Genomic DNA, 288,358 nt, shown 5'->3' with positions numbered 1-288,358 from the left:
CTAGATACAACAAACTATGTTGTGTTATTTCAGCAGTGAGAAAATGTTTCAAAATCAATTACACAATGGTCAAAAGCTCTCTTTGGAAAATTTGGTTTCATTTTAGTCCAGTGTTGATTCTTACAGTATCTATTAGTGGGGAAAGTTGAAATTCTGCAAAGGTGAAACTATGCAGTTGAACAAAAACATCTCTGTGAAAGATAACACAGCACACTCACAGACTTACTGGAAGGTTCCTGCTTCATTTAATCCAGCACATTACAGCGCAGGACCTTTTGTGAACCTCACGATATTCTCACTTTCTTACTGTCAGACCAGTGTTGGGCATGTTACTTGAGCAATGTAGTTAGTAATAATAAACACATTCAATATTACTAATTTAATTGTCAATTTTCATATTGTTTTACTAGCCGGCCAACAGTAACAAGGTATTCACTGCTCATCAGCAGCTAGTGTAACATTAGCCCCAGTGACCAGGGGCCTGTTTCAGAAAGCAGGTTTAGTGAAAACTCTGAGTAAGTAGACTCAGAGTTGAAGAAAACTCTGGTTTTTCGGTTTCACAAAGCCAGTTCAGCTTAACTCTGAGTCAGTTACCCTGGCAATATACTCAGTAAAACTAACCTGCTCGCTGGCAGGGTTTCTTTAACTAACCCTGAGTTTCTCTTCCTTTGTAGTTGAAGCCTGCAGACTGAAGGAGGTGTCAGACATTTCTTAGAGAGTTAGTTAATATTGAAGCACAAATACGAAGCAGAAATCTCCGTCAGAGGGTGATCAGACCCCGCTGGGATGTTTTATCATTCTCTGATGATGTTCTGTTTGAGTGTTCCCGTTTTTTCTGTATAATCGATAATTTTATCTGAATAATATTCTCAGCTCTCGTATCGTCTGTACGACACATCGTGGACATTCTCTCAGAATGAACAAGTTCTTTGTGTTGCACTTTGTTTTTTACTTTGCCAATGGCAGTTTTATATGTAACATCTGTGATGCTGAGCATGTTACCAAGGCAACCGTCTGTCAGGCTGTCAAACATGCAATATTTGAAAGTTATTGATAGCCAAGTGGTTACTGCACATGCCTCATAATGACAGTGTCCCTGGTTCCAGCGAGGAATTTTTGCTGCAGGTCTCTCTCTCTCTCTCTCTCTCTCTCTCTCTCTCTCTCTCTCTCTCTCTCTCTCTCTCTCTCTCTCTCTCTCTCTCTCTCTCTCTCTCTCTCTCTCTCTCTCTCTCTCTCTCTCTCTCTCTCTCTCTCTCTCTCTCTCTCTCTCTCTCTCTCTCTCTCTCTCTCTCTCTCTCTCTCTCTCTCTCTCTCTCTCTCTCTCTCTCTCTCTCTCTCTCTCTCTCTCTCTCTCTCTCTCCGTTTCCTGTCAACCTCTATACCAGCTAATGTTAAATTAAGGTGAAAATGCGTTTACACTTTGGTAGTGTTGTATGTATAAAGGCATTTAGGTGTTGCTTTCAAATATACAATATTAAATACTGGCAGAGTTGGGATGGCTGAAAAATTGACTTTCTTTTTTGCTTAGAAGATTTCACTAACTACTGAAATATATCACATTGAAGTTGTAGCCACTGATTGCTGTTTAATGAGGGCAGGCTAAACAACATCACAATTGCTTGTAATGAAATTATACCTGACTTGTTAAAGCTAGATTTTTATATTTCATATTCAGTTGCTGCCAAGTAGGCCTACGTTTTGTACCTGTTGGGGCCTGCATGAATATTAAATGTGCCGCGCACATACATACACAGAATATAAATGTTGAATAAATTGACCACTCGAGACAAAACATTTCTTTTTTTTTCAGTAATTTTCTGACACGCCAACTCATGTTCTTTTGCTGCAGCTACTGTATTGCTTGTTTTCTTAAATATGTTCTCATTATCTGCATGCATTCCTTAATATTTCTAACTCCACTGGGGAGAAGTAGGAGGACTGAGCCCTTTGTTTCACCTGTTGCCATGGTGAATCATGCTATCTGTGCTCCATTAATGAGGGCTTGGTATCTCCTCATGCACGAGCTTTACTCAGAGTTACTTTGACTCAGAGTTGATTGAACTAATTGTTATCACCTGTTCTGAAACCGAAAACTCTGAGTTTGACAGCTCAGAGTCGGTCAACCTAAAGTTAAGGTTTTAACTCAGTTAGTTAAACCTGCTTCCAGAAACAGGCCCCAGGTGACTAAACCAGGTTATCCCTAACCAATTGTTAATGTTAACAAACCTGCTAGGAAAACAAAACATTAGAATAAGACAACTTTGCGGTTACCCGAAATCACATTTGTCACCATAGATTTTAAATAACAATGGATATAGGAAGGTGTGGCTTTGTTTTGCATTGGAGCCGATTTGAAGCCCAGAGTCGGGTCGAGATTTCGAAAGTCACTCCTTTTAGCATTTTCGTCACTCTACCCAACATGTCATGAGACAGAATAATGACCTTAGTGTTTCTGGTAGATAGACAATAAACAATGTTGTTTTATTTTATTTACACAACCTAAAAAAATTAAATCTTCTTTATTTAAAGTTTTTACACGTAGAAATCAGAAATGCCTTCTCAATAGTGACATCAAAATTATAAAGATGAAGGTAGCGAGGTGTGAAATTGGTTTGTACTGGAGCCAGTTTGAAGCACAGAGTTGTTGCTTATGGTTGGCACCATCTTTTTAAGAAGCTATTAGTATTACCTGTTTCACATCAATCACTTTTGGATGTCTGTTTTTGAAAGGCGCTTTATAAATTAAGTGTGCTTACTTACTTACATACTTACTAACCTCTTCATTGGCTTCATCCTCAAGTAGTTGCCACTTGGTCTACACACCTACAGCCCCCAGCCCCCATGTCAAGCCAGCATGCATTGAACCAGTTTGTCCACTGAATACACATAGCAAACTGATATCAACCCTCCATCAAACGGTAAGGCTACAAACAAGTCAACCCCCAAAGTATCTAATTGTCTATCTAATTTAATACATATTTTCTAGTTGTAATCCCTGTTTCTGAAAAATACTGTAACACACTAATAATAAACAATATGATATCTAGTGACACTAAAATTCCTCATTTTATGCAGAAAAGTCTCTTTTGTTTTGACTGTAAGAGTTCACATTCCATATCTTACTAACAAGACAAGGGAATTTGCTGGGAGGAGTTGTTCATCCATGAGTGGATAACAGATATATGGATACGCAGTGGGGAAAGAAATGTTTCATCTTACAACATCTTGTCTCGGTGCACGATCATAACATTCTCATTACTCCCTGAGCATGTTGTCCATAATAATTTGGAAGAATCAACATGTGAAATGCTTTCAGAAGTGTCTGAGGAGGCACATCATGTACAATGTCAGGTGTGACGTAGCTAGAGCTGCACAATGATACCTTGTGTAAATTTGTTTATTTTCTCTGGATAAGATTCCAAGGCTGAAAGAAACCTCTAGAGCATGAGTCACCATGAGCCGGATTAAATAGTTACCTATGTTTTAAGATTTTGTAATGTTCTTATGTGGGATTGGGTCAAGTGTTAATCTCTCTCTGCAAGATAAAATCCAGCATTTTTCTCTAATAACGTGTTGTGCAAAACAGAGAGGTGTTGTGACCATGAACTCCACACCCACTTACACACCTGTTCCTTCCCACATCAAGCCACACCTGTCTCTCATCAACCTCACCTGCTGATGAACCTTGGCCTAGACTGATTATTGTGCTAGCATGGTGTTCTTGGCCTTGTTTTGTTCTTTTTGCCTGTTTGTTCATGATGTCTGTCTGTCTTTTGGAGGGATTTGTCACTGTTTGCCCACCCCCCTTTTGGACTTTTGGCATCACTGACTGACTACATGTTACTTATCTATTTTCTGAAAAAAATTGTGAACCTTTTTGATCTCACCTCCTCTCCCTTTGAGTCCACATGAAGTTGATAAGAAACATCACGCCTGATTAAACGCCTGTGTTTGTTTATGTTTGATTGATTAAAAAAAACAACTATAAGTAGTTTCATTGAATCCAGCTAAAGGTTGAAACTACCTTTTGCTGCCTTAGAATTATAATGTTCTGACATTTATTTTTTAGTTTTCTGCATTATTGGCCCTAAAATTTGAGTCTGTCTCAAAAATCAGCCTCCAGCTTGAGTCCAACTGCAAAGCACCAATCAGCATTAGGAATGTACATGGGCGGACCGATCAGGTTCCTGCCGCTTCATCACATGACGTCATTATTCTGGCTGTGGTTAATCGAGCTCAAAAGATCATGAAATGTTGCTCAATCTTAAATTTTGAAACTTCAAAATTGATTATTTTATGGAAATCATTACGAAAGACACTGTTAGAAATGCCAACTCAGTTAAAAGTCAGACTTTTATCTTGTTTGAACATTTTCATGACTTGATGCCTTCTGGGTTTGTGTCTGTTTTAATGATATAACTTGTGTCCTGCAGCAGACACAGTGATGATATTCAGAGCTCAGACACCAACAGTGACCTGGATTTGTCAAGATAAAAAGAAGTACATTTAGGAGATGAGAAAAACAAGAATCATTATTTAATGTTCTTTCGAATTGTCTTGTAATTTGTTGTTGATAAAACTTTTATTTTCAGTTCAAATCTGCAAATGAAAACCAAATGTAGTCTAAATTGAAAACATGCAGCTGGATTGGAGTCTATGCCCAAATATCTTGAATCATAATTCCTTTCAGTGGTTCTTAGTTCAAAATTGTGTATTAAAACAAAATAAGACTCATGTGTCTACTTTTCAGTTTTACTAACTAGGATGTCAAAACTTCTATGTCTAAACCTGATAATTACAGGCTCACAATGTTGACGTAATGTGATGCAGTTTTTAAAAAATGCTAGTAAGTAGACCTGGAATTAAGATATTTTTTGACAAACTTCTGCTCAGCAGTTTAAGTTATGAGTTACAATAAACCTTATATGGTAGGTACTGATTAGCATTTGTTAAATTTGCTTTACTTCAAATGTTTTCTATTGTAATTCTTCTTATTATGCATGATGTAGGCTGTGAGATACAATGAAATCCTCACATTGTGTTTGAAAAGCCTTTAATATAAAGTCAGCAGAAAGCAGGTACAAATGTTAACCCAGGTCTGGTAGGTTAATGATACAAAATATGAAAGACATAATATGTAATTGTAAGGACTTGGCCTAATTTAATGCCATTTACATGTCATTTGGATGCAGGTTTTGTCATCACTTTACTTGTATGAGTAGATAAAATAAAGAAAATCCTGATTGACTAGTCTTTTATAGGAGATCAATAGTATATGGTCATAACTCATCAGTGTGAAGCACTTGTTAATTGTACACTGGGAGAAAGTGAGGCCCTTCTCTCTCTGCTCTGAGGAAAATTCATGTACCTAAATGTCAGCATGCCTGAGGCAGAGCTCAGCCTCTGAAGTGCCAGCACTGTCTCTCATTGTTAGCCTTTACAGTGCGCGCTCCATGACAATGTGGATCAAAGAGTACTGTGCTAAGGTCATTAACTCGCTCCCCCTTGTTCTCTTCACTGAGGCTTTTGTTCCCATGGGGTTCCGTAAGGCATCTAGTTACTGGACAAATGAAGAGCCGTGTCCAGTTTGCAGTGTTCTGTGTGAGGCAGTGTGAAGGCCAAGCCAGAATAGTTTGGTGAAACTTAGACCGGTATTTATGCTGGAAATATACACTGACATTTTTGTGTAAAGAAAATCCATAAAATACATTAGCTTACCTCAATTTTAATGTTTATGTGTGCCAGCTCCACAGGATTTGATACCGGTACTGACTGTGGAAAGAATGTCTTAAATCTTAGCTGTGAACGCTGCACGCACAGAACTGAAAAGCAAACAAAAGGAGCTGAATTAAAACATACCGAGCTCAGACTATCCCATTATTGTTGTTACAGCAGGTGTGTGTGTGTGTGTGCCTGTGAGTGTGATACCTTCTTTAAACAACAAAAAAAAGAACTAAAATATGGTATCAAAAACACCCATATCAGTTATTGATGTTCGTTGGATTTCTACATGTTGTGAAGTGCGTCAGTGCATCATTGTACACCAGTTGTCCTGTTCAAGGACGAACGAGACTGGAGCCAGTTTCAACCTGTAATAAGAGAGGTGATGTACTTGCTGTAAGGGTCACTAAACTTTAATGGGTTACACAAAAACAGACAAACATACAAACATAACCTCAAATTACAGTCTCCAGTTTAGAGAATCACAATTAGAAAATTCCCACAGACACAGGAGGAAAATATATACTCCCCAAAGAAAAGCCTCACCAGTTCTCCTTGCAATGAGGATGACTGGATTAACCTGCTATGGAGGCCTGGGGCGGATGTAAGCTACTGAGCCCCTAAGCTTTTGTTCTCCCAGCTTTCTGTGCAATCTCTACAATATTTGTATGCTTCTGGTCTCTGATTTGCAGGTATGGCAATTTGATTAAACATATTCTTAACTTCAAAATCATAAAATGCACAATCCACCAAGAAAATCAAGAACTTTATTGTCATTATGCAAGCCCAACTAAAATAACCTCAAATGGTGCAGTTCTATTTAAGACTTTACATATTTTTTTACAAAGAATAAATAAGACAGAAATATATAAAAAATATCAGTGATAAAGAGAGAGCACATCTTGATTTGTTGACATTGATATGTTGTCATTGATATGTCAGTTGATTATGCACATTAGTGCTGCATGTTCCCAAACTAATTTTCAGTTGAATAAGCACGAGATAGTTTATACACAGTGAGCTTATGGATGTTTTTAGGGCCTGCAGTTGCTCACTTTACCTGTTTGGTAACAACCTTGGCTGTAAGGTGACTAAGCCTCTAAGCATTAGGCCTCTTTGGTGCGCTTGATGCGTTTCCATGTGAATGACTGGCCAAAACAAAGAGCATGATGATACTCTTAAGAAAAATAAAGTGCAGCTTCAATAAAGTTTGGTATCAGGAAATGTGAGAATTATACCTCAGTCTCAGTCAATTTGCAGATGAATGGCATCTTTAGAGGTGCTTTGTTTGCATGTATATTCAATTATCTTATAGAAAGAAACTCCTTGATAGAAGAGACAGAAACACAAGCTTCTCCCTGTACAGCAGATTCAATAGGATCCAATATAATGCAACTGTGAGACATGTTAGAGTTTGAGTAAGGGGCACAGCCGTGGTCTTGGACACGTAATACACACAGCTGAACTGTCACCATGTCAGTCTATTTATATGCTGTTACATATAAACACTAGGTTCACCTTTTGATTTAAAGCAGTTCTTGTCAACGAAGGGTGTGAGAATTCACAGCGACTGAAGTAAAAGAAGATGAGACAGGTCGAAGGTAAGTGGAACATCACATTATATATTGATGGATGGCAGTGTTGTATTTTTTTCCTTTTAAAGGCTCAGTCAACTGGTTTTCATATTAGGATGTCATTCTTAGTTGTTATTTACATGTAGAAACAGAAAAGTTGACATATACATTCTTCCCCTCTGAGAAGAGATGTTTTCATACAACAAATAGCATTGCTCCCAGCTTTCAGGTGGCTGTTAGATAACATGTCCCTGCATGCATGTATGTGTTTTTTTTTACTCTGCTCTGCAAGGCAATAAGTCATGTCAGGTTCTGAATATTCCAAAGTTGTTTGAGGGCTGCAGATTGGAGGGAAGCTCTTACCTTCTGTTGACTCAATCATCGTTGGAAAATAGACATGACGCACTGAAACTTGACTCCTTGCTCTTAACTTGGAGAGCCTGGACTATATAAAGACGAAACTGTTTCTGTAAGGTACATTTGAACCCTCTCAACCTGTGAATTAACGCATGCACAAACCGCTGCACACGTGCACACCAACTTATCATTTATTTGCTTAGTCAGTTCCCCTATCAACTGACTTATCTGTCCAAACCTCTCCACTCTTTTTTTCTAAAGAATGCACTCTTGAGCATCCTCATCGGCCTGTTAGCATTCATCCGGTGCATCTGACAAGAATGGCCACTCTGTTTCTCTCCAATCAATCAGAGGGCCCCCTGAAAAACCGCATCGCCCTCCGAACGCCAACACCTCTGTCTTCACTGCTCTTCTGGCGTCTGCAGGACTACGGGTGTGATTCCGGGCACTGGGATACCTAGAAACTGGGCCTTGTGGTCAGTGCCAGTTTCCATGGTTCCCCCCTGTCAAAGGGACGTTCTTTCTGGGCCTGGTGTGTTTGTGAAGTCCCTGTGAAAAGATGGCTCTGTGTCCTGAGGTCCCGAATCCACCAGCAGCAGAATTCCTCTCTGACTCCGGCCGAGTTGGGGTTGTGCAGCACAGTGGATGGAAGGGAAAGTGGGGGGAGAAAAACAGGAGCAGCATGTTTGGGTTCTGGCTCAGTGCCACGCATCAGTTAGGCACTCCGGGGACTGGGTCACAGTAGGGGTTCACAGGAGGGAAGTAAACAGGCCACTGAATACACATTTACACATTTACACCAGCAAACACACAGTTCAACAGTGAAGACACAAGTAGACATCTGTGCATGTTGTGCGTCCTGCCATACAGAGTTTCCATTTCTATTCTGTAAAGGATTAAGCACCAATTTTCACCTTGAGGTAATTTCATGATGTACTTCCAAAAATCTTTCATATGAAGGTTCATTCACATTTTAGGACTCAATTATTCTACAGTATAGTTTACAGACTTACATATTTTCACAATGTAGTTTGTAAATGACTCATCTTTTAGCTATTGGCACACCCATAATTTATTGCTTGGTCACATGTGAGTGATTGTATACACACACAGTAGGAAGTTTCTGTTTGATGTGAAACAACCACATTTCCCTGAAATGTATGAAAGTATTGCTCAGGAAACTATGCAAGCTGTTTCCTCTGTGACGTTTTTCTAGGGAACCAGGACCAGGAACTGTACATCAGACATCAGTGTCCCTTCTACTTGTCTCAAGTTTTGAATAGCAGCTGACTTGATCTCCTTGTGTTACAATAGCACAATTGTCCCAAGCTGGTATGTGCAATAGAGTCTGATTTCAAAATGACAACCAGTACCACCAGCCCTTCCGGTTACAGTGAGCTGCTCACACCTTGCAGTTCTAAGCTCCACAATTAATCTCTTGATACTCTTGAGATATGTCTATTACTTTTCAAGTGTCAAGTAAAAATTATTAACTGAATGTGCAGTTAAAGCACACGTACCAACAGACTAAACAATACTTTGTTGTAGAAGCACTTGAGAATGTCACGAAACCTCAGGCACCTGATGGCCGCACTGATAATTGACATACTGTTTCCATGAAAGCATGTAGGAAATCTGTTGTGTTTATCGCATCATGATTTTGGCTTCCTGTCATGATTCTGTATCTCAATTATGTGCAATAAACATGTGTTAGTAATTACTAAGGAAGGCTGTGTTATGAGAGGCTGTTTCATCTTTTTCCTACTGAGGTTTCCTCTGGCCATTGTGATCATTTAAACTGGAATACTAATGCAAGGATTATTATCAGTTGGTTGGTTGATCGAGGAAAAAATGAATCCTCAAGTATTTTGATAATCATTGTATCATTTTGATAAAAATCTTTAGGAGTAAAAGTCAAAATTCTGTGGTTCCAGCCTCTTAAATGTCAATATTTTCTGGGGTCTTTAGTCCTCCCTGATAGAAAAAACTGGATATCTATGGGTTGTGGACTGTTAATGAGATAGGACATTTTAGCTGTACTTTGGGAAACAGTGGTCAACACTTTTCACCGCTTTCTGACATTTTGTAAACCAAACAACTAATCAATTAATCGAGTAAATAATGAGCAAATGAACTAAGAATGAAAATAATAGTTACTTGCAGTGACTTGTTACTTGTTAATTAGGCCAAAAAGGGTATATAACCAAACCACTAAAATCTCAATCACTCATTTAAAATTATACTGTTGATCTCTATTTATTTTTTTAAAAATCTCTGACTGACTGATGCTGTCATTGATAATAAATAATAATTATATCCTGTTGTATCTCAAAAATCTGAACACTGATGGACATGACAGTGAGTTTTCTGAATAATCTGAATAGCATCACTGGAGCTTCTACAGATTTGACATCTTGCTCCGGGACACGTAAGGAGGACAGTTGTTGGCTGTCACGGTGGCCTGAGGCTGCTGGGTCCTCCTGTTGAAGGACATGACGTGTGACTGTGCTTCCCTGCAGCATCCCAGGAGTCACTCCAGCTCTGATTTGATCTGAAAAGCTGATGAGCAAAAGAACATGACAGATGTGACATTCTGCCACTGATTTTCAGCATTTTACGCTCTCCTTTTTACCTGGGCCTGCAGGGAGTTGCTGACAGTCATTTCACAATCTACCTATTCTTTTTGAAATATTCTTAAAATAAAATGATGCTTTTTCCACCATCACATCTTCCAAGAGCTCCTCTGTGCCTACACAGAAAATAGGCTTGTGTACGTCAATTGTTATTATCTTAATACCACTATGCATACAATAACTCCCTTAAGGATAATATCAATCTTAAACAGGCAGGGGAAAATGCTGTGAATTTTCACCACAGCATTCAAAACGGGCTGACTCCGCTCATACTGTCAGCTGAATGCCTGACTTTGCACTCACTGAACGGCTCCATTTCCACTGTGGCTTCTGAAAAAGCACCTGGGACTCCCCACATCGTGGCAGATGGAGGCAACAACCACACACCCACTCAGGGTTGGAGGCTTCGCTCTTTGGGTCCAAACATAACAATAACCCTCAGATTGGTCAGCGCTCCTGTACCGCTCTGCTTTCAATGAATTTGCAATGTTAAATCCAACGTTTTCCATGGTCCAAGCCAATAAAACCTCTGTCCAGAACTACTTTACACCCTGTGACTTTTAAAGAAAATTATTTGTCAGTGCAACACGGCCATTCATTTAAATTGGATATCTTGTGGGGACACCTGTACTAAACAGTATCTGTATTGCCATATAGTATACATATGTTTGCATATTCAATAGACTTGAAACGTGGTTGTTAGGTGCAAACAAGTGTGAACATCAAAGTAAAGTAAATAAATAAATAAAATGAATTCACTATTTATCTTCTGTTCAGTCTCTTTTTAATAACATTGGTACCATTGAGTTGAGTTATTGCAAGCAAGACATTGAAGTGCAAGTGACAGAGTTCTTCTTCCCTCTGCTGGACACCTGCTGGTTGTACTACCTCCTTTAATGGCACGTTATTCCTGAGCAGTGACTCTTACTGATCGTGACTACCTCTCTTTAATTGCAATCAATAGTATTAAGTATCCCATTTTATTACTCTAATGCCCCTTTTGATTATTTACCTAAGGCTTACAAGTTTAAGGATCCAGTGGACAATTACTCTGCCGATCATAAGTTGATTTTTTTTTTTTTTTTTAATTAAAGACAAACAAAAACAACAAAAATACAACCACACACATACAAAGTAAGAAATCACAACTCAAACATAAAAGTCATATATTCATTTCCAAGAAAGGGAAATTACATTCCTCTACATCCTCATTGTCATATACAAAATAATAACATTATGTGGAATATAATGACAAATGTATTTATAACAAAAACACTTCTTACCGATTCCCAGCTACATTGAACTTTTCCCAACACTTAAGATAATTTGTAGTATCATTAATTATCATTAATAATCTATCCGTTTAGCTTTAGAAATAAATGTTTTTCCAAACAAAATAATTAAAGTAATAATATTCCTGTATGTTTATTTAATGTCACCCATTACAACTAAGAAAAGGCTTTGCTGGAAGTTCAGGTTGATTTTTGAACCTCTCTCCAAAAGGCAAGAAACAACATGACAGTACAAATGATCTGTTGATTCAGAATCCACAAAACAAAAACTGCATTCATCCATCTCTGTAATGCCCCAAATTGTTAGCATTTTTCCTCAGTCATCAGTTGCTTGTCACTCTCTACAGTCATCATTAAAATTAACAAAAACATGTTTGAGTAATATTTGTATCACATGGCTTCTGAATAAGATTATTAATCTGAAAGTAATCTCCATTTTCCAAAGTACATATCATTTGATCTCTTTGATATATGTACCTTTTCCTACAGACATTTTGACTGTGGACACACTGCTTATATGACCGAATCATGCCCACCTGCATGACTTGGTCATATAAGTAGTGGTAGTCATAGTCACATAAGTAGTAGAGGTAGTGGTAAGTAGTGGTGGTCAGTTATGTAAGTAGTAGTGGTAAGTAGTGGTAGTTATAGTCACGTAGTAGTCATACACTACCATGGTAAGTATAACCCCAGTAATGAATCATAGTTGTGTGAAACAAACATTAAACAAGTTTGTGTTCTATTTTTGTATTATCTGAATGAAACATTAACAAATTAACTTAAGCAATCGACTGATGTTAATGATTAAGCTAAAAAAAAAGCTGTAGATTTTGGGAAATTGGGCCTAGTGAAATAAGAGAACATAAGCTTAATTTATACAGCAATGCTGATCACACATAACTGTATATTGCATTGGACCCAAGTGATGAATAAACAATTTAAAGCCATTGAATAACTGGCTGCAGTAAAAAGGTGGATGCAGATCAACTTTCTTAAATTAAATGGTGACAAAACTGAATTATTAATTGGCTAACAAACAAAAAAATAAATTTGACAGTTTGGTCCCAGAGGTAAAATCAGAAGTCACAAGCTTTCTTATTATTCTGGACTCAGACTTAAATCTTTAATCTTACATAAAGGCAGTGACCAAAGCAGCTTTCTTTCATTTAAGAGATATTGCAAAGTACGGCCATTCCTATCCTGACAAGATGCCAAAAAACGTTATTTCAAGTAGATTAGACAAATCAGGGAGGAGGAGAATAAACACGAGCCAGAGATTTTTTCATAACCATTAATAATGCCATCATCAAAACGTATACACCCTTTATAAAGGATGCTTTATTATAACATGATCCCCATTACCATTTTACACTTTACACACACAGTTTCTTACACTCTTTAATATTTTCTTTTCTGTAGGTGAGGCACCCAGACTAGAGCTAATGTCTATTGTTTTTTTCATTTTTGAAGTTCAGGGTTAAAATGCCGCGTCTCTCTGCCTGTGGCTGTGGGTGCTGTATTGGTGGGTGTCCCATACTCCATCTCTCTAGTGGCTCAGTGGTTATACGACTGGCCCAACAAGCCTGGATATAAGAAGTATATAGAAGCTCTAAGACCAAGGTAACTTGTGAAATATGATATATTTGTTTTGGGGGTTTTTCCCCCATGAACTGGGTTCTCATTCACTGTTTCCCCTCTAACGCAGGCGGATTTACTGCTTAACTAGAGCTGTGCTGGAAACACTCAAATACCTGCAGTATGGGAGACTTTACTTTCAGTGGAAGTCATGGTACAAGAATGTTGAAAACCATAAGCATTATGAGAAGGTATGTAAAGCTTCTTAAAACTTATTTCTACTGAATTGCTTTTTTGTGATGTCGTCTGTTTATTGTATTTTTAATTGTATGTTATTTTTTTTTAATCAACCCCTTATTGTGTTGTATTGTCTTCTACTGTTGTCTTTTTAATGTCCACCTTTCTGTGTTGTGTGTCCTTGCTTTGTGTTGTACTGCCTTTGATCTGTCTGCCAAGGCGCTCTGTAAACTCTGTTTTTAAAGGGGCTACAGTATAAAAATAAAGTTATTATTATTATGCTGTTTTTATATGTCATAGCATGAGAAGCACATTAATAACACTAATAAATACTGCGTTCCACTTGCACCCTCTGCATAGTATTGGTACTTGTATCCTTAGTTTTGAGGTTGTAACTGTGGATGGACAGATATTATTGTGACTGTGAAATTATTTTTATATTAGGTCAGATGCTCCCCTTCTTGTAGCTTTTGGGGTTTCTTGTATGTCAAATTCCTGGACATCATTATCAGATACAACTAATTTAGTTTATTTGAAACTGAATGTTGTCTAATTGTAGTTTCAGAAGTTTCACTCTGGATTAAGTTAGTTCTGTCCTGCATGTCAGTGTTTTCCCTCCCATGACACCAATTTTATGCAATGCCACCCTGTACTGAACGCATGCTTCTGTCATTAAAATATATAATTCATATTGTAGCTGATCCACAATTACTTATATAAGATTCTCAGTCTTGCAGAGGAGTTGAGTCAGGGGCAACTAGATTTGTTTTAGATTTGTTCAAGACGTTTAACATGTCATCTTTTTATGTAGTTGTAAGCTGATAAGCTATGTTTATCAATGTATTTCTTAGAGTGGAAGTGGAAGCTGGCATATAAACAGCTAATGAATGACAATATAGTGAAACACAGTTGTAATCATATGAAATATATCTTAAAAAGGAGAATAAACAGTTAAAAATGTCACATCTGCTTATAGGCTAACTAAATTACAGTGCTAACAAATGCATAGACATATTTTATTATTGTCATTGTTTGTGGTTATACAACTAGTAGTGGGTTCTTCCCTCTTATACATGCATTTAATTTAAAGAACAAATCATATTTTTAAGTATAAAGTGACTATGCTTATGATTTCCAACCACTTAACCTATATCTAGAATCTGTATTCAATAAGCTTTTATCAAGAGATATGGACCATAAAATTCAATAAAATATTTGTGCTAATGAGAATTAATATAAATTATATTTTAAATCAGCACTAATAAACGTATATATATAAGAGTACAGCTGACAATCATTTTTACATATGCACGTCAAGTCTCATGATAACAGCCTGAATTCCTGCTGTTTACATGCATGGGGATCATGCTCTATCGTGTACTTCCGGAGTATCGCTGGAACAAAGATGTTTTTAACGACGAGAAAGAGATCATCATCCCACATCTATAATGCACACGGACACCTCTGCGTACAATTAATAGAGGAAAAAAACGTTTTTTTAGATATAATATAAGTTATTAGACTACTAACTAGATGAGATGTTAGTTCTGACTAGATTTATTTTAAATGAACGCCGAATAGTTGTCTTGACCAAAGCGGAAGTTCACGACGTTACAATCTCTCGCTCGCCGATCGATGTGTTCCTCCGTCAGGCCGACAAACCGACAGCTGACCGGCTGTTACGGTTTAACTGGTGACCGTGTTAATTGATGACTTTCTCACATTTTAGGATACATTACGAGAGGTGAATGAGTCTTCTGAACACAATTGAATTTACATAAATGGTTAATATACTTAGATATTAAAAACACAGTTGAAACGTGATCAAACTATAAAGTCATTTTTCGTAGAGTCACCATATAACACGGTCACCAGTTATTCCGTAACACCGGCTGTTAGAGGACAGTGAAACACTACGCTGAGGTTAGAGCATCGTCTTCCTTTTGAAACAATGCATTTTATATAACAATACACATTATTCCAGACAAACGCTGCGATGCTATATGCTATACCTGATTAAATTATGGTATGTTTACGTTGACTTCGAGTGTATTTATGACATGCTGTTTGCCGAAACAATGAAAAAACAGTGACGGAAACATTTACGGAAACGCTGCAAACTGCAACTGTTCATCGGATTGTTATCTGTAGTGAGTTCAAATTAAGACACGATTATGTTGCTAATATGCGTAAAAAAGTGAACGGAAGCTGACAACAGATCTAATGTAATTCATATTTGATGCAATATTGGCAGTAACGTTACTTTTAGTGTGTAGCTTGCTAACCTCATGTTATACTGCAGTGGTAACGTTACCGTAATTCCTATCATCGTTGTGTTATACCTCCGTTATTTATAAGCGGATGTTGAGCAGCATCGATTAAGCTTTTAACAAAAACAATAAAACACTGTGTACATGTGTAAATAGACACTAGATGGCGCCCTGGCACACATCTAAAGAAAACTGGCTACCACCCGTAAATTTGTTTTCATAGGATGACAAAGGCATGACACATCCTACTCTGATTCTGATTGGCTCGTACTCGTTGCCTTCGCCAGATGGGTTCAGGCATGAGGAGTCTGATTGGTTAGAATTAGGGCAAGAATATCAGGGTAAGCCAATCACAGGCAGAGTAGGGCGGGTCATGACTTCGCCATCCTAGGAAAGAAATTAGCCACATGTATTAATATTATTATAGCTAATAGTGTAATACCCAATTTACTTTAAGTTATAATCCACTAATTAGAGCAACTTTAGGGTTTCCAGATTGTGAAACATCATTCATAAAGTCCTTAATTCCAGTAATAATAAGCATCACAGGGTTCTCATTTATACACCAACTCTGAAAAAAAAATGTTTGTAATTATAAATGTGACTATTTTTTTTTATAACAATCCACCAATTACTTAACCTTAAATTAACATAAATAGATTTTCTTTCAAATGCTCTGTGGCATTTTTCCAAAAAGTCAGGGGTGTTGCGATCCATTGACCTAAAGGGCTAAAAAGACTAACACTACAATTAACAACTACTTTCATTATTGATCAATCCGTCAGTTATTTTCTTGTTTAATTAGTTAGTTGTTTGGTCCAAGGTGACGTCTTCAAATGTCTAGTTTTGTCCCAACCAGCAGTTCACAACCAAAGATATTCAGTTTATTATCATAGAAAAAGAAATTTTAAAAATGACTCAAAACTATTCATCTATTATCAAAATATTTGCCAATTGATTCAGTAGTTGGCCACTAATTGATTAATTGACTTATTGTTGCAGTTCTAAAGAAGACAAATCAAGAGTCTAGTTGGAGGAGAATAAACACGAGACAGAGATTTTTTCATAACCATTAATAATGCCGTCATCAAAACATATACACCCTTTATAAAGGATGCTTTATTATAACATGATCCCCAAAACTGCAAATACAGTATACACCGTGCTTCAGATGCATTACCATTTTACACTTTACACACACTGTTTCTTACACTCTTTAATCTTTAATCTTTTCTTTTCTTTTCTGTAGGTGAGGCACCCAGACTGAACTACATCATGTGAGAGCCTCTCATATACATACATATACATTTGAAAGAAGTTTGAGTAGCATTACTCAAAATGTGACATATGACTTATCAATCAATCAATCAATCTTTATTTGTATAGCGCCAAATCACAACAAAGTTATCTCAAGGCACTTTACACATAGAGCAGGTTCTAAACCGAACTCTTCAGGTTTTAGTTTTAAAGAGACCCAACATTCCCACATGAGTAAGCACTTAGCGACAATGGCAAGAAAAAAACTCCCTTTTAACAGGAAGAAACCTCAGGCAGAACCAGGCTCAAAGTGGGCGGCCATCTGCCTCGACCGGTTGGGGTAGGGGGGAGAGAGAGTAAGAATAGGAGAGAGAGAGAAGCACATAGTTCATAAACATTGAAGCTAGAAGGTCCAGGACTGGAATCTGTCATCCGGACGTCTACAGGCCCAGATTGCCTGTGAGAGGAGAAAGCACAGACAACTCCGGGGAAGAAGTGTAGGTTACTGAATGCATTAATAGTACATGAATGTTATTGGATATAGATGGATGGATAGAGAGAGAGAGAGGAGGAGAGAGGAGCTCAGTGCATCATGGAGGTAGGAGTCCCCCGGCAGTCTAAGCCTATAACAGCATAAACTAGGAGCTGGCTAACTATAAGCTTTATCAAAAAGGAAAGTTTTAAGCCTACTCTTAAAAGTATAGAGGGTGTCTGCCCTCCGGACCAAATCTGGGAGATGGTTCCACAGGAGAGGAGCCTGATAACTAAAGGCTCTGCCTCCCATTCTACTTTTAGAGATACTAGGTACCACAAGTAGGCCTGCGTTCTGGGAGCGCAGTGTTCTAGTAGGTACATAAGGTACTATAAGCTCTTTAAGATATGATGGAGCCTGACCATTAAGAGCTTTAAAAGTGAGGAGAAGGATTTTAAATTCTATTCTTGATTTTACGGGAAGCCAATGCAGTGAAGCTAAAATAGGAGTAATGTGATCTCTCTTTCTAGTTTTTGTCAGAACACGTGCAGCTGCATTCTGGACCAGTTGGAGAGTCTTTAGAGATTTATTAGGACAGCCAGATAATAATGAATTACAATAATCCAGCCTTGAAGTAACAAATGCATGGATTAGTTTTTCAGCATCATTTTGAGACAGAATATGTCTGATTTTTGAAATGTTACGCAGATGAAAATAGGCAGACCTTGAAATTTGTTTTATGTGGGAATTAAAGGACAGATCCTGGTCAAATATAACTCCTAGGTTCCTTACAGTAGTACTGGAGGCCAAAGTAATGCCATCCAGAGTAGTTATATCATTGGATAATGTGTTTCTGAGGTGTTTAGGGCCAAGCACAATAACTTTATGTCCTTAATACATGTTTGTAGTTTAGTTAACTGGTTGATTTCATTAGGCTTTATTGATAGATATAATTGAGTATCATCTGCATAACAATGAACATTTATTGAGTGTTTCCGAATAATGTTTCCTAAAGGAAGCATATATAAGGAGAATAGTATTGGTCCAAGCACTGAACCCTGAGGAACACTGTGTTTAACTTTTGTTTGCATGGAGGATTTATCATTAACATTTACAAACTGAAATCTATCTGACAGATAGGATTTAAACCAGTTTAATGCTGTTCCTTTAATACCAATTAAATGTTCAAGTCTCTTTAACAGGATTTGATGATCAATAGTGTCGAAGGCAGCACTAAGATCTAACAGGACGAGGACAGAGAGAAGTCCATTATCTGATGAAGTTAAGAGGTCATTTGTAACTTTTACCAGTGCAGTTTCTGTACTATGATGAGCTCTAAATCCAGACTGAAAATCCTCAAATAAGCTGTTATTATTTAGAAAGTTACACAGCTGATTAGCAACTGCTTTCTCGAGGATCTTAGAGAGAAAGGGGAGGTTAGATATGGGCCTATAGTTGGCTAAAACCTCTGAATCAAGAGTTGGCTTCTTAAGAAGTGGTTTAATGACAGCTACTTTAAAAGACTGTGGTACATATCCTGTCACTAAAGACAGATTGATCATATCTAATAAGGAAGTGCTAACAGAGGGAAAGACTTCCTTAAGCAGCCTAGTTGGAATCGGGTCTAAGAGACAGGTTGATGGTTTGGAGGAAGTGATCATTGAGGTTAGTTCTATAAGGTCGACTGGAGAGAAACAGTCTAGATAAATATCAGGTTTAACAGCAGTTTCTGAGTTTCCTATGTTAGAGGATGAATCAGTGTGTATTGAGGGCAGGAGGTGATTGATTGTGTCCCTAATAGTTGAGATTTTATCATTAAAGAAACTCATGAAGTCATCACTGCTGAGAGTTAAAGGAATACATGGATCAGTAGTGTTATGACTCTTTGTCAGTTTAGCCAAAATGCTGAAAAGAAACCTTGGACTATTTTTATTCTCCTCTATTAGTGATGAATAGTAGGCGGCTCTGGTGTTACGGAGGGCCTTCTTATATGTTTTATAGCTTTGTCTATTGTTTTTATTTTTGAAGGTCAGGGTTAAAATGCCGCGTCTCTCTGCCTGTGGCTGTGGGTGCTGTATTGGTGGGTGTCCCATACTCCATCTCTCTAGCGGCTCAGTGGTTATACGGCTGGCCCAACAAGCCTGGATATAAGAAGTATATAGAAGCTCTAAGACCAAGGTAACTTGTGAAATATGATATATTTGTTTTGGGGTTTTTTTCCCCCATGAACTGGGTTCTCATTCATTGTTTCCCCTCTAATGCAGGCGGATTTACTGCTTAACTAGAGCTGTGCTGGAAACACTCAAATACCTGCAGTATGGGAGACTTTACTTTCAGTGGAAGTCATGGTACAAGAATGACGAAAACCGTAAGCATTATGAAAAGGTGTGTAAAGGATAAGTTAGAAAATCCTGCTTGTTGTCGTGTGTGTCTTCATGTAGAGCATGTATGTTAAAGAGTGCATATTTCTGTGTTTTTTCTCGAAGATGTTGTCCATCTATAAAACACTCCATGTAACACATGTAACTGTCTGGGGGGGGGAAATCTGTTTTGTCTGTTTGGACACTTGAAAGGGCATCACATTTGGTCGCCGAAGCAACAAGCTGGACCTGTACCACCCCCCCACATTGGGTAAGTCTGAAGATGTGCCAACACCGCTGGTGGTTTTCATCTACGGAGGTGCATGGGGCTCAGGAGATAGATCCATTTACTGCTTGCTGGCCAGACAGATGGCTGAAGAACTAGGTGCAACTGTCGTATGTCCTGACTACTGCACATATCCAAAGGTAAGAGTTAACAACAACACACAGTAGTCGTATTAGCATTTGATAAGATTTCTAGCACTTACTTTATGACTTGAATATGAAATGTTCTTCTCATAACTCCGTGAACTGTAGGCAAGAATTATACTGAGGTTACCCACATGACAGATAAGAAATTTAATTAGAAATGTTAGTGTGGTATCTGGACTCACTGCTGCTTTCATCTGATCGCCAGGGGAATGTTTTAGGGATGGTACAAGATATTGCTGACTGCTTGGTTTGGGCCCAAGAGAGTGGACAGAAGTTCAACTTTAACAAAGTAAGAAACATCTTTTAACTGTGCTGTAGAAATTCAGGAAAGTGATGATAATAATGGCAAGATTGACTCTTCCTTCATGAATCCACATAAGAAAAAAAAATCTTTTAAACCTTCTAGGAAATGAGACCCGTCATGTCATCGCATATGTAAAGCCTGCAGGCACAGTGTCTTAGTATTTCACAATCCCTTCCAATATCACAAAATCTTTGCAGAAAATTGTCCAATTTTAGGAGAAAATTATGATCTTAAAGTATTTTCATGGTAAATTTTTAGGTTTGAGGTTTTACATAAGTAATTTCTAAAAACTCTTCAGTTTAATAACACTGACCCATATATTTTTAATGTACTAACCAATGAAAATATTTAGTTTTTGTTGGAGAATACTGTCATTTAAGTTGCTTATTTCGGAGACGTTTAGCCATCATTCTGCACATCCACATCCATCCAGTGTTCCTCTTGAAGGTGGCTAACATATTAGGACACATGCTGTCCCATTCTTCTGTCTTTTACAGGACAAGATAGTATTAATTGGCCATTCAGCTGGTGCACATTTGTGTGCACTGACCACACTGTTTCTCATTGACTCAAGAGAGGAGCTTTTCATAGAGGCAAGAAAGCTGCAGGACATTACATGTGCAATAAGAGGAGTTATTGGTAAGAATAATAAAGTTTTTGTTGCAAGCAGGTTTATGCTAAAAGAAATGTAAGTGTGGCTCAAAGATAACTTCTGAAGTATTGATGGTGGTTTTTATTTCCCTTTCCATGATCTGAGAGCTTTTGACAATATTTTTCAAAAGCCGCACATACACAAAGAAAAATTATCCAAATATTGTTTTACAAAAAGAAAAGAATATTATTTATTTCCATCAAATCCAATGTTCATGTGATTGAGTGAGTTCTTCCCTTTTGCATTTCCTGAACAGGTCTTAGTGGCGTCTACAACATCATGGACCATTATGAGCACGAGCAGAAGCGAGCAGTCGAATACGTTTCCACCATGCACAAAGCCATGAACGGAGTGGGGAACTTCCCGTACTACTCGCCCACACACTTACTGGAGAAGCTCAGCCAGGACAAACTGAGCAGGTGTGACGATGCAACAGCTATACTTTGTTTCCTTCTTCTTCAGCAGCAATAAAAGTGTTTTTTATTTTTATTTTTTACACTATCAATATGAATTTTTTTAGCTACAGTATTTCCTTGTTTCCATTTCTTGCAGAGTGCCTCCATTCGCTTTGCTCCATGGAACCACTGACATTATCGTACCTGTTGAATCTTCCACAAAGTTCTCTGAGCTCCTCACCTCGGTGTCTGTAAAGGTGTCGCTCTACCTGTTGCCCAAAGTCGACCACACTGAGATTGTCACTGACCTCATGGCGCCAGAAAGACGTTTCTACAATCCCATCTACACCTGCATCAAACAAGAGTACAGAAATCTTCTGGGAACCTGCTGACGTCCCATCATATCATCCATTCATCACTTATATTTACTGATTGTGCCATACACTTGATTTGTTTACTGTAACTGCTATAATACCTCAAAGTTAATTATATTTAGCCTTGATTTTAACATGATTCTCTTAAATTGTAATTCCATAATAATGATTTGACCATCTATGTGTGTGTAATTGAGTAAATTCATGAGTTGCATTTGTTCAATTTCCAATCATATATAATGTATGGTCTGCAAAAAATATAGTTTTTTTTTCTTAATGGACGGTAATGTGAACAACGCCATACTTTTATACATGAAAGGTATCATGAAGTAAAAACTTTGTAATGAATACGTACAGCATTAACATTGGAGTCCTACTATTAAAAGTCTCCTTTTGAAGTGACATTTTGATTCATGGACTTGCCTATTTCTTTAATATTAAACATTTCCTGAATGTAATATCTTATTCCTACTGTTTATTGATCCCTGAAAAAACAGACATTAAACCCACCGGAAGAAACTGGTAACACATTGGGTTTCTTGGGTCTTTTAACTACCTAGAGATCACAATTGTATGCCTAATATCAATATACAGTGTTTGAGTTTTATTGTAAGTTTTGTATCTGACCTGTATTACACATACTTACAGTATTAATCTTCTAGAGTGAACATTTGGTAGATTTAGGCAGTACAGAAAAACCCAGAAATAGACATTGGTGTAAAAAAGAAATGAGGCAATATGATGGAAGACACGATGCACAAACATGCATTCATGAGCGTGCAACTACATTTTACAGCATTAATTAAAGATTTTTTACTGGTAAGCTCCCAAGGCTGATCCAGCATTACAAATGACAGTATTCAGAATTTACCCTTCAAGACATATTGTTGTAGCAGTTTGAGTAATAGCATAACAAATGTAAAAACAATAGAAGCATAAATAGTAGCACTTATGCAATACATATGCAAATGTATGCAATAGGTTTTCAACTTAACTTCCTACTTTCTTTTAGTGGGCTGTACCATAATGTAGAAATATATTAACTTGCTATAATCCCTCTATTTGAACTGTCCCATAACCTCTTACTCTCATTGTATTACATTGGATATTGGATATCAGCATTCGTCCTGAACCCTCACCAACATCTTAAACATACAAGGACTACTGACTGAAGCATCATCATAAAATGTTAACTTATAATGTAATTTATGTCATTTGAAAAAAATGATTATTATTATTTTAGGAAAGTCATTTTTACATAATTACAAGCACAATCTTTCAACAAAGCCTTCACAATGACTGACACAGTCCCCCTACATCCCCATAGCTAACATTAACTCAATACATAGTTTCATCAATAAAAACTGCTTTTTCCCAGAACCCCAAAACATTGGTATTATTAAAAAGCACCAATTAAAACAGAAGCAGAAAACAATGTTATGAAGTCTTTTTGAATAAACTGATCAACAAATTCATGAAAAACTGTAATGATAGACTATAGCACTTGTGAGGTATGACATAAAATATACCTCTGGAGTCTGTGGGAACCCCAGTTGATAGGATTGAAGTTAAAGTCACACAGAGCAGCGCTTCTCAAACCTTTTCATGTCAAGGCCCCCTAAACTGACAAAAATTAGACCATAGACCACCATCTGATGAGATTTTATTAAAGAAAAAGTATGAAACCCAAAATAACCAAAATAGTCATAGGGCCTACAGTCAGTCATTGTGTAACTTGTGGAGTGTAAATAAATGATTCCCCTTTTTGCTGGGGGCCCCTGGAAACCCCTTTAGTGTTGATTTTACATGTTTTTTTTCCGTGGTCGATTTTTATTGATTATATTTTAGGAAGAGGTGATTAATTGAAAATAAGAGTGTGTTCATATATATATATATATATATATATATATATATATATATATATATATATATATATGAACACACTCTTATTTTCAAATGAGTGTTTACCTTTCTTTTTTTTTTTGCTGACATTTGGGAAAGTGAGATTAACGTGGTAGGCGGAGTTTAAGGATCTGCTTCGCTGATTCAGTTCAGTGCAGTGCAGTTTAGTTGAGTTGAGGGTCTGCACTGTGCAGTCGTGCTCACACACTCCGTCTTGGGGAGGGAGATATTATCTGAACTCTCTGTGTTGTTTTTAGAGACTCTACCGAAGCCTGAAGAAGTAAAAACCCAGTCTGTAAATATGTAACCGTGACTCTTACAGTCTGTTAACATTTAGTGTTTCCACCGGGAGAAGGAAGATGGACACCAAGGAGAAGAAGTTGTGGCTCGGCTGTTTGCTTTGCTGGTCGCTCCTGGTCGAGCTGGCGTCGGGAGGTAAAAAAAAAAAAGAGAAACAACTTTCTTTCAATTAAAACAAACAAGATTGAAACTAATCTAAATGTGCTTTCAATGCCAGTGTGTTGATAAAAGAGCAGTGCCACTCTGTTGGTGAATTTTGACGAGTTTTTCCTCAATGATTTGTAGTTTACTGAGGAAACCCTGAAGGCTACTTGAGATTACCAGCACCTCAAACAGTTACAACAAATGAAACATCCTAAATGATATAATTGATCCTTTTTTAAAAGCTGGTGTGTGTGTCTGTGTCTGTGTCTCTGTGTGTGTGTGTGTGTGTGTGTGTGTGTGTGTGTGTGTGTGTGTGTGTGTGTGTGTGTGTGTGTGTGTGTTTGTGATTTCGCTCATTCAGTATGGCTACAGCACTATTTCTGTAACATCATGAGCCAGTCTCTAAAAGCAGGCTAAAAAAAGCATGAATTGGCCTGTAGTACTATTAAGGAATGTTTAATGTTTTCTGTACGTGCTGTTGAGGTGCTTCAATGGTTCACAGGTTTAAAAATGAAGTGTAAGACCTCACAGCAGGATTTTTAAAAATGAGGTTGGCGTGTGACAAAAAGGAACAAATATTTGGCTTAAATGTCACTAGAACTGCAACAATTAGTCGATTAATCGAATAGTTGCCAATAATTTTGATACTCGATTAATCATCAAATTTTCTGGTTTCTTAAGTCCTCTATGATGGCAAACTGAATGTCTTAGGTTTGTGGACAAAACATAGACATTTGAGTACTCACCTCGGGCATTGGGACACTGATCAATGTTTTTCACCACTTTCTGACATTTTATAGACCAAACAACAAATCTATTAATAGAGAAAATAATCAACAGATGAATCGATAATGAAAATAATGAATATTTAATTGCAGCTCTAGAGGTCACAGTTCATTCCAGCAACAACTTGAATAGATGTTTAACTTGAGTGAAAAATAGAGCAGAACAGCATGATTACTATTGTTATTATTAATAAATGACTTGCATTAAACTACGAAAGGCATGATGCACACAGTGTGCTGTAAGATGCCAGCGTGCATCACCTTATCAGAGGTGGCAGCAGAAATGGGACCGTGATGCCCACTGCACTGGAAGAACTATCTGACTGTGACAACGGCACACACAAATGAATTCAAAGGAAATGGACAGTCGCTACGTTGAGAGACGCATGTTGACAGATGTACATTATTTGCATCCATGCGGGCATTCATTCATTAGCCTGTCTGGTTGATTTGATCCTGGGCATGTGCCATCTAAATTCAGCTTCATTCAGGCTGTGCCCCTTGGGGATCATCAGGAATTATTACACTGTGACTCACACTCCAGATAACTACAGTATAGACATCTGCATTATCTTGTTGCATTTCTGAATGTGTGCATCCTCTCGACTCAGCTTACCTAGTATTATGAAACAAGACTATGCTAAAACCAAGCCATATCCCCAGCTTTGACAGTGTATCCACGACAGAGCGGCACGACCGTCAACAAGCCAAAGAGGCACTTCAGTCAAGTTACATCTCCAAGTTGTTGTATAAACTGAGCACACAGGCAGTGACAAGCACTGGTCCTGCCTTTCAAATTAACTGGAAGTGGGTGTTCACTAAAAGTTCACTGCCTTTGTTGTTTTGTGAAATCTCACAAAAAAATGTCCCTAGCTGTCACACAGAAACGGCCCCTGCAGACATGTAGATTACAGAACAGTGTTCAAACACCTCCTGTTTATGCTTCTTGAGGCACACAAGTCAGGTGTACATGGGTATGTTTATTTGTGGGTATTGTTGTCTGGCAGTCTGCTGCACTCTTTCATTTACATACTCCGAAAAATGCACTGCACTTGAGTGTGCCTAAAAAAGCTAAAACAACCTAAATTTTCTTCCAAAAACATAATTACTATCTTTTACAGCTTCACAAGAATCCAGCTCCTCATAGGCGAGTGCATTGTGGGGAAGACCCGTGTTTGAAACCAAACATGACATTCAGTCATATGACTTAAACATCATTGTGATAACACCACAATATTATTGAGCGTGCATGTCCATCCTTGTGAATTTAAGAGAAAAATGTCATTGCGTTCCTCTTGGCCAGTTTTCATAAATCCTTCCTCCAAGTTATGCACTCAGAGCCAGTCAGATGAATGAACATGACGTATAAATGGGAAAGGACAATAAAATCAGTCCGTCTGAATCAGTGCCTGAATAAGGACAAATAATCCTGCATGCTGTGTGCCTGTGGACCAATCAATTATTTTCAGCTACATTTAACAGTTTGCTATGTGATGCTACAGGCACTTGAAAGATACACTGAAAGATTTGTTTAATATCATATATAAATTGTGTAAAAATCTACGCCTCTACAGTATATCAGCTGGTGGAGCTTTGGGAGGAATCATTAGTAAAAGGAAGAATGTTATCTAAACTTTTTCACGCTTGTTAGTGTCTTGTGTTCAAGTATTCGGCTGAAGTTTGGGGCTTTGGAAATACAGTTTTCAAGGTGTCAATTAGTGCAAAACAGTGCTGTTAGATATTTTTTGACTGTGCAAAAAGAATGCACCGAAGTTGGCTATATTGGTGATGAGGGATTGGAAAAATGTGAGGTTTGCTTGGAAAGATGTGTAGAATAAGACAGGTTGATATCGGTTTGGGATAAACAAATTAAACGTGCACTTTGTTTTCTAAATGTACACAGTTGTCATGTCATATCGACCAAACACAGAGCTGTGTTTGGTCAAATATAAAGATAAAAATGTAAAGATAAACGCTGGTATGTTAAGGGGATGTGTGTAGGCTCACAGATCGATATGACATGACAACTGTGTACATTTAGAATGCGAAATATGACCATGGTACAGAAAATTAGGGCTGCAACCAATAATTACTTTAATCTACAGATTATTTTTTCAATTAATAGTTTCATCTATGAAATATCAGAAAATTGTGAAAAACCTGTTTTTGTTCAGCAAAATCAGTGGTTATGTCTTGAAATGTCTTTTTTTGTGTGACCAACAGTCCATAACCCCAAAGACATTCAGTTTATGACAAAGAAAAGCTTTAAATCACAACTGAGAAGCTAAAACTAGTTAATGTTTTTGTAACATTTGCTTAAAAAATGACTAAAGTGATTATTCAACAATCAAAATAGTTGTATATTTGATCTAAGACATCTATTTGATCTGTATGTGCACAGTTGAGATTATACCACTCAGTGTTGAAACTCAGTGATAAAGAAACTGAGTGTCTTTTTTGTCTCCTATTGCCATTTATGCAAAACTTTGTTTGTACAATAAAAACAGAAATTGATTGTATAACATAACATAATTGTATAACATTTGAATTAACCAGTTACTTAAAATCCAGAGAAAGATGAGGGATAAAGTTAAAGATAAACTTCAGACTAATAACATTTATTTTCCATCCTTTGCTATTTGGTGTGCAAATTATTTGAAATTTTACTCATAAACATGTTAGAGCTACAATGACGAGTCAGTTAAATGATTATTTGATCATTAAAAAAATTACTGTATAGATTGGCAACTCTTTTCATAATAATGAAAACAATAATTTCAGAAAAATGGTTTAAGCAAAAATGCCAAACATCTGATGGTTCCCTCCTCTCAAATGTGAGGATTTGCTGTTAATTGAATATTACTAGTAATTTCATCACTGCGGCCTCTGAGAAAAGTGACACTTTTTCGCTAGAAAATACATGTCAGATTAATGGATAATTAAAATAGTCATTAGATACAGCCCACAAATGCTGTTTGAAAGCCAATAGAAGTACAGGTAATATAGCAGATGTATGTCTTTTGGTTTTGTATGTGTAACATTTTCCACTGTATATAGTTTTGTGTTTTTTACACTGAGGTTGAACTAAATTGTGTGCAGTCAGCTCCTGTTGATTTGTGAGTGGATATTCAGATGACTGAAGGGCTAATTTACATGGTTTAGTGCTTTAATTGTGTTGATTTACACTGCACAGTATATACAGATTGGATTTGGATGAGCAAACTACCCATTAGTGCATTAACCCTTTTAGTAGTAAAAACAATGCATTAACTCACATTAACTTTCGCTTTGTCAGTGAGTCACTCTGGCCCATTAGCAGTAGACCACCCTTGCCCCCGGGTCATGACTTACAAATAAATCAGACGCGGACTGGACACGTTTCCTCACAGAGGCGAACATTTTTATTAACCTTTGAATCTGCGTGGGACTCTCGAGCTCATTAAAAACTAAACTGGTGATGCCCGGGCATGAAGGCTAAGATGAGAAAGCTTCAGAGAGGGTTAGCCCAGATTACAGGGTGATGTGAAATGGCAGGGAGGTGAGTTAGAAGAAACAGCTGGGTCCATCTGCCACGCCGTTTCTGGAACATGGGGCAACAGACAATGCAGGGACGTCAGAGCCTTTCATGTTCAGGTTGAAGGTTCCTGTCAGGGCAGGGCAGGCCCAAACATGTCTGACTCCCTCCGAGCCACCTCTACATCTACTGCCTCAGTTTGTATACTGCTGTTGTGGCATTAAAGTCAAATACCTTTAAAATTCACATATGTCATTCCAACAGATTAGGACAGTCCACGAACAACTTCCTCACAAATCTTCAAAGTCATAAACCTGCAATTCTTCCACGATGCACAAGCTGGAGCTTTGTTTCATCCTAAAGGTAGTTATTATTCCATAGGTAAAGCTTTAAAACTAAAAAATAATTGTGCTCTTGTCGTACTTGGAAGCATGTAAAAACATTATGAGCACATAAAGAATGAAAACAACTGGACCACCAGGTATGTGAAACTAAGCAGATTCAAGGAAATTTTCAAGCATTCTTTTAAATCAGGAGAGGTATAATTTGTGCACTGTGTGTGTGTGTTATAAGGGCGTGTGTGTGTGTCCGTGTGTGTGTGTGTCCTTACCTCTTATACAGACTCTGCTCCACTTGCAAAGAACAACCAGGATGATAATTAGCCTGGCTTTTATATCTAAATGTCACATGTTGGCTATATTAAGACCACAATGCTTGACTTGACTCGCCCTGTGTTTGCTGTATTCACTGCTACTGTACTTTCTGTTCCAGCTCTCCATCACACTCTTCTCAGTTTGAGTGAGTGTTACAAATTGGTTCAACAGCCTGCAAAAGACATTTGAATATTCAGACTCTGTCTCTCTCTCTTTCTTTAAAAAAAAATCTATCTCTTACTAATATTTTGCACATCTTTCTCCAGCTTCCTTCTATGGTGATGGCTTTGTACAGCTCAAGGCATCAGAGTCGTCCGACCATAACACACTCCGCGTTCGCTTCCGAACCTCCAGCACCAGCGGACTGCTGTTTCTCGCCGCCGGCCAAACTGACTACTTCCTACTAGAACTCCATGCTGGTTGCCTGCAGGTGGGTACATCCATGTCCCCAGCACATGAGCCTATGTGTTCAAGCATGCATGCACGCACATATATATGTATATCCACATGCATATATATGTATACATCCACACATCTTTTGTGCTGGACGACACACTGACTACCATAAGCAATTTCTCCATCTCAGCTGCCGTGTCATTCTCTCAACACAGTAACACAAGCAGACAAGCCTGCACAGTGTAAACTGACTGTCAGCTCATACCAGTCACTTCTTGTCACAGGGTTATGAAATCCTTTTTATTGCTATTATTATTCATTTTGTTTGGATTGGGTGATTATTTGTGTTAGCCAGATAGCCAATCAAAATGTAATATTTTCTTTGAATTTTCTAAAAGTGTTTGTCCTCGTTTGCCTGCTGGTACTGTTTTTAATTAATGTGAGAAATGTCCAAAAAATAGTGCCAAATATCTCTGTTGTTTTTGTTGTCTTTTTCCAAAAGTCAAATAAAGATAAATTAAAATAAATTACAATATAAACAGAGCGAAGATGTAAACTGTGAATATTTGGCATTTTTGCTTTAAAAGTGATAGCAATTATTAATCTATCATCAAAATAATAGCTAATTAATTGATTAGTAAACAACTAATTGATTAAGCAACTAATTATTTCAGCAAAGTAACATGTAGAGTGATTTATATAGTGTTACTTTACTTTGTGTGGTCCTGTTATTTCACTATTTTTTATACAGTATAAAGAATTGCCAGATTTGTCTGTTGCAGATACTGTCCTGCAGTATATCCATAACTATGTCTGCTGGTCTGCTCAGCAATTGCTGTCCTTTTTGGTCAGTTCAACTACATGAACTACCCCTGGTGATCAGCCTTAAAAGCTGATTCAGTTGAAAAGTGAAAGCTCAATTTGACAGCAATTGTCCAGTTATTTTAAACATAACAAAATGTACCAGTTGATTTTGTGTCATCATGGATAATTGAGATGGCCAACAAAAGATCTCAATGAGAAGCTCATGTTAATTACATGGCACAATAAGCTTCAATTGCTAGTTCAGAGGATTTAATGTTTAATTCAAGTGAAAACAGTAAAAATATTAATACTGTGACTATATTTTACTGTCTTGAAATAGGCTGTAAAAAGACATTTTAAAAAAACCTCAGACATTCTCTTGTACATTTTGTCTAGATTTAATGCCAAAAATAAGGGTGGGTTGGTATCCCATCAGGATGCACTATTTTTAGCTCACAACACAAGCTTTGCTGAGAGGATTTAAGGGTGAAATACATTTGTCTCTTCAAGACTGCTTCTGGAGTGTCCTGTAAGCAGCTCTGCCAGGCTAAATCAGCATAGTGAATGGACAGATGTACTGCATGAAGACGTTTTAAAAGGGAGACATTCAGAAGAAAAACAGGAAGCCCTGCAGTATTGTAGCTTTTGTGATCAAACACCACAAATTCTTGTGACTAAGGGCGCAACATTCTATTTGTGTTAGACTTGTGCTGTCGGGGATGAATCACACTCACGACTGTTTCATTGTTGTACTTCAGTGAGCACGAGCAGTGAACTGCTTGTCCCTGTTCCTTAAACTGGCACAGGTCACCAAATATATATATTATTTTTTTTTCACAAGTTAACCTCAGGCTTGGGGTCTCATTCCATGTGAGTCAGACTAGAGCGTCTCTCCCTGGAAACCCATGCATGAATAGCAGGGATTCAGCAGCAAGCCTTGACAAGCATGTCATCTAAATGAAGCATTAGTTTGAGATGGTGACATGATGCTCCGAGGACATAGCAGAAGGTGAAGGGATGATAGTGCTCTTCCTGCTTTAAATCACAGGCAAAGCCTACTGTTATAACAACAGGTGACATCATGGAATATGTGCCTTTTGAAATGCTGTTTCTCTTTCACTGTGTCTAGCTAATCTAATTCATACAAGTCATAACATCATAGGTTATATAAACAGTTTAATATGATACAATAGAAATTATATTTTTTAAATGTGTTGTTTTTGTTTTCCTGCCATGCTTTAAAAAAAACTTTATCCTTAAAATATTTTTTTTAACCTCTTATTAATAGTTGTAATCCCTACCCTCACATTTAAAAACAAAAAACAAGACTAAGAGCATAAAGCCACACTAGCTGCTCTGTGTTGCTGTACTCAGGTCCAGCAGTGCACTGAGCTAAATGTTAACATCAGCATGCTAACACACTCATTAACCATGCTAATGTGCCCATAATTATCAGTTGTGATGTTAACCACGTTGACCATCTTAGTTTAGTGTGTTAGCATACTGACGTATGCTATTTAACACTAAAAACAAAGTACAGCTGACCACTAAAGCTATTACAATTCATTCATGAATGTATGTCCCAAACTTCTTGGCAGTCCATCCAACAGTTGTTGAAGTATTTCAGGCTGGACCAGAGGGATGGCCTTTGTTTTCTAAATCTCTTCTTAACTATAAACCTGAATTTAGATTGAATTGTTGTTTAGCTCTTTGTATGCTTCTACTTTTTATTCCTGTAATGTGACTGAATTTGTAATCCAGTTTTTTCTTTGTTCTCCCAGCTGAAAGTGGACTTTGGATCTGGGGAGCAAGTGTTACAGTCAGACCGGGGCACCCAGCTCAACGACCTGGCCTGGCACTCTGTGGAGGTCCACCATGTGAAGCGGAACATCACTTTAACTGTAGACAAGAACTCTAACACAAGTGTAAAGATGTCAGGCTCCCATCACGATCTTAACATCTTGGATGGTCTCTATGTCGGTGGCTCAGGCAGCCTGGACAGACCTTACCTTCCGAGAGACCCAGCCAGCTTTCGAGGCTGCATGGATGACATGGTCTTCAACAAACACGACTTGCTGTCATCACTAAGGCCGTATACTGGATTCAAGAATGTCCATGAGGTGTCTTTAGGTTGTAGTCCTCAATTCTTTGCCACTGAGGAGGACCCAATCAGCTTCTTCAGCTCCAGGGCCTACATTTCTCTTCCATCCTGGAACGTCCAGCAGGAAGCGATATTCGAGTGTGTTGTGCACACTTCAGCCAAAGAGGGAATAGTCCTGTACAATTCTGCCAGAGAGGGGGACTTTTTGGCTGTGGAGATTCAGGAAGGTTTGCCAGTGGCTATTGTTGGTAAAGGTGGAACCAAAACAGAGCTCCGTTCACTTACATTTATCAATGACAGGAAGTGGCACAATGTCAAGGTGCACTTCAGTTCTAAAAGCCTCGAGCTAACTGTTGATGGAGAGATGGTGAAAAGCAGCATTAGCTCTCGTTCAAAGGGGCTGCAGCTAAAAGGCTATCTTTTTGTTGGAGGTATTGATGACAGCACCAGATCAGAAGTCAGAAAGGTGGGGCTGCTGTCTGTGTCTGGAAAGCGTGTGCGTGGAGGCTCCTTTAAGGGATGTTTGAAGAACATTGAAGTCAACGGAGTGAAGACGGGTCTCTCCAATGCTGTAGTCACCAAGGATATCTCAGTTGGTTGTGAGCCAGAGAAAGAACCAGAACCATCAACCACCATGAGTCCAACGAGTGCTCCAGGATCCCTGTTTCTCTTAGTGACACCAACACCTTCACTACACATGTCAACCCTTGCGAGGGGCTTGGACAGAAGGTATGGCTTTAATTTTGTGCAGCTCAAAAACCTTGTGGTCCAAGAGGGCGGTCGAGCATCTCTTGAGGCCAAACATATCAAGGTACTCTTGGACTTCAAGAAGCTTGGCATTAGACAGTCTCAGATCATGTTCCGAATTCAGGAGCAACCAGTCCGTGGTCAGATAAGGCTTGATGTTGATCAGGACCAACAGGAAAATACCTTCAGCATGTTGGACCTTTGGCATGGACGAGTCATGTACATCCATGGAGGGTCTGAAGAACCAGATGACTTCTTTATGTTTTCAATTTATTCCAGCAGCAGGAAACAAGTTCCTGATTATCTGAAAGACAATAAATTGTACCGCTACAATATCACTGTAACACCCACAAACGACGCACCTGAATTGAGTCTCCCTGAAGGAAATCTATTTGTTCTGTTGGAAAATTCAAAGAAATGCCTCACCGCAGAGGGTCTAAAGGCTACAGACATTGACAGCAACTACACAGATCTTGTCTTCTCTGTGCTTGGGAACCTGAATGCAGATGCAGGATATTTGGAAATTGAGAACAATCCAGGCACTGCCGTCACCTCATTCCATTACCTCGACTTGGAGGAAATGAGGGTGTACTATGTTCACAAAGGGGTTAGAAACTCAAGGATAGTGCTTAGAGTTAGCGATGGGGAGAAGGTTAGCAACACTGTGGTTTTAAGGGTCATGGCTGTAGCGCTTGAGTATGAGATTGCCAACAACACAGGCCTGGAGATCATTCAAGGAGAGACCGCTATAATTGGAACAAAGCAACTGTCTGTGCAAACCAATGCTGTGAAACAAGTTGTAGACATCCGTTATGATATCATTGAACCTCCGCAGTACGGAGAACTTCAGAGACTTCATTCAAGTGGTGAATGGAGATCTACTGACTCATTTTCCCAAAGGCTTCTAGAAAAAGAGCGCCTGAGGTATGTTAGCACATTTCAAGAAATTCAGACATCTAACGCCACAGATTACTTTAAGTGCAAAGTCAATGTAGCTTCAAGGGCAACCACTGAAATACTCTTCCCAATCACTGTGAAGTGGGTTAAGTACCACCTGGAGAGGAATGTAATGATAGACATGGATAAAGTTAGAAAAGCGACACTAAACTCAGATAATCTTTTTGCTACAGCTGAAGGTGTGGTCCTCTCAGAGGATGACCTTTATTTTAGGGTTCTCACCACACCAAAGAAAGGAAAACTCCTGCTGGACACGTCAGTTTTGAAGAAGAACTCAACCTTTAGCCAAAGAAATCTCACAGATCTGAAAGTACATTATGAGCTAATCGACAGGTCTTACGAAGACACAAGTGACAGGTTCAAATTTCAGCTGGTTTCCAAACATGCTCAGTCACAAAACTATGATTTCCAGTTTTTGATTAAAGCTGATGTTAACAGTGTGTTCATGAGAAACGATGGACTTGCTCTTCAGGAGGGAGAAAGTAAATTAATCACAAAAGATGAGCTATTTGCAGAGACGTTGAGCACAAAGGAAATGTACTACACTGTCATAAGCAGCCCCAAACATGGAAAGCTAGCTCGCATTAGTCAGTCAAATTCTAATGCTAGCTACAACAACATCTTAACCTTCAGTAATCAAGATATAATAGAGGAACGGATAATGTACATTCATGATGACAGTGAGACTACTCGGGATGAGTTCACTTTCATAGCCTCCACCAGCCAAGGGTTCAAATCTTCCATCACTGAGGATGAAATAGGCTCCAAAGAAGGAACTTTCAACATATCCATTCAGCTTGTCAATGACCAGAAACCAGTACGTGTCATCGATAAAGTTTTCCAGGTAGTAAGGGATGGACAGAGGTTGCTCACCTCAGAGGATTTGCGTTATCATGATGCAGACTCTGATTTTGAAGATGGCCAGTTGATTTACACCCGCCGAGGAATCCCAATGGGAGACTTGGTGATGGTGAACGACACTACTCATCGACTGTTCCAGTTTCGCCAAAAGGATTTGGAAGAAAAGCGAGTGTTGTTCATTCACAAAGGTGTAAGCACGGGCAGGTTTGTGCTCTTTGTCTCTGACGGGAAACATTTTGTATCAAGTCTTTTAGACATCAGTGCACATGACCCTTTCTTGAAGGTAGGCAACAACACTGGCTTACTGGTTCAGAAGGGACAATCAGTGAACTTTTCTGCCAGTAATTTTAGTGTCATATCAAATCTGGACATCAGAGATGACCATGAAGTAATATTCAAGCTGACTGAGGCTCCTAAGTATGGAAGACTTAATCACAATGAAACAAAGTTGGAGGCATTCACGCTGTCTGACCTCAAGAACGGGCTCATATCTTATCAGCACAATGACAGCAAACATCTGGCAGACCATTTCAACTTCACAGTGAAAACTAAAGGCCTTCAACTTGCTTTGAGGATCAATGTGAAAGTTTACCTGGAAAGTCATCAGAGGCCACCCATTGTGCAGCATCACAACACCCTACTGGTGGAGGAGGGAAAACCAGTTAAGATTGATGAAACTAAATTAGAGGTGAGTGTGTGAGAGAGGAGTGATCGTTCAACTCAAGGTTAGTGTCAACACAGTTTTTTAGGTTTTTCTAAACATCTCTTTGAAACACCCAGCATGATTATAAGAATAAGAAATATAATCTGAATATGCATACTTCTGAAATGTGACCACCACTTTTAGACAGAATTGGGACTATAGCATTAATTTTTTTTTAAAACAGCAGCCTTTTGTAGTTATTCTACCAAAAGAGAACAATAATATTTTGTAGATATTATAAATCATAATAAAAGGATAATGTTACCATGAAAGAGCAGTAAAAACTGCTCTGGTATTAAAGGCTGTTGAAAGGTTAAAAAGTGAATGCTGACGTGTGTTTGTACATTTTCTTTGTACATATGATGTCATGTTACTTCAAGCGTAAAGTGAAATGTAAACCTTAGTGACACATGGAACATGTCAAATTTAACCACTGAATACGTTGTCTGATTGTTGCAGGTCACTCATGAGGACAACCTGCCATCTGAGATTGTATTCAAAGTCAAGGCAGCCCCCTCTCATGGCTTTCTCCGGCGTTTTGTGGAGGCAGAGGAGCGCTACATCGGAACCAAACAATCACCTGTCAAGACATTTACCCAAAAGGACATTAATAGCGGGAACATTCAGTACATGCAGGTGGAGCCCAACAAAGTCGACGACACCTTCATCCTTGATGCCACCAACGGGGTCACTGACGTCAGCGACATTAGGGTGTCTGTTGACATTATCCCACGTCTCATCCCTCTGCTGGTCTCCAATTTCACACTGAACGAGGGCGCCTCCAAGGCACTGACCCAGGAAGTGCTAAAAGTCAACAACCGACACTTTTCTGGAATGAACTTCCTGTATAGTGTTACCGAGCCCCCGCAGCATGGTCATATTGAGCACTCTCGACATCCCGGTGTTCCTATAACCTCTTTCACCAGGAGACAGGTGAGACTTTAGTAGAGACACTCTTGTAGTTAATATATAGTAATAAACTAGCAGTAGGAGTGTGGTATGGATACTTACATGTATTATTGCAGCCACTATTTTCACACCCATCCCAAACAATTAATGCAACTTTACCCAAAAGCTGATTTAGGAGGGAATGTTTTCTCAAATTTGCAGGGTTTTTTTTATTTTTATAATGTCTCTTACCTACAGTACTTCCTTAATTAAATTATCACATTAAAGGAACCAAATAAAAGTGTTACCCTGGCTTGACCCCCTTTTCACCTAATCATGTTTGACTCTCATGATCTAACTACCTCCTGACCAGGGTCCACTGCTAATTTATTTCTAAAATCTTACAAAGCAAAAATGTAAGAGTAAGAGTAATGAGTCATGCACTAAATGACAATTGTGATTTAAGAGTCACACATTATTATAATGTGTCTCAGTTTTAAATAACTCCTTAAAGGTCCAATCTCAGGTTCTCTAATCATTTTCATCTTTTATAACCAGGTGGAACATGAATTCATTTACTACGTACATGACAGCAGCGAAACCTTAGCTGACAACTTCACTTTGGTGGCCAATGACACGGGCTTGAGGAAGCAGAGTGCCACACAGACGGTGTACATCCAGGTTACAGCTGTCAATGATGAGCCTCCTGTTATTACAGCCAACAGGGTCCTCAGGGTGAGTCTGCACTGCTGCTCTATATTTATATTGTGGCCTTACTAGCAGGTCTGGCACCACAGCTTACTGTCAGACAATTTTTGTGTGGGCAGTGTTGCAAGTTGCCATGGCTGGCTGGCTGGATGAGTGAAACTATGTTTGCTATGTGGAGGGGGGTTCAGGGGGGTTCGCAGCACAGAACAGGCTTTGACATACATTTTGAGTTGCACAGGCCTTGAAGGAATAGCTGTTACGGTGCTAAGATGTAAAGCTCTAAACTAAATCCTCTTTTTATTAAAATATACAGTAATACTGCTTTTTGGTGGGCCAGTTTAAAGCAATGCTGCTACAGTAGATTGAAGAGGATCTGTTTTTTTATATAGTCTGTGATGACTTGAAATACTTTTACAGCTTCCTATGAATAGAGAACAGAATTTAAGTCAAGAAAAAAAACAACCTCCGGGCATTACTCAGACATAACGTCTCGGTGCTGCAAATATATCGCTTGACTTTAATCCATCCAGAAGCATCCTATTGTTGAGTGACATGATGGCGTGGCCTGGAAATGGCAGACACGGTGACTACAACGTTCAGTTCTATCTCCTCTACTTAATGTCTATCCACCCATCTAAAAAAAAAGAAGAAGAAAAAAACCCTGCTGCTTCTTTACGACCTGTCCATAAAAATGACTTCTACGTACATATATTTTAAATATGTTTCTTGTAAATCAGATCAAAGCTGTCTTGTGTGCCCATGTGCTGAGAAGTACTGACTTGTACTCTTTCAGCTTTGGTGACTGGAGTTGGGAGAGGTTAAGCTGTAAAGAGAGGCTGAAGTATAGGTCTCTGTTGTCCATGCAGCTTTGCCCCAAATGCCTTAAATTCCTCTGGGATTCTGCAGAGTCAGAGAAGAGCATTTTGTAAATTGCAGTACATTGAAGAACACCATAAAGCAGGCAGAATCTCATCAGTTTTGGCACTTTTTTAGTGACATTCACTGTCAAACTAGTATGCACACATCATCAGAATGTTTGGTTGAATGTTTGGTTATTGGTTGAATATAAGTCATTATTGGACATTATTGGACTGTTTTACTAGATGTTAGCAAAAACATTAACTGGGTTCTCAGTGTCCACAAGGTGGCTCTCTGCCCCTGCATTATTAGTTGGGTCTCAAACTTCTACTGTGAAACAAGTTCGGAGATTTCCTTCTTAAAACACATGATTGTATATTTCCCTACATGATTAATAAGAAAGTTATCTTTTATACAGCTTGATGTTTGGTAAATAAAGCTTGAAAAGGGGACTTGCTGATTTCAATAGATTTGATCTATCATGTCTGCCTCAGAGATTGTGTCTTTAGGTTTTATATTGGCTTGGTAAAGAGTAAATATTACAGCAGCAGGAGGAGTTTGTTTTAAATAAACTATGTTATGTACAATTATAATTTGCATTCACAAGAATAAATCCAACAAATAACTGAAGTTTACCTGATATCTTTCAGATCCTTACATCAAATATCTAATATTCTCTAATATGAACACAACAGGTGGAAGTCAACCTGGCCAGCATCATCCACATATCATCTTTTAGTTTTTATATTTATTTTTTAAAAAGGGACAACTTATTTTGTGCAAGTGAGATAAAAAACAATCCTTTTTAAAATCTCAACAAATAAATAATAAAACTGTTTAGCTTTGGCACCTAAGACTCTCAGAAATTAAGTAAAACAGGATAAAAGAAGTAGGTGAGGTAACGTTTTTGTTCATAGACTTCATTTGATCTCTGTCACTAAAGCCACAGCTTGACGAGCAGTAGACACCCATCCTGTCTGAGGGATTGCTTTCGAGTCCAAGAGGGAAGTTTGTGCAAATTGATCTCATGTGTTTTTCTTTGAATTTGGTGAGTCACACTGCTGCCGTTCATCAGACTGATCCTGCTGTGACTTCCTGTCAAGTAGGGGATTATTAGAGGTGCAGTCATTTCCCACCAGAAGAACACATACTAGCAATTGTGGCGGGTGATCTCGCATGTGGAGATGTTCTGCTGGGGAGACCGATGGGAAGTGTGTGATACCAGTGGTGGGTGCTTGTGGGTTTGGAGGTGCTAATTGGTAAAGTACCCCGCGCTTTTGTTCCAGTAAGAGCAGTTCGGTTAAAACGCTTAAAGCCAAATAACAGACCAGCTCACTTACAGTTACACCTCAGCCTGTAATTTTGGCATTTTAGGAGCAATTTTGGGCGATTTTGCCCTGATTATCACCCAAAATGTTGTCATTTTGCAAGGTAAAATTCAACATGCGACCTGAAACTGTCATAACACTACTTTTTTCTATACCCACTTTTCCCAGCCTGTGATCGCTGACATTTCACACTTTAAACCACTTTCAGGAGGCAGCGGAGGCAAGTTTGCAGTAAAAATACAGCTTGCAAGTCTGCTAATGTGTGAACAGTGAGAAATTACTGTGATCACACCCCCAACATAAAATGATGCCTGTCTTGTTGTTGCATTGCACTGTAGCCTATGTGAAAAGTGCTCTAACAGGAAATCTGCACTACATACAGACGTCTGTCTGTCACTTAAACTGTTTGGAAAGCATACACAGAAAACTATGACCAACACTTTTCATAACCATAATCATTTTCAGTTATTTTTACAAATAATCATTTATTTAAAATCATCCATAAAAGTTGTAAAACAGTGAAAATGCCACTCATGCTCATTTAACAGTGCGCAAGATGACGTCCACCATCAAAGTTTTGGCTTTTGGCAAAATAGGTGCCAGTTTTCTGTCAATCAACTAATCAATTATTCAAATAATCATTTTTGGCCCCTATTTTAACATCAACAAGTTATTTTATAGAATTTTAAAAATAATTTGACTAATAATTTACTAAAACAGAATCCTTGTTATCATATAAAAAGTACGACCATTACTTGGAGAAAAGATTATTCTATCATTATATTGCATGGCCATGAAGTGTTAACATTATACAAGCATCAATGCCGTTAAATCACAGTTAAATACAAGATATCTATATAAGTATCAATTTGACAAAAAATGCTCCAGTGTAACTCTCATGATTTTCATTTTAGCTGCAGAACTGTCAGTTATAATTGGAGAATTACTCACCTGTGTGAGGACTGTGGCACGTTATGCAATGGCTGTTCTCGCCTGGAATACAGGAGCTCATCCTGCGTCGTCGCGTCAGCACGGTTCAGTAGTTTGGTGTCTTGTGTGTCAATAAGTTCCTCTGCTCCTCTATGGAGAAGTTAGACTGCCCTGTTAGCTCTAGGCTTTTGAATTTATGTTGAAAGGCAGGACCCAACCTTTCCCCCACCAACACTCCAGTGTACTCAACTGTGTTTATGGTATGCATGGTTATATTTAGTCCTGAGTTATCCGTCATTTGAATAACATCGCTGAATGTAACTTGAGTGATGCTCAGAATGCCTTTTTTTTCTCTATAGGTTGTTATGGTCTTTTCATGCCATAGTTAGAGATGGTTTTTATGACAGTTCTGCTTCATTGGATGATGCACAGTGGAAAAAGGCTGAAGAGGAGAAAGAGAGAGGAAAAACATGCACAATTGCCTTGGAGCTGAACTCACACCCACAGCATCCTGGGTCCATTGCGTGCGATGATGAATGACAAGGACACATAAGCATTTTTTTTTTTATCTTTGACTCACTTCCTTTTCAACTGTTATATTTGAATAGAGAGTAGGTGTTACACAGCTGCTTTACAGTACAATCACATTTAATTAATAAAAAAGTAAATGAGAAACAATTCTGTTCTTCTCGTACAGACGTTTTTTCAGTATACCTACTTCATGTGGATATATTCAAGGCTGTCAACTACAAATCTATAAGAATAAGCTTTAATTTAGGAAGTCTTTTGCACCCTTGTATATAATTTCTAACCACGGAAACAGCATTTGCACAATTCAAATATTGTTTTTACACACATCACAAGCCCTGTCACACTAAACATCTCTGTTCACCTGTTCCTGGATGTCTATATTTTCATGTAGATTACTGATGGCACCTGTTGTGTCCTTGTCTGTCTTGTATCCAGGTTTGGGTGTCCTCAGTGACTGAGATCAGGCCGGAGGACCTGAGAGCGCAGGACATGGACTCGCCCCCAGAGGAGCTCCAATTCATGGTGACCCCACCCAGTAACGGACACCTGGCCCTGAAGAGCGCCCCCATGAAGGCAGTCCTTAACTTCACCCAGGCCCACATAGACCAGGGGCAGCTGCTGTTTGTTCATAAAGGTAAAGCCAGTCATTTCTATTGCTGAATATTAACACAGTCAGGTAGAAGTATGGGAGAAGACTGAAAAGGAAATGAAATCCCCTACAGATATTTTAAGAGAAGAAAAATACTAAGTTTGGAATAACAATTAGTTTTTGATGTTTTTTAACACAAAGAAAAATAAAGTCACCTTGTTAAAATCATTAAAGTGGCATCTTCTTCTCCTGCACTCAAAAATCCAGAATCTCTGAATATGCAAACATTTTGTTGAACACAAGATGTATCCTACTACACTGAAAAGTCCATTCTATGTGTATGTGCACCAGAGGCTTCATTCAAGTTTCAACATCACACTTCTATACTTTATATATCGGACCACAATTGGCTCCAAACTAGTTGCAATGTCATAAATTATGCTTATAGGCCTAACATTCAGATTTTCAGGGAGCACAGAGAAACTTTTTTCTACTGTCAAACTGCACATACATCATTTTGCATAGTGAAGCTCAAACATCCAAGTAAGGTAACAATAAGCAAATCACATTTTTGGGCTGAAGGGGATCCAAAATAAAAAAGGAATGTACCTACAGGCATACATTTCTATATATTCCTCTTTCTGTGTCAAACAAACTGAAGAAGACAGCAGTATCACCATAGAAACTACAACCAACTGATCTACATACAATCAACTTCAGTTTATTCTTTGTTAAACTGTTGATTTATGGCAGTCCTTTCTTACTGTGTTGTTTTGATTCAGGATAACTTGTTTTTGTCGTTCTTCTTACGTCCACTAGAAGATGCTGTTGACAAATTTCAAACAATCTGATTTACTCACTGCCAGTGTGCCTCAGCAGCAGAAACATTATGCAACATAGACTTCAAGACAGACTTCACTTCACTGAAAGGTTTCCCTTGAGACATCTTCAGTTTCATACTTCATAACTTTCATTTTTTGTATCATTTGATGTCAAGGTGCCATGTCTGGAGGATTCAACTTCCAAGTCAACGATGGTGTGAACTTTACTCCCAGGCAGATCTTCAGCATCACTGCCAGAGCCTTGGTTATCAGTTTAGAGAGAAACCGTCCACTCAAGGTGTTTCCAGGTAAACGGCCCCCTCTGAGTAAAAGCTTGTGAATTAAGGATAAAGCCGAATTTACACATTTCTATTTTTTTTTACTTATTGTCAACAAATCCCATGAAAAGATCACAACCGAAAGCACCTTACTCAGTCTCTGAATACTCACCCTATGTGGTACTCAGACCCAAGATGTAAAAGCTGCATATTTTTTTTTAGCTGTTCTTTTTCATAACATGAGATAACTAGTTTAATGCACAGCTGCGTCTCGATAAAAGAACTGAAACATGTTTTTTTTCTGTCTCTCAGTCTTACATTCATACTTGCTCTTACCAGTTGTACTATTAATAACCACAGGCAAAGTATTGATTTCCTCTTTATTCTGTTTCTTTTTTAGGGCTCAGTTGAAGTATGTGTGCTGTAAAGTGATACATTACCCTCTCATTTGCCATATTTTGAATGATTTAACCTGCTCATATGTTCACCCTGACCATCGTCTCCACCCAGAATTCCTTTGGTTATAGTTCAGTACCTTTCCTCAGGAGAACTCATTACTTAACTAAATAGCAGACTGGTGAATCAATGCTGCCATTGCTTCATGTTTTGATACGCAGTATGCTACTTTTAATACTGTGAAGCTAAAAATAGGCTGTGTGCTGTCTGTGTCTGCAAACACATTTCAAACCTTCCTGAGATTTCCAGTGGTCTGGTTTGTGAGTTAGGAGGAAAAGATATTGTGAGGGCAGCAAACAGCCAACTGGCACGCTCTGCTGAGCTTCCCAGCCACAGGGTGAGTGGGTACTTGAAAAGCTGTGCCACTGTCTGTCTGAGGCAGCCCTGTTCGTGCTTTGTGCCAGGCGGGGCAGAGAAGGGGGGCGAGATCTGAGCTTTAACAGACAATGAGGGGTTTTGATGGTGTGAGGGTTTACATGAAACACTTTCACACTGTGCAGGGGAGATGAATGTTTTCCTCTTCCTCACAAACTCCTCAAATGTCTGGATGCTTTGTGTAAAACTGCAGAGACTCCTCACTAAATGGTTGCATATGCCTTATAAGAAAATCAGCATTCACCTGAAAGCATTCTTCCTGTGTTGGATGCAAATATCACACAAAACGTGTGGGGAAATATATAGTCATGATTACTTTCAAGATTTTCATGAATACACAAAGCTACTTATTTGGTACAATAAAAATGCAACCAAGTTTTGTTGAATGTGTATAATGGGAATATGTTGCTGTATTCAACTATTTCATTAGAATCAGTTCTTACATTATTTATCATTAACCCACATGCCTAAATAAGCTGGTAAACATTTGTCATACAGTGATTATCTTACATTATTCTTAAATGTCTTATTGCTGCACAAATATATCACAGTTTAGTGATATATATGTACAGATGTACAAGATATTGTAGGTTTTATTGTTTAAAAAAACCAAAACAGAAAGCCCATATCTTCCTCTTCCTGTGAGAAGAAAATTTCCCATGAGAGAAAGACAAGGATAGTGGGAGTGCTCACAAAAAGTGATGAATGAATTTCACTGTGCTTTGACCCCTCTTTCCCTCTATCAGTGCCTTCCATCATTTATCAGTAGTCTTTTTTTAGTCTTTTCTCAATATTCTCAGTGGCAGCAGAGCTATGGAAATCTATGTAATTCATCTTGGGAAGAAAAGAAGCTCTCAGTAGTCAGTCCCCATCATCATGCACAGATGTTTTTCCTTCTCCAAGTGGAGGATTTCTTTGCCTTCAAGGAGCTGATCCACTTAATTTCTTATTTTGTTTTTATGTAACACCCCGCACTGCAGTTGGACAGTGCTGTAAAATAAGTCTGTGATGTCTGCAGTGCAGCTTTAATTTGACACATCAAAGGGCTCTCATCAGTTTATACCAGACCTTGTTTTGCATAATTTGGAGAGATGTGAAATGTTTCCAGAGGGAAAACTTTCTACTTTTGATGCAGCCACACAAGCATTTTAATAATGTGGTCACAGCTAAAGTGAATACCAGACAGAAGAAATGCTCTTTTTCTTGACAGATACCATCATCAACAAATGTTTCATGATTATTTATCTAAGCCACTTCATTATTCTGAAGTTAATTTCATGTCTTCATCCAGGCTCTTCAACACCAATCTCAAATGAGGATTTACAAGCAGTGACGAATGACATCAACGACACCTCCAACCGCACCATTACATTCAGTGTGATTCGGCATCCTAAACTGGGGCGTCTGGTGACAAGACAGCCCGATAATTCCACAAAGGACATCTCCACTTTTACACAAGATATGGTGAGTGAAGAGATGAAGATCTTAGCAACACTTTTGTCTAATTTTACAAAAGAATATTTTAAGATACCTTAAAAAGGATGCAGACTAGAGGAAGATTTAACATTGAAGCTCCACCATTCATGTGGAAAGTTGCCAGATTTCCGTGCTATGAATAATAGATGTTGTGCATCTTCATTCAGGAAATCAACTATGCACTTCTCTAGCTTAATGGAACATGCAAAGCTTTTATGTAATCAATCCTTTCTAGTAAATAACTGTCTGGCATGATTAAAGCTGTTATGTTCTGTGTACTGTATTTACTGCTGACAAAAACAATTTAAAAATGATTAAATCTTAAAAATGTGAGTCAAAATAGCCAATGAATATTAAAGCCACTTATCTGCTCTCACAGTTGATTGAAAAGCTGTATTTGGATGTTGTGCAAATTTGTTGAATTATTTTGGATCTGTGGTGTTTTTCAACAACAGGTGGACAGAAAAGAGGTTTTGTATATGCAAACCCCCATCGAGTCAGTGGGCTGGGAAGCCATGGACTCCATGACTTTCTCTGTGGCTTCACCGCCGGCTTCTCTAGACAGTCAGACCTTTAAAGTAGACATCTCCTATGAGAACACCAGACCTGAACACAACACAGTCTTGCTTGCAAATACAGGTAACAAAAAACACCTAATGGGGTCATGTTTATGACTTTACAGTATGTTGGAAACAAAGGTTCAATGAAGTTGTCCTTGATTCTGCTTTCTTGGTACTAGGTGCTGAGGTCACAGAAGGGGAGAGTGTTGTCATTGATGAGTCCAAGCTGGATGCCACTAACCTGATGTCCAGGCTGCCGACGCCTCAGCGAAGCTCCCATGAGGTCTGGTTCCAAGTGATGTCTCTGCCTAAGCATGGTGTCATTGTGGTGGGTGAGAGAAACCTCACCAAAGAGAAACCCAACTTCTCACAGTTCATCGTCAACAAATACGGTATCATCTACAAGCACGACAACTCAGAGACAACTCATGATTTCTTTGCCTTCAGTGCATGGATAAATCCAAAGGGCAAAACAGCAGAACGTCCTCTAGATGAAAGTGATGTCATTGAGGAGCTTTTCAACATCACAGTCAAACCTGTGAACGATCAGCCACCTTTGCTGAAGACCAAAGCGCCGAGTTTGACTGTTGTACAAGGAGATACAATTGTCCTTAGACCGGAGAACCTAAAAGTTGAAGACATAGACAATCCTCCTGATGAAATTAAGTTCTCTGTGATTAGTAAGCCAAACAATGGCTACCTCGCTCTTCAAGGGAGATTGAATGAGTCAATTGTGGCCTTCAACCAAGCACAAATCAATAATGGAAGTGTTTATTTTATCCACGATGGAAGCCCTTCCTCAGGGGTGTTTTACTTCAGTGTCACTGATGGCCATCATAAACCGATTTATAAACTCTTCAACCTGGAAGTGACAGAGATCACCATCTCACTGGCCAATTACACTGGACTGACACTAGAGCAAGGCAAGACTTCAGTATCACTGACTAGAGACAATCTTGCTGCCAAGACTAATGGGAAAAACATCACAATTCACTTCCACATTACCAAGCCTCCACATTTTGGCAAACTTCTAATGGACAACCAAGAGGTTACACAGTTTGAACAGGAAGATGTACAGACTGGAAGGCTGTCCTACCACATGACTTCCCTTTCCTCTGCAGAAGACAGCTTTGAATTTACTGCATTCACTTCAGAGGCAAACCTGACCAAAATGTTTAACATCACTGTCAGACCTTTGATCCAAGTTGGCAAAGGTCTGAAGATACCCAATGAGATTGCTGTCAAACTAAACACCGGTTTCCTTAATGCTACTAAATTGGCTAATATTAGCGGTAGTGATCCTGTATTTGAAATTATCTCCCATCCAAAGTACGGCAAGGTGATTCAGACAAAGCCTAAAATGTCCAAGAAAGCTGTGCCCGCTGAGTCCTTCACTTTTGAGGATGTGATTCAAGAGAAGGTAGCTCTGGAGCTGAATGCCAACATGACTGGAGTTCAAGAGCTAAATGACTCATTTGTCTTTGTACTGAAAGCTGATAACATGCAGCCTGCTAAAGGGGAGTTCCACTTTACCATTGTGCCATATGATTCGGCACTTTTTCCAACCACAAAGGCTCCTGTCCCAACCACATCATCTGCCCCTCAGACACCAATCCAGACGTCCAGAAATGGAACAGCTTCACCAGTCCTGTCCACAGCTTTGCTTTCCACCGAACAACCAAGCAAAAACCAAAAGAAGTTCAACAGACGTAACCGCTGGGGAAACTCCAACAGAACCAGCATCTTCAGTACGACTCTTGGCAAGCCAACACGTGGAGCAGAGGATTTTCATTTCAGGAACACACCAGTTCGTGTTGAGTCATACCCTCAAAAAAGCTCCAGCCCACTCCTGGTAATCTTACCACTCCTGGCCCTGCTGCTGCTTGTAATCATCTTTGTAGTCCTGGTTGTCTTTCTTAGACACCACAGGCAAAGGAAGCAGAGCACCACCACACCAAAGGACCCACCTCCTGGTTTTCCAAGCAATCAGTCCTTCCAAGGGGAAAGCCATATGAGTACAACAGGTCCTACAGTAACTGTCACTCCGTTAAACCCCAACTGCCCAGGTAGCCCTTTTCTTGATCGGTTATTGGCACCAAATCAGGGCTCGCCTTACAGCACCATTGATTCAAACATGCTTGTAAGTACCTGGAGTAATGGCTCTCCTGCTGCATCTTCGCAAATTATCAGAACCGCCACTCCCACTCTCCAGAAGAATCAGTATTGGGTTTGATTTTCCCCAAACCAACTCTTAGCTGTACATGTCAGAGAATATTGTTTCAGGTTTTGCGTAAAATTCTTGATGAGGCTGAGTAGGAACTTCTTGCACAACTTCATGTTGTAGGATCAAGAACAACTTTATTGTAAGTTAAACGTTGTTGTGTATACTACAGGTGTTGCTAGAGTTTTGACCTCTTCATACTTAAAGAGGCTGCAATTAATTATGACCTATTGAAAAATATTAGCTTAAAGCTGCATAAATATTTGTGTTTTAATATTGAATTGACAATAAATGACTGAATAAGTGTTATGTGAAAGCTATTTCTCGTAGTGACAAGTATAACACTCTGTGAACCAACTCTGCAGCTTTATGATGCATTTTAGCCTCTTTTAGCCCCTTGTTTTGGTTTTACGGTACATTTTCTGAATTTTTCAGTCTGGGAGGCACCAGCACCTAAATGGAACAGTTAGCTACAAGCTTGTGAAGAAAGTCAAACGTTAACCAGCGTAAGACCCTTTCTTTTTTTTCTTTCTTTTTTTTATTTACTTTTTTGCCAGGAGGCGGTGTAAACCAAATCAGAGCTAAAAGTCCAGTAAATACTGGACTTACATTTGTCATGTGGCCAGAATCACAACTAATGCTGTTCCCTGTATGAGGGTAATTGTATGCTACAATTGTATCCACTTTTTGGTTACAACACTGTATTTCAAGACTGTATATCCGTTAGCTTGTTTTATAGTTCTTCTGCCACCTAGTGGCCAAAAATTGATTTATGCAGCTTTAAAGATGGATACAACCACTAAGTCCTTTTGCGGTACATTAATCAACATTAGGACAGCTTTGACTTTTCTGAGAGTACGACTTCACAATCCAACACAAACCACTGCTGTAAATTGGGTTAGTGCAACAAACTTTGTTCACTTGAGGATTTGCAAAGCAATAATCATTGTGGTAAGTTATACCGTATGTTTGGTGCCTAATTTACGTTCAATCACTCACATTGTTATGTTGTCCTCATGCACGTTGAAGTCTCTCCCGTTATTGGTTATCATCATCTGAGTGGAAGCTGATCTTGAGAACAGCTTGAAACTGTGAATTACTAAGACTGACACTGGCACAGAGATGTATTGTCTAAACATTTCAATTGATTGTGCAGATTTTATATTGTTACTATGTATTATGCATTATATTATAGCTCACAATTTTTTGTAAACTCAGGTATTTTTTCATTTTCTTCATGTTACCTTCATGAGGGTTGCATGTATCGCCAATAGTTGAGATCTTTGTTTAATATTACAGGTTTGAATAATATAAAATGGAAACATACCGTATTTGCTTCTCAGTATGACTGTATATTGACATGGGACATTAAAATGGCTTCTTCTGTGCCACTAAACAGTTTTTATTTATATGCCTGATCAAATCAAACTGGTTAAAATGTTAGCACTGTTTGTTTTGTTTTTTTATTATTATTTTACTGTGCACAGCATTTTTATATTAACAAAAAGCATGTATGAAAAATCAAGGCACTGATCCTAAAAATTAAAGAAAATGCATGCTGTATTCTGCCCACCTTCACGTTAGTAATTAAAATTCAAATAGTGTAATTTTGTAGTTTATCCACAAGTTCCCCTATGGCTGAAACGATGGTGGGTCGACCTATTTTTGGGAGACAGAGCTCCTAAACTGAAAATATTCTCTTTAGTCTAGGAGTGACTTTCTGGGGTGAGTCATTTTGTATTTTTTATAGATTTTTGTAAAAAAAAAAAAAAGAAATAAAAAGAAATTGGATTATTATCAACAGGACAGGTTGTTAGCCTATTAGAGCAACAATTTCACAACAAACCAATAATTTCTTTGACTGAAATGAGTGCCGATATCTACAGTATATAGATTACTTATCATTGTTTTACTTGTGTCCTTAAAATTCTTGACATCATCTACTGTAGGCCTTTGGTGTTTGACACTTTAAGAAGTATCTTCTGTAAATGAAAGGTACTGTTCTGATGTGTTATATGGGAGGAAAGAAACTGCTGATAAAGAAAACCACTGTAAACTATACTGTATGTCATGAAATCATTTTTTTACTGGACAGAAGTGTTCATCCAGTGTATTCCAGTCCCATCTGAATGATGTTACCTACTATGTAAAAGTGTCATATTTATTTATACCATATATTTTTAGTAAACCATTTTAAAGTGTTTGTAAGCATTCATTCTTTCCTGCCCTATCGTACAACACTATAGCATAATCCTACAGTATGTGTTTATGTGTTCAAGTCTTTATGACTTAGCATCTGCATATCTCTCCTCTAACAAGATTTACTTGTGTCCAAATTGTCCCTTATTTCTTCCACTTAAATGAATTTTTGGGCATTTTCTCTATCACTATAATTTCAAGTGCACTTGCAGCCTGTTGTCCTTCACTAAGTGATACTTTATTGGTTGCAACAAAAGGCACATTGCACCAGAGGACCAATTAGAAAAAGATTAATTATCGTTATCTTTTCTTCCTGTTTCCTGCAATTACTTTAATTGTGGTTGTCTTGCAAATGCCCTCTATAAATGTCAGTGGATACCCAGAAGGTAAACATGTAATGTGATTTAGGATTGCACGAAGATCTTTTTTCTGAAGGTGAAGCTTCACCACTGTGAGTCATCCCACATGACTGATAGTATCATATGAAGAAAGCAATTACTTGTTTTCCTGACCCCAAACACACTAAATACCAGGGACATTAAGAACGTCTGTCACATGTGCACAAGTGTTAATTAAAGATAACAGTGAGCTCATGAAGAATGCAAATGGTTTCACGAAAAATGCACCCAGTTCAGGACTCATACACAACCAGTGCTGCTATGCCAAATAGTCCTGTTGACAGTAAATGAACTTATAGGAGCAGTGAGGAATGGCATAGCATGTGAGCTGCAAACTTAGCACAGTGATGTCAAGCGACAAAGTCCACCAACAAGAACTTTACTGGGGCACCATTAACCACAATGTTGATATTTATTTAAAGGAGATTCCAACATAATTCAGGATGAACAGCATCATTTGTTCAGTTTATCATTAGTGTGTTGAGTCAGAGCTTGGACACACTGAAAGTCACTGCAACTGATCTATTTCCACACTTCCATCCCCACAAGCCACAAATAAGATGAAGTGAAGTTCCACCATCCATGTACTGTAGCTCGCAGAGTATCAGGAGTAAAATCCATCAATTAAACAGACAATTTACTTTTTATAGACTTAGAAGTCAAGTAAAACTGCTACTTTCTAATCTTGGTTGTGTTTTACAGAAATAAGGCAGCATTAAAAAAAAAAAAAGAACATCAGGAAATATATAAGCAACACAAGAGATGCAGTGCTCACAAAGCACAAATATTTCAAACCAAAGTTTTAAGGTTGTGACTATAGCTTTTGGCAATATCAACTGACCTATTAAAGTGTGTGTGCAGGTTAATTAAAGAACATTTATTATGTTTAACAGCCTGTGATGAACACCAGCATCCATGTAAGCAAGAATAACATGAACAGTATCTTTCCTTTGCATGTGTGTGCCAATAGACAAAGTTCTATTACATGCATTATGTTGTCTTTTCAGAGTCATACACCATATTACTTGCCACTTAAAGGCAGTGCATGTGTTTACAATGTGGCATACTACTTTGAATTGCTGCGCACATCTTTTCATTTTTAAAGCAATTTAAATGGGTCTGTTGTTGATTAAAACTTTGTAGAAGCAAGAAAGATACATTTCAGTCTGATTATCAGCCTGGTGTCTCGCCACAATCTCAACAATTTGTCAGAACACTTGATGATAAAAAACTTATGGCTCAGCTCAAACTTAGACTACAGCATGTGAAGCATCTGTAGCTATTCACAGATGAGAGGAACTGATGTAGATCACCCGCTCGCTCGTTCAAACACACACACATAAACAAATACATACAGCTACATCTTTGTACTTCCCAAATTTGAATCTAAACTAAGCTCCAACCTCAATCCCAAACTGTAAAATCAACGTTGTTTTTTGTTGGGAAATGCAACTTTACTTGCAAGGACTTTTGTCAATACAGGGGTAGAAGTGAAATCATGCACTCATATCCACATACACAAACATACTTATAATACATTTTCAGTGAGACCACACACACGATGAGACTGTATGTTTTTAGGGATGTTGATGATCTGAAAAACTGAAGTAAGATCATCCCGAGACTTCAACAAACCAGTTCACACTCTGTTTGTTGCCTGAAATTATTTGCAGAAATGTACGTCATGTCAGATATAGTCTGGTGGAAAGTTGTAAAAATAGCGATGCAAGAACAAAGTGGATTTGATACAAATTTTCAACATTCAATAATCAATTTCACTGCAATGTTGCATGATGACTTCAGGCTTCAACAGCAATTTGGTCTTAATCAACATCACTTTTTCTTTTTTTAAATGACACCTTCTTCTGCTGCATTTTCAGGCTTGGAAAAGTTGAGCGCACATTGTTGCTCATCATCAGAAAGCGGTGTCAGAAAACAGTGTCACACATGTTAAAAAAGGTTTTGGGCATCATTCAAAAGATTGTTTAAAAATGACATTATGGAGCCTTTTGTGGTGGTGCAGTAACAAAAATTGTATTTCATGTAAACATGACTCAGTGTAACATGACAATGTTCTCGTTGTAATCTAGGAACTTTTGCGGCTCTGATGAGTGCAGTCTCCCCCTACACAAGTCTGCAGTGCAGGACAGTATCAGCTGTAACTTTAACATCATTTAAAGGTATCTTACATCTGTTAAAGGGCTAAAAAGGGAAACATTTCATTAAGTTTTCATTCCTTACAAATGGAGAAAATTTTAAGCTATGTTGTTACATTACATTTAGAAATGAGGAAGCATTAACCAAAACAATGTGTGGTGGGCACTTGCTCTTTTCATTGTGTGATACTGCCACCATCACTGGCATTAACAAAAGTCAAATTATAGCCCAGAAAAAGAGGAAACTATTGCAGAGAAAATGCTGACATCATGGCATGCAGTTACAAAATGTGGATGTCTGGCAGGAAACATGCTACATGTTTGACAGTCCGAGTGACCAGGGCTTGAATTATCATTATGCTCTCTGTGTGCAATGTCAAGAGGTCAGCCCTGGACTTTTAACGCAGTTGTCAGTCCAGCCTCTAAATTATGACACCAAATTACCATTGAGCTAATGCAGTTTCTAATGGAGCAAATACAAATTCCAAATGTATGTATGTGTGTGAAAGAAACTGAGAGAGAAAGTCTGAGAGAGAGAGAGAGAGAGAGAGAGAGAGAGAGAGAGAGAGAGAGAGAGAGAGAGAGAGAGAGAGAGAGAGAGAGAGAGAGAGAGAGAGAGAGAGAGAGAGAGAGAGAGAGAAATAATTAGTCAAGATGAGTTCTTGCCCTCAGATATTAGATCTCAAAGTGATCATTGTAATTTAAGGGTTGGTAATTGTGGGGCAGAGGGTTAAAGAACAATAGCACCTTGCCAGTCAAGGACAAGAGAGACAAAGCGGTCTCAGCTCATTTGGTTTAATACGTTTCCACAAAGACAAACCATCGAATCACTTAAACCTCCAGTTTAAGATGAAGGCCATGTTTAAGTTCTAAAAAAAAAAAAACCTTTTTCTTTTCTCTCTCATTATTTAAACTATTAGAAGGATTGCAACATTTGTGTGTTTGAAGTATAACTAACATGCCATTTTGCTTTTTCATAAAAGCTAATTAAAGCACGTAAAATACTGCAAAGGCTTTCAGAATCTTACATGCTAGTGTTGAAAGCCACCATGGTTGCCCTTTAGGAGAAAGCTGTTGCACAAAATGCAATTTCTGCTATTGAGGTATATTTTATTCCTTCTCAGACCCCTTTACCCAAGTTTTTTCAATTTTTCAAATACCGAGGTCAAAAAGAAAACTACAAAATTTACATTAGCTTAAAACAATCCATGATGTATTTAAAACGCTTTTTTGCTGTGCATTTCTCAGTCATGGTCACTCTTGTGTTCCAGTTCTTTCTTATCACTTCCAACTTTGCAAATTAAATCAACTCCTATTTCAGTATTCTACAACTTCCATGGTTGTATATTTAAAAATTGTATATTATTTTCTTTGTTTGTTCTTAAAATGTGAAATGGAGCACGGCCTGCTGGGAAAGGGAGAAAAGGGCTCATCCAATGAATGAACCGTTTGCAAAATCGGGTCATGTCCAATTCACAAATGTAGACAACATATTTCTGGCGATTTTCAAGTCGCAGTTCAACATCTACTGCAGCGAATATTTTTTCTGGAAGTGAGCACTATATAACTGCTACTTAAAAATCTCCAGTAATATGTTGTGTATATTTGTGAATTTGTGACGAATCTGCTGACGGAAGCACAACACAGCTGGAGCTGTTCGGTAAGGAAACCAGTTAAATTGGACACCAGTTGGGACACCGGGGCCGGTGAAAACATTACCGGATTTCAAGGCCTCACTCCACCGCTGGCTATAGCCGACTACTTTCGTTTTGACATGGCAGCGGTATCTGCAAGTACGTGTCACATGACGGTCCGTTGATGCAAGGATAATTGTCTCGTCGGCTATTTTCTCTTCACAACAAAACAAAACTTCAAGAAAAAAATAGCGAGGACATGACCTCGGTGTCCTCAATGGTAGCTACGGCCATGCCCAAGTGGCATCAGTATCAGGCGCTTTTTTATCTGCTTCTAAACTAGGTCCTTGTGCTTTTCGTCATCTGTTTGGGAGAGGATTAGCTGCTGGATTCATTGACAAGAATATTTTCTCTGCACATGACATATGAGATTTGGAATGACACCAAATAAACAAACAAGGAAAACGAGAGGCTGTACGCAAACAGAAATTTGCAAACTTCCAAGAATTTATTGCAGTGTTTCTGACCGGCAAGTTCTGTGTCAGGTAAACATTCATGTGATGAAGAAACAAACTTTATATACAGGCAAAAAGTGATAGCTCCAACTACAATTTAGGAGATCACATTATATAAAATATATTCACATGATTTGCCTGACAAACACATTGCAGGTTTCTTCTTCACGCTGTTTTTTGACCTGCACTTGAACCCAACTAGAGATGGATGTACACACTATCCACCTTTTTTTTTTAAAAATTGTTTTAATATTTTTTACTATGCATGCAAAGTAATACAAGACCAGGAAACAGTATTCTCTCATCATATTTAAGTGTCTCCTGGGATGGTTTTGCAGGTGTAGGGGGGGATTTTTAAATTGGTGGAATTGGAGGCATTGTAGTAATTGGCACTCAGCTATACATACTCATCACCGGTCAATTATCTCCTTCTGACTTGTCTCTGTAGGAGTGCATGTTTCGATAAATTGCTTAACAACCCTATTTTTGTTCTTTTATAAAAATGTTAGTATATCTCTCTTGCTCCGTTGTTGATTTGGCTGTTTTGCTGCGATACATTTTGCCTGTAATATGCTCCAAATTACATTTTATTGCTGCAAACTGAGAGCAACATTTTAACCATTAGGTTTCACTGGTTGCAGTTCTCTTACCTTATTTTGAAGCCTGGAACTTTTCCCAACAAATAACAAAAGGCACATGAGGGCACCTCAGGTTATAACCGAGTCAGTGTTCCTGCTTAATCTAATATAAACAACCTTTTTATTATATTATCATCTGATGAACACATTTACACAGACACAACACACACACAGGCACACAAACACACACACACACACACACATGCACAGACACGTGTAGTCAACTCCCATATGCCCTGCTGTTCATTGATTTGGTAACTGCAGGTCAAAGGGTGTGGATAGATTCATCCACAGTGGGATCATAAGCAGACATCATGCAGCAGATGTCTGACCTGATGTTGTGCTCCCCATGAAACACTGCAACAGAGTCCCACATGAAGCATATTCTCCTCACTCAATCACTGTTGTACAGTATGATGCGGGATGCAACTATTGACAAGTAACACAGATCACGAGCCAAAAAAATCAACCTCTTAGCATCTCTGTCACGTGCGACTGTAGTCTGCACACTGAGTTTCATCTTAATAATGTGTTAACCAGCGATATGTGTGAGTTTTTCAACAATGAGCCTGTACAGTGAGAGAGGTCTGTGCATGTGTGGTAACTTTGAGAGAGGTCAGACCACCAGCAGTCCCTGTCAGCTGCTGTATTTGATGACTGTGGTCTACTGTGGTCTGTGGGTGGCAGTGGACAAAGAGGGCGGTTAGCTGGTCAGCACAGTATGTGTGTGAGTGTGTATGTGTGCGTGCGTGTGTGTGTTTTAATATTAACGTTAATATTGATATTTTTATGTTTTGCCTGACCTTGATCAAGTCTTCCCAGAACAGAGGAGTCAACTAGTCAGACAGTTTTGATTTAATTTAGGCAATTGCAGCTTGGAAACAGAGATGTTTCCTGCAGGGCTCATCACATGTCAGCTGATTTCAGGCCCTGATAAGGAATGTGCTCTCTACCGGTAAACCACCACCTCATAGTTTAACTTAAGAACAAGAAAATACTCATGAAAACACTTAGTTTAGTGTGTGACTGACAGAATTATGAAGTGTTCTAGTCTTGAGTGAGAAAATCATTGTATGAGTGGGGTAAATGGCCTCTTCCCTAGTTGTTCCGCTTGTTTATTGTAATTAGAGCTATAAATGAAACGCACTGATAGGGGAGGGATTGGGGGAGGGGAGAATGCACATTGGCCCACAAAGACAAAAAAAAGTGTGTGTGTATGTGTGTGTGAGTGTGTGTATCTTGGAGAGCAGCCAGAGAGAGGTGGGGGTGGGAGGGCAGTCAGCGTTTTTCAGACAACATGAATGAGGCCCCACCGGAGAGAGCTTCCTGTGTGAGGGCTATAAAAACAAAACCGGGGCTAAAGAATGCAGAGTGCTCCCACATTCCTGAACATTCTGCCAGGTACAGGACACGCAGCATGTCCTCCACTCTTTCGTTGAACAAACTGAAAATTACAACAATTCCCATGATGCCCTGCCATTGTCTGAGAACAAGAAAACCAAAAAAATGCACGTCTCCAAAGCACAAAGGTGCACTGGGACAGATTTTTATCTAAATCAAAACAAAATGTTAAGAACCCTGCTGGTGGTCTGCAGAGGCCAGAAGCTGTAATCTTTTTCCTGAATTGCACTATAGAGAAAAAGTCATTGGGTCATCAGCAGGTTTATCCCAGGCCCTGTGGAACAGCGCTGGGCTGTGAGGCAATTTTGGCAACTTTTTCCTCTTATAAAAACCAAAAGGAATATCTGTAATACTGAATAAAATTTTCTGAGCATTACAAACTCCTTGAAATTCAGAAAGAAATTAAATTTGGGAGGACAAGAAGAGCTTTATCATTAAAAAGATTAAACCATGCATGTGTGCAGGGAGTGAACAGGAAGTCCATGGAAGACAGTGGCGACCTCATATCCACTTTGTTTTAATCCATCCATTATTTATGCTCAGGAGAGCAAGAATGTACTCAGTCAATTTTATGGAAATCTGTCCATGAGCTCATTCTATTTTGTGTGGAAGATTTTGGCTGGAGAGAAAAGTTCACATAGTAAATGTCACTGCCACTATTGCTTTAGGATATTTCTTTTGTACAAGTGAAAATTTTGCCTGATGGTGGCGATAAACAAGAGTTCAGGGAGGTCACTGATAACATCAGGTGTCATTGTATGACTGTGATGGCAATCTGTTTCGTATTGTTGAATCAAAATATTTGTAGCTGCTAAAACTCATTGCATAAGACAGTGATTCAGCAATGGAGAAGTTTTTAATTAACACTACTTTGTGTGGGGCAAAAAATATGAAATGAGTAGACATATTTACTGCAGTTTTAAGTAACACTCACAATAGGTCTGGCCAATGATAACATCTTTTACAGTGTTTCTCCTCCTAGTTCAACCCATAGCCACCATGAAAAACTCCCATGCAAGCGTTCTAAATCAGATAAAGCCCAGAACATTTTAGAAACAGCAAATGTGATGTTAAGCTAAAATAATGTTTTATAAGCAGGGTGTAGCACGTCTGAGCTTTTCCCAGTTCTTCTTATGGGCCTCTCTCCCGGGAGTGGGCAGGGTGCTTACTGCTGCACTGAGGTCAGTCAGGATGATCTCATGGGAGCTGCTGACCAGAAACCACATGTTTGTCTAATCACGCTCCCTGCAAAATCAAGACCTGATTGTGATGCCACAGCGTGAGAGTAAACCAATATTGAAACAGAGAAAATAATTCAGCATTGTTTCTATTTGCACGCTCAGGCAGTTGTACTTATAGATTTACAGGAACACAATCATTACAAAAATTAAAAACGAATAAAAAAGATTGTGGTAAAACATATATTCTGGGTGAAACTGTAGTTAAGTGGTGAGCAGTAAACCTCTAGCCTAGCAATCTGACCTCTTGGGAGTGATACGAATGTTCATTAGACTTAATTCAATTTGAGCATGATACAACAGACACAGACACTGGCACATACTGTTCCTTTCATACAGCTTTTATAACAATCAGATGCTTTCAGTTTCTGTCAGAAACATGTCAGAGTGTAAATATTTCAGGCATGTTGCGTGCTAAGGACACCAGAAGATGAAAAGAACATTAATGTATAACACACTGAACCTCACACCGCCTGTGACCATCAGCATATAACCACAGCAGACCAAACTTTCCAGTTATACATCAGTCACATGAACACGTCTCATATGACCGAAACAGGTGAAGTTGGTATTTTCCACACCAGTGGATCACAGTATGTGAATTGTCATTTTTACATTTTTACTGTAATGTTTATGTTTATTATCATATTTTTTCTTGTACTGTAATGGTCAGAGGATTAAAGGAGAGGTTCACAGTTTTAAAACAGTCTGTCTTAAAACAGCAATCAGGTGTGTACATGAACACTTGAAAGAGGTTTTCCTCGCTGTAATCATTCCTCCTGTTCATACTAGCTATTAAAAGAAAATCAAATCTTCAAATGCCCTTTTAGTGTAAATGATAACAAAATCCACACAGTCATTTTGTGCAAAAATGTATTCAAAAGTGGATCTGAAGCGTATAGGAGGCTTCATCAGTCTGAGTTAGTCATATCAAGTGGATATCTGACACGATTACAGCCTTTTAGCATCAAATCCCCTCTTTGTGTTTCCTCAGAAAGTGTTTATCTGTTGAGCAGCAGTGGAAGTATTGTAACAAAAATTCTAAGTGCATTGAGAAGGGGTGAACAGGAGCAATTATTACAGCAAGAAAAACCTGTTTCAATATTCAGAGGGGCCCCTGACTGTTGTTTTAAGACAGACTTGAAAAGTTGTGAACCCGTCCTTTTAAGACGAAGTGAAACTACTGAAAAGTCACGGGGGACTAACTTCTAACACGTCTCAGGAGGTGGCTACACAAACACAAACACACATACTGCTTTTCATGAAGGGATTGTACCATTGGGACTGTAATGTGAAGCCAGAGTCTGACGGAGTGGCTCTGTGATTTTTTTCTTCTCCAGAGACAGTGAATCAGTTTAGCCCAGAGCCTCAGAGATCAGTATCCCCTCTGCTGCTCCTGAGACAGTCAGCTGTGTCAGGACAACGTCTCCTCTCTTCCTCAGTCGGCCCATACTCGGATCAAAGGCCAGCAGAGACACAGCTGTAATTGAAAACATATCCAGCCAGAGCCCCCCTCCAGCAGAAATATGCTGAGTACAGGCAAACGCCTCACATTCCGTAAGCATGAACTCTGCAAAAAAAAAAAAGAGAGAGAGAGAGAGAGAGAGAGAGAGAGAGAGAGAGAGAGAGAGATAGGGAGAGAGAGAGAGAGAGAGAGAGAGAGAGAGAGAGAGAATCGAAACAACACTTGAGGTTTGCTTCTGCCTTACATGTACAGACAAAGTGGAGGAAGAGGACGGGGGTCTTTTGTATTAGAAAGTTGTGAACCTGCAGAGCATTATTTTAAATGCCTCAGCAACTGCACACAATCAGGAGTCGATGAAAAACTGAGACATCAGTAGATTCCTGAAATGTTTGGTTCACATGCAGGTAAGTTTAAATGCATTACATACCAAGAGCCTGAATTCAGCCTTAAGTAACATACAAAGTGTTGCCTCAGTCAGCTTTGAAATATACTGGTGCTTTTTAAGATGCAAACATCACATATTAAACACGTCAATCAACACTTCATCACTTGCACATCGTGACCTGGATTTTAACTTTAGTTTTTTTCCATTGGTCTTTTTTAATCAAATACTACTGTATATTTAAACGTGACATATCAATACATACATGTTATGTGATTTTCTGTTACTTTTATACTATTATGATGTTGAATGGCTATGTTAAATATGGGCACAGATCTGAAACCTGAGGTAAGCATATGTAAAGTGCTCCCTGTAAGTCAAAAGGACTTCAGCCTGGTCCGAATGCTTTGTTTGCAATGTTACCTCTACTTCCTCCTTGCAATGACTTCAGATTGTTCACACATGCCCACAATCAGCCATCCCTTCCCTAGTTTCCATCTTGAGTAAAAAGCAGCAAAACCGAAATCCTACTACTATTGTCTGCTCCCATCAGTTACATGATATAAATCTGCAAACTATTAAAGGATTAGTCCAACAGTTTGGAAAATACTCTTGGGAAATAAGATTGATAGCACTCATGACATGTGCATTAATTATGGAGCTAGAGCCACGAGAAACAGTTTACCATCCATCCAGCACCTCTGTGCAGTGTCCATGTCATCATGGTGATGACAAGACTCAAGGTCACTGCACCCAGCTGTTGTTAACCAAGAAATAATTACTGTTAAACATGAACCACAACTTTTGATTTTGACAGTTTGCTTCTTGTATGGATTAAACAAAGAAGATATGATAATCAGGGAGCTTAAACATGTTGGTAGAGGTGTTTTAGTGAACTTTGGAGAGAGTCAGGTACACTAATTGCCTCCTGGCTGCAGCTTCATAATTACTGGGCAAACATGAAAGTTCTATCAATACTCACACATTGCTCTATCGGCAAGAAAGCACTTATGTTTATGTCCCAAAATGTTCCCAACTATTTCCTTGATTCAGTTACATGTGAATCTGAAGATTTGAATTTGAATGATTGATGACTGTGCTGTGCAGATAATTGGAGCAATTTGACAGTTGAATTTGACGACTAAGCTATTAGGTAATCCTGGTTTGGCAGACTGAATGTCATGAAAATCAGGTCTAATCAACAGCTTGATTAAAAACCCCTGCAGTTTCACATAAATAAAGTTAAAGGGGATCTCAATCTGCATTTGACCTGCACAAATATTAACTATCTCTCACATATTTTCAATTTTTGCTGGTGCAACAGCTGTTTCAACACATTGTGTAAAAACAACACATTCTATTTTCTTTCACACCTTGACTTGAAATATGGTTTTACGACCTAAAACAAACCATTTTGTTGAAATATAGAAACATTAAAAGAATAAATATGAGAGATGAAATCTTTGTGGTTTCTCTCAGGGCATTTCCTGGTATTATAGTATAACATTTGGAAAGCCTCAATCAGCTAAAGCAATGAGAGGAAGTCAGAGTCAAACTATCACAGTGGCATTTAATGTAAAATTAGGGCTTGGGAATGTAAAAGAACACCAGATGCAAACAAGTGTTACAGTGATGCCTGAGAAGAGATGTGTGATTTGTGCACAAACTGAAATCGCTTTTTTCTCCTGTTTTCCATTTCAAAGAAATCAACCATGAAAGTTGCAGAGGATGGGTGCAACAGGAATTGAGTGTAATCTACACAAAGATCTGGAGACAATGATTCAGTCCTTTATGAAAGCAATGTGGACAAATGCTGCATCGGTGCCAGGTCATTAGTGGGGAAACCCTGCTCCCACAACTACTGTTCTGCTTTTCAATGCCAACTATGGAAACTGATGGAAACAGACCGATTTCTAGATAGAGGACGTGTAAACTAAGTTTTATAATAGGTGGAAAAATACAGGAGAATAAAAACCAAAGTGAAAAATGAAATTTTTGTGAGATAGAAGTGAAAATATACTGTTAAGGTCTCAATGTTTCTCTCGTGTGAGAGCAGCTGTGAGGAGGTCCAGCCAGAGTTTCTCATCTTTGGGTAATCACCACACTGACGACAAAGGTACAAAATGTTTCTGGGTCAGATTCAGTGGAATCCAGAGAGCCAATGCAAGACCAAAAAGACAAGAGCCAAGTCTCAAGACAACAATGACGACATCTAATTTTGGTGCCAATTCTCTGGATCTGCCAGAATAAATCCCACAGAAAATCCCACTCCATCCATGTTTTTCCACTCTTTAGCATTTACACTTGTACCATGCTGTGTTATCACACTCCCCCGTAGCATCTGGAGGGTATTTCCGGTATTGCTCTTGTGGCCGTCAGTTTCACACACTTGACGTTTGTGTCTGTGGAATGTTGTCTGCTGCTGACACTGCTCTGTCTCAAGACAAATCCAAGTCTGAGTCAAGAGCTGTTGTTTCCTGCTCACCAGACTGTGGTGCCAGTGATGACTATGACATGACTCAAAACATATGCATGCTGCGTGTGCAATAACAAAACCTTGAAGCATCCAAATAAATCCCTATGAGGTTATTGATCTCATCATCTGTGAATCTAATATTTCATTCATCATGTGTAACAGGAGTAGCTGGGCGTAAACTTTCCTAGCCAAATTCTTCTTCTTTTGGGCTTCATGTGTTAACATTTATTAGTTTAGAACAGCCGAGTCTTCGGGTCTGGAAGAGCAACAATACATAAAACAGGAGCACCCATTTCCTTGGGCGCTGGCAGGATTTTTGCAGTAGGCCTGAGGGATGACATCGCTGCAGGCTGAGTGCATCTTGTCGAGTTTATGTAGAAAATGAAAACCAGAGATTGCAAAAGAACACAAAGGACAGGAAAGGGAAACGAGATGGAGAGAGTTTGCACTTTCCAGTGCCCACGTGACAGGATATTACAGGAATTAAAAGGCATCCTCTTATCCTTTGGGAAATTGATTCATTAACTGCACACTAAGAAGCTCTAATGTTTCAGTCTTTAAATGCACATTTAATTAGTATCAGTTGTAAAGTGCTCTCAGTTAGATATCTCGGCGGGAGGATATACAGTGGTTAACCATTTCCATCTAGTATTTTTATGTTTCTCTATTCTGGCTTCAAGCAGTAGGAGATAGGACAGTGTCTCCTCTCTTCCCCATAATCTGCTGCTGGGAACATATTAACATACAAATATCCTCAGAGAGCCGGGTGGTTGCATCTTAAAACCCAGCAGTGATGAAAGCAGCCATTATTTGTCATCTTCTGTGGACCTGCTCACTGTCACATCTGTCAAGCTGGATTCTCATCTGACAAAAACAAACCTTGTCCCTTTGTCACACCAGGACAAGATTGCACAGTATATCCACCTCAAGACAGAGAACAAAGGGCCAGCATTGGTCACAGCTGTGTACAGGGAGGATTTCTTTCACCGCCCAAATCAGACAATCTGCGCACGAGGACGAGAAAATGTTATCTCCAATAAGCACTGTTTTGCATAACTTGGATATCTTAGGTGGTGCTGATGGCAGCTAATGAAAACCTCTCCCAGCTGTTTCTGACCTTTATCCTGTTCAGTACATGTTCACTGTCATCCATCCTGCCACTTTTTAACAGTGGCCAGATGTCCCAGATGGCGAGCTGGGCTCTGCACTGTCAGCAGATCTGTGAGCCAAGCGTGAGCTTAGCGTGAAACACTGACACGGCACACCAGTCCTCCAGGGACTCAGCAGCAAGCAGGCAAGGAAACCTGCAGAGCTGCTCAGTTCATTATCTTTGTCTCTCTGTCATTATAAAATGGTAAGACGTTACACAGGTCGTATACACTCTGCAGCACGTGTCTGAAGCACTTTGAAAGGCCATGTAAAGGGCAAGTGAACCTATCAGGACATATCATTTTTTGCCATGTCGTTCACTGTATTCTAAATGTGATCAGACATGTTCAGTCCAATCAGTTCAACACTCAACACTTGATACAGAAACACACAGGACCAACAAACAGCTTTCTGTGAAATTTATTTTGCTTTTCTGCTTCTACATCAATCTCTTCATGATGCAACCAACATCACGAAGGTTAAAAACAGTTGAACTGTCTACTAGAAAGACTGCATTAATAAAAACAGATGAGGAACCCTCTACCCTCTAACAGCCTTCTTCTCAACACTATTCGAAAACTAACCAACATTGTTTTTGACACAAATCCATGTATCAGGCATAGAAAGTGTTCATTTCACTCATCCCTACCATTCTGAAAGCTTAAAACCAGCGACAGTACTGGCTGTGCCATGTGTAAGGCATGGGTTCCTCTTGTCAAAGCAAGTAATCCTCTCTTGATCCTGACTTTGTCACACTGTGTGTGTGTGTGTGTGTGTGTGTCTGAAAATCAAATCCTGGGGTCCTCTGGGAAAACGGCACAATCGAACAATATTATCTCCCGACACTGTTCTCGTCCAAAGCACAGTGCTCTTTTTTTTCAAAGACTGCAAAATTTGTAGCTTTGTAAAAACAAATAGAATATATTTCTACATATACAGTATATAAAGCTTTTACTTAGTAACTAGTAACAAAATTGACCAGAGAGACATAATCTGAAGGCACAGCGAGACAGTGGTGACGGTGGCTGCTCAGCGAGGAGACTGTAAACATTTTTGTCCTGTTTGTCAAGGAGGAGCGAGATACCAGGAAGGGCTTGAGTGTTTCCAGAAGGCAGTACAGTGGCCACAAGAGCATGGCCGCTCCTGGAGTGGCAGTCACTTCAACAGTCAGTTAAAAACAGTGTTATAAGGCTAAAAAAAAACACTTGATAATATGAGATCGTGCAGCAGCGGATAAAAAGTCTCTGCAGGTCGTAACATTGATTAGATTGAATTCCCCAAGTGGTGCACCATCATTATCATTGATTCCTATCAAATCTGAAGGCATAAAAGTCTTAAGTTGGCCTGACTTCATTGTATTATGCATCCTTTTTTTAAAATAAGGACATCACAAACCCCCCCAAAAATGTGGCCAACACACACAGAACCCTGGATTTGGTTGAAATTTCAATATTATTGGAGTGTTATCTCCTTGAATGTCCCTCCCTGCTGGATGAACAGCATTTAGCGGTGTGTGATTCTGGCTGTTCTCTGCCAAAAACGCCACTGGCTGGCCAAGGGAGGTGCTTTGCTGTTGATCACCAAGGTCTACACTGACAGGCTGCAATGAGCGATCTGTTACGCGTTGTCATATTTCTGCAAGGCCTCCTCAAGCTTGCCGGTGATTTTCTGGAAGAAGGCGATCTGCTGCTGTAGGTAGTGCTGCATCTGTGCCTTGAAGTCGCGCACACGGATCTGATGGAAGTGCTGGATCTCGGCCAGCGTGGCGCAGGAGATGATGTTGCAGCGCTCGTTGATACCTTCCGCCTGTGCCCCGTCCATCTTGCCCTCCTCCACATGCTTATGGCTCTCTTTCACCTTCGTCAGGGCTCCTGTTTGGGATGAAAAACAGCAGAACCTGAGAGTTAGTTCATGATTTACTTTCTTTCCCACGGTTATTATTGTGTACTTCTTTTTTTACTCCTGTGTGAGAATGCATACTAGAGACCATATGACAACCACACCTTTTTATCTCTCACCATCTACACACGTTTGAACAAGTGTTCCTTGTTACACACATTTGATTCAATTTCCCTATGCTTAACCTTTAACTTATCGAATGGACATCTGACTTACAGACTGTTTAAAAGTTAAGTTAATTAATAACCTAAATATTTTTGCTATGCAGAATCAAGAGCACAACATGACCTAACCCCAACTTTAAGGAAGTGACTTAAAATAGCTTGAAGACTCTTAGAATGAACAGTTTGTTCCAAACTCCCTGAGAACCAGAGCAACATCTGTGTCTATAGTTGGGAAATGCGAGTGGGCTCCGACTCTAAAAATATCTCACATTATGTCACTATAAAGGCTTTTCAAAACAACCTTTTAAGGGAATTTAGATACCATCTACCAATGTTGTTGGCAATTTCAAGGACATAATATCAACACGGGCAACTGCCTACCAAATGTGAACAAGTCTGATGGCTATTCTCGGACATTTTCAGACTCTTTAAGGGATGGTGAGGATGTTTGGTTCTAAAAATGTCAACTTTGCTTGCAAGATATATCCCATTACAGGGATTTAATGATTAGAAATGTGTTTCAGTTTCATTTTGAGTTCAGCTTACATTACTTTGACCTCTGTTTTTGTATAGGGGAGGAGCATTACAGGAAAGGTTCGATGTAGTAAATATTTAGATCCTTTGCGTAAAAGTAGCCACATCACACTATAAAAACACTTCATTACATATAAAGCTCCTAGACTGAAAATAAGACTTCAGTAAATGAGCATTGTTATCAGAATGTACTTTGCTTAAATCTGAAGTATCACAAATTTAAGTATTCAACAGTAATCACCCCTGCGAGTGATAAACTATAATATATTATTATTGAATTATTATTACTAATGCATTAATATGTAAGTAGCATTTTAATGCTGTAGTTGTTTATGGTGGAAATTACATTAAAACTATATTACTAATTTCATCTATGACAATGCATCATATATATTTGCTGACTCAATTTTGTATGTAAACCTCCTTTACCTCCTACAGTACTGACAGTAAAGTCCATCATATCACACATTCATACTGAGAGTTTCGTCACTGTGTGCTTTAACACATCTGAGTTTCCACCCCCTCCCCCCCACCCCCCCCCACGAAGACATCACTGTGGTGGGCTCTTGTAGCATAAGCAGACTGAGAAACAACACTTAAACCTCTGATCTTCGCACAGTCAACTGTCACTGCTGCTGCACCCTCTTGAAAAAAAACCCACACACACACTATCGAAATTTGCTAACTGCAGAATTAGCCTTCAGCCATTTTGGTGCCAAAGCAAGAAATTAGCCTACAACTTTCCAGACAGATGGGTCAATGGGAGCGGAAGGCCGGGTCAACACACCAGGAGCTCATGACAGATGACTTATCAAACTGCTGACATTTTTTGACTGAGGAAAGGAAGAAATGTCATGAGCAATAAGTATGAAGCTGCAACGCAAGAGGAACTGACAGGACATGACCTCCTGTCTGAACTAACTACTTAGACATATTTATATGTCACAGCTGGATGTGACATGGACAGCCAAAGAAAGACACATTGCTACGGGATGTGACATGAATGCTAATATAATTTATGAATGAATGGCCTTCTTAGTGTTCTTTAAGTGCGTTCTTCTCAAAAGTAATACGATTTCCGACTTGATTTGCAGGCCAAAGCGCAGATGTTTGAAATGCATCTCTTTATTCAATTAACTTTAGCAGCCTTTGTGATATTTCAAACATGTGCAGATGGTGCAGCCACAGATCTTTTTGCTTATGTAACAGAAAAGCGAGTGCAATGACAAAACTGTTGATCAAATGGATGGAACTGAAACAATTAGCTGATTAACTGAATGACGGAAAAAAGGAATCGGCAGCAACTTTAAAATAACTGTTTCAGTCATTTTTTAAACAACAAACCTGAACATTACCTAGTTCAAGCTTCAAATTGTGTAGATTTATATCTTCTATCTAATTCATATCATTGTAAACTTAATTCTTATACTTAACTTAATAACATTTGGTTTTGGACTGATGGACAATCAAAAAAAAAGCAATTTAAAGACATCACATTGGCAGTTTCTCTCACTAAATAGCCCTGACATTTTTCAAACTACACCTGCTACTTCCCTTAATGTGGGAAAAGCATTGGTGAAAACATACATACGTAGTCTGAGTGCACGCACGTGTGACATTTCAACATTGCAGCATGTGCGAGTGTCAACACCGATGTGTTGTAATCTTTCAAAACGAAACAGACGACATGTGGTAAGATGAGCACACCTCCCTGCATGGCATGGCCAACTGACAGACAACATAATCCTTGCAGTAATTGCTTAAGGGTGGGTGTGAAGGTGCCCTTAAGATACGCAACAAAACTTCCTGTATTGGCTTGTCATGGGATTTTGTAGTCATTATGTGAGCTTAGTCATAGCTCTGTTTAAAATGTGATTCAGGCTGCTTGAGACCTGAAAGATGAGACCACAGAGGACACACTGATCTAACCCTGCACTTATTTTGGCTTCTGACAACCCTTAAATTCAGCATTACTAATTAACTGAAACATCATCTCAATGTCTGAGCAAAGTTCAGAAAAAAGCTTTATGGATGCCTTTTTCACGACTTGCAACACTCAACATGTAAGGCTTTATATTACAGCACACAGAGGGAAGAATATGCTGACAAAACCCTACAAAACAGACATTTCTTCGCCCTTCCCCCCAAAAAACTGTGCCCAGTCTGCCTTCTGGCTGTAGCTCCCTCAGCTGCAGTTTAACCCAGATCTTTGAAATTCTTCTAATGCACAACAGATTGAACATGACAGAAAAAAAAAGTAAATATAACAGGGCAGAGAGAGAGAGAGAGAGAGAGAGAGAGAGAGAGAGAGAGAGAGAGAGAGAGAGAGAGAGAGAGAGAGAGAGAGAGAGGAACAAACACAGCTGTCCCAAAGGTGTTTCACTGTACCTTAAAGGTCTCTGGCTTCCTGCATTTTAAAAGCCCACTAATGGACTAAGTAGGAATAATTGTTACCATGGAGACGTTGTGAGAAAGGCAAGAGTTCAGTCATAAGAGATTGTGCCAGCAAACTGTAACATGCATCGCTTTGTCATTTTCACAGTTGTTGCAAAAACACAACCACCAATTAAATGTTGATTCTGACTAGTAGATTATTTTAATATTGATTCATCGGCTGAATATTTTCTCAATTAAATGACTAATTAGTTTATGAAATGGCAGGTCATTATGAAAAATGAGCCACAATTGAAGTCTTCAATTTGCTTGTTTTGTCCAAAAAGTGAATATATATTTCAGTCCTACTAGACATCTTTGCTTTCCCAGGTCACAGCAAGTATTTATCCTTAAACAGTATCAATTTACACATTTTATATAAACCTGAGAAGATATATGATTGAGCTACTTATTGGTGATATTCTGCAGTGTCACAGCAGAAGATGAGCGCCTCAGAGGAAATCCTCCCTGGATGTGTGGAGGTGGCACAGAGCCCTCCTGGGCTCATAGAGGCAGCGGCTTCAGCTCTTACGTAATCCCTGGTTACACAACACCCTAGCTACTGCGAGCCTGTGACCCGAACAACCAGCGGCTATACCCATCTCATCACTCTCCACCACCTTGATTGTCCATTTGTGCATCGGAGGACATTTAAATGCCTGTAACAATATATCAGACAGACCTGCAGCGGCTGACTCAGCAGGAAAACCTGACATCCTTGTATATCAGTGCTTCCCCTTACTTGCCAGCCATTGTTTTATCATTTCATGTGGTGATAAAACTATGATGAGATCAGAAAAATACAGCTCTTGGTAATGTGCTGAATAGATAAAAATCAACAAGGAAGAGAATACTTTTACATACTGTCCTTTCCTTACTGGATTGTAATGGACAAGGTCTCCTGTCTATGCTTCCAGTAAACTAAATAAATTGCACACACATACAACTGTTAAGTGTTCGTCAGTGTGTAAATATGACCTTTTTTAAGTCACACACAACCATATCTAGATCATAAGAGCTATGAACATTTTATCAACTCAAATATTCTTAGTAAACCCACATATGGGTGGTGCTCTGTTATTTTAGCCAAAGTGATAATATGCCCCAGTCTAAAGTAAACAGAAAGTTTGTCCTTAAAGTAGCACTGAAGGCAAGATCAATATTATCACACTGAGTAAGTGTTTGAACAAGAACATACAGCAGCAAAACTGGTTGTTCTTTAATACACACATGAGAAAAAAAGATCTGTGCCTAAAATAAAGAGAGAGATATGTGTTTTCACTTCTGCATATGCAGACCATTTTTAATCCACACCCAGTGCGGTCAAAAATGTTCAATTACCTTCTCTCTTGAGCTTTAATGATGCCGAATAAGAGCAATAAAAGAAGTTCACACATCAAAAGACGAGTAATTTCTCTGGTAATCAGCCAGTTTATCGTTTAAAATTGTTTTGAATCACAAACAGTGAACATTTAACCTTCTCCCCCCTTCCTCATTGTCAAGAGCTTAAAATAAGCAGAAAGCAACACAAACCAAATGCACAGTATTAAAACCACAATATCAGATTAAGACAAAAATAAAGGATGAGAGGCTCAATATGTTTTTGAAAGTCTCATATCTGAGTGGGCATTGTCCCACCCAAACCCCACACTAATGGCTAATGGAGTCCCTGTAGACGAGGAGATCAATAGAGTGATGGTCAAAGTCTCTCTGTGGGAAAGCTCACATTTCACCAGTCATGAGGTATACGTATAAAAAAAAAACCTGTCTGGAGTCTGAGATCACAATGAGACAGATATAGAGAGCTAAAAATGGAAATCAGCTGTTGATAAGGCTGACAAGCGCTACTGTGCTGCGTTTCTCCTAAAGAGCTGAGATATGACTGTAAGACCACCACCAGAGACAAAGATAACCTCTGATAAATAAGGGGCTTTAAGCTTATTAGCCTCAACCTGTACTTTCAAAGCTGCCATGGTTACAATTTCACTTTCTCGTTTGCTTCAAATTTTTATTAACCAATTCGAAAGCCCAGCAGTATTTCAGTCCCAGCTGACCTACTTGGGCCAAACAGTTTCTGTGTGACCACTTCTGCAACGGAAATGTGCACTTTGGTTTTGTGACAACAGAGGATGTGGCCTAGCCTCTCTACAGGTGTCTAACAGGGAGAAGTACAGCAATAAACTTCACTTTATAATAGAAGAATAGCACTTGTGGATGTTTCCTCCAGATGTTTATCAGGGAAGTTGTATTAAAGCTGGACGACACATGGGGTAGACATAAACAGACATGGAAAAGGAAGTATCTTTTTGAAACTACAAGAGAGGAAGAAAAAGACACTGGTAGGGTAAGGGAGGTGATACTGTCTTCACACTAAGATATGCCAGTGAACTATAAGCTGTTACAGTCATTTAATTGCAGTATGAACAGTTAAGTGCTGGATGATTTGATGAGACCTTGAGGCAAGCAGACTATGACTTTAGAAGGTGAATGTCAATTACCTTTTGCAGCAGTTATTTGCATTAAACACCTGCAGGCTATTTGAGTAACAAGTAACCATTCAGCTGGAACGTTTAAGTTATTTAACCTTTACATACTGTCCATACAATTCATAATTAGTCTACAAATCTATCTTTCATTCATAAATACCTTATCGTAAGGCTGAGTAATAAATCGATATTGTGATATGAGACTAGATATTGTCTGATTTTGGGTATTGTAATATGTAAAATGGCATAAGTGTTGTCTCTTCCTGGTTTTAAAGGCTGCATAACAGTATGTGATGTAATTTTCTGAACTTACCAGACTCTTGTAGTTGTTCAATTATTTGCCTTTACCCACGTAGTCATTCTATCCACATTACTGATGATTATTTACCAATAGATTAAGCACCAATATTCATCCCTACAATATTGTTGCAATATCAAAATCAAGGTATCATGATCTGAGCATAAAGAACTGTTTATAACCTAAATTAACTTTCAGTCAGGAGCAAAAATCAGCCTTCAAACTTGCAAGAAATAATGATTTGACATTTATTGTGATAATTATCAATATTGTTGACTGATATGTTATCACATTTTTGGCCATACTGCACAGCTCTACCTTATCAGTGATTAATAAATAAGCAATCAGTCCTTAATAGAGCTTTCAGAGAGCAGAGAGAGAATATTATTTAGGTTTTATGTATTTTATATATTACTGTTTGTTTATGGAGAAAAAAAACTCTCATGTTACTCTTACCAAGAAAACATAACAGCCATCATAATTCAATGAATGTTAATGTGAAGAATGCAGCAATGAATACAAATAAATATGCTTCAATTTTAACCTGGAACAGCCTGTATGTACAATAATTTGTATCAGCTGCATGAAGAGAAAGTTGACATATTTTCATGTTTGTATATTTGGGTCACTTTAGGAAAAGTTATAACATTTTGGGCTAAAAGAAAGCTGTTACAGGTTTTTTTACCTCTCTGAAATGTATAAAAAAAGAGTATAATCCAAGCACATTAACTGTTTTACTATGTGCCATAAGAAATGTTTATGGCCTGGAAAAGACACTAGCACAGTACAGATCAGCAGAAGGCCAGACATATAGAGTCTTTGACAGAGAAGGATTACCTGGGATTAATGTGTTTCTGTCTTTGACTTTTTCTAAAAACATAAATTTCCTAGGGATGTGTTTTCGCTTGCATTATGATTTAGTGAAAAAGGAACGCAAGCATAGTTAAAAAACTGAATCCACCGGACTGTCCGTTAGAAGAAAGATGAGATCAAAGTAATTCTGCTTTTCAATATGCAACATGTGACTGTCCTTTCATCTGATGTATGCTCGGATTTTTCCATCAGCTTTGTCTCAAGTCTGCCAGAGTGGTGAAGCCCTTTTTAATTGTGCTCTGTCATCCTTTCTCAACATTTCTCGTGCAGCAAGGTCCTCTGTATGTGGTATCAAGAGTATCAGAGTTTCTTATCTGAGGAATTATTCTTGTCTTATCACAACAGATTGAGTAAATGGCTGTGTCACCTTATTTGGGCTATGTGCAGCCTTCGCGGCAAACTGGATTTAAGCTGACTGGGATGTTTGTGTCCCACTGCAGCCTAAACACAGTCTGTCCTGTTTCCCTACTGTTGTTTGTTGTGCACTGACTGGGCCCCAAATCATAGACTAAAATGTCTACTGGCAAGGTGGGCAATTAACGAAAGTTCACAGAAATACTGCAAACTTCAGCTGTGGCTCTACTAAAAGTCACATTGGCAAGTTTTATGGCTTTAAAGTCGACTTTTTGAATCTTTATACTTGGTCAAATGAAATGCTGGGCACCACAGGGGACTCACTCTAACTGCTGGATGAAAAGATTAATTTCCCATCCTGATCTGAGAGCCATGTGAATGTAGTAAGGTGGAGCGCTGGGACTAGACATAATGCATGGTAAGGATTAGTTCACATTATCCTCTCATCTCGCAATGCCATATAGGCCTATATGTTGTCCTACATGCCCCTGTTTCATTTAGGACTTCTAGTTGTCAGAAACTATAAAGGTTTTCATTCTATATGATTCAAAGAGAAACCTACTAAAGGAAAGCACTAATGCACCACGTAATGTTCAGAAAGCAGTCAGTCAGGTTTAACCAAGCCCCGAGGTGTCAGTCTGAGTTGTCTTTCTCTAGATAATCCTTTTCTTTTTCCCATCAAGAAGAAAGCACGTGCCACATTCTCATATACAGTAGTTAGAGCTTCTCTCTAAACAGCATATGCCACAATGCTGTGCCTCTTGCATAACAGTGTTGCCTCTCATGAGAGTGACATTTTGCCACACAATGAGAACAATCGCTGGGTTAGGGTCATGTAGGAGGATGGCCTGGGTAAGCCTAATATTGACTTTCTGGACAAAGACTGTAACACAACTGCTTACTATCGATTCAACTGGATAAAATTTACATTTTTTGACAGCAGTGAGATCGGCAAGTCAGATAGGCTATACTCCATCTTTCAAGCGTATAATAGTTCACCAGCAATGGAAAATCAAACACAGCAGTCGGTCAAGTAGGTGTCGCCCATTTGACTCAGCAGGTGGGACAAACTGGCAGCAGGGCGTAAACCAATCTCCCAATGCAAACACTGCCTATTTGTTTTGCAAAGTGACATAAGCTATTATTTGACTGCTGGGGTCTGACTGCGAAAACTTCCTGAAATGAATTACGCAGTTTATCTTGTTATGGACAGCAAACACACTTATTTCTTTACTTTAAAACATGTTGATTGTATCTCGGCCAAACTTGTGGTAGAGAGTAAGGTTTGGAAACTGCAGTTATGATCCCAGAGGTAGCGTGTTTTTCATTTTATACGTGCATATGTGGAGAATTGTAAATTGACTGGAACCCTTGGATTATGAGGAACATTACTGGCCAAGTTTTTCAAGAGATTTGTCTCCAAGTGTAGCTCTGTGCTTTATTTCAATGGCATTTCTTTTCAATGTTGCCTTTTTAGTTTTTTACTCAGTATTGCATTTATGCTAACTATGTATTTTTTCAGTTCAAACAGATGATTTGACTTATCTGTCAAATATTTTACTGATTAATTGATTGGGTTAAAAATGTCAATGACTTTTTTTCAAAGCTAAAAGGCATCATCCTCAAATGTTGTTTTGTGCCGACTAACAGTGTAAAACTCAAAGATATTCAGTTTTCTCTCATAGAAGACTAAAGAAACCAAAAATATTCATATTTAAGAATCTGGAACCAGATAATTTTGCATTTTTTTCTTCAAAAAATATAATAAAATAGTTGTTTGATTATAATAGCAATTAATTTTTTGTAAAAAGGTTTAATGTTGCATCTCTAAACAAATATAAATAAAGGAAAAGGTTGTCTACAAGCTGTCCTGATGTCATGTTTGAACAGACTTAAACAAGAGTTTGGCTCCTGTGAAAGCAACTTTAAGAAAAGTGAAAGGTGTGACAGTGTTGTTATTTTACCTTTCTGTACGTGGATGATGTCTGGGTAGTTTGCCAAGTGACCCTGGTAAAGAGCTAACAAATCTGTGATTGGGTCAAGATCCTTGATGGGCTGCTCAGCAAAATACTCCCCAATGCATTCATATGCATCCCCAGTGAAGGAGATCGCCTGGTTGAGTCCAGCAGAGTATGCCTGCTGGTCTATTTCAAAGGCCTGGCTGAGGACCTTGAATGACATCCCCACTTTCTGATACTCCTTCTTAAAGCCAGTGATCTGCTTGCGGGCGAACTCTCCCACGGTGGCATTGAGCTGCAAGGCGCTGTCGTCCATCCTTTTGGTGAATGTCTTGAATCCGTCTATTTTGCTCTCGACTTCCTGAAAGTCAAGTGGAGCCACGGGGGTGCTGATGGTGAGAAAGAAGTTTGCCCCGACCATCTCGTCCTTCTCCGCCTTCCTCTTACCCTGCTTCCAGGCCTTCTCGTCTGTGCTGCTGCAGGTGAGGAAGTGCTGGAAAACATCACACTTGGACAGGACTGGGTGGCTGGTCATGTGGTTCATCCACCATATGAGGCCTTTCCTCCTCTTGGTAATGAAGTCCTCCTCAAAGCGCCCGGTAGCCTGCTTCTCTGGGATATGGGGCACTGAGATAACAGGGAATTTCTCCACCAGTCGAGCATACAGCCAGTCAAAGTGCTTATACCTCCTGTTCACTTGGGTCTGTGTGTGGGTGGGTGTCAGCTTATAGGACATGTAGCTTTTCATGCCCTTGAACTTTGTCTGTTTGGTGGGGTCGTCAATTGAACAGGCGAAGGGGTACGGGTTCTCCTGCCACTCTGGACCATACTGTCCCAAAACCACGCAGATCTTATCCCCATCCTTCACAAAACCTGATGCCTCCCCGAGCACAAACGCCTCTCCACCTGACTTCACAAAAGTAGAGAACCTGTTCAGGTTTCTGCTGACTGTGGCAGAGCTCTTCGCTTGCTGTGCATTACCTCTTGCCATCGAGGACGTTGACACCCTGTAAGTGGAGGGCCCGTTGCCTTCAAAGTCATGATACCTTCCTCCCACAGTCCCCGGCTCATCTGCCACAGTGGAGCTGTCATCCCAGTCGTCATCCCAGTCATCATCACTGCCTTGGCTGGGCTGCTGGTAAGAGTGGTGCTGCTGTGGTGGATGCTGCTGCTGTGTGGGGGGTGAGAAGGAGGTGAAACCGGCAGGAGGAGAGGGTTTTGGAAAGTTCTCAACTTTATTCTGGGGTTTACAAGAGCCGTCAAACCCTTCTGGAGGGATGTTGGCGTAACGGGAGTCCGGGTAAGTGTCCCCAGATGTGTTGCAGCTGTTGTTGTTGAACGTGGATGCGGCGTCGCTCTTCAGCACCTCCACGTAGGAAGCGGGGAACAGTCCCCTCTCTCCTTTGCTGTTCACCCCCTCATACCAGCCCTCAATGTCCTTTTCGCTGTACAAAGTGAGGACTTCATTCTCCCGCACGGACACCTCCCCGGGGTTTTCGGAGTTGAAGTCGTACAGCGCCCTGGCTCTGAGCGCCATGATTCACCGCAGCTGGCAGGAGAGGAGCAGGACAGCGGGCTAACTTATGGCAGGCTGGCCGGGGGCAGAGGGAAGCACAGCGGGCAGCCCACCCGAAACTACTGCTGAAACTCCGCGAACAAACTTCTCGCACTTGTGAGCGAAAAAAAAAAAATCCCGTTTGTATCCCGTTCTGCGCGGTCCTTCCTCTCGGTCCACCCCGAGAGGAAACTGCAGTGTTGTTGTTTTTTTTATTCCAGAGAGGTTGCAGTGTGTGTATGTGTGTGTGAAACTGGAGCGACGGTATTTTTCCGCTACAATAACATTAATCTGAGCTCCTCCAGCCGTCCTCCGATCCGCCTCGGACGCTTCTGCCTGTGCTGGCTGCGCAGCCACAGCACGTCGACCAGGCTGAATAATCGAGGGCGGAGCTACAACATGCTGCAATCCACCCAGACAACACAAATCAACCGCCTGTGTGAGCTTACAGAAGCTTTTCCACACTTCATGGGGACTTCAATATCACAGACCTCCATCACCAGCCTTAGAGGACTTTATGTCCCTAAAAGCCACTATCAATCATTACAGGTTGCTAATGCTAACTTCAAACACATTCAGGGTTGAAACCAGGATTTTTAGAAATACTGTATGCATGTGACTTTAATGGGTTTTCCATGTTTTGGTTAATAATAATAATGGCAAACTAGGCTATGAGTTATGCAATATCATCATTAAAGGACAGGTTCCCAATTTTTTAAAGTCTATTTTAAAACAATATCCATGTGCCTAAATTAACATTGAAATAGATGTTCCTTGCCATAATCATTCCTCCTGTTCATCCCTTCATAATACACTTATAATGTAAGTGATGGGGGACAAAATCCACAAGCCTCCTCCTCCTGTGCAAAAATGCATTAAAAAGTTGATCTGAAGTTAATATGAAGCTTCAGTTGTCCAAATTAGTCAAATCATGTAGATATTGTTCCGTATTACTGGGTATCTTTTTTTTCTTTTTAGTGCCAAAGTTCCTCTTTTTGTTACTTTACTTCCACCACAGTTTAACTGGAAAACACTGTTTGAGGAAATAGAAAGAGGGAATTTGATGCTAAAAAGATTGTAAATGTGGCAAATATGCACTTGATGACTGCTGAATCCTAATTATAAGCTTCCGATACTTTGAATGCATTTTTGCACAAAATGACCAAGAATACCAAAAGCACATTTGAAGGGGACTTTTTAGTAGTCAGGAGGAATGATTACAGAAAGGAAAACCTCTTTCACTTTTCATAAGGGCACAGGATTGTTGTTTTAAAACAGACTTGAGTGACGCCTTTTTCCTGACTGCATTCTGGAGAATATATCTTGATGTTATCAGTGATTATTACCCTGTAAGACTATTTCCACACCTGATTACCACTTAAATTGTAAGCTGCCTATAGTGACAGGCTGCTATAACCCTCATCCTCCCTGAAATACTGAGGGCATAACCTCCAGGGGTCCTTCCCAAAATGAGGATAAGTTTATTCCAGTATGCTCAAGGCCATAACTACCTTTAGACTTGACCCAATCCTCATTTTGGGGATGATCCTTGACCTTTTAAGGATCCTATTGGGACTCAAACTTTGGAACCAGAGCCACATCCTGGATTTTAGAAATACTGAAGAATTATGAGTTCAAGACTCCAGAATGCATTGTATTTCCAAAAGTGAAGGTCTAAGCGCTGTTTCAAAGCCTTCGCTATGTGCATGGAACAAAATCCTGGTGGGGAAATACCGGAATCTGCCTGTAAAATACCCACAATGCCTGAGATTTTAATTGTTGCTAAAATCCCCTACTTCCCACTAAAATACACAAAACATGAGTTCAGTGTCCCCAGTTGTAGCTACAGTGTTCATTGATGCATGTTCACTTTCATGGTTAAAATACAGTACAGTAAAGTGCACCACGCTTTCAAACAGTGAAGCATGAAAAGTCACTCTTAGGCTTTGACTTTCTTCTAAAAATGCCTATCATACAGTATTAATCATAAAATGTACCACCCATCATGGTATTATATTGGATATCATGGTAACCTGGGAAATTGTATTTGTCATCTTCCATTATCTAAAAAGTACGTCATCTGTAAAATGCTGACATTATGCTGACTGCTCCACATACTGAAGTCTCTTTTTCCAGTTCAGTGTTACAGTATATCATCAACATTTTATAAATCACTGATTTAAAAATACAGGAGTTAGTACACAAGTAAACATTGTAAAAGGTTGATTTGACTATTTTGGATGGTCCTGATATTAGCTTCCAATAAACTTTTATGTACACAGAAGGAGGATTTTGGATTTTGTCTCCCATCACATACAATGGAAGTGCATTATAAAGGGATGTCTTACTGGCCAGTATGAACAGAAGGAATTATTACAGCAAGAACAGTATGTTTCAATGTTCATTTGGACACCTGACGATTGTTTTAGGACAGACTTGAAAAACTTGTGAACTTATTCTTAACTTAACAAGATGTGTTGAGGTAGCAGGTGTAACATTTTTTAATCAGATGTTCATCTGTTTCTTGTCATTAACAGGAAATAGTCACAACTTTAAACATGTGTGTTTCTATGCCTCACATTTAAGTATTAGTAACTATTGTCATCTATATCTTGAAATGAGATTGGAGTCTATCTGATCTTCTTATCTGTTATACTTTGTAAAATCCTGAGTTGGTTACTATGACATTACCCAGGATGCTTTTCAGGGTGATAAAAAACACATTTTTATATGACAGAGTGATAGAGCTAGAGTCATTATGCTGTTTCATTATTCAGATAACAGTTCAGACATTTCCTTTAATGGTCTAATGGTGCAGTGAGGAAAGAGCTTATTTCAACAGCTTCAGGGCTGACAGTCTGTCTATAAAACCTGCAATGAAACCTGCCTCATGGAGCTGCTGACTAAAACTCATAACCATTGCTTTAAATTAAGAGCTATCTATATGCTGTTTCATGGGCTTTTGCACCATATAACGAATGAAATTCTTCTTAAAGCACTGAATCCCTCTAACCTGTTGGGAGTTTTAGCATGAAAATGCAACCATTTACATATCAGCACTAATAGTTGTTTGCCTATGGTTTCAAACTGTGGTGGTGACAAATCCTGTCTGTTCCCATAAGAGACCATAAGAATAATACAAAATGCCACCTTGATTGTAATTTCCTTGGGTTTCCCCCCCAAAATTACCCGTTTGTGCATTGCTGACATCCTGTTCCATAAACAAAATATTTCCTTTGGGAAAGATGCACACTTGACAATACATGCCCTGTAATGATGATGTGCTCTGGTGGATACTGCCCCCTTGTGGCTATGGTTTGATTAATTAATTTCTTTCGGGATGGGGGCCCGGGAATATTTTACATTTGATATTAATAAAAGGAATGATGATAATTGAGTGTGAGAGACAGGGAGTTTGGATCAACTTACTATTGAGAATGCTACTGTTCCTGTAATTGATAAAAACATTCAAGAATGCATCTGGCTTCCTTATTGCCAAATTATCACCTAAGATACGATATAATGATATATATAATGATGTTATAATAATATAATATTCAGTATGAAATGTAACCTATAATATGCAAGTGTATGACCATGTATTTATATATCCTTTATTTAACCATGTAAAAGTCTCATTGAGATTAGAATAACTTTTTCAAGAGTAGCCTTGACTGAGCAGCATTAACATTGTTAATAAAAAAAGAATAATCAGACAAATACAACAATCACACACTACGACTACGAAGTGAACACAATATCCAGTTAATATGCATTGCAAGATTATGGACTCAATCCAGCTATGATGCTTAAACAGGTACAATTTCCAGAAAACATTTCAGTGAAACAAAAGCAAACACACTGACCAAGAGTACTATTATCTTGAGCCTTTAAAATTGACTTAAATTCCCCCATAGTAATCAGCTCTGACAATTTCAGGTCTTTCCGTAAATTGTAGTGATATAAATCATAGGGCGTGGCTTTGTCTCATTTGGGAGAGCAGGTTGTGTGTTAGGTGTAGGTTGGCTCCTCCTGTCCACATGTTGAGGTGTCTTTGAGTGGGACACTGATCCCCAAATTGCTCCCTGTGTGTGTGTTTATGGGAGAAATGTGAGTCACTTTGGATAAAAGTGCTTGACAAATGTACTGTAAACCACTAATATCTCAATTTACATAGCATTCTCCTAGAGGCCACCAGAGGTCTCTCCTCTCACATTTGGCTGGTTTCGACTTGTGAAGACCAACACTGCTATGTTCAATTTACACATACTTCAATATTCTGCATATCAAAGTAAATTCAATTAGTCTCCTTGTGCCTTTTGAACATCCGCCATACCTGTCAGACATGTGCAGAGAACATCCAGTTCATCTTCCATGTAAATGTGTTCAGGGAGATTTCCTTTATAGCAGAGCGCATGAAATATTGAAGAGCATTGTGGTCTCTAGGGAAGAGGAATTACTTCTGTATGCAGCTTGCATCACATTAGGAGACTTGTGATTTATACTGTTCCTCTAATCAGGATGGTATCATGTAATTGCTTCGTCAGGGCTCTGTGTTTGCTTCCTGCTTGATAATTTGTGCTATTTTTTATCCTGTTAATTTGGTCCTATCTGGTTTAATGGCTTTCCATGTCCAAAGAGGGTTTTCTATGACTGTTAGAGAGGCTAATGTGAGCAATGAAAGTCAGATTATCATTGTCCTGAAGGGTGCCATAGTGCTACACTGTCATTAACCTTTTCAGTTAGATTTCTCTTAAGTGGCTCCTGAAGACAAAAACAGCATGACACTTACTGGAAGCGTTACATTCCGAAACCTACTGTAGGATAACACAAACACTTCTCTGAGAGGTAACGCACATCAACACATATTAACACAACAAAGATCTGTATTTATCTGACACATGTATATCCTTTCCTTTATCCACCTTGTCTTTCTGTAAAATCTGTTATAAGGCCTACATGCAGCACACCAACCAGTCTTTGACTTTGAACTGTGTTTGTACTTACTGTGTCTTCCCCTTTCATTCATTATGTATTGTGTAATGTATTATGTCAGGGGTTGACGCATTTTGTGCTGCTCCAAGCTTTTGAAACTGCAGAAATGTGGCGCCAGGTCAGAATCTATACTTTGATACATGTTCGAAGACAGTAACTGCAATAAGTAATATGATGATTTACTGTATTAAAAATCCCATTTGATTTGAGGCAAATTTGCAATGGGTGATATTGCACTAATTAAATTAAATTGTCTTGACTTTCATATCCAAATTATTTTTCAAAATGTGTAGATATGGTAGTATGTATCGCATGTACTGTGCTTGAGTACATATTTGAGATTCTTGGTCTTTATTTGAGCATTTCAGAGGAATATATTGTACTTTTTACTTCACTACATTTATTTGACAGCTATAATCACTAGTTACTTTTCAGGCTAAGATAATACATTATCAATTCATTAATAATGTATTAATTAATTCATTTTAATTTGCTATAGTTCAAACTAATAAACATGAGTAGAGTAGTAGTTAAAATTAGCTCCATGTCAACTGGCTATGACATTAAAAATGATTCTTACACATGAATGCAACAGTAATAATAAGAATGCAATACTGCAATGTATAATAGTAAGAGGGGTCAATAAGTTATAATGCATACATCACTTAACTTATTTTTAGGATAGTATATATTTCTTAATGTAGGATTTTGAATGCAAGGCTTTGTAATTGTAACTGAGTACTTTCATAGTATAGTATCACCTTTTCTTTTCAATATTTGATAGAAGATAGATACTTTGTTGTTATTGCACATACAATTCAACATAATTTCCGCTACCATTCCCCATCCCAGCAGCGGACAAGAAAAAAAAGTATATAAAAATATATTTATGTATATATTACAGATAAATATTTGGATGTATAAATAGTGAAGTGCCGCAGTAGTAGTAGCATATATTTCTTTGAATACTTTCTTTCACCACTGAACCACTGATGAATGGGGAAACAATGATTGCAATTTCACATGATCTATCGGTCATGCTGTCAGTTTACCAGAAAGTTCACTGATTTCTCCCCTGCTGAGCCACTTTTCCGGAGTTTTAAGATTCCTCCCTCTGCACATTGGAATTACATCATAGATTAGTGGATGTGACAAAGTCCTTTCCGTTATGGGGCTACGTGAGAGACATTTATTATTACTTTAAGAATAATTATTACAGTAAGCATATACAAATCACACACATTTTTACCTAATATCTCAAAATAACAATTCAGTTAAAAGCTGTTAAGATATACGTGCTTATAACGTGATCCTAATAGAAGAAAAACAACATTTATCTGCGATTTGCCCTCAGAATGAAAATAGCTGCCATGTGTTTGGTCACGTGATGACGCTACGTGATCAAAACGACGTGCGTGACGTAGCGTTGTAGGCTTCGCTAGTTTCCTCAACCAAACACTAAACTGATATTTTTGTGTGTTGGAAAAAAAACTGGAAGTCAGCCGGTGGACGAGTGGCTATTTACACAGAAAAAAGCACAAGAAGCGAGCGGCCTTGGTCGTGAGTAACAAAGGTGGACGTTGCTGCTCCCGAAACTTGTGTAACTGGCGAAGAAGACGGCTAAAAAATTGCTGCTTGTAAACCCACAAAAAGGCTGGTTTTTGTTTCACTGTGGCTGTCGAAAGGCGGGGAATACGAAGCGACGTGAGAGTCAAATCTGATAAAACATTTTGGACTCGTTGACGCAAAAACGGGGATCACTACAAAGCCAGTTTGTGTTGCTGTGACTGGTCAGCGATAGTACATGGATTATCTGGTGAGTACATGAATCGAAATGCAGCTGTGGTGCAGCTTTCTCCAATCAAACACTGCTCTTCATGTCTGGTTTCTTGCTCTTTGTCAGATAGTGGTGTCACTCAGGTGTGTGTGAGGCAATTGGGTGAAGTACCGGTTGTTGTGTTATGCTCATGTGTCACCCGCAGCCTGTAGCTTTGTGTAACTGGTTCACCCAGACCCTCATCTGTTTACATGTGAAACAGGATAACTAGCCAACCAGCTACACCCCCTTGAAGTCAACTCTTGGCCACGTAAAAGGCTGTTATCTTGCACAAAACTCACTTTGGCTGCTGAGTATAAAGCTGCACTGTGTGTTGGAGTCAAGATGTCATTGGGAGGAAGAAAGTCTGTTCAAAGAGAGAAGAGGTTTGAGATATTAGTCACATGCCTTTTATTATTATTATTATTATTATTATTATTATTATTATTATTATTATTATTATTATTATTTAAAATACCAGTGACCAGAAGATTGATTCTAGTGAAGGCGACTGTACCAGCTTTGTCCTGAGAGATTATGGTTTTTGGGCCTTTGCCCACAATGTGGGGATGGGATGGGTGCTGCTCAAACAGTGCAACAATAGGGAGGAAGCTATAACTGAAGGCTTTCCCTGGGAATTTATTAAGCCAGAGGAAAAACTGTACACAGACATTGTGTTGTCCTCACCCATGGGAGGGGGACACCCAATGTTCAGTCAATCAGTTTTATTTAAAGTGCACAATCACCATGAGGCATGGTACAAATACATATTACAATTAAAGCGAATACATGGGACAAAATATACAGCAAGCAAATGAAATAAGCGAAACAACCAAATTAAAAACATCAGCAAATGGTAGTGAGTTCAAGGGTAGGCTGTGATGAAGTGAATGAAGGTGAACGTGCCTCTTAAACATGCAATGAGAGATAAGGAGCACAGAAGGCAAATGCTCTGAAGCCAGCTGACTTTTTTGCTAACTTAAGGAATGACCAGACTACACGCATCTGGAGAGCAAAGTGGGCGTGCCGGTGTATATGGTATAATTAACACAGATAGGTGAGGTGGTACGTGCAAGTAGTAGTACATAGAAGGCCTTTTAAGTTAAAAGACCTTAAAGTCAACTCTGGAGCTTGCTTGCAGTTTTATCAGCTTGTTTATAATAGGCCACCCAAGATGTGGGGTCTGAAAGGAACTTTGAGCCTCTGCTTCATTCAGTAATTTCTTGAGATAAGATGAAAAAGTCCTATTTCTGAAACTGGCACCAGAACAGTTGTGCTATAGGTAGTAGAAACTGATTAATGTGTGGCTTGTTTAATGGCATCTGGTCTTGGCATAACAAATCTTGTGGGGAACAAAAGGGGACCAATGTCAAGCATTGATACAGTTTAAAGAGGTCATATTATGGCCCTTTCCCAGTTTTATATATGTATATATATTTTTTGGGCTATTTAAAAACATTTGCATGATTTTATGTTCAGGAAGCACACAGTTCCAGTTGTATAAACCATGGATGCAGCTCCTCTATCTCACTCAGCCTGAAACAGTTTTGTGTCTGTTCAATGCCCCTCTCCTTTGATTGACTGACTGCTTTTTGAGTGACGCACACCCAGGCCAACCACAGATAACAGATTGTTTAACACAGAGAGCAGAGGAGAGGAGAGAAACTAGAGTGACCATAAATGACAGTAGAATGCCGTGGGACTCTCACACTGAAATTAAATGAAAGAAGTGCACATAAATTAGGTAAAGAACATAAATGAACACATTTTGTTTCTTTCAGGAGGGACCCGTTGGAGGCGCTGCCTGCCCCTCCAAGACAATGACAGGGTAAATGCTGAGGGTATAGCTGTGACATCACAACCTTATGGAAGTCCATAGGCTGTGTGCATTTCTCTGTGGATACTTTCACAGTGTTTGCTTTATAATCAAAAAAGAAATGGAAATCTACCTTTTACAGTATAGTGAGTTATTCTGTAGTCTTAGTTAGATGTTTAGTAGAGAGCTGTTGATACTAAAGGTAAACACAGGAAGCATTGTTGTCAACAGGAACCCTTGTGACATGAAATGAATGAAATTTCACCCTTGGTTCGCTTCTTTCTCTCTTTGAGGTGCTTCGACAAGATGACAACTTTAATGCACTTACATTCACTTAACTGTAGCTGCAGCCATCAATGCTACTGATACTGATGAAATATAATCGGACCTAAAGTACATTTAAGTTCTGTGTGCATATTGAGAGAGGGGGAAAAAAACATCTTCCAACTTACATGCCTGAATGATTCAAGATTTTCTGTGACTAACAGTTTTCTGTGGAAAACTACACAGCTGTAACTCTGCGGACTGTGGAGCCGAGTGCTTGGCTGTCCTCGGAGGTCAGGCGCTCAATAGGAGCAGGGCCTCCTTTCCTGCTGTGCAACACTGGAGTCCTGGCACTAAACCCAGGCTACAACTATGTCTCTCTTTCCTATAAATCAATATGAGCTTGTTACTAAACCTTTGATGAAGGATGCTAATTTTATGTCTTGTGCAGGATTTTAGTTGAAGTTATAGATCAGGTTGGGTTTCTAAAGGTAGTTTTGATGAACAGGAATGATTGTTGGACATAACTGTGGTTTTATCTATAACTAACTACAACTATAAGTGTAGTACAGTAATAGAGGCCTGTAGTGGTTTCTGTTTCAGCTGGGTGTTGAAGGGACTTTACTCCTGCATGGTCAGCACAGTGTTAAAAAAGACCACACAAAACAGCAGCACTGAGAGAGGAATTTGGCGCTAGCTGTTGCCATGACACAGCCTTACCAAATTACAAGTGTACCGTGTGGCCAACTCCTGGACCGTAACTTGTGTAACTTGTTGCAGAATCCACCGCACAGGACAAATTGCACGTATTGTGAGTGGTAGCAAAGATATGGGCACTTTTTATGTGAGGGAACCAGACTATATTATTAGGTTTTACTGAAGCAGATACAGTTTTTTATAAATAGAGGTCTAATATTGCGCTTTTATTCATGCACGGTTTTGTTTATTCTACAGCTCATACACTGCGTTTTTGGCCTGCAGGCAGTTTCTTCAATCTTGCACATTAGCTGTTTTTGAAGAAAAGACCAGCTATTTATTTTTCACTCCACATGAATGACTAAACCCTCAGGCACACTGACATTCAGTTCATTTTGTAGCTTTGCCCTGAAGGAAGCCTGATCAGTCCCCCCTTTTTTTTTGGTCTGATGTAGAACAACCAGTGGGGTTTTTGTGGAATTTAGGTTATGCCAAAGATTTAGTGAGGAACACTGGACACTGACGTCAAACCATTATAATGATGGGTGTGACGGACAACTAAACAGAGATTCATCCGTCAATAGTCTGGTCCACACCTCTTTTTATTGGGCTTTTAAGGAATTTAAGTGTTGTGTGACAAAAACGTTCTATCGAATTTAAATAATTGTGCTTTTGTTTCATCACAACAGTCACATTGAGAATTTAAATTTTATGGACTTGTATGCATTTTTGTTGCTAAATGACTTCCATATTTTGTTCTGAAGTGAATTTATATATTGGTCATGATATATTTGGATAACACACTCAGTATTACTTACATCCTCCGTTTGAAGCATGTAGACTCATACAGACGTTTTGATTTGTCAGAGCAGAAAAGGCTCAGATGAAATTAACAACATTATTGGTGGCTGTGTTTCATTTAAGTGTACAGGTCCAGTCTCTGGTTCTGTGAGCTCCTCCTCACTGACACAGCTGCTGTGTGAAGTATCTGTTGAAGTAAATGAATAACATTTTGGTTCAACTCTGACTTGTGACGGGGGAATGCAGGCTAATGGCTAAACCTTTTCTAGATTATATATAACTTGACGGCAGGACCACACGTAGCTACACCCTTTTGAAAATGCAGACTTTCTCTGCAACTTGGAAGCTTATTAATTACATTTTTTTGGCAGTGATGGTTGATGATGGTTACTCTTCTCATACTTCTGAAGAGTGATGACATTTTAGACAACAGGTATACCAAGTGAGAAGACTTTTTTCAGCTGGTTTTACTATAAATAGTTGGTTAGGCAAAAGGACTGGCCAAACACCTGTTTTCAGCCACATAGTTTTAAATTGTTACTCAAGCTGCCTGCCACCTGTTTACTTTGTCTCCACTTTTCCTTTTTGTGTAGTTGTTGTATGCAGAAAGTATCAGGGTTGGATTTTTATGATGTTAACCGTAATAGTTATTAATAAACGTGTTTTATACCTAACATGATCAAATGGAAAACAAGAATCACAGTATTTTAGTCATCATTTACCCAGAAATTCTCTGTGTATATTACTTTTTTAAAATCAAAAACTAAGCTGCAACTAATGAACATTTTCATTACTGATAAATCTGCAGATGATTATCTCAATTGATCACTTACTTGAAGCCGTTTCTAATTTCTTGAAGCAGGAGTCTGTAGTCTGATGTCTTTAAATGTCTAGTTTTGTCTGAACAAGTGGCTACCAGCAAACATTTGGTATTTCCTTTAAAAAAAAATGCAGATTCATGTTCTATCAATCATCTAATTAATATGTTGACTAATTGTTACAGCTCAACTGAGTAAGTTATCTCCTCTCTTTATGAGCTCTTTTTTTTGGGCAAAATTAACATCTTATATAATAGATAAGCATGTGAAGTTATCCTCGGGGCATCTGTAGCTCTCACACAATATCATTAATGTTGACAACTTTAAAACACTACAATTACAGTATACTGTTCCCAGTCGTTTTTACAAGTATGTGTGAATTGGTACTTAGCACCCAGCCGTCCTTTGATGATTGCCATCATTATGCTAAAAGCATTTTAGTTGTTGATGCCAGTAGCTGACTTTAGCTGTTACTTACTTGGAGTTTATAGTTCAGAGGATGTTTTAAGTTTTTCCACGTTACTGCATACAACATAGAGTGTACAGCATCTTGGAGTCATTGTGTTGTGTATCCAGTCAGGACCAGGAGCACATCTTTTTGTTGTTGGCTGACTAGCTGCACAGATCTCCTGTCCAAGGACACACAGCAGGCTATAGTAGATTGACATCTCACCTCCATAAAGAAAAGCGAGCTGATGGGAAGTTCTTGGCAGCATATGAATGCAGCATGTGAGCCTATGGGACATGAGGCTGTTTTTTTTTTTCTCTGTTTTGTCCCCTATCTGACCGCGTTTCACACCTCCCTGCAGGTGCTAGCGCAGATATGAGCCAGGGACTCTTTTAGAGGCAAACAAAAATGACCTATTGTATGCAGATAAGAGTCCGACAGTCTCACAGAATATTTCAACAGTATGTGTGCTTTTTATATGGATGGATTTTAGGCTAATCCATAGGTGAGAGCAGGTTTACTTAAGTTTCAGTTTGAATGCATATGAATTGATATTAATCCAAAGTTTGGTTAAGTGTTCCACAGTTACTTAAAACTGCCCTTTTTATTGAAAGTGCAAAGCCTCCAGCTGTGATGGGAAATACCTGTCAGAATACAACAGCATTCCTAAACTTCCATCCCAGATTTTAGCAGCATGTCAGCCACTTTTTTGTTTTGTTTTGTTTGTTAATTGTCTGCTCGCTGGTTCACTGCAGTGATTCCCTTGTGTCTGTGGAGAGTGCTAGTGAGTCAGCATCTTGGGCCGGGGAAACATGACTGTTGCTGTTGACGATAAGGGAGTGTTTATGGGGTTTGATGATGCTTAACATCACGATGAAGCACAGGCACTTTGAATTCCTTTTTATGTGGACTGATGGACCATTGCTCTACAGAAGCATTAGTGAACTGTTTTCATGTTTTATTGCATTTCCTTTACTTTAGTTTCTCTCAGGCCATTACCACTGTCGCTGTGTAGGACTCAATTCAGCTTTTCCTCACTAGAAAAACATATTTAGGACACGGATAGGTAAAAGCTCTTGTTTGGTTTAAAGAGTCGATCCATAAAAGCCTTTTAAGAAATGCACTTTGTTAATCAGGTCTTTATCAGTAACTCAAAGCATATCTTGCTTTCCTACAGCAAGAGTGAAAAAAATAGATCTAGGCTATTATGTTCTGCCTTGATATATGAGGCGTTGCATTAGAGAGGAGGATATCCACTGCACAAACTGTTCAGTACTGTTAAGAGCGAAAAATAGGTGGACAAAGTTCTGGACTGGATTTAGACACAGATGAAAAACAAGACCATAGTTCTTGTTTTGACAACTGGGCACACAGTAGTTTGTACTTTTAAGCTTCCTTTTCATAACTAACGATACAGTGTTTAAATCATAGGGCAACTGACTTAAACATAATCATGAGGCATTTTGTTGTGGGATGAAAGACTTCATGTTACCAACTGATGGAGAGCATAACTTTGGTGTGAATATTAGTGTATTAAACTACCGATTGTTTTTGGTTCATTGATCTGTGGTGTAATCATGTCATAAGAAGATTAGGTAATGTAATAGACTACATGTAGTTTTTTTTCACATTGGTTGAGTTTGGAGTTGTAAAAAGTAGAGCTGTGTTTGAGTGTACTGCAGTGACAGTGGTTGTCTAAAAATAATATTTCATTATCTTAAGCCAAACTTTAACCATTCTTGATTTTACCTGCAATGGCAGACTAGGTGGAAACCAAACATTAATCCAAACATGAATTGAATGAATGAATGCTTATCAGTACAGTTAAAATCTAATTCAATGTTGCGTAATGCTGTAAGGATATTTACAACCTTTTAAAAGATTTAATCAGTTTGACCTGTAGGTTAATTGTCACTGGAGTGATAAGATGTCTCGCAGCATTATTGCAATACAGTTGAATAACACATATTACAACAATGGTATGTCAGCAGGTGGTGGCAGCAACTATTACCGGCCAGCCGAGCAGATCAAAACAAGCTAATTCAACATGACTCACAGTTCTGCCCGAACAGACGGACGTCCTCCAAAGCGTCCCACAACAGTGATCGAAAATCCCCACAACCACAGCAAGCTCAAGTGGTCGATCCTCCTCCATGCACAGAAAAGCTATGGTTTTCATATTTTTGTGAAGCCTCACGTACAGTATGGGCATAATGTGTGGGTGTGTAATGGTGACTAATCCAATTTGCAGTCTTATTCTGGATCCCTAGTTGTCGCTGAGCCCTTAATCTCTGTGGAGAGAGAGAGATCCTCACAAACTAATCTCATGCTTGTGTCTGTGCGTTGATCCTTGTAGCAGTAGTTTATCTTTCTAAGAATGAATACGGCAAGTAAACAAAAGACAACCTTCAATACAGCTCATCTACACCCTTACAAACCCCCCTCTGTTGAGACCACATTGTGAACTGAAATGTCTTGTGAATCTGGGCGACTGACAGTGAGACAGTGAAGGGCTGGACTCATGTTGTTGACCTGACACCGCTGTGTTCAGCTACTCCTGATCCTCCTCCATCCATTCACTTACTCCCGAGGCTCGGCTTGTTTGTTGCCGGGGGTTACGCTTGTGGCTGAAGCACAATGTCGGAGCACATGCAGCTCTCCCTCGCCTTGTGCAGGATTGGGCTTTACACGGTAAGAAAAAATGCATACATGCTGCTGTGTTGTGTGATAGGGAACGGCTGGGATGTGTTGCGCTCAACGCTGGAATGAACACTATTAGTTTCACCACGGTTAATCTTCCCCATGTTGTGTTTTGAAACAGATACTGACCAAGAGCGGCTGCTGCTTCACTGTTGCTTGGTCACCGAAAGGAGCGTACGCTCCGTTTCATACGAGTGGGTGTTAACATAATATTAAAGTGGAACAGGTGGACATCAGTGCTGTGAGACTGTAAATTAGACCCACAGAGAACAAGGTGTATCAGAGTAAAGGCTGATTCTCTGAGAACAGACACAAAGATAGATTACATTTTTCTCCTCAGCTCCTAGCAACTGGCTCAGTCAATGGTTGTAGTTCAAATAGTCTGAAGTACAGGGCTTTTATGAATGGACCCATGAATATTGTGCTAGTGATTGTGGTAGAAATATTGCATAAGTTGCTTCTGTTTTGTTTTTGCGGTGACACTCTGTGGTGTATAAGTGGTTAAAATTAATTTGAAGTTAAACTGTGAGCTTTATCTGTGATTAAATAAAATAAAATGTATGTATATAACATTATTCCATGTGCACTTTAGGTGCTGTAAGGATTTTTCAGGAAGGAAAAAATAGAACTTAAGGCAACTTGTTGTCTCTGATTATATTGTGCAACATGTTTTAGTTGTATTTTAACCACAGCTGGTGACTCATGTCGCGTATTGTCAGGTCCTCTGTTATTCTCTGACCAGTTTGGTGAAGCTTTTTCAATGAACATCAGCAGAGAGGCTTAACTAGGAACAGGAGCGTTGAACAGTCAAGGATTTGCTCGATGCACATGATGCACATTTAATACTGTATCTCATATATGACTCACCTTTTCAGTCATACATCAATCAAATGAGTGGGAATAGAGCAGATGGGTATTGGGTTCATTGTCAGTGGAGGTAGCAGAAGCTGCTTTTTTTTTTTTTTACTGAAGTGTTGTGGGGTCTTATTGTGGATCATGTAGGCAGATGTATTCGACACTTTCTGTGAGTGTACGGACCGTCATGTGCAAGCTCTGTCTGTAGCAGAACTGTTCACAACTTATATGTAGAAAAGGCATCATAGAAACACAAGCTGCTTATTAGTGTTTGATGGATATTGGCTGTTCGACAACCTGTTGTGTTTTACTTTGATAACTGAATCCTGATAAATGGGACAGTTGTGCAAAATGTCCACCGGGAACGACTGCACTGCATTTTCTCTCATGTCTGAAGTCAGGTTTTCTTCTTGACACTGCAGTCTTCTTCATCCATCTTGTGTATCTGATATGGGGTTTATTCGTGAACGACATGAATGTGAAGGGATTGATTTGAGAAGTATTCATTGAACTATAGACAGAGCTTAACTGCTAAAAAAAAAAAAAAAAAAAAAAGTACAAAATTTAATCAAAATGATTTTCAATTTCAATCCAGCAGCAAAATGGTTAGTAAATGTTCAAATGTTACCATCCACTCAATAGATTATCATTGTTTTTTGGTTGCTGAGTGAAGCAAATCTACCATATTTTACCAGCATTTGGCAGGTGGCTGCGGCTAATTTTGTGCCTTGTAGCCCAGTTATTGAGCTTACTTATTACACTTTTGTGATCTCTGGTAACTTATATTGTAACTGGACTTTACAGATATTTCTGACCTGAAATGTTCATCTACTTTATGGTGTTGAGATTTATGTTTTGATGTAAATTAGGCTACAGCTTCCCCCCAAAATAACAGGTTCATATGAAATTTTGATTAAACGAAACATGCTACCTTTATTTAAAGTAATTTAAACCTTGAAATCAGTAGGGCTGGACAATATATTGACATTATATTGATATGGTGATGTGAGATGTTAGATTTTGGATATTGTAATATTGTGATATGACGCAAGTGTTGTCTTCTCCTGGTTTTAAAGACTGCATTACAGTAAAACGATGTTAACTTACCAGACTATTCTAGCCGTTCTATTATTTGCCTTTACCCACTTAGTCATTATATCCACATTACTGATGATTATTTAGCAGAAATCTCATTGTGTAAATATTTGTGAACACATCAATTATCACAGTATTGATATTGAGGTGTTTGATCAAAAATATTGTGATATTTGATTTTGTCCATATCACCCAGCCTTTAGATAAATGTTAGAAGGTCAGATCTCCTCTCTGACCTTTTAAGCATTCAGCCCCTCATGTAGGATTCAAGTTGAGTTACTGAGTGTTTATAATGGGGATCAATATAAGAATGAGGCTACCACGGAGGAGTTCAAAGAGAGTGATTGTTTTTATTAGCTTGCAGGCATTTAGATTCAAGCCCCTGCTGAGTCACCACAATATCCTAGACAGTTGTGTGTGCAAAACAAAAGAAACCCTCAACATGTGAGATGGTGTGGCAGAGGAACACTCTGATCCAGTCCTACTACGGTTGCATGTCTGTAAATATAAATATATACATTTCTTGCGAAAACACACAAACTTCTGAATCCTAAACATTCAACAATTTATTGACATTTGAGCTTGATGATTGCAGTGATGCTGAAGGAGCAACAACAAATAGGAAAATCAGGAACATGTGTTGTGATGTGGCTGGAATCTGCTCTTTATTTCTTTACATTGGTCGAATACTTTGTTTTGTTAGTAATTTCCCTCCATATTTATGCTTTATGACATTCAGGATTATGCTCTGAAGTGACTCAGTATGACCAACAAACTCTGCTTGTTGTGACTGGACTGAATTTCTCTGTTTTTGACACTTTGGGTTCTCCTATGTTCCCGCTGATTGTTCTCAGTGAAATCCCTCATTCACACTGTGCAGTCTAAAAATAGCAGAAGAGACAGCAGGTTAAACTTGTGCCAATATTTTACACCACTTCTCATCAATCTGTATAATGTCAATGTCAGTGTCTTTTAAAGTGTAGCGGAGGACTGGGCAGCACTGTTGGTGCCAGGAACCTATAGAAGTTGCTGTATAGTATATCCAGCGCTACAATAACCAGCCCATTGACCTAAAGGTTTCTGTACTTAAACACGTCTGTGACACATTCACAGCATCCACCTGTTCTTATAGCATTCTGAGATGTAAATAATGCTATTTGAAGGCTTTGCCGCTCTTTTGTATCAATTGGCATGCAGATTGCAACTTGTTTGCATCTTTTTTCTTCCTTTCTAACACCTATCTTCAAATACCATTATGTGCCTGCTCAACCTTTGTGCTGCTATTATCGTTATTGGCCCAGCAGGATTTCCTGCAGTGTTTTATAGCAGAGGCGATAATGGCTCCTAATTTTACAAAAATAAATAAATAAAACATTTTGGCTTGTTACGCTTCATGGGAGATGAGCAGCAGAGCTACATCATACAGCAAATTCCACATACACCTGTCATATAGTAACCCGTCTGATTCAGCTCAGCAGGTGATGGACTGATCGATCAGATCACATGTTTGATTCTCAGTGGTTAATCAGAGCAGCACGTCGTAATGCCGGTGGGGAAAAAAGTAAGCCTTCTGAATATTGTCAAGTTTGGGAAGAAAAAAACAGCGCAGTCAGTCCCCAGCCCTGCTCAGAGTAACAGCTTTATCACACCAACTTAAGTTTAAACACACATTTCTTAGAGGATCTCATTTATTTGCTTAATTTCTTGGTAACAGCAGGTGCCATGTGATATTAGTATGAGTGACCATGTGCTGCTGTGGGTACCATAGCTACTGCTCTTTGGACCCTGTCTTTGTAGGATGCCTTAACCATTAAGGGTTTAAGTGATCGTATTAGGCACTTCGTGGTCACCTCATTATGCTATTAGTGGACCGGAAAATGACTGCACCTCTGATTTGCTGCCTCCGACCCCTCCAGGCCCAGGCCACATCATTCACACCAAGAGTCTGGAGGCTGGTTCATGCTTAATTTGGAAAGAAACCCGATGGAGTGTGCATATCCAGAGTGACCTGATTGAAGCTAAAATGCACATTGGGGCCCTACATAAGGTTGCACATTACATTACATTAAATTACATTACAGTACACTATAGATATGACACCTCTGTGCAGGATTGGTTAAACAAAGAGAGATCTGTAATGACCTGTCAGCTGATAGTTTAAGGTTAGTTAAAAAAGTAAAAAAAACAGAAAAACAGAGAGTTTTGTGTGTTTTGTGCAGCTGTCACAGTGGTAACACCTGCATCCTGTTAACCACATGAAGCTAAAACGTGTCAGTTTGTGTGTATGTAAAGTTTTCTTGTCTCACTTTTATAGTTTATACGTGTAGTTCAGTTAAAATGTAATACTCAACAATAGCACCTGCAGTTAAACGAATAAAATATAATTGCATTAGCAAAGAAAAAAAAAAGAAATATGCTTTGCTGGCAAAAACATTGTATACACAGTACTGCCAACTGGAAAATGACTGTCTGCGGTGCACGTTTTTTCTTCTTTCAGAAATAGTATCAGAATATCAGTTTCTCCGTCTCATTTTTCTTAATCCATTTAATAGTCTCAGTAAAGACTTAATTTGACACACAGGCGCAGAGTCCTGAGGATATTTTGTTCCTTGTTTTGCATCCTTTGTCCCCCGGTGTGTCGTCGCACAGGGCTTTCTGTTTTCCTGTTACCACAAGCCTGGTAAATGTTTGTCTTGCTCATCAACTGTGAGCAGCGGCAGCCACCTCCCTGTTACTTTTTACCCATGTGACAGTGGTTTAGACTTGTGATTGTTATCATTTCCAGTCCCCTCCCTGCTTTTTTTCCTCCTCTTTTAAGCTGGCCTTTATGGTTAAGACTCATGTGGACGAGAGCAATCTTTTACTGTTCTCCTACACAATGAATCATTCATGGCTTTGATCAATTTTGTAATTTTTTACTGCAGCTGCAGCATTTGGTAACAGTCGTCCTTGCTTGTATCTTTTTGCTCAATGTTAAAATGAATGGTTGACTGATTCACTCAGAGGCATGACACCAAGGTTGTTGTTCGGCATTTCCATTAGATTAACAAGCTACTGTAACAGCTGATACTATGATCTGATCCTTAGCATCTTTGTTTTTAAATCACTATCATCACTAATCATTAATCCATGAAGCCTGGACCCTGACTGTGGATTTTTATCATTTTTTCTGAGTTAAAACAGAAATGTAGGAGCACAGCCTAGCTAACAACTTAATAACAGGATGTATCTTGAAGTGTTGTCATGCCAGCTTGGTTTTGAATAGATAACTGCTAGATGTTGCCAAATGGCTTCGAAGTTCAAAAAGACCCCATGTGAGTGTATGAAGTGGGAAAAACACAAATGATTGACCGCTGTGCTTCAAGAGCTGTGATGGTGTGAAAATGTTAATTTGTAATGCAATATGCATGATTTTAAAAACAAGGGCACAGCTCAAACTCTGTTTACATGATAAAGGAATATTTGCATAGCATGTTATTATTTATTTTCTGAGCCTGGTGATCCCATAGAAACCCCACGCCTGTCCGTCATGGGCAGAATGTATCCTAGAGGGCAAGATCTGACTGCAACATCAGCTGCTGTCTTCTTAAGTGTTGATCATAAGTGATTTGTGAACGCAAACTCAATTAAAATCTCAATGCCAAAAGCTGTGTAACGCTACTTTCTAAGTCAATCTGAGTGAGTACCATCAGAAGAGATTGTGAAGTGTCGTTCACATGAGCTTTGCCGAGTCTGTGGATCTAAGATCAGATTTGAAAGGAAATCCCAACACTTACCTTTGAGTCAGAGTGTACCGTTAGACAAAAAGTCATCCTGTTTTTAGAGGTATTTTTAGCACTGTTATCTTGAGATTCCTCAGGCACTGGGTGTAATCCACTCATCTTTATCTTTCTTTATCTCCCTGATCACAGCATAACATGAACTTTGAACATTAAATGTTCCATGTGAATTTTTTTCTGTTAAAATTGTCTCAATATGTAAAGTATACAGTACAACACCAGTTCTAATAAAACTACTTACACAGAGTAAAATGTATATTTACTTATTTGCAATTGTGTCTGAGAGAATCACAAAACCTATTTGAGCTCAGATAAACCTTAAATTAAATTAAATTAAATTAAATTAAATGCAATGGTAGTTTCAGGACTTTTTAAAAACCCCTGTGCCTCATAAATCTCTAAGAGTAATAGTTTTTGCCTATTATGTCATAGAAAAGTTTTTGCACAGTAAGTAAACCCTTCTCCTCCCGGCGTGTGAGCGGCGTAGCATTTCCAACCTACTTCCGTGCTTTTGAAAGGCAGGATGGGAGCAGCCATTGGTCCATCCTGGGCAATGAATATCCGACACTTCAAAATAACCACAGGACCTGGTGGGATAATGATTGAGAGATCATCAAGGGTCACCCACTCACTATCGAGTACTGTTTCCTTAAACTCTGCTGCCAGCTCTTACCGGTTTGTTTTGTTGTGTCAAGGACGTTTCGGGAAGGAATTTGGCCCTGGTTGTTTGGGAAACAACAAAGAATAACTTCCTGTTGGAGATGTATTGACTGACACAGTGAGGTGGAGCCATATTTGGCCTTTGTGTACCATGTATACCAGGAACCTCGAGTAGATTTATTTCAGGACCACATCCTTCACTTTTTGTACTTTTTATGAACCAATTCAGTAGGCATGTCTATCAAGTTATAAGATCTGTGATATATGTGAGTGATTATTTTCAGAGGTGTAGATTGGAAAGATAGATTGGATCCTCTATAGGAAAAACCAAGCAGAGAGGCTTTAAGTAGCAGAGAAGGTTCAGGTGTAAGAAAATACACAGAATATAGTTTCAGAGGTGGGACGATTTGGCAGCGAGGATAGCAGAGCCATCTGCTCACTGAAGCAGGAGAGAAACATGGAGGCTAATGAGGGTGTGTTAGAACATGTTTATAGAGGCAAAATAAAATTCAGGTGCTTCTTCATTCCTGTCTTGTAATGGCAGTTGTAAATGATGTCTTTTAAGCTTTGGTGTCTGTCAAATAACCTCTTGAGTGAAGAAAACTGAGCAGCAGTTTGTTGGGACTGAAACGTTTGTCACAGTATCGACCACTGGAAATGACACAAGCTTGTAGTTTTAGGATTAGGTTTACTGGGTTAGAGCGACAAAGTTATGGCAGAAATCAGATTTGAAATTGGATTAGTTTTGACACCCACAACCTTAATGCCTGCCAAAATCTAATGTTGCCAAAACTCATAAGTCCAGCTGACCTGTCCAGTTGAAAAACAAGAAGAATACATTAGCCTCCTATCACTGCTTCAGAAGTTGTAGCTTATAGCTTTGAATAATACGTTTTTTACATAGAAAAGTTAAATGACTTTGTCAAAAATTCTTAAAATTGCATCTTCCCATTTAAAAAAACAAACACTGAATCTATAAGGATACAAATATCGTTCTTATGAAAAGTTTAACTGCTGTACACAAAATGTCTCCTTCACTGTTCATTCTCAGTGTACATGCGCTAAAGTTTTCACGTTACTACATCACACTTGTGTAAGCTGCATATTTGAACCACAAGTGGCCTCAAAACTAGCTGCAATGTCACAAAATAAATGTGTTAAACTGAGCATGATAAAAACTTTTCCTCACATCATTCGGCACAGTGAAGCTCAAACATCAACATGAGCTCACAACAACAACAACAACAACAACAACAACACCACAAATACGTTTCTGCCTGTTGGTTACCTTTAAATTTTGTTACACCAAATAAGTTTAGTGATGTAGTTTCAATGCAACTTTTCATATTTTCTACATCTTGATCATAAATAATCATTTATGTTTTATACATCACATGAATAGGTGCTGTTGGCCTATATTTTGAGAGGCTTTCCTTTATGATGTCCTTGAATCTGAAACCTCTCCCTGTAGGCTTTTTTTTGTGAGACGCCTTAAAGCGTCTCTATTATACAATAGTCTTTGTCTCCATGACGTGACAAGGACCCATCTTCACACTGAGCTCAGGGCCTGAAGCATGTTGTAATATGCTTATCCAGTAGACATTGTAATACATGAGTGGGCTGCAAATTCTTTTAGTCATCCAAGCTGGACGGCCTCTTTCTTTTTATCATAAGACTTTTTGGCCACCAGTCATTGTTAGTCTTCGAACCAAGTGAATACATTTTATTTTTCTAAATGCAGACTGCGACTATATCTGTGATCTGTGTAAAAAGAAAAAGGAAAAAACAACTAATCTCATACCTCATACAGAATTTTCAGAAATCCTGTGTTTGATTGTATAAAAGACAACAGTTGATCTTTTCATCCAGTTCCTCAGATTCTTCTCACAATCATTATTTTGTTTGGTTTAACAATGAGTTTTAATCATAGGTTGTGATCTGTGTAGTGTCTGTGCTGATGTCAGTAATGTAATATATTGTCTTATTGTCCGCCACGTTGGATTATGTCACCACCATGCAGAGTCAGTTAATAATGAGATAAGATATGATTTATAGAGGTAATATAATAATTCTGTTATCATATGAGACAAAATGCAATATGATGAAGGACTTTTTAGATGCTATAAACTTAGATGTGTAATTTTCTTGTTTGTTGCATCAGAAATAAATGTGAATGCATGTCCACATTACTGATGATTTTCATTTCCAGAACTTACTTGTGTTTAAATATCCAGTTAAACACAAACGGTTATTCTTGTATTGCTTAGCTTGAAAGCTCAGGCAAGGAGAGAAAAGTTTGTGACACATTTTACTTGGTGAGTTTCCAAATACATTATAAAATACATTATAATACTTCATGTGACTAAGAGGGGGAGTCCATGTGATGACTCCAACCCTCACAACATCCAGTAGACAATCAGCACTTTATGTCTGACATCTCTAAATAGCCTTTTTCTCTTTTTCTAAAGGCAGTTTCCTTCAAGGTTCAACAGAAGTTTAAAATTAATGCTTTTTATATTAATCATGCAATATGTTTGTTGCTAAATCAGATTATTCCTCTTACATATGTGCAAACTAAGCTTTTGACAGTTTTGCATTTGCAACTAATCGCATTTCTAAATATTTTTTCTTATCCTTCTGAAAACAGCCCGACATGCCATTTGACATAATTATCTTTGTTTTAAAAAACACAGTGTATGATCAGACTTGAAAAAGTATTTCTTCCAGAAATAAACTGCTAAATATTCTTTACTGCATTGAAACTGTGCATCCAAGTTTTGTATTTACAGTATCAGTACAGTGTTTGAGGTAGCAGGTTTCAGAGGAATATGGTTCATTGTTGGAAGAAGTCTTTCACCAGTTTGTGGTTGTCTGTCATTGTATGTCATTTGTTCGATTGACTATTCTACAAGAACTGATACTAATTCAAAGTGAAACTGTTTCTTCACTGCTTGTGGTCAGTTTCCAGGGTCAATTCCTGTAGGATGAGTCCTGTTTGTAGCTGTAATTGTGCGTATTTTGTATCATCATTAGTTCTTGAAGGAAAATGTGTGAAATTCTGATTCAACAATCTTATTTGGCCTGCTTCCATTAATATTTGTGGGCTTGAATTTAAAAGCTTCTGTCAGACTTAAAAGAAATCAAAGCTAAATTGTCTCAGTCTTCATGAGATGCTGTTTTACAGGGTTTAAATTTAACTTTTCCACTGGCAAGTGAGTGTTCAAATTTGACCATCCACTCAATAGATATCCATTGGGTTTTTTTTTGGCTGATTGAAGCAAATCTACCAGCCACTTGCATATTTTTCCAGCATTTGTGGCTTGTGGCTGCTGCTAATTTTGTGCCCTGATCATTTATATTTTATATTTGTGTGGCATCTTTTTTCTGGAGTACATTTTTTTTATTTGAATACTTAAAATGATGGAGAGTTTTCCAGCTGTTATTGTCAATCCTTTATGCTCGGTGTCTCAGAACTGTACTGCATCCAGATAAAGAAGTCCCTCCTTTTTTATTCATTTGTATCATATGAATTCAAACAGATTCCAGTGGTTAAGATAAATCTTTGCATTACACATCGAATACTAAGAATCTGCTCAAGTACTGAAACCTTGAGGACCCACAATTACTCTACAGTCTTCTCATAAGGAATTATTTAAAATCTAACATATCTTTTGCCTATTCAGAAAATGTAGTTTAGAAATTGCAAAGAAGAGGAAAGGGACATTAATGTAAAGTAGATTTGTAAAGGTATTTTCACACTTGTGATTCAGGAAATATGCAGGCCAGTATTCAGTCCACAGAGTCTCCTGAAGCTCATAAACAACTTGATTCAAGTGTTCCTTTTACAAAGAAAAACCCATTATTTCTCATAAAGTCAAATGATAAAAATGTCATATATGGTAAATGTTATTTCTGACTACTTTATAGTTCTGGAATATCTATAAACTTCTGCACAAGCTCAGCCACTTGAGAAGACTCTATATGTCTTCTGTTATTTGGGGATTTAGGATTTATGGTCCATCTATGGCCAAGGCAAGAATAAAATGTACCTGCAAGGCAGCTGAATTCATGAGATCATCACATCAGGAGGTCACATGAGAATCCATCTTGTCAGGCTTCAAGTTATGTAACTGTGTCTGAATTACTGGTGGTTTGAACTTGTGTGGCAAATCCAGCTGCCTCACAAGGTGAGATGGTGATAGACGCCGATCGACAGATGATTCATATAATCACCTTTCAAGTGGTTTTTGAAAGTGCCTGCTCTTTTCCAAACTGTTTCCAAGGACGACGACTGTAACAAACCATCTGGCCCGTCAGCTTAGAACAAAATATGTGATATTAAATATTTGTTTTTTGACAAAGCTCTAAACCAGCAAATATATCAACAAAACACAGACACCTAAAAGGATTTGCGTTGAGTTTAACGAGGATTACTACCAATGAACAATAAATACAAGGTGTGTGAATGTGCTGCAGGTAGTTCAGGCAACTCCGTTTTTTGTAACATTGGAGTAAAGTTGCATTAAGATTGCCACATAAAGCTGGTTGGAAAAAAGCATATCTACAAATGCTAACTTAATTAGCTCATTAGCAGTCATTCTAATTAAGTCTTCAGGTTATCAGACACGGTCCTCCACCTGTTGTTTCACTGTGACTGTCAGCAGCACAGTCAATGCAATCTCTGAGGGACTCCTAATTATGACAATGGAGCTGGTGCAGATCATGCTCCACTTACTATTTCTGACAGCTCTATTTTGCAGCAGCATAAAATAGGCATCTCTTCTTGCTTAGTACAGGCAATCAAATCTGAACTGTGATACCACGAGAATAAAATCAGGTCACATGAACTTTTTAAACAGTTTATTTTACAGATCTATCATTGTCCAACAGGAGATTGTTAACTGTCTGTCCAGTAAGATGTAACATTTATCACCACAGTAATGTTGTGCCTACTGAGACCTGTCCCGCCTCCACATGTAATCCTCTTTGATATGAACGATGAGAGACCCATGCCTATACCAATAGGTTTCCTCTTTAAAAAAAAATAAAAAATCAATGATATTTTCGGCCTTATGTGGAGGAAGTGTGACAATAAAAGATGTGGACAGCTGTGTTGTTGATGTCTGCATTGGCATGCCCTGAAGCAAACACCCACATTTAATCTTGTGTACACTGTAAGCTTCCTTATTACTGTATATGCAGTTCAGGGTTAAAAATAAAGCCTGCGCTGATAGTTTCACACAGTGGTCTGCATGGATTTCCTGCAAGCTTTTTTAAAAGATTTTTATGGTTCCTGTGAAGAAGGCTGAGTATTCAACCTCTTCAAATGAGCAGCTCATGCAAACATACCAACCATGTCTAGGCAACCATCACTTCCGTAACACTGGTGTGAAGCATTTCCGAGGTATCAGAAAACCAGTGCTGATGTTGGATTGAACTGGTTTGTAAAGGTTTTCAATCTTTTTTCATACCAACCAAAATGTGTCTGTGGCACCAGTTACAAAAAACTGTCAACTACTGAACGTTGGCAAGTCAGATCTGTAGAGTTTACAATTTTTTAGCGAAATATTAACTAATTTAAAACATTATCTTGACAATTTTAGACTATGATTTATTGATGCAGTTCTTGGGCTGCTTGCATTTAGAATTGTAGCTTCTTTTTAGTTTTTAGTTTTTTAGTAGAAAAGCATGTTTACTTTCCTCAAAGCAAAGTATTAAAAAAGCATGTTTTTACTGGTACACAAGCTCAGATGTCATATCAGCACTGATATCACTGATAGAATCACTGATGTACACCCAGCTGTACTGGTGACAGGGAGATTAGATAAAACTTATCAGTTTTACAAATTATGATTTTAAAACATTTTTAATACATCTTTCAAACCATTTCCCCTTTCCCCAACCTCCCTCCATTAACTTTTTAACATAAAGAATATTAATTTGCAAGTTAAAGGGTGCTTCTTCAGAATAACTGAATGAAAGCTGTTTAGGAAGAAAGTGAGAATCTGCTGGACAAACACATTGCAAAACATAATTCAGCATGACTTATAAATCAAATCAAATATGTTTCCAGTTGGCTTTTGAGTGCTTAATTGTTCTAGCTATTTTTTGCAAAGCACATCAGAAACTTTGTGGAAGTCAAATGGCTTCGGTGTCACTGGTAGAGCCACATGAGCAACAAGATCATCAGTTTTATTCCAGCCTCCTCTCATTTGTGGGTTTGTAATTTACAGACTGGTTCAATCCAAGATCAGAACTTGTTTTCTAATACCTTGGAAATACTTCACACCGGTGTTATGGAAGTGAGAGCTGTGTCTGGACATAGTTGGGATGTTTGAATGAGCTGCTAATTTGAAGAAAGGGCAATGGCGCCCTCTGTTGTTACTGAACAGACATTTGTTGCAGTTTTCCCTCCTTTGTCAGTTATCTCTTACTCCATGCCAGTAAAGACTGACTAAATACTGGAGGCATACATGAAAAGACTCAACCTTTATAGTACTTAAATCAGTGTTGTAAAAGTAGGAAGTCTTAAATAGTAAATGGTGTGCACTAACCACTCAAAGCACTTTTACACTACAACTCACCTTAGTTAATTCTCAAACACACACACTCACACACTGATGGCGGCAAGGTACCAAGCAGGGTGCTGATGTAGCCATTGGGAGTAATTTGGGGTTCAGTATCTTAACCAAGGACACCTTGACATGTGGACTGGAGGAGGAGCTGGAAATCAAAGCACACAGAGATGTTAAGACATCTTATTGTCATCTCTGTGTGGGAGTTTTCACAAGGCCACAAGGCAAATAAGAGGGACAATGTTTGGTACCCAAATCACTGCTGCTTTTGACACTAATGAACCAAAGTTGTTTTTAAATTGCTAGATAATTTACAAAGTTTACTCAGTTTTTTTTAAAATTTTTTTATTTTTTACGGTTGTCGAGTTTTAATTGTTGTTGAAACAAGGCAAAAAACAGGAAACTAATGGCAACAACACAGCACTAAAACATCCGAAGCACTGTAAAAACAAGTCTATAAAAGTACACTTGACGTGATTAAAAGGGATGCTGAGCTGCTTTGTGCTGTTCCACAGAGGAAGAGCAGTTGCAGCTCACCTCACTGGAATTCAATACTTGTTATTGTTAACACTGAACAGGATGGTTGTCAAACACTGAATGCTGAGTATTACTTTCTTGGTAAGTTAGTGAAATGTTTGCTTTTTAAAAATTGATGGACTCCTCAGCTTATACACACAGACGCACAAGCTAGACATGGAGAACAAAACCTGCACCTTTAACAATTATGTGAAACATTACTGACCTTTTTACACAGAGATCATGTTTGGACAGAGCCAAAAATGCCTTCAATCCATTCAAATTATCAGACTCCATGATTGCTGTGCATAATTGTGTATAAGTCAAGTAATATGAGACTAATTTGAGGGCTCGGCACACTGGTGCAAATACTTGTTCTCTCATGATATTCCTGTTCTCCCCAATGATTCCCGCATATATCTCAGCAGACAAATTCAGTTAGTGTTTTTTTTTAAGAGAGTTTATCTCAAGTTTGACTCCCACATTACTCTCAAAATTACTGGATCTACTGTACGCACAGCTCCAATGGGATGTAGTTTAGCACAGAGTGTACATTTGGTTTCCAAATCCCCCTCATCTGTCAAACAGCTTTAAATTTCCCTTCGTGAGGAATTGCCTAATGTCCCACAAGACACAGTTTAGGACATGAATGACAGCATACCAATGCAGATTGAAGTGTGGACTTAATTTATTGGAAAAAGCCTCCTCTGTATTGTCTAGCAAGGGCTCTTTGCTCTTTTAAAGGATAAGGCTGGCGATTTTTTATTTTTTTAAAATCAAAAAATCTTCTGTGCAGAGCAAACCAACAATGCCCAATACTTATAAGTAAGTAAACTTTTAAGAAAATGCCAATTCTCTGCACTATGTGACATATTCCTTTGTTAAGAGTGAGATTCTTTGTACGGCAGACGCCACTGAGCATGTGCAGGGATTGTTAATTCCATTTACAGAGCTTCGCTGATTTGTTCTACATATCATAAGCTCTTAACTTTGTACCGAAGTTCTTTAATTTATAATGAAGCACATTATTTGGCTCTGCACATGAGCTTTATCCTTCAATATGTCAAATTACTGCTACTGTTACCAACAAGTCAATTGTTACCACCATGGTTGCAACTAACTGATTAATCTATCAGTTGATTAATTGTTAAATGAAAATATACACAAATACCCATCATAGGTTACCAGAGTAAAAGTGTCTGTTGGTCACTGTTTTTTTGGATTAACAGTTTAAAACCCCCCAAAGATATTCAGTTTAAAATTAACCAGAAAAGCAGAAAATTCTTGCATTTGAATAGCTTGGACCAGCAAATGACTACGGTTCAACCAGCCGACTGATTGTTTCAGCTCTATTTAACTTTAGGACTTACTTTGGAGATACTCCTAAAACTAAAACACTTAACACTAAATCAATCTTAATGGCAACAGATTTGACATTAGCATTCTTTCCTGATGAGCTCAAAGGCAATTTAACCACATTGCTTTTTTCCTGGATGTAGACAGTCTGAAGGTAAAAATAAGCTGGCCTAACAGTTGTTTTTCAAGTAAAGTTGTTTCATTACAGATACAGATTACATGTAATTGAATTGAATTTAAGTACATTAAATTCAGCTTTTATCCTCTGGCAAAAGTTATAGTTCACAAATTCACTCATGCGTCCTCTGGGTGGAGCCATGTAGCCACTGATCAGCTCATCAGCTCAGCTGCAAATGTGCTACAGAAGTTTGTTAAAATCATTAATCAACAAATATGGTGTTTGATAGATGACATTAACACACTGTTTTCTACCTAAGTGTAGTCTACACAGTGTAATTTAGCTTAGTGAGAATAGACTTTTCTATGTCTCATTGATATTAGACAAACATAGACCATTGGATACAAGAATCATGCAAAGTAAATCTTATGCTATTATGTTGAAAATTCCCTTTTGGCTTTTGATGAATATGTTACATCACAAGCGTAACTGCGGTTTGATTTAAGAGGCATTAGGCAGCATGGTCATAAGAGGATAACCTGTGGGCAGTAAAGGGCAAACTGAAAGTTGTAATTTTTTTTTGTGGTTTTGAGGCAACGTGTAATAGCATGCAAAAACCACATCAAAGAAGTGCATATTTAAAAGGATTTTCTCTGTTGAAAGACCACCATCCTCTGTTGCCTGTTTATAGTGTGCAATCGTTTTTCACTCTTTGAAAACTTCAGTGAAACACATGAACTGTTTCAAAACCCTTCATTGACGATCACGCACTAGAAGCATTTGCCCGGACCCTATTTCCAGTTCTTGATATATTTCATCAAATCAGTTTCCTTTGCCTCTACGTGGGGGTCCCTCAAAGCAGAGCACTTCCAAGAGACCATGTCACAGTAAACCACTTTTTTCAAGGCTTGACACCAGTTTGGGATCTGCACTGTGAAATCAATTCCAACATCTTGAATTTCCTCTATCTTTTCATGACAGGTCAACATCAGGTTCTCTGTAGTGTTTTCTGACATGCAGATATTTTCTCAGTCACTATCATACGTGTTCTGTATCCACGACTGATAGGCTGGATGCTCTTTCTCTTGGGAGGCATGCCTCAGAAAGGGCTTAGGGTACCTCTGAATCAGGTTGCACTGTGCAGTGTCATAGGTAGGCCTGTGATGGATCATGGCACAGTTGGCCTCTGTCTGTTCTTTCCTGTCTTTGACTAAGTAAACGTTTCCCTCTGTGCTCGGTCGTTTATGAAAGCTCCTTTGCGCAATACTGCCATACGCGCAACATCTGTCCATCAGCCTTGGCTCTTACTCTCTGTATGTGTGTGTGTGTGCATGTGCGTGCTCAAATTTGTCTTTCTCCTTCTTGTCTGGCGTCCATCTCTTCTTCCGGTAAAGTATGATTTTGTTCGTAATGTGGAGTCCTTGTCTCATGTTCTCTTTGGATCACAGCAGGCTGTTGCAAAGTCTCACATGGTGTTAATCTGCTTTCTCTTTAATTATTTTGACATTTAGCGATGGCAGTTCCCCAATCAGTGTTTGCATCATTATTTTATAATTGGCAACATTCATACAGTATTTATCTGACTTGAGCTGGCTGTAGATCTTATTATCATATTGTTTGTTTTCTTCTCTGTCTACTGTATATTGCTAGAATTAGAGTTAAGGTCAGTGTAGCCTGAGGTTGTTAGTGATACTCTGCAATGGGGTCTCAATATACAGCTCCAGTACGTATTTCAGTGAGACAGCAGGAACATTCAGCCATCCAGTAGGTGTCAGGATAATGCAGAGCAAACATGGATTGCAAATAGCCTCAGTGATGGCTTATAGTGGACCCTGAATGATATTGGTTGCTTTCAAAGCTTCAAGGTTTACACTTCCTGTATATTTCTATATATTTGTTGTAGAAAATCCAGACTAAAGGGCTGTTGTATGAGGCAATGAAGTGGTTAGCTGAGTTGTTTTGGTATAATTGTATCATATATTGACTTTTATGTCTGTCTCTGTAAAGGAGGAGGATGGGCTTATATGATGTGATATGTTTTTTGTCCCCTTTGAAGTAGGAAAGACATGTGGATTCCATTGGCTTTAGTCAAACGCTCCCTGTGTGGGATTTAGTCTTTTCTCTCTTAAAGTTTGTATAGTAGTAGCCTACACACACACACACACACACACACACACACACACACACACAGACACACACACACACACACACACACGCACACACACACACACACGTTTCCCTGGTTCAGCTCATTGCGTTTTGCGTTTTGTATCTGCACCATCTTTCACACACGTGTACTCTGCGAGGCGCAAAGTATTAGAACAGTGACACATGTTTTGTGGTGAACGTTCTCTACTCCAGCACATTGGATTAAAAATTAAATGACTGTCAGGTTAAAGAGCTGATTTACATCCTTAATTTGAGTGTTTATTGCACATGTGTGTAGGAGTTATGGTGTTTTTCGTACACACTCCCTTAAATTCAGGGGGCCGGAAATATTTATAACAGCATAACAAAAGCATAAAGTCATAATACTTAGCATTAGAGATCATTTGTAGACAGTATCTTTCTGGTGATGATCTGACAAACATGTTTTGTAGGCTCCTTCAGTTTGTGATTGTCAAAAGAGCTTTTATGTTCAGTTTATTTTGCAAAGAACACTTAGCATTTAATTAGAGATCATTTGTAGACACTCGGTATCTTTCTGGTGATGATCTGACAAACATGTTTTGCAGGCTCCTTCAGTTTGTGATTGTTGAAAGAGCTTTTATGTTCAGTTTCTTTTGCAAATAGAACCCATCATCAGTTGGACTGAGATCAGGCAACTGACTTGGCTACTGAGCAATGGTCCAGTTTGCAATCAGAAAAAACTACTTTTTGTTTCTTTTTAGTTTAGGATCACTGTCCTGGTGCATTGTCCTAATTCAGTGGACCATGTATAAAAAAGGTTATGAGTCCCCAGGTATTCAGCCAGCATAGATGTTAATACCTTCAAACACTCTTAAAACTGGAAATCAGCACAATAGCGTCATTGTTTCTGTTTTAGTTTAAATCCAGTGTGCTAGAGTACAGAGCCAAAACAATGAAAAAACATGTCCATCCATCCATCTATCCATCTATTTTCCGCCGCTTATTTGGGATCGAGTCACAGTGACATCAGACTGAGTAAGGAAACCCATACATCCTTTCCCTAAGCAACGCTCCTCGGTTACTCCTGGGGGATCCCAAGGAGGCCAGAAGAGATATGAAGTCCCTCCAGTGTGTTCTGGGTATGACGCAGGATCTCCTACCAGTGGGACGTACCTGGAACACCTCAAGAGGGAGACAAACTTGTCCCCATCCGAATACTTTCTCATTCCAGTGCATTCACACATGCAGGTCAGTTAGGTGTAGCTGAACTGCACTGACCCTCTCTGTCTCAAGGCCAATGCTCAGTCCTCACCTGCTAGTCACATGTGGGTATTCAACAAAAAAACACCTGTATATTAGACCAAGCACATGTTTAAAAGCAAACTATAAAGGACTGTCCTAAAAAAAACTCCAATGTATAAACTCTTACAAAAATAATAACCTTTGAATCATCACTTATGACCCATTAGAAATGTGTGGCCTGTTTTTTATTATGTTCTTCTTATTTTGCTGTGTTTGGGACACTTCTGGACGTAAACCTTTTGGGTAATGGGTGTGTAAGCCCCCAGCCAATAACCGTGTAGAGTAGGGATGTCCCGATCCGATATTTGGATCGGATCGGCCGCCGATATTAGCAAAAAATGCATATCAATATCGGATCGGCCTGCACGGGAAAATCCCGATCCGGACTCCCGATCCAGTGTTTTCCAGCACACCGATGTAGGTAATCCATTCCAGTTTTTTTCAGCTTTCCCCCCCAAATCCGGTCCGCGTTTTTCAGCACACCTAGCGACCTGTCCAGCATCCCACTATTTATTTTCTACTCAGCTTTTTTGTGTGTTTTGCTTTTTTAATACAGTTTACAATATTGTTTGCACTGATGGCTTTTTAAGCCTTGGTTTACACTCTTGTTGTTCAAGAGCAGAGCACTGATGCCAATTCAGTTTGTGTGGTTAATTGACTATTTATTATTTTGTCTATTTTGTGTTTATTTAACCCTGTTAAGAATAAACAGGTCAGCTTCTCATTACCAACCATTGTGGATTATTCAAACTAACCTAATTAAGTTGGCTAGTTGTTCTTAAGAGTAAAACCCTTTTCAACATGAGTATAACAACAAAATAAGTAAATATCTTTAATCTTTAATACATGCTTGGATCGGCCGGTATCGGTATCGGCCTATGCTAAAAGCTACAATATCGGTATCGGATCGGAAGTGCAAAAAGCTGGATCGGGACATCCCTAGTGTAGAGTGTGGATCACTGTGTAGCGTAGTGACCAGGTGAAATTACTGTCTTCGTCTCTTCGTGTCATTAATGTATATAGATAAAAGTGTCTGTTTGACTGAGGGCAGAGCAGAGAAACACAAACATGCACAGAGCAGAGAGGCCACAGTGGACAGGAAGAAGCGTGTATTTCACACAAATCCGCCAATGCTGCTCCCTCCTGGCGCTTACTACTTTGTTCCCGTTAGCACCGCTCGCTCTCTTTATTCACTCTCCAGCTCACTTGACCAATGCTCCCCCCTCTCTCTCTCTCTCTCTCTCTCTCTCTCGCTCTCTCTCTCTCTCTCTCTCTCTCTCTCTCTCTCTCTCTCTCTCTCTCTCTCTCTCTCTCTCTCTCTCCTTTCTCTCTCTCTCGCTGTCTTATTTTGGAATCAGCTTTGTAAGCGCATCACTGAATGATCTAAATGAAAACCAGCGTTCGCTACTCAATTTAGCATTAGAGTTTCTGCCATAACATGATTCAGGAATGGACTGCTACGGGGTTACGGGGTCACTGCAAGATGTTCTTGCTTGTATCAAAAGAACGCACAACACCTCTATTACATGGTGAATGAACAGAGCCCTGCTCCCATGGCCCAGTCTCACTTGGGTGGCTTTGGATCAGTGAAGGCCAGAGTCTGGTTTTGATTTACTATTACATAAGCACTTTGGGACTGTTGTTGTTGAGAAGTTTGCTTTGTGGGGAAAAAAAACTAAGGAAAATAAAATAACAAACAAGAGAGTGATTCCAAAAGCAATTGTGTGTAAACCGTTCTATCAAGCCACCCCTCATACCCCCAACAGCCCTATCTCTCCACAGTTAGTGGGAGGTGAACGGGTTTAGATGGAGGGTTGAGGGGGAGCTGGTTAAAACTGGAGGCCCCCTACAATGGAGAGGAGCCCCTCAAATGGTGGATAAACAATGTACCTGAACCAAACAGCAGGCAGTGATAGAGGCATATGCCAGGGAGATGGACACACACTAGCGACCATGGGATGAGAAGCAAGGATGCACATTTTAAGCAGTTTCTGTAATCGATAGTCGGCTGTGTTAAAAAATATTATTGGTTAATCATTAACAATTCATGAAATGCACTGGACCTTTTTCCATTATAAAACCATGTTAACCATAGACGTGACTCATGTGTGACACAAAATCAGAGTAGGCTACCCAAGTTATTAGTTCAAAGAACGGAAAAAGTAAACACCAAGTTACTTGAATGACAAATTACATAACACAAAATAATGACTTAATTTAAAATTACTGGGATCCCACTCTGGTCTGTCGCTGTCTATTCAACAACTGACCCAACAAAATCCCAAGTAGTAAACATAGCAAATGTTTGAGCAACTTCCAGCTTCATTAGAGGGCATAATTAGATCAGACTAGATGTGTCTAACATATACAACAATTAATTAACATTTAAATTAAAATGATTGTTTAAATTATATTTAATCGAAATTGTGGGTCACCCCAAGACAGACTTCAGTGTGATATAGAAAAAAATCAGCATAGCTGATCTACATGATGCATTGATGTGTGTGTTCACTGTAGCTAACATTAGTTCAGTGTTCATTAACACGACACAGTGAGCAGATCGAGGCACACTGCGACTTTTTTCTTCCTCAGACGGCAGGGAGGTGTATATGTTTTACAAGTAGTGCGGGCCTTACGGGCAGTCACCAAACACATCTGTAACCCTATCTCATTAAAGCACAACTGTGTGTTACATCAAATTTACACAACATTTTCTGACAGTGACACTGCACTTCCCTTGTCTTCTGCATTACCGGTTAACCTATTTTTAATTGGTCAAATTATGAATGGCAATTGATCGATATATCCTTGACATCCCTTGGAAGAAGAGATAGGTGAAAGTGTATTTGAGGTTTCTGAGGCTGGCCCTACAAAGAATCCCCCAGTCGCAACTGAGGGGCCCAAAGCGTGTGATTATTAATTACTGATGGCTTCCCAGCCTTTGAAAATCAGGGGGCCGCAGACATCAGATGTGTGGAAGAGGCAGAGGAGCGAAAGGCCTGTCATTACCATCACAGAAACAATGCTCGAATTTGGCTGTCATGCATTTTTGCCTAATTGACTGTTTTGATGCAGTTTTTTTTCCATTTTGTTTTTGAGGGGGCACTGATGCCCCCTGCTCTCCAGTCTTGATGAGGAGAACTTGGTGGGCTTTCAGCTTCACCCAGCAAGAACCTTCCGGAGGTTCTTTGATGGCAAGAAAAGCCACTGGAGACCTCAGGGGCCTCATTGGCCTCCATTTATGTATCAGCACCATAACACTCCATTTTTGATTCCTGACAAGAAGTGAGTGAGGAGGAAAAGTAATGTATGAAAGGCATACAGTGTTTGTAAGTGAATGTATGTGCCATATGGAGTGTGTGTCTGCAGGGTGGTACTTTTTGTGTATGTGAGGTTGCAATGAAAGGGGGAGGCCAGGGACCCACAAACCACATGAGGGGTCTCCTAATTTGCATAATTAACTGTTGACACTAACTGTGCTTAATGAAGGCCTATTGAAGTCATTGACCCTTTTACACAGCCAGCCCCTGGGAATGAGACAGAGGCTCCTCCGCCAAAGGTTAAAACAATGTGTCTGGTTAACTTCCGACAAACGCGCCGAAACGCCCCTAAGTCTCAGAGATTCATGCTCAATCTAAGGGGTTATGGCACAGAACGACCTTTGATTTCCCAGACCTGAAATACCACCAGATGTTTGGCTTCAGTGACTCATCCCTCATTATTATTCTTTGTTTGAAAGACTTTGCTCAGCCACATAATTTTTTCTCAAATAAATTGGCATATTTGATGGCTGAGTTGTGTAACATTATCAGAGATTGTTAATTTAGATCAGTTGTTTATTAGTTAATTAGTTTATTGGGCTCAATTTACAAAGAACATTATGCATACATTTCATTGCTTGTAAAGATCCATCATTCAGTCAGAAAAGTTAAAAACAAAAAAATCCTGTTGTCTGTTCCATAAAAAAAGATAACCATGCATACAGTAAAAAGGAAGGTTTCAGTTCAGATGTTTTTGACCTCAGTCTTAGTTAGCCTTAATTGTCCCCTTGTCTCCTTTGTGCTGGTTTTGTTTCACTTTTAAGATTAAAGGCATACATAAAATCAGACCAGTGTTGGTTGTATTTCCATCTACTGAATATCAGCCAAACATGTATTTATGGTGTGCATGTGGGTCAGATACCCTCCACCATTGTATAAATCTAGGTCTATAGCATCAAGTATGTAACAACAACAACAACAAAAAAACAGGGTCTCCGGGATTACCCTTGAATTTATTCGAGTTAATGTTGTTTGTGGGGAACAAGTTGTATAAGTCTATTATTAGAGAAGGGCCATTAAAACACCAGAAATCAAGTGAAAGCCAACAGTGTGTACACTGGAGGTGTGTGGTTAGAGGGAGCTCTGGCTGCTGCTACTGTTGTGGAAAACACTTGCACACTTCCATACTGACAGACCACTTAGCATATGGCTGTGATCCCTTTATACAGCCTTGTAAATAGGCTCTTTCACCGCTCAGTGTTTCTGTTGAAACAAGTAGAAAATGTGATCTGCATTTATACTATAGTAAGAAGAATTTAAAGGATGATTACTTTATTTTTTTAATGTTTTCTAGCTAAAATGAAACCATGTTTGATTCAAATTAAACTTTTAGGCATAAAAGAAGTTTTGTGAAAGTGGTAACTTTTGTGAGACATAGTTAAAACAGTAAATAATCATCACTGTAAAGACAGCAACATAATGTTTATATATTTTGCCCCTCTTATTAAGCCAAGGTGAGTTAAAAGTGATCTGTTTTTGGTTATATTTAACCAAAAATATTTAGCAGTTTTCTCACATTTGCAACTATTATTGATCAATCTGCTTATTATTTTATTTACTTAATGATTAATTGTTTTGGCAGTAAAAGGACTGAGAACAGGAAAAAACACTTCACAATCTCTTCCCGTAGCCAAAGGTGATTTATTTATTAGTCTGACCAACAGTCCAAAATAAAATGTATTCAGTTTACTGTCATATGAGACAAAGGAAAACAGAAAATCACCCTTTTGAGATGCTGGAAGCATAAAATGCTCGGCATTTTGCTGAAAATTAGTCATTGACTCAAACTACTAATTGATTACATCATTACTGACTTCTTTTTTTCTTGATTGACTAATTATTCTAATCATTTTAGCTGTAGCCATATCCCACATCTCACAAACCTGTCCACAAAGCGAACCATGGAGGTATCAGGATCACTCAAGACTTTCTGGTGTGGTGAGGGATGCCTGTAAGGACTACACCTCAACAGACCTCCCAAACACAGTCAGGCTGAAATGAATTAATGCTTTCCAAATTCCAAAGCTGACTCTGTCACTTCACCACAATCCAGCTGTCCCGAATCCAGTACCAAAAGCCTCTCCAATGTGTCACTGGTTGTATCTCCATGTACAATTGTGTGTTTGTGCTGTTTAGTAACGGTCATAGTTTCCCATAGATAAAAGGAAATCTGATCACAAGTGGTCACTCTGATGCATTTGAGACGCATTCTAATGCCAGGTGTGAACTGGAATCTGTCTCAACCGGATACAGACAAAGTCCATCTGGATACAAGACACTGAAAAGGTCTTCCTGACTTGGGATGATATACTGTAGCAGTTGTACGCAGTTAGAGTTTCACCTAACTGTACAACTGAAGGACTCTTAATCACCTGTGAAATATGACGGAAAATATACACACAGTAAAAAAGAGAGTTAAAGACGTATTTTCACAATTACTAAAGGAAAGATTTTAAGACACTAGTGGATACTAATGGGTTGTAATAGGGAGACAAAAGCCATCTGTTACACAAACTTGTCAAACGTCACAGCACTGTAATTGTCACTTCTCTAAAATCCAGCTGTCTTTGATGTGTTATGACTAATTTCTTCTTATACCGCTGAAACCACTCCGTACTCCCTTAATGTCTAACAATACTCAAGGGTCATTACGCTTCCTGAAAATGTCCCTCTGTTTTCTTCTTGGCGTCACTGTTAGCGGTCCACTCCTATTAATGGCTTTTCCATTTTGTTGGCGTTAAAAGCCTCGAGAGGCCTAACTACCATCCCTGTTCAAGGTTTGGAGAACAGAGGGATTCTCTCTCTCCATGTCTATAGTTTGTCATAGGCAGCCAAAAAGAGCTTTTCCCTTCTCCTCCCTCTTAATCCGCACACTTTGACGTGTTGAACGAGGTCATTGGGGAATGTTATGAATAATCAGTGTGGACTGGCCTGGCATTGTGGACTGGCTTGTTTACTCTATTAAAGAATCAATGATTTTCAATATCCTGTGAGAATCTATTTGCATTGAAAAAGCTCTTCCAGTTTGCAACCCCCCTGAACTCATCAACCTAATTCTCGGCTACTGCACAATGTATAAAACAGATTTATTGTTCGGTTGGTCCCCATCAGGTTTTTTTTTTTTTTTTTTCTCAAAGGGGCCTAGAAATAGTTGATGGGGAGGGGTCTTTCACGTTTAATGACAATGTCCTTAAGCATGAAACTTTCCCACACTTCAGAAAGAACGGGGGCCCTAAGATTTGTTTTTATCAAAAAATTGAGTTTGTCGTCGATAGATAGATGCTGTATGAAAATGTGCTATAACTGATGTAAGTGGGACAAGTACCCTCCCCATCCACCCTTTTTATGTGTATGAGATGGGGCGCCCCCCACCCCCCTTGGTTCTTGCACACTGGTTTCAGGGCCTTCAAAAGGGGGCCCCTCAAGCTTTGATCCTCTATATGGGTGCAGAAAAACATCTTTTTGCCCTACACTGTGCCCAGGAAAGTTTTTGCTGCTGCCGTATGCTAATGTGGCCAAGCTAATCACCCTTCCCAATTACAAGATTTATATACCGTAATGGCGCCCAGTGGTACCCCTTCAACCCCTCAATTCTGTGGCCCCCTTATCTACCCTCCGGATGTCCCATGGAGCAAAGGTGTCTTCTGTCTGTGGATGCAGCTGCCATGCCACCACCTCAGCCTCTTGCTTTTCTTTTACAAAAAGAGGGTAACATGAAAACAGTCCTGTGGGTGGGCCCCTTAATGCTGTCCCTCTCATTCTCTACCTAATGTACTTTTCCAGTAAATGTCGGGAAACACACAGTAGCTCCGAGGTAGGCTCCAGATAGATGTGTTAGGGAGGAAAAAAACTGTGGCCCTGCAGCATGTCTGGTGGATGTGATGCCCAGATTATATTTTCCTTTCAACATATTACTAACCAAACCCAGTCCATAAGTGAGCTCCCTTAGTGTGACTGTTTTCATACTTTCAAAACACATCCTCATCATTCATTTCTTTCCCTTTCAGGCTGCTAAAATTTAAATTTTAATGTCATGTTAAGGTCATGGAGGTTATGAACTTTGTAGATAAGGGAACATGTGTACTTTTGTAAGAAACAGTGTAAGTAGTAAGCCTTAGGAAAAACAATGTGCAACATTAATCTGCACTGTGACCCACTCCTGGCCCCACTGAATGGGACAAATGTGTAGTCCTTGCAATGCTGGATGAACCCGCCAGAGTGCTTGGATCTGTCCCAGGTTCTCCTCAGGTGAACTCTAATCCTGCTTGTTGAAAGGGAGGGGGGTCATGTTCTTTCCAAAATAAAAAAGGCGTATTTCCAAAAGAAAATCTCATATCATATCATATCTAAATATGAGGTTTATTGGTTATCTGTTTTTCAAACTTTGAGATAATGAACTTGAGGAATTACACTGTGAAAAACAACGTGTTTGCACACTGAAATCATGGCAACAGCTTTTTGGGATTTCAGCAAAAGTTATTTTTAATACAAGCTTCAGAGAGAGAGAGAGAGAGAGTTGATGCTTCAAAGCCTTCAAAAGGTTTGGTTCCACTTTCCTTACTAGATTCAGTCTTTTTATGAAAAGCTGGCCTCTTAAGCATTAGTCTGTTAGTCTGTAAACGTACTGTAGTTTGTACAGTGTAGTTGGCATAAGTTTGCTTTGACTTGACTTACAAAATGGGCAGATATGATGCCCACAGTAAGTTAAAGCTCATTTAACTGACAAGAAAAACCTGAAGTTGACTCAAAAGCCTTTAGTCCTCTGTTTGAGACAAGGGGTTTTAGTATTTTGTGCTTTTAGAAATGTTTTGTGGTTGTAACTCTCAGGATTCCAGATTAACTCTTTGCATTGGTGGCTCTGGTTCAAGTAACAATTTTAGTCACTGGGGCCAGTCACAGAATTAGGACATAAAGGTGAAAGTTGTAATGTGGGCCTAAAACCAGTACATTTCCCCGGGGGGAAAGTTTAATTTCTATGTAACCTAATGTAGTGCATGTGTTTGTCGAGCCCATGCCTATTGAGTTGATACAGGATGTAGAACAGAATCACAGCATAGATATGAATAAAATCAGGCTTGCTAAGGTGCAGTTGCATTGGTAAAAACAGTTTTTAATGGTCCTAGGAGGCCGTTAAGTATTTACCATTTAGTATCTTTAGTCTTTGGTCTGATGATTTCAGTAACAGTTTTTTTTACTATTACATGCTACTGTATACTGTGCTATTCTGATACAATCTGTGTAGTTTTTAATACTAAACTGGAACAAAGTTTTGCTTTGTACAGGAATGTTGGTCATAAGATATTATTAGTAACCTGTTGTTTTAAGATTTCCCTGGAGTGATGCAGGGTATTTACTGACATTGCATAACCAACATAAAGGCATGGCAATATAAGGGTCAAAGCCTTTGCGATGGCTTTGAAATGGTGCACTTTGTATACTTGGTGTCTGTGTGTCTGTGTATGTATGTGTGTGTATGTGAACCATAGCAGCGGACACTTACTGCCACATCCAGATGGTGCTGGAAACAAACAGGGCTACGCTGTAGGACCCCTCAATAGGACCGTCTAGACTGGTCCCTGACCAGACAGATACAGCCTCCCATCAAATTAGCGTTTGTCAGATTTATGGTAATGGTCCGCAACAGTCTTCCTGTCAGTGACATCAAGATTTACAGCACTGACACCCACCCTCTACCCCCCTGCCACACACATATACACCAACCTCATCCCGAGCTCTCCCTTTATCCCATCCACTCCTACAAATGCACCCTCCCGTTCTCTCTCCATCCTTCTTTTCTTGTCCTCTGCTCATTGCTACTGAACAACTCTTGCCCGCCACCAGGCCTTGTCTGTGCAGTTGGGAGGAGAAGTTGTGTGTGTGTGTGTGTGTGTGTGTGTGTGTGTGTGTGTGTGTGTGTGTGTGTGTGTGTGTGTGTGTGTGTGTGTGTGTGTGTGTGTGTGTGTGTGTGTGTGTGTGTGTGTGTGTGTGTGTGTGTGTGTGTGTGTGTGTGTGTGTGTGTGTGTGTGTGTGTGTGTGTGTGTACTTGGGAGGTTAGTGTGAAGGCTGAAGAGATGAAGTCCCCCAGCCTCCACTGAAAGCGTCACAAACCCAGTGGAGAAAAAAAGACCCACTCGGGGTGGCAAAACCACCCAAGCCCCCTCTGCCTCCTTAACAATGGGTTGTGTCAGGGTTTCCTGTTAATCCTCTGTGATGAAGCTTGAGTGTTTTTTGGGGTGAAGGGGTTGGTTAGGAGGGTGAGGTGGTGGTGCAGCGAAGCTTGGGGGTTTAGGGGCGTGTTATTATCGTGCAGTTTAGGGGTGACACAGAAAGATACTGAGTGGTAGAGAGTTCAGAGGGTGAAGAGCAGAGAGGAAGAAGGGATACATTATTGGTGGAGTGCGAGTGGAGGACAGAGAGAGAGAGAGCCCCATGTATGCGGATTAGCGTCGCCCCCTCTTTCATGTTGGCGTTTTTGGGTGGTAACCCGATCTCTGGGCCCTAGCACTAGCGAGCCCAGTGGGAAAGGCTTCCTGACAGATATCCCGTCCATTCTCAGCCCAAATGTTTTTCCAAGGCTGCTCCTCTGCCTTTGATCTGGCCTCCTCCTCAACCACACAGGGTCACAAGCTACCATGTCAGGCCATAGAGGAGAAGGCCAACACTGGAGCTGCTTACTGAAAAGGGGAAGAGAAGGAGAGAGTGGGAAACTGTGTGGAGGGGCGGGGGGGTCGCTCCAGTTTGTTGTTTGAAAATCTTGCCCCAAAGTGTAGACTTTTCTTTGGTTGTCCTTAAAAGTGAACTTTATGCCCCAGATGGTCAGTTGGTCACATCACCCCATTCAGTCAGATGATACTCCATCTTGCACCCTTGTTCCTTAACAGCAGGTGGTGCAGAGCTGTTTTTTCTGATCGTTTTTCCAACACCATGTACACTGCGATGAAACACACTCTTGTTTAGTAGATTCCTGTATTTCAGGCAGGTTAAATGTCCCTCTTCTTCTTCTTGTTTTTCATATAATAATGACCTCTCACAAAAGACATACAAGTTATGGGTCTGCCTGGTAATCTCAGGTTTAAGGCGCCAACCATGAACTGCAACATCCCAGTCCACATGTGGGTGGGTACCTTTGTTACCTCCCCATCTCTTTCTCCCCATGTTTTCTGTCATCTCTCTACTGTCAATTATCTAGTAAAGGCAAAACATGCATCCAAAAATATAGTATATATGATATTTAAAAATGATTAGAGATGATGTTCTGGAAATGAAATGTGATACTGTTTTAGAGTCAATTTGGTTTATTTTATTCATTATGTCTTTCCTTTTCTGGCTTTTCAAAATTCTTATAAGATGCATATTCAGTTTACTGAGTTACCGCAATGCATTGCTCCTAACTGTGCAGTGTGTTCCAGCAGAAAGCTGGGGGGCGCTCTAACTTCACTCTCTGGCTTTCTGTGTGTGTGTGTGTGTGTGTGTGTGTATATGTGTGTGTGTGTGTGTATCCTTGTCCAGACACCTTAGCGTCAGGGCAATAGTGTTCAAGCTCTGAAATGAGGGCCAGACAGACAGAAGTGGGATGAATGAATTGGGTAGCGGGGGTGATAGCAGAGAGAGAGGGGGAGAGAGAGAGAGAGAGAGAAAGAGAAAGAGAGAGGATGTTGCTTCAGAATAAGGGGATGATGTGCCTGCAAAACAGTGACAAGAAAATCAGCTTTAAAACAGGGCCTCCCTGTACACACACAGACACGCAGGCATAATGGATTTGTGGGTTGTTTTGTCGACTTAAGTAAGACACGGTCTACTTCACCAGACAGGGTCATCTTATTATCGCTGTATGTCTGTCATTTCAGTCCAGTAGGTCTCTGTGATATTGTGTATTAAGCTATTGAAGTCAACAGTAGACATATTCAACACTCGCTGCATCAAAAACATTCCACACAACTGGATGTGCATTGTCGAGGCATGGAATGGGAGTGACGTGTATCCCCCAAAGGTGCCAGTGTACTCTTTCAGTGTGTGTGTGTGTGTGTGTGTGTGTATGTAGGTGTCTGTGTTTGTACAGGGATCTATTTCTGATGCGGGGGTAATGACTGGCACCTGTTTAGTGTCCTTAGTTGGCCATCATTTTTGAAGTGCAGTAAATCTTGTATTTCATCACCCGCGGCTACAGTTTGAATGCATGTCACAGCACTCGCTGCCAAATCCACATTTTGTTTGTTTTATCTTGCAATTAAGGTTTTAAGAAACCGGTCACTCATGCCTGTACTAGTGACAAGCAGCATGCCTCGGGTATTATATCCCCCCACTCCCCCCACCCCCCACCCCAGGAAGGAAATGTGCTGCCACGAGAAGGGAGTTGTGGTTAGAAGGCTGGTGGAGGAGGAGTTATCAAAACATCAAGAGGACTTAAGCAATCAAACCTCCTGGTCTGAAATATGTGTTATGATATGAAGCAGGGAAAAAAAGGGTAGTGGGTGGTTTGGTGAGGTGTGGTGGGGACCCAGGCTCGAAGCCGTCTGTGGTTGGCGCGGTAACAACTAAGCATGGGAAGAGTCCAGTGAGCAGTCTTGTGTGTCTAGCATGTCTCTCTCACCCCTTAACGAGAATGGCATGCAGTGCGCTCCACACACCCCCTTCCCTCACTGTACTGAACCACACTGTGTCCCACCGTGCACCCCCCATCCAGCTTCAAAGCGGCAAATAACAACAACAACTGAAGGGGGGAGAAGATGAATGAGGATGAATGAATGTGCCCCTTCCATCCCCCCTTTGCCTGCGCACCCCCTACCCCCAATTCCCCTCTACCCTTCCTTCCATCCCTGACTGACTGCCTTCCTACATGCCCTTCTTCGCTCCCACCCTCTGCTTCCCTAGTTTTGCAGGCCTGTGTTATGACTGTGGCCGGTGTGTATTACACACATATCTGTTAGCGCCACTCCTCCGTCGGGACGCCCATATAAAGGACTGTCATTTTCAAAGGTCAGGAGTGAGCCCTGCACACAAGTGTTGTCCCGACACTTCGTCTGGAAAAATAAAAACGGCCTGCTTGCCCGTCCATGTCCTGTGTCTGTCTGTGGTGGCTATGACTCCCAGAGGCCAGTGTCTCGGATGTCCTTTCCCTTTTTTCCTCCTCCTCCTTTTCTTTCCTTTGCTAGCTCCACTGGGGTTGGGAAATCAAGATACCCACTAAGTGAAAATTGGCAGCCAAGCAGGAAGTCATGGTTTGCTTTTTGGTGTGCCTGGCTATTGGGAAAGGCCTTGAGGTAAATGTGATACCATAGTTTTTTAAGAGGCATTATGGCACTCATTAGCACCATTGCTGGGCCGAGTGCAAACAGTTCAAGCATATCGGGTGTGTAACCTACCTTTCAAGAGGGATTGTGCCGTGCCACAGGCGTGTTGAGCAAGGACACGACCAACTGTTTTTACTGCCAGTGAACAGGGCTTGTGCGTCTGTGTGCTTGTGCTATTGTGAGAAATGAGCTTCATGGTAAGGAAGGTGTACTATACCAAATTTCCTTGAACTGTACGTTTCCAGATGAATACCCCTTTTTGCCAAAGTGGTGATTCATCAGTCATAAGGCACTTATTCTCTGTAAACAGGAGCACTATTATTATTATTATTTTCACACAGACTCAAAGGAATTTTTGGAGAACTCCAAGTGTCTCAAAAAGATGATCTGATGAATGATTTCAATGCACTGTACATCTCCAATTAATGTGCATGCCTTGGCTGTTTTCAGCCAGCAATGAAAGATTGCAATGAGATGTCAATCCGTGATGATCACTGATTATCCATATGCTTGAAATGGATTAAATTTTCCCTTTTTTAAATGCCTTTAGTAGTTAAGTTTTTTAACTTTTTGGCAGTACCACAGATCTTCAATTCAAATGGAAAATACATTTGTCTGTCTCATCATTATATTGTATTAATACCTTTTTCCATTATCTAGTCAACATATTTGGTGTCTTTTAAAAAAAGCTTTGCGGTTTTTGAGCAACACAGATTTGCCATAACTCACCTGCCAAAATTACTATTAAACTAAACTGAAAATCAGAATGCACCTACATGCAGCACATCACTTAGATTAGGCCGTGAATATCAAAATACCCGGAAGGAGCATTCAAAAGCAATATATAACACATGTTCTATAATGACCCCGATGATCAGTAGTTATTTCACAACTGAAGCGGGGAGAAAAACTGTCCATAGAAACTGGAATCTTAATGGGGTTCCTCAATTTGGAATATGCTGTCATGCCCCTTTCCATTTTCATGTCCTGTGGTGTCTCAATGGTGGCCACAGAGAGAGTACGAGAGTGAAACATGAACTAGTCTGCTGCGGTGGTAGCGGCTTCCCTCTAACCCACATTTATTACATCTAAAAATACAAAGTGGTTTTCTAAAAAGAGCCTGGCTCCTGTTCTGTCCAACCACCTCAGGTGAATTTGCAACACGACGGGTTGTGCCTCATTGACAGAACAGTTTTCCTGAAAATGTTTAAACTCTTAACTGATCCCCTCGGTTGATAATGGCTGAAGCCTGTGCCTTGACCCTTTTCCATTTATGCACTGTCCAAATATCGGTGCACATGTCAGGTTCTAAAAGTATGCAAATCAACAGATGGTCACTCGAGGTCAGACTCCATTGTGGTGTTGGTTTGGCTGAAAAAGGAGCTACAGTAATTATTTTCCATTCATACCACTGATTGTCCTTTCTACCTCTGAGTTTGGGCTCCCCTGTTATTTACATGAAGCTAACTGTTATTAAGTTCAGTGTCTTCAGAGTGAGGGGGCTGCTCTGACCTGGCCACACACAGCCTATTGTAGACCAGCAGTAGTGTCTTCAGCTTCTGTTCTTGTGTGCTTCAGCTCTGGTCCGCTGCCAGGAGGCCCAGTTATGTCACCCATTAAACGCCTTGACATCTTTTTCAAATTGGAGGCTGGGGGGCTGTTTTTTCTTTCCTTCTTTCTGCCATGCATCTTTTAAGGAGACATTTAATCTGAAAAAATACAGCCTGGCTATGTCTTTGTTGATATTTATATCCGGCTGTGTTTCTCATTTACATAAAGCCTAGCTAATCAGCTTTCACAACAACAATGAGGTAATGTCTCGGCAGGTCTTTCAGGGAGGCACAATTAAAACATGTCCAATCCTATAAGAGGCAGCCAATCAATAAAGTCCAGGAATGGTAGACCTTTTTATGGAGAGTGTTTTGGCAAAGAGTTGCAAGATTTTATTTGTTTTTCTTAAAGATTGCCCTCTTTTTAATGCACAGGTGGCCTCATGGTAGTTTAGTAGTAACCTTTATAAACAAGGAAGTAAAGCTGATAAGCCTCCACATGTTTTTTCTATGTGATAGCCCATGTGAGGATATTTGCATAACTGTTTTTTGGACATACTGTAAATAACTCAAACCGCATTCAGACAACTGTTGAATGACTATGTTGAATTCAATTTCCAGTTTTATTCTCAGCTGTTTTTCTGAATGCCCTGGAGATTTATCAAAGTAGTCATCACAGAACCGCCTCATTTGAGCTCTGAGTCTCAGTGACACAGCACACTGACTCTAAGATCATCGAGAGTGTGGTCAACAGGGGAGGGGCTTGTCTTGAAGTAAGCAAAGGCCTTTGGACATATTTATTTTTCTCCTGTGAGCCTTTTGACCAAGCTACCCTCGTCAATCTTGTGGTGTCAAAGAGGGCCAGAGGTGGGAGCTACCATCTCTGTCTCTCTCTCACTGGGGCCACTGTGTGCCTGGGGACCCCAGGGTCAGGCCCTGGAGTCTTCTTTTGAAATCGGCACTGTACGTTGAGAGAGAGATGGTGGGAATTGTTCTGTCTGTCAGCTCCCGCATGCCAATTAGCCAAGCAACCATATTTGTTAACACCTTTTGTCGTAAACCTGATCCAATCATTTTAATATAAGAGAAAGAATAAATAATAATCACCCAACTCATAGCAGCTTCATATCAACTGCTCCACTGTTTCCATCTTTCCTCACCTCTATACCGCTTTCTCTCCATCCAAGTTCAGTTGTCAACTCGGAGGATTGACACCTGAAGGGCAGATTCACCCTCTACAGAAATCTTTACATGCAGCCTTAGGGATGGTGGGTGGGGGATAGAGGCAGCGAGGGGTGCAGAGAGCAAGAAAGAGAATAGAATGACCTCATCAAACCAAGTTTTTACATGTGTTCCTCCATCTGACACGCGTGTGTTTCTGATCTTACCATTTTTCTGGAAGAGGAGAATGTTTCCTGTTTGAGCAGACCGGCGGGTTCACCAAGGAGTCGGGGGGGTCGGATTGCTCAGCCGACGTCTGGTTCTGTTGAAGCAGATTCCCCACATCTCCATCAAACAGCAGCTCTGTTTTGGCACGGCTCTGAAAACTGACCCTGGTGGTCACTGAGGTCTGGGGGTCTGCGGAAGACTTGAGGCTGCAACACTCTGCTGTTCCCCTGTTCCTGTTTGATTTGAAAGAGGCAATGGTCATATCTCATAGAAAGTGCTGCTAGTCTGAAGAAATCGGTGTCAGCTAGCAAAGAGGTGTTGCTTCATGCATCTCATGACTAGAAAGGAGCTGCAGTTAAAATGTAATTTTCAGAAGGAATTCTTGTCTTGTACTGAACTTAAATTTTGAACATTTGCCAAAGATACTTGAAAGTTGATACAGCATATTTGTTTATCTTCCCATTTGTTTATATCTGCTTCTCCCTACTGAGGTATACGTTTTAATGGCATGCCAAAGCACACCTGGAGAATGTGCGCACAGATGTGCTGCAGTTCGTGTACACTTGTGCTTGTGTTTTCCTTCCTGTCAGAGTCTTTGATTGAACAGAGTAGCAGTGTGTTGAACAGGGTCGTCCCCTGACAAGAGCAGTAAGCAATCTTGTGTTGATGTTCCTCCACCTGAAATGTGATATAGTGGATGGGAGAGTGTGTGTGTGTGTGTGTGTGTGTGTGTGTGTGTGTGTGTGTGTGTGTGTGTGTGTGTGTGTGTGTGTGTGTGTGTGTGTGTGTGTGTGTGTGTGTGTGTGTGTGTGTGTGTGTGTGTGTGTGTGTGTGTGTGTGTGTGTGTGTGTGTGTGTGTGTGTGTGTGTGCCCTGCCTTGTCCAGACTGGTTCCTGTCTTGCTAATAAAAGAGATCTCTTTTTAGTTTTGGATACTGATCTCTCCACACAAGTTTAAAGATCTCATTCACGGTTCATACTGCATTTGCTCCTTAATGTCTCACAGCAGGCCCTCAGTCCCAGGCCGTGATTCATTGAGTGTCAGGTCTGCCTCTGGCTACAATAAGGGCCCAATCAGACAGGGTCCACACACAGACAAAAACATGTTTTGTTGTTTTGCTTAGATGCGTGAATTTAACACTCCTTTTCTCCCTTACATCTTTTAACTTACCTTTTAAAAAATAAAAATAAAAATAAAAATAGACTTTTCAAAATGTTGCATGATTACGTTGTACAAATAAAAACATCTTGTGGTTTTACATTCCTTTTTTTCAAAAATACTTTCCTGGTTATACAGTTTGCTCCTCTTATATCAACTGATGATCTGGAAGTGTTTCATAGACCAGACCCATTTTAGAGATATAGTGGGGTTTCCTGCTCCATCATATGAAGACAGTAGGGAGGCCCATGAGACTCTTTCTGCAGAGTTGGAGAGATGCAAGTTTCTGCCAAGAATATCCACTTTTAGGGTAGCAGAACTTGTGATTCCAAATGTATAATGTTAATCACTACCTCGTCCCACCAGGTGCATAATTTGATCTTTTTCCAGTGCATTAATTGTTTTGTTTGTCTTGTTTTCAGTGTTTCCGTGCACTGTGCTGTAAAGGACCCCCGCCGCCGAGACCAGAGTATGATGTGGTGTGCATTGGACTGACAGGTGCTGGAAAGACCAGCCTGCTCTCACGCCTCTGTAGTGAGGGCAGCGACGGAATTGTTCCTACCACAGGTATGTGCACATAACATATGGATCAATGGGAAAGAAGGAATTTCAGAGTAAAATTATCTACACCTAAATAGAACCATGCAGATAGAGATGTACTCCTTTTCGTCATATGTTTTCTAAGCTTCTGAAATGCTGTCATGCTTCAAGAACATGTTGTCCTCTGATGTAGAATCACATAATGCTATCCAGGTATTATAGCTCTCCAATAGGGGGAGGCATGTTTTCAGTATGTCTACGTACAGTGGTCATGCCAGAAACACTCTGCTGTTTCTCACCAGCCAATACTCAGCTTCTTTTTTCTAATCAAGTGGGAGGCTGGTGTTAAGTATGTCCAGAAGAGGAGGCTTTAGGGTCAGTACATCATTCTCCTGGTAGTCAACGCACTGCTTTCCATATACGCAACGCAATCCCTCAAGGACACTGACATTACTCTTCCCCTCCCCTGGCTTTGTCAGCAGTCAGTGTTGAGCTGTTGCAGAAGTCCCCTTTTAGATTTAGTCATTGTTCACTTTAAAGGTGCAGTGTGTAGAATTTAGTGGCATGTAGTGAAACGGACTTGGCATAAATGGAATATAATATTCATAAGTACGTGTTCGTTAGTGTATAATCCCATTAAAGTAAGAATTGTTGTGTTTTTGATACCCTAGAATGAGCCCTTTATACCTCTATATCTCTTATATCTACATAGAGTGGGTCCGCCATGTTGCATCACCATGTTTCTACAGTATTCCAGGAATGGCAAATCAAACACTGGCTCTAGAGAGGGCCTTTTGCGTTTTTCAGGAGTTTTGTGCCCACTATGTATTCTCTTCTCTGCAATGTCAGCCAGCCACTTAATCCTGCACACTGGTCTTTTAAGCAGTAGAAGCTAAATATAAAGTAATTCCCAAATGTGCTGCCTGTTACCGTTGTGCATGTCTCTGTGGCAGGCGGTAGTTCAAGGGAGTGAACACCTGTTTGTGCCTGCCGCCGAGTAGACCTTAATGGATATAGTATGTCGAATCCATTACCTCAGCAGGAAAATGTTTTTATTAACTTCTCTTTTTTTTTGTTTGTTAAACTTTTTTATTGTTTTCCATGGGTAACATACAGTATACAAAAACAGATACACAACAATTAACCTAACAATTAAACCACAACAATTAAATATCTATAACTGATATGTTAAAAGGTGAAGACAACTGTATGGTATAATTTGCATAATAATAATTGTATAGGGTCTATGACTAAATGTGTGTGCACAGAAGATGTCACTTTGTCGGTAAAGGAAGCCCAGGCACTGATTGTTGATTATTTGGCATTATGCATTCTTGCTACTGACATCTTCATATATGCTATATGCAGTAAATATTGTTGCCAATAATTCCGGGAAAGAGAATGAAGAGGGTGCTAGCATTTTTTTGCCACTGTCGGACAAACTAACAGGTGCAAGTGTCTGATGAAATGTGAGATCTAAGATCATTTAATAAGGGCATCTTTGGACAATATGGCACTTAAATGTTAATATGGTCAATTTCAGATTCCAGAAATACATTACCCTTGGACAACTCTAATACACGTGCAGAAAAAACAGTTTCCTCATTAGGGCAGAGCGCATAGTCAGGAGAGGATATGAGCTTCATCAGATGGAGCTTCCTGGGAGTGAGATATATCCAATGCAGTAATTTAAAATGTATCAGTTTGCGGTTGGAATTTTTGGAAGTACCATCTAAACTGTCCCAGATTGTTGACCAGCAAATGTCATCCACAGAACAGCCAAGATCCCTACTCCAGATTTGACCATGACTATGAGTGTACCATTTGAAAGAGGTCTGAGTGTGATTTTTCTACAAACCGCCATGTTGACAGTTAAAAGGATATAATTGGACCAAGCTGACACTTAACAAGTTTAAGAGGAAAAGCAGAATAAACAAGGTCTTGTAACCAGTGAGGGTGGGCAATATTCTATTCTACTGGTTATGTTGACACAGGGTGTAACGCATAGGACCATGTCATTTAAAATTTGGGACAGCCAAGCCACCATCATTTTTACTTATCACTTTACTTTTACCACAACATTTACCACCCCACACAAAGTAACACAAAATGAAATTACTTTGTTTAATTTGTCCCAATAGCCATTTGGATAAGAAGTTTACTCTGGTGAGAATATCCATTTTGGTTATGGACACTTTCGCTGACAGAGTTAATTTTGTCCATCTATTCAAGTTCCTACTCATTTTAGGATGTTTTGGAAGTACTTTGTGGAAGTAGATTATAAAGAGGGGTGGATACCACCGCTTAGATACATGAATGATTTAACCACTGGAATATGAGGTGGAAGTGTAGACAGGTTTAAGGATTGATTAAGAGGCATGAGTTGGGACTTGGGGCAATTGATCTTATAGTCACAGAAAGAGCTAATTTGGGCTAAGACATCCAAAATGTGTGGAGGGGCAATATTGGCATACAGCAGCATATCATCTGCAAATCAGGACAGAGAATGGTGTGTATATTGGTTCACTAAGGGGATTTTGTCTGATACTCTTGGCTAGAGGTTCTAGAGAAAGAGAAAATAAAAGTGGAGAGATAGGACAGCCCTGGTGGGACCCTCTAGAGATACAGGTTGGGGTAGATAAGATGTTGGCTGTCACCATGGCTAAGGGATTTGTATAAAGTACCTTAACCAGCTTAATGAAGCCCTGGCCAAGGCCAGACTTCTCAAGCACCTCCCATAGGTATTGCCACTCACTCAGCTGATCAAAGGCTTTGTCTGCATTGAGTGACCATACAGCACAGGGTGTTTAATATCACTTACAAAGTTTTATACATCCTTTTTTAAATCCCATCCTGCCCGATGGGAGTTTATAAAACCGATTTGGTCATGATGCACAAGTTTGTCATACGTGTCTAAATCCTGGAGGTCAAGACTTTGGCATACGCCTTTACTTCAGCACATAATGGGTGGAGTAATGTCCTTCTCTGAAGACTTTCCTCGTTTCATATCAAGAATGGCCTATTTGAGTTAATTTAATATAATAGGAGTTCCCAAATGGTCTGCTTCCTCTTGAGATAAAAATGGGAGGTTTAGGATTCCATTAAGTCCTAACTTTTTACAATGTCCCGAGTTATTTCTGAGGACTAGAGGTTAGGGACTGTTTGTTATTTATCAAAGGGAGGGTGGTGGCTGGGGTGTGACTTGTTTCTTTTTAAAAATGTTTTATCTTGACTCTCCCTGGAGGTACAAATATTTTTCCTGAGTGACTAGGGGAAAATGCATGACCCTCACTCCATCATAAATAGCGTTATTTTATTTATATATTTATTTGTATATATGTATATTCACACCAAAGATAGGTAGTATTGGAGAAAATAAAAAGCAAAGGCTGACCTTTTTCCAACCATTGCGTTTAATAGCAAACTGTGACTATTAAACCTTGGCCCTCTGACTCCCCCTTCCCCCGTCAAGCAACTACTAGCCCAACTTTACTACGTTCTCCTACAGTACTGCAAAAGTTACCTATGATAATTACAGCTCTATAAGACACTAACTTAGACAACCAATGTAATAAACAAACAGCACAGAGGGAGTGAGAGTTATCACCAAAACAAACAGTTAATTTTTCAAGTGAAATGAAAATCCTCCTTAGAGATAATTCCATCATCACACAAGTTATGTGTCCACTTCAGCAGAATCACATCATAGCGTGCATACAGCCAACATTAGCTACATATATTAATGACAGTTTTTCCAAATAAATCGTAACATATAAAACAGTTGCAGCAGCGGCCATAATATCAGTCGCTTCGGCAGGTGTTATTAGATTTTAAAAACGTACCTTTTGGTGATTGCAATAACGTAAGTTACTTGAATACGAAATCCTGTTGAGTTTATCCTGTTGAGCCTTGGTTTTCTAAACAAAATTAGCTCTGGAGTAGGTCTTCCTTTTCCAATTAACTCTAGCTTCTCATTAAAAGTTAATATTGAAATGGATAATCTTCACTAACCATAGTTACTCCTGGCTTATTTATGTTTTTTCCAGCTAGCTTGTGATTGTGTCCATTCCATTTCAGTGCACCACTTAGCATGTAACGGTGAAGGAGTTACACACTAAATAGAGTGTAATCTTGCAGTCAGCGGCAAAAGCCAAGTAATTGTCAGTGTCGCTACCCGATGTGAGTCGCTACCCCATGTGAGTCACACATGTGCAGTAGCGTCCGCCATCGTCGGCCATCTTGGACAGCTACTTACGGCAACACCACTTGGACAAACTACTGTTATATGTTGGATAGATGTATTTCATACACGTTTCAGCAGTTGGATGCTAGTCCGCACAAAGTATAGAAACAATAGAAGTTCAACACAGGTTTGTACATCTGTATGTAACCGGGGAAGTATAAATACACGAGCCATTTTTCATTAGTTTTTTTAAAATATAAACTTTATTGATATATCCTGATCTGAGTTAGCGGCTGATGTGACTGGGACTTTTTTCTTTTTACTTAGACTCTATATATTTTTTATAAAGCCCTTAAAGGAAGTATTTATGAGTATTAATGTGAAAAATACACAGACACACAAACTTTCCCCGGGTGACGTGTGTAATGACTGACAGCTCTACACTCCCTCTGCTGGAGCCCTGCAGTTACTACGACAACACTACTGCTGCTGTTAAGCTGCGTTCAGACCAAAAGCGTCTGACGCGAATTGAGCAGCAAGTCTACATAGACAATGAATGTAAATGGCGCGATCACACGCGATTTGATATCAGGCGGCGCGAATGAAGCGTCTGAAGCGAATGAATGAATGAATGAATGAATCAAGCGTCTGAAGCGGCGCGAATAAAGTTGGAAAATTTTAACTTTTCAGGCGGCATTGCGCCGCGACATCCAATCAGCGGCGAGTTTCTCCCGACGTCACAAGCGCGAATGAAGCGATGATCCAAAAATGTATATTTATGATCAAGCGGCGCGATAGAAGCGAATCAAGCGATTTTTTCGCGTCAGACGCTTTAGGTCTGAACGCAGCTTTAGATTAACATTATTCACATAAAACATAGGAAACACAGAAATAACTCTTCTCACAGTGCTGCAGCTGACAAAACAATATTTAAAATACAAGATAAACTATAACCTTAGAGATGTAACAAGCACTCAAAAGTTCATATTTCTCACGAATCGCGATTGAGTCGGGTGAATAATGTGTTTTTTCCAAGCGGAGTTGCCGTACATAACTGTCAAAGATGGCGGACGATGGTGGACGCTACTGCGCATGTGTGACTCACATCGGGTAGCGACTCACATCGGGTAGCGACTCACATTGGGTAGCGGCTCACATTGGGTAGCAACAGTCAGTATTCTGGATGAAGAGGAAGAGGTGTCACGCTAGGGTCCAATACAGTGAGCTCTCATGATTTCAATATTCAGGTCACCCAAAGAAGGAAACCATTGGGAAGGGATGCAGTTATGTACTGGTGCCCTCCGTGCCCTTGGGCATCCTTCGGATTTGGAAGTTATTGCAATGACTCCAGTCCTCTGTTATCTTACACCTGTTATCAGTACTGGTCTTCTCTGTGGTGTCCATACACCACAGAATTGATATGGTGATCAAAGTTTAGGCACATCCTTTGTGCAGCTGGAGATGTTGTGGTGCATTTTGTCAAGTGTATTATTCAGATCTGTGAATTGAATTGATGCTTATCAGCCATCACTAGCTTGATTGTGTTAACTAGTTTAACCGCCATACTGCTGCCAGATTCGCTCAATGTTTCATATGAATTGGTGGCAGTTTGCTTGGATGTCCATAGTTGTTTTCTCTGTGACTGCATTGTTGAATGTTCATGTTTAAAACACAGAAAAACGTTTAACAAATATGTTTAATTTGATAATTTGGGAAAGATGTCTCTGTCTGGTAACATCTACAGAGAAGATCATGAAGAACAACAAGAGTGGTTTCCCCTGCGTCATGAGTTTGGACTGTTGTAATGTGTTTAAAAGCCACATTAAGCAGTAATTCAAATGTTTAGAAAATCCTAATCGATTGTCTCACACACATCACTCCTTCTGTGTGTGAATGATACCAAGAAAGGAATTCCCACCACGACAATTTAGCATAATTTGAACAACATTAAATGTCTTCCGTCAGTGGGTTTCTTTACTATTTCCCACCGTATGCTACCACAGAAACAAACCACATAATACGTGGTAGCACTTTAGACATTAACTCTATTCTCCACCAATTCCAACTTGGAGCAAAACACTGTTTAGCTTCTTTTGTTTTTCTGTTTTGCTAACCAGGACCACACAAAGTGTTCTTTTCTTTCCTTTTTACAACACAAATATGTTGTCAGTGCTCTTTGTGTTCATCAGCTGGTGGTTTGGAAAAGGTTCACTAAATATCCCAGGGAAACAAAATGGTAAAGTGGATTTCAAGTCAGTTTTTTCACTATTGAAAGGCAATCCAGCCACATTCCTAAAAGTTGACTCTCATCACTTCTAACACGTGCTGTCCACACACACACACACACACACACACACACACACACACACACACACACACACACACACACACACACACACACACACACACACACACACACACACACACACACACACACACACACACACACGTAAAAAAAAATGTCTTTGTCATTACACTGGTTGACTCTCATTATTCTTCTTTCAGGTTTCAGCATCAAAGCAGTGCCATTTCCAAATGCCATCTTGAATGTAAAAGAACTTGGAGGTAAGAAATACATGAACAGCCTTGGTGTAAAAATAGCCTCTTTTGTCACGTGAAACCCACAATGAAAACTGGTGGGTGAATCTGTGTCAGGGGAAATAGAGTGGTCTACCAATGATGTTTTCTTGTGGGTCAACCCAGTTATTTGCAGGTTCATTGGCTGCAGCCTCAAAATAAATTAATTGGGTTTCTGAATGTGGTTTTACATTTGAAATTTGCATCAAAGACACTACACTTGAGGAAAAAAGCAACAACCACCGTTTGAGTATACAGTGAAGTTTTTATTTGAACAGTCATATCATATCAAACTTATCACATATTGATTTTACTGGTTTATTTTGACTGGATAAAAAGAAAACACACAATTGATTAATGTATGTTAACTTTTTTTTATCACTTTTAGTATTTTTACCTTGTGGCTCAAAAAAGGTAACTCAACTCCAGATTTTAGGACTCAAAACTTGATCACTGATATGGCGAGTTTCCTGGCAAAATTGACTTATTCTCCTTATTGAATAACACAAGATATGCTACAAGCTTTAAAAACATTATTTGAGATTTTACTTCTGTTTCAGTGTTCAATACAAGTTACTAAGAGTCAAAACTGATATTATTACATTTTGATATGTTATTTCATGGGTTGATGGGTTTATTACCATAAAGCTCACAGTATCCTCTTCCTTTAAGTATGTCCATAGGATGTTTTGGTAACATTACTAATCTGAATGGGTAGATTTGCCTTTTAAAAAACAAACAAACAAAAAACATTTCTGTCTGATAACACGTTTTTTATATCTCATTTAATCTCATCAACATTAACTGCTTACACAAAACAGCGTAAGCGAATGATGCAAAAGCATTTTTGCTTTTACCTCCAGTCACATCACACGTTTCAGTCACAAACTGACATTTGTGTACAGACGTCAGACCTGTTAGGGTTTTTTGGAGTGGCTGTACAGTCTACGCACTGTTATTCCTGGAAATGTACAGCACTCGAGGAAACCGTTTAATAAGCACAGATGAGGGATCTTGAGTTGGATATACGTAAACAGAACAAATGCAATGGGAAGACTCCAGTCCTTAAAGGGAGCCTTAAGAGAGGGATAAATCAGTGCTATCCCTTCTCCTGCAAACAACTTAGTGGCACCAGAAAACTTATTGTTTTGTTGGGAGTTAAAATAATTTATGTTGTTTTCTTCACACTAGGCACTTGACAGGTGCACTGTATATTTTGAAGGCTCACCCAACGTAGCCTCCTGAAAAGATGAAAAACATACACACACTAACTAATGCGCAGACACACACAAAGAGGCACCGGGGGACCACCAACGAGAGTGCTACCAAATTTGGACAGAGCGCATTAGGGGGTTTTCAAAAGAGGTTTTTCTGGATTGGGTCAAAGCCAGTCTGGTGGGACATTATTGTGGTTGGAAAAACACTGGTCCCACGGATGACACGTTTGATTTAGAGAAGTTAGTATAGGCTGCCACCACAGCAAAGGATGATGAAATCTGTTCTCTTTTTCTCTTTGCCCCCCTGCCTGGACCCTTACTCCCCGGCTAAATAGACACAGAGCAAAAGAATTTGAGCGATTTATGGTGCCATCCGTTATGGATGGGTTAGAGAGGGTAAAAACAAGCACATGATGTTTTGACGACTCTGCTGACTACTTTTTGTTTGGATTGCAGTAGCAGATTTAGTTTGAGGTGAAATGTTGACATGCAGCTCTTCTTGTTTGGCTGAGTGAAGGTGTACTGTCCTAGTTCCAAATGTATATGACGTAAATATGGAGTCTTGAGAGTTGATGCTCTTGCATAATGTTCCACTGGTCAGTCTTTCAGATCCTTTTCTTATTAAAGCAGCCCCTTTCTGCTCTGTTTGCAACTTAGTCAACACTTCCCATTTCTGTCAGTATCTCCCCCCCCCCCTCCCCCCTTTTCCCTATGGCTTTAAAACAAGCAAACATGCCTGGTTTAGTTTTATGTTATTTTGCACTGCATCAATGATGCAGAAAAATGATACAAGATGTGACGCACAAACATCAGTATTCCTGACCCCAAAAAACGTGTTTTACACAATACCTTTGTGGCTTGTTCTCTTCACTCAGCCTTGACTAAGGCAAGGGGCGAAGCGCTTGTTGAGGAGCGTGAAGAAGTAAAGCACTTCCCATTTATTTCCTTCCCCTCCCATTAAAAAGCCCAGTGAATGTCAATTAAGTATTCTTACACTAAAAAAAGTAAGACAGATGGTGTAGGCAGATGACCTTAAAATGCAGCAGGTCAAAAAGAACATTTAAGACACAAATACTGATGCTGAAATGAACTATTTGTCTGTATTTGCAGTGAAAACCACATGAAGTATCTCCTCACTAAAGCCCTAGCCTTCACTCTTGTCTTATGCTGTTATTCTATCCTTGCTGTTTGCTTGGCAGGGTTAGCCGGATTATTGCTCAACTCATTTCATCTGGGAGACAGAAGTGGTTTAAGTTTGACAGGAAGAGGGCACATGGGAGACAAGCGAGTGTTAAGGTCAACACCTTTGGCACGCAGAGAGATCTTACATACAGCAGGGAGTGATCGTAACATGGCATGAGTTAGCTTAGGAGCCAGGTCTCCTGTGTCATCTAAAAATTGCAAGCTATTAATCCATGTAAATAAAGATGTACCAAATCCAACTCAAGGATCAATATTGAGGCCTATTGTAAAGGATATATATATATATATATATATATATATATATATATATATATATATATATATATATATATATATAATCAATTGTAGATCCTTTCATTATCGTACTCTAATAAGGGCTGCATGATATATTTTTTCTGAATCGTCATCACAATGTACACATGTGCAAAAGTTACATAGCAGGACGTGCGACTTCAAGTAAGGGACGTTAACTCAAAACACTTCAAGCTCCAACTTTTTTGCGGCTTGATACAAAGGAAAACTAGCAAGGTTCTCATTTTCCATGACTAATCTACAAGATCTGTTATTGCATAATTTAGCCTCATTTAAGGATTTTTTGTTTGGTTTGATCATTTCCCAATGGCTTTGATAAAGTGGTGCACTTTATCAATTTATCAAACAACCAAAGCAGGTCCCACTGTTTGCCTACCACAGCTTTAAAATGACTGTTGCCTGTTTTGGTTGGTTGAGAAACTGATCAAGTGCACCTCTTCACCAGAGAACATAGCATGCAGCTATGCATGCAGCATCTGCGAATCACCTGCCTGTAAACATGCACGTGACACAACTACAGTTACAGATAAATTTTTAAAAAAGGATAGATTTTTAAAGTAGCCAAATGAGGAAAATTATTATTGTTAATGGTATATCTGTACATGAATAACACACTGCATGTATCTGGTGAAATTTCCTTTTTTTCCCCAATATTGTCCAGCCCTACACTATACTGTGTTTTAGCCACCTAGTTTCACAGGCAGACAGATTATATAAGTCGTGGCTAATTAACATAAATTCTGTGAGTAGCTTGATGACAAGCCAAAATTAAATTGAGCTGTTCTCAGGTTTGTATGCTCCCTTGAAACCAGTGTCTGTACTCGGCCAAAGAGCTTTTGTGAGGGCAGGACCCTCACTTGGTCACACCGCTGTTAAATTGATTGTGGTTACAATAACACCAATGGAGTGATACGTCCTCTTTCTAGCGGTTTTCATCACGTCAAATTCAGGGGTTCAGTTAAACTCTCATTCATATCATGTAATCTCGTCAAATATTTAAGATAACCAATTTTATAGTTTTTAAAATTTTTGTTTTAGGCTTTTTTCCCTTTATTCATAAAGTAACTGGCAGAGAGGCCGACAGGAAACATAGAGAGGGGGGGGGGGGGGGGAATGACCTGCAGCATAGGTCCCTGGCCGGATTTGAACCAGGGACACTGCGATTACGTGGCATGCGCTCTAACCACTCAACCACCAGGGCGCTCCTACCACTTTTATAGTTTTGAACGAGGATGTTCAGTATTTGAATTAAGAAGCCCGTGAAAAATGTGTGCCAAAGTCAACGTGTCTCTGCTGCTATTAGGGCTGGGCAATATGGACAAAATCAAATATCACAATATTTCTGACCAAACACTTAGATATTGCAACAATATTATAGGAATGACTTTTGATGCTTTCACAAAATATGTTCACGTTGAGATTTTTGATGAATAATAATCAGTAATGTGGGTAAAGGCAAATAATCACTTTACTGTAAAGCAGCCTTTAAAACCAGGAGAAGAAAATACATATGCAATATCACAATATCCAAAATCTAAGGTCATCTAGTCTAATAACATGAAAACCATACAATATCAATATGTTGCACAACCCTATCTGCAATGTAAAGCTAAGGACTTAGAGTTTGATCAGGGCCAGAAAAACTAGATCGGGACATCCCCACATGTAGGTGATTTAGAACTGTAACTTGAATAGTTGCTAAGCCTGGTAATGCATTTTTTAGTCTCTCTGCCTTGAGTGCACTGGACCAGATTGTCATAAGCTGTCTATTAAACCAGAGGCACAAAACAGCTTTAGAGCAGGAAACCCTGTTGTTTGATGCCTGTAATGATTCAGACCAAGCTTTACGTGTGTCTCACTCATGCATCTGTCATTAAGGTTCCTGCCGTCTTGTTTTCATTTTCTTCTCTTTCTCATCTTCAGCTCTGTTTTCTTGCCTCTGTTTTCTTCCTTTCCTTTATGTCTCCCATCTCTTCTTCTGTTTACCATTGCCTCCAGATTGTGCTTGTATTTTTCCTATCATTTGTCCTATCTTTGTGTCTCTTTTCAATTGTCACTCCTTCTGTTAAGCTCACCTTGCTTATTGATTCGAACACATTGTCTGTCCTTGATAAAGCACATAACCTCATACTGTTACCAGACAGGACTCGTCTCTGTCTTGTCGTATGACGTGTTTAAGTAACCTAGTTATTGGCAAATTTCTGCAGAGCCCTGATTTCTTAAATATCATGAAAATGAGAAACCTGTTTCCTGTCATTGTAGTAAAGTAAATGTTTTTTTACAGAAATGTTTTTTTCCTGGAAAAACCTGATATATTGGGAATGTATTTGGAATAACAGGTTTTCTAAGTGGGTTTCTACATGTGTGCTTGTGCATGACAAAAATTTCAAACAGGGAAAGTATGGTTGTGACAGCATTGTGGCAGGATGAAAGGACAAAGTAATTAAAGCCAAAGTCTGACTGAAGCGGTAACTGAAATAAATACATCTAAATATGTTGTTTTCCACAGCTGAACAGCAGATTATTTGTAAAATTCAGACACATGTGCACGCTAAAAGGCAAACTGTGTGGTCTCTTGCTGAAGTGTCTGTCCTCTGTCAGAGCTGTCGGTCAATTGCTCAGAAAAGGCTGCAGCGCCACATTTTACTGATGCACTTGAAATATAAAAATATGGTTGGGGGGGGGGGGGGGGGGGGGATTTGGAGAGAAATATGATGGCTGTTAAACACTTTTACAATAAGCCTTTACTGCAGTATATATTGTAATGTAAAATGTTTCTCTATTTGTCTGCTTAAACATGATCTCCCCCAATAATTTGGCTTCTTATATGCATGTAAATCTAGTAATATGAGCCCATTGAGTTTAGTATTAAAGAAGGGACTGAAATGATCCTGTCCTCTATCTCTTTAAGTGTGACACTGACACAGTGGGGTGATGTCACCTCCGTGACACATTGTATTACTTACTCAGTTAGAAGCAATTAGAAAATGTAATCAGGAATTAAACAAATACCCAGAGAGAATTGTGGGTTTTTGCTCCAGCATGAAAAGAGGGAGACATTATTCACTATATCACAGGGTCACTACAGCAAAACTGTGTGGAAACATTGTAACATGAAACCTATTTGCACTCATTTGAATACATTGTAATCAAGTATTTGTATTTGGTTGACATTGGGAATTTTGTATCTGGCAATCTTTAGTCTGGGAAGCATTTGCTACTCGGCTGATGCCAGGTATGAGGATTAGGTGGGAAGGGCACCTCTGGGAACACAGGGAGGAATCTATTAAGTGAGCGTATGAGCGCGCGTGTGTGAATGTGTGTGTGTATATGTCTGGACAGTGACATGACGTCAAGTCTAGACGGGCCATTTCACAGTGTGCATTCATGCCACGCAATGACAGCTGATGAAGAAGTGGTCCTAATAATTACCACTCATTGCTGTTGTTCTTTAGTATTGTGGCTTTAGATTGGAAGTAGAAAGGTACATATTTGCACATGCAGTATTCCTGTTTAAACATTGTATTTGTCACCAGGCTTTCCAATTCTTTGCTCCGTTCACAATATAGTGGAAATGAGAACATTTATCTGAAGATTTTTGCTAAAATGTGCCAATTTACAGATGGATGTGCTTTTGTTTGTAGATGAGAATGGTATGTGTGTGTGCATACAGGTATGAAAAAAGTCGATAACGGTACGCATATGATGCATTTACACCTGAGGTTAATGTAGTTTAATTTTTATCATTGTGTAAATTTGGACTCACTTTGGGTTAAATTACTGTATGCCATATCAGGGAATATGCAAGAACATCACAGAATACTCACAGAAATAGTTGTCTATGGCCACCAACAGCCATAGGAGGTATGTGAGCACATCTTAGACCAAAACCACAACGTCGTAGTCATCACAGACCCAATGTGGTTCCTATTACTATCAAGTGGGACCACAGTGTGTGTGTGTGACTGAAGCAGGCAGGGAAGCTTTTCTTTTGCATTGGAAAAGACCCGACCAAAACTGAAATAATTTGTAAATTGTCATTTGGGTTTAAATATGGTTCTGGCAGTCGCATACTGTTCTGATTTTTCTGAGGACAGCTGTGTAACCGATCTCTATTTGAGGCTTTGTTCAAGGATATTTCGCTGTTTGATGTTGGGGATTTTTGATGCTGGCTGAATGGTCCATCACAGATACTATAAGGGGCAACCCGTTAATACCTTTATAGTGCATTAGCCAAACCAACTTCTTGAGTTAAGATTAAAAAAAAAAGAAAAAAGTTTGAGGACATTTTAATTGCAGGACAAGTGTCCAAGGACAATAAGGACATATCCATATGGACTTGATATTTTTGCTCATATTGGTATAGTGGGCTATATGTGCAAGAGGGCTGGGTAAAGTGGAATATTAATAACTTGAGTGAGGCGATGAATCACATGCTCCCAACCTGTCACAATACTTGTCTTTTAACTATAAACAGCTCTGCCATTCACAGCAGCACATGATGAATATGGACCAACCAAAATACGATTCCTATAACTCAAAAAGGTACCACATTTCTGGAAACTAGCTTTGTCAATTATATGCATAAATGAAAGGAATTAATTTGTTTCAAGCTAGACCTCACACAGGAACTGTTTACTTCAAAACAGAGACTGCTGGGACTGCAGGTTGATAGGAGTATCAACAGCTGAAGTGTTTTCAACCTCACTCCACCCCCAGCTCATTCCTCAGTGAAGTAAGCAAACTTTACTAGAGGCCTCCCTCACTGTCCCAGCACTCCCTCCCATCACTGTATTGTAGCTGTTTTGTTCAGAGAAAAAAAAAACACTGTCTGTTTTTTGTTAGGGAGACATCAAAAAGGGTTGCTTTCAGTGTTTCTACTTTCAAGACTGAAAAAAAAAAGACTTGATTAGCAACATGTTGGCATTTTGTTCAAGGTAAATGCTGGCTAAAGCTGGTGAAGGATAGGAGGCAGAGGTGTATGAGAAACTGTTGTTTGAAGCTGCCTGTGAATCTGAAAACATACCTGCATTCACACCCAAACGCAAACAGAATAGTTGTCAACAGTAGCCTAATGTAGAGTAAATGAAAATATAGGGTAGTAGGTTGAAACTTAGACCATCCCATGCTGTTTGAATGTGTGCATTAATTTAGACACACCAACCAGTACACACTAAAACAGAAAGAGACTCTGAATTCAAGGAAAAGACTGTCTGCATTTAATTTTTACTGCATAATTGCTTGCTTATGTTTTACTGGCATTTGCCTCTGAGTTTGGTTTATTAACTCATTGCCACACTTTGGTAAATAAAACGAAGTAACCTGATCACTGAAATATTGTTGCCACTTGTGTTTGTGTAACCAGTAGATGTCTGTTTTTCTCTCCCAGCACTACTGACATCATGACTCCCACATTATCTTAGGTCTCACTGTTTTTCATATTTTCACAGTTTGTTTTGACCTTCACTTTAATAAACTTGCACTTTTGAACAACACAGTTACAATAAGACATAGTTACTGTAATTGTATTAAGTGATTTACAATAAAATAGATAGAAGTAAGTTAGAACATTAAGAATTTAATCAATCAAAAACTATTTTGTAAAGGTGAGTTTTTAAAAGTGATACATTTGCTGCACATATGTCCTCAAAGTCCATGAGCCCTGACAGCAAAGGCTTGATCAGCTTTGTGCTTGAGTCCAGATCTTGGAACAATGAGAGAGGAAGCATCTGAGGATCTCAGGGAGAAAAGGGGTAACATGAGGCATTAAGAGGTCAGACATATAACTTGGGGCTAGGCCCCATCCGGGCTTTAAAAGTAATCCGTAAGATTTTGTAATCAGTTTGATAAGCAACACGCACCCAGTGCAGGAATGCCTGGATCAGTAAAATATGGTCTTGATTCTTAGTTCCTGTTAAAATGACTGTAATACTAAACAGTTTTTGTCTCAAAATGTCAGCGAATGTCCCCGAAACCTAACTCCTCAGCCCCTTTAAAACAAGTGAACTTTGTTCAATAAGAACAAATCACATACACCACAACAAATACACAGAGTTGCGTATAAACATCTGATGTACCACCCCACCATGCCATCCCAGCTTCTGGTGTGCAAGCCTCATGTCTTTTCATGCATTGTAGCATTTAGTGTCACTTAGTGTTTTTGTGAAAGAAAAAAGAAACTGCAGGGGTTAAATAAATAAAGCTGCCAAGTCTATTGTAGAGTTTGGACATGTCATCATTTTAACAACACGTTAACAACTACAGCTATAGTCCAATGGTGCCATAACCTGAATTCAAAAGCACTACACTATGTGGAAAATACTTTTGGTAATTTTCTGTGCTGATGCCAAAATAGAAAGAATCGTAACAAATTAATACATCTACATACAATACCTTCATTAAGATTCATGTCTCCCAGAACTCAAACCATGCATAAAGGTTATACATTTATATATAGTTTGCAGTACATTGTATAAGTAATTAAACTCCTTGTTTCTGTTTGTTGCCATCTGCTGCAGAGGGTTGAAAAAGTCTTGCTTGGCTGAAAGGGAGAGGGAGGGCTGGGTTGGCTGTGTTGGCCGGGGATGTGTTTTTTTTTCTCAGATCAGATTTCTCTCCATTTGATTCCAGAGAGAGTTACTCTGACATCACAGACTGACATCAAATGTTTTTTCTGTAGTGTGATACTGTCATAATTGTTGAAATTATAGCATGGATGAATGTTTTCTTACATTGCCGGCATAAAACACATGCAGTATATTTACACACACATTTAAAACTAACAATTTAAAACACTTAACACTTTTATAATGGTATACATTTTTATTTAGGTTCAGTGCACTGCTTGCATATGAATGGATACATTGTTAAATGTAGATAATAGGTCATGTCAAGCTAGTTCCAGGACAGGTGGAGTGGAGTTTAATATAATAACAAATAAACAATCTTGCACACACACTGGTGTTATACAGTAAGTCAGTCCTCAGTCTCTCAATACAGTTGTAAAAAAAATAACCCATAACCGATGCACCATTTTGTAAATGTTTAACAGTGCACTCAGGGATTAAATTCATCTTGGAAAACAAGAGATACCAATTTCCTTTGCCAGTTGTAGCCTCAGTAGATAATTATGTAATGGAACCACAAGATCATGTTTTACAATATTCTGTGCTAACTGGAATTCTTTTTGCTCTCTTGCCATTACTAACATGATGGCTTGTGTTGCTGTTCTCTGCACCTACACATTAAATCAACATCTAAATGTATCAGGTCTAAAACTGTCAAATTAAGCAAAACACATTTCACAAAAGTCCCCCCATACTAAAAAATGTGTTTTCTTTTTGTCGCGTTTTCTGTTTTAGCTTTACTGAGGAGAATAATGTAGGTATGTGCAGTATTTGACATTTGAAGCCTGATTTTGCATTCATTTGATGAAGGAGGAAAGTTTCTTCTTGCATTAAGTCTGAATTTAACATATACAGGATGATTTTGTGACATCACAACTAATTTGGAAGCCAATTTTGGTCCAATGTGACACATGTACAGCAGTTTCACTTTTGAAAAGAACAATATTTGCATATTCATAGATTCTGGATTTTGCAAAAAAGGAGTAGTGGCTGTACTTTTAAGAATTTATAATTTACATTTGTTTCATGTAAAACCTTATCAAACACTAAAAATGCTTCAAAGCAGTAGCTCATAATTCAGTTAGATTGTTGATTTGACTAGTAATTTATTTTTCCATTCTTACAGTCAAAACCCAGACAGTGAATAAATGAGGCATTAAGTCATCCAACTCAGGAGGCAGTACTTGACGGGGTCTTTTAGAGACTTGACTTTCCCTCACATGTTGTTTTACCTTTTTGCAGTGCTACTGGCTATTGGGATCTAAAAGTGAGAAAATAAAACATATTTCTTACAAAATGTATGAAGTAAAAAGTGTTTAATGGCAAAAAAGTAGAAAGGAAGAGAGAAAAAAAAAACAAAGGAATGAAGTCTGGTGCACTTTTTTGATTAATGATGTTGTAGGACTGCCAGAATTCCTAACAATTATGATGTCATGTTTGGAAATCCTCCTGTCAGACCAATAGGTGGCAGAAGTTGCCAATGAGATCCAATGAGACGTGACGGACATTCCACCATTTCCAGGCAAAGATTAGAGAAACTTCCTAGTCAATCGCTCAAGTGCCACTTTGTCTGATAGCTTTCCACTCCAGTGAGAGGTGTGAGTAGAAGGAGTGGGGGAGGAAAGAAAGAAAAGGAGGGAGAGCACAAGGGAAGGGAGGTAAATGTCACTGAGAGAACTTTGTAATGTTTAAACATTTGCCAGCCTCATATTTCATCACTTCTTGGCAATTACCTCACAATGAGCAACAATAACAAAACAACAGTTCAAAAGATTGCAGAGGAAGTAATCTCACCAGGCTGATGATAATTTTTACCAGAGGAAGAAGATTTTGTAAAAAGAAAATACATAAACTTGCGTATGCAGTGTGATTGGATCTTTTGTAGTTGTTTGTATGCAGTGCAAACAAATTGGATTAGCATGTACAATTAACATTTAGTATGAAAGCATGTGAAAAGGAAAAGGACAATATTCATCTAATGAAATTTAAAAAGTAAGAAAGGGCATGTCAGTGGCATGGCTGCAGCGACAGTAATGCCTGTTGGTTGGTTGGTCCAAAACTTTGGTCAAGACTGTGATATCTTGACAACTATTGACTGGATTGCCAGGCAATTTTGAACAGGCATTCATGGTACCTAGGGGATACTTGGCGATCCCCAGACCTTCACTCAAGCACCATCAGCAGGTCAAACTTTTCACTTCTTCATTGAAATACCTTAACGTCTACTCAATAGATGGCACCAAATTCTTTACAGAAATGTGTGTTTCTCAGACAATGTATTGTAAATACTTTGGTGATCCACTTTTCCTCTAGTGTCGCCATGAGATTGATATTTTTGTTTCAGTGTTTTGACAACTACTGAATGGATTGCCTTGTAATTCAGTACAGAAATTCATGTCCTCCAGATTAATCCCTCTCGCTTTGGTGTTCATGAGGTTTACATTTTTGTTTTTTATTGAAATATCTTGTGAATTATTTGATGGATTGTCATGAAAATTGGTACATTGGTGAATTGGTCATGACTTATAAAACCTTTATCCCATGACCTTTCATCCAGGGTTGTTTGTCCAATACTTTATTTTATGATCAAATACCTGCACAACTAATTCCCTTTAGCCTCAGCTGTGCTTTGTGTTTAGTGCTAATTAGCAAACGCTAAACATGGTCATTTAAGATGGTGAACATTATATCTGCTAAAAATAAATGGACTAGCATTATCATTTTGAGTATGTTAGTATGCTAATGTAACTATTAAGCTCATAGCACTGCACTGCAGTGCCTACGTACAGCCTCACAGACATCCTGTACAGTTGCATGGCTGTAGACTCTTATTGTTGCATGTAATGTGGTGTTTATGAATCATGTGGTGTTACTACCTCTGTATAGAGATTGACTCGCCATCTTAAACATTACATTTTTAGACATTCAATTTACAGTGAATTCCAATACAAGAACAACAGGACTAAAATGAAAGGAACAAGATGTCCCGATGCCGAAAGAGCATGAGTAGCATGGAGGATATGACTAGTATATCATGGTTTGTGGTCTTGAGTGAGTTTGTCAGCATCAATGAAAAGAGGGTGACAACAGCAGCTGTCATTCCTGACTTAAAGAAGAACCAAGTCTTTTTTTTTTTTGGCGGAGGGGGGGGGGGGGGGGGGGGGTTTGACTGCTTGGAAAAGGAAGAAACATTATAGATATGATTGTTAAGGGATGAGCATTTCCAGATCCAGAGTACCGTTGGTATGCAGTCTGCAGACAGGACATTAAGCCAGAATTTGTTCTGCAGCCCCAGTACAAAAAAAGATTGATTCTTTTATTGAGTTTTGGATTGTAAAATGGCATTCAATGAGTTCAATGTGAGGTGATTATTATGTGACAGTGGCATGATTGCAGAAGAAATTATCGTTAGAAAAAAGTCCTGGGTCGTGAACTGGCCCCATTAAGCTCTACTAATCACAGGCTAATGTTTTGCTTCTGGTGAAAAATGGTTATGGTTATGGCCAAGTCAGTGGTTGGGGTTGGGTTTACCAATCTTTCAAAGCTGGTGGGATTTGAACACACCCTGAATGCCCTTACAATGAAGACAGTACATCAGAATTTGTGAGGATAATAGGAATGGACATTTTTTACATAAACATTTATTTCCTCTTCAGAGGCATTGCCTGCACTGTCAGTATGAAAAAGGATGGGCCAACAGTGGTGGCAAAACAGACATGACTGACTCATTTTGTGAGCATGTTGGTCTTCCTCAAATTACTTACACTAACAAATAAAGTTGCCTTGAACTAAACCATTGTGAGTGGACATTGTTACTCCAAGTTAGCACACAAAAAAGAAACCATATGTTATTCACAATGAACTCAGTGTTGTCATTGTCTTGAAATAGCCCAGACTCCATTGAATAATCCACTCAATATGTGTATTTACTTAAACAACTTTGGAGATAACTTCCATGTTATAATAAGTAGTAGTTGAAAGGAGTTGTAGAGTAGTTAGAACTTAATTACAACAATACTCAGTGATTTTGCTTTCACACAAAACCATGGTAAATACCATGGAGGTTTGCTTTTTTAAATTGTATGTATTATGATTATTTTCTCTCAGTTTAATTGACATAATTCTAAACATTACAGAAGTAATTGCTTGAAAAAGTACATTTTTACATCTGTTTACCTGGAAAGCATCTTTCTTTTATGGTTACAGACAATCCACGGTTAGATTCAAGATGCTGTGATGCATAGATTACATACATACCTGTGATGCATACATACATTTGACCAAGGACCAATAGAAGTGAAGAAAAATGCCTCTACCAAAAGGACTGGCCTGTATTTATATCTGTCCAGAGTGGATCTTTCACTATAGTTTATAATCTATAATAGTATATTCTAAACTCAAATTGATTATTTACAATATGAATTATTAATTTAGTAAAAACAAATAAAATGGGTTGCATTGAAATACTTCTACATGCAAACTAGATAATCACCACCAGGAGGTACATGAGAGCAGTAACATCAGTTATGGCAATGAGTCATCCCAAAAGTTGACACATTTAATGGCATCATGTCTTTCTGCAGGAGCCGACAATATCAAGAAATATTGGAGTCGTTACTACCAGGGGTCACAGGGTGTAGTCTTCGTATTGGACAGTGCCTCATCAGATGAGGACCTCGAGGCAGCGCGTAACGAGCTCCATTCAGCCCTCCAGCATCCACAGCTCTGCACGCTGCCTTTCCTCATCCTTGCCAATCACCAGGACAAGCCTGCAGCAAGGACGCCAAACCAGGTAACCTAGCCTATTTACAGTGTTACTGTTAACTTGTTCCATCCCATGCATCTCTAACTTCAGTTTGTCTTACTTTGAAGCAACTTCCACTGAGTCATTAAAAACATTAAATGTCAGTCTTGATCAGAAAAGGTAACCATACTCACCAACAATAAGTATATGCATACACATGAAGCTCTTCTCTTTTGCACACTCAAATAACTAGTAGTACGCAATGGGTCCATTGTGATAAAGTGGGTGATTCCAGAGCTGATCTCTCATTGGAATGTATCACATAATGACTGTGAGATTGTCAGTCTCATCATTTTAAGATATTTTAATTTGACTTGTAAAATCCCCATTTTCTTGTGTTGGTGGCATGAGGTTATTTGCATGCCCTTGTGAACTGGGAAGCTGTCTTGTTGAAGACAACACCCCAGGTCATGTCTCCCAAGGCAAGTTGGTCTCTGGCCCAAACAAGAATGATCAAAAGACCCCCATGAATTGGTGTTTTGGGGAAAGGGAAACTTCATCTGGAATATGGAATCCAGGGCCTCTCGCTGCAGCCAGGCCTAGAACAGGACTTTGCAGTCCCTTGTCTCATTGCTGGCTGGCCAGGTGAGACTCAGTCCCAACAAATGACACAGGGCTAATGCCATGTAGGCCAACCCCCTCAAAGGTCAGGTGTAGGAGTCTAGTATATTGCCAAGTGGGTGGTAGGCCAAGGAGGGGGCCATTGTGTGCAGACTCATGGATATGAAAATTGGCTCATAAGAACATTTTTCTGTTGAGGAAGGAATCGAAGTTAGCACAGGGTATTAAGTGATACCAACTAGATGCCGCATAGATAGTATCAGATTCATCACTATGCACTGCAGTGGCTTGGGAACTTCAGCCCAGGACTGGGCTCTCTTTTGACAGATTTCGTTTGGTCTCATTACTGAATAGGAGACTCCCATCATGCAATTAATGAGTTTACGTTCATTAATCCACACGGAGCGGTAATCATGGTTAACAGGAGGTTTGTAGTTTAATGACTTTGCTAGATGTATGCTAGAGAAGACTACTTCCTTAATATTGTCTTTTAAAATCAACAATTCATGAACAGAAATTTGTAGAAGCAAACACAATGTGGCCAAACTAACCAACCACAGTTCTTTCAATCCTCATTTGGTCTTTCTGTGCTGGTGGACACCAATATTAAGAGGATATTGTCAAGCTTATGAAGGAGACTTTTCAGGCTTGGTTAACCCAAGGGTCTTATGAATCAGCAGTGAAGAAATCTGGAGTCCAGAGGTAATGCAGCTTCTGTTGTCCCAGAATCAAAAACTTAAGTGTGAAAGGAGTTTTGGGAGTTCATGAAAAAAAACAACTTGGACTGTTTGGCCTCAAAAAGGTTCTGGCAAACTGTCCAATAACTCAGGAAGGAGTAGGGGCTTCTCAGCAGGGGCTCACTTCAACTGGGGATACTATGAGCGGAAACTTCTGGATAGACATGCCCTCTGTGGAGGAGGCAAAGTTGTAAGAATCTCTGCATATCGTGTGGTGGTGCTCCCCAGGGCAACATGCCAGGGATGGAAGAGAGTCATTCTGAGATTTAAAAGCCTGTTGGATGACACGCCTCTTCAGTGTTACTTGGAGGCCTGGGACAGTGCCTGTGGCTTGTGGTGCTGGTGTTGGTGTATCACAATGCTGATCCTCCTGGGGAAAGCTGGCTGAAAAGGAGGCTTAAATCGATGATTGAACTGTAGATACAGGGGGATTAATGCAAATTCCTTTTTATCTCGCAAGGATACTGGGGGTAGAGACTGAAAGAATGAGATGATGGATACAAGCGGCAGAAGGGTGTTTCTTGGCACACCTTCAGGGACAGGGTAAGGAGTTTGAACATCTGGAAGGAGACGGAAGAACCACTGCTCCCCTTGAATTGAAACAAGCCAGTTAAGTTGGTTTGGGGATCTTAATTGGATGCCTGGACAGCTCATTGTGGAGGTATTCTGGTACATCTAGCTGAAAGAAGACACCATTTCATATTCTACCTGTCCTGGGATTGCCACAAGATCTTAAGGGGGAACCAGATCACATTCAGGAAAGAAGGATGTAGTATTCTAATTCTTGCATACAAATGTGCATTACTCCAAATGACTAACTGTGTGCAAGAAGAAGGGGGAAGGACATTCTTATGTGTCAAAGACAGCAGAGTTAAATGCAATTTAAATACAATTTAAAAAAACTTTCAATAAGAACACCTGAAATTCCACAAAAAGTCTATAGGAAAACATAATAGAAAAACGTTTTCACCTAGACACTAAACTTAGAGATAAGCATTAAAAAGACACAAAACAAGGCATTAATTATGTGCTAGACAATTGCTACTCAATGCCTTCATGCATTTGTTCATTGTGTGCTACCTGCTATAATGCTGTATTCTAATTTTAAATGTCAAGAAGCGGTTAAGGCAGAAATGCAATAAATGTATAATTTTGAGGCCACAGCAGATTTATATTCAAGCTGAAGCGTGATTCTCTTCTTCACTAGAACCACGAGGCCCTAGACCAGCAGCATGAACATAAATATTTAACATAAATATCTGACATAACAATTGACCATCATCACCAATGGGGATTCAGAATTTATCTGTTGTAGCTGTTTTTTTCGCATCTCGGCTCTCTTTTTGTTATACATTCATCTGTTTCACAGGTTTAGTGAACCCACAGGACATGTGCTTCCAAGATGCTCACTTTATATCCTTGCCAGTAAATGGCCCATGAAACAGCTTTTGGTCTCTGGTACACAGATTCCCCCAATTGTTTATTTGCCTATATGTCTTTTTTTTTTTTTTTTTTTACCTTTACTGAAAGCGTAGATTTATGCTTTAGGTTATTTTACATTTGGCAGGTCAATGTTATGCATTTCATTTTTAAAACAGAAAGTGATTTATAAGTAGCATAGTTCTTATTTCAGTAAGTCACTTCACTAATTTAGCAATTAGCCTGTGCCACTCAAGATTATTTTAGAGAACATCTGAATATTTCAATTTATTATGATTTTGATTCCACATTTTAATCATTATTTGAGTGCCATGTAATTTTGGTTGGGGTAGTTTTAGAGGATACAGAGTTTAATTCTCAACCCAGTGTCAAGGATATTTTTTGTGTGAGTTGTCAGAGTCTAGTTTGTGCTGGACAGGCTTTGTTGTTTTTAATTCTCTCTGTAATTTGGCCGAGTAGGAGCAACATACTTCTGACCAATCAGTACAAATATTTTGTTGTAGTCATTCTCTTTTGTCTTGCTTAACAGTTTGCTGCTCCACCAACAGACAGGCTCCAATAGTTAAACGATAGTACAAATGTCATGGAGTAGTCATGGAGTAGTGGGTCATGTCATCACCTCCCCTCAGGACAGAATTAATCACTGCTTGTGGAGGCAGCGATGAAAAAACAAGCAGAGTAGTCTGACTGTTCCACCCTCTCTCTCTCTCTCTCTCTCTCTCTCTCTCTCTCTCTCTCTCTCTCTCTCTCTCTCTCTCTCTCTCTGTCTCTCTCTCTGTCTCTCTCTCGCTCTCTCGCTCTCTCTCTATCTCTCTATCTCTCTGTGTCTGTCTGTCTTCCTCTTTGCTAGCTATGCTCAACCACTCTACGTCCCTCACAGAAGGAGCCTCTTGGAGTTGGATGTTATGGCTAGCATTCCCAGTGCAATGCTAACTCATGTTTCAAAAACCTTGAGCCTAATTTTCCCGCAAACTCACACACACACACACACACACACACACACACACACACACACACACACACACACACACACACACACACACACACACACACACACACACACACAAACGTACACACACACACACACACACACACACACACACACACACACACACACACACACACACACACACACACACACACATGCATCATCTCCAGTGGCCTATTTTAGTGTTTCTGAAGGATAACTAAGATGGATGCCTGGAGAGAGGGCCATCTGCATTTCCTTGCCTAGACCACCGGTGTTGCTGCTCTGTAGTGATGCAAAATCTGTACTAGGAAATTAAAGGGAGAAAAGTTCTATACCAGATTGTCTCATTGTGACCCAAATTAAACGCATTTGAAGCAAACCTGTGGCTCCACCTGAGTCAGTTTAGCTTAATTGAACTAATTAGCATGGATTGGTTGCACTTGACCACAAGCTACGATAGTCACGGAAACACACTAATCTTATTGATATTTTAAATGGCAACTGCTCGCTTTTAAGCCTGATAACACTGGACTCTTTGTTGGCCCTCATAACGTAGCCAGTTAATCCAGTCTGCGAGCTGCTCACACTTTCCCACTGCTCTTAGCGTGACGTGTCCGGCCATATTCGACTCGTCATTGCATAAGTCTCGGGAAGTATTGACTTTTCTGAACTGTTTGCAAACACTGATGACATGTGAGACTGGCTCATGGGGATGGAGGGATGAGATGGATGTCGCCCAAAGGCGTTTTTTTTCCACCATGTTGGGAGGGCCATTTGAGTTCACAATGAATGACTTACATAAAGTGAATTGGTTGCTGGGGAAGCTGCAGTTGTTTTCATACTGTGTCTATTTCCATTAGCTAAATATAAGCAGGCATATGGACATTTATGCTTTGTCCATGTTGCTATTGTGTATTTATGTATCTGCACTCTCTATCTGTCTTGGTCACATATGCTCCTACATTAAAGACATTGAAAGAAATACATGCATGCAAATTAAGTGCTAGTAACAAATTCTTCTAGATTAAAAAAGGGGGAACATCCACATGAACAGATTACATAAGGCTTGGAAATCTGCTATCACCAGTCACATCATTAATTAAATAATTGAGTTTCACTGATTCCACTGACTCAGTTGTGGGTACAAAATATTTGGCATGGTTTTTTAAGTGTGCATTTAGTCTTTGTAATAAGTTTGGTCACGGTCATGAGGTTATGAGTGTTGCCATGCCTGTGTGTGCAAATCATCATCTGACTCATGCTGGTGTCATTTGGTATTCAGTGACTCATAAGTAAGCTTTGCTAAGATGAAACAAAATCTGAGAACCGCTATGAAAGACATTCTTGACTCCACCTTCTCTTACAATGTGTTTCTGTGCCTCTATACTGTATATTAAGCTCATGAATGAAGTAATAACCCTTGCTTGTTCTCATCAATGATAGTCTGCCTTCAGGTAGTATCATGTCTCACAGTTAAAAAGAACAAGGAGGGTGGTGGGGGATAGTGAGGCCACTCAACCACTGGAGAGTGCAAGACGGCAAACCCTCTCTATATGTTAACCAAACATTTGCTCAACATCCGCAGGGCTTTCTTCCTGGAGTTTATTTTCAGTTCTCCCCAGGTTCCTAGGCTATGCATTTACTTCACTTTGAAGGGGCTTTAACTTCAGTTATAGGGGCTTGGACTGTGCATCTATGAAATATACGTATATGAAGAATGAAATAAGCTATAGGTTCTCTGATAAAGTATTATTTATACAGCATGCTGATGCAAATGAAAAACAGGTACAGACCCTCAAAGATCAAACAAATAGAATAACAGGTATTTATTCATGTTAAGTGGCACATAGGATGGCTGTGTTCAGCTAAAAATGGCTTTGTGTGTTTCAAGGAAGTCCATTTCAGTACAACTGGATGCAGGCGGCATCCCATGGATATTTTAGAGAGTTAACTTTTTCCAAAATGGGAAGAAAATGAAAATTCCTTAACTTTTTGTTACTATACTACACTTAACTCTCCTAGAAAATCCCCCAAATGACAATACTAACTACTGTATATCACATGCGTATATGTTTTCTAAGCATACATATATCGCTCTTTTACAACAGTAAAAGCTTCTATGTGCTATTAGCAGTCATCACATATCACATTACTAAAAAAACGTGTATTGTTTCTTAATATTCAATTTAGGTTTCCTTGTTATTGTCAATTATTAAGAAAATTAGAGTTTTGCCAGAAGTTGTAACTTGTAAGGCACATTGTTCCTTAGTCCCCTAACTTGTATCTTGTCTTTAGAAGGTAATATTTGTGTTCACATTACTTATTGATAAAGGTTGTTAAAATGCTCTACTGTAGAGCTCAGGTGCTTAATATTAAATGAAAGTTACACTAAAAGTACCCAGGTACATGTCACAAACAGGTGGCAAACCAGCACTGGTCTGGCTGTTACAGTATAAGTGCAGTGTGTCTCCTCAGCTGTGGATAAAAGCACAATTAAAGATGTCACTTCCTATTTCGAACACTTCATCATCCTCAGCAGCAGGGTTGTTGAAGCATCGCATCAAGGCCTCCCAGTGAACCCTAGAAAGTGTTAGTCTATGTATAATGTGTCTCTCTGCACTTCTGAAAACACTCATCACATACAGTATCATGGATTTATCTAGGGCACCTGGAATCTGTCTGCTTTCATTGTGAATTACATTTCTGATTGAGTATGTTTGCAGAAGTACTTAGGTTTTCACTGAAGATGAGATATTTTATGCTTAATATGTTGACAGGTTCATAGTCTATACATACATGTAACACTAATTATTTTAAAACATTTGAAATATACAATAAAGAGAAGTGATGTTATTTACACTTAACAGGGTTTTCAGACTATGCCACCCACAAGGAAAGCATAGTTAATGTAATCTATTATTGTAAAGAGTAATTTTCAACGTGTCGAATTAGAAAATGTTTTAAAGACTCTTTCCTAGCTCCAATATTAGTATCAAAGAAGTAGCTGCTTCATTCATGTCCAGTGAACCCTCTTACAACCTTGTGTTTTTTTTCACAAGACCCAAATAATCTCACATGCACATGTATCCTTTAAAGGTCTCGTATAAGACACCATGTATACCCAGTATGTTATGTATCTTTTCATTATTTATTAGAATTTCCATTAGCTTTTTCTGAAGTAAACTCAAGGGTCAGTGAACATTGCTTTTGAGATGTTTTGGGCCAGTGAAGCTAGTCCACTAAAACTTTTGCTTCAGTGTACAAATACTGTAATTTGAGAGAGGGTGAAGGTTTTATTCTATGTCTTGGCCATTGTACTGTATGTCTGATCTGTAAAAATGGTAAATTGAAGTGGTAGATAATAATACTACCAATGTTACATTCTCAAGTAGAAATAATCCTCTCTTTAACTTCATATTCTGCAGATATAAAGGTCAAGTCATCTAAAGGTAAATTGTTTAAATTCCTAACTACATTAAGAAATGCAGGTAATGAAAATAATATATATATTTTTTTTCCTTCTGGTATACCTTTGTATACAAAGTAAAGATTATACCATAATCCATAAACGGATAATGTTCAAGATTACTGTAATCTGTAACACTTGGAATATAACCATTTCAACTAGGGTCATAACCCTTGAACCACCATAACAGTTTGCTCTGGAAAACTTAGTCTGGTTACATCCTTAGTAATCCCTTTTAAAATGTTTAAACGATTTAAGCATGTCTAAATGTTTATTGGACAGGTCACTCTAAATTAAAACAAGAAGTCATATGTATGGTTTTGTATATACCATATGTGATGCATGGATATATTATGCTGCAGGTCTCAACCACAGTGTTACCCTTCAATTCCCTAGGTCAAGAACAACAGAGTAACATTGGGTATTGTCTTCAACCTTGTTGTTTTCCAGAGGTATGTGTGGAGAAAATGGGATTTATCTGGCTGTCCTGAGAGTAAACTCAGGCGTTTCCTTAAATGTGGCCACGTCAGTCCTCATGTTAAACATATGCTAAATGTGTTTAGTTGCTGACTGTAACCATCCGATAGCAACTCAGAGGAATCCACTGAATAGCTAGAAGCAAAAATAAAATGGAAACTTTTTATTTAAGTAGTTTAGATTTTAAATGGAGATTTATGCTTGAAGGTAGAAATAACAAACAGTAATATATTATGTTACTCTCTGATTTAAATTTGCAATTTTTGCATAACTGTATGGAAAATCACCAGAAAGGTATATATTTTGTATTGGGGAAAAAAAAGCTTTGTTGTGTCTATTGGAGCCCAGAGTAAAACAAATTAAACAGGGATATTTTAAAGCACATTATATTGATTTTAGGTCTTTGTTTCATAATTTGCTTTGATTGAAACCTCAAGCCTCAGTTGCTTCTGACATGCTTTGAAGTTCACTTCTCTAAATTATGTTAAATATCCTTTTATCAAATTTAAAAGGATGCTGAATGTAAATATGAAGGCACACACACATTATATGGTGTATAATGTTACAACCATTGATGGATGTCTGTAGAGAAAACCATGTAGTCTGAAGGTTCGCATTTGATCCAGTTTGCAAAATTAGATTAGGGCCACTGATGAATGAAGTTATATATTACTGCAGGGTTTTATTGGAACATGTATTGGATTTTGCAAGTGTCCCACTACAGACTCCTGACTCCTGCAACAGGTTTCCATCTGAACTCCGCTAACCTCCAAAGACAGCAGCTGCATTGCATGCAGGTTCTTGTGAATGTTTGACAAGCACCACCCATGAAACAAGCCCAAATTTAGTTGGTCTAAATTCTATTGGCAGCTCCTCTGGTGATGACACTATATACAAATGACGTCTCCGTATTGGCTGCCTTCTCACAGCAACCACTCTGTTGACAGAGAAAGGTGGCCCGTTTCCTTAACATACACATATGCTTAGGTTTGCTAGTGCTGTTTTCTGGGGCACTCCTTATTTATGGTGTCACGTTAGTGACTTAGGGTGTTTCTGGCACTGCTAGAGTGAAGGGTGAGAGAAGGTGGTGGTGGGTAATACAGCTCAGCAGGCCTGTTAAGGCCTCACTGGGGCCCTCTGTGCTGGTGCAAGTGTTTTTCAGGAGCAGGGTGGGTCTGGAGGAGGTAGAAGGAAACATGGGACAGAATTCCTTGTTGACATCAATCTCCTGCCGTTGGGGGGCCCAAGGAAGCTGGGGAGGAGTGGAGGGGAGGTCACCCTGTTGATATAACACCTCAACAAAGCAGGTCTGTTTGGATGGCTGGGTCTAATGGACTGCGTCCACGAGGGGCTCTTGTTTTAGAAAAATGCTGTCAGTGTTAGTGGACAGAATTAGAGGTCTTGTTGATTCTATTAGTGCTTGTGTTAACCGAGGAAGAGATACTGCAGAAGAGAGAATGAAACTGATGATACACTTTATGAAGAAGAGGAAAACAGTGGAGCAGGATTGAATCAGATAGTTGGAGAAAGAAAAAGGGGGCGCACAGGAGATTGAGCTGGCTTATGTGGAAATGAGAGGAGAATACAAAAAAGATCAAGAAAGCGAAAAAATACTGCAAACAAAGAAGAAGTGGATGGCTTTAATATCTAACCTTGATATCCATGACAGCATCTCCCCTTCAAAATTGTAGACTAAAGAATCAAAACATTTTTGTCAAAGTCTCCAGATGATTGGACAGGAAAGCATCCCCTCATACTTTCTCTCCTCTCCCTCTTTCACACTGTCAGTTAGTCACTCACACATATGCACACACATGCTCAAACCCAAGTCAATCAAGTCTTGAACCATCCCTTTAAGCTTTAGTCCACTGTGAGGAAAACAATGCCTGGTATGAATTGGAGCACATCTGCTTCCAGTGTACCAAAGCTAAATCTGATGTTGCTTCTGCATTGCGACAAAGTTACAACGCACAGACAAGCAGCCACTCGAATGCGTCACTTGCAGGACATTTTCTGTGCCAAACCACCAGAAAGAATAAAGTGAATTACAAATAGGGCCAAGGCTGGTGTAAATTGTTAAATGGTGTTATATTTTTAAACACTGTTGCAGCTCTGGTTGTGTCGACTTCTGGACAATCAAGGCAACTGTACCAAGTAGTAGAATGGAGATAGTGACAGATTTTCACCTCTTCACGAACCAGCATACAAACATATCATTAATCATCAATTTGCCATGTTTTGACAGAAACAGTCAGACAGACGCACACATATACTCAGACACACAGGGGCACATTGACACAGACATTGTTTCATATGTGCCATGTTTTCTGCTTTCAGCTGATCTTACAATCTTCTCAAAATGGACCATTTTCTCTTGGCTGCTCTTGACCGCTGTTGACACAATCACAAGCCAAACTGAGAACATCTCCTCATTTGTTGTCAGAAACTGCATAAACAAGCATTTTTTCTACATTGGTCAAGAGAAGAGCCTCTGACTTACTTTGCTCGTCCAAAAACTTTCCACAGCGTTTAAGAGTGATAAACTGTAAATTATCATGATGCCTTCTCTTATAAACGTACTTTGTGTCTGTATTAGCTATAATGTGATATAACTGATAAAAGTACAGTTGGTGTAGGTGAATGAGTTTTGGACTATGCTCATGTAGCAAACGGTGGAAGTCACACATTCACTTAAATGTGTCTGCATCTATATTCTGCATTGTTACACTTACGTGTGTGTTTATGTGTCCAAGAGACAAACCTAGATGTCACACTATCCTTGTTTGATAATTTACATCTTACCACTATATCATACTTTGTAATAACACATCATACAATAAGAGTATTGCATTTTACAAGATTGTATTATTTTCTTAGACTCTTTTGTTTCACCAATGTCATTGGTAATTTGGTGAAAACTGACTGACCAGAGCAAATTTGTATCTGCTTTGCGTTTCCCACATTTTTTTGGTTCACACCCAATTAATGGAGATGTTTTGATCAGTGATTGGTGACAGCTATAGGTGAGGCCACCACCAGAGATTAAGAGGGTGGTTGGGCCATGGTTTAGGGAATTAATTGTTAGCCAGCTTTTTGTCTCTATTATCAGACTTCCTGAAATAAAGTGGATGGAGTGGGGGGTATGGGGGCTGGACCTGGCTCTCTGTTTGATCATTGATCTCCATGACCCCATTTGAAGGATCTTAATCTTTCAGTTGACCTCCTCAAGGATTTTTTTGAGGAAAGGTGACAGGGGTGGATGTTGACTGGGAACTATCAACAGAGTGAAGATGCTGTGGGGAAAGTGATTGGGGTGTTTTTTCCACTTGAGTGGAAAGGAGTGTAATGAGCCTGGGAGGTATGTGAATACACGCATGTGCAGGCACATTTTTATGTGAAACTGAGATATGGAATTTACAACAAGTAGTAGCCAGCTTTTATTTTTCTGACTGCTTAACCACTGCTGTCTACTGTCCTACCATAAATGTAGGATATTGCTCTGAACATCCTCATCCAGAAGTGACGTAGTGAATTGTACGTGACCTAGTGTAGCTAGATTTTGGTGACATCTTGGGCACTCAGGGCAACTGGGAAGCTCTGGGTCTGAAAAGTGAGGCCAATGTGGAAATGACTTAAACCTGTATTCTCACCAATGGCCAGCAGGGGGCGGCTCCACTGGCTCCAAAAAGAAGTCTGATTGTAGGGAAGTCTATGAGAGAATGACCCTACTTCTCACTTGATTTAGGTAGTTTCAGAAATAGTTCATGTTATCAATTGCTAGTTTCAAGTCTTCTTGAATACAGCATGATATTCATTTTTTAAATTATAGTCCTTTTTAGAGTAAAGAGACAATAAAGCCAGGTATGCTTTACGGGTGTGGTTATGTTGGGATTGAAGTCACTACCATGGCAACAATCTTGCTCAGGTAACAAAATTGTGGCGTAACTCCAGATTCCCATAGTGTATCTGTAGCTGTCACTATTTAAGTGTGTTTTAATTTCATCAAAGTTTATTGTAACACTTTGGTTGTCTAAAAAAGTCATGTTTAGCGTTTGCTGTAATTTGAGCTGTTTGGACTAGTTTTTTTGTTAGGAAAAATTAGCATTTGCATTGTCACAGTTAAACATAGACTGTAAATGCACAGTTCTAGCTTTCTTCCTCTTGTCCAAATATGGTCACTTGTCATCACTTCTGGCTCCGAAAATCCAAGATGGTGATGTTCAAAATGTAAATTTGAGGCTTCAAAACAGGGCTTCAAGCCCAAATTTATCCATTGCTATAAATAAAAAATGTAATTCAACTCGATTGAAAGCTTTTTTTGTGTCAAGGAAGAGAAGGACCTCTGGCTGAGTGGCAAGAGTAGAGTATATTGACCAATCGTTTCATGTTATAGATTGACTTCCTCTCTGGTATGATGCCTGTTTGGATGGGATTACTGATGTTAGGTAGTACCATTTCAAGGCAACGCCTAAGTAGGATTTTGTAATCCTAGCAATATCATCTGTGCATGATGACAGGCTACTCTCCATCTCACCAGTAGTACATGTTAGCGTGGCTAGCTCTGTAGCAACTGAGCTCTAACAGGATTGTAGTTCAGTCCTTACAACATCAATGTCAGCTTTAAACTGTACCATCTACTTTTCCAGTACGTTTGTAATCTCTGATTTAATTATGACTTTGATATCTTCACGTTGTGACTTGAGCAACTCTTGTCCGAAATCTTCAGTGGCTAGCACTGTAGTTAACATAATTATATATTTTATCAAAAAGTGCCTGTTAAAAACTTTTTAAATGAAAATTTCTGCAGCCTTGTTGCAGATGTCTACTCCATTGCTTGTTCCTGCAAAAACCCCAAGCATGCCTCCTCTGTACACAGTTTCTGTTGTGATATTCCTGGTATAGACTGATTTATATCATATTATTTAGACAAATGTGCCCCTTTGTCTTTCTTTTCTTTCAAAGCACTTTGAGCTGTAAATTTATTTTCATTAATTATTATTATTATTAGTCTTAGAGCCGAAGAAACAAAAAGGCACAAAAATATGTAGCATTGAATTTATAAATATCTAGCTGGAATAAAGGTGATTTTCTCTCTTAACCTCACTGTGTGAACACAAAGCCTTCTTCTGAGGATGTTCTTCCATCATGCAAATGTCTAACTCTATCCCCAAAGAAGATTTAAGGCTAACTTTCCTCAAGCTTTTGTGCCTCAAGTCTCCAAGGCACTACTCTCCATCACAATAAGAGGATAACGCTGTCTCTGTCTTTAGGGCTCAAACAGAATGTTGTGACAAGGCAACCAGGCTGCACCCTTTCACATACATCTACACCACAGTTGAGCTGCTCTATACACTAAACCATTCCCATTATACGTCTCCTCATGATGGTGCTAATTGACCATGGTCTGAGTTGGATATTGCCATCACTATCTTTTGTTTGTAACAGTTCCGCATTTATTTCATCTTTTCTGGTCAACTATCTAAACAATATATTCATTTATTGGCTAAAAGGCCATGGATGATGCAGTTCCAAACTATTTTCTCCTGTCCACTTTAATACATTTAATTCAAAACTAAATCAAACACCTACCCAATATCAATGCCTTATCAAAGTTGGTGATCTGTCAATTTTCCTGTGAATATACAAAATTTAAGTTTACATTGAGTGTTACTCTGTGTATCTAACTCAAAATGTGTTGCATTTCCTTCCTCAAAAAACATTTGCAAAACTGATCTTTTAAGTATTTCTTAATAGTGTATTCCATGTTTAATAGCTTGTAATCTTCTTCCCTGCCTTTTCTGGCACATTGCTGCATTTCTTGGCGTGTAACAGCCACCTCTAAATCACTGGCATAGTGTGAAACCACTGGAAGAACTGCGTATCACGTCACCAGCATGCATGTACTCCAGTGCGCTACTACAGATCAGGGACTCCACAGGGTACCTTTAACTTTGTTTGAAACAATGGTTACGCAAGTAACTACATATCATGAACCTGACTCAGTGAAACAGTGAGTCAAGCACACTTTTGTTGTAGCCGAGCAAAGCTGTGCTCAGGTAGGACTATCATATACCAGGGATTAAGAGCAATTATAGTGCATTTTAAACACGCTCTTTCCTCTACCAGACATTGGATGAGGTCATGCATTATCTCCAAAGCAGTCTCCTTAGTTTAAAATAGTTTCAGCATATTAACATCCAAGAACACCCAGGGGCTGCAGCAACTGATTGATTCAGGTGGTCCATTTGATTTGATTACAGGGGATAACTCACACAAAGTTGTTTTGAAACTACGTCCTAGATAGAGATAGAATTTGCAGCCTCCTGTCTTTGATTTTTGCTGACATAAATCACAGTTTTCCAATACAGTTTATTGAGGTCACTATGTTTTCCTTTCTTTGTAACTGCTCTTTCCAGTGCAATTAACAGACTGATGATAAGATGTTTTGGTGCACTCTTTATTTTAAGGCTTTCATGTGGACTGCAAACATCTACCTGTTTTGTGAGAAGAAGAAACACCATGACAGGAAGAGAGAGCAGAAGAAGAGTGGGAATGTTTTCATTTGAGTGTCTTTGGTATTCAGGCCAGATAATTAAGTTGCTCTTTTAACTTGTCTCCTCTTCAAGTCCTCCAGATGCGCCCGAGTGTTGTCAGACAAGGTGTGTCGCTCCAACACGCCCATCCAAGAGCAGCTGTGCGGATGTGCTCATCTGTGCATGCATGCGCGCACTCGTGTAAATCAAACAGTTGTGTTTTAAATCAACAAACCTTTCTGCCATAATCTCGCTTCTTCATTGTGTCACTCTCCCACACACACCATGGTGTTGTGTGGTCAATTCACTGCTCACCCTCAGGAATGCAGCTGCGCACCAACTACACCACATGTAGGTACACACATACACAGACACAGTGGTCTCCCTCTCCTTTACTATCCTCAGCTGGAAAGGTTTAAAAAACTAACTTCCACAAGATCCCTGGGAAGGAAACCATAAAGAATGGATTTGATGTGAAGAGGAAAACCACAGTGCTGGCTGAATTGTGATAATGACAGACGGAACACTTCCTGGCTTCTTGTTTTGAGGGGTGATACTTATCTCAAGCAATGTTACCTAAGATACTGAGTGTAGCCAGGGACAGAAATTTCACGGATGAGGCTGAGGGAAAAGCGAGAGGGCCAAGGAAAAATAAAGCTGCAAATGAGAAAGCTATTTTGACAGAACGTCTTGCCCCAGACCTCCCCTTCTGCTTATCTCTATGCCCATCGTCTGGGCCTCTGTTATCAGCACAGCAATAGTATCCAGGCCAAGGTTTCTGCTTGTGTTTTCATATGTAGCCATGCTTGGTAGACATGTTAGAACACAATCTTAACAAGGTTTCACATAGTTGATGAGACTGATGGAAACTAATTGTATTAGCTTGTGTTATAGGAAACAATAAGGGGGCATTTTTGCTGAGAGACCTTGGAGGCAATAATCACTAAATATGGGTGGTTGTGTCCCTTTGTACCATTTTTTTTCATGTTTGTCTGTCATCCAATGGAGCATTTTTATTGGGAAATTTTGGAAGTCTGTTTGTGAAGTGACTTTGACTGGTGTTTGGACCTGTTTTGAAGTCTGTCTTCTTTTGGATCTTAACTTGAAGCTCAGATTTGGCACCATTGAGGATGGTGGTTCATCCGTGGTTCTTGACCTCCACATTTTCTCGTCAGTTGTTGATGGAAATGTAGAACTTATTGAGTGTCTCTCTAATGATGTATTAATGCTGTTTTGATAAGTCAGCTGGTACAGACCTGATCATGAATTGGACATCTGAATAACACTGATTAGTCTATCAGAGTTGTTGTAGTGAGTCTATATATGTTGGCCTCCTCCTGTATACTGCTGTTGGTGTATTATTTTCCAAGCTGATTTCCTATGCAGTATATAATGTACACACACACACACACACACACACACACACACACACACACACACACACACACACACACACACACACACACACACACACACACACACACACACACACACACACACAGTAGACAAACTCAGATTGATGTAATGATGCTCTGCACTCTGTCCAAAGCCTCTGTCTTTTAGCGTTTGCATTCCTTCATGGCACAACCACCTCCAGATGTTCACCTCCTATACTGTACTGTACCCATGGACAAATTTCTTTCTCTGAAAATGCAGGCAACCCTAACTTGGGATGGATTTCCCTCCATCAAGCCACTTTTTTTGCCAATGTTTTTCATCTCTTCAAAAGATTTTGACATGGGAGCCCCTCAACAGGGCATTCTGGGCCTTACAAACAAACTCTTTCCCTGACTTGAAAGCACACATGACAGCTTAGGATACATGAGTGTGTAGTTTTATCAAAACCAAGAGTAAAACTCAACAGGTCCATCACATGAGCAACACTTCAAGGCTTTTATTTTCATACTTTACAGCAAGGATATACCTGTTATACCTCATCATTAATAATTGCAATTGCAATATTCAATTAATATTTAACGTTTCATATAAGAGCTATGTATTAGTTTCCCTCTCCATCGCGTTACCCCCTGTGATGGCAGACATGACTGATCTGTGGGCTTGTCAGGTACCATCAGTGCAAAGCTGGTGCCATGTGACACTCCCAGCGGCTTGCCAAAAGCTAATTGTGCTAATTGGTGAGCGCCAATCCTGTAACAAGGCTTTGAGGGGCGACCCACCGACACAGATGAAAGCGCTCAGATTTGTCTTGTGTCAAGGACTTGGGCATAATCGGCACGTCCGCTGACCTGCAGGCCATAAGGGCAGCACCACATTGCAGCCAGTCTATGTGGAGAGGGATGAGAAGGGAGACATGAACTGAAGAATCCACCCTCTGGGTTTTGCCAGACATAATGATTTGAAGATAGAAAATGACTTTATTACAGCTTCTACCTGAAATTAATAATTTCACCTCACTTAAAATACAGTATTTTAATGGATACATTTTTTGCAGGTGCCAGCTTAAATTTCGTGGAATTAATTCCTCCATTTATTTGTTTTTGACAACATTTACTTAAAAACATACGAGCAAAAAGATTTATAAAATCTGGGAACAGTACTAACCATAAACCACTTTCTTAAAACCAGAGTTGTCATTCATTGAGTTGTGCGCATCAGAATTCAGTCCAATGCTTTTGTCTGTGCAAAACATTGCAGTATATATAATCCTGTCTCAGGATTGATAGATGAGCCCAGAAACCAGACATAAATTCTCCCAAGAGCTTTAACAGTCACCAGGTCATTTTACTTTTGCAGCTTTAGTTGTCTGATAGCCTTAGCTTGGGGTGGAGGGTGGGGGGTGTTTGGTGTTTGCTGTCTACGATGGAGAATTGGTTTAAAAGAATACAACAACAACAAAGAATAACATAACTTCTGTTTGTTTCTTCATGTGTTTGTTAGTTGTCTAAAGATAATTCTAAAGGGTGTAACATCCTACTAAATCCTTTAGTCAATTCATACTGTCTAGAAACCTGTTAAGTGTTTTCACATAGCACTCAGAGAGCCTTGTGCAAGATTGTCTGTCTTTAAGACTTCAGAGTTTTATTCAGCGACAGACAAGAAGTGCATTTTGTCATTTTGCACAGTTTAGGACATTCACCTATCTTATTGATGGATACTGCACACAAACAGACTCTAAAACGTATGAATTGTGGCTCTGGTTCTGGTAACAGACTTGTGATCCACAGTGCCCAGGTGCATCCACTAGAGCTGCTGCAGTGTTGATTGTTTACTTACTGCACAAATTAGTGAAGTATTCAAACACATATTTAAAAAAAAAAAAAAAAAAGTAGTTTAAAATTAGATGTTATAAAATAATTGGTTCCAAAATACAGTATTGGCCAACACGTTTTGCTCAGCACCAACCTCAACATATAACTGAGACAAAATATTCATACAGAGGTGTTTTTAACTACCAAGCATCAGCACCAAGTTAGCTTGCGCTCAACATGCAAGACACTGCACGCAGCAGGGGGATCCTCCAGAGCCGGACCGGACTGTGGTAGCCGCCAAATATTCAACACAGTCTTTGAAATATAAAACACAAAAGGCCTAGCCTCATGAAAAAAACGCAAACAGTGAACATTGAGCGGTTGTGGCAGTTGCTTGCCATCCACTGTGATTGGCTTGTGTATAGCGTGGTATAGCAATATTGCAGTTATTTTGACAGCCCTAGTCTTGACACAATTGCATTACTGTGGTAAAAAAGGTAACAGCTGCAGCTTTAGCATCCACACTGGTCAACATCCATCCAGTAATAGTAAAGTATAATTAGCAAACTATATTAAGCCACAGCTTTCTGATCACCATGAAATAGTTATGTGTACCCAAAGGGGTCAGTGGTTTTAGGACTCAAACCTTGTGACTAATTCCTGCTTGACATCAGGTGAGTAGGGACTTTTTTTTACTCCTGTTAGGCAAACTGATTGGCACTCAATGGTTTCATCTATCAGTCAGCATGCAAACGTGCCACTTCAGTTTCTGTTTGTCTCTTCAATTTCCTTTAGCCCCACAGATATTCAGGAACAGATTAGCCTCCACTTTCCTGATAGATGGCAGCCCAGAGCCCAGATAGTAAGTAACTCCACTGGGTTGGGATGTCTCACCTGGAGACTGGATGTTGCTTGTGCCGTTGAGGTTGTGCCGTTGAGGTTGTAAATTAATCCTAATCTCTGATCTCTTCTCAGTCAATAAACAATGTAGCACTCTTTTCTTTAAAGTCCATTTAAATTGCAATGTGGGTGGTGTTTTACTCCAAGTTACTGTAATATTCTGGCATGTCGCCACAGGGTTCCCTAATCATGATGTGGCTTACTGTATTTTACTGTATTTGATTGAAAACATGTTACAGTTCATCACATATTATTAAAACTGTCAGTGATCTGAAGTTTTTGGCTTGGATTTTAGGAGATTTAATTAAATTTTGAATCCATGTGATTGAAATGTATGTTTCTAGTTTCCTTTGTACTGTAATCAAGTGTGAAATACAATATTACCTAATTATAGCAGATTTTTTTCTGCATACCTGAGTTAAATAATGTCTGGAACTTGATACATCCCCGTACCTCGTATCCATCCATCCACGTAATACAGTCATTAGTGCGCTGCTCAGCAGTAACATGAAGTATCTGCGTTCAGCTTGGATGGCAGTGATTATATATTATGCATCCTTTATTTAAACAGCTTTCTTTTAAACTGACACCCTGATTACAGGACATATGAAAACAAAAGCACACAAAAGCTACAGTATACATCATACTAAAATGTAACCAATCAGATGACTCAAGAGTCAGTTAAGAACAGTGGGGTTTGGTTGTCATACCCTGAACTGAATGAAAGATCAAACACACCTCCCCTTTGGCTTTGTTACACCTGTGACAGCTCATGTTTGAGGGGTTAAACTGTGTGTGCCAGAAATCAAATGAATGCACAGAATACTTGGCACGTCACTCTTCCCCAATGCAATGTAGCTACATGAACATGTAAACTGTCTGAGTTTTGCAGACATTGCTGCAGGGCAGAGGGAATTACACTGTCACACAGAGGATATGGAGCTGCCGTGATATCCTCTTGGCACATAGTTGAAGACCATCCAGGTGGAAATTGGTATGCTCTGCCAAGAGGGAGGTGGGGAGTGAGGTAGTTGCGTGGGAGGTGCTCATCTACATCAGCAAGCATGATCTTTCATGTAAACATTATATGGCTTTACCTGTTGTAGCTGTCAAAAGCAGAAGAGCTGGTTTGTGGTAATTGGTTTGGAAGCTAGCTGATAATACATTTTTAGTGTATGTGTGGAGTTTCCCCTTTCGCCATTGCACTTTAAAAATGAATGTCCTCAAAGGGTGTTTACAGCGACCCCACTCATTGACTGCAACTCATTCCAAATGTATTGCATACTAAGATACCTAACTCTGTCTGCACCTGGATGCCATGATGGCACAACTGTCGGAGGAGCATGTGGCGGCTGATCTGGCGCATGTGGTCTGCGGCCTCAGTGCCGATGTTGACAACTCACCCAGTGGGGTGCCTGGGGCCACTGCACATGAGAAACCTCCAATTTTGGTTTGCGTGGTTTCGGCCCAAGCAAGGACAAACAGTGCAAGCTTGCGGAGCTCTCCATATGCCAGGAGGCATGAGGAAGAGCACACAGTTAAAGCACCCCAAATAAAAATCACTCTGACAAAACACTCAATACAGAGTGAGTCTTAAAATAATGAAATCAAATTAAACTACAGAAAAACTATTTTTATTATAGACACTATCACTGTCTGTCCCTGTAAGCAATTGTCTATAAATGTATACATTGACCACACATGGTCCAGCCATATACTAGGTTTTGACCTAGTCTTGTTGTGTTTCATTAAGTTGTGTGCATATCTGTAAGATATTAGTAGTTGTGCCACACAGAAGGGGCACATGTCAATCAGGTATGTCAGTGAGAAAGAGCCTTTCAGTAATGTCTTAGTTTTGTTTGGTCAAATAACTTCTTCCATACACATCTGAAGGTGTGCTGTTTTTTCTGTCTCTGCAATTATAGTTTCTAAATAATTTCAAGATAATCACAATCACTTTTCTATAATAGAAGTATACTGTTTGAGGTTATTGAAGGCATACAAAAGCCAAAACTAAATCACCTTTTTTTTTTATCTTAGTTAGTCATGCATATGGGCTCCAGCACAGTGCATTCAGTGTTGCAGTTTGCCACATTCAGTATGTGGATAGGAGAACAATGTGACAATGCAGATCATTACATCGACACCTTGGCGAGCTCTGCAGTGTTACATGATGTAACCTGAAATTGGAGGCCTGCATTTGAAAATGTCTGCTGAGGTAATTTTTGATGACAGTGTTGGCTGAAGAAGAAAAGTTTCTGATGATGTACTGAATATTCCATATTCTGGGCGATATGGCGAAAAGTATGATCATGATAATTTATTCCATATTTATCAATTGTGACAGTTAACTAACTGTCAGATACAGTTCAGACCTGCCTCGTCCCGTTTGACTGACTTTGGTTTTTGTTTGACTATATTTATTAAATGTAACAGCCTAATCAGTCAATCAAATTAAATAATATTGAGTGCAGTGTTTAAAGAATATGCAGCTTGGTTAAGATAAGACAGACTGATTTGAATTATTTTTTAATGTTACTGAACGATAAGACAAATGGCCAACTAATTCAATTATTCTTAACCTTCACTAAGTGCATAAAAAAGAGAGAAGAGGAAATAATTATACATTTTTTCAAAATTGTATTAGTTGTAAACCACAATTTTATAAATGGACATAATTTGTAAAAGTGTAATATGGAACTCCAATAATACAGTGCACAAAAAAAAAAAAGAATTTAGTGCAGGAACTGGTGTTTGCACCACTTCACCAAGTGCCACAGGGAGTTTTGATGAATTTCACTCTTTTTCAAAAGCGGCATTCTTCATGCCTCATGCCCCAGCCAAAGCTGGTAAACAGCCATGGCCACCCTGTCTGCAGACACAGGCCAAGGCGCATTTAATGGCTCTGAAAAATGTCTACCAAAAATGGAGATGTGACCGACAGGATTTGGAAGCCAGGTGCCCTGAGCACCACAGGCCTGCCTGGGTATGATTAAAGCTACAGCATTATCTCAAACATTCTTCAAGTGAGATAACATATCATGCTAAAAGGGTTACTGAACTGTACTAACTACTGCATTTACTGTCGTAACTGAGTGTGTATGTGTCATTGACCAGGTCTCACATCATTTCCAGTTGGTGAATAGGAAGGATAAGGTTGCGTCATGTATACTTAATTACAAATGATTGGGAATGTTTCTTTATTTAGAGAGAAAATCAGTGTGGTCTACTTGCATGTGTTTTCTGTTTTCATCTGGCCAGTACACATGGACCCTAAACACCCTTGGGACTAAAATATGGTCTGTGTATGGGTATGCTATTTGTATAATCATTAATCCCACCATGCCACATGTGTTTAGATGCTATTTATGTGCTGTGTTGTCTGCATTGTGTCTGCATTGTGATTGTGTCTTAGTTTTCATGCAGACCATGTAAACAAGGTGAGCAGGGAGGTGGTGCTGAAAACAAGAATAGACATGGCAAATGGAGGGTCATTAGACATGATACTGTGCTGTGTTTTTTACGTTTCGGTTTCAGTGGAAAGAGTGACTTGACTCTTTCATTGAAGGAAACAGAATGGATTATTTTTGCCTCAACAATGCTTGCACTTGTGGCGCCACTGTGATAAGGAAGAGCAATGATGACTGGTGGTAGACACGGAATGTGAGCAGTGTTTAGTGGAGCTAGACCAAAGATGAAGTTTGCACAGTTTTGAAGACTGTACCTACCACACATGACAGCACTGGACATTATTTGATACTAAAAATAGCATCAGTGAAGGATTAAAGAACCAGCACAACAGTTTCCTTTTCCACCTTTGTTTGTCCTCTTTTAACCATGGATTGAAATACCACAGTCACATTAAAGTAAACGGCAAAGAACAACATTGACTGGGTTCTTGTTGCATTGCTTGCTAAATTTACATCTTAAACAAAGCCGATGCTTTTTAATCCGTTATTTCTTCACAGTGTTTTAGGTGCAGTGGAAACCCTAACAGAACTTTTAGTCCCTGGTGTTATTACTGAGTATTAGTTCCTTGGACCAAAAGATCCACAATAGAGAGGATGTAAGTAGCTGATAAGTCAAGTTTTTTCCCCTAAGTCATTCCCACACATCTCAACGCCTTACTCTCACTGCACTGATTTTAGTGCTTGCTGCATTGGGCAGTTTCACTGTTCCAGCTCGATTTGCGTCTTAATCGCGCCAGATGACAGACGAGTCCCCTGGGCTGTCTGGGCCACATGAGACGCTCTTCTTTAGCTTCCTATTATCTGTGTTACCCTCACACAGTGTTTAAGAGCATAGTCAAAAGAAGCCTGAAGAATCCTATGCAGTATTACCCTAACAGATAATTTAAGGTTAAATAATGGCTTAAGTTCACCACACCATTAACTCAATTGATTCTCCAAACATAGCTTTAGTCTCTTTCATTCAGAAAATATCAACAAAAAACCCTTTGATGTAACAGTAGCAGCTTTACAGTTTAAATGCCTAGAGACAGCAACATGTCATGACAGGTCTCATCATATTTGTACCTCTGTCATTTCTGTGATGTATTCCAAGATTTATGGAAATCATTTTGCTCCATAAATATTACATCATTTTTTGTATTTAAGTTGTGACTTCCATTCCTTTTTTTTCCCTCCACAAACTTTACCCTCTGGGAACAGTTCGATGCTGTTTGTTGGAGCTGATGTGGGTGGTGTGAGCCATGCAACCCTGCCACCCTGCCCCAGTGTCCTCGTCTGTCCCTGTCTGGCCTGCCCACCCCTCCACCTCCCTCCCGCGGTGTCCTTTCTGAGGGCCAGCTCCTCTGAACCCAAACAACAGTTCCATTTGTTCTGCCAGGGCTGGGAATGCACACAGCCATCTTTAGCTGTGTTTCTGCCAGCCCCACTGGATGCCAAACCTGTGGACCTTACTCATATGCCAGCTCTTCTCTTTCTTTTGCTTTCTTTCACTCTGTCTGCCTGAGTTTGTGACAGTGCCAATGTCTAAGTCACTGGTGAAGGGTCCTGAGAAGGGACCATCTGTGTGGCTATGTGATAGTGAACTTATTGCACTGTATACATTGCAATCCGAGTACATGTTACTGTAAGATGTGGTAGTCCACTGCAGTGAATGAAGGATTGAAGAATCTCTTAGTGGGATTAATGGATAGAAAAAACATGCATATTACTGATATTATTGCTAATATGTTTTCATTTGACTGGGATGTATTAATGCTAGTCTGGCTGATGCATGATTAGATGAAGCGAGGCTTGAAATGTTCAGTTAAGCGCGAAACCTCACATTTTCAGCCATGTAGAAAGGTTGTCATCCAGCTCAACAAATTCCACCATTTCCTCCACTATCAGCGTTTCTTTGTTGCTGTGTGGATGTAAGATTCTTATGATTCTTCATTGCTTTCAATGGTATTTGTTGCTAAGATAAACTTTTATCTTATCATAATGCTTCTGCAGGTTTTTGTTACCATGCTTGTGGTACTGAAGCTTCCAACACTGATTCAGTACCTTTGAAGCCCTCATTTTACATCCATTGCGTCCTGCCAGTGTTGCAGCTCATATTGATCATCTGCAATCCTACAACGACTGCTGTTGTTATCACATGAAGTGTTACTACTTCTCTTTGTGACAGGTTGTAGAAAGTGTAACTACATTTCAGGATATATTCAGTCTTTATTTAATTTTTGTTTTTTTGGTTGTTTTTTTTTTCAGATATCCAATTCATTATATATTCATGTATATTTTCTGATAATAAAATTCACAAAGCAGACACTACCTATCTATTAATGCTTATTTTAGAAAATAACTATATTTTTAATTTGCTTTGTTTTGTTTTTTGGTAATGATGAGGTTAGGGATGTTAGATGAACATTTATTATGTATGATATATCTCTGGTTTTCTTAGGATTTGATCTTTTTTTACTGGAGAACCCGATATTAAAACGCGTATGAGACTTTAATAATTAGATTTTTGCATTTTATATAAATTCAAAATTCATACATACTGTGCATAAATACATTTTCAGGTTTCTTTCTCCATTTTTACAGCGGGAGTATTTTTAGCTCAACCAAACTGAGAAAAAAGAAATGAATATATTTATATTTTTTCAGCTATTTGCATCTGAGCAGCCACTGCTCATTGGAGACAAATAGGCCATGGACTGGACGTGAATGCCTCATTGCCCAACACTCCTCCATCACCATTGTGTGCAGAATGGATGAGTGAGTGTATGTAAACACTGCATAGGGTCCCAACACTGCTCACAGTGCCGAACCAGTGTGGAACTCTTCAGATTGCTCTTGAAGAACTTAAGAAAACACAAGTCGCTGATAACTATCACTCAATAACAGAGATCCAGCTGTTACCGTCACTTTAAACAATCCTCGATGCAGAATTGCTCACTCGGTGGAACCGTGGGAAGTCATGGACCAAGATAAAAAGGACAGTTTATCCTAAACAAAAATCTATTTTTCTCCCTTTTTTGTGAGCAAATTTTTCTTACCATTTCATGAATAAGGGCATGAACCACATTGTATAAATGTTAGTCTTATTTAATGACCAGGAGCTTAAATTTAATCCCAGATGAAAAAAAAGTTAAGGTGTTTATGTTCTTCAAATTTATTAGACATGTTTTGTGACTGAACCACCACATAACTTTAATATTTTTGTAGAAGTGTTTTTCATCTGATTTCAACACTCCAAATTCAGGCATGCTAGCGGTATCTCTGTTGACTTGAAAAACAGGACAACAGAGAAAGTGGGCGAAAAGGCATGGACAGGGAGGGCTTCCTCGGCTGAGCGGAGAGAATGAAGAAAGGGGAGTAATCTGCTCTGTCTGGTACATTACCCATGAATGAGGCCTGAGCACGTTAGGGGACTCATAGAGGATGCACTCTGGCCTTAGGACACAAAGAGAGGGCATGGCCAGTCACTTTGTAGCACTTAAATCCGCCGCTCCTGCTTCCACACATCACTCACTTCAGTCATTTCTACGTTTTTTTCAGTTTTGTTTTTTGGAGCCACGTCACTTCCTCCACGAATGTGTCACTGCGATGTTCATACTTGTGTGCTTTAGCAATCCAACCCACATGTGTGAGTTGTTTCTTTGAAGAAAGCTTCCTGTAACTTCAACCACACTTAAAAGTTGCTTAACATTATATATCAGGCATCCCAGAAAACACCTTCCAAACATTAGACTTCATGTCCTGACACATACCATTCAATCAACACAATAAATTAATTACAATAAACCAACATACATGGTAGCCCACATTCCACATTCCTGCCATTTTACCACATCATCCTTTTCTTTTTTTTCTTCCCCTAATGTTAGTGTCAGAGCAAACATCACCTGCTTTGTTGTTCCCCTTCTCAAGTTGTTATCTATGTTAGTGGGCAAACACCCTGTAAACAACAGGCCATTTGATCCCTGCGCCCCATCTCTCTCCACTTTTAGAAGCAAGTGGCCCCTCAATGGGGATGTCCCGGCTGGCATGGATGTGTCCAGACTTGTCGTACAGCCTCTGCCTTTGCCCCCCACTTCCCACCCCCCACAACAGGGGCCCTCTCTGTGAATCATGGAGATGTCTTAGAGGGGATATGCTCATCTTTCAAGTAAATTGGGAAATGTTATCCTCGGGGCCTTATTCTTGACAGCAGTTACCATGTAAGAGATCTGATTATAGCCCCAAACATGGCTAATTCTGTAGTTATGATGTCATGAACACAAGTGATGTCCATGACCTCAGTGCAACATGTTTATGTGCCAGGCTTAACCCAGGCCACCACAAGGGAGTGTAAGGTCTGCATTCCTCTATATGTACATTATGATCTCATTACATTTTTAACATTGAATCGGGTTTCCTTGATCTGTCTTTTTAACAGTATAGCACAGTTGAGTTACTGTAGGGGAGGGTACAGGAAAAAAACCTCAATTAAGGTTCATTATCAGGCCCAAATAGATCCACATGTAATTCCAGATGCAGGGGTCTTAACCACAACAGAAAAATGAATATTTCTGCAAAGAAGATATTAAATTGCATGCAAGGTGAAAATGCACAATATTTGGCATTTAGATGGGTAGCTTTGGACTGCTTCAGTAGATTTGATCTGCCTTAAGAACATGCACCCAGACGTTTTAAGATATTGTGTTCTGCAGTGTAATACAACTGCAACACAGACGCTCACTGCAGACAGTATTGTGTGGGACTTGGCAGACACCCCCTGAAGCGTCTTTTGAAAAAAGGTTACCTTGTTTGCCCCTTGAGCTATTTTCACTCTGCCTCTCTGTCTGGACTCGCCAGTCTGTGAAAAGTACTCCTCACTAACCTTACCTCCTCCTTTCTCCCTCCTATCTTATGTCTGTCATGACATCACCTACATCAGGTATCCAAAGTAGACAGCAGTAAACGGGCATTTGTTTAATAAGCATTATTAACACACCTGCTTTGCGGCACATTCCTGATTACATGGTCTAATGGGACGGGCACTTCAAGTAGGATTAGCCGAACCTGGGGGCCTACACCTGAACATCAGTCCTACAGATCAGTGTTTTTTTCAGTACTGGTCCTGGGGCACCCCTACCCTACCCTACCCTACCCTGCATGTTTTCCATGTTTCCTTCCAACACACCTGATTCAAATGATCAGCTCATCATCAAGCTCTCCAGAAGCCTGATAACGACCCATTCATTTGAATCAGGTGTGTTCGAGCAGGGAAGCTTTTAAAACATGCAGGGCAGGGGTGCCCCAGAACCAGGACTGAAAAACACTGATCTATAGATGCGAACATGTTCTAGCTCAAACAGAACAGGCTGCGTAAAAAAGTGTATTGCATCAACTTGTTTACCCAAAACATCAGAGGCTGTGATCCATCCTGTTTAATAAATGAAAAATAAATAATAATATATAGAAGCCAAAATCTTGTCTTTATGTACTGTAAACATTGTAGTTAGCAATCCACATAACAGTCGGTTAAATAGTGAAGTTCCTTGAAGTTTTATGCCCCTAAAAACTAAAGTGGAGTATGGTTATGGTGGTAAATGAATGGTCTTGTAAGAAATTTAGCCTGTGCTCTTTAATCCAAGTGATCTAAAGTCAAATGATTGCATTGTCCCAAAGAGTCATAGAAACTGATCTGACGTGATCTGACATGGTGACTCATAAAGTAATTCTGTGGTGATGTTTGCCATTGCCTACTTATCATTCATGTTTTGGAGACTTGCATGAAACTAATCTGCACAGTGAACTTGCTGAGGACTTCATTGATGGTGACTGTATGCTTGCCTTTTATTGTTCTTTTTGAATAATCACCCCATCGTTAAAAATGTGATCAAAGTATTGTTGAGCCACTGTTATATACATCAGAGTCAAAATCTTAATTGCGTGTTTGTTTTTTGGTAGCACATGTTTTGTCATGCCCAATATGCTATTTGTCCTGTTGCTAAGTGCCAATATAAAAGCAAATCTGTCTCGTTTCCCACACAGAACATTATTCTTTCCAGTCCCCAAGTGGGTGGTGGTAATTGTTGACAATTTTGCCTCTCAAACTGTGGGCATAGCACATAATTGTTTCTGTACCACTGGCATGTACCAGATTTGCAAAACCACCTATTCATCTTTTTTTTATCATTGTGGATACGTGAGCACTGATTTAAAGCATTTCCTCCACTGTGCCATGTTGCATTATACCATGAAGGAATTGTGGGCTGGTAGTATGGCTTCATTTTGGTGTTGGTTGGCAGAGTGGAGGCAATTTTGGAAGCATGTATATATAAATGTTAACTTTTTTTTTACATTTGAACAGACAACATGTTCTTTCCCATTATCTTTTTATGTAACATCAAATTATAAAAGCAATTTACGTTAGATCAGTGAATCTGCATCCCTGCATGCATTATCCTTGCACGTGGCATGTTATATCAGTCTTAAAGTCTAGTCACTGCCCCTCAGGTTTAACTAGTGATTGCAAGGGAATGAACAAAATGTCCAGGGATATGACTAAGCCCACTAAGACCTAATGAGGGCTAATGGTGAAATGTTAAAGGTCTCTGATGTGATATGACCAGAATGACCCTATGTGGGTTAGCTTGCAGGGAGTCTGCCCAAATGTCTGCTCCCTGCGGCATAACCAGTTCTCAGCAGTGACATTCTCTCAGAACACTGTGTTTCTTCTGATTTGTTTCGGGCACTTACTGTCTGGAAGTGAATCAAATGATTTTGGATGTTTGGGAGTAGCAGCTGTGTCATAGCCTCCAGATGAAGCTTGTGTTAGCTCTGCTTTCTAAGGATGTGGATGCAGACAAGCAAACAGGATACATGTCCTTTGTTTCAATTCTTGGAAAAGAAATCCCCTATTTTCGATATTTGGTGCAACATGTTAAAAGCTTCTTTCCTCCTTCCTGCTCCATTTAAACTACTTCTTTGGTGTCTGTTGCGCAGAAGGGGCTTTCCGCCATACAAAATATATGATATTGTTTCGTCTTTTCTTTGGTAATCCTAGCCTGTGGAAAGATAAGTCTGTTTTTCACCTGTGAAAACGAACTGCCATTCATTTACAATGGATAGGATGGCATTCCAACTCTCACACAATTACTGCTGAAAACTGTATACATCCGTACAATGGCGTGTTTAACGGAAACGTTTATGTGTAATAATCTCTTGTAATTGAGGCCTTTTGAAGTAATGCATGGCTGCTGCGGGCCGTTTTGTTTACTTTACATGCACACCTAACAATCATGCTCACATCTCAAGCTGAGTTACTTCACCACAAAGCACCCAATATTGAGTCATATATATTTTTTAAATTGTTTGTAATAGTTCAAAAGATGCAGGTGATACCCCTGTGGTACTTCTGTACAGTTCAAATGATCTGTACAGGAAGACACGTGATGAAAACATCACAAGTAGGGACGTAACAGTACACAAAATTCATTATTTGGTACTGTATGTACTTTGGTTCTATACGATTTTTGGTACAGCAGAAAACAAAAAGGTAGGAAATAACATTAAAGTAAACATCCAACAGTGACTCACTGGCCAACACTATCACTAAAACAGTTTAGTTTCTGCAGTGGAAACTATTACTGACTCAGTTTAGTTGCTGCAGTGGAAAAGGAAAACAACCTTTCTGTTTCATGCAAGGAGTCAGGACACCTGCTGACAGCATTTTAATGCTGATCTATGGTCCAACTCTATATGAAGTAGTTCAAACTAGCTCCCCCTCCAGGAGCTTCGATAGTAACATGCTACTTACATACTGAGGCCTCAGTATTAATAATCTAATAATATCATATGTAATATATATTCTATATGGAAAATGATAAAGCCATGTTAAAAGTCCATGTAACTAAGAATTGCAAATGACTTATTTGAGCTGGATTTAGTCTTTTCCTTGTGTGTTTGATGTTTGGATTCCCTATCTGTTGTGTTTTAGTCTTACTTAAACTATAACTGCTGTGCTGTCTTGGTCAAATCTCCCTCAGAAAAGAACTTTCAATCTCAAAGGACTTCCTGGTTAAATAAAGGTTAATGCCGCACATCGGACTAAGTGGATTATTAAACTATTTTGACAGTAATTGTTTGGGTCACATAGCGTATTTTTCATACGACTGCATGCACCAAACCGTAACGTCGGCACTGTGGCGGTTCGGGACGAATACACATACCGTTACAACCCTAATTGCAAAGCAGCCAGACAATGAAAATGAAGCAGCTCTTTTCACAACTGAACAAGCCACTGCCAAGTTTTGGAGCAGGTCCAACCACCACAACAATGCTCACTCAGCAAAGTATGCTTTATAAGCTTTGATTTGATTTGACTTTGATTTAGTAATTTACGTTCATTTGACTCTCATCCAAAATGTACTAATTTACTCCCCACAGTGAAGGCTTCACTTAATCACTTGGAGGTAATTGGCTGGCAACACTAGAAAAGAGTGCTTTCTCAAGGCTCACCTCTGCTACTGATTAGGTGCTTTAAGTGTTGCACAACGATACAGTTACCTCCAACGTCTGCTCTCAGAAGCATTTCATTAACGTTGTGAATGTCTGATTGATGTGGTGAGTCACTTGATAGAAATATTGTATGTGTGATGAGGATGTGCAAACATGATTTTCTATTCTTTATTCTCATGAATATCTCTTAAACCATCCTAAAGCTGTAACAAAATGATGGTGCAGTCTTCTGTCAGTATATCAAAGACAGCTTCCCCATTTTCTTTTGTTTAATACACATTCAGGACATTTGTTTGATCAAATTTCAAGATTCTTGGAATTGGTGATAATGATTTTGAGCTCCTTCGTATTTGTCTGACAGTTTGTGTTTCAGAAATCTCGATGATGTGATAGTATAATTATCTCTTTTAGTTGAGATATTTGTTTGACTCACTCATTCATTAATAGAGAAGAATAAAAACACAATTACCTGCAGATATTTCTCACTATCATCATTTCCAAGACTGGACTGATAGTGCTGTACCACAGTGCTCTATTGTAACACTGTTCTAACTAGTTAGATTCCTGCAATGTTAACAAAACTGTTGGTAATACACTAAAATTATTAAATGTGCCATCATGCAGGAACTTTGAGGCGGCCCCAGTAACTGCCAGCCACAAAATATTGTGCAGTAGAGGAAATACATGAGCTATTAAATACAGCATGCCATGTTTTCAAGCCATGTCTTCATTTTATTTTGCTATTATGTGTTCTACTTTTAAGGTCAGGGAAACCCCACAGTTTTTTTAGAATTTGAGAAAAACAGAGCAGTCTGTACTGTGCGTCATCTAAACTTGTGCACTGGGCTACAGCTTGTATGGGGATTCAGTGTCATAAGGCAGAAAATGTTAACAACTAATAATAAACATTGCTGTTCCTGCTTTCATCATGCATTCCCCTCAGTGGACTCTGTTTATCTCTTCCTCTGTCTGTCTGCGAGTGTGACCGCTCACACACACGTCACATGCCCCCCTTCGCCCCTCAGTCAAAGACAACACAGACTTGCCTCTTTGTACCCGCCGCTAGTGTGCCGGCTAAAAGAGTTTGCGCGCTGTAAGAGATATTCTTTATGAACATGGATCCATTAATTTACCTAAAGAAAAGCATCAAGAGAGGGCAAATAACTGCAATCAGGTAGAAGCAAGTGGAAGGAGTCAGCAGATACTACAAAGAGGCAAATCTTACATCTGCAGTTAGTTTCCAAATTGTCACTGCAATCTGGGGGAGTTTTCCTTGAGGAATCATTTAAATCTCTGTATTATGAATTATGAACAGCTGGATGATAGATCTTTTAAATGATTGTCTTTGTGGCACTTTATTAAACACTGTCAAATTTGTAGAATTTCATTTTTTTCCATGTCTGGCTAACAGAAAAAATGTAGCCCTTTCTACCTGTCCTACAACTAGAGGAGGCAAATATGCAACTTCTTTATGATTTATTCTCATCAGCAGTTAAAACATTACTTTGTTGCTAGAGTTGCAATTGTATCACATTGTAGCACACAACATCATATTTCAACCTGACAAGACTTAAATCACCTTAATCCTTTGGCTGCTTAAAGATTAGTGTAGATGTAACAGATTGATGTATCTCATTGTGTGTATAAATAGATATCATGACTCATAGTTTAGACAGACATTGACGATTGCTGGGTTAATAGATCCATAGACAGATATAAATAGGTAGGTTGATTGACAGATTGATTGTTCAGTTGATTGATTAAAAATGCTTTTTAACTATTGTTGTTATAGATAAAGTTAGTAAGATCAACTGTGACTTTTGGTTGAAATATGACGCATCTCCTTCCTAGCCACATAATGTTCTTAGTCACCCTCAACAGGTGGTAGACATCCAGATGGCTACTTGAATGTTACATCCGATAGACCACTTGCTCCATTAATTAGTTCATAAGTTCTCTCAGCATGTAGCACGTAGGTAGTTACACTGCCAAGTAAATAATGCGTTGCTGCGTGTCCTACCCTGCACAACTTATGGAGCTCAGCACATGCTGAATCTTGTCTGCCATCTTTTCACCTACATTATAGCACATTCATTTGATCCATAAATGTGTGAGTAGGTTCTTAATAATTGTTGGCACACGATCTAGAGGCTACGATCAAAGCAGGTAATTTGTTAAAATGGAAGCCATTGAGTCTCACAAAATGACAGGCAGCATAAACAGTATATCATGTTTTGGTTACCATGGAATTGTGGGAATGTCTAAACTTTGTTGGGCCTCTTTTATTAAATTCATTACAAGTGCTTACTTTATTTAAAGCTCCAACCACCAGGGTTCCTCTTGAACCTGAGAGGCTTGATTGTTATGTATAAGTGTAAATACTTCCTTTTCAGAAACACCAGAAAAAGAAATATCACAGCCTGGGGGTCCAGAGAAAATAATGAACTAAATAGGATAATTACCTCAAAATTGTACTTAAGTACAGTACTTGTGTAAATGTAATGTTAGTTTGCTCCTCTGTTAAAATAGGAAAAAGGCCAATAAGCTGTTAGTGAATCCAGCAGTCAAAGTGCAAAGCATGTTTTCTTAGGCTCAGAATCACATTGTGCTGATGTTTTTATGCTCTGCTGTTTGAGACACTACAAGCCCAAATAAAGACCCTCATAGGTTTTGGATCCCTCACGTAGCTGGGACAGTAATTTTCCATTGTGTCCATTGCAGGCACTTAACATTGCAGAAAGTGCAATGATACTGTAACTTTTGATTAAACTGTGTTGGGAATGATCCAGGACGGAAGTGGCTAGTCAACCACTGTCCTCTGTCACATTTTGCACATGGTGAACTTTCAGGTCTTGGCACACATTTGGGTGGTGGCTGTGCTCAATGACTCATGTGGCGCCCAGTGTCTGAAACTTTCGTCAAACGTCTGGCACATGGTGTGTGTGTCATTGTGGCCTGTGACGCTGGTGGCTCTAAATTCCCCAGTGGCTGCTGATTGGTTGTGTGAAAGATGAGGCACAGGTAAGGGCCAATCAATGAACCTTAAGAAGGAAACAACACAGTGTGAGCAACTCAGTTACCAAATGGCTCTAACTTACTTGTTAAGATCACCCTTACAATTTCTTGCACTTGCGTCATTACTGAGTGGAAATGTCTAATTATTGCCAGCTTATTAAGAATTGTCAGCAGGGTGAAAGTTGTACATTAGTCACATATAAAAATGTTGGGGGATATTTACTTTTTTGGAATATTTGTGGGAAATTGATACCTTATCTGCGTATGTGCTCTTTTTACAAGAGTGTATAAATGATGTCAGTACCAACTTTCTTTGACCTTTCTGATTTCTGTTTTTTTTAGCTTTACTCAGAAAAATAGCCTGTATTTGACAAAAACAAAGATTCTGTCTCTGCAAGCTTGACGGTCACCTAGAGTTTAATTTTAAATTAGTCATTGCAATTGCAGGAGAATCATCCCTTTGCCGAATGCAGTCATGTTCAGTTAATATACTCCGCTTGAACTGGAGGATCATAATTATTATGGCATCTTTGCAGGTCATTTCTGGAATGGGACAGGCCAAAAAAAGCAACATTTTGCAACAGAATGATTTGTGTGAACAGAAAAGCCAATCTCATAAAATGAATAATGTCTCTCACCAAAATTGTTTCTTAGGGAAAAGAAGGGCTAGTTATATCAAAAGACCTGGAACGGGCTCATTTTTGCTCACCTCCACTAGTCCATAGGCACTAGTGCACACACTGCAACAATGCAAGTGATGCAATGCTTAATGCTGCACAGCATACCACTGTTGCGTTAGCTTGCACTTTGTTTTTTCGCATACCTCATCACCGGAATAAGCTCCAGCCAGTGCTTAATCAACATATAAGCAGTCTGTGAGCTATAACCTCTCTCAGTCTTTATATTTAATCACCAGTAATAAGCATTCAGACCCTCAGACCATCAGCAAAGTGTTACTGCAGCCCCGTCAAATGATTCAGCAGATGTCAGTATCCTTCAGTGGGTTACTTTTGCCTTAAGAGAGTTAAGTAATGTTGCAAAAGTTGAAGTGAGCCAATTTCATCTTTCTTCTTCTCTCTGCAGAATAATAATTAAGAGAACTTCCAAAAGGGCTCCTTGCCAGTCCTGTAAAGATGAGATCATTGTGCAATGTCAAATATTTTTTATCAGCTAGACTGCCAAAGATTGGGACTAATGAAAACTGCAAATTGAGTGCAGTCAGCATTTCAAACAGACATTCCTTTTGGATTCTGCTAATTTCCCATTATAGCCTTTCTTCATGATGCCAAATGAAGATGAATGTGCTCTGAACTTTAAAGGTCCAGCAGCTGGAGAAATATTTCTGGTGCAGAGTTTAGACTCAGCAACAGCAAAAAAAAAACCTGGGTATTTGCATAGATTTTGGGAATTAATTGTCTCTTTTATGACAGAAAGGGAATCCTTCATATGCATCTGGGTCTTTTAACTATTAATGATAATTCTTAATTCTCATTCTTTCAAACTGCATAATGGGGGACCTTGTAAAATACCTCTTGTATGATGACAGTATAGCTACTAGCCTTTAGAATATTTCTGCAATCACTGAGATCAGATTCTCTCACTGTGTATGCTGAGTGAGCAGGCAAGACTGATGGAGGTACTGAGGGGAAGGACAGGGGATGAACAGCAGGAAAGCAGACAGGCAGAGAGGGAGGGGGGTCAGGTGGCGTGACTTTTTACTCCGCGGCTCACTGACCTTGACAATGGAGCCACAGCCAGCGACTCGGATAGCTCTCTCCGATAGCGTCTCTCGCTTTCTCTCTGCTTCGCTGTCTGTTTCTCTCTCTCACTATCTCTCTTTCTCTCTCTTCCTCTCTTTCCCTTTTTCTCTCATCCCCTCTCTCTGCTTGCTCGTAGCGAGTCTAGCCTGCTGGCTGTAGCAGCCAAAATGCACCACCACCTCTCTGCTGCAGCTCAACCCCCTCTTACCTCACGTCTGCTCTTTTTCCAGACAAGCGGGTTTAAAAAGTCAACTGCGTATTGAGCCGTCTAGACTGAAGCCGGTCAGCAACCAACCCTCCCCACCCCCAACTCCCCTCCCCAACCCCCGACTTGTGACTTGCTGGCTACAGTGGAAAAAACGGATGAGGAGCAGGTGACCTTGTGGAGCTCTGTCCCTCATTTCTAGCCAAGTGAAAAATGCCTCTATGGTTACATTATATAAACATATTGAGCCTCATGCATGAAAGATTTCTTCTTTTTCTTATTTGTTCTTGCACAAAGCAATAACAGGAAAATAAGAAAATCCTACGTAGGATTCAACAAACTTTCAGCTGCCTGAACTTGTCATAAATCATGCATTTCAGCTTGATGAATGCCACCTGTTCGTAAGGAGGTGCGCATGAGTGGGATGTCATCATAAGCATAATCCACAGCCATTGCCATATAAGGCTCCTTGATCCATTTGTGGCGGATTGTCATCCACAAAAAGAACCCAAAGATTAAAACACTGGGCAACAAGAAGTCCTACTTTCCATAATCAGAATGCAAACACATAACTAAAGTAGGAGTGACAGCAGGAGATCCGAAACAATTAGAAAGTATGAATCCAGCTAGCACGTCATCAGAACAGCTCTGCACTGTGACAGAAATAAAGAGGGAATGCTTTGATGCAAAGTTAGATGCTAAAAAACCTCTTTCTAAATCACACCGTTCAATGATGGTAGGTGGTCAAGGGATGTGACAGTCACAGAGACATTAGAGGAGAATATTGTCTTCAGGTGATGTTAGACTGTCAGCTGCAAAACAACATGATACCAGACAGAGACCTGCAGAGAGACACAGAGGCAGCTGTCGGACACAGAGAACTTTCCTCGAAACTACTGAAAAAGTTTCTATACACAAATATGGCTATAAAGTCATAAAATCTTAAAAAGCTTTTGAATAAATTGGAAGCCATGTATGCGGTGAACAGAACATACATTTTGCGTTAAGTTTATTTTACATGTATATTCATTGTTTTGTTAATATCGGCATCATATATAAACTCAAAATTAATTCTGATAGGACATAATCATTTTAAGTCAAACATGTGTTTCTCCTCAGTGAAGAAAAGCAGAGATGATCCGTTCATGACTCTTACGACAGACCTGGACCACTCGTAACTTCATTTGTATCTAGGAGAAAACTGATGAATGCCACAAATGTCCTTAAATCCCTCGTAGGGAGTACTTCGCGCATGAGTCCCATTAACCACACTGTGCTAAAAGCCAAGCTCAACTTGGCTCTGTGCATGCCAACAGCACTCTGGCAACAAAAATATCCAGTGACCGAATGATATATAATATTATCTGATGCATGATACTGTTTCTTTGTGTGTAACTCCTCTTGAGAAAATCATTGTTTTCAGCACAGATACAAATATGTGACAGTGTTCTTCTGTTTACACGTAAACAAGATAAATCAGTTCAGTGCCTCTATTTTCTTTTACAAGGTGTTAGCTATTTAAATGAGGGCACACTCCTTAGATTAAATACAAGTGCCAGTGCCACAGTGAACTTCCCACTTTGCCTGTTACTCTTTTGATGTTCGTTTTATGAGTAATGTTTAACTTCCTGTTTTGGAAGCCAGTAGCAGCTAACTGATTTACTTTATGCATGCTATTCATAATTGTGGTTGATGTTATTTTATGGTGAACAAACAAATCATTTGGTTGGAAAACTTGCAATCTGGATCAGAAATTTGGAAAGTACAGTTTGTAGCATTGCACAATGTTTTATTGACAGAAAAAAATACTAAATTATTCATCCCAGTGTATTACCTTCTTAACTGTTAATAGTAAAGATGATAAATGAAGGATTTTGTCAAACAGATGTTTTATGAACAATCTGTATTTTCTGCAGAAGATCCAGTATAGTTTGAGTGTGTTTTCTGTTCTCTCCTGTCAGTTCATGAGGTGTACTGTAAAGCACCCATAAGTGTGACATTCCATGTAAGGCAGCACGTGATAGTTTTTTAAGAGGTGTCTCCAGCCAGTGGCCCCGCCATGTGCAGTTAGATGACTCGATCCTCCCTGGTAAAACACAGCGTTGACAGCTTGATTTTCCAACAGAACATTAAACTGTCTCGTGTTACACTTTACCTTTTCATTGCTCCTCATTGTGTGATTTAATCATTTAATAATGTAATTCAATATGGAGATATTTAAAAGTTGTTTGGCATTCTGTCAGGTTTTTCGAGTTCTTGATTATTTCTTCTCATTGAGTTAGAGTTTCACTATGAATGCCACAAGTATCATCAGTAATTTTTTCCAGTGCGAAGATAATAAGCAGCGATTGCTGAAACAAATCTTACATAATCAGTCTCTCATCCCACAAAGTCTGACCTCTGGGAAATGCTTTCTGTTTTTTAACAGGCAGAACAACAGACAATTGCCTTAGTTATGGCTGCAAAGTTAGCAACACCTTTGCATTTTGCATGTGAATCCTGTTTGGTTATCATATCCTCTTACAGTTTATGAAAGGAAAGGTAGCGGAAAGGTTTTTCAGTTCTACTGATGGTGACTGGAAAATGGTTGCGAATGTCAGTCACCAGTTAGAAAATGTGAACCCATGCAAACATGCTTGGTGGTCTCATGTCAGACTGCACTACTAAGTTATTTTGAGTCCAAAAGTTTTAGTTAGTAAATGTATTGAACTCTTTTCATACATGGTTAGCTTCTTTAAGAGGTAATGTAGCATAGATTTCCATAGCACCTATTAACCTATGTGTGCGTGTCTGTGCATGAGTGATTCCAAAAAAGGCCTGCAGACCCTCAGTGTCAGGAGAGATCTCACAGACGTGTACCCAGTGCCTTATCCATCCCACCTTGGGAGGCAAGGGTTGGAAAACCACTCAAGCAGCACATATTGATTACCCCCTAGAGAATGTGTGCTAGATCTTCGAAGCGCAATATGTGAAGCTACTTAGAAACATCTCATTTCTTTGATGGTTTATCTCTCTTACATCTTTGTCTACCCTGCCTGTGCAGTCCTCCCCGCCCATCTTCATCTCCGCTTTCTTTCCTTTTCCCACCCATACAGCCATTCTCATCCTGTCATCCCTGGGCTGGCTGGTGGTCTGTCCCTTTGGGAGGTTAAGGGGCACTGTGGGTGAGAGGCAGGTTGTGCGGGCACCGTGCTTGCCTTTTCCCACAGCCCGCATCAAATGCTGCTGAACCCTGACCCCAGTTGGTCCTCACTCTCAAAATCGGCGAGGAACGCAATTCAGCCAGCCAGACCCTATTGAGAGCTGGACTCTCCATTGGAGGAAAAAAGAACACCCCCTCCAACCCCCCATCCCAATTGTGATCAGTGCCCTTCCTTTGTCTGCTGGTCAAGCAAGGTCGGACGACCGGCCGCCACTAGCCAGGACAAGACTTCCGAAAAGCCTATTCAGCATGTGATTTGACCCCCAGGTTCTATTGTTGACGCACAGGGATCAAACGCTGGGAATCTTTGGGGGTTCTCCTCTATAGAATTTATTTATTCATTGAAACTTACCCGTTTGACAAAACAAAATGTCTAATGATTTTTTTTCTAAAAGTTTCCTTGACTGCATAATACTGTTTTACAAGTGAGGGAAATGTTTCATCCAGACTACAGAAGTGGCTAGAGAAGACTGCTGTTTCAGTCTAACTAACTAACATTTTCATACCACAAGTGTCAAGGATTGAAAGATGTCCCATGTAAATCTTCGTTTTCTGTTAGTGATGCATAAAGTCAAATATCAAGAATGAGGTATTTATGAACTGTTGAATAAAGGTGTTATTCCTCAGTTCAAAAATAACTTGTTCTTGGTATTTGAGTTTATGCATAATAACAGAAAATGAGGATGCACATGGGACATCTTTCATCCTTGACACTTGCGATATGAAAATGTTAGTCAGTTCTGTGGCTGTGGTTCCCTTTTCTTGGGATAGGCCTTAGCATTGGCTGTACACTGCTGGTTTCCTGGTAATGATTAAAACCAGTCAGCAGCAGTTCTGTAACAGAGGGAATTAATAGTGCATAAAAATAAACACATTTTCTAAAGTACACCAAATTTCACTTTTGATGCGTAGCCCAAGGAGCGCTGTAACTATGCGTATACATACAACGTGATTAGTAAAACATAGAAACATGCTTCAAACAGCTGGAAAAGGCACCATGGAATGTGTGTGTGTGTGTGTGTGTGTGTGTGTGTGTTTTGGACAAACACATTTTTGTTTCCGTACTGTATGTATTTTGTTGTATGATTATCTGCCATCTGCTGTAGGCAACGTCTCTGTGATTAATTTACCAAACACGTACAAACAGGTACATAGACATAAAGAAACAATATAAAGATGTGGCCATGGCTATGAGTAGGAGAAGGTATGCAAGGCAGAAAAGATAAGAAAACCCAGGAGCCTTGAATTTCGAATATGATGATTCTATGGCACATGAGAGTGTCTCTGTGTGTGTGTGTGTGTGTGTGTGTGTGTGTGTGTGTGTGTGTGTGTGTGTGTGTGTGTGTGTGTGTGTGTGTGTGTGTGTGTGTGTGTGTGTGTGTGTGTGTGTGTGTGTGTGTGTGTGTGTGTGTGTGTGTGTGTGTGTGTGTGTGTGTGTGTGTACTCCTACTGGATGCATGGTTTAAATCTTTTGCAGAAGGGGAGCACTTTGATTGTAATGCCGCGTGCTGTGTGCTAAAGCGGGGGCTGGCTGCAGCTTTCAAGCCGGTCAACTGTCAGGACTGGAGCGTGAAAGGGGGGCCTCAGAGTGAAAGGAATGGAGGGTCCCACTAGGGGGGTCTTGGAGGAGGAGGGGTGGCTTGTGACGGACCTCCTGGGCTTTGAGGGCCCTCTGTGTGGGCTGCTACAGCATGGCGGCCCCCTTCACAAGGAATTGGAAGGGAGGGCGGGTCGAGTGAAGGTGCTGGCGCATTGGCCCCTGCAGCAGGGAGCATGGGCAGGACGCCAACTCACCCGTTCAAGTCCCACAGACCAGATGTTCCTTGTCAGAGAGCTCTTGGCTTTTAATAAATTGAGTTACTGTAAATCTGTAATAAGGCAAGGCAAACATAGGCACCCCGCCTCCCCCACTACACACACATCCCAGATATTCTGCCCTCACAGACTGTTCTTAGTGTCCTATGGGTCAACCCCTGGTGAAGGGGCCATGGCCCAGCTACTGAACCTGCCAATTATTTTTCAACTTACACAAGTGGATGGATGTTTTGCTTCCCCTTTGCCCCCAACCCATACTTTGACTCTAGAAAATGCCATTACTGCTTCTAGACTGTAACGCCACCAGGTTTTTGACCCTCACTTGTCTATTAATTGATCAGTGGATTGGTCAGCAGAAAATTAATCAGCAGCTATTTTTATAATAGGTTTCATTTTCAACTAAAAATACAAAAAATTCTCTACTACCAGTTTCTCAAATGTGAGGATTTGTTGATTTTGTCTGTCATATATGATAATACATTTTATATTGTAACGTTTTGGACTATGAACAAAAGCAAAGCTGAAGGCAAGATTGTAAGGGACTGAGAAATCATGAATGGAAGGTTTTGTCACATTTTGTAGACTAAATGATTAATTGACTGAATAAGTGGCAGATTAATTGATAATGAAAATAATTAAATTGCAAATAAGACCAAATTTCATGTATAAAGAAATAATTAAATAAATGACTCTGTGCTTGTAAAAACAAAGCAAAAAACATCAACCTGCTTACTGTCCAAATGGGAATCTTCTCAGGCACATCTTTTAGATATATTTTCAGAATGCCTGCCTATATGGAAAGGACATTATCACCGTGGAGGCTCTTAAGTGCAATAGCATTGTTCCAAGGAGTACACTGAAGGGGTCGGCAAGAATGTCCCTTGTGCAGTCTATCTTAGATTTACAGCACCTCTGAGGATGGCTCTGATCTGGCAGTGGTCAGTTGGCTTTGAAGAGAAGTGCACCGCGAGTGAATCACTTTGAACCTGCACTGAGCTGAGCATGAGAGAGACCCATGGTCCCACCAGAGTGCAACAGGACAGTAAATCTAAAGGCAGCTCAGTTTTGTACTGTGACATGGGGCTTAAGTCTTAATTTGTTGCCTGCTGGTCCAACAGTTCTACAACTGTGGCTTGGTTCCAGGGTGTCCTCAACGCTTTTACTTGCTGGCTAGGACGGGTTTTTGGAGCTCCCACTCTCCACGCACAGATTTCAGGTTTATAGTCTTTGTCTTTCTATTTTTTTATCTCCATGGTTTCTTCTAAATTTCTACATTTTCTCCTGCATTTGCTCCTGAGGCCTGCTGCATGGTTATGAATGGATATCATGCTGGCCTTTGCACTCTTGTGCACACTGGCAAACCTCCACAGAAATTTGAAACATTGAGATGCCAACTATGCATGGCTCCTTGGTCTGGGGTTCACCAGAGCCGATTGCTTCCTCTTTCACCTCCTTAAAAAACACACACCAGCAATTAAATAGCCAATGCAGTCTTACAGACAAGACGAGTGAGGAAACAAATGCAAGAAAACAACATGTGCTGTACATTGGCAACATGCAACCATTGTGAAAGCTTCAACAAAGAGGTATCACGTGATTCAAGAGCAACCTCTTTGTGCTGGCGGACATAAGATGGGTCTCAGTTTGGCATGGGGACTATCCTGAGCCATTTACACTCCCCTCTTTGCTTTGAAGTCTTCACATCTTGTAATCTGGAAACAAATGTAGCCATGTCATGTGCCTTACATGCTAACCAGCTAATACTTTCACTTAACAGATGATCAGATCATTATCTACCTTGGGTAAGGCTTGGGGACATTAATCCCCTCAGATGCAAAATCCTGGGTCCACTGCCTAAAGCCCAATTTCCACCGGGTCCGTCAGCGGCGTGGAACGGCTGTGCCGCGGTCACTAGAGCTGATCGCTGCCATTCTAATCAATGAGAGTGTTTCCACCAGGAGCGTCTCAGCAGCGTCCCAGCAGGCTCTCCGCACCGCAGCGCTATAAATCCGCAGCATTTTTATTTTTGACGGAGCAGTTTCTAAATCGCGACAAGCTCAACAGAGCTGATTGCATCAGACAGGAAGTCAGACACAGAATCAGCATAATAAAATTAAACAACCCGTGCAGCTTCCCAATCATATTTCAGCAACAAACACGAATAAAACAGACATATAAAGACACCATCTAGCTAAGTAGCCTACTGACACATGTGATAAGCACAAAAATAAAATAAAATTACCAAATCAACTAAATTTGAGCAAGTTAACAAAATAGGGCCGTTGAGTTGTGCTGCTACTACAGTGATTACGGTAGCCTAAAGGCACTCGTTCGGATTTGATTGGGCTGCCGCAATTACTGTATTAACAGTGCAACTTCATTTTAAAAGGCAGATATCTCTCCCAGAGCACGCTCCGCTCCGCTGCTGTAACACGCCCGGTGTGAGCAAAATCGGGGCGCAGCCGTTTCGCGCCACTGACGGACCCGGTGGAAATCCCGGGTTAGGTGTTACAGCCTTGCTTAAATAGGCTTTAGGCTTAACTTACTGGCCAGTGGGCTGTTTCATTTGACACCTTCCACAGTTTGTGGTGCAATGTTTGTTTTTTCACTGGCTTCCCAAGTGTTCCCCTCTGGGAGACCTCCGGGCTTTCTCATGTCTTTAAGACTCTTTAGGTAAGCCGGAAAAGCAAACAAAGGCATATCTATTATATGGTAAGTGGATCTCACATTACCCTCCCATTTCAATGCAGTCGCCAGTGTGGGCCACTTTCCAGGTGACTGATATCTTCACAGGGGCCAACATGTCAAGGGATGGTGTAATTGATTGTCTTGGATATTTGAGTATGCCACTTTCCCTAGTTCAAAGACCCCCTAATGCTTCCTTCTCCAGCTATATAGCTTACCCGTGTGGTGAGTTTTTGACACATGACAGTCTAGCGTGATCATGTGTTCATGGTTGTTATTAGGACAAGGGCATGGGAGGCCTTATCATCCATTTTGGAAGGCACAGTCATTTCAAAGCTAATACTATATTAAAAATGTGTTTTTTGCCTTAATAGCGATGTGTTTTGGTCATTCTCTGCTGCCTCCCCCATAGGTCACTTTATGCACACATGCTCTTAAGTAGCCTTTGAACAAAGGATGTTATTTTTGTTGAAAAAGGGCCCCTGCTGAAGTTTATCCAAATTAAAACCTCAAGGCTGAAATCATCAGTTCTCCAATGAGTTTATTGAGTAAAGCTCTCCTTGCCCCACAGAGGAGTTTTGATAGTTGCCTGCAGGAAGGCAGTGTTTGAAGAATAACTTATCTGTTTGAGTCATTTTATCAGCTTCTCTTTATGTTTTGACTTTTTTACGCATGGCTGAAAGGCAAAATCTTCTCAAGTGAACGTTTCCTGTTCTTCCTTTCATGATCTTATTACTTAAACAGGAAGAGATTATTAGTATTATTTGATATTATTGAATTTAGTTTCGATATTTTTCTCAGACTTTCGGAACCTGAGGCGACTTACGAGAGCCAGACTCGACAGAAACTTGCCCTAGATGAGAAATTGTGAGTTGACAGTAGGGCATGGCGACATGGCTGAAAAACATATCACGATAGAATGTTTCATTTCAATATTCATAATTACTGATGATTTTCAATAACTTATTTTCAATGAAGACCAGGAGAAAAATCGGTTGAATCTAACCACTTTATTTTAATTTAACAAAGAAAACTTTTTTTATATCAACAATTTCCTCACCATCTACACTACTTTTCTCATGCCACACTGTTTATGTTGTTGGTGTCAGATGTTGATCGTGCAACCGAACAGCATACCTGTTCAATTATTGGCTGTTTGACAGTCACTCAAGCACACTCCATTATCAAGAGATATGGTAGGCTGTTTAAGAGCCAGAGACGGAGCAAGCTTGGTATTTGTTCATGTATGGCAGTTTGCATTTAAAAAATGTAAGTGAAACTATCAAACAGTTTTCTTATTGTTATTGATGAAGTATCTTTTGCTGATACATTGCTATTTATCTATCCATCACTATTGTTTCATCGCCCGGGCCTCAGTTGACAGTGCAGGTCATTTAACTTTATTTTATGATTCTGATCTGCTTCAGGAGTGTATCCAACAAACCTGTGTCTGTTCCATCTGGCTTTGCAGTTAACCTCTGCAGGAATGCTAGACCTGACTTTTAGATTTTTCAAAAATGTGTGTCAAACATGACCAGTCTTTTATATCAGAAAGATCATGAACATGGCATGTTAACTGAGTGTGCTCTGCTCCCTTGGACTTGTGCCATTGCACCCTAGAGAAAGGCACTTAACCTGCATTACTGAATGGCACAAACTTGACTGCAAAAATAACAATTGGAAACATACAGGGTACAAATGCATACCATATCCTGGGTATGGATAATGATAACGGTCTATGACTTTAACTAACTTTAATTTTGAAGTCAGTAAATCATCATCGCAAACACCACAACAAAGGTGGGTCGTTTTAGGGTTAGGGTTAGTTTTTTAATATAATCTTTTGTTGTAAAATCTGTTAATTTACAGAAACGTTCAGTTTTAAGAATAGTTCCTACACTGTGTACATCTGGAGACCTGTTGAACAATGCTTGTTGGAAAAGGTTACTTTAGTTTAGATTGCAATTGTACTGATTTTTTTTCAATACAAGCCATTATTTAATAAGATGGACATTTGGGCACAATACACCTGCTCTGTAGTCCTCAATTTTATTATCAAACTGAACATTACTGCCAAACAGAGGATATAAATTTGTCAGGGTTTTTTTTCACATATGTTCTTAGTAGCCAACATCATGTACCTCCATGACTTAAACTCCTTCTCTTCTCTCTCGTCCAGTCTGTCTTTTTTTCCACCCCTGTCTGCCTCCCTAGTGTGCTTGGTTGGTCAGGAGGCCAGAGCAGGGCTCTGCTGGCAGTAAACAGCCGCCAAGGCTGACAGGATATCCTCTTGACTTGACATGATGCCAACAGTGACCATCACATGTAGTAATCTGGCAGTGGCAGGGGAGCAGCCGGGTGCCATGCATGCCCATCCACCGTCTTAAGTAGCCTGATGAAGGCTTGCCAGGGTTGCGGCTTAAGCTTAGCGGACTAGCCATTGACAGCCACTGCCTGCAGACACTAGATAATTGTCAAACCTGAAGTTGCACAGTGTTTGTAATGATGCAGCATTTCCTCCAGACTCATGTTCAGCCTTCATGTATTCTCACTCAGGCCTACATTGAAAATCAGCCCAACAGTGATTGCTGACTCGTCGCATTATTTTAATCAAACATGTGAGATTTACAATTAAAGCGGGAAAGAATAGTTTTACTGGCCTTTTTGTCTTATAAAGCTGATTTTAGTTTCTTTTCAACGAATAACCTAGATATTGATTTCCAATAGTGATTAAAGAAATCTACCTAGAAATTCCTTTATGCACATTTTCCCACCCTGATCAACATGTCGTTCATACCTCCCTCATTTCACCATCAACCTCAATTTTGCGTACACCACAATGTTTATCCTCCAGAATTAATTGAGAGGACATTTGTCCCGCAGTCAGATTTCTCACCACTGAAGCTGTAGACGTCTCACAGCAAAGCTACATCACTATGATGACTCTTGGCTTTGCAGCACTGCTCCTCAAACAGAACGAGCCACCTATAGAAATTTGCAGCATTGTTAGCATTACTGTTAGCTTAGTCCCTTCAACCTATAAAACAAGTCACATTTTTTCTTATTTAGGAGGTGAAAATAGGGTTTAACCAATTCATTCACTTCATTAATCCTTACTTTGATATAAGTGCTATCTTCATTTTGTAGAATACCTTTGCTTTAAACATATAATATGCTGAATTAGGGGATATTGACCTCTTCCACATTCCAGAAAATGCCAGCCATTGCACTGTCCACTCTGCACAACTAGTCAGACTCAGAACTCACTGTAACTATTCAGGCCCGTTGCCAAAGAGTTCTGCTTTACTGAGCAGTACAGCTTTCCCGAAAACAGTATACCCCTGTGGCCAACATGGCTGGATTCCAGCAGCAGGAACACAGTTGACACAGACACAGGTGATTAAAGATTTTTTTGACACCCCTATGCATGTATAAGCCGCTTTCTCCCATGCACATGCGAGGCCCCCGGTCTGTATGACCTAGAAGAAGCTAGACTGGATGACCCAGTGGTCATCCTAGGAGCCATCTGGCAACCACGTCTTGTGTGGCTTACCCTTCCCACTGCCTCACGCAATTCCTTAAGCAAGCATAAGTGTGCTTAGGAGGACTTAATCTCAGAGAAACTGGTTTGGGCCACTCTGCAGACTGCCAATGTGGATGCACCCAGCCGTTAGGTCATGGGGTTCCTTCAGTCATATTACACTGAGGCAGCGTCTCCTCTCCGCCTGCTGTGTGATTAAAACCTTTGGATTGGATGTACTCTGTCAATGAAATGTCCCTAGTATGAAGGTGTTTATACCAAGCAGTTTTTTTTGGATATCTTTGACCACTTGTGTTGTTGTGAGTGCCCAGCTGTAAACTGCACTGAGAATATAATAAGTCAACTGGTTTCATTGGTAAGACCAGTTTTCTTGTGCATAATGCTAAAGAAAGCATTTGCCGCTCTGTGAGATGCCCTTGGGTGTGTTGGGGTGGGCTGTGAGGCAAGGAAAGGAAGTGATAGAAGCTTGAGCCTGTCTGCACTTGCACAGAGGTCACTGCTGGCCTTTTGACTGTCTGCCAGTGCAGGGGCCAGGGTCTTCCAGAAGAGGGCCTTGGCTACAGGCAGACAAGTGAGCCAGCCAGCCAGACAGGCAGCCAGCCGCATCGTCTGCAGTCTAGGTCTGGATCTAGTGCCTGGACTAGGGCAGCTCAAGTTACCCAGACAGATTTGTTAACACTGTTTGGGTCCGCTCGGCTTTCTAGCCAGGCCTCTGAGCCAAACGCGGCTGAGGTGACTTAATCTGTCATTAAACTCACATTACACCCGGACAGAGACTCGGCTCAGGGGGGCAGAGACAGCGTTCACTCTCCCACTCACTGGCAAGGCTGGCTGGATTTGAGCAGACACAAAGAATACCCCCCGCTCCTCCTCCTCCTCCCCATCCTCTTCATGCCACACACCATGGCACAGCTAGACAGCCCAGCACGGTCTAGACAAAAGCAATTTCACTTGAAGTTGAAAAGTCATTTGACTGTGTGACGGGCACCGGTGTGGATTTGGTGGTGTTTCCAGGGTGCACAAATCTATTTGTCTTCTTGTGTTGGCAAAGACCTATTCAGAATACTAAGCTTAAGATTTGTTCAGTCACCAATCTTTGTTTTTTGATTTGCAGTAATATGTAGTAAAAACACCTTAAAGCTAAATAATTTGTGATTATCAGTGATTAGCATTGTTGAAGTCAGTATTACAATGGCTCCTCAGCATTGGTATTTCTGCAGCTATTGATGAATGTCACCTCCTCACCTCAGTCTGTGTCTATTAATGTGCAAACAGATCATAGTAATTACTATATTACATTTTTTAAATCCAGTTTGGGATTGTATGATCAAGCTCCTCATATTTTAATTAATTGTTTTTGTATATCATGAGTATTTTAACCAAATTATGATAAAAATGATTAATCAGTTGCACAGACACGTTTCTTTAAACCTTTCACCAACAAACAAACATTACATTTCTTAAAATAAGTATAAATGGTTAGAGGTTTTGAAGCTTTATTCTATCAGGGGACATTAACGGAACTTCAGATTGCTTTCAGACCTGCTGACGGTACACATTTGTCTTTGTACATTCTTCACTGGCTGTCAGACAAACAGGAGGAGATGGGTGAACTTCGTTCACATTGGGCAAGCGAAATTGCTTCCATTACTCTCAGCTTGAAAATGTCAGAAACCCTAACAACCTGCAGTACCTCCAGTGGAGGTCTAAGACATTGTTTCCGTCTGCTGAGATTTGTTTTTATGAAACAGCTGGTTCTGGTTCTCCCCCCAGCCCTCCATCCCCCCAACATCACTGCAACCAACCAATGAGTTGCCAAAGCCAACATATAAACTTTATAATCAACTGTTACAAAGAGCAGTGCCAAGTCAATGAGCCACATCTTTCTCAGATAAGAAAACTATTTTTTAAATTTCATTTAGTTTTATTTGTTTATTTTTGTTATTTTTTCTTAAATTTGGTTGCATTGGTTCTTTTGACATTTTCATGGCTGTGGCCTTGTATATTTGTGAGTGATTATGTGAAGAAAACACGTTGTGCCTGGAAAACTAATTGCAGTGTGGATAGGTACGAGACACCCCCTCCCTTTTTTTTTTTTTCTTTAAACTTTTTAATGTTGTTGGCCTCAGAGGACAGAGACTGTGGCCTGTGAAAACTGCAATGCAACAGTTAAGCAAGGATCTTCTAACATTTAAATCACGGTAGCATTATAAAATGATAACCTGGTCCTCATTTCGATTTGGCTGAGTCATAATCTGACCACATATTGGTCTAAAAACATCCCAAAGGTTTACCAAGGAGGGCCAAGAATCTGCAGACTCTACAAGATCACATTGAGTGCTTCTTCACAAATGTTTGAAGCTGACTTAATTACTGAAAACACTTGGTGTAAGGTTCATTTGAGATAATTTTGTGATTAACAACACTTGGTTTCAGACAAATGATAATAGACCTCTGAAGATCATTTCTGAATACTCAGACTGATCATGTTGTCTGTTTTTGCCGGCAGGTCAAGAAGTACTTCGAGTTGGAGCCGCTGGCCAGGGGGAAGCGCTGGATCCTCGAGGGCAGCACCACCGACAACATGGAGGCAGTGAAAGAGAGCTTTGGTCAGTTCATTTGCCTGTTGGAGGACAAAGACACAGAGCCTGCAAGGATATGATGCTAATGCTGCTAATGCTAAGAGACATTAGCAGCTAACGAGAAGGATACACCACATCCTGCTGGTTCCCATGTACACACACTCACGCACAGACACAAACATGTACACACAAGCAAATACAGCAGATGTCGGCCTCTCTCTTTGAGATGTGTATTGTATGTTATTATCCTTTCACTGCACTCTCATTTTTTTAAATTGGAAGAGTGTGCACAACCACGACAACCTGCCAGAGAAGAATCGCCATTAAACCTGTCTGATGTAAAGCAGTTTGTCAAGAAAAAAATCGTTGAACTTTGTCAGAAGTGGAAATCTTGTTTACTACTGTTTGTGCCATTGTGATCAAACCAATGGCATCTGGGGACGTATTGCATTCCTTCAGTCATCATTGGACACTAACACATACATTCTCCCTCTCGCACAGACACACACACACACACAGACACACACAAAGTGGAGCCTAGGTTGTCTGTAGATATGTTTAACATCTCCACTAATTACTTTAGCGGATGTTTGGGTGGGCAAGGTTGATTTTCTTTCCACTGAGAAGTACTGTACTGTACTGCTGTCAAGGGTGCTTCTCCCTTTGACTTGCTAACAACGAACGTCGTTGTGTGATTGGAGTACATAGTCCAAAGCCTCGTGTTATGTACAGTAGTTACATATCGGTGTGTCACACCATGTCTGAATATCTAATCTGAATATTGTAGTCTGAGTATCTCATGGAGTATTTTGTACAGTACATGCAAACAAGCATAATGCTGTGTACCTTCCTGTGTGGCCATACAGGCGTACTACTAATCACGTGACTAAGTGCTAGGTGACTTTATGGAGACGTGGGTCCATTCGGAGTAAGTGGGAACAAGTCTGAATGCTTTTATAAATGTGCAATTTAGGATATATTTTATAGCTCTGTATGTTAACCTTGTAGAGCTACATTCAGATTACAACGATTTTTTAAATATATCATACCACACTTTCAATTCGTTCAAATCAATGACCAAAAAATGTAAAAATAAAAAAAGTGATGATTGACCGGGCTGGATGTATTCGCAAGTCGAAAGATGTGACGAAATCAGTTTCAGTGTTTTAGCTTAAGTCTCTGTTTTTTTTTACCGTTTTTTTTATTTTATTTTATCTGGCATAATCCCTCTCGGCACTGGCTTGTGACTCCAGTTTCCCATCAGGGTGGAATACAAACTCTATCAATCAGCCACAGCAACAGCTGCATCTGACAAGTCCCTGTCCGACACCCTAATGCCTTCCAACTGTCTGTGAAGACCCCTCCCTGTCTGCTGTTTATCTCGGACCCCCACCCCACTTCATCCCTACCAGTCGCAACCGAGACTGCCCCTCCACTCCACTCCAGCTCTGCTCCCTGTCCACATTACTGCTCAGTGTGGTTTTTATCCCAGATGCCCTCATGTGGACTCCACACCTCTGAATTGAGTCCTGTTCAGTGTGCCACAGGTGTGTGTGGTCGTCCCGTTCGGTAACGGCTGACGCACACACCTCCTCCATGTGTGCTTTATATGTCTGTTGTTGTTTTTGTTCAGTATTTGGTCAGGTTTTTACAAATGGAATCACTTTTTGTACCTGACATACGGTCTACCTTCTTTTGTAATCTGTGTGGCTCAGTGCATTCAGTCACTTTCAATTAAATCTGTTGATTAGCGATTATACCAGTGCTGGACTTTGCATATCTGCTTATACTTAGGTAAAAAACTAAGTTTTTTTTTTTTGTTTTTTTTTTTTGTGGGGGGGGGGGGGTCTTTTTTTTTTTTTTTTTCTTGTTGTTGTTTTAATGTATTTTTGTTTGTTTTTTCAATCATGAGTTTGGTTTATTATGGCAATTAAAGTTTTCAAACTCAAAATATTGTCTTAGTAATTATTCATATCCTGATTACTGTTGCTTGTTAACTTGTTGAAAGTATTAAAATATGTTTTATATTTTATATCACATAGTGGTACATAGGAAGCCATAGTGTCTCTGTACAGTCTCTAGGTTTGCTAAGCATTATAAATAATTTCTGTATTCTACCTTTGCAGAATAATCCTTGAATTTTGTCATTTTTCTTTGTCACATTTAATCTGTTTTGAAATCTAAAAATTCAGTCAGATTAGGTTTAAATGTAGCCATTTTATGTGAATATTCATGCTGTTTGCATCAGTATGAAATGTGTGACGAGCTAAATGTTTGTCTACCCCTCTGGAAACATTTTCTACACAATGTCTCTGATTTTGTGATTTAAGGTGACCTGTGGAAATCTGAGATGATGGAAGATAATCGGGAAAAAGCAGATCAGCCAGTGTAGGTCGAGCCAAAGTTTAAAGGGGAAAAAAACGCTCAAAGTGGAGCAGTTGAAGAAAGTTTTGAGTGGAAAGTTAACCAAGTGAGACAGGAGTTCCTGATAAATATACTCTACTCTATGCTACCTCTGCCTCCCCTTTTCTTCTCCTTTTGCCCTTCTTCCCTCTCTTTCAAATTAACCGTGTGGCTTTAATACAATGTGTGTCATGCAGGTTGCCCTGGCGACTCTTTGATCCTGTTTTCCAGTCTCTGCCTCTGGGGCAGACGTGCTTCTCTTCAGTCTGCTGCACACCAGCTCTGGAAGCTGCTGCCCTGAGACAAACCATGGGCTGCTGCGCTCGTCTCGCTCCCCCTTTTTCTCCCTGTCGCTCTCACTTTCTCTCTGTTTTTTGAGTCCTCTCTATCTTTCTCTCCTTACCACTTTTTTTTCCCTCTCAGGTTGTCTCCAACTCTGTCTCTCTTACTCGCTCTGCTTCCCTTTGGTCACGCCAAAGGAGCCCTCCCTCAGTATGGGCATCCAGGGTGCCCAGGGGAAGGGAAGAGGCCAGGACCTCAGCGAAGCAGCCCTCCTGGGAAAAAACAGAGAGACGGGGGACCTCTCTCTTTCACTCCTCCTCACTCTCTCTATGTCTGTACAGTTGATTTTATTCCCCTGAAAAAGATGCAGCCAGTCCTCCCACACTGAACCTTTACCTGATTTATCTGTTTAATTGCTGGTGTCTGTCTGGGGTGTTCAGGGAGTTGCTCGTGCCCTGGTTGGCAGCAGAACTGCAGTGTGGCTGACGGATAAGCAGTTGCAAAGTTACATTACTGTTGTAATGTGCTGATGTGGTCCAGATTTTTCTTATCAGTCTGTGCACACAATTGCATTACCAAGAAACAAAAACATGATGTTTGCTGTGATGGATACAATATCTTATGCAAGCTTCAAGTCTCTGCAAGTTGATTTTTATATTTCACTAAAATGAATGGTAATTAATGTCTGCCTGGAAGGCAGGAAAAACACTTAAAGATATTTAACTGTGGCAAGCCCAATGGTTGGCAGCGATATAAAGTGAAGGTGTGATTTGTAACAAAAGCGTGAAATATACAAAGATGCCAGTGCAGTCCTTTGAAGATGCTGAAGATACTACATGTAGAGAAGGGTTGAGAGAGACGGCACATAAAAGCAAACCGAGCCAACGGCACACAATAGAGTGCAAAACTTTGCCAGCCACAAGTAATTCTCCAACTTGCAAAGCTGCATTCTCCATCATAGTTTATTTATTGCTTGGTTTTTTGGTTTTGATTTCCTGACATCAAGAGCCGTGCATTCACGTCATTAGTGGTCTTCTGTGCAATTAAAACCTGGTTACAGTGTGTACAGGACACACACATTACAGTCAGCGAGAACACCACAAAGTTTCCATCATTGGATTGGATTCAAACATATTAACACTAACAGTTTTAAGGTGTAAGTAGTACTCTGTTTTTTGTTTTTTTTTATCATTAGGAGGATCATACATACATCATGCATTTGTTTTTTCTGTGCTTTAAGTGGAATCTGACAATCAACATATCTGGTTTGCTGTAACCAGATTTTAGATGTTGCACAAAAGAAAAATGTCAACAAAAACAAAAGAAAAGGTGTTGGCTAGAAATTATGCATTTTTTAAGGTTTTAGCTTTTTAATCTGTATGAAATAGCAAACTTCAGTACAGAAAACGTTTTATTTAAAGTTTAATTTAAGTAATTGAACAGATGCACATCAAAACTGATTGGTTGGCAAGCATTAATATCTCCGTGATTCAGTGGATTTTTCATATTTTGGTGTCTGCCACATTAAACAATGGGGTCAAAAATGTGCCACATACAGTATAACGACCTGCCAGAAGTATAAACAATTGCGATCACACACAGCCAGATGAAGCCTGTGAGCTTTGTGAAATGCAAATGCGTGACCCGACAGGGAACCTAACTTTCGTTTACAAGAAAAACAAAAGCAGGCATGTTTTCTTAAACTCTGTAAAGAATGCCATTTTCTCTGTCTTCTCCCTCTCCCGTCCAGCATGTGTGGCAGCGTTTCTGCTGATAAGACACAGCCAGGAGGTGGAACAGATGTTGCCCTGACATCCATCTGGGCCTTGTACCCCTGCTCTGCCTCCCACAGTCGATGCTCCACGCAGGATACCCCACATTCCCGGCTCCTCACAGCGAGGGACTCCTCCTCATGGTCCTCGAGCAGTGACGCCGCACAGGAATCAGCCTGGATGCTGCTTTCAGTCATGTTATATATGTGAGAGATACCAGTCAATTATCAGGCAGGATATCTGGGTTTATTCGAGGTGTTTTCTTTGTTTCAACACTCTCCTGCTTCCACGACTCTGTCACACACACACACCCCTTTGAAAAACAAACACAAATGATGGAAATGCATTGATATGATGTAAGCTTGTGAGGAAATGTTCCCTGTTCCAAATAATCATTTCCAGAGCTGTGAGACAATTGTTCCACAGTCACAAAACGTGCAGTTCTTTGAAAATGTGACTCCACATATTTTTATTTATTTAAATCAACAAGCAAATTGATACTTTTGCTTATCCAAAGGGTGAGAGAGCAAAGTCCACCAGTTGGAGTCAAACTGTCATCTTTGGTCTTGTGTCAATTTCATTTTAATTAGATGGATTAATAATGATGGAAAAATCCGTTTTGGATAAATAGCCGAGTCTTAATGGTGTTAAAACCTTATGAGTGTGAAACAGTACTTGCAAATAATTCATATTTGCTACTCTGCATGGAGCACATCTTCCCAAGTTAACTAAAACAATTTTTTTTTTAATTCGAAAGCAATATTCATATACTGTTGTATCATTAAAAAATAATACAATTTTAAAAGCCCCACATGCTGTAATATTAATAAAATGTATACAGTTAAATATTGTGAATATTAATTGAACCCTGCTTAATATGGACTTTTGTCTTCTCCCACAGGCAAAGAAATGTTTCATTTAAGTTTATTGCACACATTATGTCACCATCAGCTGACACACAACACAACATATTCACCGATACACCAATATTTTACTGGTGTTTCCTCACCATCTTTGTGTTTTCAGATGTCCAGCAGGAGATTCCTCAGAGCTGATGCCCCTGACTGGTGAAGGCGGAGGAATCCTTCCCATCGTGCATGCGATCCTGCAGGTTTGTGGTTGAGTTGTAAAAGTAATGAATGGCTCTCAAACCTGATAGAGTCTTAATGAGTTACACCCCTGCCAAGCAATGAGCACACTTTGCAGAAACATGCCACAATAATTGTTCCCATTAATTAAAATTTGATTTGGTCCACTTGAATGTTCCTACATTGTGCTTCATGAGTCACATATGTTTATTTTTCCTTTTGAAATTAACTCACTTTTAACTTGTTTTAAACCGTACCATAACCCTCGAGGCAGTGGTGCTTATTCAGCATATTTACTTGAACTAGACAGCTATCACCATCATTTCTTTACAATGATTGCAACTTGGACAAGTAGTTATTTACACTAAGTCCAGCCTTTATTGTTATCACTTGCATTTGATGTTTGTCATGTAAATGCAAAAAATATTTTTGAACAGATTTGGGCTGCTGAAACCTGTAAGATCTGCTGTCTTAAACTTCATCCACTGCCTCCAATCATTAAGCAGGATCTCAGCGGATTTAGGTTTGAGAAACTCCCCCTGCAACTCATATTGATCCACATCAGGTAAACAGTAGTGAATGTTAAGTTTCACAGGTGACAATGAAAGAAAAAACACCTCTCAGAAGCTTTTCTTAAATAAAAGCACAGCATTTCTCACATGCCACGTGATCACTGCTGTTGATTTGTGAACAGTAGCCGTCAATCACCATTTACCTCACATTCTCCTTATTTTAAAAACGTTTTAAGTGCTATGAGTCAATTTTGTTTTTTTATTATTGTGTTAGTAATGAGTAAAAATCCTTTAATCATCTACAAGTTTGACAGGAGATGAACTCACATGACCCTTGCAGGCTCCTGTATATCACAGATATTAAAGGATGTAAACATTCAAACTTTTGTCCTCCAAAACTTTAAGGAACCATGCCGTGCAATTCTTCTCTGGCCCTTTGTGGCCACCTAAACTCCTCTTGTTTTTTCTGTGTGTTTGAATGTCTCGTCTGTTGGGTGACTTCTGTGGGATTCCAGCAGGCTTGTCACTCTGATTGTTTGTCCTGGGGACGAGATCTGTGTGAGTCCTGTTTCTCTTCCTCTCTCCTCGGGCCCGAGTGCTGATGGAGACCCGCATCCCAGGTGGCCCACACATCAAAACAAGAGGGATCGCGGCTCTTGGTTTTCAGACAAACATCACTCACTTTCTTTGTTGTCTGAGGGACAGGGGGCATGGCGGTTTATCTCCTGAGGATCTCCCCCCGCTATCGCCTTCCACCAGCCCACCGCCCCATCCCACAGGAGCTGCTAAAAGCAAATGTCAGTCAAGGAGAAGGCGTTGCATTCTTTCAAAAGGTCAATTAATGGTGGCCACTGAAAGATCTGTTGCATTTTTAAGTCAAAATATGGAGACTATTTAAAAATCTCACACCCTCTTCTCTTGATCATCTAAACAAGTCACAAATATACGTCTCTGGTGCAAAAACAAAGCCACACAGGGATATTTTTTCTCTCCAGTTTAAATCCCTCTTTATGGTGACACCTCTGTCACGTTGCAGTCCATGTTTTGAAGATACCTGCCGTGCCCTCCCTACATACCTACCGCACACAGCCCAGTTTAGTCTACTGTGAGTTATTTGACGCTGAGCCTGATTCACGATGTGCCGCATATGAAACCTATTGCTCTCTCAGGCCGTGTGATGGGGCCCAGTAGCAGCTCAAAGTGTAGCACCTCCTGACCCATCTGTGCAGGTGATTCCTGCTCAGGCTCTTCCCCTGCAGGCCTATAAGGAGCACCGTGTCTAGGGGACTTTTATGAGCATGACCTTAACATGCCCGTCTCGAGTGGTCTAGACTCAGCGCTCCGTTTACTGGAGTCCCCGTCCAACTGATGGCTATCAGACTTTTCAGTTTTTACTAGTGACTCTCTCTTGTCATAACTCTTTGAAGACGGACAGACATAACGCTTTGACCATCCTTTTTGTGGACTTTGTAGAATTTACTGTCACAACGTTGAAAAACAGGGAATAACAGAGGGGAGGGCTCTGACATGCACTGCCTCTCTCTCTCTCTCTCTCTCTCTCTCTCTCTCTCTCTCTTTCTGCAGGAAAGTCAGATGAACATGTGGAGAGTACAGCTGTGGTTCGGCTGGACTCAGAGAAGGTGGTCAGGAATAACATATTTGGACTATGAGAACTGAATGTTGAATTAGAGCATTGGCCCAAGTGACATTATTTTAACATTAAAGTTAGATTTACTCCAGTGATTGTCTTTTATCGTAGTTTTTATGAGCCATGGCCTCTGATAACCCCTGGAATGAGCTCTCAGTGAGTGTTTCATAAGAAGCCACAGGTGATCAGTCAGTTGCTAATACATAGTAAATATTTAATTGTATATTTTTACCTTTTATATATTATGGACTGTTTGGTGTGCTGTGTGGCACTGAGCCAAACACTGTAAGTCGATTAGCTCATTGAATCCAAACAGTTTACGGGGAAAGCAGCTCCGGTGACGACACTATGTGGGCAGCTTGCAGTACTCAAATACAAACGTTCCGTGTGGAAGCCAAAAAGAAGAAAAAGTGAGTCTTTCACAGGGACAATCTAGTAAACATGGTTGCTACACAGAGAGAGAACACCTGTGTTTTTACCAAAGTTCTGGCACGCAGCAGTTTGATGACTGCCGGAGCCATATTTGGTCGAGTGCAAATTTAATGCTGCGCTCTGTAGTGGAGAAAAAATATTCATTATATACATATGCATTTTAGTATACTGTTAACCTGTGTTAGGCCTTGTTAGCATGTACTTGTGTATCTCTCTCATAGTGTGTGAAAGTGCTGTGGACTGGGCTCCCACTAAGGCACTGATAAGATACCACCTGTGAGGCCTTGTTATGTCTTAGAAGAAGTGTGGGATGAGCCCGAAAGAGATTATAACTTTGGTTCTGTTTCTTTATACAGGCAGTTCTGTTCTCTGTACAATACCATACATGTGCTGTGTGCTGAACTCATCTTGTACAAGATATATTAAAATACTAGTTTGTGATTCAAATTTGTTTACTGGACTCATGATTTTCTCTCTCACCCTTAATTAAGGAAATCTCCATAACAGCTTACACTTACAGCTATGACGAAATGCACCCTGACTCATGCAGGAAACTGCAAATAAGATACATGCGTGAACAGTAATGACAGAAGAAGGTGAACAGCGTGTCGTTGACATGAGTCAGCTCTGCTGGAGGAACAGGCTGCAGCCAATGTGAATATAACACAAACAGGGGTTAGATAGCAGGAATAAGCTTAGAGCTGCTGCCAGAAATAGTGTGTTGGATTAGGGTTAAATGTCAGAAAGGTCAAGTAAGAGACCAGTTTAGATTGGCTTAAAGAGGTCAGCTGGAAGGAGCTCGCTGGACAATTGGTCAGCTGGCAACTAGAGTTCATGTTAATGGCGGTCAATACTGTACAGTATGTGTATTTACAATATAAAGTTAATAAACATGAGTCTTTTTTTGCATGTGGTAATTCTCTTATAAACTCTAACCTTTTGCAAAGCTTTGTCAATTTAGAGACAATTAATGACTGAAACATTTTTATTTTGAGTTCATGTAGAGAAAAATCTGTAGCATTAAAGCCTCAGTTCACATTTTTATTACACATATTAGTTATTTCAACACCTTCAAAGTGATGCCATATAAACCCATGGCTTCAAAACAAACACACACATATGATACACATTTGTCACTTTTCAGTTCATTTGAGAATTATTAAATGTCTCCAATCAAGTGTTTTGGGATCACCTGGTGCTGCTTCATCTCTGTTTACTGTTGTTCTGAGAATTTAGCCTAAACATCCTCTAATAGGATTAGCCAACTGGAGAAACCCAGAAGAAGAAAATATGTCCTATTTCTCTCTTCACCTACCAGAGTGTGACTCACTGACCAACAACTGCGCCATCATTTAGTCCCAAAAAATTAGCTTCTTCTCAAAATTTTAATTTTGGATTGACATTAAATCCATGATTTTAATTTTTTTTTTTAAAGAATGAAAATGTACTTGACCTATTTAAATTGCTAACTTTGATTGATTAGTGGTCTCTTCCTACTTATTTAGATTTTTAGTGTTTTAATTCAGACTTCATGACACAATTTCAACAGTATAGTGAAATGTGAATTAATTAATTTTGGAGTGCAGTTTAGTTTTAAAGTCAGGGAGCAGCACATCTGCCCTACACCTTCATTTTCCTTTACTTTCCCCTTTAAGGAACAGCTCTTCATTTAAACTCTGTGATATTTATACTGACTGAATTATTGAGACCAAAGACTCAGATAATATTCTGGATGTCTTTTGCATCATTTCTGTTATTGTAGGTATTTGTGCTTGCAGTTATTAAGTTCAAAATATACAGTGTTGTTTCAAAATATTCTATTTTATAAGCCAATGCAACATATATGCTATAATTTGGTTGCATAAATTGTAGCAGGTTATATATTTAATTTAATTGATCTCAACAGTCATTATTAACCTGTTGGCATAGTTGAATAACATTTCACATCCAAACTGCAGTTGTAAAATCTGCTTCATACGTACAGCAAGCACAACAACAGTCCAGCTGTTTGAATACAATCAAAGCTGAGAAGTGAATTAAATACTTTTATGGCTTTTTTCCCACAAAAAAACAGAAATTAGCTGCTTAAAGTTGAGGGAGTGACATTCTTTCATTCTCCTCAGTATGTCTCTCCTGTTGCTGCCCAGCGGACAGCCCCCAGCCCCTCTGAATCAGCCTGGTTCACATACACAAGATTAAGTAGCAAAAGTGACATCCAAGACCAATCGGGCCACCCAAGAGAACCGCAACCAGCGGAAAGGCTGTCAGAGCCCCCTTTTGCAACATTAATCTTCAAGCCTCTCCTGCACTGCCAACTCACATCTCCCTCAAACAGGACAGGGAGGTAGAAAACTGAACTTTTCCCTCCCTGAAGGTTTCTCCTCTCCATCAATTAACTCTTTGGGGGACAATTCATCGTCACCCGCCATGTGCCAGACAACTTCAAACACCGGCAAAATGAATTACTTTTCCAGACATTTTAAAAAATGCCTTTAATTTGGTTACAAGGAGATTAGTGTGGACGTTAGTTCAATTTGTAATCGACATAAATGCCTTCATGATGACATGAGGCAGAAATTACACAGAAATGGTTGATTTAGAGTGATTTATGCCTGGGAAAACTACATTTAACATGTCTGTAGAGACATTTTTATGGGATATTCCACCAATTAATAAGATGTTAACATTCAGTGATGTAATTTATCTTAAATGTCATAAGGCCTTTAAAATAGACATCGAGTGATCACTCCGGTCCTTTAACCACCTCAGCTCACCCTTTTGTCTTCTTTGCTGACTGAAAGCATCTTTGATCTCTTTGAGGAGGGCGAGAGGATAACTCTATGTTGTGTATGGGCGTGTGTGTGGTGGTGGGGGTTATCCTGACCTTCTGAGGGGCGGTGTCACGTCCAACCTGATAGCGGTGTGAATGGGGAAACAGAAAAGATGAATACAGCAATTGATAAATAGCGGAACATGAGTGTGTTATGCTGCGGATGCCTTCAGTCCCAGGAGAGGGCCTTCCTAACCCCAACCTTTCTTCTGCCCGAGACCTGAGAAGCAAAGGGGGGACGTCGCGCCATCTAACAGTGTTCCTTTGAAGAGAGCAGCGCTCAAATCAAGCAGCATGCCTCAAATACTTTCTGCTGGTTTTCAGCGAGACTTTTTGCACATGGCTGGAAATCTAATCTATTGGAAAATATCTACTTTAAAGGATAAGGCTGGTGGTATTTAATGTTTTAATTATTATCAAGAAATAACACGAAAAGACCAAAACCAACAATGAATTAATCCTGGACAGCTAACAAGTATTGTCTGTTTATACAAAGCTAAACCTCTATTGTCCAAAAACTATCCAAAACATGATGATGATCCACACTGTAAATACTCACGAAGGTGTATAAATCCGCAGCTGAATATAGTCCCCAACAAATGCACTATTTACCACTCTATGATTAACATTAGCTAAAAACATCAGTTCCCAGCTGTTTTAGGAAATTATTTAGCCCTCTTATAAGATGAATGGTATGTTTGACACATTTTTAAAGAATTACGTATTCAGGTTTGGGGCTGTGTGCTACAGACAAACTGAGGAATACGAAATATTGAAAGATGGACAATTGCATTGCTGATTTTATGGTGTTCATGGTATATGGTGACAATGTGAAAACTACAGAATATTTCCAGCTTTATCTTTTGATGTCCATCTTTAACCTTACACTTTTCCTTCTAACCACGATTATCCTGAGTAACAGGGACTCTGTTTATCGGTGGACATCTTACTGTTGATTTTTTTAACACCTTTTTTTCAAATTTTGAGCACCACAATTGAAATGCCTTTCACCTCTATTGTATTGAGTTGGTGCCTGTATTTTGCACCTCAATCTCGTCTTTTTGTTAGACTGTCTTTACTTCTTTCGAATGTCATGCCCCAGGTTTGATTTTTAGTCTCCAAGCCCAAGAAATATCGCTGATGACATCCTAAGAGTTGGGGAAAATTGGCCAATTTGGACAAAATGCTCACTGATTTGCCATCACTGGTCTAATACACCCGGAGGTGTTAAAAGGATTGCTACCATGATATAATAGCAGGACAGCAGTATCAATTCAACACTATATTACACCATCTTACCTGTGATGAGAAAATGTGATTTATTTAGTGAACAAACCCTTTAACAAAGTTGGAAAGATCACTCTGATGATTTTTTTTATTTCGAACTAATAATAAAAAAAAAAACTCATATAAAAGTCTGAGATGAGAGAAATAATATGAGAGAAAAGGGGATCATTTGAAATAGCTGTTTTTGTGGTCTCACTGTACGGAGGGTAATAAATGGTGCAAGAATAATAAACCGTACGCTTTGGGTAAACAGGTTCTTTTTCAGTGTTGCTTGCTGTGAGCTTTTGTTTGGATAACCAGAAATCATCATCAATCTGTGATCTGTTCCCTTCAAAACAACTTCCAGTCCACACAGTGTGCTTAAAATACACACACACACACACACACACAGACACACACACACACACACACACACACACACACACACACACACACACACACACACACACACACACACACACACACACACACACACACACACAGAAGCAGGTCTTTGGCTGCAGACAAGCATGGTTTTGTGCCTCATCGCCTGGGTTGTGGAGTTCACAGTAGTGGGCGACCACAGACAGCAGTGATCATTCGCTTGTTTGCGTGAGTGAAGGTGTGTGTGTGTGTGTGTGTGTGTGTGTGTGTGTGTGTGTGTGTGTGTGTGTGTGTGTGTGTGTGTGTGTGTGTGTGTGTGTGTGTGTGTGTGTGTGTGTGTATTATTTAGAGAAGCTCTTTTAACAAATAAGGTCTTGGCACAGGCTCAAACTTAAACTTTGACATCAGGTCTTCCGGTCGTCCAGCTGCTGAGTCAAAGCATGATGCAAATAAAGCCTGTAAGCCTTTCACCACAGTGCAGGGCTGTGCTTTTAATGACAGGAAGCTATACTGTGAAATAAAAACTTGAATTCACGATTGAATCATCAGTTGTAGACACAGAATTCCTGCAAGTCTTCATTCATTTACCATCTAGATTATATGTTGCAAACAATTAGAGCATTTTTTGCTGCTCGGAGCCATTAACTCAATGTTAGGTGTGACATACCTTGGTTGTACTGATGGTTGGTTTCAGCATCACCCGCTGCAAAGTCTTTTACTGTATCTTCCAGCTGGTTAGGCTAATTATTACTTAACCCATAAAACATTAAAACATTATGACACTCTTAGTGACTGAAAAGACTATAATAATGAGCAGCTGCTTCACTGTATGTAGTACATATCAGATGTGGCAAATCCTGTGTGGACCCCAAAAATCTACTTGACACATATGCAATCCATGTGCTATGTCTGAATACAATAAACAAGCTAAATAAAAGTCTGACACGCATGAATATACTGTCCTCTTTAGTCCTGTTCACACAGAGCGGTTAGCAGGCTACTTTTCTTAGCATCTTTAAAGGGTTAGTTCAACCAAATAACAAAAGAACATTCAGTATCTAAGGTGTTTGACACCTCATAATGTTTGATCTGCTCATGGCATTTAAAAATGTATATTTTAAGCCCTTAAACCCGGTTCAAGACTTAAGTATTTCACTGTAATATTAAACAGTTATAACAGTTAAGACATAATATAAGCATATGTGGGTTGATTCAGTCCACCCTCCTTTGTCACGTGTCATAATCTACCCGTTTTTTGCCTCTGCACTTTCAACTTTCAAATGAGTACCATAAAAATAAACCTTAAAAAAAAATCCTCAAGTTTTATTTATTAAGAGTTCAGCGTTCAACTAATCTGCTTCATCAGGACTTTGCAGGTATCTTTTGATCAGATGTGATTGAGGTCGTTGACAATATGAGCAAACTGCCCACAGCTGCTGTGACATTTAGATGTTGCTAAATCGTGCCTGCTGGAGTACGTGACATCACCTTTTTTTTTTTGCAGATTTGAGCATTGTACTCAATCAGACGAAAACACGATTGCAGGAAAATCTCTCGTGTAAAATAACCAAAATTGTTTGCTTGAACATTTTGTGTTGATGTAGAACTTTGTTTTTCAAAGTATAAAGCTGATTTAGAAAAAAAGGGTTTTAAACTTAAGAGAAACAGTGTCCCGGCTCATCTGGACAATCCACAGAACACAGTGTCAACAATTTTAAGACCATTTCAAGTACTTCCAATGAAAAGTGTTCACAGCAACGTCTGGTTATCATCAAGAGTACGGTGGACGTTGTTTCTGGAAGGACGAAATAGTGTAAAAGGTTTTTTTTAATGTGATTTTTAAACGAAGTGAGTGCCACAACTGAAAATACATTTACCTCCACTGTTTTGGCGCAGTAAAAACCCCAAACACTGGGCAAATAAAACCACAACTATTTGCTGTCCTAGATACTTCAGGTTTATTGTTCAGGTGAACTGAACCTTTAACTACAGTGATACTGAGTGCAAATAAATTGGTTTAAGCACATGATGTCAGTATAGTTAATGTGTAGTGTATCCCTATGAACATGATGGGATTTTTCCCCCACAAACAGTAAATATGGTATTTATGGTTATTAAACTCAGGACTGTATGTCCTGCTACGCACTTAAAGCCTGTGTTTATTTGATCAGAGCGGTCGTCTTGCCGCTGTTTGTGTTGTAATGATGATTTTGAACAATGCCACTGCGCCGCCATTCTCATTTCACATACATTATTGTGCTTATAGGCCAAGACGGGCGGAATGCTTTCAACTTTTATGATACAAAGTTGTGCCAAGAGCAGTTTTTTTCCCCCCTGCTTCTCTCCGAGGGGATTTCAAAGGGGAAAAGCAACACATGCTGTCATTCATGTCCAGCCATTCAGAACAAAATAAATAGCGAGCGCAAGGCTGTGAGAGATTTGCAATGCAGTGCGTTAATTAACGAAGGGCTATACCAATTAGGCGCCCATGATTGGTGTGTGAATATCAGTGCAGTCACGCAGTTTGGGACTCTGCGCAGAGTAACACCACTGTTTACTGAACACAAAGACCATAAACAAGAGCTGGCAACAAGTAAACTGCCAAGTGTGAATAGCTGGGCATTTCAAAGAATTTATGGCTTTTCCACATAATTCAACTTTATCTCAATAGGGAAATGAACATGGGTCATAATTTACAATTTTATTGGCTTATTGAGACATTTTGTTTTCAGGCAACTAACAAGATTAAAGGGGCTTTCTTTTTTTTTCAAACCAGGAATGGAAATTAGTTAATGTTCCATATTAAATGCAGCCACATGAAAAGCTGACAAATTTTATTCACCATTCAGAATTTAACAACTAAACTGGAATACATGAAAAGGACTTTTTTCGACTTTTGAATCTGAAAACTGACTTTAACTGTTTTTAAAGATTGTTTTATGTAGAACTGAAGTACAACTGAGTTATTCCATATAAGAATCACAGTTGATCCACATAAACTATGATTTTGATTGTCATTTTTAAAGCAAAAATATTCCCTATTTCCAGCTTCTCACTTGCAATGATTTTCTGCCTCTCTTTGTCTTAAGTAACAATAAACTCAATATTTTTGAAATTGGGACTGTTGGTCATTTTGAAGACTTAAGGAACATTTTATTGACCAAATAAGGAATCAAGAAAATATTCATCAAGTTAATCAATAACTGAACTTGTTAGTTGCAGCCTCATATTATGTGGGTCAAGGTTTTGTCAGTTTATAATTTATCAATTTATTTTTGTACTTTTTTAATTAACTGCTCCATAGAAATAAGGTAACAAGCCCTGCTAAAAAAATACAGTGAAGCTTAATTCGAACAAGCCACATTATTCTCATGAAAGGAGACGGTAACCTCACCGCACAGATGTTGCAGTAATTAAGTGTTAGAAAGTAATAAAGTGTAAGTTCCTATTTAAATTCCATTTGTACAGCTCTCCGAACACTAAAACAATCCAGGTAACAGGATGGAAACAAACACTCGCAAAGGAAACATGTAACCGGTTTTGGCCTACAGATGTATTTATCCTTGAGTTTAAACAGGTTGTAATTGTAATAATATGCACCCTTTTTGTTTTGCCGTTGCTCAACTCTACTTGCAGAACAAACACTTCATTAATCAAGGAGAAAACATTAAGAAGTCAGTAATGAGGTGAATGTTTGAAGAATAAAAGTGATAATGACTCAAGGTTTTGGTTTACACATATATAATTATGCATTTATTGACAAGAATTATACAGGTCTGCTGTGGGACAGACTGAGGTCAAGCCGACTAACAGATGGGCGTCTTCAGTTTACTTAGCAGACCTCCTGGTCCTCTTGTCCCAGGAGAAGTTCGCTCCGTAGGATTTCACCCGAGGCTTTGGGGCCCTTTTCTCTGTTATGTCGTAGCTCCAACCTGAAGTAGAAAAAAAACAACATTGGCGTAAGTGATGGGGGCGACAACGTCACGTATATTCATTTTGGACATGTTCCAACCGCAATGAGGTGTTTTGTAGACATCAACAGGCTGTGTGTAGTCAGAACTGCACTAATCGCTTTCATGGTGCAATAAACAGAGTAAGCCAGTTTCCTTTGCTTAGTTTCAACAAACTTTCCCAGATGGTTTGAGTTGAAGTGTACTTTCTGTTCAAAGTTTCTAGACAGAAAACTACACTAACTATATTGAACTCCAACTAACACAGGACTGTTTTGAGTTGTCTAATGAGCTTGTTAGCACATCTAAAGCATTCATTTAATGTTTTATTGCTTGATGGTTTATGAGACCCACTTGTTGTCATCAGGTGCATTAACAGTTGCACCATTTGTTACCATTACTATCATCTATTACTATCGGCTCCATCAGCATAATTAAAACCAAATTTAAAAAATCTGTTAAAAGCTTCTTAGCTCTGTAACCACTTCCTCTACATTTTGTGTAGCTTTGTATTTTGTATATGTCCTGTGTGTTTTTGCTTCATACTGTTTGTTATTGTGCTGTAATATGTTTCATTATTGACCTACTGAAGGGACTACAGATGAAAATTAGCTATAAATTTGACTCCAGTATAGCAAATCAATGGTAACAGGTATGTTTAACACTGTACATGGTCCCAATAGACAAATTACTACTACTATCCCCTGATGACAATACTACTCTGAAAAGTTTTATAATCCTATATATTACTTGATTATCTATACAATGCAACATGTTAAAAATCTGCAAGTGTGACTTTTGGAAATATAATTTGGTTTATGAAGGGAAGGAGAAAAACACCCACTGTTAGTCATTATCTAGTGATGATTTGTGTTACATAAGATGCTGTAAATGCTTTAGATGGGATAAGAGCACTTATTAATTCAGATAAAATCCAATTCAATTCAACTCAATTCCCTCTATGACGTTATCAACTGCAAAAAACTACAACCACTCAAATGTTCCACCTCAAATCAGACTCACAGCACTCCTACTAACAACAGTAACTTACTAATAGTACAACTAATAATTAAATGTCTAAGTTGTGTGTATGTTTGTCTGTGTAATGGTCAGTTCCTTGCCTATGATTAGTGGAGACATAATATTCACTTTTATATTTAGATTTTTACCATTTTTCTCAGCAAAAGCAACGGCATCTTCCTTGGAGGAGAAAGAGAGCAACATGTTGGATAAGGGATCAGCCCTGAAAGGCAAAAAGAAACTGCTGTTAGCACAAAATAGTTAAATAATTGAAGCTAAATATAACTGATAGTTTTATTATCTAAATTTCAAAAGCTATATACAGAAAATTAACCAACAATTATTTGACAAAAAGTCATGCAGACTCATCAAATCCTTATTAAAATTATCATGAAATTAAACATCTCAGTCTACATGATGTAGGAAAAAGTCCTTACGTTGAGGCCCAGCCCATCAACGGGTTCTCCCAGCGCTCTCTGGTATCAAAGTCCATCTTCCACTTCTTGGTGCCGTTGACTCCGGACTGCATGGCCGACTTGGCCGACACAAAGATGTGAACCTTGCGTGTTTTGATGTGCTCCTCTGGCACTCCTGTCAGGCTGGTGATGTCCTGTGAGCACATAGAAATAAACCACAAACAGGTTCATGTAGATTTAAGACGAGAGAACCAAGACATAAACTGTAACTATCTGTTCATTGTAGAAAGGCCCTTTAATCAAATTTGTCCTCATAAATACACCTCCACATGCAGTTTTCCTCAATCACTTACACACTATAACTCAGCCTATCAACTAAAAAACATGAAGATAAACCAGTTTCCCAGAACTATAAACACTATTCGCCTCATTTCACTCGTGCCTGTTTAGAACGCACCGGCATTGAGTACCATTAACTCAAGTCATCACTGCTGGAAACCAATCAGAACATCAAGGTAGATAAATAACAGGACTGTGGGTTAGTTCACTTGTTTTGGAACAACAGATCCACAAAAGACCTGCAGCAGAATAAATGTAACTTCTTTCTTTATGTACAAACTGTTTTTCATTGGTAAATAAATGGAAATTATTTGACTGTATTGTATGTTTTTTTTTAAGATTATTTTTTGGCTTTTTTTATATAGTAACTGGCAGAGAGGCTCACAGGAAACACGGAGAGAGAGAGGGGGGAATGACCTGCAGCATAGGTCCCTGGCCGAATTCGAACCAGGGAAGCTGCGACTACATGGCATCCGCTCCAACCACTCCACCACCAGGGCGCTCCTCGGTTGCATATTTTTTACAGTACATTTACTTTTTCACTCAATATCAGTTTATTTTACTAGACTACATTAAGGAATTAAACATTTTGAAAATGTATACATGTTTTATATTCATATTGTGATGATCATGTTAAGAGGTTGTTATTATTATTCATTATTAATTCCAGTTTTATTGTAGCGTTTTGTATTGATCTCACTGGTGTGTCATTGCTGTTTTGTACTTTTTGTGTGATGTCTGAAAGGCAACGTTTGGTTTGGATGTAAAATGACTTTGTTTTCAGTGGAGAGTTTGAGGTTGTTATTTTTACAGGGAAGTTTGAAGTTTGTGAAGATGAGCGTGCAATTTCTGTTTAGAGTTTTTGGGAAATGGAGCCTAATTTCAAGGAATGTGTCTTAGCAATCAGAAAAACTGTAATAACAATCTTATGTTACAAACAATTGTTCATGCTAAAGTGATGAGAGTCTTTTGCTCCAGCTCCTAATTTTCAAGCAACACTCAGTCTTTGGGTTGATAATCTAATCTGTTAACATTAAAATCAGTTTCACATTCTGCTGTTTCTACATTGGACAACTTAGTAAAACAACATAACATTACAATGAATTATTAATAAATAGACAAAAACAGAACTTATTCATTACCAATGAAGCCATAATTGCAAAAAATAAGTAGAGCGTTCAACTAAACTTCAACAAAGCATTGGAGCTTTCCAATCATGCCTCTACAGACCTCTCTGACAATCGAAAAATAACAAACTGACATATTTTTGGTGACACACCAGCCAGCTGTCCTCCAGGAGTTTCATTTGACTTGGTGACTGATGTCTTTTTCTCTGCTAGTGAAGAGGCAGTTTGTGCAAAGGTGTGTGTGTGTGTGTGTGTGTGTGTGTGTGTGTGTGTGTGTGTGTGTGTGTGTGTGTGTTTGTGTGTGTGTTTTAAGGGGGGTCATCCGAAAGTTAGCTTGCAGGTGTTCAAAAAGAACTGAATAAGTGTTCTGAATGTCAGAAAAATTGGGCGAAGGGATTAGGAAAATGTTCAGTGCCTATAAAAAGCACTTACGTGATAAATAACTTGATGTTTTATATTTTTGCCCTTCACATCAATCTGCAGAGATTTATTTTCACGTTAAGTATTGAGGTCAAAAAAGCTAAAATACATCTTCAGTGTCAGAAAAACGATAAAATATATTTTTTTTTAAAGGAGTGAATACTTTTTATTGGCACAATAAAATAAGAAAGTAGGTATTTGGATTGTGTTTTTATGGTTTCTGAGATGACTCTTCAAGGGAGCCACACATCAAGCCTGCAGCCATTTTTAGGTTTTCTAGTTACAATTACACTTGAATTTTTTTCTTATCTGACAGAAGTTTGCTGTTATTTATTTATTTTTTAATATGTTGCTTATAAATTTCCAGTAGCGTTCAATGGATCAGTAATTTATGTAATTTATATTCTTAAAACTTTAAATTTGCACACACCTTTAGTACAAGAAGAAATAAGAATATTGTAGCCGTCTTATTGTCTTCTCTTGCATGTAGGTGGATGAAATTAATGCCTAATACTTGAGGTGATTTATTCCATCAGAAAAGTAGGCCAGCGCAACAAGAGGAGGAGGGGCCTTTGGGGCGTAAATGCATATTCCTGAGCAACTGGAGCCCCTTCAAGCTCCTATCAAGGATCTGGTCCAATTCTTCAGGGAATTAGCAAACAAGCAATGGGAAGTGGGCGACAAAACACAGACGAACCTCCCAGCACGCAAGCAGCAGCCACCCAAGACTGAGGGCTTTCCAGGGCGCTCTCCTTTCAATTCAAGAATTTTACACATTTCAATGGCTATTACAACTTCAAAGAATCAAATTTTCATCATTGTCTGTCATCTGCCAGTTGATTTGTAGAAAGGGGGTCGTTTTGCATGAACTCCACACAAAAGCCCGCCTTTCCTTTGGCAAAGGAGCTTCCAATGGTATTTAAGCCTTGTAAATTACAGGTCCAACTGCTGAACTACTGCTTGTTTCAGTGAAACGTCTTTTGCCATGCTAAGGGGCAAGACCAGACTGAATTTAATCATAAACAAGATCTGCACATTGAAAAGATTGTTCAAATGAAAAGGAAAAGAAGGACAAAGGGGGGAAAAAACTTAACAAGTGCTTGGTAATTATTTCCGGCTGCCCTATCTACTTAACCTTAACAATTCCTTCTTGTCACAGAGAGGAGAAAAACATGTTCTCCTCACCAAAGGGGGAATGGTGGATGGTTCATGACACAATAACACACAAGACAGTGTTAGGGAGCAACAACAAAATGGTTTTTTTTTTTGGGGGGGGGGGGGGGGGGGGGGGGAGGGTTACAGCTTGGAGACTGCAGCAGGTAATCAAACTTGTTTTAAAATGTTACCTTCTGCGGGATTAAAGTTTTATCTCCGGTGGATACGGTTCAAGAGAAATCCAAAAAGCTTGAGCTAAAAAGAATTTCCTGACAGTTTTGGAAAAAAAGGCAAAAACCATTAAAATACTTTGTTCACAGTGATCCATGACACATTTGGAGTTGTGAATCAAGGGAAAGAAAAGAATCACATTTAAAAATAAAAAAAAATGAAGTAACGTTTCACTTGAGGTAAATCAAATTTGCAGTTAAGAACATTTTGCAGCCCTGTGGTCTGCTCTGTTCTGTGGGATAGATGCATGAAAATCCCTCTCCGAGACGTATTAGAAATGATGCCCTTGGGATTAGCAGGCCAGACTGTGGTTACGCGTATGTACGTTACATAAACCATAACTGACACATGAGGCCCATTTATGGTAAACTCGTGCAATAATTTGTCCAGATGTAGCAGACCTTAAATCACATCTTAGGCGTGGATGAGCACAAAAGGTCCTTCATGAATGAGGGAGGATGTGTCAATGTAAAAGCTCGGCCAAATCATTGAAAACACTCTGCTCATTATCAGGCATTGTTTGCAAAAGTACGAGTCTAGACTTCTATGACACTTGCATGCATTACACTGAAAGCTAGGAGGGTTATCGGCATAACGGACTCACCCACAATACCCGGATTCACAAAGGGAATGATTGTGGCTGGAATGTGGTGTGTTCCCAGGAAGACTAGAGAGGGCTATCACAAAAGGAAAACCCACACGGTGGGCACTTTTTCTTCTGCCATGTACAGGAAGCAAAATGAGAACTATCAAGTTTGACACTATTCACAGGGCCTTCACGGAGCCCTACAATACCTGGCTGGGCAGACAGAATGCAGAGCTTAAGAACGGGGGGGGAAAGCTGGCAAAGTCTCCGTCACGTGAAAGCGTGTCGATATTTCTGACACCTCTAGGCTACGTGCCAAATAAAGAGCATAGGGGCTTGTCGCTGTGGGGCCGCTGGGCCCACCAGAATGCTGAAAGCTGTTACCCCTACTGCTCCAACAGAGAGCTGGTTGGACGATTTCTGTGTAAACAAGAGGAAAAAAAACTTCAGTATGACTAAGTGGGAAAAACAGAAGAAAATACTCACATATCAGCACAAAAAAGTATAAGGAATACAGCAGCGCTTATTTAAACACACACTTGTTATTCTTGGAGGGATGTTGAGGCGCAAAAAATGCTAAATCAAACATTTGTTATATAAACTGTGTTCAGTTGAACGCAACAGATATTTCAGGCCCATCCAGGTATAAATTCCTCTATGCACAGAGGTGTCATTTCTATAGCTGCTTAATAAGCCATCCGTCTTATTCAACTTAGGTAAAATCTACTTAAGAGAATACTTGGTGCAAATCTGACTTTATTGCCATTTTGTTTCATTATTCATCCAGCTCATATTAGAGTTTTCTAACAGGAGTTGTTATGTTATTTTTGCCCTAATAAATGAAGCAGCTGCGAACATCATATCGTTTGACCCATCATATTGTTCAAAGAAATACGTTGGAATTAAAGGCCATCATTTATGTGCGATGACTTACAACAACATGCACAGCTGCATCTTTCTCATACACACTTCTGAAGATTATTGAGGTCATTTGTCCAGCTCTGGTGCCTGAAGGTGACATTTCCTTTTCTTAATCTTGCCTACACAGCTATAATCACCTTGATTTTTTTTCCAACAGCTGTCAATGTACACGACACCTGATTTTGTTAAAATCACTAAAAAAAATCATAGACGTATTGGGCTGGAACCAGTCGAAGAGAAAGCATCTATTATTGTACGTGTTTTACACTGGACTAACTCAAACTGTCCTCCGGCCAATACTGTCTGCATACAGTTTAGCACATCTTGTCAGTTTTGGATGATTTGCAGGTGAATGTTTGAATTTCCTGCAGTTCATTTCCGGCAGTTTATACAGTGGAATATGAAACCTAGTTTTGCCGGCTCAGTGATGTAAAATATGGTCTCAGTAGTCTTTTTGATATCATTTGCAGATCTGCTCCAAATGGAAGGACAGTTTAAGGATATTTGTAGTTTGTAATGCATTTCTGTGTTTTATATTTGCCAAGAAAACAAATGTAATTTACTTTAAAATGTGGATGGCCAGAAAGAAAATATTCTTTTAAAAAATAATTGTTTTTTGACATGTCTTTGAGAAAAAGTATGCAAATCACTTGAATTTTTTTCTTCAGCCAATTTTGATGAAAATATCAACTGCATGGGACGCTTTGAATAGTGGTTCATAGTGTGGGACTGGGAGCATCATGGGGTTTTGGCAGAGTGTAGGCAAGGACTTGAAAAGAGGTGAGTGTAAGGACCATGTCTTCTGAACGCATTACTGTTCATTCACTTAGTGAATTGAATAGCCGCGTCTTTTTCACTCAATCACTTGATACTCCCTTTGTGCCCATTTAGAAAAAGAGGATTATTTTAAACCTAAAACAAAACATAGAAAGGACATTCACATCTGTTCCTGCAATGATCCTCGATGGCTCAATTATTAGTTGTGAAAATGATCACCTCTCCGATCAGCTGAGAGGTGAAGACTGTGTGAGACGGACCAAACATGAAGCGACTGTGTTGAAACATACTTGATTTGAATCATAACTATTCATTAGATGGTCCGAAACAAACGAACACAACCAGACAAGTTCAGCCATAACTAGTCCATTCATCAACAGATAATTAATCGCAAAACATTTATGATCAAATCATTTATTTGAGAAGAAAATTAATTTATGAAGAAAAAAACATCAAACATTCTCCAGCTTTGGCTTTTCCAGTGTGATGATTTGCTTCTTTTCTCTGGTTAATATTCATGTAAAGTGATTATCTTTGGGTTTTAGACCGTCGGTCAGACGGAAGAAAAAATCTGACGAAGATGATGATGAAAAATGAAACTATTTTTGAATAAAAACATAAACAGATCAATCAATAATGAAAATAATCAGTATTTGAGGTTAAACTGGAAATGCGTGTCTAATGCTTAAAAAAATAGCCCAAATAGCGAGTCACGTCGTCTAAACACATTGTTTCTTGCACTCCTATTTTTAAAGCTTGTTAGGGTACAAATCCAAACTGAGGTACACAGTGTATTTTCCTGTTAGATCAGCGACCAAACAGACAAACAAATAACAGACGTCATGGCTGGCTCAGACAAAACATCTCTAGCTTCACTTGCACTCTGTGTAGGTCACGGTGGACACGAAGTATGGTCGGCCTATCATAGCCCCAACGCCCGTATGCCAAAACTGCAGCTCGGCAGCCAGAAGGGGTCACGGGGTCAGCCGAGCTGAATCATGTTGAGTCAGCATGTGGTGAAAGCCCAAACACATCACCCTTAACCCCCCAGTGTCCGGCCCACACCCAGACCAAGAGCCTCACTCATCAGCCACCGCCGGTTCCCACCTTCAGACGTCTTTGAAGTGTACAAAGCGTGCCAATTACTGATTGGACATAGGGGGCGTCTCTAATAGAAACAAATATTATGTTGCTTGCTCATGTGTGGGAGGGGTTCAGCACGAGAGAACGAGAAGCAGCTGGCGTGAGGGTCATCTCAAATCTCACATTACACATACCGGTGAGGATCGGAAAGGCAGGAAGGAGGAGGTGTGGGAGGGTCATTTATGAATATCCAGGATGCAGACACACTTTGTTTGTTTGTCTGCTACAGCATGTCAAAGACACGTGTCCAAATGTCCTTTAAGAGGTAAAATGTATTATAAACTATTCATAAATGACATTATTACAATGATATTATCAAGAAAACACGCAAAACGTTCTCAGCTTCTGGCTTGTCAAATCTGAGATCTGTATTTTTTTTATGTGATCAGATATCGCCTTTTCAAAAGCGTCCCAACCAAGATTGGCAGCTACAGTAAGTACAGACAAACGACATGAAACAAATAACACAAAATATGTCTCAAAGTTCATCACAATATCAGAGTGAAACGCTGCAGTAACAAATCACAAATAAAATCTCATAAGATAAAATAGTACAACTTAAAACTCTTTAAAACACCTCAACAGCTGTCTAAATCCCAAAAGAAGTGAAATAAAATAAAAAAGGACCAATTTAGAACTATTAATGAATGAGATTCACACAGAGCAGACACAATGTGACAGTCTGGAGGTTAAGCTGTAGGAATCTGTGATGGATATTTGGCACTATTTTGTGATATTTTCTAATCTAAAAGATCAACAGATTAATCAAAAAAAACCCCAGATGAATCAATAATGAAAATAATCATTAGTTGCAGCTCTAAAACAGCACACCTTTCAAAGCAGTACATGATGTGCTGTAAATTCAAAATGAAAATCAAATCATGTGTAGAATAGCCTTTTGTTTTAATGTTAACCTTCAATGAATAGCCTGGAAGGGGGGGGGGCAAATACATGGGATTTAACACACAAATATGGAAAAGAGCTGCAATCTTCTAACTAATGAATAAATGGAAGTGCAGACAAACACAAGTAGCAAGCAGCCTTTTTTTTATCCACTCTGCAAACACTTCACTTAGCAGCTAGACACTTCCTAAAACTAGCTGGCGCTGACAGGGCTGAGGAGTCCTCTTAAGAGGCTTAGTCTCTATAGAAGAGAGTGTTAATGAATGAAATACTATTTAGTGGATGATACATAATAAAGCCTCTTGTCTGGCACTCTTCAAAGACCAACATCCTCTGACCCACTACTCCAAACTTGAGCCGAGAGATTTTTTTTTTCTGCGTAAGTGCGCCGTATGAGAGGGCAACCAGACAAAACAGACACTTAAATTGTCTATGTGTGAAGGAGGGAGGAAGGGTAAGAGAGGAGGATGAGAGAGAGAGGAGGAAAGGGGGGGGGTGGGGTGGTGAATGTGGTCTGCTCCACTGTAGGTCACTCTGTGTCTGAGACTAGACAGGCTTAGAGAATATACACCCATGTACTGCAGACTTAAACTGCTTGTGCTAAATATAACCCATACTTGGGATAGCTTTGTGTTTTATTGTGATTCTCTTCCTTCGCTGTCCTGCACACACACTTGTTCTCGCAGTTTCCAAATGCGATGGCGAATAGCATTTTAAGTCAGCGGTGGCTGAAGGCACTTTTGCCCGATGACACACTTAAAAACACATTTAATTCTGCAGAAATTGAGTTTCTAAGTGTCCTGAATGGCGCTGAACAAACAGCAGCACCCTTGAGTGACTTCAGTATCGGTGCAACTTATGATATCTTAATGTGATAAATCTTCACTGACAGCCTCAAGATCTTTCATTGTGGAGCTTTAAAAAAAACCCCAAAAAAACAACCAACAATCTTCTTTTAGACTCAAGTACCAAAATCAAACCCAACATCTTTTATCCAGATGTGATGCTACTGCCAAGTCGGCAGTGTGCTCTTAATTTGCAAGAAACCAAAGATTTCAGATTAGCAAACCAAACATGCGAAGCGTCATACAGGCTTACCAATTTAAGGACAAGGAGCTCTTCCCTTCCCCGTTTTTTTTTTTTTTCCCTCCTCCATCCTTCCCCTTCAATTCCCTCGCACTCTAACGGTCCCCCTCTGTCTTGTAAAACCCTAGTGCCTTTAGAGAACTCTATAACAAGGCTTCACAAGCGCTTTAAGATTATGGTGTTGTCTTTATGTGGAGAGAGGGAGCGCACTTGGACACACGGCTGAAGCTGAACTAGACTCTCAGCCGCTCACAGGCACATATGTGGGAGATGTTGTGTTATCGCATATTGAAGCAGCTGCTGAGGTTATAGGCACAGTTGGTTCTGCCAGAGAGTAAAGCAGAAAAGGCCTGACTCTAATTGAGGGAGGTCGCAGACATTCCATGTAAAGCTGTGTATCAGTGGCCAGCCAGCCGGACCCTGAGAGCTGCCCAGCATGCTTAATCAAACAGTAATTACAAACAAAAGCAGGTCGGCATGGGCACTCTAGGGAACAGCTCTGGGCACTGGGGCTCCATCACGCAGGTCTTTCTTTGGCATTAGACTCGAAAATTCAGACAATGCTTTTAAAGATTTTTGAAACTTTAAGCAGGTTTTTTTGTCAGACGTTAAATACAAAAGAAAGACATGAAAAGAGTCCAAGTCTGCTTCAAACTTACTTTTGCTCATTTAATCTCTCCGTTATTTTCTGAATCAATCAGTTCATGTTCAGTCTAAAAAAATGTAGAGTCTAGTTAAAAATGATCAATACAAATTATCCTCAAAAATGCTTTAGGTGACATCATAAAATAGTTCGACCACTCAAATGATCATATAAAAAGACAAATGAAAGCAGCTCACTTCATCCTCACTCTTCAGAAGCCAGACAAGAGCTAGAAGCTTTACTGTTTTGCTTGAGAAATGACTTTAAACCTGCATGAACTGATTTCTTGTACTACTTGGGGACAGAAAAACAGATTTTCCCCTTTTAAGTTGAAATAAAAATGTAGTTGCCTGTTTATATGTCCATCAGGCAAGGAGCAACATTAGCGTTTATTCTCTTTTCACTCTAGTTTTGGTCTTCACTCACTGCTGAAGGAAGTATCTTCGGCTCTTTGCTGTTTGCTGCTTCTGAAAACAATGCTCAGAGTGGTGGGGGTGAATCAAAACTAACGATTATTTTTTGTTATTGATTGGTCTGCTTATTATTATTTTTGGATTCACCGCTTGGACGATAAAATGCCTGAAAACAGTGAAAAGTGTCAATCATAGTTTCCTTAAGCTCAAGGGGACGCCATTAAATTGTCTGCTTGCTCAACAACCTGTCCAAAATCCAAACATATTTAATTCGCCAAGAATAGCAGCTCATCCTCACAAACGACATGAAATGTTTTTCATTACTGAAACGAATCAAAATCGCAAAGTTGTGGGCTGTAAAACTAAAACAATGTGTCAAAAGAAACCATGACGCTCAGAGACAATTCTCTTTGGGTTCATCAGTGATGCCTTTCACAATACACATGACTTGATTCATTAATATCATAAAACAAAAAAAGAATAACACAATTATCAAAATAGTTTCCCACAACTTTTCTGCCTTCTAGCGGCAGGAAAACTGTTGACAAATACCATTTAAAATCCTCTTGTTGGATTTTTTTCATATTTTTGACCTGCAGGAGATTCTCGTCCTTCACAGCCTAAATTCGTCTGTAATGGAGACGGCCATAAAAACAAACTGTAGAGACACAACTTCCTGTGAGCTTTGCATTTTTTGGACAGACGAGAACTAAGGACAAGATAACGAGTGTCATACAAACATTCAGAAGAGAGAGAGAAAGAGAGAGGGAGAATTTAAAATATCATTTGCACCAGGCAGAAATGCAACCTCATCTAAATTATGTTATTCAGAAATGTTCACTACAGAACGAGAGGCACACTACTTTCTCCTCACGCTGCAGGAGAAAGAGAGAGAGAGAGAGAGCGCGAGCGGGTGAACCCAGTATAACCTCTCAGTGGATCAAGACCTTGGTTTGATTGGTCTAACCGGAAAGCAGTTCACACTTATTGACAGCCTGATGAATGACTAGCGTGCTGATATATACTGAATGCCCAAAAGGGAGAGTGCTCTCATTGCCCTCTTCCATGTGAGACGGAGACCACTGTACTGTAAACTGCTGAGGGCCTCTCTTTTTGGTCTGTCTGGGTGAGCATTAGAGTACTTCCCGCCGTCGCCAGCAGCAGTGTGCCACAAAGGAACCTCTGTGGCCGACAACACTGAAGTGGCCACTGTCTTTTTCGTGAGTCTCAGGGTGTCTCACAAACTTTTTTCCATGCAAGCTTCTTTTCTTTCACCCCCCCCTCCCTATTTTTTAGAGGCCCTTTTTTTTCTCCTCCCTCTCCTCTGCTGTTCCTCTCAGTGGCCCCTACTGAGAGGACAGAGACAGACACTCCGCCCAGCCAAAGGTTTGTCTGCCAGTATGGTCAGCTTTGGTCTGGGACAAAAGCACACTGACGCTGCCCACACACAGCAACCCCCCCCCATCCCCCTCCCCACCCCCCCTACCCCTCCACTCCCCCAAAACAAGTCCACAACAGACTCCCACATTCTCCCTGAATCCCTCGTTCTCCGTTATCGCCTATCTCCTTCGTCTTTTAATGAAAAAGCATTCACTTCAAAGATCTCTCTTTGTTTTGTACGGTCCGTACGTTGCTAACCTTGAAATGTACGCTTATCACTGTTTAAGCTCTGCTTTAGCACTTAATGAAAAGAGAGGCACCAAGGACCTTGTCTGATGAAATATAGGCTTACCCTAAATACAACTGCACCACATAATTCTTAGAAAAAGTCATTATGAATTATGGCTTCACTGTCACTCGTTGCTTTGTTGCTTTGCTTAAATAATTATAAGTAAAACCGAGTGCTCTCAGGGTTATGCTCAGTGCCCAGGCCACAAAAGTTGACAAGTGTGGTGACCATTCATGGAAAACCTTGAATGAAAGCAACAGATGAAGTTTGTAAAAAAGAGAAAACTATAAGATTTTAGTTTCATTGAGATTCTACTATTTAAAAATTTGGGAATTATAATTTTTCAATTTCTTCACATGCAGGGTGCAAAAAATGGCGATAGACCCCTTTTTTTTGATAAGGTTAGGCAAAAATGATCAATTACTCAGTGCATTGTGATAGAGCTGCAATTAACAAATATTTTCATAATCGAGTAATCTGCAGATTATTTTCTTGATGAATCATTTGATCTATAAAACATCAGCAAAACATGAAAAATATCTGTCGCTACATCCTTGAGCCAAATGTGATGCCTTCAAATGTCTTATTTTGCCCAACATAGAATCCAAAACCCAAAATTATTCAATTAACTCTAATTTAAGCAGCAAAATCTCACATTTAACAACCTGAAACCATCAAATTTTCGACACTTTTGCTTAAAAATTACTTCAACAATGATTCGATTACCAAAATAGTTTTGTAGGTGATTAATTGACTAGTCATTGCAGCTCTATATCATGATTTTGTTTTCATCTTTTCAGTATTAGTACACAAATCCCCATTGTCACATATTCATCAGTAAGTAAATGTAAACTGCCTCGAGGGCAACGGAGCTCAGATAACTGACACCAAACTGAGCACTTTAAATTAAAAGTGACATTGTGGGCACATTTTGGTTTACAGGAAGTAGAGGAGACAACAAAACTGGATAAGACCTGTAAAGAATGCAGACCATATTTCACCAAAACCTGCTAACAACCTGCTGTTGATGCCAATCAGACAGCCCTGCAGCATGTCTAAGCTTCTGCATAGTTAATAAATCACTGGCGTTACTTCAAATGATCACTGCCTGTAAGTAGTCATGGAAAATCTGAGTTTATACATTTGTGCACACTGAAGCCAAGATACAACACAGACACACACACACACACACACACACACAAACAATGGTGGAATTTCACTTAAAAGGCAACACCCTCACCCTTACTATTGTATTGGTACATGTTAGAAATAATGCTATTGTGATATAGACACATATAGATGTGATATAGTGATATAGACACATATATAGATATTTGTGTTACTCATGTTTTCCTTTAAATGGTCACTCAACATTAGGTTGGGATTGTTTAAATGGTCTCAGCTGAATCATTAATGCTGTTATTCCAAAAAATAAGTATAGTTGTAAATCCCAAACTAAAAGCTAAAGGTCAAACTATTTCATAGAGAAGCTGATTCAACTTCATGGTCCTTTCGGAGGTTGTAGTTTATGGTTCTCTAAAATCTAGTGTATCCTCATCCATAAAAATGGCGCAGACAGAATAATGGAAAATAAAACCCACCATAAAAACTGTAGCATATTTGCATGTAACTATATTATAACAACACTAAAAAATGAGCAATATGAGTAAACATCAATTCAATCTTTCTGACCTCAATTTTAAATGGCATCAGCTAAACTCCTTTTGGTTAAATATTCGCTAGTTATCTTTGATACCTTGTCATCCAACAAGAGAGGGGATTAATGGGAGCTGTGAGCATTCGCAGATCTACCAGTGGTAACATTTGCCATTTCCATCACGCTGTTACAAAAGCCTACTGTCTTATACAAGCTCACATTGGCAGCAGATTAGGAACGTTTTTAACAATTTTTCCATGAAAGTGGAAATGCACTGTCTAATTGGAAGACAGTAGAACAGACAAAACACAATCTGTGTGTCACGTTGACCGGGGAGGGATCCTTACCAATTTCTCATCAACTGTAATAAGTTGCGTGTCTTGTCCTGATTTCTCTGCCAGCCTCGATGTTGATGTGCTTGTAGACCTGAAAACCATTAGACAGACATTAACACGCAAATCAAAAACGGTCAAAGGCAGGCTAGCAACAAAGGCAAAAAAGAATTAACACAAACAAATGACACTCTGCAGCTGCTGACTATCTTTGAAGATACGGCACGGCGAAGATATAGTAAAATGGAAGAAATAAGGAGGGAATCCCCCCCGCCACCTATTAGTTCTGTCTGGTGAATCTCTGGCAGACTCTCGCTCTCATCCTAATGACAGGACGTGCTTAATGTTGGCTGTGGTCGTCTGTCAGGAGAGGACTGTGTAGCTCTTTGTGAATGTGCAGCCATGTCTCGTCACAAAACAGCAACGTGCCATCATGACTCCGCCTGAGTGGGACTACTCCAGACAATCATATCTGACGTAATGCACACTATTTTACCCTTTTTCCCCCAAATGTATGAGTTTTATACCAATAAAATTACCCTTATTCAGTCTCTTATTTTAATTAAAACATAAGAATAAAAGTCAAGCACACCACTGTGACTAAAAACAATAGTTTCTGGTGTGTTTATTCAACCTGAATGGGTTTTTAATTGAACTTTAAATCACCTAAAGAAATACATATAATTGCTGCAACTGTATCTGATGACGGCTGGATGACCAAAACCTCATACAGTTCATTCAAGTGTTGAAATAATTGGTTTATCAACAGATTAGTCATTGAATGGAAAATAAATAGATCTTAATACTGACAAATAATCATTAAGTTTAGTCATTTACGGCGTCAAAACTTCAAATATTTGTTGGTGTTGGCTTCACAAATGAGAGTCGTTGCCTAATTTCTTCCATTTTTTTTGGATTTTAAATTCAACACTTGGAGCTTTTGTCTGCTGATTAGATGCAGTACATAATCTCACAATGTCACTTTGATGACATTTGTTTAATTAAATGTTTAATCAAATGTCAAACAATTAATGAAGTCTTTAGTTCAAGCCTCGAGTAAAATGTATTGCCCTTTAAATGAGGACCATATGCAACAATTTGTTCATTTTCTTTTTTAAACTACAGATCTGCCTTTTGTCTTCATCCGTTACGAAAGCCAAACGTCTTGGCCAACAAACTGTTTTAGTAATTAAAGGCATCCATTTGTTTTCATCAGTATCTTTATTAGCTCGTGTTCAGGTCGTGACATTCGTGTCTGATTCAACAATGGCACTTTCACTTGAACAGAAACATGCATCGCTTGATTAAGCAACGCAATCGAACATCACATCTATTATTTCATTTGCACGATAAGGCAAAAGTCTTCTCATAAAAGTTAAGAGAGACATATGGTTTGATTTAGTCAGGCAAAAAAAAAATCCTAAATGTTAACAAACAAAATCTCCTTCTGCAAAACACACTGGATCTCACATTGTTAGACTGTCAAACTGAAATTAAGTCAATTAATAAGTTAATGTTAAGTTTTTTAAATTAAAATAATAAGTCGATTATCAAAATTTGGCGACTATTGCTAAACATGTCTGCTCCAGCTTCTCAAATGTGAGAATTTTCTGCTTCTGTCTCACTTACTGTATAATAGAAAACTCATTTTGGACCGTTCTTAAAACGTTCTTAAAACTTAAAATTTAAGATGTCACTTTGTGTTCTGGGGGTTATAGCGGACACTTTCACTACTTTCTGACAGTTTACAGGCAAAACCATCAAATAACTAATCTGCATATTAATCAATAGTTGAAGACCTGGTTAACTGCCCCCATCACACATTGCAGACTTGGGCACAAATGTAGTTGCAGAGGACATGTTACCTCAAAAACACCAACCACTGTCAACTATTCCACATTCTTTACTAGAGCTGAGAGAAATTTTAATCAGCACCTCATTATCTGGCAATATTGTGGACCGCAAATTAAAATTATTACTCTTGTTGATATGACAGCAAAGTGAGGAAGCAGGCAGCGTTCATTTCATTAAACCAGTCGGCCATATTAGTTCAGAAGTAGCTGTGAGTCGTCCATTTTAAACCAAGAAAATACTGTTAAAATATGCTGTATTTCAATGTTACACTACCCATAATTCCAAGTTATTCTAGTTACATTACGAAGGAAACTAACAATTACTTTCATTATCTATGAATTTGTCAATTATATTCTCTTATTCAATAATGGTCTGTAAAACGTCAGAAAAGGAGAAAAATGTCGATCACTGTTTGCACAACCCATGAATATCCACATATTTTGTATATATACTCTATGTTTAAAATCAAAACCACGTCTAGTTGGCCACCAGTTGACTGTAGATGATTTCTGATCAACCTGAATTGTTTAAACAATGTCTCTTTCACAGTATTATTTGCCAGCCATCAATGATTGTAACATTAAAGAAATACCAATACTTTTGTCAATACTTTGTTGATCACTGTGGGGAAAACTTTTGGAACAGCAGTGGGGATACACCAAAAACAAAGAGGCAGAAGTATAGTGAACAAATTAAACTTAAAGAGATCTGCTACATTTACTCAGCATAAACATTAATATATTAGCAGTTGTTTGCAACCCATACAATACATAATGGGTTTGATAACTGGCAATAGCATTCCTTTAATGGGCAAGGTTACAATATTTCAAGTTTGTCTTAAAACAGTCAGGTGCCCGTATGAACAGTGAAGGAGGTTTTCCTCGTTGGAATCATTCCCCCTGTTTATACTGACTATTAAAAAAGCTCCTTTAAATGCACTTGCAGTGTAAGTGATGGGGGCCAAAATCCACAGTGTGTCCAAACAGTAATTTTGTGCAAAAATGAAAAATGTATCTGAAGTTTATATGAGGCTTCAGCAGTCTGAGTTAGTCATATCAAGTGGATATCTGACACATTTACTGTCTTTTTAGCATCAAATTCCCTCTTTGTGTTTCCCTGATGACGTCTGTGGTGGATGTATAGAAACAAAATTAGAGACCTTGAACTAAAAAGACTAACAGTGAAAATATTTACTAAATATGACTAATTTGGATGGATTGGAAAGTTTATCCGAGGCTTCATATTAGCTTTACACAAACTTTTAAATGCACTTTTCCACAGAGGGAGTCTAGAGGATTTTGTCTTCCATCGTTTACATAGTAAGTGCGTTATTAAAGGATGAACAGGAGGAATATTTATGGCAAAAAAACACCAAAAAAAACAACTTCTGTCAGTGTTCATTTGGGCACCTGACTGTTGTTTTAAGACATACTTGAGAAATTGTGACCCCCTCCTTCACAGTGATAATATATGCTGCACATTAAGAATAGTTTTGAAGAGAACAGCATGCCGATTAATATAATTGCTCATAACTTTAAACCACTTTTAAAAAATCTCTTTACATGCTTTCTAAAGGACATTGTATTGCAACTTTCTGAATGAACTGTGCTATATAAAGTCACATTGATATAATTGCTGGGGTGTCTGTTATGACAAGAAATGCAATGAGTCTTAACATGAAACACACGCTGTACTTTGTTATTTTCATGCTACATTTGTTAGTTTCTTTACAGTCAGTAGAGTTTTTCCAACTTCACTGTAACATTAGCTGTCAATGAATGATAGAGGCTTTTCCGGCAAGGTCTGCTACTCCATACAGACCCCCCTGTCTTTCCATAAATTAGTGATGGTATATACAGGACATTTTATGTAAATCAGGGAGTAACATGTTATGTAAATCAGAGAGTAACATTTAATTGCGTTAGCTCTTTATCTGATTTCACAACTTACTGGACCTAGCATTAGCTCCTGAGCTGGCTAGCCGAGTGTTGTAAGGTTAGTGAGGACACGGCGTTACACTAACATTAGTTTAAAGTCCAGGCACTTTATAGACAAAGTAGAGCAACACTAATATAGACAGACGTCTGAACTCACATTATGTTCCCAGTAAAAAAAGGAAAAACGCGCTTTATTTGCGTGAATTATGCTTTGACGCTGGCTAGCTTACTGTCGACATGACAGACACACGGCCTCCTTCCTTCGTCTTTCGCCAAATATTTCAAACAGAACGACTCACAGTAACGCACACGAGACAAAAACACGACAAATAGTTGATACTGGATTACCTGATGGGGTTCAGGAACATTTTAGAAGCCACATTGATCACAGAGAGACGCCCCAGGCCCAGCAGTGACATTGAGGACGCCATGTTTGTTGTCAACAATGACGTACGGCGTCCGCGAAGGACCAAACAGTATGAGCCGCGGAGACAGCTCGGAGCTGAGAGAAAGGATGAGTGATGCCAAAGACTAAAAATTACTTTACAGGGATGTGTCATATACAGCGAGACAAGTCCAGGCATATCTAGCTTCTATTTTACGCCACTGATGTTTGTTTCATATCACAAATCATCATAGTTGGGAAGGTTACTTTGGAAATGTAATAGGTTATAGATTACTAGTTAACCTATTTAAAATGTAATAAGTAATGTAACTATTTCAATTACTTAATCAAAGTGATGTCGCTTCTTACATTTAATTACTTTTTGATTACTTTTGTAATTTTCTAAAGAATGTTTTCAGCTGTTAGGCTAAGTGTACTCATTAAGCTCACCAAAATCTAAGTTCAGTTGTTTTTCATGCGTAGTAAAATGATTTATAAGGGAGATCATTTCTTATAAAGCAAGATTTATCTGTCATTTGGAAATGTATCCATTAATTTATGTAGATTTTGGAATATAAAATAAAGATATTTTATGAAAAAAGTCAAACATTTGGCATGGGCTTAATTGGTACTGTGACAACACTTAAGCCCATTTGTGCTCAAAATCAGGCCCACATCATGATGTATTTAAAAACTATGCTACAAATTCAAACAAAATAACCAATCAAAAGCATCAGAGTAGCATCAAACGGCTTTACTAAACAGCCTTGACTGGAAATGGCAAAAGAAGACATTGTATATATCAAAAACATGCAAAGCAACAAACTGAATATTATTCAACATATAGCCTGAGATTTTTACAGAAAACATTATATATATCACTAGGTAACTGTATTTTAATTACACATTTTTATCTCAATAACTGTAACAGATTACAGTTACATTTATTTTGAAATTAAATTACATAATACCATCACATGTAACTACAGTATAGTTACTCCCCAACACTGCAAATTACGACGATGATTTTGTTGGTGGAAAGGAACATGCCACATCCAGAGGAATTAAGGTGTCAATTGCTTCAAAATTGCAGATTCACATGTTTTCTGTCTTTAAAAAAAAAATCAGGTCACTGTCTCTAAAATTTGGGTTACACTAAACTGTGGTCAAGCGATCCTCCAAAGGTTTATTAAACTCAGTTGAGTCAAAAAATGTATGACGCTCATATTCATATGCTGGTTAAATGGCTTCGATTAGTTTACTTACTACTTTAAAGGGTTTTTTCATGTGATCTAGCAACTAGTTTCGTTGTTTTGTTGAGCACATGAAAAACAGCCACAAAGTTTATGTAGTGATTATTGTGCTAAAACACTCATAATTGCTGTTCTAAATATTCTGTTTTAGAGCATATTGCATTAGATGTGGACAATATGGCTCAAATCCCTTGAATTGAATGCTTTAAATTGCAATGTCTATACACAGTCTATCATGTCAGAGTACATTTTCTGGATAATCTACAGACCAACTGTTCATGCATAAATAACAGACAGGAATGTCTCTTTTTGGCCACTCCAAATGATTTAAATACCTGACAAAGGGGCTATAATCTCAGTGATGCAAAAAAATCGTGAAATTCCAGTATTGTCATAAATCCTCACAACTTCATAATACACTCAGAAATATTAAAGGTACAGATGCTGTGATATAAACAGAATGGTCCAGTCTCTGATAAAGATGGAAAGCTTATATCATATATTGTCAGATCGCCTAATCCTATTACCCTATGCTGTGTGTCGGCCTATAACATGATTTTGGTGCAACTGTTCCCTTGAATTGAACACACATATTAATATTTCGATACACTGAACTACAAGTTATCCATAAATCAATAACATACCAGAGTCAGAAAAAGTATAAGGAAAAAAACTTTTATTGTTTCACTCTTCATATCTGTACAAATACCATCAAACTTTGTATGTACATATGACATTTACATAAAAAATACAAAACTATATATTCATAACAGAATTTTGTATTTCTCTTGTGATGTTTGAAAATAAAAATGCATTCTGAGAAAAAAAAAAAGAAAAAAAAAAGAAACAAGCTGATGTAGTCTGATATAGTGTTGAGTACTGCAGTACGTTAATTCTATTTTAGCTCTGCGAGAGCAATATGGAGCACATTGGCAAGAAGACAGCACACAAATGTTAATGGCACATTGTTTCCGAAATAATCAAGTATCGTCCAAAGTCTACCTCTGCTCTAACATGGTAAGACAAAATGAATGCTAATGAATAATGTCTAAAGTCGTTGTCTCTGTGTAGAAACAAAACTAAGGGGCTAAAACTGAAGAATAACCAAAAGATAAGAAAAGAAAAACAAATGGCTCTTTTTTTCTCTTCCATTTCATCACTGCTGTGTTGCACCTTTTACAATGCTCTTTTGCAAAACCATTGAGAGAATCCCTTTGGTCAGTTATTATGAGTTGTAAACAAACCAGAAACACTTCTGTACATAAAATGATTGATATATTCCCAATAAATAAACACACAGCCTAAACATGCATTTACCTATGTGTGACATAGACATCTGTGATAGAGATTTGACAGTAACAAGCAGATTTTTACAGCTCAGGGAATGCAATTTACAGCTTGTAGAGGACTTATACTTACACGGTAACATGACAAATAAATAACACTGCTTCTCTTTGGACAAATATATTTCTTCATGATAAAAAAAAAGAAAGTAAAAAGGACAACAACAACAAAAAAGGGGAAAATGAGTGGTAACACAATATATCATGGTAGATAGTAAGCCTGACATCGTAAATGTATAAATTATAAAACACAAAAAAGTATAAATAAACATCTAGCAGACTGAACTATATGTATACTTCCTTTTTCTTTAAAAAATAAATAAGCATACACATAATGTACAGTATGGACATGATTCGTTGCCCTGGGACTGTTCCCTAGTGATGGGGGCCTATCCATCCAGTATAGAAGATAAATGGACATAGGCCATGTAGTCTGAGTCCTCATCTTCCTCATCCTCCTCCTGGTCTTCTGTAATGGCTATATGGGAGAATATATGGTAGCTGTTGTATGAATATGGACCACAACAGCGCAGAATATCACTGAATGTTCTGACAAAAAGCTCACAGCAAAGCCACTGGCACACAGCTTCCCTCTTGTTTCTTATTTTTTCAGCTTGTATATGTTTATTTTTCTATGTGTGTGTATGTGTGTGTGTGGTGTGTATGTGTGTGTGTTTGAGGGGTTGTGTTGGTGGGGGAGGGGGGGCCTGTGTGGCTTGGCATCAACAATTACTGTGGTTTGTCAATTATGCAACTACCATTTACATAATCTAGCAAGTCAGGGCTGCAACAAGAGAAAAAAAGAGGGATGAATGGGAGGTGGGAGCAGGGGGTGTTGCAAGGTGGGTTAGGGGAGGAGGTTAGGTGGCAGGTTGGGGGGCACTGGGGCTGATGGTTCCAGTGGTTTGGGTCTCTTTTGGGCAGATTCCTGAAAGCAGACACACGTAACACAAAAAAAGTGCTATTGTGTTCTTGGATTTGCTAGTTTCTTCGCTCTTATTATTACCGTTATTTTAGCTTCTGACTCGAACATACAGGGAGGGAGGACTCTGTGTCACAGCCTGGCCTTAGCAAGCAGGTCAAAGATCATCAACACAGTTCTGAGGTATTTTCTTTTCTTTTTACAGAAGAGATTTACATCGGACAAAAAAAAGCACACAAGCAAGAGCAAGAGTGACAATACAAAAAAGAAAAATAAAGAAAAAAAAAACAGGCAGTCCCTCATCAATCCAAATGGATTTGTAATTTCTGATACATATTCTGATAGACAACACATTCAGTGGAAACAGCACGAACAAAAGAAGTTAGCTGATAGGTGTTTTTTTTTTCTAATGACGAGATGAGAAGTAAGAGAGTGTGTTTCTACAAGCTTCTTCTGCTTATCCTGCACACTGTAAACTATCACATTTATATATTTAGCTCATGAGGTGATCATAAAGTTGGTCCCTTAGATTCCATTGCATACCTTAAGGTACATCACATTAAGGTACTCAGTCAGGAGAAAGAAACTAACAAGGAGACATTCTTTAACATAGCAACGTGGAATGTAAATTTGATACAATTTGATAATTTGATTTTTTCTCCCAGATTTGTGACCACATGAATGGCTCAGTCTGGTCTACTGATAGGTAGTCTACATGATTATCAATTTTTAAAATCCATTGTCTTAATTAATCATTATCATGGCACCAATGTTACAATCACCTTATGCACATCATTTGAGTATATTTAAAAGTTTTCTGTTCTTATTGACACGTTGGCAGTGTGGTGTATGTCACAAGAGGCAGTGCATTTTGAATTGATTGATTACAGCCAAAAGCAACAAAAAAGAGAAATAATACAAAAACAGAAATACACCATTACCTTTAGAATATCAATGTGACCATGGATTTTACAAGCTGTAAAGATATGACCACTATCGTAAAAATAATCCATTACTGATTAAAAAACTGTATGAGATTTAAGGCAACCTGCTCTTGCAGGTCACTAGCATGACCATAAGCTTAACTAGATATTTAAATATCAGGATTGTTCCACTGCAAACAAAATTAGTCTTCTTTATTATTTGCGTTACTTTTATTGAGTTAGCCTTTTATCAGACACCTGTTAGAGTCGACTGATATAGATTTATGCTTTTTAATTCACCTTTCTGTTATTTTGTTTTGCAGAAGAATTGATCAAAGTAAAATAAAATAAAAAATAACAAGAACACAAGAACAAAAGCCAGCGACAAAGACAACGTCATGCAAGTTCTTCCATTCCCAAGTCCTTTCTGCTTGCTTAAGCTGTGCTTGGTGGTGTGGCTGGGGAGGGAATTTGGGGAAAGTGGGGTTGGGGGGCGGGGCACTTTCAGAGGAGGGTTTTTGTTGGGGAAGCAACATGGAATATTGTCTTTTGCTTGGAGGGGAAGGGTGGTTGTTTTGTTTTCTTGTTTTGTCATATTTTCATTATTTACTTACAGTTGCAAGATCCTGAATGCTTGACTTCCAGCAGCACCCCCATAGAACAAGCAGCTTGCTTCATGGCACATTCACTGGGATATGTGGTGTTGTCACTGGCACACACCGCCTCATCAGTCCTGCTCTCTGGACAGGTCTCATCACACAGTGAGCAGCGGCCTCGGCTCATCCGAGCATCCCACAGACACTTTTTCCCCGCACTGCACTGGATGTCCTCACACGACTTGGCCTCTAGAAGAGAGGAAGGAATCAGCACAGGGGAAATCTTTGATTAGATGGATTATCATAAATGCTTTTCAAGCAGGATCAGATGACTGCTGAGTTTTTGGAGAACCAAGTTAGGAATAAAACTAAATCCTGTTTAACAGGGTTAGATCTTGTGGCAGTTAACATGTAGTCATGTTTTAATTACTATTTTTAAGACTACATGACTTTGATTGACTACTTTCTGGATACAATTCCATCTGACTCAAATGTTAACTTGAAGCATGTCTTCATGGCCCCCAGCACTCCCTGTTGTGCTCTCTTTCTTCCTCCCCCTCTCTTTCCCTCTCTCCCATATGGGATAGTGCTGCCAACATCAGGAAATAATAAGATGTCTATCATTTCTTGAGCAAACACAAGCAACTACCAAACACACACACACTCTCTCTCTCTCTCTCTCTCTCTCACTCTCTCTCTCTCTCTCTCTCTCTCTCTCTCTCTCTCTCTCTCTCTCTCTCTCTCTCTCTCTCTCTCTCTCAAAGACCCCCTCCTCTGTGGAATGTTGGCAAAAATGAGCATTGAATAACTGCAGAGCTGGCCAGGAAGAAAATGCACTCAAACAATATTCAAAGTCAGTGGCTGGAGGCGCTCTCAGAGAGTAAAGTCTCACGCTCTCACGTCTCTAGTTGCAGACTTACTGATGCATTTTCCCTCATATGCCACTCCAATAGATCTGCCTAGAAGACAGGTAGCTCTTCTCAGGTGACACGCACTGGCGTAGATGATCCCGTCGTTTCCACACAGGTACTGCTCAGGCGGTGTCACCTCGGGGCAAATCCGATTACACGTCACACAATATGCGTTATTTGTCTGGTCCACGACGCACGTGGAGCTGCCGGGGCACAGTACGTCACGGCACGTCTCTGTTGAGACAAATAAATTGTTTTATTTGTGAAAAAATGACACAAAATTCAGGAAAAGGATAACAACATGCTGGATTTTTAGCACTCACAGCTTTGAAAAATGTGGAACTTTGAAACAGGCAGAATTTGAAAAAAATATTTAGCCTACTTACTCTTGCACTTTCCCTGGTACTGCACGTCCAGGTCAGGGTGGCCTTTACATTTAGCCTTCAGCAATGCGCATTCGTCTTTGTAGGTCTTGCCATCCGAGCCGCAGACTGGTCCTTTCCAGGTGATGTTGGAGCAGTCCGGTGCGCACACGCAGCGTGGCTTACTTCTTCTGTTCATCTTGCACCTCTTTCCAGGCCCACAGTCAACATTATCGCAGGTTTCTAAAATGAAAGATCTGAGTTATGAGATGCTAGTGATGGTGTTGGGTTTGTGCGTAAACTTACTCTGGTGCACACAGAGCACACTAAGGAATCATTTACGCTGGGTGTAAATTAGACCATCGCTGGGATTAATTAACCGACTGGGGATGTGTATTGTTAATGATGTGGAAACGAAGGGAAATGAGTGCACCTCCACCTTTGCAAGGTATGCAATTGGGGGCTCCGCCATTGAAGATCATCCACCTAAAGAGCGTGCTGTTGGGAACGTCCTCCTCGGTCCAGGACGTTCCCAGCCTTCCACTCCGACAGCACTCCTCTCTGCTCATCCCGGGCATGTAGAGCACCTGGCACCTCCCGTTCTTTCCCTGCTGCAACCAGCAGTTCCCAGCTGTAAACAGACAAACAAAAAAAGCTCCAGTGTCGCACGTTGAACGTCTGAAACCGCTGACCCAGACGCACCATACACACGCAGCCAGTATTATCTGAGACGCTCCCTCCCTCCCCTTTCGCCCTCCCGGCAGTATTTTGTCCGATTCTTTTTTTTTTCTCTCGAGACTGTTAACACATGCCTATCCCATCTGTGACTGACAGCCCGTACAATGCAGCCACAAACCAAAAAAGTAAGACTGGCTGGGGGTTGCCCTTTATTCTCAGACACTCCTTGTTATCATGGACAGAAAGTATAGAGTCTAGACAGCGTTAAATAGCAGCCAATCTCCTTCAGAAAACCACGGTCTTTAGGTTACAAGGCTAAACACACCACCGTCTCTAACGCCTCACAACAATATACCAACATATACACACCAGCCACTGACTTCATCATATCATATAAAGTTGATTTTTAATTCAATACAAATAAAAAACAGAAGTTTTCCTCTTCCAATGGCACAAAATATCATTTGAGCCAGACAACAGCAGGATGTCTAAACCGACACAGACACACATGACATGCTCATGGAATGGTGGATTTCTTAAATTGAAGACAGATTTCTCTCATGTGTATTTGAGCTATAAGCTCCTAAACTATAAATGATATGTGCAAAAATGTCCAGCTTTATTCTTATTTTTTGTTTGTTATAACTTAACACGTAATTTGACAAAACGCAATCTATGGGTGTGCGTGAGAAATGCATAGCACGCCCATAAACTCACAATGTATATCTGAACTTTGTTACAGGTTCGACCACCAGATATTGAGACACCACACGCTCAAGCAAAAGTATCTGAATATGTTCAGGTATTATGGAAAGCTGACACTACCACCATCACGGCGTGGTGGCTTAAGTGCGTGCGCCTGGCGAGGACTGCAAAACTTGCCATGTAGTCTCACTTTGAAGTGTCCCAAACGGCACCTGTTTTATGGACGCTTTACGCACGCACTGTCTGATGTACAGAGAGTTTTATCAGCGGGAAAAATGGAAACTCACTTTAAAAAGTTTCTCGGATGAAGTAAGTATCCGACAATCGTGCGCGTTTTGTGGCTGACAGCAGTCGAAGTTTTCCACAAACGGAGAGATTAAGTGGAAATTGATGAAGAGAGCTTACCTTGAACTTTTTGATGTTCCATGAGGTGACAAAGCCATATGAAGAAGAGAAAAATGCCCGGGTGAAGATGGTGTTTCAGCATCCTAAACATGATGGAGAGGCAAAGTGAACCACGTATTTGACACAGGCAGCGCAAAACTAATCTGCTTAAGGTGGCAGTGTTGAATAAGTGTCAGTCTGAGAATGCAGCCTCTCTTTTTAAATCTATAAGGGGTCTCGGGTTGACTGTCTGTGGTGGGCGGTCTCCTCTTCTGTGGGGGTGGGGAGATTTTTTTTTTCTTACCAAAGTTCTTTCAATCCCAATCAGGTGACATCGTTACAAGCAACTTTCTCCTGCCACAACAATTAAAGAATATGAAAATATGTCTGAATTTGTTTAAGAAAATATATAATTCGGAATTATGAGGCTTTGCCGTCAAACAAAGGCAAACACGGCATGTAAGACAAACTGTGCCAGTTGACATGGATTTGGTTTTGATGGTGAAATTTTATAGTTTTAGTTTTGTAATCACATTATATCAGTCTGAGATGCATAGCTCCTTTTTACGCATGACTTGGATTTGCATCTTTAAAGCTATTATAATGATGATGATGATGATGATGATAATAATAATAATAACAATAATAATAATAATAATAATAATAATAATAATAATAATAATAATAATAATAATAATAATAATAATAATAATAATAATAATGGTATTTGTGACTCATATATTAAGGTTGTTATTACTGTGTAATAAAACATGCCTGGAGCCAACATACCTATCCAGACATACCATGAGTCCTTCATTTTAGGACTACTACTTGTTGGTAACTGATATTTTTTCCACCAACTGCACACAAAAGTGTAAATCTTTTGATGAGAGTTGACTTTTGGAATATATCTGAGCCCAGACAATAATAGAATTCATAGTAGTCCGCAGCCGCACTGCTAATATTAGAACAGACAGTTGTTTGGGTTTCTCTCCCGGGTCAAGCTTTTAAATATAATCAAACCTGTTTCCGAAGAGGCTTCAGACAGAGGAGAAGGGTGTTGCATTTCATTGAATGAAACACACACACACACACACACACACACACACACACACACACACACACACACACACACGCATACACACACACACACACACACACACACACACACACACACACACACACACACACACACACACACACACACACACACACACAAATAGAGCTTTCCACTCACTGACGCACAGGCTTGTACTCCTTCAGAAGTCCTTGTGCGACCTCTTCAGCGGAACTGTGGTTACAGCTCTCCAGAGCAAAGAGCAAACAGGCTGCTGTACGAATCAGACACCAGGGAGTTCATTATCTATCAGCCGCGTATAAGACACTTTAATCCTCTCTCATACCAGTGAAATGTCACTCAGGTATCGACAATCTACAATTTATTTATTTATAATCATGCATCCTTTCGAAATCCCCATTGTATGTCTATGGTAACCAAAAGCTATTATAATGATCATAAAATATAACTATCCCCCCCCCCCCCTAGTTGTGACATGCCAGACATGCTAGACATGATATTTGTGTTTTATTACCCTTACATGTGTTATTGGATAGCTGGTTATTTTCTTATTGGTGACTTTTCATCACAAACAGCACTGGGGAATTGTTGGTTTATTTACAGACGATCATTCACAAAACATCCGAGGATTAAAACCAAAACAGGTGAAGTGATTCACAACAAAAAACTTGATTTCCCCAAAGACTGTAACATGCAAACATACATACAGTAGAATTTATTATAAAAATGACCATTACATAACAACATAATGCAAGTTGCAATTAGATATTCCCGTTACATATAAATCTTAGGATCACCCACTTTCTGTTATCTAATACCCAATGAGACTGTGCTAGATTCTTTGTGCTTGCAGTATTATTTTTGGTGTGCCCTTTTTGTGATCCAGTGATGGAGTTCATGCTGCATACTGTGCAATCCAACAGCTGTACTCAAGAAAAAGAAAATGAGATCTATACCTCCTCAGTTTACAGGACCTACTTTCAAAATAAGCTGACAGATCACAAATTACCTGTTTTGAATTATAACCAGAAACAGTTTTCTGACAGTTGACAGACTCAAAATCAAGGATGAAAAAGTAGGACCTCTGAGGTATTTTGACTCTATGGGGGTAAACATTTTTATATTTCACCTTCCTTTCAATCCAGTCTCTTACTGACAACATAATGTGACCATATATGGTACTTCAAAAGTATCTGCTGAGTTATTGCTCAAAATGATTTCCAGCTTGTGATGCTTATTGTCAGAGTGTATTAGACAATGTAACATAATGAAATGTAAACAATCTCACATATTAAGATTCCATGTGGTGAATCAAGAATATGATTTCACAACTGTAAAGAAATTACATAAACATTAAGTCTATTTTGACTGCAAAAGCACAAATGAGGTTACCAAAGGTTCACCTCAAACCTCAAAGTAGCCTTTTAAAGGAATTATCAAATCAAAACTGGTATAAAAGACAATATTTGAAACAATTATTTCAACAAATCTGTAAATGTTCAATTGATGTTGAGTTATGCTTGGCAAATCATTCTGTGTCTGGTATGTGTGATTTGTGAGATGTGTGTCTTTGAAGAGTTGAAGTTTCAAAAACACTTCCTGACATGTGAGTACAGTACATTACTGCCCTGCTGTATCAACTTTAAAGTGCTGACTGTGAAGCCATTAATGGCATCAGCAGAGGGACAACCAGACTCAATGTCCCAGTCGTTGAGCTGAGTTTGGTACAAAAGAAAATTTTCTGCAAATGATTAGCACTGATGGGAAATTTTTAGCATCTTAGTAAAATGGTGCATGGATTATAATATGGACTTTCTGGAAACTTATTGGTTGCAAACCCTCCTGATGCTACAGGGAAATACATTTATTAATTCTTAATTTGATGCATGAGGTTGCATGAAAAAAAGACTGTAATACTCTGTGGCTGTAGCTGTTGCCCCTTGAGTCAATTAGATATAGCAAGTACACTCTTAAAAAAAAAACAAGATGTTACAGTGTCATTCACAAATGAAATAAATGAAAACAAAGGACCTGGCTTCCACCATAATAGTCTCTACTATTCCATAACACAAACATTGTCTTAAAGGTAGTTACAGTGAAACTAGTGAATATAAAACTAGACAAGTCTTGACAAAGTGCAAATAAAGGTTGACTGTTATTGAATAATTTGAAGTGTCATCACTTTTGATTTACAAGAACAGTTCAGAAATATTTGAGCAATCATCCCACTGTGTCATGGGAATTTATAAAGGTGTTCAAATGCTGTATGTCATTTCATCAACTATTTCCAAATTGCTCCCTGTACACATATAGCATCCAAATGCTGTTTCACAACACCGTAGCTCATGAGTAATTGTGAAACAGAGCAGTTCAATAATTTATCAGATTGTATATAACCCCTCCAACAAGGAAGGCTTGAGCCCAGGCTCTCAAGAAATATGCTACTTATTAGTGACAAATAGCATATTCCACCTCACCAGATCCAAAGAAATGAATGCTAAAAGACTCTGCTGGGTGCTGGAGTTGGCTTGCTCAAAAGAAAAACACCCAGAAACACATTCCTTAACAGTCAAGGGACACACTAACCTAACTGGGAGAACACAATAGTCAAAAATGTGAGAGGAAAGTAATCGAGTTTGAGGGAAGACTTAAATTGTACTGATGTGTGCAGGGATGTGGTCCAACTAGGGTCCCTAGAAGGGTCAGATTTTCTTAAGTATTCCAGGAGGAGTGGAGAGAAGAGGAAAGGGGAGTGGATTGGAGGAGAGGAGACAAAACAAGAAAGGGCAAATACAATACAAAACCAAAACGGGTCATAAATTCTGGTGGATTAAATTAAAGTCCTTTGGAGCATTTAAGTCATTCACATAGCATTGAGGAAAGTATGCCAACATGTCATTTATATCATGCTGCCATCTTGTGGTCAAACTGTGGCAATACAACCTGACAACCCTGACTTGCATCAAACCTCTAACAACAAAAAATACCTTTACTTGGTGTATTTAGAAGGGAATTAAGCTGGTTGCTGCTTTTGGCAAACAAACAATGATGACTCAAGTCTGGGTGCAACTTTTATCTCTGTAGAGAATCATATTTGCACATATGTGCAGTATGTTTTGTTGATTTAGGGCATTGTGTGCTGTTGGCCAACAAATATACAATAATTGAGCCATTTAATTGAATAGTGGATCAACAGAAAAATAACCTGCAGCTATTGTGATGAATTATTTAATGATTTGAGTCATTATTAAAAAAAGGGGGGAAACATTTTCTGTTTCAAACTTTGCTGCTTTCCTTTGTCTATATGATAGTGACGTGAGTATCTGTGGGTTCTGGACTGCTGGTTGGATAAAACAACCAATTTAAAAACATCATCTTGGAGCCTGGAAATGTCTGAAAGGCGTTATTTTTGTCATTTCTGAAATGCCACTCATCGATTAACAAAAATAAATCAGCAGACTACTCAGCTGTGACAACAATGGTTAGTTACAGCAATAAACAATATGCCATGGAAATATTAATACCTGACAAGCTGCGCCACTAATTGTAATAAACAAAAATATCATCAATATAAAAATAACAACACCACAAGCAGCTACTCCATGGACTCGTAGATGTTGCCTCTAATCTTTTCATATACAGTATAAAACCCACTCTGAAAGTTCACAATCTTATATTACACTATATACAGTACAAACATAAGGAGACTGAATTATGACATGTATTTTTTCTTAACTTTTTTTCAGGATCTGTATCGTTTCCCTTTGCATACAAACTACTGATAAAAATGTATCCTAATGCAAGAAAAGCCCTGAGTATCAGTGGTGACAGCAGATCTCAAGACAGTTTCCAATCTCTAATTCAGAGATTTAACATTTCTATTTCAAACTGCCATTTATCAATCACATTGCCCAGAAGTATCCAAAACAAGGAAATTCAGGAGTGTTACACAGTGTAAAACCAAAGAACCCAGGCAACATTTGCATCCAAAACTACTAAGGCCATATCTGGCACAAAAGGCATTGCTGTAAGATTTTTTCATGTTGAAAAAATACAGTTATTTACATTTATTCAAAGTCAGTGCACAACAGCAATGTACAAAAACAAAAAGACTAACAATTAACCCTCTGAAAAATGGACAGAGGCCTGAATCCCAGCTGTCCAAAAACTGAACAGCATCAGTTTAATTCAAATGCACAAGAACCCGTCTGAAGTACCAGTATCCACCCTGGAAACATTCAGGGGAGGGAGAAGACTGCAGGTTTTCTCTTCACTTCACAGCACTTCATCTACGTGAGCATGGCTCTGCATGTCTTCATCATCTTCTTTCTGAAGCTGCTGGTACTTTCTTTTGAAGAATCCAAACTAGAGAGTAAAAAGATTACATTCAGATAAATTCACAGTTCATTATATTAGTAAAAAACAATAAAAAATACATGTTGTAACCTAGGCCACTAATGTATATACTGTATAGTACATATGTATATGTATGTATGTATGTATGTATGTATATGTACACACACATTTTTTTAGACTATATCTAATTAAATGTAGCCATACTTAAAGTATGACGACTACAGGCCTGATATATTTATACTGTGCTCTGAGGGTCTTTACATGTGTGTTGGCACTTGTATATAATATAATGATCAGTGATATAATGGATTTTGTACATACATTATGTGACTGTCATGTGACCGAAGACTATGATCTGTTTAAGATGCCTTAGAGCCTAAGATGGTAACTGTATATATTTTGTTTAGTCTGAAGAAGAGCATGTAGGTCAAAATGTGTGCAGACCCTATTCTTTTTATTTTACAATGCTTCTTTGGTCCAGCACATTTCTGACGTTTATTGGATCTGTGTATCTACACTCTTCATGGTGAGATTATCAAATTAGGATTTCCAGTGGCTCTATCCACACAAAAATGTACATTTGTAAAATCACCAGATCCCCACTCTGGTGAACTCTCTCACCGTGGTTAAATGTTCACATATTGACAAATAGGAAACAGGCATGCCTAAGTTCTTAATATAATTTACAGACATTTCTGTGTTGAACGTGTTGAAACCATTTTCACCAAAGCACAGACAGACACTCACCTTCCACAGCAGTCCAACAGCCAGAGCCAACAGCACCAGACCTGCTATGACACTGCCGACGATCACTCCCACTGGAACGTCACCTTTCTCTCCAGGTTTACTGACTGTCACCACTACCTGGACAGCAGGAGGACAGGAGTAATCACTACATGGCCTGTTTCACTCCAAATGTGAGATTCATCAATGAAAATAACAGGCACTTGCACATGCACATTGAACTTAGAGTAAAAATATGATGTAATAGCAACTGATGTGCCTGATGATGAGGATCAATGGCCAAAACATTATAATTTTACCGGATTTTGCAATGGCGACATTAAAACCACTTTTTCTACCATGGTTCATTCAAACATATACTGTAATGGCAATTCTTTAATTATAAAAATATTATAAGAAAAATTACAAGTCACATCTTCATCATTTTTTGCAAAGCACCAAATCATAACATTGAAATGTGAATTTACTGGCAACTGTTTGAGGCCGATGATGAGCAATTCGGGGTTGGAGGTCTCAACATCAACACTGGAGATCAGCGCGATGGTCTGATAGGTAGCCTGTGATGACAAATTCATACACGAGAGCAAAGAAAGTGTCAGCATGAATTCAGCATAAAAGTAATGCGATTAAAAGCAGAACAATTATTTTAAAATCAGGCTCATTTACCGTAATAAAGGTTCCACTCCAGATCCTTGTCTTAACTTTCACATAGTAGTCACTCTTTGCTTCAGTGTCTTTGATGATGCATTTTATATACTCACATTTTGCATTCTTGCAGTCCTGTCGGTTAAGAGGAACAACAAAAAAGGAAATAATTAACAATGAATTTTAAGTGCAAACACAATTTTAGATGACATAAAATGTTATATTTCTTGATGAAAATAAGTGTGGATTTTTGAACATTTTTATCAATTCTTGATCAGTCAAAAATGATCACATTTTTCACCAAATCTGTGCAACAAATGGTATCAACTCAATCATTTCTGCAACAACTTATGAGACATAATTGATCACGGGAACGGCCATCATATACTTACATCATAATGTTCTAAGCCCTTACACACTGTTATCTTTCAAAATGTGAATAGGCGCTTAACCAAAACATAATGTTTATTACAGATTTTTGACTCGAAAAACTTGACCCACAGTTCAGAGCTGAAATTAATCTTCAGGTTCCCAGCTTTTAGATGATGTATACAATTTCTATGTGGCGCATAATGTTGACCTGCTATCTCCCCCTAAAGATCCCCCATCCCCCCTAAAAAAGAGAAAACATGGGTCTATAGTAAGAGGGGGCGAGTGGAAGAGGTTAATTAACAAATTTTACATTAACCCTAACCCTTTTAAGATGTTTGGATATTACCAGCAGTAAAGCATGAAAACAAGCAATGAGAAATATGTGGTATGTAAAAACAAAATAAAATGAAAACCATATCTATGCACTATGAAATCATATAGGAATAATAAAAAAAAACATTACATGAATTATGCAACAAATACAAATACATGAGTGTATGATGAAAACTCTTTTGTCTTATGTGTCCTTACATATATTCATGAGATGTACATTTGGGGCAGATTTACATTGAATATTAGATGATTTTCATCACTGGTTGCCCTCATTTATTCAACATCTATACAGTAATGACTTTTGTGACACAAGCTGATATATAATGAGGAAATTATGCAAAGAAAAAAGGTGACTGACCAGTTTCTCCATGCCTCTGAGGCTTTCCTCAGAGAAGGAGACTTGGTGGCTCTTCACACCAATCTTCAGCAGGTCAACCAGGCTGCTGGAGTCACAGCTGACCGAACCTCCCTGCGGGTGGAGAATTAAATTAATTTACAAACCCTCTCTATGTTTTTACATTCCAAATTAATACAGTAAGTGCCAAAGAAATGTTACACTGCCTGACTCAGAAGAAGCAAGTGTGTAGGAGTTATGTTATATTTTATTAATCAACCAAACGGACTACTTTGTTAAGTATTATCATCAGATTACCACCAGATATAGTAGGTGTCCTGTCCTATAGAGACAATCAAGTCCTGTCCACAACAGAGGGGAAAACAGTTAATTAATCTCCATTGACTTTGTCACTTCTAAGTTTTTACAAGCTGCTGAACAAAAACATGGAGGCTTTAAAAAGGCAAAAGTGGATAACGTTACAGGGAGGTGTGCCCTGTGGTGGAAGAGCCCAGTGTATATAATCTGTATTTGAAAAAACTTTTTAAATTCTTTTAAAAATGGTTGTAATTTGGTGAATACTCACTGCTTGTGTATCCACATTGGTAACATAGAGGAGCTGATTTCCTCCATTGGTCTTCATCGGCAGAGCTATGGTCAGGTACAGGAGGTTGACAGGGAAGGTGCCTGTTGAAACCTTTAAATCCAGTATGTGTCAATACATATATTTAATTAACAACATGAGGAATGAGACTGATATTTTACAGAGACAGATCAATTTACTGCACCTTCACTGTAAAGTTAAACTCTGGGCCGATGTCATCTAAACTTTTCACTGTTGTTATCACCGGAGCAGTAGTATCTGCCACGTAGAAATTAATATTTGAGTGCCTAGGATGGAGAAATCAGGTAAATTAGCACATTTTCAACGGTCATTCTTACACTATCAGATTAAAATTTATAAATAGTTTTTTTTTTTTAAAGTTAGAAAAAAAGGAAAAATCACCTAGATAAAATGATCCCTGCATCATATTGAATAGGAATCGATATTTCCACAGTGTTGTCTGCAGGTCTCTCCTCCTTACCATCACTGTTAAGAAAACGGGTACCATTATAACATTACTATATGTTCCTAATGACACCTAAATTGAGACTCATTGGTTTTTAATTTTTTTTAAATTCAGTTTACCTTTTAGCCTCAAATTTCACCTTGGCTTGGTTGAGCAACACCTCCTGGTTGTAATCGAAATTGATCTGAAATTTCATCTGTGATGTGAAGTTTTACATTAGTACAATTGATGATATATTATTAAAAAATACATAATGATCTTACATGAATAGAGCAATTGATCTTTCTTTCTTGCACTTACCCCTTCGTTTGTTTTTAATGCTGGGTATCCCACTTGGCAAGTGACAATTTGTGCTTCAGTTGAGGTGCATTTTACTCCATCCGTCTATAAATGATCAATTCAGGATAGTACATGATATTTATCTTACTGTATATTACCAGGCTGTAAAGCTGAAAACATTATAACTATTCACCAACACAGACAAGAAAAGCACAAAAAATATTCATATTACGTGATATGATTGATATGATTAGGTGTTAATTATGCAGAATGTGCATTCATGTGGTGTATGCATGTGTGGTTTTTAAATGCCTAAAGAGTCCATAACTTTTCCACAGTAAGACAGACATTATGTCAAAAGCTTTAATTACTCACAGGTGGAAAGACGGAGGAGTAGTAGAGGTTGTTGGAGTATGTGACCAAGACCTGAGTGTTATAGGCGTTCTCCTTTTTGTTCTTCACAGTGACTTGAAATGACAGTTCTCGGTTACTGGCACTGACCAGAACGGGTGCCGAGCTGTAACACAAGAGCTCCAATTAATATACTCTGCGTTTGTCTTGTCTTTTAATTCATGTTTGTCACATAATAAAGTCGCATAGAGCATTATTGACCAGAAGGACAGCAATAATAAGCAATGATAAAACTGATCTTTCTCCTTTTTGTCTTGATATCTATAAAATATCTTCCCTGTACTATTTATACAAGGTACTGTGCAAGACAGACATAAAGAACCATACTGATGTTAACTACATGGACAATATAGCCCCTACATTGTACTTGAGATGTACAATACAGCACATACTGTGAATCAGAGCTTTAAGAATAAGAACCTCAAAAAGTGGCATGCAATAAAGTCTACATTTTAAGCAAAGGGACACAAAAATGAAAATCAATAGCAGTTGCAAAATATCACATGATCAAATGAGTTAGAACATGGGAAAATACTTAAAAGTGTTGTATGGTCTCTGTAAAGTCTTTGTTCGTATGCTTTCATCTAAATTAACTCACTGTATCCAAGCCTGACCCGACCATTTTATGAGCTATGAAGTAGCTGTATAAACTGGAACTCTAACTTGTGCATCTGTTTGACAATTAAGACAGACTCATAAAGCGGTGAAATGTTGTAATCGTTGTGTGGAGTATTACCCATTTTGCTAAATCTGGTCTAATCTTTAAACCCTGGTTTCTTCACTGTTGAATGAGTACACTGTTATGTTTGTTACTATCTGGCCCAGATCTACCATTCGGGCAATCTGGGCAAGTGCCCAGGGGCCCCTGATCAGAAAGGGGCCCTCCATGATTTTCTTCTTCTTTTTTTTTCCCTCGGTCGGGCTCCACAGAAATAGATAACTCTCTTGATATTGATAATTATTGTTGCTTTCATGTGAAGAAAATCACGCCTGTCTGTTAGTTCAGTATAGCCTTCAGTGGCCACTCGAAGTGCTTTTACATAGTCCTGTACACAAATAATAATAAACTGTGAATATGGTGTAAGACCACAGCAAAAATATGTGATAAAGGCAGTGTAATTGTAATTAAGTGTAATTCAGACTTTCTAACCACATGAGTCACTGACTTTGACAGTAAAAACCTTTTTCAAAACGCCACATCAAATGAATAAATCCTAAATATTTCTCTATAATATTAAATATTCATGACTAAAAATGAAGCACTCAAAATCAGACTTTGGAGAACAAATCTATTATGAAGGTAACACACAAAAACTCATAAATGAATTTATCAGGACTGTGTAAGTGTGGTTTGATTAAATTTGATCTATGTTGGCCTGCCATCATAAGTGAACAACCCAGCTGTCTTCAGATTCTGGTTTAGATATTGCTTAATTCTGATTGGTACACATATATATTTCAAGTTAAGTCAGTTTTATTTTTATAGTGCCTAATCACAACAGATGATATCTCAGGGCAGATTTCACATATAGCAGGTCAGGACTGTACTCTGTAGTAGGTCATGATGTGTATTTATGTGAATTTATCAGATATGTGACTTTACCGGTTTCCTGACCTTTTTTGGGAAAAAACTAAAACTGCATTTCAGGGCCTTTGATCATCACTTACCCTCAGTTTATAAAGAACTCACAGTAAATGAAGACATTGCTTTGCCCAAACATGTACTTACTTTCAATCTAAACTCGATGAACTAAATGTTATACTAAATGACATAATTACACATCAAGTGAATTCCTGCAGCAGAGCTCATTACCTCTTTTTTAAACACTATATTATATATACATAATAAGCAGTAGTATGTCATTTTACACGTGGTATTGTACACCTGAGGCAAGTCAGTGATTCTCACCTGGACGCCTTTGTGTCTGTCTTCACACTCAGCACAAGATCACTAACACACACGTCATCAGAGCCGCAGTCTTTTGTGAACGGGTTCTGAAACAACAACAGAGCTGTTTCAGCTGTGTATTTCACATTCTTTTGGAAAAACACAACATAAAGGACATTTACTCTTCCTTGGATGAACGTTATTCTTGATGTTGGGAAAAGAAGAAGCGTGCAAATATTAGAACTTTGCGTGACTTAGTGAAACACTAGTAATCATCAGACACACACACACACACCATGTTATTTCCAATGACTGTACAGACACCTGCAAAAATAACCATTACGTTGGTTTGTAGCCTTTTGTCACCAGGTATGTTTCCTCTAGCTCAGTAAAGATCAAAGAGGTGGCAAATTGAAAACTGAAAAATAGATACAGCCAGAGATATCATGTACAGTATCACTTACAAAGAACTGCCAGACACTCGGAGAGGAAATATCGAGGACAGGATTCACGTCTTCATTTTGTTGCTGGATTTCTACTTTCAGACTGAGGGAATTGACAAAATCTGGTGCCTCCTGTTTAAAAAAAAGAAGAGATATGGACAACTCAGGGGATCACTTCCAAATTGCTTAACGTCTAAATTGGAATGATAAACATGAAGTAATATCCCTATAATGCTGAAATTACCAACTGTAAAGGTATATAACCTATCTCTCAACTAAAGGCTACTATTATCCATTCGAAAGACATGTCAGTTCTTTTTTAAGTGGTTTGTGTGTCATTTTTAATTAATGTACAGTGCTCATAAGAGCTTTGTACAACCCTATAATCTCTGCAAGCCTTATCACATCAAGGTGCACACTTAATAACAGCCACTGATGATCCTTGATGACTGCACACTGAATCATGAATAAACAACAGATAATCTTCATCCATCCATTACCTGAACATGAACATTGTATTCTCGACAGAGGGGTGTAGATGATATTTTTGCCTTTTCTGTAAGTGAGCGTTCATTGTTTTTTGTGAACAGTCCTCTTGAGGTAACTCGAGAGGACTGCAAGTCAGCATCCAGAGTCAAAGTGTAGGATATATCTGAAAAAAGTGAATAAAGTTCTTAATATAAAACACTCGATATCTGAAATCAATCATTTTTCTTGAGAACCATTAGGATGTGATTTGAACATTTTAATGCAATCATTTAACATTTTGGGAAATACATTTATTTGCTTTCTTGCTGAGAGTTAGAGGAGAAGATTGATACCAGTTTTAAAGACAAGAGGGATATTGTTCTTCTCATCTCAGCAACACAAGCATAAGCACATTTCCCAAAATACCAAACTAAACAATAAAAAATAGAAATCACACTTTAAGGCTAACAGATGTTCAGACTTACCAATGGGTCCAACAGGGTTCTTGGGCTTAAAGGTTGCACCAAAACAGAGTTTGGTGACGAAACATGAAAGCTGGCGTCCGCCAATGTCACAGGGTTTGTTGAAAATGTTGATTTTATCAGGGTTGAAAGAAGCTGTAGCTGAAACTGATGCCACACCACGGGACCTGAAAATCAAATGTAATTTATGATTAGTCATGGCGATTCTAAAATAATCGATTTAAAGAGTGAACTTGATAAACAATAAATAATCTAATATGGAAAGTCATTACATCATCGACTCAATTTTTCATTATTCTCAGTTTTATACAAGTTATTATTATTCAAACATATTATTCTAGCTTAACTCACCAGAGCTGGACCACTTTACCATAGGCACCAACTGAGATGTCAGGGAGTGTATCATCATTCAGATCTTTGAGGCTATCAAGGGACCTTCCAAAATACTGTATTTGAGGATCCAGTTTGGAGCCAAATATTCTCTGAAAAGATAAAACATTATAATTACTCTTGTACTCGGAGTTACAGAAATTAAATGTAATACATTTGTCAAATGGGAGAAAAAAACTTTTATGTTTCCTGAGCCATAAAACTTCCACAAGGACCTTCTCAGTTGGTCAGATATTAAACACAAATATTTCTCTTGTTACCTGTGAGAACTCTTTGTTCAATGTCTTCTTCTTCCCATTGTAGATATAGATGATGCCTCTTCCTTTCTCCTCTAGTGGTGCGCCAACAACAACATCATTGTAACCGTCAAGATCCAGGTCAGGAGCAGCAGAAATGGACATCCCAAAACGTGCGTTCTCAGTTGGGACCGGACCATTGAGGAATCCCTGTTCATTCAGTATACCCTTAAGATAAGACAGAAAATAATATTAATGCAGATTCCTTCAAATTCAAAGATAATTACAAATGGAATTCATGTAAGATAAGATAAGATTCAGAGTTTATTGTCATTTCTCCACACTCACATACATTTAAACAAAATTAAGTGCAGCAGGCAGCCGCAGTGTTCGGGGACCAACTCAAGGTCTTTTTGACAGTGGCAGGAGTATTAACCTAAATATATATGTATACTATATAATATACTACTATAATATACTACAAAATCCACTAGCCTTTCTTGTGTAATCATCATCATCATCATCATCATCATCATCATCATCAGTTGTTTTAATAACTCTCCGGTTGTCATAAACTATTCATCTTTATGCCAAAATAGAAAGAGTGATGCTTACTTTTTTGTACACTGTTACTCAGGAAATCCAGACCAAAAGATGTTACTTTAAAGTTACATTATGCTGATTTTTACCTTGGTGACAGAAAAGAGGTAGACCCGGCCTTGTTCTCTCTTCAGTTCGCTCATAAACATGGGTGCACCGACCAACAGGAGGTCCGTCACTCCGTCTTTGTCCACATCCAGAGAGCACAGAACACTTCCAAAGTATGACCCAATCTACGAAAGCAATTTCCAGCTGTTTACTGGTGTTGAATTTTATTTGTTTGACTTCACAAAATGTATTATTTTAGAATTTGGGGGTGAAAAGTTGCAGTAGCAGGACAATTTATTGACCCCCGGGCTTCAGCTAAAATCCCTATATTATACAGTAGAGTTGGATTTTAGGGAAAAGGTGAATGCCTTAATTTCTAAAATAAATACCTGTTTCCCTCTTTCTGAATCTATAATAGACGATTGCTTCTGGGCGTTGATGGTGTAGACAATAACTTGACCAGAGTGGTTGGAACGAGGTGCACCAGCCACAAAGTATTCAGTAGACCCATCACTCAGCGTGCTGACGGAGTAACCTGGAAATTTCCACAAATTTAAAGTTTACAAGTGTAAGCCTGAACTCAAATTAGCCAACGTTACATGAAGTTAGGGCAGTATTATACATGGAAAAAAGGAACTATTACAAAAGTATAAAAAAAAAATGTAATTATTGAATCTGTGATGTAGGCTACACATTGTAGTTTCTCTTAAAGCAATAGGATCTTGATAATAGATACATGGACATAGATTTTGATAATAGTGCAACTTTATGTAAATCCCAAACTAAAGTAAACAAACAAACAACCCCTCAACCTAATTAGTAAATAAGAGTAGGTCAAGTGAAAATAACTACCCAGTAACGAGCTGTGGTTTCTGTCTTGAAGAGTTCCCTCAAAGGCAGAGGAAGGAAAAATGTCAAATTTCGACCCTGTTTGATGGACAACGGTCCCACTCCAACCATAAGCTCCCACTGCTCCCAGCATCATCACATCCTTGAAAGGTAAAAGGTCAGTCAGCAGATTCAATAAGAGATTGTAGTACACTCATTAATAGTTTATTTGTAATATTTTAAAATATATTTAGGTTTCAAACTTTATTCACTTGCTCTAGTTAAAATGAGAAAAAATGATGAGAAGGAAAAGCAGCATACTCTAAGTGTAGAAAAGCTTGAGAACATTCTCTAAATGTTGCTTAACCTTCCTATTGCATTAGAAAAGGGTTTACACAACTTTAGTGTGTTTGAACTAATTAAAAGCACTTAAAAACACTAATTATTATCCAGTAAAATGTTTTACCTGTAGAGGGACTTATTTTTCATCCATATACTTTGATTATTTATCTTAGACGACATTTAACTTAAAATGTACAAATCCCTTTTAGTTTAAAATAGACACAGTTTATCTATTTTATTAGTTATGATTAACAGAACAGGATAATATATTATAAGAACATGAGAGGCTAATGATAAAATAAATCCCAAAATAGCTTGTTTGTATTTTCTTACACATTATACTGAGAAATTATTGTTATGTCTGTTGTGTTATGGGTTTCCTATGAGAAAAAGAGAAAAGCCTAAAAAACATCAAAATATGGTCACCGTTTTAGAGCTGTACAAAGCAGTGCTCGATCTGTACCTGTTTGCTGGAGTAGTGAGCGCTGAACCCCACCTGGGACATCTCCATCTTGAAGTTGTCGCCCCCTTTTCCAGTGCCTTGTGAAAAGACAAAGAATTGCATAAACACCAAAATCTCAATCAGTGGAGCAGATCAAGAATGAAGCAAAGTGCAAGATGTGAGAGTACTCAATCTGCTTTGGGATCGGACATGCAGTGACATGCCTGGATGAGTCTTTTTGAAAGCACTCTTGAAGTAAGTGTATGACTAGGCAGTGTCAAGAAAATTACATATCAGCATAACACACACACAGGAAGTGAATTGAAATAATATATACCCTCTATGTTGAAGATGCGGCTCCCCAGAGTTCCTACAATGGTGGAGAGAGCTGCTTCTTCAGACACATTGAAGAAGTACTTTTCTATGGGTGAACTGGCAATGGATTTGATTTCTTTAATTAGGTTACTTGTGTCTATGTTGTTTCTGATGTAAAAACCCAGCACCTAAAGGGGGGAGATTATCACAAAATTCAGGATTTCAAACAGTGACTGAGGTCTAGCTAATGACACTGGTAAATTAAAACATCAAATTAATCAGAAATGTATACAAATGTAAGATTTGGATATCAGAATTAGGTCCAGTGAATTCAATTAGAAGGGGTCATATCTAGAGACCTGCTCATGTGTATAATAATTATGAAGATAACCAAAGCTATACAAGTTCATGGAAGCTATTCAAATTTATAAACAGATACATTTCTGGTTCGCATCTCATAGTTTTTTTATTTGCTCAGAGAAACAATAATAATATTCTGCAAAATAAGGCTGTGTAAAATTGTTGAATATTATAAGATGGTTATATTTAATGATAAACAGAATGTATTTCTAAAATGTAGAACGCCATAAATTTAAGAATGTCACTACTGTACTGTGTATATAGTAGGATAATAAGAGTAGTTTCACTGGCGGGTCATAACTTACAGCAATACCAAAGCGGGTGATGCCTTTTTGCTCACATTCTGCAATGACTGCATCTTTAAGGGCTGCGTCATGAGACTCGCCATCAGTGACGACAACCATCACCTTGGCGGCGCCCGGACGGCCTCCGTTACGCTGATCAAAACCCAACTGACTAAGAGAGTGGACAAGAGAGTGGACACAAGTTACTCTTTACGAAAGTTACTATTTGTGGTTTTAACACACAAAAAACTTTTAGGAGATTAAACATTGACTACATGCCATAATAACATTGTTCTAAAACTGACTGATGTTAAAATCAAACACACACATAAATAAATAAAGACATAGAAAGGCAGTATCACTGCAACACCAACCTGGCATATCTAATCGCACCGAAGGTATTGGTAGAAGTACCATACTTTTGTGTGATTCTGGACGCTGCAGCAAGCACTTCATCTTTGTTTTCAAACTGGTTCAGTTTGAATTCAAACCGGGTATCAACTCCATATTGAATGACGCTAACCTGGTATGATAAAGCATACAATTTTTTAGGTAATGACCATGAAATAAACAAACAAACAAAACAAAACATTATGGCCACTGAAATAAGATGTTACCTGGGTGGTTTTGGGCCCGATGTCAAGCGCAGGTATTAGTTTCTGGAGAAATGCATTCATTGGACTCCAGGGATAAATACTGTTGGAGCCATCCAAAACAATCACAATGTCCATAGGCCCTCCACATGCTATAAAAGTCACAAGAGGGGAATTATAATACTACCTGTGAGCAGCAGTGATGAATCAAACTGTTATTATACACTTCACATTACTGCTGACCATTTTCAGAAGGTGAATGTTTATTCTGACACTGGTTTCAGCTCATATAGATACATATATAGGCATTATATCATTTTTAACCTTTGTTAAGTTGTTTAAGCTGGTTTAAATTAGATTATCAAGTGGCTAAACATGCTATCAAGCAGAGGCTCTTTCTTGTTGGTGTATTCAAAAAAGCTCAGACATTCAGGATGTGGAAGTAATTTGATAAAAAAGTAGAACATGGATGAGCTATGTGTATTTGTATGTATTAAAGCTAAATTTAAAGCTAAATTTACCAGCCGTAAATTTGAACTAGCCATTGCTTGTGTTAAAATGGTTGGTCTATGATGTCACAGTTTTTAACCAGCACTTGAATGCACCCAGAGGAAACAGTTACCTAAACTCACTACTAACTCAACTGCATTAACACCAAACAACATAAGTAACATAGCAAACACTGAAGCAAATGTATATCACTGTGGTGGATTTCTACCACTCTGGTAGGAGCTGAAACCTGTCTTAAAAGGCAAGAAATCAGTCCTAAAAATAAAAATATTAAACTACACACAACTCAAATGATCAGGAATCAAATCAAATCATGTCAGATCTTACTCTGGAGAGCAGGAGAGAAGGCAGGTTGAGGTTGAAATAGGGGATCTAATCTTGCACATATTCCTGGATAGAAGTCCTGAGTGCCACAAAGCTGACCCCACAGAGGACCACACATCTGTATCAGATGACAACAGAAGAAAAGAGAACAGACTTAATGTGATCTTCAAGTTTGTCACTGCCTTTAAAAACATCCAGTGTGTTTATGTGTGAGTTTAGTAGTAGCTCATACTATAGCAAAGTTCTTTTGGTGGGAAATAGCATCAAAGTGAAACTGTGGTTACAGCAGTCACTTCATCTAAATAGCTGATTCATGTCCTCTCACCAAACACATAATTTCAACACAAACTTTAAAGGAATTTCTGACTCAATAAGTTTAACCATTTTGTTTCACCATTCAAGTGTGTTCTTCTTTTACAATATCTCTGAGAGCACTTCAAGGGAGCATTATGTATCATCTACCTAAATGATACATTTTGCAATGTAGCAAGTATGCTAATAAATAACCAAACACAAACACAAGAAACAGATTAAATATGTAATATTTTAGGTTACAAAAAAATTAATGTGCCAATCTCTGTACAACATGACTTCGATTCACACTCGACACTTTGTGTGAAAACCCACAAAAACTCACACACATACCATCAAACCATCTACTGCAGGCCCCCGGGTAAGAGTCAAACCCAGTGACATGTTGTTTACTATGTTTTTGACATCTGGAATACTGACAGAATCTGTAGATATAGAAAGAAAGACATCAAATAAGCTCTTACATTAAAATTTAGTATATAGTTGTTAAATCTGGAATTTAAACAGTCAACGTGTACACTTAACATAAGCTCAAAATATGCATTGCATACAGAAACAGAAAATGGATTTTGACATTGTAAGGTGAGGTACCTTTTCAGTCCTATTTAGGCATGTTAAGTATTTCACTAATATTTGGTGGAGATGTCACAAGCTAAACAAAAAACACCAAACTGTACCTTGTAGGTTGAGCTTGTCACAGCTGTTTTTGGACCCTGAGACTGGACACTTGTAAACATCCCCCATCCTGTTTCGACGGAAACCACTCCATGGAGCACCAACCAAGAGCCTACAGAAAACAACAAAATTAATCTCTTCCTCACTTTTATAAACACCCAACATAACAGTCATCTCTCAGTGTTTCTGTGAACAGCATGCAGCCGTCTGTACATGCAGTGGCTAAATGAGTAGCTAATGCCACGAATGGTTACAGAATTATTATAGAAGAAATAGCAAAACTAATACAAAAGCATTCCAAAATATTTATAAATATAATTCAGTATCATTGTAATAGTTTGTCTGTATGGTCTTGTCACATCATTCTTCTGGTTTTCAACGAAAATAGCAAAGCAAGACTCTTCAAGTTCACACCCACATGACAACATTCAGGTGTTGCTTGCTGGTGTATCTCCTCAAGGCATTGAATAATAAAAAGTTTTTTGTGTTTTTCTTGGGGGGGGGTCCATAAACTATTATCGTTTTCTGGTTAGACATTCTGAAAATGTTATCTCATCCCCAACGCTAATTGAAAAATTCAGAATATATGAATAAGCAAATACTTTTCATATTAAAAGTTTGACTGCTGGATACAAGATGTATCCTAATTTACAGAAAAATCCATTCTTAGTGTATGTGCAGTGGAGGCTTCAGGTTTCCACATCACAATTGCGTAAGTTGAACATTAGATCATAATTCTCCCCAAAGCAGTTATGATGTGACAAATCTTGCATGTAGGTACATGCCTTAAACACAGATAAACACAGATAAACTTTCCAAACTTTCATCAGCAGATACATGTAATAACAGCCATTAATAACAGCCCTTCTACTGTCAAACTCCACACATACACTGTACAGTGAAGCTCAAACATCAAACTGAAGAAACAATAAGGCCAAAGCATTTTTGAGTTGAGGAGAATTTAAACATTTGTCAACATCCAGAACCACTTGTAAAAGTGAGATTTAATTCCCAACACTGTTTATACAGCTGACAGAAAATTCTACATCAGTTTAACAATGCCATTTTCTCATAGTATCAAATAAGGAACCCTCAGTAAGTGGATCACATCATTCTTCTTTATTATCAACTTTGTCCTTCCGGCTGTGAGTTACTCAGTGAGACTGTGACTCAGAGACATCCAGACATTGCTAAGAAGTCTAGTTACTGTTTAACTAAATGTTACAAATGAGTAGAGAGGCTTCAAAAACCGCAGGATTGTGAATGGTTGTGGCGGCTCAGAAAAATTCCTGACTATAGTGTCTACTATTTTGTGGGAATTTTCCCAGGATGGTGGTATAAGATTTAAGATTTTACTGCAACATGAATATTGGTTGTTGTAAGTTTTTTTTAAAAAGTCCTAATGAGAGAGAGGGATTGGAAGACTTTGATAAGACACATTTAAGCTAGCAGGTGGTGCTACAACTGTGGTGCAACAACAGAGATTTCTAGACCTTGCAGTGCGTGTAGCTCAGCAACAAACACCATCACAAATTTAATTCCTCTTAGATAAGAATAAGATGCAGAATTGGGGTCAGACCCTGACCCAGATCTCGCTTGGCGTCACCAGTACAGGGTAGTGGTGGCAGTGTAGTGTACAGCCATGCTGTAATGTGTGCCAAGAAAAGTTCAGTGTCACCTGAGCTTTTTGAGAATACCTAAACATTAAACAGCTCTTTACAACCACATAACTCCATTTTCAAAATCAATACAAAATAGTGCCAGTTTCAGGAACACGACACACATATGTTACAGTGAATTTGTTTTTAAATTACTTGAATTCAGCCTGTTCTGGTCTGCAGGCTGGTGCTGGCAGTGTGTCTCTCTAAAAGTGGCAACTTACTTTGCTCCAGAGTAAAATGCTCTATGTGTGTTATTATATACGCTCTTGGTGTCATTATAATTTTCACCTATATTGCTATTTCAAAGACACAGCAAAGCAAAATTAATTAAATTATTTTTTTAACTGCACACCAATTGAGAGCTACAGCACCTGGACATGACCCACATGCAGTCTCTGAATTAAAACATAATATATTATTTTCACAGTGGAAGTAATAATGGCGGAGAAAATTACTCTAATTTCATTTCACTAAATCCTTCTATGACTTAAAATTCATACCATTTGCCTTCATGGTTCGTCGTTTGTTGGACTGTATAGCCAAACTCCTCTGCTGCTGGTCCGGTGAAAATCTTGGTACCTGCAGTGCCAACGTTGAAGGACTGAGAGAACCAGATTCTGTCAGCTGGTGGAGAAGAAAGACATGTTGCATGACAATGAGGCTGATAGTTTCAGTTTAGTTGTACCTCTACAACACCATGTAATGCAGGTGGACCTTACCTGTTATGTGCACAATAAACGGTGCCAATTAGGCCTCATTACAAAATAACTCATCATCATGACTGAGTTTGTTTTGGTGAAGAGATTAGATATCTTGCCAGACAACCGTACTTCCTCCACTGAGTCAGGGGGGGTTTTGTGTCTGAATCACGCACATTAGTTTGACTCAGAGGGGGCAAGGCAACCCACTGACAAAGGTTCACAACAAATGAAGGTCATAGGCTTCAACAAGTGCACAACCTTGCATTAAAGACATCCCTCATCCCGGAATAGTGTGTTTCTCTGTAGATACATTTAAACAGAGCCCTCTGAATACCCCCTCAGGACATGGAATTTGCCTGTCTTCCAATCAGTCTTGCTGCAGTATCAGACCCACAAGCCCACACAGGCTAAGCTCAACTATAAACCTGCCTTTCCCTAAAAAAAAAAAGCAGGGAGAGGAATGTGGATGGGTACTGGACTCAGGAGACCTTTAATATGGCACAGCCCCCTACCACGCCCGTTCACCTGCAACACGAAGTAGCACTTCGCCTCCTAACCGGACTATACAACACATTTATACCTCCTTTCATTTCGGAAACAATGAATATACATAGTAGAGAATAATAAAGTGTCTGGCTGTACCGTGAAAGTGTACGATGAAAGCGTCCACCGGTTATGGAGCTGACATCGAGCAACACAAACAGTGATTATTTCTCCATTACAGGCTATAGGATGTACGGTAAAACAATACATCTGGTCTTATTTAATTCATGGAGGTTGACTGTGTTTAATATTGTTGATGGCACAAGGAAGAAAAGCTGCACGGTGGTGTGAAATCAAATTCAAAACAATAGCTCACCGCGTCAAAACCATTCACCTAAGTCAGCAACATACTCATCTGGTGCTTTTCAGAATTGTGTTAAGTGTATAAAACATGTTACCATTCAAATCCCAAAGTCATATTCAATGATGTAGTCTAAACAACGACTAAACAACGTTACCAACTCCAAATGTAAAACGATATAAAACTATAGCTTGAACCTACTTGGCGAGAATGTTTGTATCTTTAGGCTGTTTGGGGGAGAGGACGGCGGCGCATTATGGTGAAAATAATAAGTTCAAAGACAGAAAAGAAATTAGATACTTACAAATGACGACTATAGTGAACAACAAGATATTCCTGCAGAAGCACTCCATCGTTTATTCCATTAGTGTGCGGTGAATAAATGTAGCCACACTTGTCAAAGTTACAGCTTCACAGCGTTACGCCACAGTGGGGACGCACCGGACACTCTAAATAAGGACACAAGGCTCGCCCTGTTTTACCTGCGCATACAATCTTTGACCCAAGTGTCATCTAAGGGTGTGAAGTGTGTAGTCTGTCTGACTGGGATAACGCAGTTACGAAACAGGATACTGCAGCTGAAGTCCAGTTATGAGCAGGCACAGAACTCTGGGAACGAGCCAAACAAATAAGAAATGTAATGCTTAAAGTAAAGTGAGCTACGACCCCATACGAAGTAGCAGTATAAGATGTCAGTGTTTACAACAAGTCCACACCCGCCATCAGACTTACTTTTAAACTCTTGTGAGCTGCCAATCCAGAGCCACATCACCAGTGGACGACCAGCACTTAAATCAACAGCTATCAGGTCACCAATTAACATCTAACAATTTGACTCTGTCATCATCCTAAAACCTCTATTCCATGTTTTAACAACTTGTTGCAGAACAGAAATGGTTGAAACAAGTTCTATAATATGGAAATAAGAAAATCAAGAAACATATATACAGTAGATTATGACATATAGGAAGAAAAACCAATGTCTTTTTCCCCCTTTTACTGAAAAACTATGTAAGCACTTTCTTTGGAATATGTGTAAGAACGGGAAAGAAATGGGCAGGGAATTGAAAGACGCGTGGGATATTTGTTGCTCAGATGGATAATTACATCCTATGATGTCACAAAGAAATCAAGATTTAGTTCATATAAGGGAACCAAATTTACAGATAAAGATCAGATAAGTGGTAATTGGAAGTGTCATTCACTCCTTGAAAACAGTTGTACTATGTTCTGGAGAAAATAACCCATAACGTCATGTCGTTTTGCGCTTAGGGACAATAGCTTTTCAACAGAAAGCCTTTGTTACGAACTGGGGATGTGGAATTTGAAAGATGTGGACAGCTAGACAGGAAAGAACGCACGCACACGCACACACACACACACACACACACACACACACACACACACACACACACACACACACACACACACACACACACACACACACACACACACACACAATATTTTTGGTTTCATTATGTGAAATGTAGGATTCAATGATTTTTTAGCTTAACACATACAAGGCAGTGAAAGTTAATATACACTGTTGCCCATAAAGTTGGAATAAAACATTTTTTACTTCTACTCATGAAATGATTGTGACAATGTGATTTATTGTTGATAGATAAAGTGTATATATTCTCAAAATTGTATTGATCAATCTCATTGCACCTGGTCAAAGGTGATTAGTGATGTGTATAAATAGAAAAAAAAAGAGGAATGTGTCTGAAAACAAAATTATTCCAACTTTATGGGCAACAGTGTATCTTCAATGAATTTGACCATTCATTCTTTTCCTATTTATTTTATTACTAACCTTTATAGCTTTATTACCTATGAATACAACCACCACATTCACATATTCACACTTGGCAGCTACTCAGTACAATAAACAGTTTAATCTGTTGGCACTGAGCCGAGCATTGCTGAGCAGCCCCACCATAGCATGTATATGACAGAGGAAAACTTCAAGAAACATTACAGTGAATTTAGTTGCCAGTGACCTGAATTCAACCTGCTCTGGTCGGCAGACTCATGCTGTACAGTTAAATGCCCTCTGCTTGATATTTTTATACTCTATTGATGTTATTATATTCCTCGCCTATATTGCTATTTTATAGACGTTATAAAGAACTATTCACTAAATAAATGACCACCAGAAAGCTGCAGCATCTGGACATGACACACATGCAGTCTTGGACATCAAAAGTAAAAATATGATATTCAGATCTAATAATGGTCAAGAAAACTCCTCTCATTTCATTAAACAAAATCCTTAAAGTCAGGACATCTTGGCCTTTGCTGCAACAATTTTGACCACTCCTACCCCCCCAATATATTTATTTTATTTTCAACCTTCATAGCTTTCTTATGTATGAACATCATGATCCCACTCACACAGTTACACACATTCACACCTGGAAGCTGCCCACCAGACCAGCTGGGGCTTAGCTAAAGAACACCTCAGTAGTGGTAATGACAGAGAGGAAATTGCCCCTTTTTTTCACTTTCCTCAGTCAGATTTATTCTGCTGCCCCAGTCCAAGGATGAAACTCAACCCAGTGCTCATTTTATTGGGCAACACTTGCACTTAGTTAAGCCATTAAGTTATGAAAAGTGTGCGGTATTGGTTTGAAAGGCTGCAACTACTTATTACAGCCTAATTACATCCATTAGAAATTATGACAGTCTAAGTTAAGAATGACAGCAGCTGTTTGACCCAAGTATTGGGACTGAGCTCATATGCCTATTATGTATAGTTTCCACAAACAAGGAAATTAATTACTTAATCACTTTGACTTATTAGATTAAACTATTCTATACTGTAAGAATACTTCTGTATTGCTGTCCTGACTAAGGTGAATGAACTTGCTGTTAATTTCTTTAGTTTATCGAATTTACATTAAAATAAAATACATTCATCTCAAACAAAGAAGGAAGATGCTTTGTGCCAGATTTAGCTACTAGTTAACTTCCATTTTTAGTCCCCCCCACATACACATGTCAAATTAATGCTGGCAAGACTGATTACTAATAATCCCTTTTTTAACTTGACAGGAGAAAATGTGGATTTTTTTTTTGCTGGTTTTCAGATTGATATGTAACTTATTCCATTTGTTAATGACTTTAGAAGAAAAAGCAGCCTGCAAAGGCAGAGTCTCGTTAAGAGACGCCGTTCTCATGAGAGAAGTTGAACATCATTAACCAGAGTATCTCCACCCTTCCAAGGAACTCATGTCAGACTTTAAATTTCTTACTTACGTAAACACACCCTATACATAGAAACTTTAGGCTTTGACATCACCAACCACAAAAGTTCCGTAATAGTTGTCAGAAGTTTGCAATCTGTTTGCTAGAACTGTGATCTAAATGAAACCAGTCCTGATGCAACTGTAATTCTTTCACTTCAGTGTCCATACACACTACAGTCTTTGGGGAGGCAGGAAGGACACAGACCTACAATCCTCTGTTTTGTGATTAAATGGTTTTGTGTTGCAGCATTCATCCTTATTCAGCAACCCACTCCTCTGTGCAATCATGATTTGTGTATAAGTCATCCAGTGAACAGCAGCACCTTGAGAATTCAAAGTAAGCTAGTCTAAACTTTTGTTTGATGGTGATGAATAGCAGTTCCTGGAAGAGGCATGTCTCATTTGAAATGCTGCTAATGTGACAAACAAGTCTTGTTTTGAGAACTGATTCATTCACCCTTTTTTTCTTTTTTTACAAAAGTAAAACGAAAACTTGTAAGGTGAGTTTCACTCAACACTAATGTTACATATTGCTCCTCTCCCATATTGAACAAGGAAGGATCTTGAAACAGCAGAGTACTTGCCCTATTTTCCTGTCAGGACTCTACATAATGGAACAATGTGGGCATGCCATAAAAAAAACCCTCTGAAAGGGATCATGAATCATTTGAAGCTGACCAGGATGGAGACTATTTATAGTGAGACTTTGTCCTTTTATTTTTGTATTAAAGTGTCGGCTCAGCCATATAAAAAAGGTATTTTCCCACTTTCTTCTAAAGACATCAAGTGATACATGTTTGGTTTTGTTTTTCCAGGTTTTTCCTGATTTCCTCAATCTCTCTAACATGATAGAAGTGGATCAAAATTATTTTGTGGTGCTTACAGAACTGAAAAATAAAATTAAAGAAGTTCAACAGCATCATGTCTTTTTCAGAGTTAGTGTCCCTTTTACTCCACATAATCCACAAAATACACTATCATCAGCTGTCACTAGAACGTCTTTCTGCCAGAAAAAAAGTGACAAATTAATTTAAAAGTATTCATAGTTTATGGTTCTGTAGGGCATCTGGTGGTTTTTGTAAGTTTGTTTTCTGACTGACAACAAACTGCAGCATTAAAAAATTCACAGATTTGAATCAACACCTCTCTGGCACAAATAAATTGCAATCTGAACATGGAAACCTTAAAAGGTGCTCTTCATTGAAGGGCTATTAAGGTTATTACATGTCACAGATAGAAGGCTTTGGAGGCAAACTCAATTGGAATTTGTGATTTCTTCCTTAGCTTGATCCATCTCCTCCTATCTGTCTTTTTAGGCATATGATTCTGGGTTAGTACTGTATGTTTTGTTTAGTGTGTTTTTAAAGTTTGCTTGCATGTTTTTTGGAACATTGCAATGCTGCTGGCTTGTTATCTCAGTAAGACTCGCCTTAAATAAAGGTTTAATAATAGTTTAAAAAGATATATTTATGTTATTGTCCAATCCTGCATGGTGCTGTAAGATTCAGTTAATTTCAAAAACATCATTCACTACAGACACAACTAAATTTACAGGCCAATTCAAACATAAAAATGAAGTATTTCAGTTATTAATACAATCACAAGTATATGTTTTCCTGAAACAAAAACATCATTTTCAAACACTAATTCAGTCTTAGGTTTCAACTCAGCAATATAGGCTACTACTGTAGAACCGTAACTTTACGGAAGCGTACTGCTGCCACGCCAGTGTCATCAGTATCATTATAACGTTATAACGTGATACTGAAACCCATCATATTATAACGGGAAACTTATCACGTTATAATATGATAAGTACCACGTTACAACATGATACTGAAACTCCACCTAATACTGAAACGTATCACGTTATACTTATCACGTTACAACATGATAGGTTTCACGTTATACCGTCTCAGACAGAGGTGGGCTCCCCGTGATGTACTCCTACACTTTCTCCTTTACTAAACGCTCCGCTGCTGGTGTATGCAGAAGGGCACACATCTCTATCTGATGTGATTATTCCCCCTAGCTAGATCTGTCTTTTGTGCATCTAAAAGTAGTCAGAAAACCACAACCTGTGCGCTCCTTAACATCTGTGTTAGTGCTTGTGGACAGAGGTGGCTCTTCTTACGTCGGATCAATGAATGATCCTACCTGGCGAGGGTCTGACTCATTCATCCTTCTGTATACAGCTGGATGAATGAGCCAGACATTCTGTATACAGCCCCATGTATTTTAAAATCCTTCTCAGTGTAAGCATAGGTATACCACGGTGCTCAATAACAGCAGGATCTCGTCACGTCTCAACCCAAACATATCACTTAACTTGTGTAAATGAGCCACATTCCTATCTGTTCTCTGCACCGCTTCCTCATTCAAATATGAGTATAACGTGATAAATTTCACGATATAGCGTGATACTGATGCTTTTTTATTTTTCTGGCGTGGTAGCAATAAGCTTCAGTATGTAGTAAAGTTTGCAGACATTCAAAAAAAAAAAAAAAAAAAAGTTATTCATTGTCAAATTTTGTCATTAGAGCTTTTGGACAGATGTGCTCCAAGGAAGAAATATGCTGCCGTCAATTAAAGTTTTAAAACCACATTTTCTCATTATATGCAGGAAACACACACACAGTTCTGGGTGAGTGGACTGTAGCACAGAGCTAATCCCTCTTTCACACCCATCTGCTGACCAATGGGAATCTAAGGCCCCGGTTTGCCCTGTTTTATTGTGTGCCAGACAGTCACATCCAGCAGGCTCAGAGGGGCTCACGAGTCAATGACTGCGCACAGACACGGTGGTAATGTGACTATCCTGTCACATGACCAAAAACTTTTTTTGGTAAGATTTGTACAGGTGTGTTTCCCCAGCAGGAGACCAAACTAACAATCCTAAAGTGACACTAAAAATGTGGGAAATGCAGTTCTTGGTAAAAATGAACAGTTGGCAAGACAATGCATTATTTTATGCAAGTCATGAATTAGCAACTAGTTGTTTACAGAGATATCAGCCTTGGGCAATGTGCTTCCTCAGATGACACACACACACACACACACACACACACACACACACACACACACACACACACACACACACACACACACACACACACACACACACACACACACACACAATGCAGTCCTAAGCAAATGAAAGGACAGGTTCATGGTTTTTCAAGCATGTCATAAAACAATAATCAAGTGCCCTTACAATGCAAGTGTTAGGGGTAATCCAAAGATAATATAAGGCTTCAGCTGTATGAGTTGGTAAAAAAAAAAAGAAAAAAGATATCATCCCCATTTATAGTTTCTTAGTGAAAAAAAATCCAATGTCAGTAGTGTTTCCCTATTCAAAAACAGGGACTTTGCCACTAAAAAGACTAACTTTATTTTATTTGACTAATTTGGATGTCTGAAGCCTCATATTAGCTTCAAATAAACTACAAAACATTATTTTCCGTCTTCTCCTTCAGAAGGAGATGTGGATTTTGTCCCCCATCACTTACAATGAAAGTGCATTCTGACGGGACCTCTTACTGGCCAGTGTGAACAGAAGGATGATTACAGCAAGAACAACATGTGTCCATGTTCATTTGGGTACCTGACTACTGTTTTAGGACACACTTGATAAATTGTGAAGCTATCCCTTCATAATATTTTTGTTTTCATAAACAATGTGAAGAATGTCACAAAACGTTAACAGCAGAATATTACTTCATAAGAATTCCTAGTTCATATAGATAAGTGCAAAATTACTGCTGCTTGTTGACAATAAATTGGAGACAGACTTGTGGGAGACTGTTTCCATTCTTGTAGAAAAAAATAGTCTTTTGTCCACAGTAGTAACAACTGGCAGATGTTTGCAATTTAGTTAAGGCTCACTGAAAGGCGTTTCATTCTAAAGTACAGTGAAACTGAATACTAAAAAACATCCTATTTTATATTTAAAATGTGATGGGGCTACCGCATGAAAGTATGCTATTTAGCTTCAAGTGGTATTCTGTGAATGATTTGTGTTTTTCACACCCACTGTAAGAGGAGGTGACATGCAACAAAGGTCCCGGGAAAGACGCAAACCAGGAGAGTTGTGGTTGTATGGCATGCATCATATACCGCCTGGCCACCAGGATGCCTCAGTAGGCTGGCTGTACCCCTAACAGATATAAAAGACATACACACAGTATCACAGAGAAAAACATATATTCTTAGATGCATTCCAAGATCTGAGTCTTTTTTTCAACATATGCTTATTGCTTAGAGTTACACAGAACAAAAGAGTTATTGCATTGTAGCAAGAACAATGGCTGTGGTGTGTCATCGAGGTTGAGGGAATGTCACGACTGTAGTCAAACAACCACTAAGAATTTTCAAGGCCATTCGGAGCACATATGACACATTTCTCACATGGAAACAAAGAAGTTCCCTAATTTTCTTTTGGTATGGAAAAGGTGGTTGTGTGACCTAATGGAGATTGGATACTGTCCAGGCTGAAGACATGAAAAGCTGAACTGTTCACCATCTTGTTTTTGATCAACCAACACACTACACCATCACCGCCATACACCTAATTCATCTGCTCTTTACAGTTGTAACAGAGTGTAAATTATGGTGATGCTTCATTCACACTAACCTGTAACCAGTAGTGTAAAAATACTTCACTGTTTTACTCAATTTGTGATATCATATTTGAAAAATACTCAATCAAAAGTCCTTAGAAGTATTACAATTTTTTATAGATCATGGCTGCAGTTTCTTGACAATAAACAATTGCTGACATTATTCAGTAGGTGACGACAAAGGCTTAAATAAATCTCCACACTCCCAGATTTAACCTGATGACCTTCACCTGTTTAATAAATTGGAATGTGGAACATTAACAGGATACTTAAAACCAAGAACACATTTGTAATTAATTAAGAAATTAGTGCATTAAGTAATAAAAAAAGAAGAAATATGTACATAAGAAGATATAAACATGTATTATCACTATGTATATTTACTATGTATACCCCTTACAATCAACACACCTCTATCTAACACAACAAAATCATTGATTTCTGAAATGATAGCTTTAAGAACTTCAGTCTCAATTTTTTTTTTAAAGTCTCATAAAGTTGAATTAATTTACAGTAGAGTATGTATTGAATAGGCATCTTTCCAATACCTGCACATCTTGGCTCACTGCATCAACTTACAAAAAAAGCTATGACAAAAAAGCTTGAAATGTGACTAATCTAAATTGGATTATTGTAATATGGCAAATTATTATTAAAACTATCAGTATTTTAAATATTGCTGTTTCCAATTAACCAATTTTTTTTTTTGTTGTTGTTGCATAATGCACCATCACAAAGGCCCTGAAACTTGTGAATAAAACACTCCTTCCATATACCAGGTCAATGTGAATCAGTGAGCTATAGTTTATCTACACAGTTCATCCAGAGCACTGTAATGCATGATGTTTGTTCCTGCTATTCTCAGGACACAGTGTACATTTCTAAAGTTTGGCGCAGTGCTGTTGCAGTGTGGGTGTGACTGGATCAACAACTGGAACTGGAACAAAACACTATAAATTAACGACATCCACTTCTTTACCTGGAAAGTGTTGCACTGACACAAAGTTACCACAAGATGGCAGTTTGTTCACATCATTTCTGGTAAGGAAATATTTTTGTGTTCACTACAAAACAAATATAAGAGTAGGTTACTTCAGAAATACAATTACATCTTCATCTTCATGTATTACGCTATTCCAGGAAATATACAATTATTGACTTTTGATAAAGATTGTGAGAATACTCTTCTGTTGGAGATAATTTTAGGTAAACTCTACAATTTGTAATCAGATTAGCAGATAATTTATAAGACTGCAGTTAGCAATGATGATCTGCATTACATGAAGAGATGGCTTCATATTATGTCCTAGGTGCCTCTGAATATAATATGATCCATAACAACACCACCACTAACCACATAATCAACTTTAGAGTTGAATCAACACATCTCTGGCAACTAAGTTCAATGATGACTTAACTCAGTTAATAGGTGACTCCATATCAAATCTTTAGACCCAAAAATTGCTGTAGTCACTTAAAATACAGAACACAACTCAAACAAAATATCACATTATAAAGAATTTATTGCAGGCAAACAATACTATAAATAATAATATGTACAAACTATAAAACAACATTCCTTTTTATGGGTTCCATGGATCGCTGGTTAACAGTCTTTCAGTCTTTTCGCAGTTGATTTGCAGTACCAGGCAAACGTTTGGACAGACTTTATCATTCAAAGCGAATGGGAAGGTGTGCCCAAACGTTTGACTAGTACTATACATCACGCTGACTGTTGCAAACTGCAAGATGTGTAGATATTTAAAGCTACATTCAGGAAATAAACGGGATTTAGATGCACTGCATTCTCAGAATTGAGTCATTACTATAACCCTCTAAAGGAATGAAATAAAATCTTCTGTCTATATTCACATATTCCAGTTGGTGTTTTGTGCTATAAAGCTCCTTATGAACGGCACAGTATTTCAGAGTTCTTGAACTTGAGTGAACTAAAACCAGAGAAGCAAATAGCTTTGTGGTTATAGTGTTAAATATTGGCAACCAGACAAGAGACAGAGTTTGACAACAGTGGAGTTTGAGTCTGTATATGCACTGTATGCTACTACTACAGCCAGTCCCCCCTCTCCCCCCTCTTCCCCCATCTACAGAGCATTGTACATAAAGATTACGCATCTCCGACAATGATTTAAGTCTTCTGGTCTGCACTTTATGCATGGGGCGTTAATTAGTTTTCAACAAATTATTCACACATTTTATGAAACTTTCTGCCATTTCGGAAAATAACTTCACAGCAATAAATCCACACAGCACACTATTTCCCTCTTGGCATTTAGTTTAGGCGCAAAGAAAAAAAAGTTCCCAAAGAATTTAAAAACAACAAAGAGAGAACTTCCAAGTCCAAAGAAAATCTTAATACCTTAACATTCGAACAATTATCCAACCGATTGTCCCCATTTGCTAATCAACATTGACCAAAGAAAAGTGTCAGGAGTGAAACTATGAACAGCGTTTTTTGTTAAAATCCTTCTTTGCAGTAAAATAAAAGTTTGAACCTATCTGATACTAGTTTCCTTTGCTTTTCAACATTCCAGCAAGTTGAGTGGGAAGTACTGTATGTGCCTGTTAAGTCTGACAGATTCACACTCTCACGTCATTGTTGTCGTTTTCTCTCTGATTCTAAACAAAAACTCTCAAATGCTTCTTCTATCTCAGGATCCATCTCATCGTCAAAGTCGTACCTGTGGACACAACAAGAAAAGGAGGGATTCAGAATTACATTTTTCAGAATTTTAAGACAGATATGTCCTGAGTGTTGTGATGGTTTGTCTGACAAAATATAACAGACGCACAAAAACACAAGCACGCAGACACACACACACACAGTTCTGAGAGAGAGGATAGGCGTGAGCTTAGCTCTCTTTCACACCCAACTGCTGACTAAACCGAAACAGAGGCCCTGGTCGACCCTGTTGCATTGTGGGCCAGTCAAACACATTCGCCAAGCTCAGGGGCCCACAAGTCAATGTAAGTGATACGACCTGTGTGAAGCCGCTATCCAGTCACATGACCAAAAATGTGCCAGCACGGTGGCACTGTTGAACCTCTAATGGTTGAGGTTGAAATAATGAATGCCATGAATTGATGATGAAAAACCCAGACAATAACTGCAGCACCCACGTGTTTGTACAGTATCAGTAATGTGTTTGCAGTAATTCTCATTTGCAATCTGCAGTGAGAGCGCTGAAATTATTCATGTGACTACATGTTGAGTATGTGCCCAATATGAATACATGTGTAAAAGACACAATTCAAGACACAGAAACATTTGACTTTTCTGTCAATCAAGGAAGAAAATTGATTATAATATTATGTGCATGTCATTTGTAGATTTTTTTTATATGCCAACAGAACCAGTTTTAAGTAAGCAAAGAAAATGTAATGGCTGGTCAGTGCCATGTGGTTCATTGTGGTTCATTCAGGTCACCTGAGGCAGCGCTGAATGAACAGAGCAGCTGGAGAAAATGAACTGTCTAACCTAAACTAACTGAGGTTCACTGTAGCTGCATGCTTAGCATTTTAGATTATACAGCTAACCTAAAGGAAAGGTATTCTGAATATATAGCTGACAAGTACTAGATGTAGTAGTTATAATCATTGAATTGTATCCATAGAAATAAGCATCAACAGGTCGCCCAGTGAGGTAGGTGGTTGTCTTTCTAACTTCACATCTTCAGTTTGAGTACTTACTCTTCATTTCCATTGTCTCCTGGATCAGGAGTATCATGGAAATAGTCCTGCCTGTCCAGGATCTCTTGGTATTTCTCAGCATATTCTGTAAAAGCAGTGAGAGGCCAACATTCAGTTACAAAGGGGTTCAAAATATTTCTGGACTGCTCTTTTCCTAGCATGAAAATGACTTTTTCAGTTACATGGCTGATGAGTGTCACCAGGGTGAGTTCAGCAGAAAAATGTCTATTTATAACAGAATTGTTTATTTTCTAAACAAATAAAAAACTGCTGCTTGTATCTAAAATATGAATGTAGAATGTATAGAAACTTCAACGACTTATGACAGCATTTTGTTATGGTTATCATGTATTTGCACATATGAGCATCATCAAAACAAAAATAAATAGTTCTTTAGTTTGTGGGAAACAAAATTCTTAAATATGTAAATATATATATATAATATATGTAAAAATGTCTTTCATGTCAGTATAAATTCTGTTTGCGTCAAGCTCTATGTTGTAATTTTATATAAAATTACAGTGTATTTCTTGTATATTGTACAGAATCAGCAACATTTACACATCACAATTGAGAGGTGAATTTATATACATTTTAACCAGGCATAAAAAGCACATATTTCAAAAATAACATTACATTAATCACCACACCCGGTTGACGCTTCATAACTGACAAAGGTAGTGCTCGAAAAACACTGTTTATTTGAGTCTTTCATTATTTTAAGTTACGAAACCAGAGTTTAATATACTAATAAACATTAAATAGATTTCTTTTAATCTGTTAATTTGAGCTAATTTTGAATGAACAGGGCAAGACCTGAGAACTATCTTACCTCTCCTCACCTGAACCAGTGACTGACTTAACAGCAGAACAGATCTGCTTGTCTGGTAGAACTTAAACCCCATGTTACCCCCTCCTGATCTATAATGAATATGTTTACACTTCCTTACCTGGGTCAGCTGCAGTAAACGGTGTCCCATCTTCTGTGTAGAACGTAGGTTCATTCTGTGAGGGAAAAAACACAATACCAAACTGAAATACACAGACTGTAAACTGTAGAATGAAAAAAATGTATGTTAGGCACATCTGACACACACCATAAAGTAGTTGGGGTCATTTTCTGGTGTAGCATTGCTGGCCGCTGAAGCACGAACTCTGCCCCAGTCACTGGATCTCAGCTCCACTAGTTTCAGAAGCATTTGTCTGACATCTCTGAGGAGGAAAACATACTCATCAAAAAGATATATACAGTGTATTCATTCGAGTCTGAACTGTCCTTTTTTGTGTCACTTCAGCCTTTAGTTGAATTTAAGGCTGACTTATGTTTATGGTGCTGTGTGTTAAAGACAAAAACTCTACAACAAAACTCTAAATCTGTGAATTAATACATCATGTGAACAAATTATCTCTCTTTATCAAAGATGATCTATTCTTCCAAAACTTTTTGATTATGAATTATTGTCTTCAACACTGGTACCTCAGAAACACATGATCAATGATTGCAACTATGTTTGCGGACACTTCTAAAAATGTATAAACTGAGTAGCAGTTGCACACAACAGAGCCATACAGATATGCACACACCTACTGCAAGTGGCATCTAGTAAGATTTTCTCTATTTTTTGGATGATTTCTTCCATGTGTGGTTTTCCACTCTCTTTCCATGTATCATCCAGGACAGAACCTGTCAGCTGCAAAGAAAACACACGTACTTATTATGGTCCTAATCAATACAACTAACTGTAAAGCTTGCTGCAAAAATTTGTATATATATCTGTATCCAAATGAGATTTTGCACCTTAAGCAGTTTCACAGCACAGATGAGGTTTGCATCCACAGGATTAGAGAGCAGACTTTTCATCAGGTCTTTCAGAGCATCAAGGAGGACATTAGCTCGATTTGGAGGTCCATTTTTACTCTTTATCTAAACAAACAAATACATAATAGTCATTGAAAACGTTGAATACACATTGAGTAGTGTTCTAATGCTGGTGACTTCTCCCTAGATCTACAACATATACATGTAGTCGGTCCGCCAAGTCTGCTAGGAAAATTGGGCGAAGTGAGGTCCTAATGAAGACATAATGATGTGCCTTTGTTTTGTTTGTGTACTATAACAAAATTAAAACGTTTTTGTAATGACATCTTAATACTGCCTACAAGAAAACTTGACACACATCAGGATTCCAGGCAAGTGAGAGGGACCTCTTACCTCCAGGTGAAGATAGAGCTCTCCCAGAAAGAGCACAAAGGAGTGAAATTTCTTCTGAATCTCAGGGTCTCCTCGGACCGCTGCATCCCTCTGTTCAAATTGTTGTCGACATCTAAAACAGACGTCATTCTTACATTTAATGGAAATTTGACTGAACAATGATAGGTAAAGCTGATTTACATATTGATCTTATTATTTGTCAGTTTGTACCATTACAGATGTTTACTCCTACTCCTGCTTGTGTGATACAACATTTTCTACAGCTTATACCTCATGTTCTAATTAAAAAAGAAACAAATAAAACATTTATTGTCACTCTTTTTTAACGAATTGCGTTGATTGTCAGAATATTTTGTTTAACCCCGATATGAAAATACAAGAAATTTTATGAATGCAGAAATAAAAATCACCTTTTCAGGAGCAGCTGGCGAAAGTTACCACTTGGTGGGCTGACAATAAGGTGATGGGACAGGTAGTTACAGAGCCTGGCACCAGTGTAAGCGAAGTTAGGAATGGCGGTGGACTGCAATGAAAAGGACACTTCACACTCCTAATATATCCTAATATATACAGTATGTAAACGATTATGTATTCTTCCAGAAACATGAACACACAAAGGGCAAAATGAGGACTAAATGTGTGTGTCCATTACCTCTGTGTAGATCAGCTCCACCAGCTCCTGCAACAGCTCTTCAGTGGTAACCCAGGAATTGAATATGCTAGTTATGTATTCAACATCTGACTCAAAGGACCCGGGCGATGAGCTCAGGTGGGCGAGGAATTCTGTGACCGTAGAAGCCAAGGAAGGTTCACTGTAATCGCTTTCATAGTCATCGTAAGAACTGGAATCCTACAAAAATCACAATAAAAACATGAAAAACACTTTGCATAACCTATTAAAACTAAATATGACTCCTACAGTTTAAATTAAGAGAACTATTATATAGTGTTGTTTAAAATACTTAAAGAAAAAGAGTAGTAGTGTCAGGATAAATGCTGTGATTGTGTAAAATGTCTCTTACTTCATACAGGTTATTTCCAGAGGGGACAAACTCTGGAGCGGTAGCTGAAAGCTTCGATGTCTTGACCAAGGAATCTACATCATTAGATCCTCTGGAGACTGAAGCATTGTTGGCATTTGCACTTTGTTGTGGTTTGTTCTGTCTTTTACAATCTGAAACAGGAAGAAGAAACATGTCCTCAGTTTTTGTCATGCGTGATGCTACTCTTCCCTCACGGATAAAGTGGGTGATATTCGACATTACTATTTTTGTCCACTATTTATTCACAAATGCAGAACATATTTTATTCTTAATAAAGGTTGAGTAGTTTCCTAAAACAGTTTGGCTCTGTAGTTTTTAGTGAACTCAAACAGCAATGAATAGAGCTTTTGTTGGTGACTATTTTCAGCCACAGATTTGGTGTGCTAATGAGTGTTTACAGCAGCAGGGCGATGTGTTTGAGATACACTCAAAATAAAGTACAGTGTCTATGCTTAGTCTAATGAAGCAACATGTCACTCTAAATAATTATGGGGTAAATAATGAAAGAGTATAGCACAGAATATTAGGGTATATCTGGCTTTGAATACTTATACATCTGATAAATTCTTTGTTTGATCTTTCATGAGATATGTTTGACAATACGAATAAATGTATAGACTTAAATTATTAGACTGCAGGGGCAGCTGGAGGACAGTACCCAGCAACATGGTGGGGAAATTTGTGTGGTTAGTTGGCTGTCATCCCAGAAATTAGTACCATGCTGGCTATGGGACCAGCAAGATACCAATGTCCAACAATTCCCACTCACACTGACTGACAATGATGTGGTTTTGTAAGAGTTTTAACATCTATATTTACCTTTAACGGCATTTACAGGTTGCATTAAGTGACATAGTAACAAGTGTATACCATAATCATCGCCCTCCTACCCCTAATCCTCAGTCCCAGCTCCATGATCAGATTTAGAGATGAAACCTGAACTAGGGTTAGCTCTACAAACGAAGTGTATACTGGGTTTGGACAGCCATAACTGTGGCACCCAACTAGTTAACTATGTGACATATGAGTGGGATCTTTATTTAGATGCTGCGTTACCTCACATGAAATAATAATAATCCAACAGGTGCATGTCGCAGCGCCAAAAATTATGATAAGGTTAGCTTCTGTTACTGGTATTTAGCATCTGGCTAGCTAACATTACTGACAAAAAACGCTGCTCAAGAGGTTTAAGGAGAGGAAATATTGTGTCCACTTTTAAATGGAGGCAGGCACAAGCTCTGGCCTTCAGTAAACCGTGCCAAGCAAGCGCAATTTGCAGGAAAGTGAATCTGAAAGTGGCTACTAGCTAAGTTAGCTTCCTAATGTTACCTCCGCCGGAGCCGATCATGTCGCTGATGTTGTTCTCGGAGAAAGGCGGTGATGTCCTCGGCTGTCTCAATGGTTCCCTTTGGTTGAAAAGCGTAGTTTTGGCGTCCCCGTCCCCGGAGGCAGCCAGCAGCCCCGGGTCCGCTGGGTGGTTGCGGGATCTCCCTGCTCCAGGAGCTCGGTCGAAATTGTCGTTCATGACTGCTCGTGTTGTCAGCTCTGACTCTCAAAGCAGCATTTGAAAAAAGGTAAAAATAAATCCTGCTCACGGTGCACGAGTTCTTCCAGTTTTGCTAAAAGAGATAGGGGGGGGATTGTTTGTGTTTTATCACAGCAACAACAAAAAAACACGCCCTATCTGTCTTTCATGTTGGCTTTCTCTCGATCGGGCTAGTATACACACAACTTTTTTTTTTTTGGCTACTTCCTCTAACAACAAACTCGTTGTCATTGATTATCATGGATGTGTTGAGATCAAGGTGAGGCTGTCTCCCTCTAGTGGTACGGAGTAGAAAGTTCAGACTTAAAGTGTGCAGATTGCAGTGGTGGAAAGTACATTTATGTCTTTAAGTACAATTGAAGTACTACTTATTTATATTTTATGCTACTTTACACTTCCACTCCACAAAATTTCAGAGTCAAATATCATACTCTCTACTCCACTATATTTACACTATTATTATTATTATTATTATCACTAGCTTTTAAAATACAACACATTGTTAAAGATTAAACCAGTGGTTTCCAAACTTTTTGGCTTTTGATATTTTACAGAAATCAGTGTGTAGTCAGGGTCACATTTCAGATTGAGTTATTAACAGCTCCACACACAAAGTGATTTTTCCCTCTGAACTTCTGTTGTTGATGTTCTGTTATTTGTTGGATCAAATTATCCAATATTTCACTAATAATCATAATAAGATTAAGAAAAAAAAGTCCCAAAAATGAAAAAAAGATTTTTGTATCAGAATTTGTATCAGTTGACCCTATGGAGGGGCCTGACCCCAAGGTTGGGAACCACTGGACTAAACTAGCTAATTGTATATAAAGTAGTTAAAACTAGCTCCACCTCCAGCAGCTACAAGCTGATGAACACACTGATGCTTCAGTATTAATAATCTAATTATGTGATATATAATATCAGTCAGAGGCACCAAACCACTACTTTTACTGCAATACTTTAAATACATTTTGATTCTAATACTTGTGCACTTTTACTTAAGTAGGATTTTTCATGCAGGACTTACTGAAGTAAAGGATCTGAGTATTTCTTCCACCTCTGCAGTTTGGTGGTAAGAGTGACTTATAGAAACAATAGCACGTAAAAGCCCTGCATTTATGGTTTTAAGTAAAGATACAGAAGTATTGGCAGAAAATGGTGCATTTTCAGTATTATATTATTGTACATTATTGTGTTATTTTTACTGATGCTGTGATGTGTAGAATATCAGTTATGTATCCCAGTTGGTGGAAGTGGTGCTAATTTTATCTAGTTGGGTAGTTTATAACAATGTTTTTTTATGTAAATGGTGGCATATTTTGCAGTTTATCTAAAACTGTAATCTGAAAAGTGTCAAATAAATGCATTGGAGTACTGTAAAGAAGCATAAAATATGAAGAACAACACTAAAAAAAAAAGCACACTACATTTGTTAAGTATGGTACTTCAGCACAGTAAATGTATGCCTGCTTAACTTAATTTTCACCAGTATCTTTGATTTGAATGTTAATTACTCACTGTGAATCATCTTATTGCCTTTGGTATATTTTGTAACCTTTGTATATTGACTATAATTTTTTTTTAAATCAATGGGGAAGGCCATAGCCGGGATTTTAGAAATACTAATGAGGTCATGAGTCTAAATTCCCCCCTCAACAAAAGATGAAACATCTGCATTAATACCAAAACTTTTATTGACTTTTATATTTTTCCATATTATAGTTATTTTCCTTTTTTTGTCTCAACATTTTTTCCTTTATTGGACAGATGACAGCGAAGCAGTAGAGAGATATACCATGCAACAACGTTCCTTTGCAATCAAAGTCCATTTAACCAAACTGTGGTTAAATAATATGTGCCATTTTCTGCTCCAAGAGCACCTCTGTGTAGTAATTTAACCGCTCTGTTGTAGTCACTTTTTTTGTAATTTTAATCTTCCTACATTATCTAGGTGTGGTTTTAAATAAATTGTCAGGAATACACACTCAGCTACCAGTTTATCAGTTAAATGTAGTGTAGTCTAATAAAAAAAAAAAAAATGTAATCAACGCTATAATATTCAGTTTTTGTAAAAACTGTTTCAAGTGTGGATTCAAATGAATGTAAAGGCTGTAATTTGTGCTGTTGAGTTCAGACAAATTGAGTATAACAGCTCTCAGTTTAACGAAAGATACGTTTAAATATATTGACTTGAAACTATATCATAATCAGCTACATAACTTGTCTGTAATCGATGTAAACACCTCTAGAGGTTGTTAAAATCCACAACTTCACAGTAACAATAATGAGGACATGACCTCAGTCTCCTCAATGTTAGCCCTGGCCCAGTGCGGGGGTGTAAGCAGTGGTTGTCTGAACTACACAAGTGTGCAATGATGGACCTGCAAAGGGTAGTTTAATTAGTTAAATGACCTCATATTGATCTAATATATTTGCCAAAGCAGCAAGCATTAAGTAATGTAATTTAATTGATATAGCAGACACATATGTATTCACAGAAAAGTCCTGTTTAACCCCTCAGACGTTCCTCTCTCCCCAAGCTCACTCAGTAGCTGCCCACTACACTACAAACATGTGTTGCACCAGACCTCTCAGTGTAAGTATTCATTAGTTGTTTTAGCCTCCAGTGATTTTCCACTTGTTTCCCAAAGCTGGATCACATTATGCCACAGAGAATTCCCGTGCCAGAAATGTAGAGACCCACTTTGATAAAAGATTACTGCCTCTATTTTCTGTTATTGCTGTTTTTTTTCTCCCATTGGAGGAAGTTCAAACATTCACCGGTCTTGGGAATGCACACGATGACATATGACAGTTGAAGTTGCAATGATGTTGGACGGGGGATCAGGCACATACTCATCACCACAGCTTTTAAAGGCATAGTTTCATGCCAAGTACCAGGCCCCTGCTATATTCAACAGTACACATCATTTAGATTATATCCCTGGCGATTCATTGGGTGGCTTATTACTTTACACCAAGAGCAATTAAAGACAAATGAAGGAAAATACAGTGCAACTATTTGTGATGTAATTTCATACCAGACACGGAAGTCCCCTTCCTCTTAAGTGCTATTTCTTTCTTTCTTTCTTTCTTTCTTTCTTTCTTTCTTTCTTTCTTTCTTTCTTTCTTTCTTTCTTTCTTTCTTTCTTTCTTTCTTTCTTTCTTTCTTTCTTTCTTTCTTTCTTTCTTTCTTTCTTTCTTTCTTTCTTTCTTTCTTTCTTCGTAACTTCAGTCCTAACTTAGAAAAAAAAAAGAAAGCAGTTTCTAAAATATTATCCCAATAAAACAGCATTGAAATCTTTGTAGCCCAAAAGAAAACATCTACATTAATTCAAAAGTGGCACACAAGAGCCTTCAGTTGAACTTCCTAATCAACTGAACCTTATGCAACATCTGTCGTAAGGAATGTGAATGTGGCCTCAGAGGTGCAACGGCCACACCATATTGCACAAGAATCAAAGAGAACAGAGCTAATGTAGGCTAATAGACGGTGCTGTGTATGGTGCAGCGATGGGCATGAAATAGTATTCCATATGTTGCCATTGGCCCTGGCTGTCATAGTGGAATGCACTGCAGCATTCCTCGGTATCAATCATTCGTTGCGGCGATTCCTTAAACGGTCATTAAAAGACAATATATTGTGCTATAGCTTAAAGCAAAGGCTTCTCTGAACACTGGATTCTTCAGTCTCGTTTGTTCTTTTCATTCCTTCCAGTCCACGGTCACAGTCTCAGGCTAACTTGGAAGAATTTGGGAATGAAGGGAAAAGCCGGAGATTCTTACAAATCTTCTTTCACCTTCCTGTCTCCATCTACTCTCCCAATGTTTCATGGCTTTGCTGAGATAGATGTTCAGAGAGGCAGGATAAGAGGACATGAGGCCCGGAAGCCTGTGGTGTTAATGTTCTCCCCGTGGTCTTTTGATCTGACATCGAGGCAGCTGTCATTGATTAGTGTGTTTGTAGATGATTGCTAGGGGAAGTGGGTGGTCAGACACAGGTCATATCTCTCTCTCCCTCATCAACACATTCAGAATCTCTTCCAAGGCCCCGCTGAAGTTGACAGAGCCATTTTCATATTTTCTGTTGTATATTCAGCAGGTGCATTAGGCAAGGCAAGTTTATTTGTGTAGCACATTTTAGCAACAAGGCAATTCGAAGTGCTTTCCATAAAACATAAAAGGCATCAAGATTAAAACATGAGAGTGACGTAAGGCAATATAAAAAGCTTTAAATAGAATAGAAGAATAAAAATGGAAGATAAGTTCAGGGTAAGATAATAATCAAAAGCCTCAAAGTTCATTTAATCAAAGGCAGCGGCAAACAGAAACGTCTTTATGTATATGGAGCATAAAAACTGAAAGCTGCTTCTTCATGTTTAGTTTTGAGTTTGGGAACAGAAAGCAGACCTGTCCCAGATGACCTGAGAGCTCTGGGTGGTTCATAACATAGCAGCAGATCAAAATGTATTTTGGCCCTAATCCATTCAGTGCTTTATAAACCAACGGCAGTACTATAAAATCAATAAAATCAGAAAGGAAACAAGTGTAGAGTATTCAGAAACAGACTGATGTGACCAACTTTTTTGGTCTGGAGAAGCAGAGTTCTGAATCAGCTGCAGCTGCAGCTGCATTTGTGCTTATCTTTGCCATGCAAGCTCTCCTGCCATACGGGAATGCTGCAGCTCCTCAGTAATGGGGTGATATTAGGAAATGATGTCAGCATCTACAGGGCGTACCAAGGAAGTTACCTCCCTCCCATTCTGTTGTGGTTGGTCTGTATGTTTCCCGTTTGTTTGGGAACTAATCATTAGTGCAATGGTTGCCACATGGAATATCTGGCTAGGCATTAATGGTTGCCTTTTGTCCCCTCCTAGCTCAGAGAGCCAGATAAGGATAGATTTACTGTGACCTGAACGTTCACCAGGGTTTCTTACTTGTGCAAAAAAAACAAAAAAAACGTAGCCCTTTCTTGCAATTCCCTCCACAAGTAAAGTCTACATTAGGTGTTTGAAGAAGTAAGACGACTGTGATGCAGAGGAGAAAATGGTAATTTTATTTTCACATAATAGTGTTCCTATAAAAAGTAAAGAATGCAAGGAAAGGAATGTTTGACTTGTAAGTGTTCCCCTCCAGTTAAATATTTCACAAAATAAATAAATCAGTACAATATAGTAAAACACAGTGGTTAATTATCAAACATTTGCTTTAATGTGTTTTAATGCTGTTGTCATAAACTGATCCATCATTTGCCTCATCTTATCCGTTTTACTATCACTCCTTTTTATGTTACGAAGTATCTGATAAACGTCTCATAGGATGATCAATGTGGATCATAAATAATATCTTGAGATACATCTGCATCTAGATTTTATTAACTAGGACAGTAGCGTCTGTGTCGTCCATATAAAACACATTCTCCAGTTGCAAACTGTTTGGCACAGAAAAAGGATAAATATTGCATCCTGTGCCACAGAAAACACAGATATCACCTTCTCCTCCAAACAAAGTACATGATCTCAATCAAAGTCCGGAGCAGAGATCACTTGTTTGTATAACAGTGTTAGTGCCTTGTTTCCAAATGAGAGATTTCTCAGTGAATATCTTTATTTTACAGCTTTTCTCAGTATTGAAAACCTCTCTGTCCAGTGCTGCATATTTGCCTTCTCCAGTTGAGCTCTCAGGTTCACACCAAAATTGGTAGGAAGTGGGTGGCCGTGTTCTTCCTGCGGGTTTTCTTCCCTCTCAGCGGCTTCCCATGGACGTTTAGACCCACAAACATCTGCCGCTTCTTGTTCCTCCACTTGGCTGATGCGTACGTATTGTAGCCATTCTCCTCAATCCTCTCCTTCAGGGTGCAGTCGACGCCAAACTCACTCTGGAAAAACAGTAGGTATCATCTTTCAGTGTTACATCCCCGACGTGTGAGGTTAAGGCAAAATACAGTTAATTTTCTTGTGCAAATCTATTGTGGTTGCACATTTTACCTTGTTTATTTACTACTCCTTAATCTACATTGAATGTTTTGGTTTGTGTAGAAACTAGTATGTACTTTGAAAATTGCACAGTTCTTTCAGAGTTTCACGTGTGTGCACTGGCCTTTCTGCAATTCAAAGTTGACCCAGCAGCAGGAGAAGTAAAGATAAGACCTCCTTTGATAAGCACAGAAGAATCTAACATTATCTGTCTCTCTGGTGCATCCAGATTGACCTCTGACCCGGATACTAACCGCTCCGTACAGCTCTCCCTTCCTGCTGATAGCCAGATAGTAGTTGCTGTTCATCCCTTTGATGGCCACCACTCCCACGTCCACTGATGTGATTTCCAGAATACCTAAGATTCAGCAAAAAAAAAAAAAACAACAAATCAATATCTGTTAAAATTCAAAATGTGCAAGAGTGTAATGACATCTGTTCATTTTTACGCATGTGTTCCTTCATAGTTAGAGCCGATCTGACAGAAAACAACCAACTTTCTCAGTCTAAGTCTGCAGATATAAATCTGACAATCAGAGGACAGAGGAAGTAAAGGTGATCAAATGTTTTCTTGACTCATAGCTGCTGTAGATAAGAGTATAGAACAATCAACGTTGTCTGAGAGAACAAACACAACTGATAAATTCATACATTTCTACAGACAGTGGTGAGACTATAATGAATAGCAGCACTGCACTCTCATTTTAGTACATTTACACGTGGGAACACACAGCTCTGTGGAAGGTCATTTCAGTGATATTATAAAGTTACTTTACAACCTACACCTGTGTAACAGATTCCAGCTGGCCATTTACTTTAAAAATGGATACCACAGAGGTTTCCCAGGTTGTTTATGTTCTGTTTGGTATTTAGGTTTCCAATTCCCTATACAAATAATTCAGGTTTCTCATAGGCTATTAGAGGGGCTAATTTATAACCCAGTTAACAAGGGCATGCTTTTGCTGCAGACAGCTGTGGTTATTTGTGTTGTTTCAGTGTCAGAGGTCAGAGAGATATAACTTCCTAATGTGTCCTTTGACCACAGAACCCACTTGTCTCATCTTATGCTGATGTGTGTGTGTGTGTGTGTGTGTGTGTGTGTGTGTGTGTGTGTGTGTGTGTGTGTGTGTGTGTGTGTGTGTGTGTGTGTGTGTGTGTGTGTGTGTGTGTGTGTGTGTGTGTGTGTGTGTGTCTGAGTGAACCTTCTCGGTTCCCATGGTATGTTTGATTTCATGCCTCTCTCCCTGACTTCCATTCCCCACTTCCTGTGAGCTGTCGTTATTTTATCCTGATAAGCACACATATGTGTACACATACACACATACAGACACACACCATGACATGGGGGTGTCAACCCCAGAGAGTCGACAACATCCTTTGATCAGGTCAGCAGCCCCTCCTCTGTCTCATAGCTGTTTGTGTGGCAGCCTGCCCTACTGTCAGGCCCACTCTCCGGTGGCTGGGGGGCCTCTGAAGCTGCCAGCTATGTACATGAGTGGACAGTGGAGGATGCAGGTGTGCCCCAAAAGAACAATCCCTCTCTTAAAAATACAGCAGCTTCTCTCCTTGTCCGTGAGGTCTTGACTGTATCAATTTCTAGTTCAAACAGTGGCACCTCGGGGCAGTGCAGTCTGAAGCGGCAAGGTGGTGGTGGGGACTGTGACACAACGGCCATTGAAGATCTGAGAGGAGCTGGTTTCTGTATGGGATCAGGTGTCGGGTATGGAGTGAGGATGTAAGACAATCTATGGCAGAGTCTGGCTGCTCTGTAAACATGGGAGGGATGAAAGGAAGGAGAACAGAGGAGGACAGAGGAGCCATGACAGTGAGACTGGGGGTGGAGTGAGGATTAGAAAGGCTGTAATGATCACTGATCAAAGTCACCTACCGGAGGCAGGGGCGAGACAGGTTGTATATACACTCACACGCGCACACACGCACAAATGCACTCGCATACACACATGCACACACATAAGTGATATTGCAGCAGGTGAATGTGCACTTGTGCACAACTTGCAAACTCAACCTGGCTGTGAAACTACAAAATCTCCATTCACTGCTGCTGAATGCTTAGCTTGACCCACAAGTAGAGAGTAATAATGATCTGATGGGAGAACACCATTAAAGAAAGTATGTTCTTCATTTAATTTCCTCCAGATTACACCTTAAGTGTAACTACAATGCTTTGTATGGGGTAAATTTTACAAACCACATATGTAAAATGTAGCCTAAAGCCAGCCAGCCAGGTTCAACTGTTTACGTGGGGAGACAGCAGTTTTTCTTTTGCATGCTGGTTGCTTTTTCCTAATGTGTGGCTTATTTGATACGCTCTGTTTGGAGTTACAACAGTAAATGGTGCGTTGGTTGTGGAATGGAGGCACATAATGCCAGTGAGAATTAAAGGTGGTTTTTCCACAGTGGGATGCCAAAAACCATGTGCTTTGCAGCTTGTATTGTTATTCTTTCTCACTCTTAGTTCACTTCTTTCTTTTTTTCAATCAACATTCAGGGGCTGCACAAAACATTTGAACAGATAAGTAAGAATGTTAATTTTAATTGGGCCATTCTCATGCAGAAAAATGGAGTGGAGTGAGGCGTAAATCAGGATATATAGTAATAACACTTGATAAGGACCACACTGGGTGTATTTACACAGAGGGGGTATCCATCCTCTTCCCCACCTCAGTGAAAAGCTATACATCTCTCTCCCCAAACCTACATAAGAGCACCATCTGTTTTTTTCCCCACGCAAAAAGGCCATTGCTTTGATTAAAGGAGATGAATGTTCACAAAGACACACACATACACACAGTTGCACACATGCACACATATACTACATACATACAGACTTCTTGAGTCATGTCCAGAAGCATCTTGCACACATGGCCCAATCCCTACAACACAGAAACACAACTGGTGGCCTTACATGCACACACACACACACAAGCACACACACACGATGTTGACAGGCTCACCCTCTCACACCATCACAGCCGTGGATAATTAACCAAACTCTTTTACCGCAAAGCCTTTCCCTGCGTCTTATTTAGCGATATTTCACTATACACTCAGAGCTGCTAGTTGTCTATACATTTAAGAGAACTCAGGTGTGAATCATAGATATTTTAATTATGCACTTAGGACATCAGATAACTACTTAGCTGACTTCAACAAAATCTCTCTGTCTTTTTCTCTTACTCTCTGTAACCTCAGCACAGGCTCCCAGCGGGTTGGAAAGCCATGTGGGACAGTTTTGCGCTGGCATCCCCATAAATCTGTGGGAGGCTGGATACTGGCTTTTTAACAGACAGTGAGCTGGGTCCTCGCAGGGCCACAGCCAGCACCCAAAACCAGTGTTTCTACATCTTACACACCTCCTAGACAAAGCATAATAAATCTAACAATTAAGCAATCATATTTTAAATGCAGTACATATTAGCAACTTCTGGCTCAGGACAAGGCAAGCCTTGCTCCACTCATCAGACAAAACTTGATATTTAGTCACTTCAAGGGACTATCAAGGGTCTACAAAAGACGTCAGCCCTGGGATCATGTCTAGCCCCGGGGGCCAGAGCAAAGACTGAAGCTGCTGTTGTGTAGTATCCTTTACCGTGTGAACCTGATACGAGGGCACACACAGTGTCCCCAGACCCCCTTAGGACACAGCTTTTTGATGGCACCACCATTGATACTGAAGACGCACAGCTTTGATGTGGCTACAATGATGTTCAGCCATGTCATTCATGAACTTGTACCTCCAAAGAGTCCCCTACACTCCCTCTCGCCTCCCTCCCAGATGCTCAATCCACTCTAACTGCAACTGCCTTTTGAAACAAAGGTGCACACGCTCCTAAAAATGAGATGTTGAGTGTCAGTAAAAAAGAAGACAGAGGGATAAATCACCCCCAAACATACTTAAACTTTCGGGTGAAGTCGCACACCATTATTATGATAAACAGAGTCAGACATGCCACTTCAGTTTTACAACTTAAAAGAAACGACTAACAAAAGGCGG

At 39.1% G+C, this 288,358-nt stretch overlaps 9 protein-coding genes and 1 long non-coding RNA gene across 12 annotated transcripts in view; 3 read left to right on the top strand and 7 right to left on the bottom strand.

The window, feature by feature from the left end:
• Positions 1-5,042: 5,042 nt before the first annotated feature.
• On the bottom strand, positions 5,043-6,067 carry LOC133979127 (uncharacterized). Its single transcript, XR_009925048.1, has 3 exons — positions 5,929-6,067; positions 5,719-5,822; positions 5,043-5,597 (listed from the first exon to the last, which is right to left on the bottom strand). It is a non-coding gene; the product is annotated as an uncharacterized LOC133979127 (long non-coding RNA).
• Positions 6,068-13,065: 6,998 nt separating this feature from the next.
• si:dkey-193c22.1 (uncharacterized protein LOC567837 homolog) lies at positions 13,066-22,268 on the top strand. 3 transcript variants are annotated; one of them, XM_062417967.1, is made up of 10 exons: positions 13,066-13,197; positions 13,283-13,403; positions 16,909-16,936; positions 19,417-19,566; positions 19,653-19,773; positions 19,962-20,174; positions 20,386-20,469; positions 20,982-21,123; positions 21,393-21,555; positions 21,689-22,268. In XM_062417967.1, coding segments are annotated over exons 3-10 (1,110 nt in total). In that variant the 5' UTR covers positions 13,066-13,197; positions 13,283-13,403; positions 16,909-16,934; the 3' UTR covers positions 21,924-22,268. The 3 variants fall into 3 exon arrangements, with proteins under 3 accessions (XP_062273951.1, XP_062273949.1, XP_062273950.1); XM_062417965.1 differs by lacking the exons at positions 13,066-13,197; positions 13,283-13,403 and adding an exon at positions 15,284-15,312; XM_062417966.1 differs by lacking the exons at positions 13,066-13,197; positions 13,283-13,403 and adding an exon at positions 15,320-15,415.
• Positions 22,269-24,166: 1,898 nt separating this feature from the next.
• Positions 24,167-47,803, top strand: cspg4ba (chondroitin sulfate proteoglycan 4ba). The gene is made up of 10 exons (XM_062417890.1): positions 24,167-24,242; positions 29,470-29,633; positions 32,185-35,757; positions 36,232-36,705; positions 37,219-37,395; positions 41,451-41,649; positions 42,602-42,733; positions 44,826-44,998; positions 45,466-45,649; positions 45,750-47,803. The coding sequence occupies exons 1-10, from the start codon at positions 24,167-24,169 to the stop codon at positions 47,801-47,803; spliced, it is 7,206 nt and encodes a 2,401-aa protein (XP_062273874.1).
• A 13,442-nt stretch (positions 47,804-61,245) lies between these two features.
• Positions 61,246-76,348, bottom strand: snx18a (sorting nexin 18a). The gene is made up of 2 exons (XM_062416953.1): positions 74,448-76,348; positions 61,246-65,313 (listed from the first exon to the last, which is right to left on the bottom strand). The coding sequence occupies exons 1-2, from the start codon at positions 75,976-75,978 to the stop codon at positions 65,060-65,062; spliced, it is 1,785 nt and encodes a 594-aa protein (XP_062272937.1). The 5' UTR covers positions 75,979-76,348; the 3' UTR covers positions 61,246-65,059.
• Positions 76,349-82,435: 6,087 nt separating this feature from the next.
• On the top strand, positions 82,436-197,731 carry arl15a (ADP-ribosylation factor-like 15a). Its single transcript, XM_062416954.1, has 5 exons — positions 82,436-82,807; positions 125,866-126,010; positions 132,672-132,731; positions 146,685-146,893; positions 195,891-197,731. The coding sequence occupies exons 1-5, from the start codon at positions 82,796-82,798 to the stop codon at positions 196,041-196,043; spliced, it is 579 nt and encodes a 192-aa protein (XP_062272938.1). The 5' UTR covers positions 82,436-82,795; the 3' UTR covers positions 196,044-197,731.
• A 14,573-nt stretch (positions 197,732-212,304) lies between these two features.
• ndufs4 (NADH:ubiquinone oxidoreductase subunit S4) lies at positions 212,305-231,617 on the bottom strand. The gene is made up of 5 exons (XM_062416952.1): positions 231,508-231,617; positions 227,384-227,462; positions 213,988-214,160; positions 213,700-213,773; positions 212,305-212,512 (listed from the first exon to the last, which is right to left on the bottom strand). The coding sequence occupies exons 1-5, from the start codon at positions 231,588-231,590 to the stop codon at positions 212,409-212,411; spliced, it is 513 nt and encodes a 170-aa protein (XP_062272936.1). The 5' UTR covers positions 231,591-231,617; the 3' UTR covers positions 212,305-212,408.
• A 2,881-nt stretch (positions 231,618-234,498) lies between these two features.
• On the bottom strand, positions 234,499-239,733 carry fsta (follistatin a). Its single transcript, XM_062417592.1, has 6 exons — positions 239,643-239,733; positions 238,294-238,485; positions 237,879-238,097; positions 237,502-237,726; positions 236,600-236,830; positions 234,499-234,618 (listed from the first exon to the last, which is right to left on the bottom strand). Exons 1-6 carry the CDS (start codon positions 239,731-239,733, stop codon positions 234,530-234,532), a joined length of 1,047 nt encoding a protein of 348 aa, XP_062273576.1. The 3' UTR covers positions 234,499-234,529.
• Positions 239,734-244,974: 5,241 nt separating this feature from the next.
• On the bottom strand, positions 244,975-262,342 carry itga2.2 (integrin, alpha 2 (CD49B, alpha 2 subunit of VLA-2 receptor), tandem duplicate 2). Its single transcript, XM_062417889.1, has 30 exons — positions 262,294-262,342; positions 260,945-261,068; positions 258,786-258,895; positions 258,442-258,533; positions 257,800-257,914; positions 256,987-257,114; positions 256,744-256,892; positions 256,391-256,541; positions 255,748-255,913; positions 255,432-255,508; positions 254,651-254,789; positions 254,188-254,333; positions 253,840-253,983; positions 253,175-253,378; positions 252,876-253,006; positions 252,528-252,691; positions 252,075-252,226; positions 251,596-251,706; positions 251,153-251,238; positions 249,208-249,349; positions 248,854-248,937; positions 248,673-248,749; positions 248,490-248,573; positions 248,272-248,374; positions 248,070-248,180; positions 247,508-247,618; positions 246,466-246,579; positions 246,267-246,356; positions 245,803-245,919; positions 244,975-245,064 (listed from the first exon to the last, which is right to left on the bottom strand). Exons 1-30 carry the CDS (start codon positions 262,340-262,342, stop codon positions 244,975-244,977), a joined length of 3,561 nt encoding a protein of 1,186 aa, XP_062273873.1.
• A 9,022-nt stretch (positions 262,343-271,364) lies between these two features.
• paip1 (poly(A) binding protein interacting protein 1) lies at positions 271,365-278,543 on the bottom strand. The gene is made up of 11 exons (XM_062417430.1): positions 278,152-278,543; positions 276,802-276,953; positions 276,432-276,629; positions 276,190-276,302; positions 275,780-275,891; positions 275,366-275,491; positions 275,152-275,258; positions 274,665-274,779; positions 274,518-274,572; positions 273,568-273,652; positions 271,365-272,558 (listed from the first exon to the last, which is right to left on the bottom strand). The coding sequence occupies exons 1-11, from the start codon at positions 278,345-278,347 to the stop codon at positions 272,471-272,473; spliced, it is 1,347 nt and encodes a 448-aa protein (XP_062273414.1). The 5' UTR covers positions 278,348-278,543; the 3' UTR covers positions 271,365-272,470.
• Positions 278,544-284,054: 5,511 nt separating this feature from the next.
• fgf10b (fibroblast growth factor 10b) overlaps positions 284,055-288,358 on the bottom strand; it is a 7,243-nt gene continuing 2,939 nt past the window's right edge. The window contains exons 2-3 of the mRNA XM_062416733.1: positions 284,598-284,701; positions 284,055-284,246 (exon numbers count right to left, since the gene is read on the bottom strand). Coding sequence (XP_062272717.1) covers positions 284,055-284,246; positions 284,598-284,701 — 296 coding nt within the window. The remainder of the gene's footprint in view (positions 284,247-284,597; positions 284,702-288,358) is intronic.

Source organism: Scomber scombrus, chromosome 4 (assembly GCF_963691925.1).
Source record: "Scomber scombrus chromosome 4, fScoSco1.1, whole genome shotgun sequence".
Taxonomy (NCBI): domain Eukaryota; kingdom Metazoa; phylum Chordata; class Actinopteri; order Scombriformes; family Scombridae; genus Scomber; species Scomber scombrus.
The sequence above is the reverse complement of the archived record's forward strand: the minus strand, read 5'-3'. Positions and strand labels throughout refer to the sequence as shown.

Excerpts from the sequence above, each read along its gene's own strand:
- arl15a (XM_062416954.1), top strand. Across the intron at positions 126,011-132,671 it reads CGGAATTGTTCCTACCACAG|GTTTCAGCATCAAAGCAGTG; the intron begins GTATGTGCACAT and ends TTCTTCTTTCAG. Across the intron at positions 146,894-195,890 it reads CAGCAAGGACGCCAAACCAG|GTCAAGAAGTACTTCGAGTT; the intron begins GTAACCTAGCCT and ends TTTTGCCGGCAG.
- snx18a (XM_062416953.1), bottom strand. The coding sequence starts at position 75,978 with ATGGCGCTCAGAGCCAGGGCGCTGTACGACTTCAACTCCGAAAACCCC. Across the intron at positions 65,314-74,447 it reads CATCATCCACGTACAGAAAG|GAGCCCTGACGAAGGTGAAA; the intron begins GTAAAATAACAA and ends CATCCCAAACAG.
- cspg4ba (XM_062417890.1), top strand. The coding sequence starts at position 24,167 with ATGGACACCAAGGAGAAGAAGTTGTGGCTCGGCTGTTTGCTTTGCTGG. Across the intron at positions 29,634-32,184 it reads TCCATGCTGGTTGCCTGCAG|CTGAAAGTGGACTTTGGATC; the intron begins GTGGGTACATCC and ends TTGTTCTCCCAG. Across the intron at positions 35,758-36,231 it reads TTGATGAAACTAAATTAGAG|GTCACTCATGAGGACAACCT; the intron begins GTGAGTGTGTGA and ends TGATTGTTGCAG.
- ndufs4 (XM_062416952.1), bottom strand. The coding sequence starts at position 231,590 with ATGGCGTCCTCAATGTCACTGCTGGGCCTGGGGCGTCTCTCTGTGATC. Across the intron at positions 214,161-227,383 it reads TTACAGTTGATGAGAAATTG|GACATCACCAGCCTGACAGG; the intron begins GTAAGGATCCCT and ends ATGTGCTCACAG. Across the intron at positions 212,513-213,699 it reads TGCTTTTGCTGAGAAAAATG|GTTGGAGCTACGACATAACA; the intron begins GTAAAAATCTAA and ends TTTCTACTTCAG.
- fsta (XM_062417592.1), bottom strand. The coding sequence starts at position 239,733 with ATGTTTAGGATGCTGAAACACCATCTTCACCCGGGCATTTTTCTCTTC. Across the intron at positions 238,098-238,293 it reads CAATTGCATACCTTGCAAAG|AAACCTGCGATAATGTTGAC; the intron begins GTGGAGGTGCAC and ends CTTTCATTTTAG. Across the intron at positions 237,727-237,878 it reads GTACCAGGGAAAGTGCAAGA|AGACGTGCCGTGACGTACTG; the intron begins GTAAGTAGGCTA and ends TTGTCTCAACAG.
- si:dkey-193c22.1 (XM_062417967.1), top strand. Across the intron at positions 20,470-20,981 it reads AGAAGTTCAACTTTAACAAA|GACAAGATAGTATTAATTGG; the intron begins GTAAGAAACATC and ends TGTCTTTTACAG. Across the intron at positions 21,124-21,392 it reads TGCAATAAGAGGAGTTATTG|GTCTTAGTGGCGTCTACAAC; the intron begins GTAAGAATAATA and ends TTTCCTGAACAG.
- paip1 (XM_062417430.1), bottom strand. The coding sequence starts at position 278,347 with ATGAACGACAATTTCGACCGAGCTCCTGGAGCAGGGAGATCCCGCAAC. Across the intron at positions 276,954-278,151 it reads CATGATCGGCTCCGGCGGAG|ATTGTAAAAGACAGAACAAA; the intron begins GTAACATTAGGA and ends TTCCTGTTTCAG. Across the intron at positions 273,653-274,517 it reads GTTTACTGCAGCTGACCCAG|AATATGCTGAGAAATACCAA; the intron begins GTAAGGAAGTGT and ends CTGCTTTTACAG.
- itga2.2 (XM_062417889.1), bottom strand. The coding sequence starts at position 262,342 with ATGGAGTGCTTCTGCAGGAATATCTTGTTGTTCACTATAGTCGTCATT. Across the intron at positions 253,984-254,187 it reads ATTCAGAAAGAGGGAAACAG|ATTGGGTCATACTTTGGAAG; the intron begins GTATTTATTTTA and ends TTGCTTTCGTAG. Across the intron at positions 248,938-249,207 it reads ACTCCTCCGTCTTTCCACCT|ACGGATGGAGTAAAATGCAC; the intron begins GTGAGTAATTAA and ends GATCATTTATAG.